This window comes from Cibotium barometz, chromosome 15 (assembly GCF_041138505.1).
Source record: "Cibotium barometz isolate CiBa-2024 chromosome 15, ASM4113850v1, whole genome shotgun sequence".
NCBI lineage: Eukaryota > Viridiplantae > Streptophyta > Polypodiopsida > Cyatheales > Cibotiaceae > Cibotium > Cibotium barometz.
The window spans coordinates 60338025-60626382 of record NC_141060.1 but is presented as its reverse complement, the minus strand read 5'-3'; the positions used below and the strand labels follow the sequence as shown (position 1 = coordinate 60626382).

Sequence of the window (288358 nt, the reverse complement as noted above, 5' to 3'; positions counted from 1 at the left end):
CACTTTACCATTCTAGTTCTTTAGCTTTTAACTTTGTGTCTACCGGATTCATTTTGACAACATAAATGAGCTACTTCTTTCTAAGTCCTTTCAGTAACCTAGAAGCTTTCACTAATTGCTGGGGATCCAAAAATTTTAGTTCCTTGAAATTTGTTCCCATGATTGAAGGTCACGGAAGGAAATGGTTCCATTGTGACAGCAGTGAATGTTAGCTTGATTTTTGTGGAGCCAATCCATTCCAAGAATTTCATCAAAAACTCCCAAAGGTAAGACTCCAAACTGGCAATCAGTTACATTCCCATCTAGATTGAACTGAATACAATCTGTCTCATGGTGAGTGAAAATAATCTTCCCACTAGCCAATTCAACTTGCATAGGTTTCCCTGATTTCTGTTCTAAGACTAGCTTACGCAAGCATCCTGGGGAAATAAATGAATGAGTACTGCCTGAATCAATCAAAAGCTTAAATGGCTTACCCTTGTACTTAGCTAGAGCATGGATGATCGAGAATTGACGATTTGGCCCTTGGTTTTCAATCATGGCATAAATCTGACCTCTTTCCTCTTCCACTACTTCTGCTATCGTAACTGCTCTGGCTGTTGCTGCTGCAAATTGGGTCAAAACTTTTTCTCTTTGGTTACCCCATGTCTGGGAGGGAGTTCTCGGATTACTCTGAATAGAGGCAGATGGTTGAGCTAGAGTCCTCCTAGAATTGCCCTGATGATTTTGGTGAGAGGGGGGGCTGGTCTCTGCACTCTGGGTCCTTGACTTCCTTGTCCTCTTGACATTGCAGGAGTCGGGCAGTCTTTAAGCTGGTGACCGAAACCTTGACACCAAAAACACCCGTTCTCACTTCTAAGCTCATCCCTCTGAATCCTTGAAAAAGTTGGGCTCCTGAGAAAGTGTTCTGAGAGGGAAGGGTCTTCCTTCACTTTTGAATCTCCCAACATCTTGATTCTGATTTAGGGCCTTCCTGCCTCTTTGGGGGTGGAAATTTTGAAGCACTTCCCAGGGTTTGGAACCTTTTAAAGTTTGAGGGTGCAGGCTTTGGCGGGACCTTAACAACAAATGCTTTGGCAAAGTCCTTTGCCATTCTGATAGCTTCTGCCATTGAGACTGGTTTGGCATTTTTCACTAAAGTTTCCAATGGCTTGTTCATCCCTCGAATGAATCTGGCCATCAGCTGCTCTTCATCCAAAAGTGGAGAATATTTGAGGAGAAGGGCAAATGCCTGATGGTATTCTTCAATCGACCAGCTATCCTCCTTCAGTTGTTCCAAGAACTCATTCATTTTGGTTTCCAGGAAGCCCGGAGGACAGAACCTCTTCCTGAGGTAAGCTTTAAGATCTGACCAAGCTGGATATTTTGGTGGAGACGGTTTGTCTCGCAATGGTTCCTCCATGCGACCCTGGCCGTTTCCATAATTTTCAATCTGGCAAGAGTCATCTTGCTCCTCTCATTATAACCGGTTACATCAAAATACTCTTCCATTGCCTCGATCCATTTTTCCACTACTTCTCCTAACTGTTCTCCTTCACCCTTGAAGGGACCAGGTTGGGAATCGATGCAGGGCTTTACGAACGTCCGGATCTAACTCTTCATCATCGGTAAGAGGATCCGGCTGCCTACCACGGCCCGTGCGCCTCATGATTCTGACAAAACGATATTTTTGTTAACTTTATCATCAGATTTATGACTTTAATTTTTTTGAGATTTATTTTTTTTAATAATAAATATTCCATCATAATTCTTCTTGAAAACAAGATTCACTCTGATAATTTTATTAACCAATATTCACAATCACAAAAATAATTTGGAATCTTTTGCAAAACATCATTTATTATCGAAAGTTTTTTATATATACATAGAGTGTCTCGGCTCCAAAAGTCACTGCCTCAATCGCGTATGCATAAAAAGGCGATACTACAATGGAGATATGCTATGATATACACGATTCATCACACTGATAATGGTGCTGTAATTCTTCTCCTAGGAATAAAGTGGCTAAGAAGTCTAAAAATACAGCAAGAATTTCTAAAATTCTGGGGTGAATGATTATAGAGTTATACATAATGAACAACTCCTAGCCTTATCAAGATCATGGCTAGCGAGATATTCTGTCTGAGTCTCTGTCGTTGATTGGTATTGACATTAATACTTCCCCCTCTAGAGAACCACATATGCTGACGTCACTCTATTGGATCATTGAAGTATAGATCCTCAAAGCGACGAGCGAGTCTCACTCTGCTTTCTCGGGTTATAGCGGAGTTGATGAGATTTTCAAAGGCAAAGGCGATCATATCCTGACTCTGGGAGAGTCCAGGAATGCTAGACAAATTTGGGGTATCCATCTAAAAATCCACTTCAATTTATGAGTTTTCAATTTATGAAGTTCACTTCAAACATAATCTTAACAAGTGAAAACATTACTTCCCATAATTACTTTAAAATTTTAAGCAATTTTTGCTACTACTATTTCGTAAGTTTACAACAACGCTCTGATACTAGCTATGAGACCATTCTGCCCCCTCTCGGTGCACCGGATTCCCGGTTTTGCTAACAGCAAATGGCGAAAAGTAGCTTCCTCTTGCACGGGGCAGGGTTTCCCACTTGAGGCCTTGCCCTCGAATGTCCAGACACATGAGACTAATCTGGTGGTCATTCCGAAATCGAAACCGAGAAAATTTCCCTTGCCCGAAAAACGGGGACGATTCACCTTTTTTTATTTTCTTAACGAATTTTCTAACGGGTTCAAGAGATTAAACTATCCTTCACCTAAATAAACCAGATAGAAGGAAAACTATCACTGACTTAATTTGAAGAAATCAACGCTTTTTCCTAACCGAAATCAAGCACAGCCATTGATATAATCATCTAAGGAAATCGACACTTTTTTCCTAACCAAAAACAGGCACTACCATTGATCTACTCATTTGAGAAATTCTTCAGGCTTTATTTAACTACAGCGTATTCCTATTATTTCAATTTAATTATTAAAACTCCACTGATTCTAGCCTAACCCCATCCGACCCATGGGTTAGCCACCATCCAACCACTGGAATCGATAGAACCAGACAATTACTCACCCACCCATAATTGAATGCCTTTCTTAACTTTTGCTTTTGAATACAGATACGCACACACTCCTCTTTAAAACATTAACTTATAAAATAATCCATTCACAAATAGTTATTGGTTACAGATATTATAACTCAAAATTTTCATCCAATCCCTTGTTTCTCAAAAAATAGTATCACTCTGGACTCTCCGCCCATCGCTGAGACCAACTGGTCATCATCAGCAACAACAACGAGATCCAGTATCACATTACAATAATCATTTCGTCTATCATACATATCTTCCACGACATACGCATGGGTGTCCTAGGCACGGCGAGCCCGTGCATCGCCTGGTCAAAACCCTCCAGGATCCTCCTTAGGTGTCCTGGCACTTCACTCAGGGACCGCTTCGTCGGTCCTCGCCCATCGTACCAGAAGCACACCATTTTTCAACCATACCAAGGCTGTTCAAGACCTGGGTAGGCTTTGCCGCGCGTGAGTCGTCCTTTGAACACCCCCCGCCAGCTGTTGCAACCGAACTTCCCTTAGAAAAACATATACCAAATGCTCCCTCCAGCATTCTGGTGGCGTAAGACAGTCCTTTAAGAAAATAGGGTTTCTATCCAAGTTTTCAGTTTGATTTTCTTTTGAATACAATGAGTATTTCTTGAATCAGTATCCCCAAAGCTTCTTGAATGGAATTCTGAATTTCATACTAGAATTCCTCGAATTCTATAACCTTGATCCACATATCAATTCGAAGGGTCTCAAACTTAGTTTCAGATTTGGTGGGAGTTTTGAGAGTACTTTTCTAAACTGTTCACACCTTCTTTCCTCGAAACTGGCGAAAGAGTTTGGTCTTGGTCATAGTCTGATTCAGGGTTCGAGTCTGATAAGATTTTTCCTGAACTATCTTTCTCAAAAAGGTTTGATAATTCAATTACTATTTTACCGAATTTCTTTTACTGAATATACACTTAACTGATTTCCAAATTAGCTAAGAATTCCTATTAGGAATAAATTAATCATTTATCTAAATAATTTGATCTCGATAGATTTCTTGAATTCTCTTTTTACATACCGTGTAACTATATAACGATAGAAATTCCTCTATTAGAGTATTTAATTATTCATTTATCAATTACTCATAGAATTTAAACATAGAATTTAAGAGAATTCTAATTTTGATATAAAAATTCTTTATGCATCTATTTATGCATAAAAATCAACTTCAATGGGAATAAAGGGTTCTACTCTTGTTTGAAGCAAGAGTGGCCACCAAATCACTTTGGAGAGGATTAGGCCAAAAACAATTGAATTATTAAGAAATTCAATGTAGATGGCTCAGGACAGGAGTAGAGTTACAGTGCATAAACACCATCAAGCTTTTACAAAGGGGGAAGCTTCTATTTATAGGAAAAAGTGAGCCTCTAACCAAGCAAACTGATTCTAAAATTTTTCAGATCAGTTTGGTCAATTTTTGACCATTTTTGAGTCAGTTCAGCTTACTTTTTGGAACTAGACTTGAAAGAGGAGAGAGGAGAGATGAAAATATCTCATTTAATTGATTAAAAATTGGGGGTAATTATGAGAAAAAAGGTGCCTCCTTAATGAGGGGAGATCCCCACTCTAGGGTGTCAAAATTTTAGTTTTTTAACTAGTTGGTCTCAGCGGGAGAGTCCAGAGTGATACTATTTTTTGAGAAACAAGGGATTGGATGGAAATTTTGAGTTATGATACCTGTAACCAATAACTGTTTGTTGTGAATGGATTATTTTATATATTAAAGTTTGAAAGTGCGTATCTATATTCGAAAGCAAAAGCTAAGAAAGGCATTCAATCATGGGTGGGTGAGTAATTGTCTGGTTCTACCGATTCCAATGGTTGGGTGGTGGCTAACCCATGGGCCGAATGGGATTAGGCTGGAATCAGTGGAGTTTTAATAATTAAATTGAAATAATAGGAATACGCTTAGAGTTAAATAAAGCCCTGAAGAATTTCTCAAATGAGTAGATCAACGACAGTGCCTGTTTTTGGTTAGGAAAAAAGCGTTGATTTTCTCAGATGATTAGATCAACGGCTGTGCCTGATTTTGGTTAGGAAAAAGCGTTGATTTCTTCAAATTAAGTCAGTGAGATGATAGTTTTCCTTCTATCTGGTTTATTGAGGTGAAGGATAGTTTAATCTCTTGAACCGGTTAGAAAATTCGTCAAGAAAATCAAAAAAGGTAAATCGTCCCCGTTTTTCGAGCAAGGAAAATTTTCTCGATTTCGGTTTCAGAATGACCACCAAATTAATCTCGTGTGTCTAGACATTCGAGGGTAAGGCCTCGAGTGGGAAACCCTGTCCCCCGCCTAAGAGGAAGCTACTTCCGCTGCTAGCAACCGGGTATTCGGTGCACGAAGAGGGGGCAGAGGGTTCTCACAGCTGGTATCAGAGCGTTGTTGTAAACTTACGAAAGCAGAAATTACACAAAATTTTAAAGTACATATGGGAAATAATGTTTTCACTTGTTAAGATTATGTTTGAAATGAACTTCGGTGCGCGGAGAGGGGGCAGAGGGGTCTCATAGCTGGTATCAGAGCGCTATTAAAAACTTACGAAACAGTAGTAGAAATTACCCAAAATTTTAAAGTAAATATGGAAAATAATGTTTTCACTTGTTAAGATTATGTTTAAAATGAACTTCAAAAATTGAAAACTCATAAATTGAACTGGATTTTTATATGGTTGGATACCCTAAATTTGTCTAACATTCTTGGACTCTCCCAGAGTCAGGATATGATCGCCTTTGCCTTTGAAAATCTCATCAACTCTGCTACAACCCGAGAAAGCAGAGTGAGACTCGCTCATCACTTTGAGGATCTATACTTCAATGATCCAATAGAGTGATGTCAGCATATGTGGTTCTCTAGAGGGGGAAGTATTAATGTCAATACCAATCAACGACAGAGACTCAGACAGAATATCTCGCTAGCCATGATCTTGATAAGGCTAGGAGTTGTTCATTATGTATAACTCTATAATCATTCACCCCAGAATTTTAGAAATTCTTGCTGTATTTTTAGACTTCTTAGCCACTTTATTCCTAGGAGAAGAATTACAGCACCATTATCAGTGTGATGAATCGTGTATATCATAGCATGTCTCCATCGTAGTATCGCCTTTTTATGCATACGCGATTGAGGCAATGACTTTTGGAGCCGAGACACTCTATGTATATATAAAAAACTTTCGATAATAAATGATGTTTTGTAAAAGATTCCAAATTATTTTTGTGATTGTGAATATTGGTTAATAAAATTATCAGAGTGAATCTTGTTTTCAAGAAGAATTATGATGGAATATTTATTGTTAAAAAAAATAAATCTCAAAAAAATTAAAGTTATAAATCTGATGACAAAGTTAAGTTAACAAAAATATCGTTTTGTCAGAATCATGAGGCGCACGGGCCATGGTAGGCAGCCGGATCCTCTTATCGATATGATGAAGATTTAGATCCAGAAGTTCGTAAAGCTCTGCACCGATCCCAACCTTGTCCCTTCAAGGGTGAAGGAGAAGTAGTGGAAAAATGGATCGAGGCAATGGAAGAGTATTTTGATGTAATCGGTTATAAAATGAGAGGAGCAGGATGGCTCTCGCGAGATTGAAAATTGTGGAAATGGCCAGGGTCTCAAGGAGGAACCATTGCGAGACAAACCGTCTTGATCGAAATACCCAAACCTGGTCAGATCTTAAAGCTTGCCTCAGGAAGAGGTTCTGTCCTCCGGGCTTCCTGGAAACCAAAATGAATGAGTTCTTGGAACTGAAGCAGGATAGCCGGTCGATTGAAGAATATCATCAGGCATTTTGCCTTCTCCTCAAATATTCTCCACTTTTGGATGAAGAGCAGCTGATGGCCAGATTCATTCGAGGGATGAACGAGCCATTAGACACTTTAGTGAAAAATGCCAAACCAGTCTCAATGGTAGAAGCTATCAGAATGGCAAAGGACTTTGCCAAAGCATTTGTGGTTAAGGTCCCGCCAAAGCCTCCACCCTCAAACTTTAAAAGGTTCCAAACCCTGGGAAGTGCTTCAAACTTTCCACCCCAAAGAGGCAGCAAGGCCCTAATCAGAATCAAGATGCTGGGAGATTTAGAAGTGAAGGAAGACCCTTCCCTCATAACACTTTCTCAGGAGCCCCAACTTTTTCAAGGATTCAGAGGGATGAGCTTAGAAATTAGAATAGGTGTTTTGGGTGTCAAGGTTTTGGTCACCAGCTTAAAGATTGCCCGACTCCTGCAATGTCAATAAGACAGGGAAGTCAAGGACCCAGAGTGTAGAGACCGACCCCTCTCGCCAAAATCAGGGCTATCCCAAGAAGACTCTAGCTTAACCATCTGCCTCTGTTTAGAGTCATCTAAGAACTCCCTCCCAGAACTGGGGTAACCAAAGAGAAAGAGTTCCGCCCCAATCTGCAGAGCAGTTACCATAGCAGAAGTAGTGAAAGAGGAAAGAGGTCAGATTTATGCCGCGATTGAAAACCAAGGGCCAAATCGTCAATTCTCTGTCATCCATGCTCTAGCTGAGTATAATGGTAAGCCATTAAAGCTTTTGATTGATTCAAGCAGTACTCATTCATTTATTTCCCCAGGATGCTTGCGTAAGCTAGTCTTAAAACCAAAATCAGGGAAACCTATACAAGTTGAATTGGCTAGTGGGAAGATTCTTTTCACTCACCCCATGAGACAGATCGTATTCAGTTCAATCTAGATGGGAATGTAACTGACTGCCTGTTCGGAGTCTTACCTTTGGGAGTACGGAGAATCCTTGGAATGGATTGGCTCCACAAAAATCAAGCTGACATTCACTGTCACAATGGAACCATTTCCTTCCGTGACCTTCAATCACGGGAACAAAGTTCAAGAAACTAGAATTTTTGGATCCCCAGATCTGCAATTAGTAAAAGCTTCTAGGTTACTAAAAGGACTTAGAAAGAAGCAGCTCATTTATGTTGTCAAAATGAATCCGGTAGACACAAAGTTAAAAGCTAAAGAACTAGAATGGTTAAGTGAGTATAATGATTTATTCCCAGCCGAGCTAATTGAGATGCCTCCGATTTAGGAAGTAGATCATGAGATAGAATTGACCCTCGGAGCTCAGCCCAGCGCACATACAAAATGCCAGTCCCTGAAGCCATTGAACTCAAGGAATAGCTTAGGCAGCTGTTAGAACAAGGGTTTGTAAGACCCAGTGTTTCACCTTGGGGAGTGCCAGTTCTCTTTTAGAAAAAGAAGGATAGAATGTTAAGACTCTGTGTGGATTACAGAGGTCTCAATCAACTGGCAGTTAAGAATAAGTATCCTATCCCCAAGAATTGATGAGCTTTTGGACAGGCTAAATGGAGCCTAGATCTTCACAAAGATAGATCTCAGATCAGGGTATTACTAGATCAGGATTAATGATCAAGATATCCCGAAGACAGCCCATTAATACTCGCTATGGGCACTATGAATTTACAGTCATGCCGTTTGGATTGACAAATGCCCCAGCTACTTTCAATTGCCTAATGCAGGACATTCTCAGAGAATACTTGGATGATTTTGTTCTTGTTTTCTTTGATGATATTTTGATTTACTCAAAGAATGCAGTTGACCATGAAGCTCACGTACGTAAAGTTCTTGAGATTCTAAAGAAGCACCAACTCTTTGCAAAAAAGAGCAAATGCACTTTCTCTGTCGAACCATGTTGAATACTTGGGCTTTTTGGTATCCAAAGACGGAATGTCTCCAGATTTTGCAAAAGTCCAAGCAGTCATAGATTGGCCTGAACCAAAGACGGTGAAAGAAGTCAGGGGATTCTTGGGATTAACTAGTTGGTATAGAATTTTTATACCTAAGTATGCTATCATAGCTTCCCCCTTCACTAATATTCTCAAGAAGAATACCCCGTTCCAATGGTCTGCTAGGTGTCAGAGCGCTTTTGATACGCTGAAGAATACCTTGGTAACCAATCCCGTTCTAAAGTTGCCAAATTTCTCTCTACCCTTTGAGGTAGTAAAACTGATGCCAATGGTCTGCTAGCTGTCAGAGCGCTTTTGATAAGCTTCCCCCTTCACTAATATTCTCAAGAAGAATACCTCGTTCCAATGGTCTGCTAGGTGTGTGCCTCTTAAAATGTCCAGCATATTCCCCTGTAATCAATTCCCTCTTCAGAAATGTAAGAGATCTTGTCTCTGGCTATTTTGACATAGAGAGAGAAAATATTCTAGAGAGAGAATATTCAGATTTTGAATATTTTTAGATAGAAAAATTTCTCATATTATTAAAATGAATTCCCCTGAAATAGAAATTCAAAAAAAACTTTCCAATGTGCAATTGGAATTTATTAGGTATAAAGGACCTTAGCCTAAGGGTCTAGATTTTCAGAAATTTTTGGATTATGGTCCAATTAAGGTTCCTATAGGCCAATAGCATCAATCCATGTGTAGGGAGGAGATAAATCCAATTTGTAAAAGAAGATACCCAAAAATGAGTAAATGCTTACATAAGATGAAGAGTTGACTATGTACAAGGTTTATTAGTAAGAAACTATGAGTAATATAAAAAATATGAGATATTTTGGGTATCCAAAAATGAGTAAATGCTCACATAAGATGAAGAGTTGAAAATGTACAAGGTTTATTAGTAAAAAAAATATGAGCAATATTAAAAATATGAGATATTTTAGGTATAATGATTCCATTTTGACACATATGTAAGGAAGGGGAGTCCATTAAAGGAGGTGCATATTTCACATGCTTGAATGAGTTTTAAACTCATAAAAATTGTGATATTTTTATCTCTCCTCTCTCTTGAATCAAACCAAATCAAAATGGAACCAAACTGAATAAAAAAGGAACCAAACTAGATCCAAATCTAGTCCAAACTGAATCTGGAAAATTCTAAAATTCAATTAGCTTTGGTTAGAGCTTCCTTCTCCTATAAATAGAACATGAATCCTTTGAGAAAAATAGAAGAATTTTACTATACTAGAGTTATGCTGAAATAATGCTATTTCTACTATTCTCTAAAATTATCTCCAAATTGAAGAAATTAGAGCTTCCCTCTTTCTTCAATCCCCATTGGTGGCTCCATCAACATACTTAACCAATTGATTGGTTGGGAGCCTCTACCGTGAACAAAGAATCAAGCAATTTGTAAGGTAAATGGTGAATTTTGATCTTTTCTATAATTTCTCAATGCTTCTCTCTTCTCAACCCCTCTCAAGCTTGAGAAGCTTAATTGGAATGGTCTTTGAATGCTATTGAAGTTAATTGATAAATGGTAGTGAAGAGTTACATAATTTGATGAATGCTATTGAAGTTAACTGATTTATGATAGTAAAGAATTACATAAATTTTTATTTATGCTTAATTCTAATGGTTTTTATGTAATTTCTCTCTCTCACTCAAGAAATGGTCATACTCATGACCCATTCTCAATCCAAATGAAGCTTTTCATAAAGCTTTTCCTTAATCGAAGATTAATCTATGCTTGAGACCAAATTAATGGCTTTTTTCTATGCTTTTAGTTTATGTATTTCATGAATATTGATGATTCAATCCATTAGTGGGTTAATGATCCAATTAGGGATCATTCTAATCATTCCCTTAATGATAAGCTTTATACTTCAAAATAAATTGAGATTTATCAGTCATAGTAACGGAGCTATGGCAAAATTTTTATAAAAATCACACATAAAATAATTTCATTCAAAGCATGAAAAGAAAACTTCCTACTATATTCAAGGAATTATCATGTAGATTATTTGAAAGAATTTTATTGTAATCATGGAGAAATTAATTTTTATGTTATGCATAATTAATGATTATTTTATTATAAAAGTGTTTCTTTTATCATGTTTGGAATTCATGCATAGAGGTATACATAAAAGATTATTATTTTAATATAAAAATGTTTATTTTATCATATTTGAATTTCATGCATAGAGGTATGTATAAAAGTTGATTATTTTATTATAAAAGTGTGACTTTTATCATATTTGAATTTCATGCATAGAGGTATGCATAAAAGTTGATTATTTTATTATAAAAGTGTGACTTTTATCATATTTGAATTTCATGCATAGAGGTATGCATAAAAGTTGATTATTTTATTATAAAAGTGTGACTTTTATCATATTTGAATTCATGCATAAAGGTATGCATAAAAGTTGATTATTTTATTATAAAAGTGTGACTTTTATTATATTTGAATTTCATGCATAGAGGTATGCATAAAAGTTGATTATTTTATTATAAAAGTGTGACTTTTATCGTATTTGAAGTCATGCATAAAGATATGCATAAAAGTTGATTATTTTATTATAAAAGTGTGACTTTTATCATATTTGAATTTCATGCATAAAGGTATGCATAAAAGTTGATTATTTTATTATAAAAGTGTGACTTTTATCATAATTGAATTCCATGCATAAAGGTATGCATAAAAGTTGATTATTTTATTATAAAAGTGTGACTTTTATCATAATTGAATTCCATGCATAAAGGTATGCATAAAAGTTAATTATTTTATTATAAAAGTGTGACTTTTATCATAATTGAATTTCATGCATAGAGGTATGTATAAAAGTTGATTATTTTATTGTAAAAGTGTTACTTTTATCATATTGGATTTCATGCATAGAGGTATGCATAAAAGATATTCTTTTTATACACTAAAAGTGTGATTTTCATCATAAATGGATTTTATGCATAACTTAGATGCATAAGAGAAATTCTTTTATTCTAAAAGTGTAATTCCTACCAAATTGAATTTATGCATAGGAAGATGCATAAAAGATTGATTTTTAATTCGAAAGTGTTATTTTCATTTAAAATGAATTTATGCATAGGAAGATGCATAAAAGATTGATTTTTACTTTGAAAGTATTAATCTCTTTAAATAGAATTTATGCATAAATAAATGTGTAAAGAAATCTTATATCAAATATAAGAATTCTCTTGTATTTCATAAATAGATATGAGATGTGATAGGATGTGATAAGAGGTGTATAAGATGTGATAGGATGTGATAAGAGGTGATAAGATGCTTATGAAATAAGTTAGGAGGTGATAAGATGAATTAAGATGTGATAAGATGTGTATGGGATGAGGTAAGAAGTGTATGTGATAGGATAAGATGTATATGGGTTGTGATAGGGCGAGAATGGATGTGATGTAAAAGATTAGATGTGAAGGCATATGGGGTTATATGAATGGGAATGTGGAAATAGATGTATGTATGTGGATGTGTGGATGTGGAGATGGGAGTGTAGATGTATGAATGTGAAAATAGATGTATGCATGAAGATGTATATGCATAGATGTGAATGTGGATGTAGATGTGGATGTATAGATGTGAATGGGAATGTGGATGTGAATGTATGTGAATGTGGATGTAGATGTGGATGTATAGATGTGAATGTGGAATGTGGATGTGGATGTATATATGTATGTGGATGTAGATGTAAATGTATAGATGTAAATGAGAATGCGGATGTGGATGTATGTGAATGTGGATGTAGATGTGGATGTATAGATGTGAATGTGAATGTGGATGTGGATGTATGTATGTATGTGGATGTAAATGTGGATGTATAGATGTGAATGGAGATGTGGATGTATAAATGAGGATGTGAAAATGGAGGTAAGCATGTAGATGTGGATGTATGGATGTGAATGTGGATGTGGATGTGGATGTATGGATGTGGATATGGATGTGTATGCATGAATGTGGATATAGATGTGAATGTATGCATGTAGATGTGGATGTATGGATGTGGATATAGATGTGTATGCATGTAGATGTGGATGTATGGATGTGAATGTGAATGTGTATGTGAATTAATGTGTCGTCGATATGAGGAAATGGATGAGAATGAGTACACATTGAATGGAATGTGGAATAAGTAATGTGGACTAAGGAGGGATAATGTGGAAAGACGAGAGTTCGATTTAGAAACTGTATTTTGTGACTGTTTGTAAATGATTGTTTTATGTCAAGAATGCTGGGGAAGCATTTTGACCGTCTTGTGGATTAAGGTCATGAAGACCTAACTGTTAAAGTTGCAACTCCTGACGGAGAGTCAATGGAGGACGTCTCGCGTAGCAAGGTCGATCGAGGTCTTGACCAGCCTCGGTTGGATTTAAATGGTGAGCTTCCGGTACGGTGGATGAGGGACCAAGGAAGCGGCCTATGAGTGAAGCGCTAGGTCACCTGCGAAGGATCCTAGAGGGTGCTGACCATACGGTGCTCAGGCTCTGGGTTGCTGAAGATACCCACACGTGCATCGTGGAAGATATTGGAACGAGGAATAAAAGTTGTTTTCTGAAATCGGGCATGGATCTGGTTGATTGACCTTGCTGGTCCTCAACGGATGAGTCCATGGCTCTTTTATATGGATCTGTGGGTTGATCTTGCTGATCTTCCACGGAGATTCCATTCTATTATATGAATATATTGCCGGTTACTATGAGAGCTAGGAACTATGGAACAGGCCCCTGAGTGAACAGGTGATGAGCATTCTGGTTGCCAATGATGCCATAAGTATACCTATGAATGAATGACTAGAAATAAGGATTCAACCCAGAGACTTTGAGGATTGTCATCAGTGACATAATGGTTTCATTAAAGGATTGTTTTAAAGTTAGCTGATGCTAAGAAAAAGGCAATTTCATATTGGGTGTGTAAGTGGTGTGACTAGTTTTATGTTTACATGAACTTCCGGCTAGGGGGCCTTGGAACTCTTTTCCTTGGTACCCCGAACAAAACCTAACCAAATTCTTAATTGGATCCCATCACTACAGTGGTTGGGCGGTTGGCTAACCCATGGGACTGGATGGGGTTAGGCTGGACTGATGGATCCGTAAATCGAGACTCAATATCTGTTATTACGATAGATAAAGTAAATCCCGGATAGTAATTGTTCTATGGATAGGAATCAACGGCTGTGCCTCTTGATGGGGAAAAAAGCGTTGATCCCAATGATCCAAGTGCAAGTTTCTTCCTTGATCCGACCGAGTATCTTTATAGGTGCAGTCGGATCAGCGTGATCAGTAATGATCTTGACTACGTTAGAGTAAAAAGTTATCCTGGTGCAATCACCCGTGCTTTCGGGGTAAGGGAAGTTTTTCCGGGTTTGGTTTTGGAAAAACCGACGGATTAGTCTCTTGTGTGGATATCCGTGGACGAGGCCACGAGTGTGGGTCCCTACCCCACGCATAAGGTGCTACTTCCGCTGCTAGTACCCCGAATCCATTGCGCGGTGGGGACAGGGATCTCACAGTTGGTATTAGAGCCAATTGACTAATAAAGATCAACTGAGAAGCCAAATATGTGAAAAATTTATCAAGAAGCACAAAAAGGTTGTAATTGTGTGATATAATTCATACAATTTGATATTCAAACTGAAAATTCGTAAATTAATAATTGGGTCTTCAAATGGAAGTACCGCAATTGTATGGAACCTTGACTTGCTTGAGGCCTAGACATGATGGTATTTACCTTATAGTTCCAAGTATCATGACTACCATATATACCGAGGGTATAACTGCAGCTCTTTACCGGCAGTATATACGAGTAAATCCAAGACTTGAAATTATAAGCATTAATGCTATCCAGATGATGATTTCGAATGTGGTTGATAAGATTTTTTAATTCTGTTTGAGAACTGATGAGTTGATTTGGATTCTGATTGAAAAATGATGATCCCTGAAAATGGATTGAAATGTAATAAACTGAGCGAAACCACAATGTAGATGATTGGGACGAGTCCCTGTGATGATATTCATAACTAGAATGATGATAATGAATTCAGCAAATCACTATGAGATTAGTGGATTGTGCTGTCAAATTGCTACTGTTAACACTTGACACGGTAGATCAAGTTAAGGGATGATAAATTGAGAACTTACTTAATTGAAATTCCCGTGGAGAGATGTTCATAAGGAAATTTTTTGGTCTAATGGACCATTATCGTATGAATGATTTGATCTAAATGAATTGTTATTTAATGATGAGTTCTATATAAGGAATATTTATCCCAGTATTCTGTTGGGTTGACAAGAATATAAGGAACCCCAGAATAAATTGGATCTTAAGAAAAAGAGTTGTCCTCTACTTTGCGAGATGAGGACATCTCGCACCTTTTTAAGTGGGGTAGAATGTAAGATTGCTCTCCCAACCTTCGAGGTATACAGGAGTAAGAATCTCCCTTTCTGATCTTAAAATTATTCTCTCTCTAAAATAAAAGAAAGATTCTGTTTAAAAAGGGAAGACACTTTCCCCAGAATAGGAGCCCACCTCTTTTAAGGATTCAGAACAATCAGTTCAGAAGTGAGAACCGGTGTTTTGGATGCCAAGGTTTTGGTCATCAGTTAAAAGACAGCCCGACTACTAACATGACAAGGGCACAGGGAAGTTGAGAACCCAAATTCAGAGACCAATTCCTTCATACCAATCTAATCATGGTCCGTCTCGGACAAGATTGCTTAACTCCATTAACTAGGTCCGACCCATTGATTAGGGTCGAGATAACCAGTCAAATGCTTGACGACATAGAGCAACAGATGCAGGTAATTCTTAAAGATATAAAAGCTGCCCAAGATCAACAGAAACAGTATACAGATAAGAAGAGGATAGTCAAAGAATTCAAAGAAGCAGATATGGTCTTCATTTGAGTACGGACCAAAAGAAGTTCTTTATCTCTTGGAGAGTATAAGTAGTTATCCCCCAGATATTGTGGACCAAAGAAAGTAGGTGACTTAGCCTACGAACTTCTTTTATCTCCTCATCTCAAAGTTCTTAATGCCTTCTATAAAAAAATGTGCCAAAACCAAATCATGGAAAGACGGTAAAACTTCAGTGGCAAGATACGGTTGGCTTCTAAGTTATGCTAGCTCCTTCCTTTATATAAGTCGTAACTTTTGCTTGCCGCTCGCAGTAATCTTACTTCCATCGATCTCCTTTCTTTCTTAATCTCCTTCATGGCTTGGCAGCAGGAATTGGTTTTATCCATGATGATTTCTCACCTTCAAGACGCAAACGAGTCTATGAAGAAGGATTTTATAGAACTGTATGAGCGCTCACTTTTCCCTCACTTAGGAACTTCTGTAGCTCAGACCAAATGGCGGACCTATCAAGACATAACTAGGGTAACACCGTGGGGTCAACAGCACTTTCGTAACAATGTCCGCCTGCAGCACCGTGGGGTTATTGAAGCTTTGGGTTTGGGTCCTCGATACTATTGTGTGATGAGATCAAGGCATGTTGGGTTTTCTGAGCGGGTCTTCTTACTGGTGTGTTTTCTTCCTCGTTGGAAGATATGCCTTTACCCTATTTTTGGCTTGCCTCTCAGAGGTCCTTTTGTTAGATCACCTCATACCACTGAGGTAGGTGCTGCAATAACTGGCCGAATTATTCCCATAGATGAATTACCTTATACGTGTGCAGCTTGTGAGTGCTGCTTTTGTGACCATATGATGGACGGGCTTATGGAAGTGTAAAAAGTTCTTCTATCTTACTGTATATGTTCCAAGAATGAATAAAGTTGAAATCTTGTTCTTGTCTTGAGTCTTGCTCTCTTTGAGACTTTTCTTGGTGGTTAATCTTAATTAAAAATTTTCTCTCAGTCTCATATTCGTGCATCTTGCGAAATTACCCCCAGTTTGCGAGATGAGGGCATCTCGCATTTTTCAAGTGGGAGAGAATGTAAGATTCCTCCCCAGCCTCTCAAAATGTCCAGCATATTCCCCTGTAATCAATTCCCTCTTCAGAAATGTAAGAGATCTTGTCTCTGGCTATTTTGACATAGAGAGAAAAAATATTCTAGAGAGAGAATATTCAAATTTTGAATATTTTTAGATAGAAAAATTTCTCATATTATTAAAATGAATTCCCCTGAAACAGAAATTCAAAAAGAACTTTCCAATGTGCAATTGGAATTTATTGGAAATGGGTATAAAGGACCTTAGCCTAAGGGTCTAGATTTTTAGAAATTTTTGGATTATGGTCCAATTAAGGTTCCTACGGGCCAATAGCATCAATCCATTTGTAGGGAGGAGATAAATCCAATTTGTAAAAGAAGATACCCAAAAATGAGTAAATGCTCACATAAGATGAAGAGTTGACTATGTACAAGGTTTATTAGTAAGAAACTATGAGTAATATAAAAAATATGAGATATTTTGGGTATCCAAAAATGAGTAAATGCTCACATAAGATGAAGAGTTGAAAATGTACAAGGTTTATTAGTAAAAAACTATGAGCAATATTAAAAATATGAGATATTTTGGGTATAATGATTCCATTTTGACACATGTAAGGAAGGGGAGTCCATTAAAGGAGGTGCATATTTCACATGCTTGAATGAGTTTTAAACTCATAAAAATTGTGATATTTTTATCTCTCCTCTCTCTTGAATCAAACCAAATCAAAATGGAACCAAACCGAATAAAAAAGGAACCAAACTAGATCCAAATCTAGTCCAAATTCAACCAAACTGAATCTGGAAAATTCTAGAATTCAGTTAGCTTTGGTTAGAGCTTCCCTCTCCTATAAATAGAACATGAATCCTTCGAAAAAAATAGAAGAGTTTTACTATACTAGAGTTATGCTGAAATAATGCTAATTTCTACTATTCTCTAAAATTCTCTCCAAATTGAAGAAATTGGAGCTTCCCTCTTTCTTCAATCCCCATTGGTGGCTCCATTAACATACTTAACCAATTGATTGGTTGGGGGCCTCTACCGTGAACAAAGAATCAAGCAATTTATAAGGTAAATGGTGAATTTTGATCTTTTCTATAATTTCTCAATGCTTCTTTCTTCTCAACCCCTCTCAAGCTTGAGAAGCTTAATTGAAATGGTCTTTGAATGCTATTGAAGTTAATTGATGAATGGTAGTAAAGAGTTACATAATTTGATGAATGCTATTGAAGTTAATTGATTAATGATAGTAAAGAATTGCATAAATTTCCATTTATGCTTAATTCTAATGGTTTTTATGTAATTTCTCTCTCTCACTCAAGAAATGGTCATACTCATGACCCATTCTCAATCCAAATGAAGCTTTTCATAAAGCTTTTCCTTAATCCAAGATTAATCTACTTGAGGCCAAATTAATGGCTTTTTTCTATGCTTTTAGTTTATGTATTTCATGAATATTGATGATTCAATCCATTATTGGGTTAATGATCCAATTAGGGATCATTCTAATCATTCCCTTAATGATAAGCTTTATACTTCAAAATAAATTGAGAGGGTCATAGTAGTGGAGCTATGCCAAAATTTTTATAAAAATTACACATAAATTATTTTAATTAATACCATGAAAAGAGAACTTCCTACTATATTCTAGGAATTATCATCTAGATTATTTGAAAGAATTTTATTGTAATCATGGAGAAATTGATTTTTAGGTTATGCATAATTGATGATTATTTTATTATAAAAGTGTTTCTTTTATCATATTTAGATTTCATGCATAGAGGTATGCATAAAAGATTATTATTTTAATATAAAAGTGTTTCTTTTATCATATTTAAATTTCATGCATAGAGGTATGCATAAAAGTTTATTGGAATTTATGCATAAATAAATGTGTAAAGAAATCTTATATCAAATATAAGAATTCTCTTATATTCTATAAATGGATATGAGATGTGATAGGATGTGATAAGAGGTGTATAAGATGTGATAAGAGGTGATAAGATGCTTATGAAATAAGTTAGGAGGTGATAAGATAAATTAAGATGTGATAAGATGTGTATGGGATGAGGTAAGAAGTGTATGTGATAGGATAAGATGTATATGCGTTGTGATAGGGCGAGAATGGATGTGATGTAAAAGATCAGATGTGAAGGCATATAGGGTTATATGAATGGGAATGTGGAAATGGATGTATGTATGTGGATGTGTGGATATGGAGATGGGAGTGTGGATGTATGAATGTGAAAATGGATGTATGCATGAAGATGTATATGCATAGATGTGAATGTGGATGTAGATGTGGATGTATAGATGTGAATGGGAATGTGGATGTGGATGTATGTGAATGTGGATGTAGATGTGGATGTATAGATGTGAATGTGGAATGTGGATGTGGATGTATATATGTATGTGGATGTAGATGTAAATGTATAGATGTAAATGGGAATGCGGATGTGGATGTATGTGAATGTGGATGTAGATGTGGATGTATAGATGTGAATGTGAATGTGGATGTGGATGTATGTATGTATGTGGATGTAAATGTGGATGTATAGATGTGAATGGAGATGTGGATGTATAAATGAGGATGTGAAAATGGAGGTAAGCATGTAGATGTGGATGTATGGATGTGAATGTGGATGTGGATGTGGATGTATGGATGTGGATATGGATGTGTATGCATGAATGTGGATATAGATGTGAATGTATGCATGTAGATGTAGATGTATGGATGTGGATATAGATGTGTATGCATGTAGATGTGGATGTATGGATGTGAATGTGAATGTGTATGTGAATTAATGTGTCGTCGATATGAGGAAATGGATGAGAATGAGTACACATTGAATGGAATGTGGAATAAGTAATGTGGACTAAGGAGGGATAATGTGGAAAGACGAGAGTTCGATTTAGAAACTGTATTTTGTGACTGTTTGTAAATGACTGTTTTATGTCAAGAATGCTGGGGAAGCATTTTGACCGTCTTGTGGATTAAGGTCATGAAGACCTAACTGTTAAAGTTGCAACTCCTGACGGAGAGTCAATGGAGGACGTCTCGCGTAGCAAGGTCGATCGAGGTCTTGACCAGCCTCGGTTGGATTTAAATGGTGAGCTTCCGGTACCGTGGATGAGGGACCAAGGAAGCGGCCTATGAGTGAAGCGCTAGGTCACCTGCGAAGGATCCTAGAGGGTGCTGACCATACGGTGCTCAGGCTCTGGGTTGCTGAAGATACCCACACGTGCATCGTGGAAGATATTGGAACGAGAAATAAAAGTTGTTTTCTGAAATCGGGCATGGATCTGGTTGATTGACCTTGCTGGTCCTCAACGGATGAGTCCATGGCTCTTTTATATGGATCTGTGGGTTGATCTTGCTGATCTTCCACGGAGATTCCATTCTATTATATGAATATATTGCCGGTTACTATGAGAGCTAGGAACTATGGAACAGGCCCCTGAGTGAACAGGTGATGAGCGTTTTGGTTACCAATGATGCCATAAGTATACCAATGAATGAATGACTAGAAATAAGGATTCAACCAGAGACTTTGAGGATTGTCATCAGTGACATAATGGTTTCATTAAAGGATTGTTTTAAAGTTAGCTGATGCTAAGAAAAAGGCAATTTCATATTGGGTGTGTAAGTGGTGTGACTAGTTTTATGTTTGCATGAACTTCCGGCTAGGGGGCCTTGGAACTCTTTTCCTTGATACCCGGGACAAAACCTAACCAAATTCTTAATTGGATCCCGTCACTACAGTGGTTGGGCAGTTGGCTAACCCATGGGATTGGATGGGGTTAGGCTAGACTGATGGATTCGTAAATCGAGACTCAATTTCTGTTATTACGATAGATAAAGTAAATCGCGGATAGTAATTGTTCTATGGATAGGAATCAACGGCTGTGCCTCTTGATGGGGAAAAAAGCGTTGATCCCAATGATCCAAGTGCAAGTTTCTTCCTTGATCCGACCAAGTATCTTTATAGGTGCAGTCGGATCAGCGTGATCAGTAATGATCTTGACTACGTTAGAGTAAAAAGTTATCCTGGTGGAATCGCCCGTGCTTTCCGGGTAAGGGAAGTTTTTCCAGGTTTGGTTTTGGAAAAAACGACAGATTAGTCTCTTGTCTGGATATCCGTGGACGAGGCCACGAGTGTGGGTCCCTGCCCCGCGCATGAAGTGCTACTTCCGCTGCTAGTACCCCGAATCCATTGCACGGTGGGGACAGGGATCTCACAGTTGGTATCAGAGCCAATTGGCTAATAAAGATCAACTGAGAAGCCAAATATATCAAAAACTTATCAAGAAGCACAAAAAGGTTATAATTGTGTGATATAATTCATACAATTTGATATTCAAACTGAAAATTCGTAAATTAATAATTGGGTCTTTAAATGGAAGTACCGCAATTGTATGGAACCCTGACTTGCTTGAGGCCTAAACATGATGGTATTTATAGTTCCAAGTATCATGACTATCGTATATACCGAGGGTATAACTGTAGCTCTTTACCGGCAGTATATACGAGTAAATCCAAGACTTGAAATTATAAGCATTAATGCTATCCAGATGATGATTTAAATGGATTGAAATGTAATAAACTGAGCGAAACCACAATGTGGATGATTGGGACGAGTCCCTGTGATGATATTCATAACTAGAATGATGATAATGAATTCAGTAAATCACTATGAGATTAGTGGATTGTGCTGTCAAATTGCTACTGTTAACACTTGACATGGTAGATCAAGTTAAAGGATGATAAATTGAGAACTTACTTAACTAAAATTCTCGTGGAGAGATGTTCAGAAGGAAATTTTTTGGTCTAATGGACCATTATCGTATGAATGATTTGATCTAAATGAATTGTTATTTGATGATGAGTTCTATATAAGGAATATTTATCCCAGTATTCTGTTGGGTTGACAAGAATATAAGGAACCCCAGAATAAATTGGATCTTAAGAAAAAGAGTTGTCCTCTACTTTGCGAGATGAGGACATCTCGCACCTTTTTAAGTGAGGTAGAATGTAAGATTCCTCCACCAACCTTCGAGGTATACAGGAGTAAGAATCTCCCTCTCTGATCTTAAAATTATTCCCTCTCTAAAATAAAAGAAAGATTCTGTTTAAAAAGGGAAGACACTTTCCCCAGAATACCTTATCAGGAGCCCACCTGTTTTAAGGATTCAAAACAATGAGTTCAGAAGTGAGAACCGGTGTTTTGGATGCCAAGGTTTTGGTCATCAGTTAAAAGACTACCCGACTCCTGCCATGACAAGGGCACAGGGAAGTCAAGAACCCAAATTCAGAGACCAATTCCTTCATACCAATCTAATCATGGTCCGTCTCGAACAAGATTGCTTAACTCCATTAACTAGGTCCGACCCATTAGATTGCTTAACTCCATTAACTAGGTCCGACCCATTAGATTGCTTAACTCCATTAACTAGGTCCGACCCATTGATTAGGGTCGAGATAACTAGTCAAATGCTTGACGACATAGAGCAACAGATGCAGGTAATTCTTAAAGATATAAACGCTGCCCATGATCGACAGAAACAGTATACAGATAAGAAGAGGACAGTCAGAGAATTCAAAGAAGCAGATATGGTCTTCATTTGAGTACGGACCAAAAGAAGTTCTTTATCTCTTGGAGAGTATAAGTAGTTATCCCCCAGATATTGTGGACCAAAGAAAGTAGGTGACTTAGCCTACGAACTTCTTTTATCTCCTCATCTCAAAGTTCTTAATGCCTTCTATAAAAAAATGTGCTAAATCCAAATCATGGAAAGACGGTAAAACTTCAGTGGCAAGATACCATTGGCTTCTAAGTTACGCTAGCTCCTTCCTTTATATAAGTCGTAACTTTTACTTGCCGCTCGCAGTAATCTTACTTCCATCGATCTCCTTTCTTTCTTAATCTCTTTCATGGCTTGGCAGCAGGAATTGGTTTTATCCATGATGATTTCTCACCTTCAAGATGCAAACGAGTCTGTGAAGAAGGATTTTATAGAACTATATGAGCGCTCACTTTTCCCTCACTTGGGAACTTCTGTAGCTCAGACCAAATGGCGGACCTATCAAGACATAACTAGGGTAACACCGTGGGGTCAGCAGCACTTTCGTAACAATGTTCGCCTGGCTATGGTTATTGAAACTTTGGGTTTGGGTCCCCGATACTATTGCGTGATGAGATCAAGGCATGTTGGGTTTTCTGAGCGGGTCTTCTTACTAGCGTGTTTTCTTTCTCATCGGAAGATATGCCTTTACCCTGTTTTTGGCTTACCTCTCAGAGGTCCTTTTGTTAGATCACCTCATACCACTGAGGTAGGGAAGATATGCCTTTACCCTGTTTTTGGCTTGCCTCTCAAAGGTCCTTTTGTTAGATCACCTCATACCACTGAGGTAAAGGCATATCTTCCGATGAGGAAGATATGCCTTTACCTTGTTTTTGGCTTGCCTCTCAGAGGTCCTTTTGTTAGATCACCTTATACCACTGAGGTAGGTGCTGCAATAACCGGCCAAATTATTCCCATTGATGAATTACCTTATACGTGTGCAGCTTGGGAGTGCTGCTTTTGTGACCATATGATGGACGGGCTTATGGAAGTGTAAAAAGTTCTTCTATCTTACTGTATATGTTCCAAGAATGAATAAAGTTGAAATCTTGTTCTTGTCTTGAGTCTTGCTCTCTTTGAGACTTTTCTTGGTGGTTAATCTTACTTAAAAATTTTCTCTTAGTCTCATATTCGTGCATCTTGCGAAATTACCCCCATTTTGCGAGATGAGGGCATCTCGCGTTTTTCAAGTGGGAGAGAATGTAAGATTCCTCCCCAGCCTCTCAAAATGTCCAGCATATTCCCCTGTAATCAATTCCCTCTTCAGAAATGTAAGAGATCTTGTCTCTGGCTATTTTGACATAGAGAGAGAAAATATTCTAGAGAGAGAATATTCAGATTTTGAATATTTTTAGATAGAAAAATTTCTCATATTATTAAAATGAATTCCCCTGAAACAGAAATTCAAAAAGAACTTTCCAATGTGCAATTGGAATTTATTGGAAATGGGTATAAAGGACCTTAGCCTAAGGGTCTAGATTTCCAGAAATTTTTGGATTATGGTCCAATTAAGGTTCCTACGGGCCAATAGCATCAATCCATGTGTAGAGAGGAGATAAATCCAATTTGTAAAAGAAGATACCTAAAAATGAGTAAATGCTCACATAAGATGAAGAGTTGACTATGTACAAGGTTTATTAGTAAGAAACTATGAGTAATATAAAAAATATGAGATATTTTGGGTATCCAAAAATGAGTAAATGCTCACATAAGATGAAGAGTTGAAAATGTACAAGGTTTATTAGTAAAAAACTATGAGCAATATTAAAAATATGAGATATTTTGGGTATAATGATTCCATTTTGACACATATGTAAGGAAGGGGAGTCCATTAAAGGAGGTGCATATTTCACATGCTTGAATGAGTTTTAAACTCATAAAAATTGTGATATTTTTATCTCTCCTCTCTCTTGAATCAAACTAAATCAAAATGGAACCAAACCGAATAAAAAAGGAACCAAACTAGATCCAAATCTAGTCCAAATTCAACCAAACTGAATCTGGAAAATTCTAGAATTCAGTTAGCTTTGGTTAGAGCTTCCCTCTCCTATAAAAAGAACATGAATCCTTTGAAAAAAATAGAAGAATTTTACTATACTAGAGTTATGCTGAAATAATGCTAATTTCTACTATTCTCTAAAATTCTCTCCAAATTGAAGAAATTGGAGCTTCCCTCTTTCTTCAATCCCCATTGGTGGCTCCATCAACATACTTAACCAATTGATTGGTTGGGGGCCTCTACCGTGAACAAAGAATCAAGCAATTTGTAAGGTAAATGGTGAATTTTGATCTTTTCTATAATTTCTCAATGCTTCTCTTTTCTCAACCCCTCTCAAGCGTGAGAAGCTTAATTGGAATGGTCTTTGAATGCTATTGAAGTTAATTGATGAATGGTAGTGAAGAGATACATAATTTGATGAATGCTATTGAAGTTAATTGATTAATGATAGTAAAGAATTACATAAATTTCCATTTATGCTTAATTCTAATGGTTTTTATGTAATTTCTCTCTCTCACTCAAGAAATGGTCATACTCATGACCCATTCTCAATCCAAATGAAGCTTTTCATAAAGCTTTTCCTTAATCCAAGATTAATCTATGCTTGAGGCCAAATTAATGGCTTTTTTCTATGCTTTTAGTTTATGTATTTCATGAATATTGATGATTCAATCCATTAGTGGGTTAATGATCCAATTAGGGATCATTCTAATCATTTCCTTAATGATAAGCTTTATACTTCAAAATAAATTGAGATTTATCAGTCATAGTAGCGGAGCTATGGCAAAAAAATTTTAAAAATTACACATAAAATAATTTCATTCAAAGCATGAAAAGAGAATTATCATCTAGATTATTTGAAAGAATTTTATTGTAATCATGGAGAAATTGATTTTTATGTTATGCATAATTGATGATTATTTTACTATAAAAGTGTTTCTTTTATCATATTTGGATTTCATGCATAGAGGTATGCATAAAAGATTATTATTTTAATATAAAAGTGTTTCTTTTATCATATTTGAATTTCATGCATAGAGGTATGCATAAAAGTTGATTATTTTATTATAAAAGTGTGACTTTTATCATATTTGAATTTCATGCATAGAGGTTTGCATAAAAGTTGATTATTTTATTATAAAAGTGTGACTTTTATCATATTTGAATTTCATGCATAGAGGTATGCATAAAAGTTGATTATTTTATTATAAAAGTGTGTCTTTTATCATATTTGAATTCATGCATAAAGGTATGCATAAAAATTGATTAAAAGTGTGACTTTTATTATATTTGAATTTCATGCATAAAGGTATGCATAAAAGTTGATTATTTTATTATAAAAGTGTGACTTTTATTATATTTGAATTTCATGCAAAGAGGTATGCATAAAAGTTGATTATTTTATTATAAAAGTGTGACTTTTATCATATTTGAATTCATGCATAAAGATATGTATAAAAGTTGATTATTTTATTATAAAAGTGTGACTTTTATCATATTTGAATTTTATATATAAAGGTATGCATAAAAGTTGATTATTTTATTATAAAAGTGTGACTTTTATCATAATTGAATTTCATGCATAAAGGTATGCATAAAAGTTGATTATTTTATTATAAAAGTGTGATTTTTATTAAAATTAAATTCCATCCATAAAGGTATGCAAAAAAGTTGACTATTTTATTATAAAAGTGTGACTTTTATCGTAATTGAATTTCATGCATAGAGGTATGCATAAAAGTTGATTATTTTATTGTAAAAGTGTTACTTTTATCATATTGGATTTCATGCATAGAGGTATGCATAAAAGATATTCTTTTTATACACCAAAAGTGTGATTTTCATCATAAATGGATTTTATGCATAACTTAGATGCATAAAAGAAATTCTTTTATTCTAAAAGTGTAATTCTTACCAAATTGAATTTATGCATAGGAAGATGCATAAAAGATTGATTTTTACTTTGAAAGTATTAATCTCCTTAAATAGAATTTATGCATAAATAAATGTGTAAAGAAATCTTATATCAAATATAAGAATTCTCTTAAATTCTATAAATAGATATGAGATGTGATAGGATGTGATAAGAGGTGTATAAGATGTGATAAGAGGTGATAAGATGCTTATGAAATAAGTTAGGAGGTGATAAGATGAATTAAGATGTGATAAGATGTGTATGGGATGAGGTAAGAAGTGTATGTGATAGGATAAGATGTATATGGGTTGTGATAGGGTGAGAATGGATGTGATGTAAAAGATTAGATGTGAAGGCATATGGGGTTATATAAATGGGAATGTGAAAATGGATGTATGTATGTGGATGTGTGGAGATGGGAGTGTGGATGCATGAATGTGAAAATGGATATATGCATGAAGATGTATATGCATAGATGTGAATGTGGATGTAGATGTGGATGTATAGATGTGAATGGGAATGTGGATGTAGATGTGGATGTATAGATGTGAATGTGGAATGTGGATGTGGATGTATGTATGTATGTGGATGTAGATGTGGATGTATAGATGTGAATGGGGATGTGGATGTATAAATGAGGATGTGAAAATGGAGGTAAGCATGTAGATGTGGATGTATGGATGTGAATGTGGATGTGGATGTGGATGTATGGATGTGGATATGGATGTGTATGTATGAATGTGGATATGGGATGTGGATGTATAAATGAGGATGTAAAAATGGATGTATGCATGTAGATGTGGATGTATGGATGTGAATGTGAATGTGTATGTGAATTAATGTGTCGTCGATATGAGGAAATGGATGAGAATGAGTACACATTGAATGGAATGTGGAATAAGTAATGTGGACTAAGGAGGGATAATGTGGAAAGACGAGAGTTCGATTTAGAAACTGTATTTTGTGACTGTTTGTGGAATAAGTAATGTGGAATAAGTAATGTGGACTAAGGAGGGATAATGTGGAAATGGATGAGAATGAGTACACATTGAATGGAATGTGGAATAAGTAATGTGGACTAAGGAGGGATAATGTGGAAAGACGAGAGTTCGATTTAGAAACTGTATTTTGTGACTCTTTTTAAATGACTGTTTTATGTCAAGAATGTTGGGAAAGCATTTTGACCGTCTTGTGGATTAAGATCATGAAGACCTAACTGTTAAAGTTGCATCTGCTGACGGAGAGTCAATGGAGGACGTCTCGCGTAGCAAGGTCGACCGAGGTCTTGACCAGCCTCGGTTGGATTCAAATAGTGAGCTTCCGGTATGGTGGATGAGGGACCAAGGAAGCGGCCTATGAGTGAAGCGCTAGGTCACCTGCGAAGGATCCTAAAGGGTGCTGACCATACGGTGCTCGGGCTTTGGGTCGCCGAAGATACCCACACATGCGTCGTGGAAGATATTGGAACAAGAAATAAGCATTTTTTTCTGAAACCGGGCATGGATCTGGTTGATTGACCTTGCTGGTCCTCAATGGATGAGTCCATGGCTCTTTTATATGGATCTGTGGGTTGATCTTGTTGATCTTCACGGAGATTCCATTCTATTATATGAATATATTGCCGGTTACTATGAGAGCTAGGAACTATGGAACAGGCCCCTGAGTGAATAGGTGATGAGCGTTCTGGTTGCCAATGATGCCATAAGTATACCGATGAATGAATGACTAGATATAAGGATTCAACCAGAGACTTTGAGGATTGTCATCAGTGACATAAGTATACCGATGAATGAATGACTAGAAATAAGGATTCAACCAGAGACTTTGAGGATTGTCATCAGTGACATAATGGTTTTATTAAAGGATTGTTTTAAAGTTAGCTGATGCTAAGAAAAAGGCAATTTCATATTAGGTGTGTAAGTGGTGTGACTAGTTTTATGTTTGCATCAACTTTCGGCTAGGGGCCTTGGAACTCTTTTCCTTGGTACCCGGGATAAAACCTAACCAAATTCTTAATTGGATCCCGTCACTACAGTGGTTGGGCAGTTGGCTAACCCATGGGACTCGATGGGGTTAGGCTGGACTGATGGATCCGTAAATCGAGACTCAATTTCTGTTATTACGATAGATAAAGTAAATCCCGGATAGTAATTGTTCTATGGATAGGAATCAACGGTTGTGCCTCTTGATGGGGAAAAAAGCGTTGATCCCAATGATCCAAGTGCAAGTTTCTTCCTCGATCCGACCGAGTATCTTTATAGGTGCAGTCGGATCAGCGTGATCAGTAATGATCTTGACTACGTTAGAGTAAAAAGTTGTCCTGGTGGAATCGCCCGTGCTTCTGGGTAAGGGAAGTTTTTCCGAGTTTGGTTTTGGAAAAACCGACGGATTAGTCTCTTGTCTGGATATCCGTGGGGACGAGGCCACAAGTGTGGGTCCCTGCCCCGTGCATGAAGTGCTACTTCCGTTGCTAGTACCTCGAATCCATTGCGCGGTGGGGACAGGGATCTCACAGTTGGTATCAGAGCCAATTAGCTACAACTGAGAAGCCAAATATGCCAAACATTTATCAAGAAGCACAAAAAGGTTGTAATTGTGTGATATAATTCATACAATTTGATATTCAAACTGAAAACTCGTAAATTAATAATTGGGTCTTGAAATGGAAGTACCGTAATTGTATGGAACCCTGACTTGCTTGAGGCCTAGACATGATGGCACTTATAGTTCCAAGTATCATGACTACCGTATATACCGAGGGTATAACTGCAGCTCTTTATCGGCAGTATATACGAGTAAATCCAAGACTTGAAATTATAAGCATTAATGCTATCCAGATGATGATTTCGAATGTGGTTGATATGATTTTTTAATTCTGTTTGAGAACTGATGAGTTGATTTGGATTCTGATTGAAAAATGATGATCCCTGAAAAAGGATTGAAATGTAATAAACTGAGCAAAACCACAATGTGGATGATTGGGACAAGTCCCTATGATGATATTCATAACTAGAATGATGATAATGAATTCAGCAAATCACTATGAGATTAGTGGATTGTGCTGTCAAATTGCTACTGTTAACACTTGACACGGTAGATCAAGTTAAGGGATGATAAATTGAGAACTTACTTAATTGAAATTCCCGTGGAGAGATGTTCATAAGAAAATTTTTTGGTCTAATGGACCATGATCGTATGAATGATTTGATCTAAATGAATTGTTATTTAATGATGAGTTCTATATAAGGAATATTTATCCCAGTATTCTGTTGGGTTGACTTGAATATAAGGAACCCCAGAATAAATTGGATCTTAAGAAAAAGAGTTGTCCTCTACTTTGCGAGATGAGGACATCTCGCACCTTTTTAAGTGGGGTAGAATGTAAGATTCCTCCCCCAACCTTCGAGGTATACAGGAGTAAGAATCTCCCTTTCTGATCTTAAAATTATTCCCTCTCTAAAATAAAAGAAAGATTCTGTTTAAAAAGGGAAGACACTTTCCCCAGAATACCTTATCAGGAGCCCATCTGTTTTCAGGATTCAGAACAATGAGTTCAGAAGTGAGAACCCGTGTTTTGGATGCCAAGGTTTCGGTCATCAGTTAAAAGACTACCCGACTCCTACCATGACAAGGGCACAGGGAAGTTGAGAACCCAAATTCAGAGACCAATTCCTTCATACCAATCTAATCATGGTCCGTCTCAGACAAGATTGCTTAACTCCATTAACTAGGTCCGACCCATTGATTAGGATCGAGATAACCAGTCAAATGCTTGACGACATAGAGCAACAGATGCAGGTAATTCTTAAAGATATAAAAGCTGCCCAGGATCGACAGAAACAGTATACAGATAAGAAGAGGACAGTCAGAGAATTCAAAGAAGCAGATATGGTCTTCATTTGAGTACGGACCAAAAGAAGTTCTTTATCTCTTGGAGAGTATAAGTAGTTATCCCCCAGATATTGTGGACCAAAGAAAGTAGGTGACTTAGCCTACGAACTTCTTTTATCTCCTCATCTCAAAGTTCTTAATGCCTTCTATAAAAAAATGTGCCAAAACCAAATCATGGAAAGACGGTAAAACTTCAGTGGCAAGATACCGTTGGCTTCTAAGTTACGCTAGCTCCTTCCTTTATATAAGTCGTAACTTTTACTTGCCGCTCGCAGTAATCTTACTTCCATCGATCTCCTTTCTTTCTTAATCTCCTTCATGGCTTGGCAGCAGGAATTGGTTTTATCCATGATGATTTCTCACCTTCAAGACGCAAACGAGTCTGTGAAGAAGGATTTTATAGAACTGTATGAGCGCTCACTTTTCCCTCACTTGGGAACTTCTGTAGCTCAGACCAAATGGCGGACCTATCAAGACATCACTAGGGTAACACCGTGGGGTCAGCAGCACTTTCGTAACAATGTCCGCCTGGCTATGGTTATTGAAGCTTTGGGTTTGGGTCCTTGATACTATTGCGTGATGAGATCAAGGCATGTTGGGTTTTCTGAGCGGGTCTTCTTACTGGCGTGTTTTCTTCCTCATCAGAACATATGCCTTTACCCTATTTTTGGATTGCCTCTCAAAGGTCCTTTTGTTAGATCACCTCATACCACTGAGGAAGGTGCTACAATAACCGGCCGAATTATTCCCATAGATGAATTACCTTATACGTGTGCAGCTTGTGAGTGTTGCTTTTGTGACCATATGATGGACGGGCTTATGGAAGTGTAAAAAGTTCTTCTATCTTACTGTATATGTTCCAAGAATGAATAAGTTGAAATCTTGTTCTTGTCTTGAGTCTTGCTCTCTTTGAGACTTTTCTTGGTGGTTAATCTTAATTAAAAATTTTCTCTCAATCTCATATTCGTGCATCTTGCAAAATTACCACCAGTTTACGAGATGAGGGCATCTTGGATGTGGATATGGATGTGTATGTATGAATGTGGATCTGGGATGTGGATGTATAAATGAGGATGTAAAAATGGATGTATGCATGTAGATGTGGATGTATGGATGTAAATGTGAATGTGTATGTGAATTAATGTGTCGTCGATATGAGGAAATGGATGAGAATGAGACACATTGAATGGAATGTGGAATAAGTAATGTGGACTAAGGAGGGATAATGTGGAAAGACGAGAGTTCGATTTAGAAACTATATTTTGTGACTGTTTATAAATGACTATTTTATGTCAAGAATGCTGGGGAAGCATTTTGACCGTCTTGTGGATTAAGGTCATGAAGACCTAACTGTTAAAGTTGCAACTGCTGACGGAGAGTCAATGGAGGACGTCTCGCGTAGCAAGGTCGACCGAGGTCTTGACTAGCCTCGGTTCGATTTAAATGGTGAGCTTCCGGTACGGTGGATGAGGGACCAAGGAAGTGGCCTATGAGTGAAGCGCTAGGTCACCTGCGAAGGATCCTAGAGGGTGCTGACCATACGGTGCTCGGGCTCTGGGTCGCTGAAGATACCCACACGTACGTCGTGGAAGATATTGGAACAAGGAATAAGAGTTGTTTTCTAAAACCGGGCATGGATCTGGTTGATTGACCTTGCTGGTCCTCAATGGATGAGTCCATGGCTCTTTTATATGGATCTGTGGGTTGATCTTGCTGATCTTCCACGGAGATTCCATTCTATTATATGAATATATTGCCGGTTACTATGAGAGCGAGGAACTATGGAACAGGCCCTTGAGTGAATAGGTGATGAGCGTTCTGGTTGCCAATGATGCCATAAGTATACCGATGAATGAATGACTAGAAATAAGGATTCAACCAGAGACTTTGAGGATTGTCATCAGTGACATAATGGTTTCATTAAAGGATTGTTTTAAAGTTAGCTGATGCTAAGAAAAAGGCAATTTCATATTGGGTGTGTAAGTGGTGTGACTAGTTTTATGTTTGCATGAACTTCCGGCTAGGGAGCCTTGGAACTCTTTTCCTTGGTACCCGGGACAAAACCTAACCAAATTCTTAATTGGATCCGATCACTACAGTGGTTGGGCGGTTGGCTAACCCATGGGACTGGATGGGGTTAGGCTAGACTGATGGATCCGTAAATTGAGACTCAATTCCTGTTATTATGATAAATAAAGTAATCCCGGATAGTAATTGTTCTATGGATAGGGCTGTGCCTCTTGATGGGGAAAAAAGCGTTGATCCCAATGATCAAAGTGCAAGTTTCTTCCTTGATCCGACCGAGTATCTTTATAGGTGCAGTCGGATCAGCGTGATCAGTAATGATCTTGACTACGTTAGAGTAAAAAGTTATCCTGGTGGAATCGCCCGTGCTTTCCGGGTAAGGGAAGTTTTTCCGGGTTTGGTTTTGGAAAAACCGACGGATTAGTCTCTTGTCTGGATATCCGTGTGGACAAGGCCACGAGTGTGGGTCCCTGCCCCGCGCATGAAGTGCTACTTCCACTGCTAGTACCCCGAATCCATTGCGTGGTGGGGACAGGGATCTCACAGTTGGTATCAGAGCCAATTGGCTAATAAAGATCAACTGAGAAGCCAAATATGTCAAAAATTTATCAAGAAGCACAAAAAGGTTGTAATTGTGTGATATAATTCATACAATTTGATATTCAAACTGAAAATTTGTAAATTAATAATTGGGTCTTGAAATGGAAGTACCGCAATTGTATGGAACCCTGACTTGCTTGAGGCCTAGACATGATGGTATTTATAGTTCCAAGTATCATGACTATCGTATATACCGAGGGTATAACTGCAGCTCTTTACCGGCAGTATATACGAGTAAATCCAAGACTTAAAATTATAAGCATTAATGCTATCCAGATGATGATTTTGAATGTGGTTGATAAGATTTTTTAATTCTGTTTGAGAACTGATGAGTTGATTTGGATTCTGATTGAAAAATGATGATCCCTGAAAATGGATTGAAATGTAATAAACTGAGCGAAACCACAATGTGGATGATTGGGACGAGTTCCTGTGATGATATTCATAACTAGAATGATGATAATGAATTCAGCAAATCACTATGAGATTAGTGGATTGTGCTGTCAAATTGCTACTATTAACACTTGACACGGTAGATCAAGTTAAGGGATGATAAATTGAGAACCTACTTAACTGAAATTCTCGTGGAGAAATGTTCAGAAGGAATTTTTTTGGTCTAATGGACCATTATCATATGAATGATTTGATCTAAATGAATTGTTATTTAATGATAAGTTCTATATAAGGAATATTTATCCCAATATTCTGTTGGGTTGACCAGAATATAAGGAACCCCAGAATAAATTGGATCTTAAAAAAAAGAGTTGTCCTCTACTTTGCGAGATGAGGACATCTCGCACCTTTTTAAGTGGGGTATAATGTAAGATTCCTCCCCCAACCTTCGAGATATACAGGAGTAAGAATCTCCCTTTCTGATCTTAAAATTATTTCCTCTCCAAAATAAAAGAAAGATTTTGTTTAAAAAGGGAAGACACTTTCCCCATAATACCTTATCAGGAGCCCACCTGTTTTAAGGATTCAGAACAATGAGTTCAGAAGTGAGAACCGGTGTTTTGGATGCCAAGGTTTTGGTCATCAGTTAAAAGACTGCCCGACTCCTGCCATGACAAGGGCACAGGGAAGTCAAGAACCCAAATTCAGAGACCAATTCCTTCATACCAATCTAATCATGGTCCATCTCGGAAAAGAATACAGCTAACATCCGTAAAGTTCTTGAGATTCTAAAGAAACACCAACTCTTTGCAAAAAAGAGCAAATGCACTTCCTCTGTCGACCATGTTGAATACTTGGGCCTTCTGGTATCCAAAGATGGAATTTCTCTAGATTTCGCAAAAGTCCAAGCAGTCATACATTGGTCTGAATTAAAGATAGTGAAAGAAGTCAGGGAATTCTTGGGATTAACTGGTTGGCATAGAATTTTTATACCTAAGTATGCTCTCATAGCTTCCCCCTAAGTATGCTCTCATAGCTTCCCCCTTCACTAAGTATGCTCTCATAGCTTCCCCCTAAGTATGCTCTCATAGCTTCACTTCCCCCTAAGTATGCTCTCATAGCTTCGCTTCCCCCTAAGTATGCTCTCATAGCTTCCCCCTTCACTAATCTTCTCAAGAAGAATACCCCGTTCCAATGGTCTGAGCGCTTTTGATAAGCTGAAGACCGCCTTGGTATAACCAATCCCATTGTGAAGTTGCCAAATTTCTCTCTACCTTTTGAGGTAGTAACTGATGCCAGTGGTTTTGCCTTGGGAGGTGCGCTCATGCAGGAAGGTCATGCAGTGGCCTATGAATCCCGAAAACTCAGAACGCATGAGAGAAATCATGCTATCCATGACCTGGAGCTAGTTTCAGTAGTCTATGCCCTGAAGTTGTGGAGACATTACCTACTGGGTCAAAGATTCACTTTGATGTGACAGATCGTCAGAGCTTAAAGTGGATCTTCACTCATAAGGATCTCAAAAGAAGGTGGAATTCGATTTTGAAATCAAGTACCACCCAGGCAAAGAAAATGTGGTAGCAGATGCCCTCAGCAGAAAAGCCTCCTTGCTTGGAATCACAGTGGTGTCAAATCCATTGATTAATGAAGCAAGAGAGAAGATCATGCAGGATAGATTCTTTGGCCCTATTGCTACCCTACTTATGCAGGAAAGCAAAACTCCTCAGGAGCTAAACCAAGTTCAAGGGTACTTCCTGGATGAAGGAATTATGTATTATAATAGCAGGCTATGCATTCCCAATGATAAGGGAACTAAGGGTCAAACTTTGAATGAAGCCCATGATAGCCTTATAGTAGGACATCCAGGTTTCATCAAGACCTACATGTGTGTAAAGAAAAGTTTCTTTTGGCTTGGACTAAAAAAGGATGTGCTTAATCATGTACGTCAATGTCTGATATGTCAGACAAAGTCAAAGCCGAAAGAGTAAAAATGCCTGGGAAGTTACATCCATTAGACATCCCCCACATGAAGTGGAAATGTATCAGTATGGATTTTATTACTAGACTACCTTCAGTGCAATCAGGTTACAACTCCATCTTCATGGTAATTGACAGACTAACCAAAGTTGCCCATCTGATTCTAGTAAAACAAACCTACACAACACTGCAGTGGTGGATGCGGCCAGAGTGTTCCTCAAGGAAATCTTCAGATTGCATGGCCTACCCAGGAGAATAGTAAGTGATGGAGATCCCAAATTCACATCAAGATTCTAAACTGCCTTCTTCGAAGCAGTAGGAACTTTCTTAGATCTCAGCACAGCTTACCACCCCAAGACCGATGGTCAAACAGAAAGGGTGAACCAAGTAATCGAAGATATACTTCGGTTATGCTGTGGGCAGGAAACCCAAGAAGAGGCTTAGCTATCTGCACCTAGTCGAATTTGCCTACAATGCTTCTTATTACACCGAAGTATTGGGATGAGCCCTTTCAAAGCTCTGTATGGACAAGACTGCCTAACACCATTAACTTGGTTCGACCCATTGATTAGGGTTGAGATGTCCAGAGAGATGCTTGACAATATGGAGCAGCAGATGCAGTCAATTCTACAAGGATATAAAAGCTGCCCAGGATAGATAAAAGGAGTATGCAGATAAGAAGAGGTCAGACAGAAAATTGGAAGAAGCAGATATGGTCTTTATTCAAGTACGCCCCAAAAGAATTTCTCTATCTCTTGGGAAGTACAAGAAGTTATCCCCCCAAGATGCTGTGGGCCATATCTGATTACAAAGAAAGTAGGTGACTTAGCCTATGAACTTCTTCTGCCTCCTCTTCTCAAAGTACATAATGTATTTCATGTGAGCCTACTTAAGTACCGAGCCCGAGTCATGTGCTTAATGATGAACTCTTAACTTCTTCAACCCAAGGGCAGATGGAACTCCAACCTGAAGAAATCCTTGATGTTTGAGAGAAGGTCCTCAGGAACACAATTCTGAGAGAATTATTAGTCAAATAGGAGTTCTATCCTTTTGAAGACGCCACCTGGAAGAAAGAAGTCGAACTGATGCGGGATTACCCCCAGTTTGCGAGATGAGGACATCTCACGTTTTTCAAGTGGGAGAGGATGTAAGATTCCTCCCCAACCCTTCAAGATATCTAGTTTCTTCCCCTATAATCAATCCCCTTTTTAGAATAATAAAAGATCTTGTTTCTACCTGTTTTAGCCTAGAGAGAGAAAATATTCTAGAGAGAGATAATTCAATTTTTCGATATATTTGGATGGAAAAATATCCCTTCTTATTAAAATAACTTCCCCCAAAACAAAAGTTTAAAAAGAAATTCCTAAGGTGCATTAGAAATAAATTATAATGTGCACAAAAGTCCTTAGCCTAAGGGTCCAAATTTTCTAAAATTTTGGGATTAACATTCTTATGGACCAAAAACATTAATCCAAATGTAGGGAGGAGATAAATTAAAGAATAAAAGAAAACCCCCCAAAAATGAGTAAATGCTCACATAAGATGAAGAGTGGACTAAGGACCAAAGAAAACCATTAAAAAGCTAAATTTTGACACCTCACAGTGGGGATCTCCCCTCATGAAGGAGGCAACTTTTTTCTCATCATTACCCCTAATTTTTTATCAATTAAATGAGATATTTTCATCTCTCCTCTCTCCTATTTCAAGTCTAGTTCCAAAAAGTAAGCTGAACTAACTCAAAAATGGTCAAAAATTGACCAAACTAATCTGGATAATTCTAGAATCAGTTTGCTTGGTTAGAGGCTCACTTTCTCCTATAAATAAAAGCCTCCCCCTTTGTAAAAGCTTAATGGTGTTTATGCATTGTTACTCTACTCTTGTCCTAAGCCATCTACATTGAATTTCTTAATAATTCAATTGTTTTTGGCCTAATCCTCTCCAAAAAGTGATTTGGTGGCCACTCTTGCTTCAAACAAGAGTAGAACCCTCAATCCCTCACGCCAAAGGAGAGCTTACAAGCTTCATGTAAGCTAATTTTCTTACTTATTTACAAATTTTAAATCTATGGTTTTCTTGATTTTTATGTTTTGCTATTAGTTGAATTAAATTCAAATGCTATGCCTTGATGAAAAGGCCACCCGCTTCTCTTCTTTACATTCCAGCCTTTCTTAATCCTAGAAAGATTAACTAAGGGATTAATTAAACTCTTCTTATTGTTTACTCTCTTGAATTTAGAAAATTGTGTGGATTGGATATCTATAAATGTAATTTGGGTTAATTTAAGTCAAATAAAGAATGATAAAAATGAGAAATGGTTAGCCATAGAAAGGAGGTTATGGCAAAATTTTCTAGAATTTTGTGGAAAAGAAAGTTTATTTTTAGGTTATTCCAAAAGAGTAATTCCCACCATTTTTGCATCTAAAAGAAATATTCTAATTACTCCATGTATATATTCACCTATGTGTTGAGATATCGAGCTCTAGTGAGGCGGTGGACACTGATGACCCGCCTGGGGGATAGGCCCCACACTTACACCACTGGCATGGTTGGTGAGATCTTGGGTGATATGCGGCCAGTGGGATGACAGGCTGTGTGACAGCCACTCTAGAGACTGGCATAGTTATAGCGCCAGCTCATTTTAGTCGGGTTCACACTATAGAGAACCCGTGTATGTATTTGGTTGAGTACCTTTCATATTGTGTGTACTCTTATTCTTGTATATGGTGTGTTGAGTGTTGAGTAGAGAAGAAGAAGATTTTCAGCCTCTCACCTCGTGTGTTCTCTATTAGGGTTATGTGAGTGTGTGTGTGTGCTTGCAAGAGCTCAAGCTCTCTTCCCCCCTGCATCTTTTCATGGTATCAGAGCCTGGTTCGTGCTAAGGGCTGAGCTGCAAGCAAGAGAACCACAGGAAGCGGTACGAGGGTAAGAGCTTCAACTACTCTTCCCTATTGTGTTGGTGACTACACCCTTGTCGGGAGCTCTACGGGAGGCACCGGCAAACGGTCTCTGATTGAGGAGCTTTCTTCGCGGGAGTAAAGCTTTCTTCTCTGATTGACTGAAATTTTCGGACAGAAAACGCGTTTCGGGCGCGCCTGGACCTCCGTTTTTCAGAAAGCAGGCGATTTCGAGCACTGCGGGTAAGTCATTGATTCTCTGCAGAACTCTGTTTTAAGAACTGCAGGAAGACAGATTGACTGTGCAGACACTGTGGGTGCTGCAAAGAGGTCTACAATTGCCATTGGGTGTATGAATGCACATTGAGGTCACTGGTTGTGACATTTGAGTGGACTACAGTACCGCTGTGCAGAAAATACAGCAGTTGTGCAGGAAAAACCAGAGTGCAGTTTCTTGTAAAATTGTGTGTTTGGCAAGATGTCTAATGATGGCATAACACAGATTGTGGCTGAGAAGCTGGATAAGAATAACTTCCATGCTTGGAGGTTCAGGTTGACGAATTTCCTGATGGGAAAAGGCTACTGGGACTACATAGAAGGTGAGCATGAAGAGGCACCGGAGATACCGGATATAAATCCGACTGCTGCAGATGTGAAAGAGTTTAAAGACTGGAACCAAGGAGCCAGGAAGGTTATGTATTGGCTTTCCATTAGTATACAGGACACCATGATTGGGCACATTCAGGATGCCAAGTCTCCCAAGGAGGCGTGGGACACCTTGGTAAAGCTTTATGAAACAAATACCAAGGCACGCAAGATACAGTTGAAGAATGAACTTCATACTGTGGAGAAAAAGAGCATGTCTGTGAATGACTATGTGCTGAAGATAAAGGGTATTGTGGAATCCCTTGCATCTATTGGTGTGTCAGTAGATGATGATGACAAGGTGGAAGTCTGTCTACGTGGTCTCGGGCCACAATACAAGGCGTTTAAGACGTCTATTCAGACTCGGGAAAACATTCCCAACTTTACAGATTTGGTGTCTATGCTGATTATCGAAGAGAAGAACTTGGGTGAAGACCAACAGTCTTCACAAAGCAAAAACAGTTCAGAGCAACAGGCCTTCTACACAAGTTCAGGAAGAGGACGAGGTAGAGGAGGCCGTGGACGCGGTCAAGGAGGTGGCCGAACAGGTAATCAGAATTATGGCCAGCAGCAGCAGCAGCAGCAGCAACAACAACAGTCCCAGAATCAACAACAACAACAACAACACGCAGGTGGAAGAGGCAAATTCAGAGGCAGGGGGAGTCAAAGAGGCCGTGGAAATTGGCAAAGGCAATATAATGATACACGTGAATGCTATTATTGTGGTAAGCCTGGACATGTGCAATCAGAATGTTATAAGAAGCAGGCTGACATGCAAAATGGAAAAGTGCAGCAAAACAACTATGCATCCTCGAGCAGAAATAATGAGGACAATGAAAGGTTGTTTGTTATGTAGCATGTTGTGAATGCCATGTCTAAAAATGTTGATGCAGCACAAAAAGATAATGTATGGTATGTGGATTCAAGTGCTTCAAACCACATGACGAGTCATGGGGAGTGGTTCAAGGAGATGAAAAACCCGGAAAGACCAGGTTTTGTGGAAACAGGGGATGACACTGCTCATCCAATTGCCCACGTTGGAGATGTGCCATTGTCTATGCAGGATGGCAAAGTGAAGTACCTTGCAGATGTACTTCATGTACCGAACATAACAAAGAATCTGGTTTCAGTTGGCCAGATGATTGAGCAGGGTTTGCAGGTTCGGTTTAACCCTGATGGGTGTTATGTTGAAGATTTCAAAGACAAGTGCAGGTTGGTTGCAAAAGGCAACAGAGTGGGCAGAATGTTTACGTTGAATGTAGACATGCCTGAAATGAGTGCTGCGATGTTTGCAAATGGTTCAGGAGTTGTTGCAGACACAGACATATGGCATAAAAGAATTGGACATGTAAATGTGCAGAGATTGAAGTCTATGCAAACAAAAGGAATCGTGACAGGGCTGCCAAAATTTAAAGTGGAAGGTATGCAGAAAATATGTGAAGCATGCCAATTTGGGAAGCAAACAAAGCATGTGTTTCCACGTAACAGATATGTGAGCAGAAATGCACTAGATGTTGTGCATTCAGATGTATGGGGTCCTACGAAGACCGTGTCTATGGGAGGCTGCAGGTACTATGTCACTTTCATTGATGACCACACAAGAAAAGTGTGGGTATATTTCATGAAGGAGAAGAGTGAGGTGTTCACTCACTTTCAGAATTTCAGAGTTTTGGTTGAAAAGCAAACAGGGAAATATGTAAAGTGCCTAAGGTCAGATGGAGGGGGAGAGTACTTCTCCAATGAGTTCTCTGAATTCTTGAAGAAGAATGGTATTCGGAGACAGTTCACATGCAGATATACTCCGCAGCAAAATGGAGTTGCTGAGCGAAAAAACAGGCACATTGCTGAGATTGCGCGAGCATTGATGGAAGAGAAGAATATGCCGCATTGCTATTGGGCTGAGGCTGTTTCTACAGCAGTATACATCATGAACAGGACTCCAACTGCAGCCATACATGATGTAACTCCAGAGGAGAGGTTTACTGGCAGAAAACCAGATTTGTCTCATCTGAAAGTCTTTGGATGCATTGCATATGTGCATGTGCCAGATGAGCTGAGAACTAAGCTGGATCCGAAAGCTGAAAAATGTGTGTTTATTGGATATTCCCTTGAGCAAAAGGGATACAGGTGTTATAACCCTGCTACACGTGAGTTGAGGGTAAGCAGGGATGTTGTTTTTGATGAGATGAGCAGCTGGTATGCAGCTGAAAAAGAAGCTGTTGGGGCTGATGTGAGTGGAAGTGTGGTTGCACAGAATGCAGGTCAGCAATCACAGTCTTTGAGTGGACCAGGAGAGTCCTCATCTAGTGGGTCTGTTGATAGACCATGGAGTGGCAGGCTGCGTCATAATACCAGTTCTGCAAATGTGATTACTACATCACGTAAAGGAAAAGAGAAAGTGGTTGAGCCCCTTGGTATGCCTGACATTTCTGCAGGGCATTCTCATGTTGATGGAGAGTCTAGTGGCTCAAATATGAGCCTTGATGAGGAGCTTGGGATCCCAGCTATGAGAACACCTGGTGTAAAGAAGGCTATGGAAGCCATGAATGAAAAGCTACGAAGATCAGGGAGAGTGAAGAACCCTGTGCAGAGATTTACATATGACGGTTATGTGGCACATCACTATGCATATATGGCAAAGGTTGTGCAGGTTGTAGAGCCCACATGCATTGATGAGGCTGTTGGAAATGTGTGTTGGGAGAAAGCTATGGATGAGGAGATGGATGCACTATATGGAAATGAAACTTGGGATTTAGTGCAATTGCCTGAAGGCAAGAAAGCCATTGGATGCAAGTGGGTGTACAAAGTTAAACATAACAGTGATGGAAGCATAAACAGGTACAAGGCTAGATTGGTAGCCAAAGGATATGCGCAGACATATGGCATTGATTATGAGGAAACTTTCAGCCCAGTTGCCAAGATGGCAACGGTGAGAGTTGTGATAGCAGTGGCTGCGTCAAAGCAATGGTCTTTACATCAGATGGATGTAGAGAATGCATTCTTGCATGGGGATTTGCAAGAAGAGGTGTATATGTTGCAGCCACCTGGTTATGAGGATGAGGGTCACCCCGAGCATGTTTGCAGGTTGAAGAAAGCCTTGTATGGCTTAAAGCAAGCACCAAGAGCATGGTCTGACAAGATTTCTGAATATCTTGTCACTATTGGCTTTCATGTAGCCAATGCAGATTTCTCATTGTATGTGAGACATGGTGATAGAGGAGTTGTGCTTGTTGTCATCTATGTAGATGACTTGATCATTACGGGGGACCATGATGTAGAGATCTTTGATGTAAAGATCTTGCTAAGACAGAAGTTTGAGATGAAGGATCTGGGGGAGCTCAGATATTTCTTGGGCATTGAGGTGATTAGGTCACCACATGGTATTGGATTACTGCAGCGACAGTATGGCTTGGACATGTTGTCCAAGTATGGTATGACAGGCTGTAAGCCTATTTCTGTGCCATTGGATCAGAATGGCAAGTTGAGTGCAGATTCAGGAGAGATCTTGGAGGATCCTACTATGTACAGGAGCATAGTAGGAAGTTTGATCTACATGACGATCACCAGACCAGATTTGAGCTATGCTGTTGGGTTGGTGAGTCAGTTTATGCAGGTTCCACGGAAACCGCATTTGGATGCAGTGAGACGCATACTGAGGTATGTGAAGTCTACTTTACATTGTGGACTATTCTATGAGACTGGGACAGAGATATGTGTACATGGGTACACAGATGCTGATTGGGCTGGTAGTATCTCAGACAGAAGATCTACCAGTGGATTCATGTTTTCTTTGGGGAGTGCTGCTGTGACTTGGAGCAGCAAGAAGCAGCCTACGGTTGCTCTATCAAGTACGGAGGCCGAGTACAGAGGAGCTGCTATGGCAGCATGTGAGGTAGCTTGGTTGAGAAAGCTACTTGCAGATTTGGGTCTATCAGTGGATAGACAAGTTGTCATTTTCTGTGACAACATTAGTAGTATACAGTTGGCCAGGAACCCAGTCTTTCATGCTCGTACGAAGCACATAGAGGTCCACTACCACTTCATCAGAGAGAAGGTCTTGGCAGGAGACCTTGACCTTGTTTATGTCAGCACAGAGGATCAGGTAGCTGACATCTTCACCAAAGCATTGGGTACAGAGAAGCTCCGCAGATTCAGGGCTTCGCTTGGTGTACATGAGATGGAGTTGAGCTCGAGGGGGAGTGTTGAGATATCGAGCTCTAGTGAGGCGGTGGACACTGATGACCCGCCTGGGGGATAGGCCCCACACTTACACCACTGGCATGGTTGGTGAGATCTTGGGTGATATGCGGCCAGTGGGATGACAGGCTGTGTGACAGCCACTCTAGAGACTGGCATAGTTATAGCGCCAGCTCATTTTAGTCGGGTTCACACTATAGAGAACCCGTGTATGTATTTGGTTGAGTACCTTTCATATTGTGTGTACTCTTATTCTTGTATATGGTGTGTTGAGTGTTGAGTAGAGAAGAAGAAGATTTTCAGCCTCTCACCTCGTGTGTTCTCTATTAGGGTTATGTGAGTGTGTGTGTGTGCTTGCAAGAGCTCAAGCTCTCTTCCCCCCTGCATCTTTTCACTATGAATATGCATGGATATCACTGATATTAATTATTAAATTTGATTTTTATGCATAGAAAGATGCATAAAGGAATTTTTTAATTATAAAAGTGTTATTCTCATTAAATTTAATTTCTATGCATAAAAAGATGCATAATGGAATTTTTTTTAATTATAAAAGTGCTATTCTCATTAAATTTTAGTTTTATGCATAGAAAGATGCATAAAGGAATTTTTATATGAGAAAAGTGTTATTTTCAATAAATTTAATTTCTATGCATAGAAAGATGCATAATGAAATTTTTTTTATTATAAAAGTGTTATTCTCATTAAATTTGATTTTTATGCATAGAAAGATGCATAAAGAAATTTTTCTATTACAAAAGTATTATTCTAATTAAAATTGATTTTTATGCATAGACAGATGCATAAAGGAAATTTTTTAAATTACAAAAGTGTTATTCTTATTAAAATTGATTTTTATGCATAGAAATATGCATAAAGGATTTTTTTAATTTTAAAAGTGTTATTCCTATTAAATTGATTTTATGCATAAATAGATCCGAGTTCAAGGGTACTGCCTGGATGAAGGAATTATGTATTCTAAAAGCAGGCTATGCATTCCCAATGATGAGGGAACTAAGGGTCAAATTCTGAATGAAGCCCATGATAGCCTTATAGCAGGACATCCAGGTTTCATCAAGACCTACATGTCTGTAAAGAAAAGCTTCTTTTGGCCTGGACTAAAAAAGGATGTGCTTAATCATGTACGTCAATGCCTGATATGTCACAAAGTCAAAGCCGAAAGACTAAAAATGCCTGGGAAGTTACATCCATTAAACATTCCCCACATGAAGTGGGGGATGTATCAGTATGGATTTTATTACTAGACTATCTTTAGTGCAATCAGGTTACAACTCCATCTTCGTGGTAGTTGACAGACTAACCAAAGTTGCCCATCTAATTCCAGTAAAACAAACCTACACAATCCTGCTGTAAGATTCCTCCCCAGCCTCTCAAAATGTCCAGCATCTTCTCCTATAATCAATCCCTCTTCAGAAATATAAAAGACTTGTTTCTAACTGTTTTAACCTAGAGAGAGAAAATATTCTAGAGAGAGAACATTCAGATTTTTAATATTTTTGGATAGAAAATTATCTCATCTTATTAAAATAAGTTCCCCTGAAACAGAAATTCAAAAAGAACTTTCCAATGTGCAATTGGAATTAATTAGAAATGGGTATAAAGGACCTTAGCCTAAGGGTCTAGATTTTCAGAATTTTTGGATTATGGTCCAACTAAGGTTCCTATGGGCCAATAGCATCAATCCATGTGTAGGGAGGAGATAAATCCAATTTGTAAAAGAAGATACCCAAAAATGAGTAAATGCTCACATAAGATGAAGAGTTGAAAATGTACAAGGTTTATTAGTAAAAAACTATGAGCAATATTAAAAATATGACATATGTAAGGAAGGGGAGTTCTTTAAAGGAGGTGCATATTTCACATAAGATGAAGAGTTGAAAATATACAATGTTTATTAGTAAAAAACTATGAGCAATATTAAAAATATGACATATGTAAGGAAGGGGAGTTCTTTAAAGGAGGTGCATATTTCACATGCTTGAATGAGTTTTAAACTCATAAAAATTGAGATATTTCATCTCTCCTCTCTCCTCATTCAAGTCTAGTTCCAAAAAGTTAGCTTAACTGACCTAAAAATGGTCAAAAATTGACCAAACTGAATTGGAAAATTCTAGAATCAGTTTGTTTGGTTAGGAGCTCAATTTTTCCTATAAATAGAAGCCTCCCCCTTGTTGAAAAATATATAGTGTTTATGCATCGTTACTCTACTCCACCTAAGCCAAGAACTGTGAATTCATTTAATAATTCACTAGTTTTTGGAGCTTCCCTCTTTCTTCAATCCCAATTAGTGGCTCCATCAACATACTTAACCAATTGATTGGTTGGGGGCCTCTACCGTGAACAAAGAATCAAGCAATTTGTAAGGTAATTAGTAAATATTGATCTTTTCTATAATTTCTCAATGTTTCTCTCTTCTCAACCCCTCTCAAGCTTGAGAAGCTTAATTGGTATGGTTTTTTAAATGCTATTGAAGTTAATTGGTGAATAGTAGTGAAGAGTTACATAATTTAATAAATGCTATTGAAGTTAATTTCCATTTATGTTTAAATTCTAATGGTTTTTATGTAATTTCTCTCTCTCACTCAAGAAATGGTCATACTCATGACCCATTCTCAATCCAAATCAAGCTTTTCATAAAGCTTTTCCTTAACCCAAGATTAAGCTATGCTTGAGGCCAAATTAATGGCTTTTTTCTATGCTTTTAGTTTATGTATATTGGTGATTCAATCCATTTTGGATTAATGATCCAATTAGAGATCATTTTAATTAATTCCTTAATGATAAGCTTTATCCCTTAGAAAAATTGAGATTTATCAGTCATAGCAGCGAAGCTATGGCAAAATTTTTATAAAAATTATGCATAAAAGAATTTCATTCAAAGCATAAAAAGAGGACTTCCTACCATATTCTAGGAATTATCATCCTAGATTAATTGAAAGAAATTCATTATAATCATGGAGAAATTGAATTTTTATATTATGCATAAAGGATAAGTTTTTATATCAAAAGTGTTATTTTTATCATTTTTATTTTCATGCATAGAAGTATGCATAAAGGATAAATTTTTATATCAAAAGTGTTATTTTTATCATTTTTATTTTCATGCATAGAAGTATGCATAATGGATATATTTTTATATCAAAAGTGTTATTTTTATCAATTTTTATTTTCATGCATAGAAGTATGCATAAAGGATAAGTTTTTATATCAAAAGTGTTATTTTTATCATTTTTATTTTCATGCATAGAAGTATGCATAAAGGATAAATTTTTATATCAAAAGTGTTATTTTTATCATTTTTATTTTCATGCATAGAAGTATGCATAATGGATAAATTTTTATATCAAAAGTGTTATTTTTATCAATTTTTATTTTCATGCATAGAAGTATGCATAAAGGATAAATTTTTATATCAAAAGTGTTATTTTTATCATTTTTATTTTCATGCATAGAAGTATGCATAAAGGATAAATTTTTATATCAAAAGTGTTATTTTTATCATTTTTATTTTCATGCATAGAAGTATGCATAATGGATAAATTTTTATATCAAAAGTGTTATTTTTATCAATTTTTATTTTCATGCATAGAAGTATGCATAAAGGATAAATTTTTATATCAAAAGTGTTATTTTTATCATTTTTTATTTTCATGCATAGAAGTATGCATAAAGGATAAATTTTTATATCAAAAGTTACTGTTATCATATTTGAATTTCATGCATAGAGGTATGCATAAAAGTTGACTATTTTATTGTAAGAGTGTTACTTTTATCATATTGGATTTCATGCATAGAGGTATGCATAAAAGATATTCTTTTTATACTAAAAGTGTGATTTTCATCATAAATGGATTTTATGCATAACTTAGATACATAAGAGAAATTCTTTTATTCTAAAAGTATAATTCCTACCAAATTGAATTTATGCATAAGAAGATGCATAAAAGATTGATTTTAATTTCGAAAGTGTTAGTCTCCTTAAATGGAATTTATACATAAATAAATGTGTAGAGAAATCTTATATCAAATATAAGAATTCTCTTAAAAAAAAGATATGAAATGTGATAAGATGTGATAAGAGGTGTATGAGATGTGATAAGATTTGATAAGATGCGTATGGAAAGTGATAGGATGTGATAAGAGGTGTATGAGACGTGAAAAGATGTGATAAGATGTGTATGAGATGTGATAGAATGTGTTAAGATGAGTTAGGATGTGTTAAGATGTATATGGGATGTGTTAGGACGAGAATGGATGTAATATGGTTGTATGATTGAGATGTGGATGTATACATGTAGATGTATATGTATGAATGTGAATGTGGATGTGGATGTGGATGTATGGATGTAGATACGGATGTGTATGTATGTATGTGGATGTGTATGTATGAATGAGGATGTGAAAATGGATGTATGTATGTATGTAGATGTGGATTTATGGATGTATGTATGTAGATGTGGATATATGTATGTAGATGTGGATGTATGGATGTGAATGTGAATGAAGAGGTGGATGTGGATGTATGGATGTAGATATGGATGTGGATGTATGTATGTGAATGTGGATGTATGAATGAGGATGTGAAAATGGATGTATGCATGTGAATGTGGATGTATGAATATGAATGTGGATGTGTGGATGTGGAAATGGAGGTATGGATGTATGAATGAGGATGTGGATGTATGCATGTAGATGCGTATGTATGAATGTAAAATTGGATGTATGATGTGGACGTACGAACATGGATATGTATGTAGATGAATATGAAGGTGTATGTGAGATAATGTGTAGTCTATATGAGTGAATGGATGAGAACGAGTACACATTGAATGGAATGTGGAATAAGTAATGTGGTCCGAGAGTGGATAATATGGAAAGACAAGAGTTCGTTATAGAAACTGTATTTTGTGACTGTTTGTAAATGACTGTTTTATGTCAAGAATGCTGGAGAAGCATTTTGACCGTCTTGAGGATTAAGGTCATGAAGACCGAACTGATAAAGTTGCAACTGCTGACGGAGAGTCAATGGAGGACGTCTCGCGTAGCAAGGTCGATCGAGGTCTTGACCAGCCTCGGTTCGATTTAAATGGTGAGCTTCCGGTACGGTGGATGAGGGACCAAGGAAGCGGCCTATGAGTGAAGCGCTAGGTCACCTGCGAAGGATCCTAGAGGGTGCTGACCATACGGTGCTCGGGCTCTGGGTAGCCGAAGATACCCACACGTGCGTCGTGGAAGATATTGGAACAAGGAGTAAGAGTTGTTTTCTGAAACCGGGCATGGATCTGGTTGATTGACCTTGCTGGTCCTCAACGGATGAGTCCATGGCTCTTTTATATGGATCTGTGGGTTGATCTAGCTGATCTTCCACGGAGATTCCATTCTATTATATGAATATATTGCTGGTTACTATGAGCTAGGAACTATGGAAAAGGCCCCTGAGAGAACAGGTGGTGAGCGTTCTGGTTGCCAATGATGCCATAAGTACACCGATGAAAGAATGACTGGAAATAAGGATTCAACCAGAAACTTTGAGGATTGTTATCAGTGACATAATGGTTTTATTAAAGGATTGTTTCAAAGCTAGTTGATGCTAAGAAAAAGGCAATTTCATATTGGGTGTGTAAGTGGTGTGACTAGTTTTATGTTTGTATGAACTTCCGGCTAGGGGGCCTTGGAACTCTTTTCCTTGGTACTCGGGACAAAACCTAACCAAATTCTTAATTGGATCCCATCACTACAGTGGTTGGGCGGTTGGCTAACCCATGGGACTAGATGGGGTTAGGCTGGACTGATGGATCCGTAAATCGAGATTTAATTTCTATTATTACGATAGATGAAGTAAATCCCAGATAGAAATTGTTCTATGGATAGGAATCAACGGCTGTGCCTGTTGATGGGGAAAAAAGCGTTGATCCCAATGATCCAAGTGCAAGTTTCTTCCTTGATTTGACCAAGTATCGTTAAAGGTGCAGTCAGATCAGTTTGATCAGTAATGATCTTGACTACGTTAGAGTAAAGAGTTATCCTGGTGGAATCGCCGTGCTTTCCGGGTAAAGGAAGTTTTTTCGGTTTCGGTTTTGGACAAACCGACGGATTAGTCTCTTGTCCGGATATCCGTGGGCAAGGCCCCGAGTGTGAGACCCCTACCCGCGCACGATGTGCTACTTCCACTGCTAGTACCCGAATCCGTTGCGCGGTGGAGTCTGGGATCTTACAGTTGGTATCAGCCAAATTGAAAGCTAATAAGGATAATTAAATTCTTATGTGAAATTGGTAATAAGAATTCAGAAACAGCATTTTCATAATGTATTTTCATTCCGTAAGCTTCTTTAATGAAGAAATTTTAATCAAAGAAATTGTTTTTATAGATGGAAGTTCCCCATTTATCTGGTATTCCCGACCTCACCCAGTCTCAAGATATGATTGCATTTGCCTTCGAGCATCTCATCTCTTCCGCTTCAACATGAACAATCTGAGCAAGACTCGCACGCCATTTCGAGGAATTGTATTTTCCTAACCTAGTGGAGAGACAACAGCATAAGTGGTTTGCAGGGCTATATATCCACGCCTCTTACAACCGGCGTGCAATGCTGAGGCAGAACCTCTCATTGGCCATGATTTTGATAAAGCTGAAAATGACGCGTGGTGTCATTCTATATCTTTCAACGCCTCAAAATTTCAGACTTGCTTGCCGAGTTTATAGACTCTTCAGTCGATTTATCCCTAAGGAGAAAATAATAGCTCCCTTCGCAATTAGAGAAATTATGTAACAAGGCATGTCTATGGCCCAGTACCGTCGTCTTATGCGTCTCTCAAGGAGATTTTGAATTTTGAAGCCGAGCCACTCTATGTACTTATTGCAACTTGTGTATAAATATACAAATGTTTTTTTTTAATTTAAGTGATTGTTTACGGACGATCAGATAAAGAAAAATCTGTTTATCAGACTTATGTCATAGATCTCCAATAAGATCAATTGAGGAGCCAATTATGTCAAAAGTTATCAAGATGCACAAAAAGGTTATAATTGTGTGATATAATTCATACTATTTGATATTCAAACTATAAAATTCGTAATTTAGTAATTGGGTTTTCAGATGGAAGTACCGCAATTGTATGGAACCCTGACTTGCTTGAGGCCTAGACATGATGGTATCTATCTTATAGTTCCAAGTATCATGACTACCCGTATATACCGAGAGTATAACTGCAGCTCTTTACTGACAGTATATACGAGTAAATCTAAGACTTGAAATTATAAGCATTAATGCTATCCAGATGATGATTTCGAATGTGGTTGATATGATTTTTAATTCTGTTTGAGAATTGATGAATTGATTTAGATTCTGATTGAAAAATGATGATTTTTGAAATTTAGTTGGAATATTATAACCTGAGCGAAACCACAATGAGGATGAATGGGATGAGTCTCTGTGATGATACTCATAACTAGAATGATGATAATGATTTCAGCAAATCACTACGAGATTAGTGGATTGTGCTATCAACTTGCTACTGTTATCACTTGTCACGGTAGATCAAGTTAAGGGATGACAAATTGATAACTTACTTAACTGAAATTCCCGTGGTGGAGGAATGTTCAGAAGGAAATTTTTCGGTCTAATGGACCATTATCGTAGGAATGATATGATCTAAATGAATTATTATTTAATGGTGAGTTCTATAAAAGGAATATTTATCCCAGTATTCTGTTGGGTTGACCAAAATCTAAGGAACCCAGAATAAATTGGATCCTAAGAAAAAGAGTTGTCCTCTACTTTGCGAGATGAGGACATCTCGCACCTTTTTAAGTGGGGTAGAAGTTTGTAAGATTCCTCCCCCCAACCTTCGAGGTATACAGGAGTAAGAATCTCCCTTTCTGATCTTAAAATTATTCCCTCTCTAAATAAAAGAAAGATTCTGTTTAAAAAGGGAAGACACTTTACCCAGAATACCTTCTCAGAAGCCCACCTGTTTTAAAGATTCAGAATGATGAGTTCAGAAGTGAGAACCGGTGTTTTGGATGCCAAGGTTTTGACCATCAGTTAAAAGATTGCCCGACTCCTACCATGAGAAGGGCACAGGGAAGTCTAGAACCCAAATTCAGAGACCAATTCCTTCATACCAATCTAATCAGGGTCCGTCTCGAACAAGATTGCTTAACTCCATTAACTAGGTCCGACTCATTGATTAGGGTCGAGATGACCAGTCAAATGCTTGGCGACTTAGAGCAACAGATGTAGGCAATTCATAAAGATATAAATGCTGCCCAGGATCGACAGAGACAATATACAGATGAGAAGAGGACAGTCATAGAATTCAAAGAAGCAGTTATAGTCTTCAATTGAATACGGACCAAAAGAATTTCTTTATCTCTAGGAGAGTATAAGTAGTTATCCCCCAGATATTGTGGACCAAAGAAAGTAGGTGACTTAGCCTACGAACTTCTTTTATCTCTTCATCTCAAAGTTCTTAATGCCTTCTATAGAAAAATGTGCCAAACCCAAATCATGGAAAGACGGTAAAACTTCAGTGGCAAGATACCGTTGGCTTCTAGGTTACGCTAGCTCCTTCCTTTATATAAGTCGTAACTTTTACTTATCGCTCACAGTAATCTTACTTCCATCGATCTCCTTCTTCTTAATCTCCTTCATGGCTTGGCAACAGGAATTAGTTTTATCCATGATGATTTCTCACCTTCAAGACGCAAGAGAGTCTGTGAAGAAAGATTTTATAGAACAGTATGAGCGCTCACTTTTCCCTCACTTGGGAACTTTTGTAGCGTAGACAAAATGGCGGACCTATCAAGACATAACTAGGGTAACACCCTGGGGTCAGCAGCACTTTCGTAACAATGTCCGCTTGGCCATGGTTATTGAAGCTTTGGGTTTGGGTCCCCGATACTACTGCGTCATGAGATCAAGACATCTTGGGTTTTCTGAGCGGGTCTTCTTACTGGCGTGTTTTCTTCCTCATCAGAAGATATGCCTTTACCCCGTTTTTGGCTTGCCTTTCAGAGGTCCTTTTGTTAGAACACCTCATACCACTGAGATAGGTGCGGCAATAACCAACAGAATTATTCCCATAGATGAGTTACCTTATACATGCGCAGCTTGTGAGTGCTGCTTTTGTGATCATATGATGGACGAGCTTATGGAAGTGTAAAGAGTTCTTCTATCTTTACTGTATAAGTTCCGAGAATGAATAAAGTTTAAATCTTGTTCTTATCTTGAATCTTGCTCTCTTGAGACTTTTTTTTAATTGGTGGTTAATCTTAATTTAAAAAAATTTCTCTCAGTCTCATACTTGTGCATCTTGCAAAATTACCCCCATTTTGCAAGATGAGGGCATCTCGCATTTTTCAAGTGGGAGAGAATGTAAGATTCCTCCCCAGCCTCTCAAATGTCCAGCATCTTCTCCTATAATCAATCCCTCTTCAGAAATATAAAAGACTTGTTTCTAACTGTTTTAATCTAGAGAGAGAAAATATTCTAGAGAGAGAACATTCAAATTTTTAATATTTTTGGATAGAAAATTATCTCATCTTATTAAAATAAGTTCCCCTGAAACAGAAATTCAAAAAGAACTTTCCAATGTGCAATTGGAATTAATTAGAAATGGGTATAAAGGACCTTAGCCTAAGGGTCTAGATTTTCAGAATTTTTGGATTATGGTCCAATTAAGGTTCCTATGGGCCAATAGCATCAATCCATGTGTAGGGAGGAGATAAATCCAATTTGTAAAAGAAGATACCCAAAAATGAGTAAATGCTCACATAAGATGAAGAGTTGAAAATGTACAAGGTTTATTAGTAAAAAACTATGAGCAATATTAAAAATATGACATATGTAAGGAAGGGGAGTTCTTTAAAGGAGGTGCATATTTCACATAAGATGAAGAGTTGAAAATGTACAATGTTTATTAGTAAAAAACTATGAGCAATATTAAAAATATGACATATGTAAGGAAGGGGAGTTCTTTAAAGGAGGTGCATATTTCACATGCTTGAATGAGTTTTAAACTCATAAAAATTGAGATATTTCATCTCTCCTCTCTCCTCATTCAAGTCTAGTTCCAAAAAGTTAGCTTAACTGACCTAAAAATGGTCAAAAATTGACCAAACTGAATTGGAAAATTCTAGAATCAGTTTGTTTGGTTAGGAGCTCAATTTTTCCTATAAATAGAAGCCTCCCCCTTGTTGAAAAATATATAGTGTTTATGCATCGTTACTCTACTCCACCTAAGCCAAGAACTGTGAATTCATTTAATAATTCACTAGTTTTTGGAGCTTCCCTCTTTCTTCAATCCCCATTAGTGGCTCCATCAACATACTTAACCAATTGATTGGTTGGGGGCCTCTACCGTGAACAAAGAATCAAGCAATTTGTAAGGTAATTAGTAAATATTGATCTTTTCTATAATTTCTCAATGTTTCTCTCTTCTCAACCCCTCTCAAGCTTGAGAAGCTTAATTGGTATGGTTTTTTAAATGCTATTGAAGTTAATTGGTGAATAGTAGTGAAGAGTTACATAATTTAATAAATGCTATTGAAGTTAATTTCCATTTATGTTTAAATTCTAATGGTTTTTATGTAATTTCTCTCTCTCACTCAAGAAATGGTCATACTCATGACCCATTCTCAATCCAAATCAAGCTTTTCATAAAGCTTTTCCTTAACCCAAGATTAAGCTATGCTTGAGGCCAAATTAATGGCTTTTTTCTATGCTTTTAGTTTATGTATATTGGTGATTCAATCCATTTTGGATTAATGATCCAATTAGAGATCATTTTAATTAATTCCTTAATGATAAGCTTTATCCCTTAGAAAAATTGAGATTTATCAGTCATAGCAGCGAAGCTATGGTAAAAATTTTATAAAAATTATGCATAAAAGAATTTCATTCAAAGCATAAAAAGAGGACTTCCTACCATATTCTAGGAATTATCATCCTAGATTAATTGAAAGAAATTCATTATAATCATGGAGAAATTGAATTTTTATATTATGCATAAAGGATAAGTTTTTATATCAAAAGTGTTATTTTTATCATTTTTATTTTCATGCATAGAAGTATGCATAAAGGATAAATTTTTATATCAAAAGTGTTATTTTTATCATTTTTATTTTCATGCATAGAAGTATGCATAATGGATAAATTTTTATATCAAAAGTGTTATTTTTATCAATTTTTATTTTCATGCATAGAAGTATGCATAAAGGATAAGTTTTTATATCAAAAGTGTTATTTTTATCATTTTTATTTTCATGCATAGAAGTATGCATAAAGGATAAATTTTTATATCAAAAGTGTTATTTTTATCATTTTTATTTTCATGCATAGAAGTATGCATAATGGATAAATTTTTATATCAAAAGTGTTATTTTTATCAATTTTTATTTTCATGCATAGAAGTATGCATAAAGGATAAATTTTTATATCAAAAGTGTTATTTTTATCATTTTTATTTTCATGCATAGAAGTATGCATAAAGGATAAATTTTTATATCAAAAGTGTTATTTTTATCATTTTTATTTTCATGCATAGAAGTATGCATAATGGATAAATTTTTATATCAAAAGTGTTATTTTTATCAATTTTTATTTTCATGCATAGAAATATGCATAAAGGATAAATTTTTATATCAAAAGTGTTATTTTTATCATTTTTTATTTTCATGCATAGAAGTATGCATAAAGGATAAATTTTTATATCAAAAGTGTTACTTTTATCATATTTGAATTTCATGCATAGAGGTATGCATAAAAGTTGACTATTTTATTGTAAGAGTGTTACTTTTATCATATTGGATTTCATGCATAGAGGTATGCATAAAAGATATTCTTTTTATACTAAAAGTGTGATTTTCATCATAAATGGATTTTATGCATAACTTAGATGCATAAGAGAAATTCTTTTATTCTAAAAGTATAATTCCTACCAAATTGAATTTATGCATAAGAAGATGCATAAAATATTGATTTTAATTTCGAAAGTGTTAGTCTCCTTAAATGGAATTTATGCATAAATAAATGTGTAGAGAAATCTTATATCAAATATAAGAATTCTCTTAAAAAAAAGATATGAAATGTGATAAGATGTGATAAGAGGTGTATGAGATGTGATAAGATTTGATAAGATGCGTATGGAAAGTGATAGGATGTGATAAGAGGTGTATGAGACGTAAAAAGATGTGATAAGATGTGTATGAGATGTGATAGAATGTGTTAAGATGAGTTAGGATGTGTTAAGATGTATATGGGATGTGTTAGGACGAGAATGGATGTAATATGGTTGTATGATTGAGATGTGGATGTATACATGTAGATGTATATGTATGAATGTGAATGTGGATGTGGATGTGGATGTATGGATGTAGATACGGATGTGTATGTATGTATGTGGATGTGTATGTATGAATGAGGATGTGAAAATGGATGTATGTATGTATGTAGATGTGGATGTATGGATGTATGTATGTAGATGTGGATATATGTATGTAGATGTGGATGTATGGATGTGAATGTGAATGAAGAGGTGGATGTGGATGTATGGATGTAGATACGGATGTGGATGTATGTATGTGAATGTGGATGTATGAATGAGGATGTGAAAATGGATGTATGCATGTGAATGTGGATGTATGAATATGAATGTGGATGTGTGGATGTGGAAATGGAGGTATGGATGTATGAATGAGGATGTGGATGTATGCATGTAGATGCGTATGTATGAATGTGAAATTGGATGTATGATGTGGACGTACGAACATGGATATGTATGTAGAATAATGAATATGAAGGTGTATGTGAGATAATGTGTAGTCTATATGAGTGAATGGATGAGAACGAGTACACATTGAATGGAATGTGGAATAAGTAATGTGGTCCGAGAGTGGATAATATGGAAAGACAAGAGTTCGTTATAGAAACTGTATTTTGTGACTGTTTGTAAATGACTGTTTTATGTCAAGAATGCTGGAGAAGCATTTTGATCGTCTTGAGGATTAAGGTCATGAAGACCGAACTGATAAAGTTGCAACTGCTGACGGAGAGTCAATGGAGGACGTCTCGCGTAGCAAGGTCGATCGAGGTCTTGACCAGCCTCGGTTCGATTTAAATGGTGAGCTTCCGGTACGGTGGATGCGAGACCAAGGAAGCGGCCTATGAGTGAAGCGCTAGGTCACCTGCGAAGGATCCTAGAGGGTGCTGACCATACGGTGCTCGGGCTCTGGGTCGCCGAAGATACCCACACGTGCGTCGTGGAAGATATTGGAACAAGGAGTAAGAGTTGTTTTCTGAAACCGGGCATGGATCTGGTTGATTGACCTTGCTGGTCCTCAACGGATGAGTCCATGGCTCTTTTATATGGATCTGTGGGTTGATCTAGCTGATCTTCCACGGAGATTCCATTCTATTATATGAATATATTGCTGGTTACTATGAGCTAGGAACTATGGAAAAGGCCCCTGAGAGAACAGGTGGTGAGCGTTCTGGTTGCCAATGATGCCATAAGTACACCGATGAAAGAATGACTGGAAATAAGGATTCAACCAGAAACTTTGAGGATTGTCATCAGTGACATAATGGTTTTATTAAAGGATTGTTTCAAAGCTAGTTGATGCTAAGAAAAAGGCAATTTCATATTGGGTGTGTAAGTGGTGTGACTAGTTTTATGTTTGTATGAACTTCCGGCTAGGGGACCTTGGAACTCTTTTCCTTGGTACCCAGGACAAAACCTAACCAAATTCTTAATTGGATCCCATCACTACAGTGGTTGGGCGGTTGGCTAACCCATGGGACTGGATGGGGTTAGGCTAGACTGATGGATCCGTAAATCGAGATTTAATTTCTATTATTACGATAGATGAAGTAAATCCCAGATAGAAATTGTTCTATGGATAGGAATCAACGGCTGTGCCTCTTGATGGGAAAAAAAGCGTTGATCCCAATGATCCAAGTGCAAGTTTCTTCCTTGATTTGACCAAGTATCGTTAAAGGTGCAGTCAGATCAGTTTGATCAGTAATAATCTTGACTACGTTAGAGTAAAGAGTTATCCTGGTGGAATCGCCGTGCTTTCCGGGTAAAGGAAGTTTTTTTGGTTTCGGTTTTGGACAAACCGACGGATTAGTCTCTTGTCCGGATATCCGTGGGCGAGGCCCCGAGTGTGAGACCCCTACCCGCGCACGATGTGCTACTTCCGCTGCTAGTACCCGAATCCGTTGCGCGGTGGAGTCTGGGATCTTACACCTGCAGTGGTGGATGTGGCCAGAGTGTTCCTTAAGGAAAATTTCAGATTGCATGGCCTACCTAGGAGAATAGTAAGTGATCGAGATCCCAAATTCACGTCAAGATTCTGGACTGCCTTCTTTGAAGCAAAAGGAACTTTCTTGGATCTCAGCACAGCTTACCACCCCGAGACCGATGGTCAAACAGAAAGGATGAACCAAGTAATTGAAGATATACTTCGGTCATGTTGTGGTGGCATGGAACCCAAGAAGAGGCTAAGCTATCTGCACCTAGTCGAATTTGCCTACAATGCTTCTTATCACCAAAGTATTAAGCTCTGTATATGGATAGAACTGCCTAACACCATTAACTTGGTCTGTCGACCCATTGATTAGGGTCAAGATGTCCAGACAGATGCTTGACGATATGAAGCAGTAGATGCAGTCAATCCGCAAATATAAAAGCTGCCTAGGATAGACAAAAGTAGTATATAGATAAGAAGAGGTCAGACAGAAAATTCAAAGAAGCAGATATGGTCTTCATTCAAGTACGCCCCAAAAGAACTTCTCTATCTCTTGGGAAGTACAAGAAGTTTTCTCCCCAGATGTTGTGGGCCATATCTGATTACAAAGAAAGTAGGTGACAGCCTACGAACTTCTTCTGCTGCCTCCTCTTCTCAAAGTACATAATGTATTTCATGCCAGCCTACTTAAGAAGTATGTACCGAGCCTGAGTCATGTGCTTAATGATGAACTCTTAACTTCTTCAACCCAAGGGCAGATGGAACTCCAACCTGAAGAAATCCTTGAAGTTTGAGAGAAGGTCCTCAGGAACACAATTTTGAGAGAATTATTAGTCAAATAGAAGTTCTATCCTTTTGAAGACACCACATGGAAGAAAGAAGCCGAACTGATGCGAGATTACCCCTAGTTTGCGAGATGAGGACATCTCGCATTTTTCGAGTGGGATAGGATGTAAGATTCTTCCCCAGCCCCTCAAGATATCCAGTTTCTTCCCCTGTAATCAATCCCCTTTTCAGAATAATAAAAGATCTTGTTTCTACCTGTTTTGGCCTAGAAAGAGAAAATATTATAGAGAGAGATAATTCAATTTTTAGATATCTTTGGATGGAAAAATATCCCTTCTTATTAAAATAAATTCCCCCGAAACAAAAGTTTAAAAAGAAATTGCTAAGATGCATTAGAAATAAATTATAATGTGCACAAAAGACCTTAGCCTAAGGGTCCAGATTTTTAAAAAATTTTGGATTAAGGTTCTTATGGACCAATAAGATTAATCCAAATGTAGGAAGGAGATAAATTTAAGAAAAAAAGAAAAAATTTGTAAAAATGTGTAAATGCTCACATAAGATGAAGAGTGGACTAAGCACCAAAGAAAACCATTAAAAAGCTAAATTTTGACACCTCACAGTGGGGATCTCCCCTCATGAAGGAGGCATCTTTTTTCTCATCATTACCCTCATTTTTTAATCAATTAAATGAGATATTTTTATATCTCATCTCTCCTATTTCAAGTCTAGTTCCAAAAAGTAAGTTGAACTGACTCAAAAATGGTCAAAAATTGACCAAACTGATCTGGAAAATTCTAGAATCAGTTTGCTTGGTTAGAGGCTCACTGTTTTTTCCTATAAATAGAAGCCTCCCCCTTTGTAAAAGCTTAATGGTGTTTATGCACTGTTACTCTACTCCTGTCCTGAGCCATCTACATTGAATTTCTTAATAATTCAATTGTTTTTGGCCTAATCCTCTCCAAAGTGATTTGGTGGCCAGTCTTGCTTCAAACAAGAGTAGAACCCTCAATCCCTCAAGCCAAAGGAGAGCTTACAAGCTTCATGTAAGCTAATTTTCTTACTTACAAATTTTAAATCTATGGTTCTCTTGATTTTTATGTTTTGCTGTTAGTTAAATTAAATTCAAATGCTATGCCTTGATGAAAAGGCCACCCCCTTCTCTTCTTTACATTCCAGCCTTTCTTAATCCTAGATAGATTAACTAAGGGATTAATTAAACTCTTCTTATTGTTTACTCTCTTGAATTTAGAAAATTGTGTAGATTAGAGCTCTTTAAATCTAATTTGGTTTAATTTAGGTTAAATAAAGAATGATAAAAATGAGAAATGGTCAGCCACCATACAAAGGAGATTATGGCAAAAATTTTTAGAATTTTATGGAAAAGAAAGTTTATTTTTAGGTTATTCCAAAAGAGTACTCCATGTACATATTCACCTATGAATATACACGGATATCATTGATATTAATTATTAAATTTAAATTTTATGCATAGAAAGATGCATAAAGGAATTTTTTTAATTATAAGTGTTATTCTCATTAAATTTAATTTCTATGCATAGAAAGATGCATAATGGAATTTTTTTTATTATAATAGTGCTATTCTCATTAAATTTTATTTTTATGCATAGAAAGATGCATAAAGAAATTTTTTTTATTATAAAAGTGTTATTTTTAATAAATTTAATTTCTATGCATAGAAAGATGCATAATGGAATTTTTTCTATTTATAAAAGTGTTATTCTCATTAAATTTGATTTATATGCATAGAAAGATGCATAAAGTAATTTTTTTATTATAAAAGTGTTATTTTCATTATATTTAATTTCTATGCATATTTCTATTTATAAAAGTGATTCTCATTAAATTTGATTTTTATGCATAGAAAGATGCATAAAGGGATTTTTTTAATTACAAAAGTGTTTTTATTATTAAAATTGATTTTTATGCATAGAAAGATGCATAAAGGAATTTTTTTAATTACAAAAGTGTTATTCTTATTAAAATTGATTTTTATGCATAGAAATATGCATAAAGGATTTTTTGTTTAAAATTTTCAAAAGTGTTATTCCTATTAAATTGATTTTATGTATAAATCGATGCATAAAAGGATTTTCTTTTATATAAAATGTTATTCCCATTGAAGTTGATTTTTATGCATAAATAGATGCATAAAGAAGTTTTATATCAAAATTAGAATTCTCTTAAATTCTTTGTTTTATATTCTATGAGTAAATGATAAATGAATAATTAAATACTCTAAGAGAGAAATTTCTATCATTTTATATTCACATGGTTTGTAAAAAGAGAATTCAGGAAATCTATTGAGATTGAATTATTCAGATAAATGATTAATTTATTCCTCATAGGAATTCTTAGCTAATTTAGAAATCAGTTAAGTGTATATTCAAAGAAAGAAATTCCATAAAATAGTAACTAAATTATCAAACCTTTTCGAGAAAGATAGTTCAGGAAAAATCTTATAAGACTCGAACCCTGAATCAGACTCTGAAACTAAGTTTGAGGCCCTTCAAATTGATCTGTGGATCAAGGTTATAGAATTCGAGGAATTCTGGTATGAAATTCAGAATTCCGTTCAAGAAGCTTTGGGGATACTGTTTCAAGAAATGCTCATTGTATTCAAAAGAAAATCAAATTGAAAACTTGCATAGAAACCCTGTTTTCTTAAAGGACTGTCTTACGCCAGAATGCTAGAGGACGCATTTGGTATATATTTTTCTAAGGGACGTTCGGTTGCAACAACAGCTGGCTGGGAGTGTTCAAAAAGGATGGCTCACGCGGCAAAGCCTACCTAGGTCTTGACCAGCCTCGGTATGATGGGCGAGGACCGACGAAGCGGTCCCTGAGTGAAGTGCTAGGACACCTAAGGAGAATCTTGGAGGGTTTTGACCAAGCGATGCATGGGCTCGCGGTGCCTAGGACACCCATGCGTATATCATGGAAGATATGTATGATGGACGGAATGAGTATTGTAATCTGATACTGGATCTCGTTGTTGCTGACCAGTTGGTCTCTACGGAGAGTCCAGAGTGATACTATTTTTTGAGAAACAAGGGATTGGATGGAAATTTTGAGTTATGATATCTGTAACCAATAACTGTTTGTCAATGGATTATTTTATATGTTAAAGTTTTAAAGAGGAGTGTGTGCGTATCTGTATTCGAAAGCAAAAGTTAAGAAAGGCATTCAATTATGGGTGGGTGAGTAATTGTCTGGTTCTACTGATTCCACTGGTTGGGTGGTTGGGTGGTGGCTAACCCATGGGCTGGATGGGGTTAGGCTAGAATCAGTGGAGTTTTAATAATTAAATTGAAATAATAGGAATACGCTTAGAATTCGAGTAGTTAAATAAATCCCTGAAGAATTTCTCAAATGAGTAGATCAACGGCGTGCCTGATTTCGGTTAGGAAAAAAGCGTTGATTTCCTCAGATGATTAGATCAAATGGTTGTGCCTGATTTCGGTTAGGAAAAAGCATTGATTTCCTCAAATTAAGTCAGTGATAGTTTTCCTTTTATCTCGTTTATTCAGGTGAAGGATAGTTTAATCTCTTGAACCCGTTAGAAAATTTGTTATTAAGAAAATCAAAAAAGGTGAATCGTCCCCGTTTTCCAGGCAAGGAAAATTTTCCCGGTTTCGATTTCGGTTTCGGAATGACCACCAGATTAGTCCCATGTGTCTGGACATTTGAGGGCGAGGTCTCGACGAGTGGGAAACCTTGCCCCCCGCAAGAGGAAGCTACTTCCAATGCTAACAGCCGGGAATTCAGTGCACGGATGGGCAGAGGGGTCTCACAGCTGGTATTAGAGCGCTGTTGTAAACTTACAAAATAGCAGTAGAAATTGCCTAAGATTTTAAAGTAAATATGGGAAATAATGTTTTCACTTGTTAAGATTATGTTTGAAAGGAACTTCATAAATTGAAAACTCATAAATTGAACTGGATTTTTAGATGGATACCCCAAATTTTTCTAGCATTTCTGGACTCTCCCAGAGTCAGGATATGATCGCCTTTGCCTTTGAAAACCTCATCAACTCTGCTACAACCCGAGAAAGCAGAGTGAGACTCGCTTGTCACTTTGAGGATCTATACTTCCCTGATCCAATAGAGTGATGTCAGCATATGTGGTTCTCTAGAGGGCAAAATATTAACGTCAATACCAATCAACGACAGAGACTCAGACAGAATATCTCGCTAGCCATGATCTTGATAAGGCTAGGAGTTGTTCATTATGTACAACTCTATAATTATTCACCCCAGAATTTTAGAAATTCTTGCCATATTTTTAGACATCTTAGTCACTTTATTCCTAGGAGAAGAATTACAGCACCATTATCAATGATGAATCGTGTATATCATAGCATGTCTCCATCGTAGTATCGCCTTTTTATGCATACGTGATTAAGGTAGTGACTTTTGGAGCCGAGACACTCTATGTATATATAAAAAACTTTCGAATAAATGATGTTTTGCAAAAGATTCCAAAATATTTTTGTGATTGTGAATATTGGTTAATAAAATTATCAGAGTGAATCTTGTTTTCAATAATTATGATAGAATATTTATTGTTTTAAAAAATAAATCTCAAAAAAATTAAATAGTCGTAAATATGATGAGACAAAGTTAAGTTAACAAAAATATCGTTTTGTCAGAATCATGAGGCGCACGGGCCGTTCGTAGGCAGCCGGATCCTCTTACCGAGATGAAGAGTTAGATTTAGACATTCGTAAAGCCCTGCATCGATCCCAACCTGGTCCTTTTTCAAGGGTGAAGGAGAACAGTTAGGAGAAGTAGTGGAAAAATGGATCGAGGCAATGGAAGAGTATTTTGATGTAACCGGTTATAATGAGAGGAGCAAGATGGCTCTCGCTAGATTGAAAATTATGAAAACGGCCAGGGTCGCATGGAGGAACCATTGCGAGAGACAAACCATCTCGACCGAAATACCTAGACCTGGTCATCTTAAAGCTTACCTCTAGAAGAGGTTATGTCCTCCGAGCTTCCTGAAAACTAAAATGAATGAGTTCTTGGAATTGAAGTAGGATAGCCGATCGATTGAAGAATACCATCAGGCATTTGCCCTTCTCCTCAAATATTCTCTACTTTTGGATGAAGAGCAGTTGATGGCCAGATTCATTCGAGGGATGAATGAGCCATTGGACACGAGAGTGAAAATTGCCAAACCAGTCTTAATGGCAGAAGCTATCAAAATGGCAAAGGACTTCACCAAAGCATTTGTTGTTAAGGTCCCGCCAAATCCTATGCCCTCAGACTTTAAAAGGTTCCAAACCCCGGGAAGTGCTTCAAACTTTCCACCCCCAAAGAGGCAGCAAGGCCCTAATCAGAATCAAGATGCTGGGAGATTCAGAAGTGAAGGAAGACCCTTCCCTCATCAGAACACTTTCTCAAGAGCCCCACCTCTTTCAAGGATTCATAGGGATGAGCTTAAAGGTGAGAACAGGTGTTTTGGGTGTCAGGGTTTTGGTCACCAACTTAAAGACTGCCCGACTCCTGCAATGAGAGTGCAGAGACCAGTCCCTCTCGCCAAAATCAGGGCAATCCCAGGAGGACTCTAGCTCAACCATCTGCCTCTTTTCAGAGTAATCTCAGAACTCCCTCTCCCAGAACTCGGGTAACCAAAGAGAAAGAGTTCCGCCCCAATCTGCAGCAGCCACCAGAGAGCAGTTACAATAGCAGAAGTAGTGGAAAAGGAAAGAGGTCAGATTTATGCCCCATTTGAAAATCAAGGGCCAAATCATCAATTCTCTATCATCCATGCTCTAGCTGAGTATAAGGGTAAGCCATTTAAGATTTTGATTGATTCAAGCAGTACTCATTCATTTATTTCCCCAGGATGCTTGCGTAAGCTAGTCTTAGAACAAAAATCAGGGAAACCTATGCAAGTTGAATTGGTGAGTGGGAAGATTCTTTTCACTCACCACCATGAGAGACAGATTGTATTTAGTTCAATCTAGATGGGAATGTAACTGACTGCTAGTTCAGAGTCTTACCTTTGGGAGTTTATGACGGAATCCTTGGAATGGATTGGCTCCACAAAAATCAAGCTGACATTCACTGTCACAATGGAAACATTTCCTTCTGTGACCTTCAATCACAGGAACAAAGTTCAAGGAACTGGAATTTTTGGATCCCCAGATCTGCAATTATTAAAAGCTTCTAGGTTATTGAAAGGACTTAGAAAGAAGCAGCTCATTTATGTTGTCAAAATGAATCCAATAGACACAAAATTAAAAGCTAAAGAACTAGAATGGTTAAGTGAGTATGATGATTTATTCCCAACAGAGCTAACTGAGATGCCTCCGATTCAGGAAGTAGATCATGAGATAGAATTGACCCCCGGAGCTCAGCCTGTAGTGCTGCGCACGTACAAAATGCCAGTCCCCCCTGAAGCCATTGAACTCAAGGAATAACTTAGGTAGCTGTTAGAACACGGGTTTGTAAGACCCAGTGTTTCACCTTGGAGAGCGCTAGTTCTCTTTCAGAAAAAGAAGGATGGAACGTTAAGACTCTGTGTGGATTACAGAGGTCTCAATTAGCTGACATTTAAGAATAAGTATCCTATCCCCAAAATTGATGAGCTTTTTGGACAGTTAAGAATAAGTATCCTATCCCCAGAATTGATGAGCTTTTGGATAGGCTAAATGGAGCCCAGATCTTCACAAAGATAGATCTCAAATTAGGGTATTACCAGATCAGGATTAATGATCAAGTTATCCCGAAGATAGCCATCAATACTCGCTATGGGCACTATGAATTTACAGTCATGCTATTTGGATTAACAAATGCCCCAGTTACTTTCAATCACCTAATGCTGCAGAACATTCTCAGAGAATACTTGGATGATTTTGTTCTTGTTTTCTTTGATGATATTCTAATTTACTCAAAGAATGCAGCTGACCACATGAAGCTCACGTCCGTAAAGTTCTTGAGATTCTAAAGAAGCACCAACTCTTGCAAAAAAGAGCAAATGCACTTTCTCTATTGACCATGTTGAATACTTGGGCTTTCTGGTATCCAAAGACGTAATTTCTCTAGATTTCGCAAAAGTCCAAGCAGTCATAGATTGGCCTGAACCAAAGACACTGAAAGAAGTCAGGGGATTCTTGGGATTAACTAGTTGGTATAGAATTTTTATACTTAAGTATGCTCTCATAGCTTCCCCCTTCACTAATCTTCTCAAGAAGAATACCCTGTTCTAATGGTCTGCCGGGTGTCAGAGCGCTTTTGATAAGCTGAAGACCATTAGAACACCCTGTTCTAATGGTCTGTCGGGTGTCAGAGCGCTTTTGATAAGCTGAAGACCACCTTGGAAACCAATCCCGTTCTGAAGTTGCCAAATTTCTCTCTACCCTTTAAGGTAGTAACTGATGCCAGTGGTTTTGCCTTGGGATGTGTGCTCATGCAGGAAGGTCATGTAGTGGCCTATGAATCCCGAAAACTCAAAACGCATTAGAGAAATTATGCTGTCCACGACTTAGAGCTACTTTCAGTAGTCTATGCCCTGAAGTTGTGGAGACATTACCTACTGGGTCAAAGATTCACTTTGATGAGAGATCATTAGAGCTTAAAGTGGATCTTCACTTAGAAGGATCTCAACATGCACCAAAGAAGGTGGATGCAGAACCTGCAAGAATTTGATTTTGAAATCAAGTACCGCCCAGGCAAAGTAAATGTGGTAGCATATGCCCTCAGCAAAAAAGCCTCCTTGCTTGCAATCATAGTGGTGTCAAATACATTGATTAATGAAGAAAGAGAGAAGATCATGTAGGATAGACACTTTGGCCCTATTGCTACCCTACTTACGCAGGAAAGCAAAACTCCAAGCAGGCTATGCATTCCCAATGATGAGGGAACTAAGGGTCAAATTCTGAATGAAGCCCATGATAGCCTTATAGCAGGACATCCAGGTTTCATCAAGACCTACATGTCTGTAAAGAAAAGCTTCTTTTGGCCTGGACTAAAAAAGGATGTGCTTAATCATGTACATCAATGCCTGATATGTTAGAAAGTCAAAGCCGAAGGAGTAAAAATGCATGGGAAGTTACATCCATTAGACATCCCCCACATGAAGTGGGAATGTGTCAGTATGGATTTTATTACTGGACTACCTTCAGTGCAATCAGGTTACAACCCCATCTTCGTGGTAGTTGACAGACTAACCAAAGTTGCCCATCTGATTCCAGTAAAAGAAACCTACACTATAGTGGATGTGGCCAGAGTGTTCCTCAAGGAAATCTTCAGATTGCATGGCCTACCCACCAGGAGAATAGTAAGTGATCGAGATCCCAAATTCACGTCAAGATTCTAGATTGCCTTGTTTGAAGCAATAGGAATTTTCTTGGATCTCAGCACAGCTTACCACCCCGAGACCAATGGTCAAACAAAAAGGGTGAACCAAGTAATCGAAGATATACTTCGGTCATGTTGTGGCAGGGAACTCAAGAAGAGGCTAAGCTATCTGCACCTAGTTGAATTCGTCTACAATGCTTCTTATCACCGAAGTATCGGGATGAGCCCTTTCAAAGCTTTGTATACGGAGAGGACTGCCTAACACCATTAACTTGGTCCATCGACCCATTGTTTAGGGTCAAGATGTCCAGACAAATGCTTGACGATATGGAGATGTCCAGACAGATGCTTGATGATATGGAGTAGCAGATGCAGTCAATCCGCAAGGATATAAAAACTACCCACGATAGACAGAATTAGTATGCAGATAAGAAGAGGTCAGACAGAAAATTCGAAGAAGCACATATGGTCTTCATTCAAGCACACCCCAAAAAGAAGTTCTCTATCTCTTGGGAAGTATAAGAAGTTCTCTATCTCTTGGGAAGTACAAGAAGTTATCCCCCTAGATGCTATGGGCCATATCTGATTACAAAGAAAGTAGGTGACTTAGCCTATGAACTTCTTCTGCCTCCTTTTCTCAAAGTACATAATGTATTTCATGTCAGCCTACTTAAGAAGTATGTACCGAGCCCGAGTCATGTGCTTAATGAGATGAACTCTTAGAAGGTAAATTTGCTCTTCTTGGCATAGAGTTTGTGTTTGCGCAACAATTGTAAAACTCTACGCACATGCTCCTCATGCTCTTCCATTGATTTGGAGTAGATTAAGATGTCATAAAAAAAACAAGCACAAATTCATCCAAGTAAGGACAAAATATATCTTGCATTAGGCCGTTGAAGGTTGCAGGAGCATTGGTTAACCCGAATGACATTATAGTAAACTCATAGTGGCCATAATGGGTATTGAAGGCTATCTTGGGTATATCTACTTCCTTGACTTTGATCTGATAGTAACCACACCTCAAATCTATTTTTGAGAAGACTTTGGCCCCATGAAGCCTGTGAAGAAGTTCGTTGATGCAAGGGATAGGATACTTATTCTTGACAGTGACTTGATTTAGTCCTCGATAATCTATGTAGAGGCGGAGAGTTCCGTCCTTCTTTTCTTGGAAAAGAACAGGTGCCCCCCAACCCAAGGAGGAGAGCTACTGGGGCGTACGAATCCTTGCTCAATGAGTTGGGACCTCAATTTCATGATCGACTTCTCGAGGAGGCGGTAGCCCTGTAAGCTTGTCAGGGAAGATGTCAGAGAATTCTTGGAGCCAAGAAGGTTCTGTCTCCTTACTAGGTTCAATGGCTTTGTTGAGCTTGACTAAGAAAACTTGCTGACACTTATGTGATCCTTTGAGAAGATGTTTTGCCTTGACTAACCTAGATTTAGGTTTTCCTGTTATCCCCTGAACGGATATTACTTGGCCATGCTCATTTTTAAAAGTGATACTCCTCGGTTACAATGAATGCTAGCTTTGTTTGCAATTAACCAATCCATCCCAAGGATTCCATCATAAATTTCTCATGGGGCAAGACTCTAAAGTGGCCATGAGTCTGCTCATTACCCAGCTCAAAATCAAGGTTTCCTATAGAGTGGCGAGATACTACTTCTTTCCCACTGGCTAACTCTACAATCATTCTTCTAGCTTTTTTGACCCAAGTTTAATTTTTACAAACACCTAGGAGAAAGAAATGAATGGGTACTGCCACAATCAATCAAAAGCTGAAATGGCTTACTGCGTGATGAGTGGCTAGGGTTTGGATTACACCAAATTGTTTATTCGAACCTTGGTGTTCTACTGCCGCATGGACGGTGGCACGCTCTACTTCAGCCATTTCCAAGATCGGTTCTTCACTTATAATATAGGCGGTCCTAGACTTCTCCTTCGCGGCCTCTGCCACATGCACACTGCCTCTTGCACCTTGGTGGATAGGGGTTCCACGGCCTTGATTTCCTCTGCCACCTTGGGGAAATGATGTTGCCATCTTGGGACAGTTGGCCCTAAAGTGTCCCGGCTCATTGCACTCAAAACACAAAGGGCCTTCTCTGGAAGAAGTAGCATACGAGCGGGGGACAAAAGAGTTTCCTTGTCGCCCTCTGTTGTAGTAGGAAAAATTCTGTTGGGGTTTCTTGTAGGGTTGATCTTTAGGATTTGCCTCACGGTAAGATGTCTTTTGATGCTTAGGTTTGTCAGTCCTCATTTCTTTCACAAGGGCTTTGCTCGTATGAGTGCAAAGCCCCTTTGTAGGGTTGATCTTTAGGATTTGCCTCAGGGTAAGATCTCTTTTGATGCTTAGGTTTGTCAGTCCTCATTTCTTTCACAAGGGGCTTTGCTCGAATGAGAGCATCCTATAATGTGCTTGGCCTCATTGCTTCAAGGTGGGAATCTAAGGGTTCATTTAACCCTTGGCAACAGAAACGAGCACTTGCTAGGAAGTAGTCATAGCTAAGGCATTGTAAGATTCCTCCCCAGCCTCTCAAGATGTCCAGCATCTTCCCCTGTAATCAAATCCCTCTTCAGAAATATAAAAGATCTTGTTTCTACCAGTTTTGGCCTAGAGAGAGAAAATATTCTAGAGAGAGAATATTCAGTTTTTAAATATTTTTGGGTAGAAAAATATCTCATCTTGTTAAATTAAGTTTCCCTGAAACAGAAGTTCAAAAAGATTTTCAGAAGGTGCATTAGAAATTCAAGAGGCATTATCCTGAGAGTGGAGATTTTTTCGAAATTTTAAATTAAGGTTCCTATGGACCAATAAGATTCATCCAAATGTAGAAAGGAGATAAATAGAAGAATAAAAGGAAAATCCCCCAAAAATGAGTAAATACTCACATAAGATGAAGAGTTGACTAAGGACAAGGTTAATAGTTGAAAAAGAGAGATATTTAGGTGAAATGATGCATTTTTGACACCTCAGTATGGGGGAATTCCCCTCATGAAGGAGGCGCCTATTTCACATGCTTGAATGAGTTTTAAACTCCCAAATAATGAGATGTTTTTATCTCTCCTCTCTCTTGTTTCAACTAGATCCAAAAAGTGAGCAAAACTGACCTAAAAATGGTCAAAAATTGACCAAACTGATCTGGAAAATTCTAGAATCAGTTGGCTTGGTTAGAAGCTCACTTTTTCCTATAAATAGAAGCCTTTCCCTTTGTTAAAACTCAATAGTGTTTTGCACTGCTACCCTGCCTCTCCCAAGTGCCAAAAACAGTGAATTTTACTCATAATTCATTAGTTTTTGACCTTCCCTCTTCCAAAAGATTGGTGGCCACTCTTGTTTCAAACAAGAGTTGAACCCTCAAACCATCAAGCCAAAGGAAAGCTCTCAAATTATCTATGTAAGTTGGAGATTCTTCTCTTTTTTATTCTTTTTATGGTTTTTATGGTTTTTTATGATTTTTGTCTTCTCTAAATTAAAAATGATGTTATGCCTCATTGCAAAAAGGCATTCCCCTCTCTTCTCTAGTAAATCCAACCATTACTTATCCTAGATAAATGATTAATGAATAAAATCAAGCTTTTCATAATGTTTCTCTTAAATAAGTAGAAAAATGTTTACTTTAGAATGATTTAAATACTCTTGGTGCACTTCTAATTAATTTTAGAGACTTAAAAATTGAAAAATGATCAGCCATACAAAGGAAGTTATGGTGAAATTTTTCAAAAATTTGAAAATAAGTATTATCTTTTATTATTCTAAAAGAGTAATCCTTATAAGATTTCTATATTCTAAAAGTGTCGTTTTCCTGCATAGAAGATGTATTTTGATTATTTGTATAAAAGAAATTTATTTTTATTTTAAAAGTGTTACTTTTATCATATTAATTTTTATGCATAAAATAATACATAAAAGATTATTATTTTTTATTTTAAAAGAGTTACTTTTATCATATTGATTTTCATGCATAAAAGTATGCATAAAAGAATAATTTTATTATAAAAGTGTTACTTTTATCATTATTGAATTCTATGCATAAAAGTATGCATAAAAGAATATTTTCATCATAAATGATTTTTATGCATAGAAGATATTTTTTTATTAAAAGTGTGATTTTCATCAAAGATTTTTATGCATAAACATATGCATAGAAGATATTTTTTTATATTAAAAGTGTGATTTTCATCATAAATGATTCTTATGCATAAACATATGCATAGAAGATATATTTTTTATAAAAGTGTGATTTTTATCATAAACGATTTTTATGCATAAACATATGCATAGAAGATATTTTTTTATATTAAAAGTGTGATTTTCATCATAAATGATTCTTATGCATAAACATATGCATAGAAGATATTTTTTTAATATTAAAAGTGTGATTTTCATCATAAAAGATTTTTATGCATAAACATATGCATAGAAGATATTTTTTATATTAAAAGTGTGATTTTCATCATAAATGATTCTTATGCATAAATATATGCATAGAAGATATTTTTTTTTATTAAAAGTGTGATTTTCATCATAAAAGATTTTTATGCATAAACATATGCATAGAAGATATTTTTTTATATTAAAAGTGTGATTTTCATCATAAATGATTCTTATGCATAAACATATGCATAGAAGATATTTTCTTATATTAAAAGTGTGATTTTCATCATAAATGATTCTTATATGCATAAACATATGCATAAAAGATGTTTTTTTATATTAAAAGTGTGATTTTCATCATAAACGATTCTTATGCATAAACATAGAAGATATTTTTTTAATATTAAAAGTGTGATTTTCATCATAAAATATTTTTATGCATAAACATATGCATAGAAGATATTTTTTTATATTAAAAGTGTGATTTTCATCATAACTGATTCTTATGCATAAACATATGCATAGAAGATATATTTTTTATATGAAAAGTGCGATTTTCATCATAAATGATTCTTACGCATAAACATATGCATAAAAGATATTTTTTTATTATTAAAAGTGTGATTTTCATCATTAAAATTTTTTATGCATAAACATATGTATAGAAGATATTTTTTTATATTAAAAGTGTGATTTTCATCATAAATTATTCTTATGCATAAACATATGCATAGAAGATATTTTTTATATATTAAAAGTGTGATTTTTATTATAAATGATTCTTATGCATAAAAGATAATTTTTTATATTAAAAGTGTGATTTTCATCATAAATGATTTTTATGCATAAATGGTTGCATAAAAGAAATTTTTTTATATTAAAAGAGTGATTTTCATTATAAATAATTTCTATGATGATAAAAGTGTGACTTTCATCAGAATTAGATTTTATGCATAAATAGATGCATATAGAATGATTATATTTAAATAAGGATTCTCTTAATCCTCTGTTTAATTTTTACAAAAATTAGAAAAATGAATAAGTAGATAATCTGTGAGTAGAAATCCTACCGTTTCATATTCACTAAGATGGTAATGAGAAAATTCATTTAAATGAGAAAATTCATTTAAACTATCGAAGTCGGAGATTGAGATAAATGATTATTTTATTCCTCAAGAAATTCATGTTTTTAGAAATCTATAAACAAATATTCGTCGAAATTTAGAAAAAGAGAAAGTGAAATAGTACCTTTCGAGAAAGATAGTTTAGAAAGAATCTTTCCAGACCCAAACTCTGATTCAGACTATTGACCAAGACCTAATTCCTTCGTCAGTTTCAATCAATGACGATGTGTCCAGTTCAAGAAAAATGCACTCAAAACACCCACCAAATCTGAAACTAAGTTAAGACTTTTGATTTTGATCTGAGGATCAAGTTAACAGAATTCAAGGAATTTTGTTTGGAATTCAGACCTGGATCTAGAAGTATTGAGATACGGATTTAAGATTATTCATGGTTTTCAAACAAAATCAAAATTGAAAACTTGCATAGAAACCCTATTTTCTTAAAGGACTGTCTTACGCTAGAATGCTAGAGGGAGCATTTGGCATATATGTTTATCTAAGGGAAGTTCGGTTGCAACAGCTGACGGGGAGTGTTCGAGGGACAGCTCACGTGGCAAAGCCTACCGAGGTCTTGACCAGCCTCGGTATGGTTAAAATGGTGCGCTTCCGATACGATGGGCGACGGCCGACGAAGCGGTCCCTGAGTGAAGTGCCAGGACACCTAAGGAGGATCCTGGAGGGTTCTGACCAGGCGATGCACGGGCTCGCGATGCTGAGGACACCCATGTATATGTCGAGGAAGATATTGTATGACAGACCAATATTGTAATCACTGGATCTCGTTGTTGACTCGCTGGTCTCAACGGAGAGTCCAGAGTGATACTGTTTTGTGAGAAACAAAGACTCAATGGAAATTTTGAAGTATGACATGTGTAACCAGTAAATTGTTTGTCAATGGATTGTTTTTTTTAAATTAAAGTTTTATAAAGAGGAGTGTGTGCGTATCTGTTTTCTAAAGCTAAAGTTAAGAAAGGCATTTCAATTATGGGTGGGTGAGTACTTGTTTGGATCTACCGATTCCAATATGGCAGGGTGGTGGCTAACCCATGGGCCGGATGGGGTTAGGCTGGAATCAGTGGAGTTTTAATAATCAAACTGAAAAATCTTAGGATTACGCTAGGATTTGAGTAGATAGTTAATTCCCTAATAAATTTCTCAATTGAGTGGATCAACGGCTGTGCCTAATCTTGATTAGAAAAAAAGCGTTGAATTGCTCAGATGATCAAATTATATCAGTGATAGTTTCCTTCTATCTGGTTTATTCAGGTGGAGGATAGTTTAGATTTTGATCTCGTTAGAAAACTCGTTAAGAAAATTTCAAAAAGGTGGAATCGTCCCCACATTCCGGGCATGGGAAATTTTCCCGATTTCGGTTTTCGGAGTGACCACCAGCCTAGTCTCGTGCCCGGGCATTCGTGGGCGAGGCCCCGAGTGAGAAACCCTACCCCGCGCATGAGGGGGCTGCTTGCGCCGTCAGCTACTGGGAGTCCGATGCGTAGAGGGGGCAGAGGGATCTCATAGGCATACTTCCGAAGAGCGATAAATTTGGAATAGTAGTCCTCAAGAGTTAAGCTGCACTGCCTAAGACTAAAAAACTCATTCATCTTTATGGATTCATGGGAAGGGAAAAGATATCTTTCCTTCACGGCCTGCTTGATGTCTTCTCACGTTTGAGAATGCTCGGTGACTCCTTTGTCAACGGAACCACTGTTTCCACCAGAGTTTAGCATCTCCGATGAGGCGAAACCGTGCAAGCATAGACTGATTTGCTACTCCAGTACCAGCGGCGGCAGAGAAATAATCGTCCATCGCTTCAATCCAGACTTCAGCATCCTTCTCAATCTTTGAACCTTCTCCTTTAAAGGAGGGAGGTTGCATTTGCTTGAGCAGGAGCTTCCTCTCTTAGATATCAGTGTAAAGCGCATTGGGAAGTGGAGGGTGAAAGTCCTGGCCATCATTGTAAAAACAATTTTAAGATTACAAGATTCATATTTGCACAACGCTTATTTTGGAGAGTAAAACATTGAAATCATTTTATTTTCAAATATTTACAAGGATGAGTTTTATTACAAAGATCTGAGACTAATATAATTAGTCTTATTTGCCATCAAGGGAAATTCCTAGGCTTGACTATGACATAAGGGTAGAGTGGTCCACATAGGTGAAATATGGGGGTTCCGCTGTAGTTTCTAAGACTTTCAAAACTGATGGTGGTAAGGGTGGTAGACTCTAGATTGGGGGAGGCTTCTATTTATAGGAAAAAGTGAGCTTCTAACCAAGCAAACTGATTCTAGAATTTTCCAAATCAGTTTGGTCAATTTTTGACCATTTTTGGGTTAGTTTAGCTTAGTTTTTGGAACTAGACTTGAATTAGGAGAGAGGAGAGATGAAATATCTCAATATTTGAGAATTTAAAACTCCACCACACATGTGAAATAGGCGCCTCCTTCATGAGGGGGAATCCCCACTCTGAGGTGTCAAAACTTTATTTTTTTAGTATTTCCTTTGGTCCTTAGTCCACTCTTCATCTTATGCGAGTATTTACTCATTTTTGGGGGGATTTTATTTATTTCCTCAATTTATCTCCTCCATACATTTGGATGAATCTGATTGGCCCCTCAAAACCTTAATTTAAAATTTTTAAAAAATCTGGACCCTTAGGATAAGGCCTTTTGAACAGATTATAATTTATTTCTAATGCACCTTCTGAAAATCTTTTTGAACTTCTGTTTCAAGAGAATTTATTTTAATAAGAAGAGATATTTTTCCATCCAAAAATATCTAAAATTTGAATAATCTCTCTCTAAAATATTTTCTCTCTCTAAGTCAAAATGGATAAAAACAAGATCTTTTATTATTTTGAAGAGGGAATTGATTACAAAGAAAGATACTGGATATCTTGAGGGGCTGGGGAGGAATCTTACATTCTCTCCCACTTGAAAAACGCAAGATGTCATGATCTCGCAAACTGGGGGTAATCTCGCAACATTTCGGCTTCTTTCTCCTAAGTGGCATCTTGAAAAAGATAGAACTTCCATTTAACCAATAATTCTCTCAGAATTCTATTCCTGAGACCCTTTTTTCGAACATCAAGAATTTCTTCAGGTTGGAGTTCCATCTTCCCTTGGGTTGAAGAAGTTAAGATTTCATCAAGCACATGATTCGGGCTTGGTATATACTTTTTAAGAAGACTGAGATGAAATACATTATGTACTTTAAGATGAGGAGGCAGAAGAATCTCGTAGGCTAAGTCACCTACTTTCTTTATAATCAAATATGGTCCATAATATCTGGGGGATAACTTCTTGTACTTCCCAAGAGATAGAGAACTTCTTTTGGGGCATACTCGAATGAAGACCATATTTGTTTCTTTGAATTTTTTGTCTGTCCTCTTCTTATCTGCATACATATACTACTTTCGTCTATCCTCGGGGCAGCTTTTATATCTTTGCGAATTGACTACATCTGCTGCTCCATGTCGTCAACAAAAGGATCTGTCTAGACATCTCAACCCTAATCAATGGGTGGGACCAAGTTAATGGAGTTAAGCAATCTTGTCCATATAGAGCTTTGAAAGGACTCATCCCGATACTTTGATGAGAAGAAGCATTGTAGGCGAACTCGACTAGCTGCAGATAGCTTAGCCACTTCTTGGGTTACCTGCCACCACAGCATGACCGAAGTATATCTTTGATTACTTGGTTCACCCTTTCTGTTTGACCATTGGTCTCAGGGTGGTAAGCTGTGCTGAGATCCAAGAAAGTTCCTACTGCTTCAAAAAATGCAGTCCAAAATCTTGACGTGACTCTCATGCGTTCTGAGTTTTCGGGATTCATAGGCCACTGCATGACCTTCTTGCATGAGTGCACCTCCCAGGGCAAAACCACTGGAATCAGTTACTACCTCAAAGGGTAGAGAGAAATCTGGCAGCTTCAAAACGGGATTGGTTACCAAGGTGGTCTTTAGCTTATCAAAAGCACTCTCACACCTGGAAGACCATTGAAACGGAATATTCTTCTTGAGAAGATTAGTTAGGGGGGAAGCTATGAAAGCATAATTTGGTATAAAAAATTCTATAACAACCAGTCAATCCCAAGGATCCTCTGACTTCTTTCACTGTCTTTAGTTCAGGCTAATCTATGACTGCTTGGACTTTTGCAAAATTTGGAGAAATTCCATCTTTGGATACCAGAAAGCCCAAGTATTCAACATGGTCGATAGAGAAAGTGCATTTGCTCTTTTTTGCAAAGAGTTGGTGCTTCCTTAGAATCTCAAGAACTTTTCTGACATGAGCTTCATGATCAGTTGCATTCTTTGAGTAAATCAAAATATCATCAAAGAAAACAAGAACAAAATCATCCAAGTATTCTGAGAATGTCTTGCATTAGGTGATTGAATGTAGATGGGGCATTTGTCAATCCAAACGTCATGATAGTGAATTCATAATGCCCATACCGAGTATTGATGGCTGACTTCGGGATATCTTGTTCATTAATCCTGATTTGATAATACCCTGATTTGAGATCTATCTTTGTGAAGATCTGGGCTCCACTTAGTCTGTCCAGAAGCTCATCAATTTTGGGGATAGAGCAGCTGATTGAGACCTCTATAGTCCACATAGAGTCTTAGCGTTCCATCTTTCTTTTTCTGAAAGAGAACTGGCGCACTGCAAGGTGAAATACTGGGTCTTACAAACCCTTGTTCTAATAGCTGTCTAAGCTGTTCCTTGAGTTCAATGTTTAGGAACTGGCATTTTGTACGTGCACAGGGCTACTGGTTGAGCTCTGGGGAACAATTCTATCACATGATCTACTTCCCGAAGAATTGGAGGCATCTCTGTTAATTCTGCTGGGAATAAATCATCACAATCTTTGTGTCTACTAGATTCATTTTGATAACATAAATGAGCTGCTTCTTTCTAAGTCCTTTTAGTAACATAGAAGCCTTTGCTACCTGCAGACTTGGGGATCATGAAATTCTGGTTCCTTAAACTTTATTTTCGTGAAGGTCACGGAAGGAAATGGTTCCATTATGACAGTGAATGTGAGCTTGATTTTTGTGGAGCCAATCCATTCCAAGGATCCCGTCAAAAACTCCCAAAGGTATAACAGTCAGTTAGATTCCCATCTAGATTGAACTGAATATGATTTGTCTCAAGGTGAGTGAAAAGAATCTTCCCACTGGCCAATTCAACTTGCAAAGGTTTCCCCAATTTTTGTTCTAAGACTAGCTTACGCAAGCATCCTGGGGAAATGAAAGAATGAGTATTGCCTGAATCAATCAAAAGCTTAAAAGGCTTACCTTGATACTCAGCTGGAGTATGGATGATGGAGAATTGGCAATTTGGCCCTTGTTTTTCAATTACTGCATAAATCTGTCCTCTTTCCTCTTCCACTACTTCTGCTATTGTGACTGCTCTGGCTGTTGCAGTCTGAGGCGGAACTCTTTCTCTTTGGTAGCCCTAGTTCTGGGAAGGAGTTCTGAGGCTACTCCGGACAGAGGCAGATAGCTGAGGTGGAGTTCTCTTGGGATTACCTTGATTTTGATGAGATGGACCCTGATTTGACTGATAGGAAGGGGCTGGTCTCTACACTCTCGGTCCTTGACTTCCCTGTCCCCTTGACATAGTAGGAGTCGGGCAGTCTTTCAATTGGTGACCAAAACCCTGACATCCAAAACACCAGTTCTCACTTCTAAGCTCATCCCTCTGAATCCTTGAAAGAGGTGGGGCTCCTGAGAAAGTGTTCTATGGAAAGGGTCTTCCTTCACTTCTGAGTCTTCCAGTATCTTGATTCTGAATTGGGCCTTGCTATCTCTTTGGAGGAGGAAAGTTTGAAGTATTTCCCGGGGTTTGGAATCTTTTAAAGTTAGAGGGTGCAGGCTTTGGCGAGACCTTAACAACAAAGGCTTTGGCAAAGTCCTTTGCCATTCTTATAGCTTCGGCCAATTGAGAGAGGTTTGGCATTCTTCACTAAGGTGTCCAATGGCTTGTTCATTTTTCGAATGAATCTAGCCACCATCAACTGCTCTTCATCCAATTGCAGGGAATATTTGAGGAGAAGGGCAAAAGCTTGATGGTACTCTTCAATTGTCTAGCTATCCTGCTTTAGTTCCAAGAACTCATTCATTTTAGTTCCAAGAACTCATTCGTTTTAGTTCTAAGGAAGCCCGAAGAGGACAAAACCTCTTTCTGAGGTAAGCTTTAAGATTGGTCCAAGTCTGGGTATTCCGATCGAGACGGTTAGTCTGGCAGTGATTCCTCCAAGCAACCCTGGCTGTTTCCACAATCTTTAACTTGGCAAGAGCCATCTTGCTTCTCTCATTGTAGCGAGTTACATCAAAGTATTCTTCCATAGCCTCAATCCACTTCTCCACTACTTCACCTAACTGCTCCCCTTCAACCTTGAAGGGACTAGGTTGGGATCTGTGCAGGGCTTTTTGAACATCCGGATCTAACTCTTCGTCATCGATTAGAGGATCCGGTTGCCTTGCACGGGCCGCGTGCCTTATGATTCTAGCAGAGTTGATTAGGTGCTCGAATGTAAAGGCTATCATATCCTGACTCTAGGAGAGTTCAGGAATGCCAGATAGATTCGGGGTACCCATCTATAAATTTCCAATTCAATTTATGAGTTTTTAATTTTTGAAGTTCATTCAACATAATATTAACAAGTGATATTTACTTTAAAATTTTAAGCAATTTCTGTTGCTGTTAGGTAAATTTACAATAGTGCTCTGATACCAACTGTAGGATCCCACTGCCCCCTCTGCACACCGGATTTCCAGTAGTTGGGAGCGGAAGCAACTCCCTCATGTGCGGAGCAGGGTTTCCCACTCGGGGCCTTGCCCTCGAATGTCTGGGCACGAGACTAAGCTGGTGGTCATTCCGAAAACCCAAACTGGGAAAATTTCCCATGCCCTGAAAACGGGAACGATTCCACCATTTTTATTTTCTTAACAAATTTTTCTAACGAAGTCAAGCTACTGAACTAACCTTTATCTGAATAAACCAGATAGAAGGGAAACTATTACAGACTTAACTTGAAGGGATCGACGCTTTTTTCGTAATTGAATCAGGCAGCACTGTCGTTGATCTATTCATTAGAGAAGTCTTCAGGCTTTTATTTAACTAATTGAGTTCTAAACGTATTCCTATTAATCAATTTTATTATTAAAACTCTACTGATTCCAGCCTAACCCCATCCGGCCCATGGGTCAGCCACCACCGCCGCCCAACCACTGGAATTGGTAGAACCAGACAAGTACTCACACCCACCCATAATTGAATGCCTTTCTTAACTTTTGCTTTAGAATACAGATATGCACACACTCCTCTTTAAACTTTAACTTTTAAAACAATCCATTGACAAACAATTATTGGTTATAGATGTCATAACTCAAAATTTCCATTCAATCCTTGTTTCTCACAAAACAGTATCACTCTGGACTCTCCGTTGAGACCAGCAGGTTAGCAAACCAGATCTAGTAATAGATTACAATAATTTTCTCGTCATCATACATATATATATCTTCCACGACATACGCATGGGTGTTCTAAGCCCGCGAGCCCGTGCATCGCCTGATTAGAACCCTCTAGGATCCTCCTTAGGTGTCCTGGAACTTCACTTCAGGGACCGCTTCGTCGGCCCTCACTCATCGTATACCGGAAGCACACCATTTTTCATCATACCCAGGCTGGTCAAGAGACCTGGGCAGATTTTTGCCGTGTGAGTCGTCCTTTGAACACTCCCCGCCCAGCTGTTGCAACCGAACTTCCCTTAGAAAAACACATATACCAAATGCTCCCTCTAGCATTCTGGCGTATGTCAGTCCTTTAAGAAAAAAGGGTTTCTATGCAAGTTTTCAGTTTTAATTTTCTTTTGAATACAATGGGTATATCTTAAATCCATATCCCAATACTTCTAGATCAGAGGTCTAAAATTCCAATAGAATTTTTTGAATTCTGTAACCTTGATCCTCAAATCAGAATCAAGGGTCTTAGCTTGATTTTAGATTTCGATGGGTGATTTGAGTGAAATTTTCCTGAATTGGTCAGATCGTCTTTTCTTGAAACTGACAAAGGAGATTAAGTCTTGGTCATAGTTTGATTCAGGGTTTGAGTCTGGAAAGGTTCTCCCTGAACTAACTTTCTCGAAGGGTAATATTTCAATTACTACTTTAGTGAATTTCAACCATTGAGTATTTTGCTTAATTGAATTTAAAACTAATCATGAATTCCTATGAGGAATAAATTAATCATTTATCTCAAAAGGAACTGGAATTTTTGGATCCCCAGATCTGCAATTAGTAAAAGTTTCTAGGTTACTGAAAGGACTTAGAAAGAAGCAGGTCATTTATGTTGTCAAAATGAATCCGGTAGACACAAAGTTAAAAGCTAAAGAACTAGAATGGTTAAGTGAGTATGATGATTTATTCCCAGCCGAGCTAATTGAGATGCCTCCAATTTGGGAAGTAGATCATGAGATAGAATTGACCTCCGGAGCTCAGCCAGTAGCCCAGCACCACACGTACAAAATGCCAGTCCATCAATCAACGTCAATGCCTCATATGTCAGAAAGTCAAAGCCAAAAGAGTAAAAATGCCTGGGAAGTTACATCCATTAGACATCCCCCACATGAAGTTGGAATGTATCAGTATGGATTTTATTGCTAGACTACCTTCAGTGCAATCAGGTTACAACTCCATCTTCGTGGTAGTTGACACACTAACCAAAGTTGCCCATCTGATTCCACTAAAAGAAACCTACACTGCAGTGGATGTGGCTAGAGTGTTCCTCAAGGAAATCTTCAGATTGCATGGCCTACCCAAGAGAATAGTAAGTGATCGAGATCCCAAATTCACGTCAAGATTCCAGACTGCCTACCCAGATTGCATGGCCTACCCAAGAGAATAGTAAGTGATCGAGATCCCAAATTCACGTCAAGATTTCGAAGCAGTAGGAACTTTCTTGGATCTGAGCACAGCTTACTACCTCAAGAGACCGATGGTCAAACAGAAAGGGTGAACCAAGTAATCCAAGATATACATCGGTCATGCTGTGGTAGGGAACCCAAGAAGTGGCTAAGCTATCTGCACCTAGTCAAATTTGCCTACAATTCTTCTTATCACCGAAGTATCGGGATGAGCCCTTTCAAAGCTCTGTATGGACAAGACTGCCTAACACCATTAACTTGGTCTAACCCATTGATTAGGGTTGAGATGTCCAGACAGATGCTTGACGATATGGAGTAGCAGATGCAGTCAATCCCTAAGGATATAAAAGCTGCCCACTAGGATGACAATAGTAGTATGCAGATAAGAAGAGGTCAGACAAAAAATTTGAAGAAGCAGATATGGTCTTCATTCAAGTACGCCCTAAAAGAAGTTCTCTATCTCTTGGGAAGTACAAGAAGTTATCCTCCAGGTACTGTGGGCCATATCTGATTACAAAGAAAGTAGGTGACTTAGCCTATGAACTTCTTCTGCCTCCTCATCTCAAAGTACATAATGTATTTCATGTTAGCTTACTTAAGAAGTATGTACTGAGCCTGAGACATGTGCTTAATGATGAACTCTTAACTTCTTCAACCCAAGGGCAGATGGAACTCCAACCTGAAGAAATCCTTGATGTTCCAAAGAAGGTTCTCAGGAATACCATTCTGAGAGAATTATTAGTCAAATGGAAGTTCTATCCTTTTGATGAAGATGCCACCTGGGAGAAAGAAGCTGAACTGATGCGGGATTACCCTCAGTTTGCGAGATGAGGACATCGCACATTTTTCAAGTGGGAGAGGATGTAAGATTCCTCCCTAGCCCCTCAAGATATCCAGTTTCTTCCCCTGTAATCAATCCCCTTTTCGGAATAATAAAAGATCTTGTTTCTACCTGTTTTGGCCTACAGAGAGAAAATGTTCTAGAGAGAGGTAATTTAATTTTTAGATATCTTTGGATGGAAAAAGATCCCTTCTTATTAAAATAAATTCCCCCGAAACAAAATAAATTCCTAAGGTGCATTAGAAATAAATTATAATGTGCATAAAAGACCTTAGCCTAAGGGTCCAGATTTTTTGAAAATTTTGGATTAAGGTTCTTATGGACCAATAAGATTAATCCAAATGTAGGGAGGAGATAAATTAAAGAATAAAAGAAAAATCCCCCAAAAATGAGTAAATGCTCACATAAGATGAAGAGTGGACTAAGGACCAAAGAAAACCATTAAAAAACTAAATTTTGACACCTCTCAGAGTGGGGATCTCCCCTCATGAAGGAGGCACCTTTTTTCTCATCATTACCCCAATTTTTAATCAATTAAATGAGATATTTTCATCTCTCCTCTCTCCTCTTTCAAGTCTAGTTCCAAAAAGTAAGCTGAACTGACTCAAAAATGGTAAAAAATTGACCAAATTGATCTGGAAAATTCTAGAATCAGTTTGCTTGGTTAGAGGCTCACTTTTTTCTATACATAGAAGCCTCCCCCTTTGTAAAAGCTTAATGGTGTTTCTGCACTGTTATTATACTCCTGTCTTGAGCCATCTACATTGAATTTCTTAATAATTTAATTGTTTTTGGCCTAATCCTCCATGATAGTGTGAGGGGTGGGAGTACCATAGAGGTGCATCATGCAAATCAGCACACAGACGATAGAACCTTGATCAGAAACCATTGCCACAAGTAGTGGTCAACCACTAACCGCTTAGTGTGTGCTTGAGGGCCGGGGGGGGCTCTCTATTGTGATTAAAGTGTGGTCCTCTGAGCTGGGGGAGTGGTGAGGAAGAGTAATGGAGGCTTGAAAGGAAACACGGCTATGGCATTGAAGCAAAGAGAGAGAGAGAGAGAGAGAGAGAAGAGAGAGAAGATAAACAAGGGCACAAATGTAGAGAGATTTCCAAAGTGATTTGGTGGCCACTCTTGCTTCAAACAAGAGTAGAACCCTCAATCCCTCAAGCCAAAGGAGAGCTTACAACCTTCATGTAAGCTAATTTTCTTACTTATTTACAAATTTTAAATCTATGATTTTCTTGATTTTTATGTTTTGCTATTAATTGAATTAAATTCAAATGCTATGCCTTGATGAAAAGGCCACCCCCTTCTCTTCTTTACATTCCAGCCTTTCTTAATCCTAGAAAGATTAACTAAGAGATTAATTAAACTCTTCTTATTTTTTACTCTCTTGAATTTGAAAAATTGTGTAGATTAGAGTTCTATAAATCTAATTTGGGTTAATTTAAGTCAAATAAAGAATGATAAAAATGAGAAATGGCCAGCCATACAAAGGAGGTTATGGCAAAATTTTCTAGAATTTTGTGGAAAAGAAAGTTTGTTTTTATGTTATTCCAAAAGAGTAATTCCCACCATTTTTGCACCTAAAAGAAATATTCTAAGCACTCCATGTACATATTCACCTATGAATATGCATGGATATCACTGATATTAATAATTAAATTTAAATTTTATGCATAGAAAGATGCATAAGGAATTTTTTATTAAAAAAGTGTTAGTCTCATTAAATTTAATTTCTATGCATAGAAAGATGCATAATGGAAATTTTATAATTATAAAAGTGCTATTCTCATTAAATTTGATTTTTATGCATAGAAATATGCATAAAGAAATTTTTTTATTAAAAGTGTTATTTTCATTAAATTTAATTTCTATGCATAGAAAGATGCATAATGGAATTTTTTATTAATATAAAGTGTTATTCTCATTAAATTTGATTTTTATTTATGAAAAGATGCATAAAGGATTTTTTTAAATTACAAAAGTGTTATTCTTATTAAAATTGATTTTTATGCATGGAAAGATGCATAAAGGAATTTTTTTAAATTACAAAAGTGTTATTCTTATTAAAATTGATTTTTATGCATAGAAATATGCATAAAGGTTTTTTTAATTTTAAAAGTGTTATGCCTATTAAATTGATTTTATGCATAAAAGGATTTTCTTCTATATAAAAGTGTTATTTCCATTGAAGTTGATTTTTATGCATAAATAGATGCACAAAGAATTTTCATATCAAAATTAGAATTCTCTAAAATTCTATGTTTAAATTCTATGAGCAATTGATAAATGAATAATTAAATACTCTAAGAGAGAAATTTCTATCGTTTTATATTCACACGGTTTGTAAAAAGAGAATTCAAGAAATCTATTGAGATCAAATTATTCAGATAAATGATTAATTTATTCCTCATAGGAATTCTTAGCTAATTTAGAAATTGGTTAAGTGTATATTCAAAGAAAGAAATTTGGTAAAATAGTAACTGAATTATCAAACCTTTTCGAGAAATATAGTTCAGGAAAAATCTTATCAAACTCGAACCCTGAATCAGACTATGACCACGACCAAACTCTTTTGCCAGTTTCGAGGAAAGAAGGTGTGACCAGTTTTGAAATGGATCTAGAGCAAAATATGGAATCAAACACATCAAAGCAAGAATCTAGCATCCATTAATCATGAGATTAGTGATCAAATGGCTTATCACATGAATATACAAAAGAGAGAGAAAATCTATAAGTGCATATAGCAAGAGAAGATGCACAAATAGCCTAAGTGTGTTTAACCTCTCACCAAGAGGATGACCATGGAAGGCCATATCTCCATAGATGGAGCCCAAAGGTACAAGATGACCAAAATTAGTAAAAGTGTCAAAAGGCTCCTACCAATGTACCCCAAGCCCTATTTATAGTCACTTCCTCCTATTGCCCATGGGCCCCTATGTACATGTGGAAATCAAGCTCTATGGTTCATGACAAACCATCCCTTCCCAAAGATTTTGTCCTCAAAATCATACAAGATATTTACAATTGAATCGCAATCTCAATGTAAACCCATGGGAAGTAGAGAGTTCTTTAAAAATGCGCCTCGAATACATTTGGAATAGGGAAACCAAATGTAGTGAAGCCGGCAAACTCCTTCTCCAAAAATAGCATATAGAACTGTTATGGCAGCCATGTTGTCGATGAAGCTTTCCTTGAAATTCTTCATGAAACCTCCATAAAAATGAGATGCAAATGATGCATAGCCGCACCCAAAAGAGTCCCACATATTTGTCATCGAACCAAATGATCTTCCAAGTGTGTTGGAGTAGATTGGTAACCCCAACAATAGATCCCACCAAAGCTGTCCAGAAATTACAGCACATATAAAACCTCATGATATGCCCATTCTTCACATAATAATCATGCCACTTGATCAAGGAATACTTCCATCAAGTAAACCATGTTGTTGAGGATACTCCATTGATTGCCAAGTAGCCTCATCTATGGGCAAGCGCTTCCATTTCACAAGGAATTCATCAATGTTCCGGTTCCTCAAAACCCTTGTCCTCTTGTCCACAATCCTCTCCGGCTCATAGATAATCTCTCCCTCTTCATCCATCGGTGGTAACTCTTCAATCTCTTGAGGAAGAGATCCCACAAACCTCTTAAGATTGGATACATGAAACATATTATGAATCCTTGTAGAAGGAGGTAGGTCAAGTTTATAAGCCAAGTCACCCACTTTCTCGACTACCAAATATGGTCCATAGTATCTATGTGCCAACTTGGAATATGTAGGATGAGGTTGGAACCAAATACACCTTATCCTTGTGCCATAGTAGACCATTCCGAAGCTTATAATGAGAAAATTCTTCACCATCTCCTTGCTGTAATTTTCTGTAAATATAGGCAGCACTCTATTTTGGCATATTGTCCCTCAAAATGCATGCATGATCCCTTCCACCGGGGTCGAAAGGAAACTCATCCTCTTCTTTGACAAAAGAATGATCCTCCAAGTCTTCTTCATGTGTCTCCTCGCTGCAATCTTCAAACTCTTCCACATCATGAGATGACTTGGAATCATAATCCGCATCCATAATGATCATAGTAGCCACCACTTTCTTTGATTTGCAAATGTGCCCGGGTGACCACTTCTCTTTGCATTTAAAACATAGGCCTTTGCTCCTCAATTCCTCAATATTAGGATCATCCATCCGTTGAGTCTTCTTGAATGGTTGAGGAGACTCCTTGACAAACCCATTGCTCTTCTTAGCATCATTATGAACTTCACTTGTGGACTGTCCACTTCCAAAAGATGTATGGAAATTGGAAGTGTAAGTAGATGTAGAAGAAGATAGACTTTTCCCCACATTTGAAGAAATGTGAAATGGCTTATGAAAAGGTACATTGGGCTGAACCCTCTTATACTTTGGCTCATATAACTCCGCCAACCTCATAGCCTCTTTGATAGTGCTTGGTCTTTGTGTCGAGACATCCGCTTTGATGTATGAATCTAGACCATGCACAAACTTCTTCAATCGCATGCCTTCATTGAGTCCATCCCCACGAAGATAGAGAGCTTCATGAACCTCTTGATGTACTCCCTAACCGACATGCCCTTTTGTGTGAGTTCATACCATTCTTCATGGTATCGGTCAAGAACCAAAGGCGACACAAATGTCATATTCATTTCATGCTTGAGTTCTTCCCAAGTATGTGGCATAACTCCTTCCTTGAGCATGTCTACCATTGATGTGCATAGTCTTCCAAATGCAAGGATGCAAAATGCACTTTGTCCCTTTCACTCTTCGGATAGAGCTGAAAGTATGTATCCAACTTATTCATCCATTCTTCCAACTCATGTGGGGCTGAACCATCACCCTTGAACTTAGAGAGTGAAAGCTTGTCCTTTACATCCTTTGACATGGTTGACGATGCATTCTCATGATGGTGCGAGGGCTTGTGCTTTTGCATTTGCACAAAAGATCCAAGGAATTGTGCAAAGTCCTTGTACTCCCTCTTGAGAAAATTTGGCATTTCCATCCACTTATCATGAGCTTCTCTTTGTCTCTCAATGAATGACATATGTTCCCAATCAAGCTCAACCACATCATCCATATCATACACCTCCTCTTCAAGCATGGAGAACTGATTTGCTTTGGGTTTCAAAGGTACTCTCCTTGGATCCCCAAAATTTGACTCCTCATGCCTGAATGTAGGTGCATGTTGCTTTCCATCCAATTGAGAAGAACCCGCTTGGAATGTAGTAGGCTTCATCTCCCGCATAGAAGGCCTCCTAGCATTCGCCATGAATCCCCCCAAAAGTGAAATTCTTGGTGGAATGCTCATGCGTTACCTTGGGAGAAACCTCTTGTACCATGGGTAGCTTGCCTTCCCTATGGCCTTCAAAAGCTGTCCCAAATTGCTTGCCTTCATGTAAAGCACCATGACCACTATCATAGGAAGGTTGGCTCATTGGCCGAGCGACCCTCTCTTCCAAAACTTCCATCCTTGTAGCCATAGTGTCAAGCCTACCATTGACTTCCACCCTTGTAGCCATCGTGTCCATCTTAGCATTCATTTCCATTAGCATTTGCATGATCGAATCGATGGGGATAGCATGCGAAGATTGTGGGGTGTGCTTATGGGCACTTCCGACATTCAACTCCTCATTCGCTTCTCTTGAAGTATGCCCAAAAGTATCCCCTTCTCTTGAAGTGTGCCCAAGAGTATCCTCCAGAGCATCCAAAATTCCTTGTTCCATCATTGCCTCTTCATCTTCTACCCCTTCGGAAGCCAAAGTGTTGCGCCTCGGTCGCCCTTTTGGCTTCGGCCCTATGGAAACCTTCGGTCTCAGAAATTTGGCTCTAAATTGAGGTAGGGATGTCCGATTGAAGTGATCTAAAGCTTGTTGGAGAGCTAATGAAGTGTACTAGACCACTATGCAAAGACTTGTAAGAGATGAGGTGTGCTACTATTCTCTGTTTTAGGGTTTACAGGGTTATAGACTGAAACGGTATTTTGGGTATAACTTGAGCTAGGAATATCCAAATGCAAAACTTTTTAGCTCAAATCTAAGCCCTCGATGAGTACTACAAGCCTATGTAATTAGATCTAGAAGACCTTCAAACCCCTGTGACTAAATTAGGGTTTACTATTTCTATAAAAACCCTAAATTCTACCCTAAAGAGATATCGAAATGCAAAGGTTAAGGGCTCGTTGGGTAGCTCTAAGGAAGCACTAAGAGCTCATATGGTCCCTTTTAAGTCAGTCCAAAAGTGTTGGGATTGAATTAGGTTTTTTGTGAATCTACAGATTCTTGCCAAAGTGACCCTTTTTGTGCCCAATTGATCCTTGTTTGCTTCCAAACCAATGTCAACACCTTCCACAACTCATTGGCATCCCAAGGTCTGCAAATTATGCTCCACAAGCTTCAATTGTCCATGTATGACCGGAAATTTGAGAAAATTTTGACATAGTCTCCTTTGTTTTAGGAGCTAAATCTCAATCTTTCTCAAGTAGCAATGCAAAAATCCATAATCCTCTTATCAATTCCCATCCATTACATAGCATGTGCCTCAACTTGCATCACCAAAAGGCATACAAATTTCTTGCATTTCCCATGAGATGTCTATATCAAGGCGCCATTGCCATGTACATAAACCAAGAGGATCATCGGTGTAGCGCGTTGAAGCTTGCCAATCTCCCGGCCAAGCTCTTCTCACCCCCGTACCTAGTTCGAACCAAGGCACGGGTTGAGGCCAAGTCTTCACCTCCACACCTAATCCTCCACCGTACCGCTTTACCAAGGCACTCACGACACGGTGGATTCAAGCCATGCTCTTCCCCTGGGCCTCTTCTCCAATGCCCGAGGTACCTCACAACATACTAGTTTCTAGAAATTGAAGTGAGTGGAAACAATTGTGAGGTGCATATAGCTTGAATCTGAAAATGAGGTGGATCACTTACAAGGATGTGGCATGACTCATGCCCATTACAATATACTCATAAACCATTATGCATGAACTCATGCTTATCCACATAGCTCCAAATGTCCACCATTCATCCAAAGATCCAACATCAATCAACAAGTGAGGTAATACCATATACCAATGATATCAACATCCAATTGGTATCACTTCCATAAGCATTGCTTTTCAATAATTGGCATCAAATGGCATTCAAGGGCATCAACTTGCATTTGAATGTAGCATTACCAATTGATTCCAATCACACATCTAGCTCTTCCAATGCTCAATAGCATCATATCAATGCATAAAAGCATCATGTCCATAGCAAAAACCTTCTTATTATTACCCAACATCCACCCCATGCATGTGGCTCAATCAATGCATCCAAGCATATGCATTCCTTCATCCATTTATGCATGGATTCATCAAAGAATCTTGCATTTGTCTCACAAATGGCCACATGACATCCAAATGGGTGTGATTAAAGAAAGATGTCAGCAATAAGAGCATGTAATCACTTTCCAATGGATCATGAGTTATGTAGGAATGTTAAAATGTTGTAAATTAGGGTTTCCATTCATGAATAACCCCAATTTGTCCATAGCATGAAGATTAATCACCAATGCTTGAGAAAATAGCCATAGCAACTCACCAATGGTATTCCGAAAGCTTCAATGGTTGGATTGTTGCTTGATAGAGCTTCCAATGGAACCAAATCTTGAAGATTTTTGCAATTTTTGTGGGCTGCTCATACCTCCTCTTCTCCCTCTCCAATAGCCATGAAAAACTCTCCAAAATCCACCAAAAAGAGGCCAAACACCTTAGCTAACAACCACATGGAAGTAATGAAGTGTAATGGACTCTCCCTTTTGTGATTTTTGGCCGTGAGGAAGGGCTGAAAAACGACGCTCAATGCCTTCCCATGAGTAGAAAAAAACGAAAATCATCTCCAAATCTAGCCCTCATTAGCCATAGAATACTCTTTCAGCCATGTAGAGTGAGTGGAGATGGACAATGGTGAGCTATGTGAGAGAGATTAGGGTTTGGAGCAAAGGGAAGGAAGAGGGAAAAAATTTCAGAAATTTGCATGTAAATTGGTACTCTATGTGTTCCTCTCCTCAAGCTCAACAAAAGCCCTAGCAAATGGAAGCAAAACGGGGCAAAGAGGAGAAGTAATGGCTATGGAAAGCTTGGAAAAGAAGCACAAAAGATAAACATGATTAACAGAGAGATTAAAAGATGATTAATTCAAATTTTTCCTAATTTTTGTACCTCGGTCCAAAAATTTGATCCAGAGTGTCCAAATTAGGTCCAAATGAGCTAAATCTCCATGAAATCACATGAAATGATGCCTCCCCTCCACTAATCTCCAAATATTAAGCAAAAATTAAGCAAGATTAAGCCAAAACTCCAAGAAATCAAGAGAAAATTCAGAAAATTATCAAGAAAATGACTAATCTCATGCCCAAAACCTTGAAAATGGATCAAAATCAAGGCTCTGATACCAAATGAAATGGATCTAGAGAAAAATATGGAATCAAACACATCAAAGCAAGAATCTAGCATCCATTAATCATGAGATTAGTGATCAAATGGCTTATCACATGAATATACAAAAGAGAGAGAAAATCTATAAGTGCATGTAGCAAGAGAAGATGCACAAATAGCCTAAGTGTGTTTAACCTCTCACCAAGAGGATGACCATGGAAGGCCATATCTCCATAGATGGAGCCCAAAGGTACAAGATGACCAAAATTAGTAAAAGTGTCAAAAGGCTCCTACCAATGTATCCCAAGCCCTATTTATAGTCACTTCCTCCTATTGCCCATGGCCCCCTATGTACATGTGGAAATCAAGCTCTATGGTTCATGACAAGTTTAGAAAAGTACTCTCAAAACTCCTGCCAAATCTGAAACTAAGTTTGAGCCCCTTCGACTTGATCTGTGGATCAAGGTTATAAAATTCGAGGAATTCTGGTATGAAATTCAGAATTCTGTTCAAGAAACTTTGGGGATACTGATTCAAGAAATACTCATTGTATTCAAAAGAAAATGAAACTGAAAACTTGCATAGAAACCCTGTTTTCTTAAAGGACTGGAGGGAGCATTTGGTATATGTTTTTCTAAGGGAAGTTCAGTTGCAACAGCTGGCGAGGAGTGCTCAAAGGATGGCTCATACGGCAAAGCCTACCCAAGTCTTGACCAACCTCGGTATGGTTGAAAAATGGTGTGCTTCCGGTACAATGGGCGAAGACCAACGAAGCGGTCGCGTAGTGAAGTGCCAGGACACCTAAGGAGGATCGTGGGGAGGAATCTGACCAGGCGATGCACGGGCTCGTGGTGCTTGCGTATGTCATGGAAGATATGTATGATGTACGAAATGATTATTGTAATCAGATACTGGATCTCATTGTTGCTGACCAGTTGGTCTCAGCAGTAGCGGAGAGTCCAGAGTGATACTGTTTTTTGACAAATAAGGGACTGGATGAAAATTTTGAGTTATGATATCTGTAACCAATAACTGTTTGTCAATGGATTATTTTATATGTTAAAGTCTTAAAGAGGAGTATGTGCATATTTGTATTCAAAAGCAAAAGTTAAGAAAGGCTTTCAATTATGGGTGGGTAAGTAATTGTCTGGTTCTATCGATTCCAGTGGTTAGGGGGGGCTAAACCCATGGGCCGGATGGGGTTAAGCTAGAATCAGTGGAGTTTTAATAATTAAATTAAAACAATAGGAATACGCTTTGAATTCGAGTAGTTAAATAAAACCCTGAAGAATTTCTCAAATGAGTAGATCATTGGTAGTGCCTGATTTTGGTTGGAGAAAAGCGTTGTTTCCTCATATGATTAGATCAACGGCTGTGCCTGATTTCGGTTAGATAAAAGCATTGATTTCTTCAAATTAAGTCAGTGATAGTTTTCCTTCTATCTGGTTTATTCAGGTGAAGAATAGTTTAATCTCTTGAACCCGTTAGAAAATTCGTTAAGAAAATCAAAAAAGGTGAATCGTCCCCGTTTTTCAGGCAAGGGAAATTTTCTTGGTTTCGGTTTCGAAATGACCACCAGATTAGTCTCGTGTCCGGACATTCGAGGCCTTGAGTGGGAAACCCTGTCCCATGCAAGAGGAAGCTACTTTCCCTACTGCAACTAGGAATTCGGTGCGCGGAGGGGGCAGAGGGGTCTCACAGCTAGTATTAGAGTGCTGTTATAAACTTACGAAACAGCAGCGGAAATTGCCTAAAATTTTAAAGTAAATCTGGGAAATAATGTTTTCACTTGTTAAGATTGTTTGAAATGAACTTCATACATCGAAACTTCATAAATTGAAAACTCATAAATTGAACTAGATTTTTAGATGGATACCCCAAATTTGTCTAGCATTCCTGGACTCTCCCAGAGTCAGGATATGATCACCTTTGCCTTTGAAAATCTCATCAACTCCGCTACAACCCGAGAAAGCAGAGTGAGACTCGCTTGTTCACTGTGAGGATCTATACTTCCCTGATCCATTAGAGTGACGTTAGCATATGTGGTTCTCTAGAGGGCAAAGTATTAACGTCAATACCAATCAACGACAGAGACTCAGACAGCATATCTCGCTAGCCATGATCTTGATAAGGCTAGGAGTTGTTCATTATGTACAACTCTATCATCATATGTGGTTTTCTAGAGGGCAAAGTATTAACGTCAATACCAATCAACGACAGAGACTCAGACAACATATGTGGTTCTCTATAGGGCAAAGTATTAACGTCAATACCAATCAACGATAGAGACTCAGATAGCATATCTCGCGGGCCATGATCTTGATAAGGCTAGGAGTTGTTCATTATGTACAACTCTATCATCATTCACCCCAGAATTTTAAAAATTCTTGCCATATTTTTAGACTTTATTCCTAGGAGAAGAATTACAGCACCATTATCAATGATGAATCGTGTATATCATAGCATGTCTCCATCGTAGTATCGCCTTGTTATGCATACGCTTCTTAGCCACTTTATTCCTAGGAGAAGAATTACAGCACCATTATCAGTGATGAATCGTGTATATCATAGCATGTCTCCATCGTAGTATCGCCTTGTTATGCATACGCGATTAAGGCAGTGACTTTTGGAGCCGAGACACTCTATGTATATATCAAAAACTTTCGATAATAAATGATGTTTTGCAAATTGTTTTCGTGATTGTGAATATTGGTTAATAAAATTGTCAGAGTGAATCTTATTTTCAAGAATTATGATGGAATATTTATTGTTTAAAAAAATAAATCTCAAAAAAAATAAATAGTCATAAATTTGATTGGCAAAGTTAAGTTAACAAAAATATCGTTTTGTTAGAATCATGAGGTGCAGGGGCCATGGTACGCAGCCGGATCCTCTTACCGATGATGAAGAGCTAGATCTAGACGTTCGTAAAGCCATGCACCAATCCCAATAACCCGGTCCCTTCAAGGGTGAAGGAGAACAGTTAGGAGAAGTAGTGGAAAAATGGATCGAGGCAATGGAAGAGTATTTTGATGTAACCGGTAATAATGAGAGGAGCAAGATGGCTCTTGCCAAATTGAAAATTGTGGAAACGGCCAAGGTCGCATGGAGGAACCATTGTGAGACAAACCATCTCAACTAAAATACCTAGACCTGGTCAGATCTTAAAGCTTACCTCAGGAAGAGGCTCTGTCCTCCGGGCTTCTTGGAAACCAAAATGAATGAGTTCTTGGAACTGAAGCAGGATAGCCGGTCGATTGAAGAATACCATCACGCATTTGCCCTTCTCCTCAAATATTCTCCACTTTTGGATGAAGAGTAGCTGATGGCCAGATTCATTCGAGGGATGAATGAGCCATTGGACACTTTGATGAAAAATGCCAAACCAGTCTCAAATGGAAGATGCTATCAGAATGGCAAAGGACTTTGCCAAAGCATTTGTTGTTAAGGTCCCGCTAAAGCCTGCACCCTCAAACTTTAAAAGGTTCCAAACCCCGGGAAGTGCTTCAAACTTTCCACCCCCAAAGAGGCAACAAGGCCCTAATTAGAATCAAGATGCTGGGAGATTCAGAAGTGAAGGAAGACCCTTCCCTCAGAACACTTTCTCAGGAGCCCCACCTTTTTCAAGGATTCAGAGGGATGAGCTTAGAAGTGAGAACAAGTGTTTTGGGTGTCAGGGTTTCGGTCACCAGCTCCACCGTCTGGCCAAAATCAAGGCAATCCCAGGAGGACTCGAGCTCAATCATCTGCCTCTGTTCAGAGTAATCTCAGAACTCCCTCCCAAAACTGGGGTAACCAAAGAGAAAGAGTTCCGCCCCAATCTGCAACAGTCAGAGCAGTTACAATAGCAGAAGTAGTGGAAGAGGGAAGAGGTAAGATTTATGCCAATTGAAAACCAAGGGTCAAATCGTCAATTCTCTGTCATCCATGCTCTAGCATAGTATAAGGGTAAGCCATTTAAGCTTTTGATTGATTTAGCAGTTTTCATTCATTTATTTCCCCAGGATGCTTGCGTAAGCTAGTCTTAGAACAGAAATCAAGGAAACCTATGCAAGTTGAATTGGCCAATGGGAAGATTCGTTTCACTCACCACATGAGACAGATCGTATTCAGTTCAATCTAGATGGGAATGTAACTGACTACCAGTTCACAATCTTACCTTTGGGAGTTTTCGACAGAATCCTTGGAATGGATTGGCTCCACAAAAATCAAGCTGACATTCACTGTCACAATGGAACCATTTCCTTCCATGACCTTCACGGGAACAAAGTTCAAGGAACTAGAATTTTTAGATCCCCAGATCTGCAATTAGTAAAAGCTTCTAGATTACTTAAAGGACTTAGAAAGAAGCAGCTCATTTATGTTGTCAAAATGAATCCGGTAGACACAAAGTTAAAAGCTAAAGAACTAGAATGGTTAAGTGAGTATGATGATTTATTCCCAGCCGAGCTAACTGAGATGCCTCCGATTCGGGAATTAGATCATGAGATAGAATTGACCCCTGGAGCTCAACCACCAGTAGCCCAGCGCATGTACAAAATGCTAGTTCCTAAAGCCATTGAACTCAAGGAACAGCTTAGGCAGTTGTTAGAACAAGGGTTTGTAAGACCCAGTGTTTCACTAGAACAAAATCATCCAAGTATTCTCTAAGGATGTCCTGCATTAGGCAATTAAATGTAGCTGGGCATTAGTTAATCCGAACAGCATGACAGTAAATGCAGTATTGATGGCTGTTTTTGGTATATCTTGATCATTGATCCTGATCTGGTAATACCTGGATTTGAGATCTATCTTTGTGAAGATCTGGGCTCCATTTAGCCTATCTCCAAAAGCTCATCAATTCTTGGGATAGGATACTTATTCTTAACTGTCAGCTGATTTAGATCTCTGTAGTCCACACAGAGTCTAAGCGTTCCATCTTTCTTTTTCTGAAAGAGAACTGGTGCACCCCAAGGTGAAACACTGGGTCTTATAAACCCTTGTTCTAACAGCTGTCTAAGCTGTTCCTAACTAGCATTTTGTACATGCGGAGGGCTACTGGTGGCTGAGCTCCGGGGGTCAATTCAATCACATGATCTACTTCTCGGATTGGAGGCATTTCAGTTAGCTCTGCTGGGAATAGATGATCAAATTCATTTAACCATTCTGGTTCTTTAGCCTTAAGCTTTGAGTCTACTGGGTTCATTTTGATAACATAAATTTGTTGCTTCTTTCTAAGTCCTTTCAGCAACCTAGATGCTTTTACTAATTAAAGGTCTGGGGATCCGGAAACTCCAGTTCCTTGAACTTTGTTCCCGTGAAGGTCATGGAAGGAAATGGTTCCATTGTGACAGTGTATGTCAGCTTGATTTTTGTGGAGCCAATCCATTCCAAGGATCCCGTCAAAAACTCCCAGAGGTAAGACTTTGAACTGACAGTCGGTTACATTATCATCTAGATTGAACTGGATAAGATCTGTCTCATGTTGAGTGAAAAGAGTCTTCCCATTGGCCAATTCAACTTGCATAGGTTTCCCTAATTTCTGTTCTAAGACTAGCTTACGCAAGCATCCGGGGGAAATGAATGAATGAGAACTTCCTGAATCAATCAAAAGCTTAAAAGGCTTACCCTGATATTCTGCTGGAGTATGGATGACTGAGAACTGATGGTTAGGTCCTTGGTTTTCAATTGCAGCATAGATCTACCCTCTTTCCTCTTCTACTACATCAGAAATTGTGACTGCTCTGGCTGCCTGCAGTCTGAGGTGGAACTCTTTCTCTTTGGTTGCCCCAGTTCTGGGAAAGAGTTCTCAGGTTACTCTGGATAGAGGCAGATGGCTGAGCTGGAGTTCTTCTGGGGTTTCCCTGGCTTGGGCAAGACGGACCTTGATTAGACTGGTATGAAGGGGTTGGTCTCTGAATTCGGGTTCCTTGACTTCCCTGTCCCCTTGACATGGTAGGAGTCAGGTAGTCTTTCAGTTGGTGACCAAAACCTTGGCATCCAAAACATCGATTTTCACTTCCTGATTCTGATTCGGGCCTTGCTGCCTCTTAGGGGGTGGAAAGTTTGAAGTACTTCCCTGGGCTTGGAATCTTTTAAAGTTAGAGGGTGCAGGCTTTGGCGGGAACTTTACTACAAAGGCTTTGGCAAAATCCTTTGCCATTCTTACTGCTTCAGCCATGGACACTAGCTTGGCATTTTTGACCACTGTGTCTAAGGGTTCGTTCAGTCCCCAAATGAACCTGGCCATGAGTTGTTCTTCGTCTAGAGGTGGTGAATATTTGAGTAGAAGAGAAAAGGCCTAGTGATATTCCTCGATGGTTTTGCTCTCCTGCTTTAACTCCAAGAATTCGTTCATTTTGGTTTCCAAAAATCTAGGGGGACAAAATCCAGGTTTCCAAAAATCCAGGGGACAAAATCTCTTTCTCAAATAGGTTTTTAGGTCCTTCCAGGACTGAGTATTTTTGTCCAGACGGTTGGTGTCACAGTGCTTCCTCCATGCTACCCTGGTTGTTTCCACTATTTTTAGCTGGGCAAGAGCCATTTTGCTCCGCTCATTGTAACCTGTGACGTCAAAATATTCTTCAATGGCCTCCACCCATTTCTCCACATCCTCGCCCAAGTTCTCCCCTTCTCCTTTGAAGGGTCCTGGGGCTGAGTCCTATGAAGAGCCTTGCAAACATCAGGGTCAAGCTCGTCATCTTCAGAGAGAGGGTCTGGCTGATGGCCATGGTTTCCTCATCTCATGATTCCGCCAAAAAGTTATATATTATTAAATTTTTATTTTGATATCATCCACGAGATCCTAAGACTTAAGAGGTTCGGGAAACAATTTCTTAAACAAGACAATGATCTTATTGGAGATCTATGACATATGTCCGATAACAGATTTTTCTTTATCAGATCGTCCATAAATAATCATTTATACAATAGGAAATTTTTCTCCGAAAAATATGTCTTTATTTATATAAACTTAAGTTGCAATATGTACATAGAGCAGCTCGGCTCCAAAATTCAAAATCTCCTCGGGAGACGCATATAACGACGGTACTGGGCCATAGCCATGCCCTGATACAAACGTCCACTTACTGACAAGGGAGCTATTATCTTCCATTTAGGAATAAAGCAACTAAGGAGTCTATAGACTTGGCATGAAAGTCTGAAATTTCGAGGCATCAAATGATATAGAATGACACCACGCACCATTTTCAGCTTTAACAGGATCATAGCCAACGAGAGGTTCTACCCCACAGCATTGCACGACAGTCGCAAGAGGCGTGGACATATTGACCTGCAAACCACTTATGCTGTAGTCTCTCCATTGGGTTAGGAAAATATAAATCCTCGAAATGGCGTGCAAGTCTTGCTCGGCTTGAAGCGGAAGAGATGAGATGCTCGAAGGCGAACGCAGTCATTGGGTGAGGTCGGGAATACCAGATAAATAGGGAACTTCCATCTATAAAAACAATTTCTTTGATTAAAAATTCTTCATTAAAGAAGCTTACGAAATGAAAATACATTATGAAAATGCTTTTCTGAGTTTTTATTATCAATTTCTGATAATAATTTATTTATCTTTATTAGCTTTCAACAAGCTCTGATACCAACTGTGAGATCCCTCTGCCCCCTCTGCGCACCGGCAGACTCCCGGTATAGCTGACAGCGGAAGCAGCCCCCTCATGCACGGGGCAGGGTTTCTCACTCGGGGCCTTGCCCACGAATGTCTCGGCACGAGACTAGGCTGGTGGTCACTCCAAAAACTGAAACCAAGAAAATTTCCCATGCCCAGAAAGCAGGGACGATTCCACCTTTTTGAATTTTCTTAACGATTTTTTCTAACGAGATCCATTAACAGATTATAATAATCACTTTGTCACCATACATATATATATCTTCCTCGACATACACATGGGTGTCCTAAGCACCGCGAGCTTGTGCATTGCCTGGTCAGAACCCTCTAGGATCCTCCTTAGGCATCCTGGTACTTCACTCAAGGATCGCTTCGTCGGCCCTCGCCCATCGTACCGGAAGCGCACCATTTTTCACCATACCCAGGCTGGTCAAGGCCTGGGCAGGTTTTTGCCGCGTAAGCTGTTCCTCGAACACTCCCCGCCAGCTATTGTAACTGAACTTCCCTAAGATAAACATATATGCCAAATGCTCCCTCCAGCATTCTGACATAAGACAGTCCTTTAGAAAGCAGGGTTTCTATGCAAGTTTTCAGTTTTGATTTTTATTGAAAACCATGAATAATCTTAAATTCGTATCTCAATACTTCTAGATCTAGGTCTGAATTTCAAACAGACTTCCTCGAATTCTGTTAACTTGATCCTCAGATCAAAATCAAAAGTCTTAACTTAGTTTCAGATTCAGTGGGTGTTTTGAGTGCATTTTTCTTGAACTGGGCACATCGTCCTTGATTGAAACTTTTTCTCTAAATTTCATTCAACTTACAGATTTCTAAAACATGAATTTCTTATGAGGAATAAAATAATCATTTATCTCGATCTCCGACTTCGATAGTTTTATTGAATTTTCTTAATACTATCTTAATGAATATGAAACGGTAGCATTTCTTCTCACAGATTATCTACTTATTCATTTTTCTAATTTTTACACAAAAATTAAACAGATAATTAAGGAGAACCCTTATTTAATTATAAATATTCTATATGCTTCTAATTATATGCATAAAATCCAATTCTGATGAAAGTCACACTTTTATCATCATAAAAATCATTTATGTTGAAAATCACTCTTTTAATATTTAAAAAATATCTTTTATGCATATGTTTATGCATAAAAATCATTTATGATAAAAATCACACTTTTAATATAAAAAAATATCTTCTATGCATATGCTTATGCATAAAAATCATTTATGATGAAAATCACACTTTTAATATAAAAAATATCTTTTATGCATAAACATCATTTATGATGAAAATCACACTTTTAATATAAAAAAATATCTTTTATGCATAAAAATAATTTATGATGAAAATCACACTTTTAATATAAAAAATATCTTTTATGCATAAAAAACATTTATGATAAAAATCACACTTTTAATATAAAAAAATATCTTTTATGCATAAAAATCATTTATGATAAAAGTAACACTTTTATAATAAAAAAATACTCTTTTATGCATACTTTTATGCATAGAGATCAATAATGATAAAAGTAACACTTTTATAATAATAAAAAATATTCTTTTATGCATAGAATCAATATTGATAAAAGTAACACTTTTATAATAAAAAAATATTCTTTTATGCATAAAAATCAATATGATGAAAGTAACACTTTTATAATTAAAAATAATAATCTTTTATGCATACTTTTATGCATAGAATCAATAATGATAAAAATAACACTTTTAAAATAAAAATAAATTTCTTTTATGCAAATAATCAAAATGCATCTTTTATGCATGAAAATGACACTTTTAGAATATAGAAACCATAAGGTTTACTCTTTTAGAATAATAAAAGATAATACTTATTTCTAAAGTTTTAAAAAATTTTACCATAACCTCCTTTGTATGGCTAACCATTTTTCAATTTTTAACTCTCTAATTTAATTAGAAGCTCACTAAGAGTATTTAAATCATTTTAAAGTAAGCATTTTCTACTTATTTAAGAGAAACATTATGAAAAACTTGATTTTATCCAATAATCAATCATCTAGGATAGAGAATGGTTGGATTTACTAAAGAAGAGAGGGGAATGCCTTTTTTCAATGAGGCATAACATCATTTGATTTTTGAGAAGACAAAAATCATAAAAAACCATAAAAGAATTAGAAAAGAGAAGAATCTCCAACTTACATAGATAATTTGAGAGCTTTCCTTTGGCTTGATGGTTTGAGGGTTCAACTCTTGTTTGAAACAAGAGTGGCCACCAATCTTTTGGAAGAGGGAAGGTCAAAAACTAATGAATTATGAGTAAAATTCACTGTTTTTGGCACTTGGGAGAGGCAGGGTAACAATGCAAAACACTATTGAGTTTCAACAAAGAGAAAAAGTTAGCCTCTAACCAAGCCAACTGATTCTAGAATTTTCCAGATCAGTTTGGTCAATTTTTGACCATTTTTGGGTCAGTTTTGCTCACTTTTTGGATCTAGTTGAAACAGGAGAGAGGAGAGATAAAAATATCTCATTATTTGGGAGTTTAAAACTCATTCCAGCATGTAAAATAGGCACCTCCTTCATGAGGGTAATTCCCCCATACTGAGGTGTCAAAAAATGCATCATTTCACCTAAATATCTCTCTTTTTTAACTATTAACCTTGTCCTTAGTCAACTCTTCATCTTATGTGAGTATTTACTCATTTTTGGGGGATTTTTCTTTTATTCTTCTATTTATCTCCTCCCTACATTTGGATGAATCTTATTGGTCCATAGGAACCTTAATTTAAAATTTAAAAAAAATCTTGACCCTAAGGATAATGCCTCTTGAACAGATTATACTTAATTTCCAATGCACCTTCTGAAAATCTTTTTGAACTTTTGTTTCAGGGGAACTTATTTTAATAATATGAGGTATTTTTCTATCCAAAAATATTTAAAAATTAAATTACCACTCTCTAGAAGATTTTCTCTCTCTAGGCCAAAACTGGTAGAAACAAGATCTTTTATATTTCTGAAGAGGGATTTGATTACAGGGGAAGATGCTGGACATCTTGAGAGGCTAGGGAGGAATCTTACAGTAGACTTGAAAAATCCATGTTCTTTTCTCCTGGTTAAAAGCTAATATGCATCTTATGGCATAAATTGATGTGTCGATACCCCCTCTTGGCACTCACAAAATTGGAGCTAAGATCATAGATTTTTTAAGATTTTAGAATGCTTCCTCGCATTCTTCATTCCATACAAAATATACTAACATCGCATGTAGAGGTCTTGCGAACTGAACATACATGAATATGAATCTCCTATAATACCCCCTATGTGTCCCATAAATCTTTGGACAATCTTTTGGCTTTCTGGTCTCTTAAGTTCTATAATAACTTGGATCTTTCCTTTGTCTGTGGTTATCCCATTTTTGGACACCACATTCTTTCATGCCTAATCACATGAATTTACAGTGGTTTGGGTTTAGGCACAACCTATAGTATTTGCATCTCTCAAACACTTGCTGATGTGGGATATACTCTCTTCTTAACTTTGAGTTCACACTGAGGTCATCCATGAAAACCTCAAAGAGTTGTTGTAGAGAATCCTTGTAAGCAGGGACATCAATCATTGGAATGTAGCTAGCGCATTTGTGAGTCAAAATGACATTACACGGTATGTAAACATTCCCCACTCTATGAATGTGCTCTTATGATGCTGGTCCTTTGGATCTATGGATACTTTTGAATATATTCTAGAAACCCCATCTAAGAAGCTATAAGATTCTTTTTTTGCTACTCTTTTGAGCATATGTTCAATTATGGCAATGGGTAATGATCTCTCACCGTGGTCTTTTCCTGCTCCTCTTTTGAGCATATGTTTAGATTATGGCAATAGGTAATGGTATCTGAGTAATGCAAACATTTCCCACTCTATTATAAATGTGGTCTTATGTTGTTCCTTTGGATCTATGGATACTTGATTATATCTTGAAAACCTATTTAAGAAGCTATAATCTTCTTTTCCTGCTACTCTTTCGAGCATATGTTTAGTGTATGAGTCTCTCACCGTGGTAGAATTTAGATTTTTCAAGTTCACGCATACGTGGATCTTGCCATTCTTCTTTGGTACTATGGCCACTAGTGACACCTAATTTATGTGATCCATCTCATATATGAAACCTATAGAGATAAATTTGTCAACTTCTTCCTTGATAGTTATGGAATAGGTTTCGTTAAAAGTGTATGGCCCTTGTTTGACCTTGCTATCAGAATTTTAGAGAGACTCCTCTTAGAGCCTTTAATATTCAATGGGCACGTAGCTTATCCCTTTGCACATTATGCAGCTCTTACTTTAACTGCATCTTACTAGGCTTGGTAGTTATGCTATATGACTTAGCTAAGGTATCCCATGCATTATTAGGTATTGTTGCTTATATATGACCAATCATAAAATTAGACACACTAATAGAGAGATGAATACATAACATTATTGGCCCTCTCATGCCATGTTTTGAAGGCTTGTACACCTGTTGTGGAGTGCCAATTCTCTTCAAGAAGCTTTGGCTCCTTCTCTTCACCTGTAATGAATTCCTGATATCCTTTTCCCATCAGAAAATATGTCATCTTGAACTTCCATATGCTTGGAAGTTGTTCTTATTAAGCTTCTCAATCACAATCTAAGATTGTTACATGTAGTTACTTGTAGAAACCTTTCATATGTGCTGGAGATGATATATTCTATTAGTAGCCAAATAAGACTTGCAAAAACTTATACAATTTTACAACAATCCTACAATCTCTAGTAATCTTTCTAACGGACACATACACATTCACATGGGATATTGTAAACCGTTTATACAATCACTTATGTAAACTAGTCACATCAGCATCATATGTGTGTAGATCCCAAAATATCTATAGGTAATTTAGATAAACCACTGTGCATAGTAGTCTCTCTGTGTAAAACATGCACATAAAGCATAACAAAAAACTGTCCACTATTGACACTTCTATAGAGTGTTTATGAAAACCTTGCAGGTCCAAAAAATGAGGTCCGGAATGACTTTGGATATGGCCAAAATAATAATAACAAGGCCACATGGACCTTGAACTAAATCTACTATGATCCTCCCCAAGATATGACAATGGCATCTCTTGCTCTACCTACTAAGGATGTCCTTGACTAGTAGCTACCTATAGAGATTTGTTTGTGAATCAAAGGGAAAGAGATGGAATTACCATTTTTGTGTGCCACTTTCTTTGCTTGAGTCAAGCTCGTTACGCAAACCCATATTAATACCATGGGAAGAATATGGGGGGAGAGGGTGAGCTTGAGCTCGTTATGCAAACCCATACTGATACCATGAGAAGAATATGGGGGGAGAGGGTGAGCTTGAGCCCTTACTTCTTCACACACACACACACACACACACACACACAAACACAAATGGATGTCTTAATTTTCTTCTTTCTTCTTCACTTCTCTACAAAATACATACTATAAAGGAAAGTACTCTACTAGTAAAACATACTGTGAACTAGACTATATGCGATGGTGCTATAGCTATGCCATAACTCTAGTAAACCAAAGTGGCTGTTATCTAGCTTGTAAACTACTAGCGGCATATAAACTATAATCTCACCAACTCTAGTAAACCAAATTGGCTGTCATATAGCCTATAAACTATTGTTGGCAGCATATAAACTATAATTGCTCTAATAACAAGTGTCGAGGTATCATCCATATCCACACTAGTTGAGCTCGATATCTTAACACTCATGTCCATGCCTAATTTCACTCTTCTAATCTTGTGATTTCAACCCCAAGACTTGATCCTTCACTTAAGAGCAAACCAATTTTTACATATTTCCCTTCATGCTTCTTAGCCTCCACACCTCCATCATGATGAGCTCAATGGCCATGATAGCTAAGCAATTCCTAATCGTCTTTTTGGCATGCTCATCCAAGCCACCCGAGGCTTGTTGATGGCTTTTCCTTGCAATGGTGTTTTATATTTGCACGACGCATGTCCTAATAGCTCTAGCTATATGTTCCTTTAAGCTTCTCCACCTTTACACCTCCATCACAAATTGGCTCACTGGCTATGACAACAGCTAAGCAACTTGGTAGGGGAAGTTTAATTCCTAAAATGCTGCAATAGTGTCCACCATTTGTAGGTAGCCCCATAATTTGCTGTAATAGTGTCCACCATTTGCATGTGTCCATTGATGGACATGCCGACTACCCTTTCTTTTATGTCGACATTTTAATAAATAGCTATTTGGCCCATAATGATTCCCTATAATACGTATAACCAAATCTATGTCTAATATGATGCTTCCATCATCCTCCATGGTGCCTCTCTTATGAAGGTCATGTGAACTTTGTACATTTATACGCGAGATTATAAGGTTTACAAAATCTCAATCTAATATGATGTTGCCACCAATCAGCCCTCCATAGCCATTGTAACCATAGGCAACTTCTACGAAGCTCATGTGACCTATAATTATATGTGGGATTTTCCCTTTTTATAAACAGCTATTTGTCCCATGATGATTCCCTATAATACGTATAACCAATCAACCCTCCATAGCCATTGTAACCATAGGCAACTTCTACGAAGCTCATGTGACCTATAATTATATGTGGGATTTTCCCTTTTTATAAACAGCTATTTGGCCCATGATGATTCCCTATAATACGTATAACCAAATCTCCGGCTAATATGATGCTTCCATCATCCTCCATAACCATTGCAATTGGCAAAGGTCATGTGACCTTTGTACAGTTTTACGTGGGATTAGAAGGTTTGCAAAAGCTCAATCCAATATGATGTTGCCACCAAATAATCCTCCATAGCCATTATAATCACAAGCGACTTCTATGAAGCTCATGTGATCTACAATTATACGAGGGATTTGCCCAAGGTTCATACAAACTTGGACACTGATGACCCGCCTGGGGGATAGGCCCCACACTTACACCACTGGCATGGTTGGTGAGATCATGGGTGATATACGGCCAGTGGGATGACAGGCTGTGTGACAACCATTCTAGAGACTGGCATAGTTATAGCGCCAGCTCATGTAGTTGGGTTCACACTATAGAGAACCCTAGTATGTATTTGGTTGAGTACCTTTTCATATTGTGTGTACTCTTATCTTTGTATATGGTGTGTTGAGTGTTGTGTGAAGAAGAAGAAGATTTTCAGCCTCTCACCTTGTGTGTTCTCTTTTAGGGTTTTGTGAGTGTGTGTGTGCTTGCTGCTAAGGGCTGAGCTGCAAGCAAGAGAAGCACAGGAAGCGGTACGAGGGTACGAGCTTCATCTACTCTTCCCTATTTGTGTTGGCGACTACACCCTTGTCGCTCGGGAGCTCTACAGGAGGCACCGGCAAACGATCTCTGATTGAGGAGCTTTCTTCGCGGTAGTAAAGCTATAGGGTAACTACACTATCCTATCAGAAGAATTTTTTTGGACCGAAAATGCGTTTCGAGGGCATTAGGACCTTCGTTTTTCGGAAAGCAGGCGATTTCGAGCACTGCGGGTAAGTCATCGATTCTATGTAGAACTTTGTTTTAAGAACTGTAGGAGAACAGATTGGCTGTGCAGACATTGTGTGTGTTGCAAGGAGGTCAAACAGTTGCCATTGGGTGTATGTATGCACATTGAGGTCACTGGTTTGTGACATTTAAGTGTAGTACAATACCACTGGAGAAAATATAGCAGTTTGTGTGCAAGACAAACCAGAGTGCTGTTTCTGGTAAATTTGTGTGTCTGGCAAGATGTCAAATGATGGCATAAACCAGATTCTTGCTGAGAAGCTTGACACGAGCAACTTCCATGCTTGCAGGTTCAGGTTGACAAATTTCCTGATGGGAAAGGGTTACTCGGACTACATAGAAGGTGAGCATGAATAGGCACCGGAGATACCGGAGATCAATCCAACTGCTACAGATGTGAAAGAGTTCAAGGATTAGAACCAAGGAGCCAGAAAAGTTATGTATTGGCTCTCTATCACTATACAGGACACCATGATTAGGCACATACAGGATACCAAGTCCCCCAAGGAGGCGTGGGACACCTTGGTAAAACTCTATGAAACGAATACCAAGGTACAAAAGATACAGTTGAAGAATGAACTTCATACTATGGAAAAAAAGAGTATGTCTGTGAATGACTATGCATTGAAGATCAAGGGTATTGTGGAATCCCTTGCATCTATTGGCGTTTCAATATGATGATGATAAGGTGGAAGTGTGTCTACGTGGTCTCGGGCCACAATACAAGGCATTCAAGACATCTATTCAGACTCAGGAAAACATTCCCAATTTCACAGATTTGGTGTCTATGTTGATTATAGAAGAGAAGAGCTTGGGTGAAGACCAACAGTCTTCACAAAACAAAAACAGTTCAGAGCAACAGGCCTTCTACACAAGTTCAGGAAGAGGACGAGGTAGAGGAGGCCGTGGACGCGGCCAAGGAGGTGGCTGAACAGGTAATCAAAATTATGGCTAGCAGCAGCAACAACAACAGTCCCTGAATTCACAACAACAACATCAAAGAGGTCGTGGAAATTTACAAAGGTAGTATAATGATACACGTGGATGCTTTTATTGTGTGGTAAGCTTGGACATGTGTAGGCAGATTGTTATAAGGAGGAGGCTGACATGCAAAATGGAAAATTACAGCAAAACAACTATGCATCCTCGAGTAGAAACAATGAGGATAATGAAAGGTTGTTTATTATGCAGCATGTCGTTAATGCCATGTCTGAAAATGTTGAAGCGGCACATAAAGATGATGTATAGTACATTGATTCGGGTGCTTCGAACCACATGACAAGTCATGGGGAGTGGTTCAAGGGGATGAAAAACCTCGAAAGACTAGGTTTTATGGAAACAGGGGATGACACTGCTCATCCAATTGCCCATGTTGGAGATGTGCCATTGTCTATGCAGGATGGCAAAGTGAAGTACCTTACAGATGTACTTCATGTTCCGAACATAACAAAGAATCTGGTTTCAGTTGGCCAGATGATTGAGCAAGGTTTGCAGGTTCAGTTTAACCCTGCTCATCCAATTGGATGACACTGCTCATCTAATTGCCCATGTTGGAGATGTGCCATTGTCTATGCAGGATGGCAAAGTGAAGTACCTTACAGATGTACTTCATGTTCCGAACACAACAAAGAATCTGGTTTCAGTTGGCCAGATGATTGAGCAGGGTTTGCAGGTTCAGTTTAACCCTGATGGTTGTTATGTTGAAGACTTTAAAGACAAGTGCAGGTTGGTTGCAAAAGGCAACAGAGTGGGCAGAATGTTTACATTGATGAATGTAAACATGCCTGAAGTGCTGCGATGTTTGCAAATGGTTCAGGAATTGTTGTAGAGGCATAAAATAATTGGACATGTGAATGTGCAGAGAATGAAGTCTATGCAGACTAAAGGAATTGTGACAGGGCTGCCAAAGTTTAAAGTTGAAGGTATGCAGAAAATATGTGAAGCATGCCAATTTGGAAAGCAAACAAAGCATGTATTTCCATGTGACAGAAATGTGAGCAGAAATGCACTAGATGTTGTGCATTCAGATGTATGGGGTCCTACGAAGACCATGTCTATGAGAGCCGCATGTATTATGTGTCATTTATTGATGACCACACAAGGAAAGTGTGGGTATACTTCATGAAGGAGAAGAGTGAGGTGTTCACCCATTTTCAGAATTCAAGAGTTATGGTTGAAAAGCAAACAGGGAAACATGAAAAGTGCCTAAGGTCAGATGGAGGAGGAGAGTACTTCTCCAATGAGTTCTCTGAATTTTTGCAAAAGAATGGTATTCAGAGATAGTTTACATGCAGGTACACTGCGTAGCAAAATGGAGTTGCTGAGCGGAAAAACAGGCACGTTGCTGAGATTGCACAAGCATTGATGGGAGAGAAGAATATGCTGCATAGCTATTGGGCTGAGGCTGTTTCTACAACAGTTTACATCATGAACAGGACTCCAACTGCAGCCATACATGATGTAACTCCAGAGGAGAGGTTTACTGAGCAGAAAACCTAATTTGTCTCATCTGAAAGTCTTTGGATGCATTGCATATGTGCATGTGCGAGATGAGCTGAGAACTAAGGTGGATCCAAAAGCTGAAAAATGTGTGTTTATTGGGTATTCCCTTTTTGCAGGAAGAGATGTATATGTTGCAGCTACTTGGTTATGAGGATGTGAGTCACCCCGAGCATGTTTGCAGGTTGAAGAAAGCCTTGTATGGCTTAAAACAAGCACCAAGAGCATGGTCTAACAAGATTTCTGAATATCTTGTCACTATTGGCTTTCATGTAGCCAATGCAGATTTCTTGCTGTATGTGAGCACAGTGATAGAGGGGTTGTGCCTGTTGTTATCTATGTAGATGACCTGATCATTACGGGGGACCATGATGTAGAGATCTTTGATGTAAAGATCTTGCTTAGACAGAAGTTTGAGATGAAGGATCTGGGGGAGCTCAGATATTTCTTGGGCATTGAGGTGATTAGGTCACCACATGGTATTGGATTACTACAAAGACAGTATAGCTTGGACATGTTGTCCAAGTATGGTAGGACATCTTATGTTGTGTATGAAAAGATGCAGGGGAGAAGAGAGCTTGAGCTCTTGCAAGCACACACACACTCACAAAACCCTAAAAGAGAACACACAAGGTGAGAGGTTGAAAATCTTCTTCTTCTTCACACAACACTCAACACACCATATACAAAGATAAGAGTACACACAATATGAAAAGGTACTCAACCAAATACATACTAGGGTTCTCTATAGTGTGAACCCAACTACATGAGCTGGCGCTATAACTATGCCAGTCTCTAGAATGGCTGTCACACAGCCTGTCATCCCACTGGCCGCATATCACCCATGATCTCACCAACCATGCCAGTGGTGTAAGTGTAGGGCCTATCCCCCAGGCGGGTCATCAATGTGCACCGCCTCACTAGATGAGCTCGATATCTTAACACTCCCCCTCGAGCTCAACTCCATCTCATGTACACCAAGCAAAGCCCTGAATCTACGGAGCTTCTCTGTACCCAATGCTTTGGTGAAGATGTCAGTGACTTGATCCTGTGTGCTGACATAAACAAGGTCAACGTCTCCTGCCAAAACCTTCTCTCTGACAAAATGGTAGTGGACCTCTATATGCTTCGTGCGAGCATGAAAAACTGGGTTCCTGGCCAACTGTATACTACTACTAATGTTGTCACAGAAAATGATAACTTGTTTATCCACTGATAGACCCAAATATGCAAGTAGCTTTCTCAACCAAGCTACCTCACATGCTGCCATAGCAGCACCTCTGTACTCAGCCTCTGTACTGGATAGAGCAACCGTAGGCTGCTTCTTGCTGCTCCAAGTCACAGCAACACTCCCCAAAGAAAACATGAAGCCACTAGTAGATCTTCTAAACTGAGATACTACTAGCCCAATCAGCATCTGTGTACCCATGTACACATATCTCTGTCATCCCAGTTTCATAAAATAGTCCATAATGCAAAGTAGACCTCACATACCTCAGTATGCGTCTCAATGCATCCAAATGCGGCTTCCGAGGAACCTGCATAAACTGACTCACCAACCCAACAGCATAGCTCAAATCTGGCCTGTCATGTAGATCAAGCTTCCTACTAGCGTTCTGGTTTTGCCAATGATGCCATAGGTACACCGATGAAGGAATGATTAGGTCTGTGAAAGGTGGATCATGGAAATTCCTCTTTTTGCATAAAATAAATTTATCAAAAATTCCTCTTTTACCATTAATTACTTGAATCTCAATTATCATGGAAATTTCTCTTTTTGCATAAAATAAATTTATAAAAAATTCCTCTTTTACTATTTAATTACTTGGATCTCAATTATCATGGGAATTTCTCTTTTTGCATAAAATAAATTTATAAAAAATTTCTCTTTTACCATTTAATTACTTGGATCTCAAATATCATGGGAATTCCTCTTTTTGCATAAAATAAATTTATCAAAAATTCATCTTTTACCATTAATTACTTGGATCTCAATTATCATGGGAATTCCTCTTTTTGCATAAAATAAATTTATCAAAAAATTATCTTTCACCATTTAATTACTTGGATCTCAATTATCATGGGAATTCCTCTTTTTATATAAAAATAAATTTATCAAAAATTTACTCTTTTCTCATAATCAATTAATTATGCATAATTATAAAAAAAATTATTTCTCGTGAATATGATGAAAATCATTCTTTTTGCATAGGATGTCCAATCCTAGAATATGGTAGGAAGTCCTCTTTTAGCATTATGCATAAAAATAAGATATGTATTATTTTCTAAAAATTTTACCATAGCTTCGCTGGCTATTACTGATAATTTTTAATTTTCCTAAAAAAGATTAAGACATTGAAATACAATATATCTCATTTTTTTAGTAATATCTCATAGTTTTTAACTAATAAACCTTGTACTCAGTCAACTCTTCATCTTATGTGAGCATTTACTCATTTTTGGGTATTTTCTTTTATTCTTTTGGATTTATCTCATCCCCACATGGATTAATACAATTGGCCCATTGGAACCTTAATTGGACCATAATCCAAAAACTTCTGAAAATGTAGACCCTTAGGCTAAGGTCTTTTATACACATTTTCACCATAGTCAATGCCTTTCTCTTGTGCATAACCCTTTGCAACAAGTCTAGATTTGTAATGCTCAACACTGCTTATGCTTTTTCAAGTTTCTACATGAATATAGAACACATTCCTTTTACCTTCCTAGTAGGCAACACTGTTTGGATTTAATAGAAGATCGCTCTTAAACACCGAAGTAAGAAATTAAGGCCAAGCTTTGTACATGCTTATAACAATGCACATGCTTGCTTAAATGAAAAACACGACTACTATTATCGCTTAGATGTAGGACACATTCCTTTCCACTTCCTACATGAATGTAGGACACATTCCTTTTGCCTTCCTAGTAGGTAGCACTGTTTGGATTTAATAGAAAATCCCTTAAAAACCAAAATAATAAGTTAAGGATAAGCTTTGCCCATGCTCATAATAAGGCACACGCTTGCTTAAATAAAAAACACACCTACTATAATTGCTTGCAACACTATATATAAACATTATTCACATGTTCAATTATCAAGGCCACATAGTGTGGAGTGGTGGACCTTGCAGTTTTCAATACCTTAACCAGGGTTGAGATCCTACTTGCCCTTCTCTTTTTGTTAGAATGGGTTTCTTAAGAGTGCTCCATGAGTTGACTAACGTGTATCCTTAAGATGAATATCCAAATGCCATCTAATACTAGTAGAGTGCTAGAACTCTTCTGGAAGGTCAGAAACTTTTAAAATGATTTTATTTTATTTTTGCTTTGAACTAATTAGCAAAAATAAAACAGACGTTGGAGACATATTAACGCCAGCTTGCTCTAATTAATTAATTGAAAATCATTCAGCACCCGTATAATATTTGCATTAAGCCTTTGTTTGGATGTGCTTGTCCGAGTACCTCGGGAATTGTCTCTCTTGGGGTCAAGCAGAAGACTAGAAGTAGAGGCAGACCTAGAGTCTGGACTCTCGACGTTCCTCTCTGGTCGTACAAAGCAGTGGGAGCAGGATTTTGGGTCCCAGGTAAAGATCTACGACCCACAAAACCCTATGGAGCGGAGATGGAAGGAGGCGGGCCTTGTTGCCCTTGGTGTCATATTGCACGCCCTATACATGCTCAGCATCTTCGATATCTACTTCAAAACCCCGATTGTCCACGGCATGGAGCCTGTCCCGCCTCGCATTAACGCTCCCGCCAAGCGGCTCGTCCTCTTCATAGGTTGGTTCCATTCTTTTTGCTTTTTTTCGTTGAGTGCCCATGCTTGATGTGTTGGCTGCAAGTTCCCATTTTAGGGTTTGTTATTCACATCATAGAGTTCACCCCAATTCGCCTGCGAGATCTTGTTTAAGGAATTAGGCCAATCGTTGTACTTTAGGGTTCAGCTTAATCGACGGTAACTGGCTTTAAGATTACATTTCCCGATATTAGATTTTATTTTGAGTCTGGCTACACGATGGCATTGTAGGGTTCAGTTCAATTAGCCAATTGGTTGCATGGCATTTTAAGCTTCAGCTCAATTTGCTTCAAGGTTGTCATCAAGGGGCTCCATTAGGATTATTTTCCCCTAAGCTTCAGCCCCTTTTTCACTAACATATCCGGGTGACCAAGCCCATCATTTTGTACAACTAGACAAATTAACAAGAATATGAAGGGTCCCAGCTAGATAGCACAGAATGGAGGGCCTCACTTATGTCCAGTGATCGCCGTTTAAGAACTCTGGGATTGCAATAGTACTGACAACAGGCTATGAGCCTGCCTCTGTCAAGGCAATTTGTTACAAAGGTGCTTCCTTTGGGTCCCCTGTGAATTCTCAGTATGGATGTGGTCTCATGGACTTCTGGTTTGTGAACAAAGGCAGGGGCGCTTGGAGGCAGCTAGCTGTTGGGAGGTTGTGATGAGGACTCCCTATTTTCGGGATCCCATGAGCCATGCTCTGGTGGGATGCCCTTGTGTCTCCTCGTTGCCATCTGGCTATCTAACTTGGCGCTGGGCCAATGGTGCGAGGTGTGTCTGGCAGATTTGCACTGACAGGGAGCTGCTGTACAGACCACAACATTGTCAGGGGTCGCTGTTGGCTTATGTTGAGGCTGACATAGGCCTGTAGGGCAGATGAATAGCAGGTGTTCAGGCTGAGAAAGGCTTGTTTGGCAGTGAAATGACCTGTCGTGCACATGCTCCATGAAGCTAGAGATAATTTGTCAAGCCCGAGTCCTGTTCTTGGGCATCCACAAGAATGTCAAGGGTGATCGGAACCCAATCCTGGATAACCTCCCATTCCCAAAGCTTCTCTAAGAGTCCATAAATCCTCATAAATGTGTAAAATACTGACAAAAGCCAGTAAGTCCTGTGAATTCGAGAAATGGTGACACAGAGCTCCCATACATGTGTCAGAATATGCAGCGGAAATGATAACCAAACTTGGGTAGACAAGAGCAAGTAGACTGCAGAAAATAATCAGCACAAGAAACACAGAGAGATAGGTGTGTAAACTCTTCTCTATACACAAGATCCTGAAAAACTGAATGAGGAAGTGGTGGGGGCTGAGGGGCAATATATACAACTCCATGAGGGCAGTCGGCCAGCTACAGAGAGTGCCCACGACTGGAGAAAACCCCACGATTGATAAAACAGCAGTCGGCCAGCAGCCTGATGCGCACGACTGGTGCAACAGCAGTCGGCCAGCAACCCTGATGCCCATGCCTGAAGAAAGTCCAGTCGGCCAGCATTGGGGTGCTCCTGGCATCACCTGGCAGCCCTCCCACCACTAGGAAAAAATGGGAAAAATAGGGAAAAAATACGGAGAGTGTGGAAAAATGATATACGGGCGGGCACACCCACAACAGAGGCCCTGGTGTATACAGGAGATGACTTCTAACACCCCCTCTCAGCTCCTGGTTGTGAAACCAACCCCAGGGAGCTGGAGTGCCGCCTCAGCGTAGCCTGAGGTAGAGACTTCGTGAAGAGGTCCGCCGCATTGTCCTCCGTCAAACAATAAAGTAGCAAGATGTCACCCGCTAAGATCTTCTCACGTACAAAGTGATACTGTATCTCTATATGCTTGGTCCGGGCATGGAAAACCGGATTCCGAGCAATAGCTATACAACTCTGGTTATCACACTGGATGACTGTGGGCTCCCTCTGTGGAAACCCAATCTCGCCTAGCAGCCTCCGCAGCCATACAACCTCACAAGCAGCACCACAAGCAGCCCGATACTCTGCCTCTGTCGAAGAAAGGGCAATAGTTGGCTGCTGCTTGCTGCTCCAAGAAACTGCTCCTGAGCCGAGGGTAAAAGTGTATCCTGAAGTAGATCTCCTCGTGTCTGGATCTCCTCCCCAATCTGAGTCACTCCAACCTTGGAGCTTGACTCCATTCCCTCCTGTGTAAAAGAGTCCCAGATCCTTCGTACTCTGCAGATACCGCAAGATCTGCAATCCTGCGTCCCAATGAGTCTTCAAGGGCGTCTGCATAAAAGAGCTCAACAGCCCCACGGAGAAGCTCAAGTCCAATCTGGTGTTCAGCAACCAGATCAATGAACCAACCAACTTCCGGTACTGCGAGGCATCAACTGGTTCACAAGGATCTGTAACGGTTAACTTTGTGTTCGGGTCCATCGGCGAAGTAATAGGCTTGCAGTTCTCCATCCCAAAGGCCTCAAGCAACTCATGAACATACCCCTGCTGAGAGACGAAAAACCCCCTCTGGGTCTGCCAGATCTCCAATCCCAAGAAGAAGTGGAGTAAGCCTAAGTCGGTCATCTCAAACTCCTTTGACAAGGCAGCCTTCATCGCTCCGGTGTGCTCCACATGACCGCCGGTGAGAATGAGATCATCCATATAAAGGATGATAAGTGTGACCATGCCGCGTTCCCGAAAGAGATACAGGTTCGGATTTGCAACCGATCTCTGAAATCCAGTCCGAATAAAGAAGGAATCAATCTTCTGATTCCAAACCCTCGGAGCCAATCCTTGAACCGAGCAAAAGCCTGGTCCTTTTGGGAAAGAAAGTAGACCCACGTGAATCTGGTACAATCATCAACAAGCAGTATGACGTAGAGAGATCCTCCCAAGGATGGTATCTGCTGTGGTAGGTGGCCAGAGAGTCGTCTTGTTTGACAACGGCAGCACGGAGGATGTGGTCACGGAACAGGCCGCTAGGCGTGCTCGTTTCGATCTGACTTCGGTGGACCAATAGGTTGAGGGTTTTAGCACAGGCATGACAACGAGTGTCAAGTAAGAACCCCTAGGTGCTAAGTTAGTTATTCAGGGCATCGAATTTGTGCGTGATTTTATGGTTGTCCCTCTTGTAGGAGCAGATATAATTTTGGGTATTCAGTGGTATCACAAGTTTCTTCCAGATGACAAGTGGGACAAGCATACGTTCCAGATTAATCGGAATGTGTCAAACGTCCCAGTGACCATTAAGTGAGAGCCAGGAATTCCGAACTTTCTGCTCATAAGCCACTTGCAGGCTAAGCGAGCAGTCAGGAAAGGCGCACAATGTGCGATGATTTACATCTAGTAGCCCAGACGGTGGCCAGTGCTTCCGAGAAGTACTCGGTTCTCCATCAAGAGTTCCAGAAGATTTTTCTTCGGGACAGCCTCCCTCCCGAGCTCTATCATGTGCACAGTGTGTATCTACCATGTGCTACACGCACACAAGACTAGCTTCGAGGTTTGGGGAAGCTTGGAGCTAGGCAGGCTGATTGACGAGCTGAGTTAGGGAAAGACTAACGGGCGGGCACCCAAGTATGGACGGGTGGGCGCCCAAGTGTGGACGCCCGATGACCGGCCAAGAGCCTATAAAAGGGTGAAGGTTAGTTATTGGGACATGGAGAGTCTCGCGAGTTTGTGAGAGCTCTATGGTCTTGGAGCTTGGATCTAGTGCAGACGTGCACCTGCTTTATTCAGCCGAGGCCGGCAGCAATCTCGAGGCCCGCGAGGGTAGCTTCGTGGCGGTATGGGACGTCGCAAGGAGGAGATTGGTCGGTACGTCAACCTAGTTAGCTCAGCTTGTGGCTCGGTGGGAACAGCCAAAGATGAGGTCGAAGAAAGGTATGTGTTCAAAAAAGCTTCTTGTTTTTCTGTGCATACTGTTGTTTTCAGATTCAGTATGTGTTTTTTTTCATCAAAGAAACCCATGTTGATGGAGATGGTAGTCTAACTAGGGTCAGTTTGCTTTGCAAAGAAGGTTTTGAACTGTATAAATAGTTTCAGCATAGAGAAAATACCAAAAAAAAAGCATGGTTGCTTTTGGGTTGAACGAGAACGGGAACGAGAGAGAGAGCGAGAGATGTATTTGGTTGATTCTGCAAGGTCGCATATGCGTGTTGGTCTTGAGCCGCTGATGCGAGTAGGCCAGGCCGGCAGGCGCCCAGGCCCACGTTGCCATGACGCCCAGGCCCATGCCGCCTAGGCAGGCGGACAGACGCCCAGGCCTACGCCGCCATGTGGCCAGGCTGGCGCGCAGGCGCAGCTTGACGTGAAGGCACCGGCAGAAGCGAAGGTGAAGCCGGCGGCGCTATTTCCGAAGGGACAGAAAAAAAAAAAGCAAAATAGCAAACACATGTACCCAGCCTGATTCGGCGCTTTGTTTTTTTTTGTTTTTTATTAAACTTTTTTTTAAAACAAAAGCTTAAGGGTCCCTAAGGTTCAACGTGTGTCTTTTTTTAATAAAGAAAACAGAATATATATATATATATATATATATATATATATATATATATATATATATATATATATATATAGATATATATATATATAGATATATATATATATATATATATATATATATATAAACACAAAAGCAAAAGCTCAAGAAGCTTTTGGGGCAGACTATATAAATCTCTTGAGTGGGCTTCTTGCCACACATCTCTCAAGTTTCAAGCTCTCAAGCTCTCAAGTTCTCTTGCACTTTTGTTGTGCAAAGATCGAATTTTCTCTCCACTTGTCCTCTTCGCGATGTCGACCCAAGAATCGGAGTTGGAGTCCCTTGTGGAACGCGAAGGCTTGCCGGCTACGGAAGATACCGATGCCGATCTTTTTGTTGACGATTATGTGTCAAAATCAGATTTCCAAGAGTTCAAAGTAGCTCTCGAAGCTTCTTCGCCGGAACGTCAGGCACAAATCGCAGCCCAGATGCAAGCTTTGCAAAACTCCATCGCTCTATTGACCACTACTCTCTCTACTCTTTCGGGTATGGATACCTTGGCCTCTGCTTTAGGCCCCAACATTACTCCGGAACCGTTCGGGGGCGAGCAAAAGCAGCGCACCAAGGAGATCGTGGACACTTGGCTACATAAGTGGCAAGTTCACTTTCAGTTTCATCCATATGATGATGGAAAAAAGATCCAGTTAGCAGCAGGTTTCCTATCCGGCAAAGCTTTGCTTTGGTGGAAGGAACTCAACCCTAAGCCAACAACTTGGGCACATTTCGAAGACGTCTTCAAGAAGGAATTCCTCAAGAAAGAGGATGATTATGATGTTCTTGCCCGATTTTCAGCTTTGACCATGACCTCGCAGCACCTCACTTATGAGGTCTACCTCCAGAAGTTTAGGGACTTGCAGATGAAAGCTACAAAGATGGATCCCACTACTCTTTTGGGGTTCTTCGTAGCTGGTTTACGAGACTCATACCGTTTACAAGTTAAAAATAACAAATGCAAGACATTGGACGAAGCCATTCATTCATCTCGTATCTATGATGATACAATGGTTTCTTCCAAGTCGAAACTCGTTACCGAGCAGGGGAAGAAGCATAAAAGAAAGTTCTCCGCACCTATGGCTAACACGACTGAAGGAAAGTCTTGGGAGAATTCCAGTTTGACACCAGCGAAGAAGAAACGACTCCTTAGGGCTTTAAAGCTCAAGAAGGAAGGACGTTGTTTTATCTGCGAAGAAAAATGACACATGCATAACGAGTGCCCGAAGCAGAAGGGCGCAAAGACCAACGCAGGACCCAAGCCAAAGGCAGCTAACCAGTTGTCTTTGACAGGTATGTCAGTTTTATTGTTCTTTCTCGCCCTCGTACATGTTCTGATTGTCTGTTTAACTCTAAAGTATTTGGCTTGCATGATCTTCTCCGAGTTTATGGAGAAGTGAATGGCCATAAAATTCACATTCTTCTAGACCTTGGCAGCTCACACAATTTTGTTAACTACAAACTTGTGCAGAAATTGAGTCTTGATACGACACCCAGCGATCATACATATGAGGTACGCCTATCTGCTGGAAGGCAAGTATGGGATCGAAAGGTGGAGATGCTTCCAATCCAGATTCAGGACTACAAAGATACTCTGGAATGCTATGTTATGCACCTAGAAAATGTAGACTTGTTATTAGGGATTGAGTGGTTTAAGACTTTTCAAGTCCAGATAGATTGGTCTAGTCATATTTTTTCTTTTCAGCATAGGGACATCCAGTATAGTATGTGAGGTGATTGTATTCATCCCTCTCAGGGACCTCTTGTAAATACAGTTGATTTTGGAAATATAATGGATTCTTCTTTGTATACCGCTTTCCATTGTGTATTGATTCCACTTTCTTCCTTTCTCATCTCTTCCATGGATGTAAATGAATTAAGTGTGTTTGAAAGCAAAGAATTACAGAAGATACTTGATTCGTTTCAAGATGTATTTCCTAAAGAACTGCCATTGGGTTTACCACCTGAACGGGCCGTAGATCATCGTATTGACTTGATCCCTGGTGCCCATCCTGTCAGTATTCCACCTTACAGGATGAGTCAAGCTGAGGAAGATGAGTTGGCTAAACAACTCGAAGATTATTTGAGGATGGGCCAGATCCGTCCAAGTAAATCACCTTGGGATGCACCTGTGTTGCTTAGGAGAAAGAAGAACAATACCTGGTGAATGTGTATAGATTACAAGAGATTGAACAAGCTGACAATTAAGAACCGTTATCCTCTCTTTAGATCAGATGACCTGATTGACCGGTTAGAAGGAGCGAAATATTTTACGAAGATAGATTTACGTACTGGCTATCACCAGATACGTATTCATGAAAGGCATGTCTAAAGAACCGCCTTTCGGACTAGGTATGGCCATTACGAGTTTCTCGTATTACCTTTTGGGTTAACCAATGCTCCCGCCACTTTCCAGCAAACGATGAACGATCTTTTTCGTGAACATTTGGGAAAATTTGTGGTAGTATTCCTGGATGATATTTTGATTTATAGTTATACTCTTGAGGATCATGTTAGACACCTCACGATTGTCTTATCTATTTTAAGACAGAATCGACTATATGCTAAGTTAAGTAAATGTGAGTTCTTTATGACAGACATCATTTACTTGGGACACAAGATCACTAGAGATGGATTGAGCATTGACTATGACCGAGTTCAGAAGGTTCTGGACTGGCCTATACCGCGAACAGTGAAACAACTTCGTTCTTTTCTCGGTTTTGTTGTTTTTCTTCGGAAATCTGTGCGGAAGAACTCTCAGCTCACACTACCGATGACCGACTTATTGAAAGGACGTGGACGTAAGTCAAATCAGCTTATCACTTGGAATAACGATTTGGATATGGCCTTCAGACTTCTGAAAGATAAAGTCAAGGAAGCACCTATCGTAGCATTACCCGATCCTAGTCGGCCTTATGTTCTTGAAACTGATGCCAGTGACTATGCCATCGGGGCTGCCCTATTTCAAGATGGTAGACGACACTCAATCTCGTTGGCCAACCCTTGAGAAGGAGCTTTATGCTGTGATTCATGCTCTCAAGGTTTGGAGACATTATTTATATGGCTCCAAGTTTGTGGTATTGACTGATCATCAATCAATTAAGTATGTGTGTGATGCGGATGATTTGAGAGGAAGGAAAGCTCGTTGGGCTGAATTAATGCAAGATTTTGATTATGAGATCCGTTATCGGAAAGGGTCCATGAATAGTGTTGCAGATGCGCTTAGTCGAATTAGAGAGGTGAATTCTTTGTCGTTCACCGAGATTTCTACTGACTTATTTCAGTCATTGAGAGGGCTTTGCAGGACTGATAGTTATTTTGGTCCATTTTGGCAGAAGATCCAGGACGGGAGCTCATTGCTTGGCCAAGACTCAATGACTGAGCAGTCTAGCATTCAGGCTGCAGGAGGCCAGTGGATGATTCGGAATGGTTTACTATTCCGTAATGACAAAATTTGTGTACCTCACATCCCGGACATTAGGTCCAAGATTCTTAAGGAGTGTCACGACGCCCCTTCTGCTGAACACCCTGGGGTACACAGGACACTATCGTTAGTGAAACACACTTTTTATTGGCCAAAGATGAAAGGGTATGTAGAAGATTATGTTCTCAAGTGTCAAATTTGTCAGGCAAATAAAGCTGAACGCTTTAGACAGGTTGGGTTGTTGCATCCTTTGCAAATCCCAGGTAATAAATGGGAAAGTATTTCCATGGATTTTATTATCGGATTGCCAAGAACACATCAAGGCCACGATTCTATTTGGGTTGTGGTAGATCGCTTGACAAAAATGGCTAGATTTTTACCGACCCGGAAGACTATTACAGCTACGCAATTAGCACGGCAGTTTATCGAGCATGCTTACTCTACTTGAAAAATGTTTATAGGTATCGAAAGGCTCGGATCGTTGTGAATGCACAGTGATAGGGACTCTAAGTTTACGAGTGATTTTTGGAAACTTGTTTTTGAGAAGTTGGAAACAACTTTGAATTTGAGTTCCTCCGATCATCCTCAATCTGATGGCCAGACTGAAAGAGTGAATCAGATTTTGGAGGATATGCTTCGAGCATATGTATCCAAAAGACAGAGTTCATGGGAGGATTATCTTCCTATGTTAGAATTTACATATAACAGTACTAAGCATACGAGTATAGGGTTTAGTCCTTTCATGCTTATGTATGGTTTTCAACCTAGATCACCTGTTACAGTAGGATTCTCAGGACTTCAGCATGATGCAGCATGTAATTTTTTGCAAGATATGCAGGAAATGTTACAAGTTGCGAAAGAATCTATTAGAAGTGCTCAAGACCGAGATAGGTTTTATTCTAATAGACATCGTTCACCCAGAGAGTTCTCTGAAGAAACGATGGTGTATTTGCGCGAGTTCCGAAAGATTTCGAGACTTTACGGACAGGTCGATCTCCGAAATTATCCCCTAGATACTGTGAACCATTTCGTATTACACGAAGGATTGGTTCAGTTGCATATGAATTGGATTTGCCTTCTCATGTGAAAGTTCATCCTGTATTTCATGTCAGTCGACTAAGGAAGTACTGCGTGGAACAGACCAGTTAGTTACTCAAGAAATTATAGATGTTGAGGACATGACATTTGTTCCGCACGAACCTGAAAAGATTCTTGGATTTCGTGAAAGAAGATTGCGTAATACGCTTATCACGGAATACAAGATCAAGTGGAAGGATCGTGTTGAGGAGGACGCTACATGGGAGACATTGACTACTCTTCAGAGAGATTACCTTGGCTTTTTAGTGAGCTCAGGAGTGAGCTCTTAGAGGAAGGGGAGTATGTCATGTGCACAGTGTGTATCTACCGTGTGCTACACGCACACAAGACTAGCTTTGAGGTTTGGGGAAGCTTGGAGCTAGGCAGGCTGATTGACGAGCTGAGTTAGGAAAAGACTAACGGGCGGGCACCCAAGTATGGACGGGCGGGCGCCCAAGTGTGGACGCCCGATGACCGGCCAAGAGCCTATAAAAGGGTGGCCAAGGTTAGTTATTGGGACATGGAGAGTCTCGCGAGTTTGTGAGAGCTCTATGGTCTTGGAGCCTGGATCTAGTGCAGACGTGCACCTGCTTTGCGCAGCCGAGGCCGGCAGCAATCTCGAGGCCCGCGAGGGTAGCTTCGTGGCGGTATGGGACGTCGCGAGGAGGAGATTGGTCGGTATGTCAACCTAGTTAGCTCAGCTCGTGGCTCGGTGGGGACAGCCAAGATTGTGGGCTTGCCCATGGCTGTCATGGTTAGTCAGGCCTGCACCCCCTTGTTGTTTGTTTGTTTGTTTGCAAGTTTCGAGTCTCGTACCAGGAACGATCACGAGGAGATCCGATGTGGATTTGACAAGCTCCCACGTCCAGACCGGAGGACCACAAGATTGACCTCCTCCCAGGCTCAGAACCCCCGAGCAAGTTTTCGTATCGCCTTTCCAAGGCAATGGAATCAGAGTTGGACCGCCAACTCCAAGAATTGTTGCAATTTGGCTTCATCTGCCCCAGCGTGTCGCCATTTGCAGCACCGATCTTATTTGTCAAGAAGAAAGATGGGTCTTCCCGTTTGTGTGTCGATTATCATGCACTCAACAAGCTGACTATCAAGGACAGATTCGCGATGCCTCGAATTGACTATATTCTCGAGAGGCTGAATGGAGCAAAGGTGTTCTCGAAACTTGATTTAAAGAGTGGATACCACCAGGTGCGGATTGTGGAGGGGGACCTTCCCAAGACAGTCTTCCGTACGGAAGGGACCCACTATGAATTTGTGGTCATGCCATTTGGCTTAACGAACGCCCCAGCTACATTTAACCGCATGATGATGCGTGTCTTCCGGGATTTGATTAGAAAGTGTGTGTTCATATTTCTAGACGACATACTGGTATTTTCAGCTACGGTTGAGCAGCATGACATTGATGTAGAGAAAGTTCTTAAGTTGTTGGAAAGCAACGAGCTCTACGTCAATGAGGAGAAGTCGGAATTTTATTTGTTCCAGGTGCATTACTTGGGATACATAATTAGTGCTAAAGGCATTCGACTGGATCCGGCTAAAGTGGTCGAGATTGTTAATTGGGAAGTACCTCAGACAGCCTATGACATCAGATCATTTGTGGGTATATGCCAGGCATACTCCACCCACATCGACAAGTTTTCTGACCTCTTGGCAGATCTCACCAATCTGCTAAAGGGAGTGAAGACAAGAAGGCAAAAGATCAGCAAGGTAAGTGGGAATCATATTTGCCTTTAGTACAAGCTCTTTTGAATGATTCTTTTCTTCAGCTATTGGCAGGACTCCATATGAGGTAGCATTTGGAAGACCTTTCCAGTCATTGTTGACCAGGACCTCGTCTTTAGTACTTGAAGCGAATAGAATGACAGTGTCTTACTAGGAGATTTTAGAATGAGTAAAAGACAGATTGGCTAAAGCGCAGGAGGCCTACACTCGACAGGCCAATAAAGATAGAAGGGATATGAAGTTTTCGGAAGGGGATTGGGTTTATCTTCGGATTATGAAGCAAAGATTGAAACAGGTGTGCAAATGATGCCCAAAGTTGTCTTTCAGGAGCTTCGGACCTTTTCCCATCAGGAAAAAGATTAATGAGGTGTCTATGTAGTTAAAGCTACCTCCGAGTTGGACTATGCACGATGTGTTTCATGTCAGTTGGTTAAAACCATATGCAGGTCCTATCCCTTCAGAAGTCAAAGATGAAGCGGAACCAGATATTGTTGATGAAGCAGAAGTTATGGTTCCAGAACAGATCCTTCTGCATTGTTTCAAGCATGGCTCAGGCCAAAGACTAGACAGTTCCTCACGAAGTTTCAGGACCGAGGGACCCATGAAGCGGTATGGTTGGACAAAGATTTTTTTGAAGACTATCCGGCGTTATTGACGGATTATTTGGAGGCTATGCAGCTTCCGTCAAGTTAAGCAGAAGGGGATGTCACGTGCATCCCGCACTTGGATGCCACGTAGACATATCTGCACAGAAGGTGCAGGACCAGGGATGGTGAAATGGTCCCATGTGAGCCCAGTCCGGGACGAGTCAGCCAGGGATCCATCTCAGTCGTCCGAGGTCAGGTGTGCATTGTCCTGCACATGAGTCCAAGGTCAGGTGTGCACTGTCCTGCACATGAAACAGTGCTAGTCCGCGCTGTAAGTCTCCCTCTGGAATGATGTCAGTGATTCTGTGTATCTGGTATGGTACCGGATGTCAGATCATTGAGTAGTTAGTTAGGGTTTGCTTGTAGAACAAGGGGCCAGCCCATAGGGCTACCCCGGGTCTTTGTGTGGGCATGGAAATAGTGTGGAACCACCCCCATGAGGGCCAGGAAGGCCCTGGCTGAACCCATCGGCCATGGAGAGGCTGTAGGACAGCCCTAGGGGCAGGCTAAAGGCAAACATTTAGGAGATGAAGCCCTTGTATGGCTGTAGTGCAGGTATGGGGCAGCCCATACAGGCTGCCCAGCCCTCAAATTGTTTGCAAAAGCCTTGTCCAGCCCATCCAGAATCAGGCGCATGATGGCCAGCCATATATGGAACAATGCGCAGCATTATATGGAATTTATGTGATTTTTTTTCAGCATTAAATGCTGAATTATTTAGTCGTGGAACATTTAATGCTGGTCGCTTGGACTTCAGCTGGCCGACTGCTCTAGATGGAGTAGTATAAATAGGAGAGCCCATAATCCCATTTGTTCATCTCATTTCTCACCAAGAGCTCAAGCATAAAGGGTCTAGACAAGCCAAGAAGGTGCTAAGCAAATGGGTGAAGGACTGCAGGTCAAGGGCAGGGAATTCCCAGCCAAGAAAAGCCAAGGATTTCTGTATTGTCTTTCAGATTTACATCATTCTAATAAAGCAAATACACCATCCGTGGTGGGGGCCCTACAGAGGGTATTTGGGACCCAATACTCTGTCCTCTCCATCTCTCTCTCTCTCTCTCTCTCTCTCTCTCTCTCTCTATTTTCTGCACATCTTCTTTCAGTTTGTGCGTTAATTCCGTCGCGAAAAGAGTGCTGATTTCTGAGCATTAAAGTTACCGATCTTCTCCGAAGCTTCTGCATGTTACAGTGGATGTCACGTGCATGACACACTCATGTACACTCTCACGGCTAATCCAGAAGGGGCAGCCAAGAAAAAGACCATTAAAGCTAGGATTTGGAGCACAAGGTGCAGAAAGAGGCTAGTTTGGATTTGGAGAGGAACTGGAGAATCTGTCGGTTGCAAGAGAAGGACTGTCGGCTGCAAGCATGTCAAGCGCATCATTTATGATGGATATATGGTCGAGTCGGCTGGCCGACAGCAGTCGGCCAACTCTCCGTGAAGTCCAAGAGGCATATAAATAGCAAGTTTGCTCATTGCTCTATTCATTCAATTCTTTATGAGTTGGATCCTTAGGGTCCTTAGAGTAGGGAAGATTTTGGTGATGTTCACCCTTTTTACAAGGCAGCCTAGGGCTGTGGACTGAGTACCTTTTTGTACCATATGAAATATATTGAATTTCCAGCATATCTCTCTCTCTGTGATATGCAGCGGAAGTCTTTGTATTGGAAGATCCTATCACACAAATGCTCACACCGTCTTCTGTATCCTGAGTTTCGTGAGTTTAGCAATCCATTTTAATACTTCAAACTTTAAAGAGATGAGAGAGAGAGATATGAGAACTGTACACCAGATTGGGTCCCGAATTACCCACTGAAGTGCCCCCTATCCCGATAACGAGATAGTATTTGCTTTATTTCTTTAGAGAGAATGACTGTGGACTGTAGATAAGCCAAACGCAAGATCTCGGAGGATCGGAGAGTGGCTGATCTGTACACTGCTGTAAAAACAACTCGATGACCTGATCTCGAGCCTATGCACTCTTCCCAAGGGCATGAGGAAGGGCTGCACACCTGAGGCTGAGAGAAGAAGAAGGTGGACTGTTCTACACTATGTTAGAATGTTGAAAACACTTATGAATGCTGTGTTACCTTCACCAGATGACTGTTGCATGTATGGATGATGCACAGAAGGCTGGATACTGATGCAAACTGTGGATTCAGGGCTGGAAACTGCTGTGGACAGAAACGCAGGCCTGTAGGGAGCTGCTGAACTGAAACGCAGAGGTTCTGGGACTGCTGGACAGAAACACAGAGGGTACTGCTGCTGCTGGACAGAATCTGCAGGGGTATTGATGCTGCTGGACAGAAACGCAGGAGTACTACTGTACGGCTGGTTGCTGGCGTTGAACTGAGGTGGGGCTGTAGGCTGAATTAGGGACTAAAGTGATGCTAAATGCAGGCGCCTAGGGCTGACTGAAGCAAGGGGTTCTCAAGGGCTGGAGAAGCAAGCTTATGAGCTCCAAGGGCTGGATTAGTCTAGGGCTGAAGGCAAGAATGCTCCTAGGGCTGAGGAGGAGAGCTCTTAGCACAATGAAGATTGAATGAGAAAATAGGCTCCATGCAAGCCTATTTATACTAACTGGAGGTTGGCCATTTAATAAAGTTTTATATTTATAAATGCCCAATAATGCAAATAATGCTAAATAAATACTATTAAATATGAAAAAAATACCAGATAAATCCCAGTAAATTCCCTAAGGCTTCGGGGATGTTCTAAATGATGCACAGACATATGAATGCATATTATGCAGGATGCAGAGTGCTTTCTGATGCAAACCCTAAGGCTTCTACTGACTCTACATGCATGAATGATTCTCTCCAAGTGGGCTAAGGGACTTGATTGGCTGACTGACCCGCTAAGGCTGAGGAATGACCTACGTAGCTCGTGCCTGACTTATCCTGGACTGAGGATGTACAATGGGGTCACGACATACGACAAATATCATCCTATTGGATTCAAAAACTGTACAACTGTTGCACTTCTGATGATGAGCCATCTTGTCACCATGCACTGAGTGCAGAGTGCATGTGACATTCCCTCCTGATTGGCTTGGCGGCAGGTTCATGGCTTCGAAGTAGTCCGCCAATAATTGGGGGTACTCCTGGAAGAACTCCTCGTCGAGCCATACGGCTTCGTGGGTGCCTCAATCTCGGAATTTCGTATAGAACTGACGAATCCGTCGACCGGAACCATGCTTCCATCGATGAAGAAGGATCTGTTCAGGCTCAATCACTTCTGCCTCGTCTACTACATCTGGCTGTTGCTCATCCGAAACATCAAACACTTCTGGACCAACATATGGTTTTAGCCAAGAAACATGGAAAACATCATGCATTGTCCAACTGGCAAGCAACTTTAACTTCATGGAGACATCACTTAACTTCTTAACTATTGGAAAAGGGCCAAAACTACGGAATGAAAGCTTGGGACAATGTTTGCCCACTTGTTTCAATCTTTGTTTCATGATGCACTGAGAGACCCAATCCCCTTCCTTGAAGTGGATATCTCGTCTAAACTTACATGCCGGTCTGTGAACTGAATGATGGCCAGGCTCAAAATTGAAGGCCAAACTGGGTTGAGTACCAAACTCTGCGGAATCGACATACTGATCTTCTAAGTCTTTTCCAGAGATGTTGAGAATGGTAGACTCCTGACTGGTCGGGATGCTGGTCTTTCTACTAAGAACATTTGCTACTGGGTTATGTTGACCAGGGATGTACTTGATCATTCCTCCAACTTGTTGGAAGAGCTGACCCTGTCTAGTGTGCTGAGCACTCCACTGGGCACTTGGCATCGTCGAGAGTCACTTAAGTGCTTGGTGGTCTGTGGTGACTGTGAAAATGTGTCCATAAGGAACATGTTTCAAATGTTTGAGAACTGACTGCTGTTCTAGCTTGCCCTTGAAAGTCTTGGAAAGACAAGAGGGAAACTTGCTAGGAGGTTCTGCTAACTGTGGGATACTGGGTAGGAGATCATCCTTAAAAATGTCTGAATGAGAAAGGAGATCTGCTAACTGAGGGACTGAAGATGATGAGACAGCGGTTATTGATGAGATAGAAGCTGTCTGAGCATAAATTAATGCTCCTTCTGCTCCCTTGCCTGGAGATGAGAAATCATAGGAACGCCAAGAATGCTCCTATCCCCCCGAATCATGACAGGCTCAGGAAAACCTTTAGAGATAATAAAGGTGTCTTGCCCCCAATTGGAAATAGGTTCATACTGACGAAACCACTGGATTCCTAAGATCATGTCACATCCCAAAAGAGGAGAGAGAATGAAATCTCGTTGGAATGAGGCCTTTTGAACTTGAAAAGAAAACTGTTGTGCCTTCTGAGAGATGTGGGTGCGGAGACCAGGTGTAAACCCGTCTACCTCCAAATGATAGGGCACTAAGGTACAGAAAAAACATCTGTTTTCTGACTGATACTGTCTTTGCTCCTCTGGAGGAAGATAGCCTCCAGTGATGCCTGCTTGAGCCTTGTCCTCAGGGGTCTTCTTAGGCTTGGATTCCTTACCCCCTGAACTAGAGCTAGGATTGTTGTCTGTCTTAGTGTCTTTAGAAGACGAATTACCCTTCCCCTGTTGGGGTTTGGTATTGGACTGAGATGACTGCTTGGGCTTGCCTCCGTTCATCTTCATTTCTTCATTCTGAGCGAGAGTCAGAGCCTGGTCATATGTACTTGGTTCAAAGTTACGAACTGTGAACCGAATGTTAGAGTCCAATCCACGAATGAATTGCTCCATCTTAGCCTGCTCAGATAACCCTAACTGATGTGCTAAAGTAATAACCTTACCGGAAAACTGAAGCACTGGGGATCCGTTCTGTCTGAGTCCATAGAACTCGTCTTTCAGACCGGTCATGTACTGGGGCGGGAGAAATCTGGTCTTCAAGTCATGGACAAAGATGTCCCAGTCAAAGGCTGTGACACCTGTGGCCTGGTCTGTATGAATACTAGACCAATGCTGCCACCAAGTGACTGCCTCACCAGTGAGATGGGGAGCCGCTAAGTGGACTTTGTCTTGTGGGTCTGTGATCCTAGCTAATGGAAAATGAGCATTAAACTGATGAACAAATTGATTAGCTGATGAATGATCACACTTACCATCATACTTACTGAAGTTTGGTTGACTGCGAATGATGGTGGTTGATGCTGCTGCGGGTTGCTGGCTGGTGACACCTATGACTGGGGAGATTGAGGAGAGCTGCTGATACCTCAAGTGTATGGCCTCCTTTTCCCGTTGGTGTTCGAGTAACATACGTTCTCGATCAAGCTCACGTTGGTGTTCTCGAGTGGCGAGTTCAGCCTGACGCCGGTCTTCGTCGATCCTGCGTTGGGCTTCCTCATAGTCCCGTCTTTCTTCTTTTTCTCTTTCCTTCGGGCCTCGTCCTCTCTCCTTTGTTGTTCCATCTGAAAGAAGAGGGAGATGTAGTCGGGTGCTGCTGGAGGTGTAGAAGGACGTGCTGCTGCTGCCTCCAAGAGTTGGAGACGCTCCATGAGCAGCTGGTTCTGAGCTCTAAGAAGAGCTATGGTGTCTGTTGTAGGCGGAAGAACGAGGTCTCCTTCGGGGGAGACGTCTTCCGGCTGATGAGTACTCTCTCCTGTAGACATGATGCTGAAGTCGGTGGTCGTGCCGGAACGCAATCTAACCATCCAAGGATGCCCCCACGCTAGGATACTGTGTGTGTGGACAATCTGAATCTGATACCAATGTGATATGCAGCAGAAGTCTCTGTATTGGAAGATCCTGTCACACAAATGCTCACACCGTCTTCTGTATCCTGAGTTTCGTGAGTTTAGCAATCCATTTCAATACTTCAAACTTTAAAGAGATGAGAGAGAGAGATATGAGAACTGTACACCAGATTGGGTCCCGAATTACCCGCTGAAGGGCCCCCTATCCCGATAACGAGATAGTATTTGCTTTATTTCTTTAGAGAGAATGACTGTGGACTGTAGATAAGCCAAACGCAAGATCTCGGAGGATCGGAGAGTGGCTGATCTGTACATTGCTGTAGAAACACCTCGATGACCTGATCTCGAGCCTATGCACTCTTCCCAAGGGCATGAGGAAGGGCTGCACACCTGAGGCTGAGAGAAGAAGAAGGTGGACTGTTCTACACTATGTTAGCATGCTGAAAACACTTATGAATGCTGTGTTACCTTCACCAGATGACTGCTGCATGTATGGATGATGCACAGAAGGCTGGATACTGATGCAAACTGTGGATTCAGGGCTGGAAACTGCTGTGGACAGAAACGCAGGCCTGTAGGGAGCTGCTGAACTGAAACGCAGAGGTTCTGGGACTGCTGGACAGAAACGCAGAGGGTACTGCTGCTGCTGGACAGAATCTGCAGGGGTACTGATGCTGCTGGACAGAAACGCAGGAGTACTACTGTACGGCTGGTTGCTGGCGTTGAACTGAGGTGGGGCTGTAGGCTGAATTAGGGACTGAAGTGATGCTGAATGCAGGCGCCTAGGGCTGACTGAAGCAAGGGGTTCTCAAGGGCTGGAGAAGCAAGCTTATGAGCTCCAAGGGCTGGATTAGTCTAGGGCTGAAGGCAAGAATGCTCCTAGGGCTGAGGAGGAGAGCTCTTAGCACAGTGAAGACTGAATGAGAAAATAGGCTCTATGCAAGCCTATTTATACTAACTGGAGGTTGGTCATTTAATAAAGTTTTATATTTATAAATGCCCAATAATGCAAATAATACTAAATAAATACTATTAAATATGGAAGAAATACCAGATAAATCCCAGTAAATTCCCTAAGGCTTCGGGGATGTTCTAAATGATGCACAGGCATATGAATGCATATTATGCAGGATGCAGAGTGCTTTCTGATGCAAACCCTAAGGCTTCTACAGACTCTACATGCATGAATGATTCTCTCCAAGTGGGTTAAGGGACTTGACTGACTGACTGACCCGCTAAGGCTGAGGAATGACCTACGTAGCTCGTGCCTGACTTATCCTGGACTGAGGATGTACAATGGAGTCACGGCGTACGACAAATATCATCCTATTGGGTTCAAAAACTGTACAATTGTTGCACTTCTGATGATGGGCCATCTTGTCACCATGCACTGAGTGCAGAGTGCATGTGACACTCTCTCTCACTACTCTCCCTTCTGTCTGCATTTTTGCATCAGCATGTTTCCAGTAGTGTTTAGGGCTGAAAGAAGACTCCCAGAGCTTCTGCGTGCTACATTGGTATCAGAGCATCAGGCTCAGCAAAGCTAAACACTGATTCACTCCCATATGATGGTGTACAGGTCCAAGGTACAGGAAAGTACACGGATACAAAGCCCAAGGCAAGGAGCACAGGAACGGGAAGAGCTCCCAGGAGGTTTGTTGGTGGTGTTCCAGAAAGCCAGAGGGGATGGCAGTCCTGTGAGCCAGATAGGTTCTCGGGCAACGGTCCCAAGGGAGGATTATCCTCCAAGGGGTGATGTGAGAGTGCCAGACTCATTTCTCAGGAATGAAGACCAAGACAGTGTTCAGAGTCAAGGCAAGAATGGATTGGGGACTAGATGGAACAGATGCATAGATCTTATTCAGAGACAGAGTGGTTTTGGAGACCGGGCCGGGATTTCAGAGAAAAGGGTTGCCAGGGATGGATGGATGACAGAGGGACTTCGGGAAAAGATTGGGATGATGATAGTCATCCAAGGAACAAGTTGGAATCCCGTCATCAAGTTTAGCAGAGGGGGATGTCATGTGCATGACATGCTCATGTACATTCTCAGGGCTAATCTAGAAGGGGCAGCCAAGAAAAAGACCATTAAAGCTAGGATTTGGAGCACAAGGTGCAGAAAGAGGCTAGTTTGGACTTGGAGAGGAACCGGAGAATCTGTTGGTTGAGAGAAGGACTGTCGGCTGCAAGCATGTCAGGCGCATCATTTATGATGGATATATGGTCCAGTCGGTTGGCCGACAGCAGTTGGCCAACTCTCCATGAAGTCCAAGAGGCATATAAATAGCAAGTTTGCTCATTGTTCTATTCATTCAATTCTTTATGAGTTGGATCCTTAGGGTCCTTAGAGTAGGGAAGATTTTGGTGATGTTCACCCTTTTTACAAGGCAGCCTAGGGCTGTGGACTGAGTACCTTTTTGTACCATATGAAATATATTGAATTTCCAGCGTATCTCTCTCTCTCTACTCTTCCTTCTGTCTGCGTTTTTGCATCAGCATGTTTCCAGTAGTGTTTAGGGCTGAAAGAAGACCCCCAGAGCTTCTGCGTGTTACATTAAAAAAAAAAAAGCTGAGAAAACTCTGCCCTTGACTTGCAGTCCTTCACCCCTTTGCTTAGCAACTTCTTGGCTGTCCTAGCCCTTGTATGCTTGAGCTCTTGGTGAAAAATGAGACGAAACAATGGGATTGTGGGGTCCTCTATTTATCTTACTCCAGCAATAGCAGTCGGCCAGCTGAATTCCAGGCAGCCAGCAATAATCTTGTCCCACGATTGAATATTAGCATTAAATGCTAGAAAAATCCCATTAAATGCTGCGCATTATTCGCTAGATGGCTGGGCATCAGGCACTTGCTTTAAGCTAGGTTTGGACTCGGCCAGTAGAAAAAAACTCCACGCTTGCTGATTAGGCAGTCGGCCAGCCACACGACTGCTGAATGGACAGTCGGCCAGCCACGCTCCTGCCAACATTTGGCATCCGTCCACACCACCGAAAAATGGGAAAAAATAGGGAAAAAAAACGGGGAGTGAGGAAAAATGATAAAACACCTATACAGGGCGGGCACACCCACAACAGAGGCCCTGGTGTGTAAAAATAGATAGGAGATGACTTCTAACACCCCCTCTCAGCTCCTGGCCTTGAAATCAACCCAAGGGAGCTGGAGTGCCGCTTGAGCGTAGCCTGAGGTAGAGACTTCGTGAAGACGTCCGCCGCATTGTCCTCCTTCGAACAATAAAGTAGCAAGATGTCACCAGCCAAGATCTTCTCACGTACAAAGTGATACTGTATCTCTATGTGCTTGGTCCGGGCATGGAAGACTGGGTTCCGAGCAATAGCTGTACAACTCTGGTTGTCGCACTGGATGACTGTGGGCTTCTTCTGTGGAAACCCAATCTTGCCTAGCAGCCTCCGCAGCCACACAACCTCACAAGCAGCACCACAAGCAGCCCGGTACTTTGCCTCTGTCGAAGAGAGGGCAATAGTTGGCTGCCTCTTGCTGCTCCAAGAAACTGCTCGTGAGCCGAGGGTAAAACTGTATCGTGAAGTAGATCTCCTCATGTCTGGATCTCCTCCCCAATCTGAGTCACTCCAACCTTGGAGTCTGACTCCATCTCCTCCTGTGTAAAAGAGTCCTAGATCCTTCGTACTCTGCAGATACCGCAAGATCCGTAATCCTGCATCCCAATGAGACTTCAATGGCGTCTGCATAAAAGAGCTCAACAGCCCCGTGGAGAAGCTCAAGTCCAATCTGGTGTTCAGCAACCAGATCAATGAACTAACCGACTTCCGGTACTGCGAGGCATCAACTGGCTCACAAGGATCAGTAACGGTTAACTTTGTGTTCGGGTCCATCGGCGAAGTAATAGGCTTGCAGTTCTCCATCCCAAAGGCCTCAAGCAACTGATGAACATACCGCTACTGAGAGACGAAAAACCCCCTTTGGGTCTGCCAGATCTCCAATCCCAAAAGAAGTGGAGTAAGCCTAAGTCGGTCATCTCAAACTCCTTTGACAAGGCAGCCTTCGTCACTCCAATGTGCTCCACATGACCGCCAGTGAGAATGAGATCATCCACATAAAGGATGATAATCGTGACCATGCCGCGTTCCTGAAAGAGATACAGGTTTGGATCTGCAACCGATCTCTAAAATCCAGTCCGAACAAAGAAGGAATCAATCTTCTGATTCCAAGTCATGGGAGCCTGCTTAAGACCATACAAGGCCTTACGTAACCTGTAAACCATCCCTTCAGATCTTGGAACAATAAAGCATGGAGGCTGCTCAACATACACCTCCTCTTGCAGGTCACCATTAAGGAACGCAGATTTTACATCCATTTGATACACGGGCCACCTCTGAGAAGAAGCAAGGGCAAGAACGGTCCGAATCGTGGACATCCGTGCCGTCGGTGCAAAGGTATCCTCGTAGTCGATGCCTGGCCGCTGAGCATAACCTTTAGCCACGAGTCTGGCTTTGTGTTTGTCCACCGACCCATCAAACGCATATTTGGTCTTAAAGACCCATTTGACACCAATTACTGACCGCTTCGACGGCCTTGGAACCAACTCCCAAGTGTTGTTCTTTTCGATGGCATCAAGTTCCACCTGCATGGCTTTCCTCCAAGTATCTTGTGAAAGGGCTTCCTTTACGGAAGTTGGCTCTTTGTCCCGCATAATACGAGACATCAAAGCATAGTTCACTTGAAGAAGCTCCGCTGTATTGCTTTTATCTCGGACTCTGTGTGATCTTCGAGGGCCGTCCTCTATGGTCCACTCGGAGGGTATCTCCGTGACACTTGACTCCCAAAGGGTGTCTAACAACCACCTAGGTACTCGAACAAATCGTGGCTGGAATAATGGTCTGGGAATCATCATCAGACTCCTCTGGATCTCCAAGAAGTGGCGGCTCCTCGATAGTGGATACTGGAACATGCTCGTCAAAGACCACATCCCGGCTGACAACAATCTCGTTCCTGTCTGGATCATGCAATCTGTATTCCTTGGAAAGAGAATTATACCCCACAAATACAAGCTTGCGGGACTTGGAGTCAAGCTTCCCCCTCTGCTTCTTCGGAATATGTACATACGTGTCACTCCCAAAAACACGGAAGTGCGAGACATCATGTTTCCTGCCAAAGTATGCCTCAAATGGAGTCATATGGGGTACTGAAGTCGTCGGAGATCGGTTGAGGGTATGGATAGCCGTTGCCACAAAGTGGATGAGGAAGATCACGATGCTCCAGCATGGTCCTCGCCATCTCCACCACAGTCCTGTTCTTGCGTTCTACAATTCCATTCTCCGAAGACGATCCTGAATTGGCTAATTCCCTTTTGATGCTGCACAAAATGTGAGAAATACAGTCGAGGAGAATTCACCTCCTTTATCAGCCCCGAGAGTCTTTACCTGAAATCCAGACTCTTTCTCCACCATCACGTGCCAATCCTTGAACCGTGCAAAAGCGTGGTCCTTCTGGGAAAGAAAGTAGACCCACGTGAATCTGGTACAATCATCAACAAGCAGCATAAAGTAGAGAGATCCTCCCAAAGATGGTGTCTGCTGAGGTCCACACAAGTCAGTGTGAATCAACTCCAATGGTTTCGAAGCCCGCCTGGAAGCCTGCTTCGGAAAGGATTCCCTGTGTTGCTTACCATGTATGCAAGAACTGCAACGCCCTTGCCTACTGCCAAAATTTGGCAAGCCAACCACCATCTGGTCTCGGAAAGCTCGCCTCAATGCATCCACATTTAAGTGGCCAAAACGAAAGTGCCACAAATCTCCGACCTGAGAACCTGTCAACGAGGAGAGTGCAGAGAGCTTGTAGATACCATTCTCCACACTGCCTTCCCAAACAACCTGGTCAGTCTCACGGTCCCGTAGAGCAACTGAATGCTCCTCAAATTCCACTCGAAAGCCAGTCTTGCATACTTCATGCACTGACAGAAGATGAAAACCCAGATCAGGGACATAAAGAACACGGGAAGCATGCTTGCCCCCCTTGCCGTCGGGAATAATATCCATCCGGCCCTCACTATGTATCGGAATAGTGGAGTTGTCGCCAATAAAGATGCGACCTGACTGCCGTTTCAGATCCAAAAAGAAGTCACGGGACGGAGTCATATGCCTGGAAGCACACTGTCAAGAATCCATTCTCGGGTATCCTTCGCGGTGAAGCCAACTGCCTCCTCGCTCGAAGACGATGAAGCGTCAGAGTCCATCATCTCTAAGTGCACAAGTGCAGGAGTCTTTGCAACTGAGGCTGATGAATCAGCACTCTTCCCTGTCCGCTTAGGACACTTCCTTCAATAGTGGCCTTTCTCGTTACAATCATTGCAGGATCTTTCGGCCTTCAGCTTCTCTCGTTCTGAGTCAGGCTTCTTCTCAGAAGACTTCTCGGGTGAAGCCTTCCCTTTGTCCTTGTTGTTATTCCGGCCTTTCGACCGTTGGCCAGTTAAGGCCTCCGAACGGCCGCTGTGAGGAGGGTTCGTGAAACGTTCCTCCTGGTCCAAGACCATTGGCACAAGCTCCTCCCAGGTAATGGTGCTGAGCCTGCCACTCGTAATCAACGAGGAGTAGAAAGCAGAATAGTGAGTAGGCAAGTGGGACAGCAAAGTGATGGCCATGTCTTCAGATGATATCTCCTTCCCAGCTTGGAGGACTTCCTGCTGAAGGGCTTGCAGCTTGTTAATGTGTTCCCGCATTGTCGAGGACTTTGCAGGGTTCATAACCCGCATCTGCACTTCCAAAGAGATCCTTTTCATGGGTGATACCCTGTTATAAAGAGAAGCCAAGTGCTCCCATATGCCTCTGGCCAGCGTCATGTGCTTTACATGATTGATCACTTGTGCTGTGCAGTTGAGGAAAATAAATGACCGGACCCTGGCGTTGACACGATCCCACATGTGTGCCTGTGCCTCTCGGTCCTTCTTCATCGACAGTAACTCCCCTTCCTCTGCTTCCGACCGTGGAACCCCGATGAGGATGAAATCAGCAAGGTCATATGACTCCAGCATAGACTCCATCATGACCTTCCAGATGTCGTAATTGTTCCCGTCCAATTGACGGTCCAATGGGAACGTGGAGAGAGTCGGGATCTTCACGTGCTTCTCAGCCATCTCTAGTAAATCTGCCATCACGGGGATTAAACTGAAAAGGGTGGGTGGGTGGGAAAAAAAAATCTCTAAAACCTGCAAGTGGCTGTCCAGCACCTCAGCCCGCCTTCCTCTTGCACCTTCTCTTCCCGAACAGTCCAAAACAGTCCACCAATCAGCAGTCTAACTATCCCCCTCTTGCTCAGAAAACTCCCAAGATCTATCACAAGCCTAGGGCTCTGATACCATGTTAGAATTTGCAGCGGAAATCATAACCAAACTTGGGTTGACAAGAGCAAGTAGAGTGCAGAAAATAGACAGCACAAGAGACACAGAGAAATAGGCGTGTAAACTCTTATCTATACACAAGATCCCGCAAAATAACTGAATGATTCAATGGTGAGGAGCATGGGGCCTATTTATATGCCCCATGCATGCAGTCGACCAGCGCTAGTGGCTCTCCACGACTGCATGAAGCAGTCGGCCAGCAGTAAATACCTCCACGACTGCATAAAGCAAGTCGGCCAGTAGAAAAAAACTCCACGCTTGCTGATTAGGCAGTCGGCCAGCCACACGACTGCTGAATGGACAGTCGGCCAGCCACCAGAGGCTCCTGCCAACATTTGGCATCCATCCACACCACCGAAAAATGGGAAAAAATAGGGAAAAAATACAGGGAGTGAGGAAAAATGATAAAACACCTATACAGGGCGGGCACACCCACAACAGAGGCCCTGGTGTATAAAAATAGACAGGAGATGACTTCTAACATCAGCCAGGGCCTTCCTGGCCCTCATGGGGGTGGTTTCACACCATCCCCATGCCCACACTAAGACTTGGGGTAGCCCTATGGGCTGGCCTCTTGTTCTAAAAGCGAACTCTAACTAACAACACAGTGATCTGGCAGCTGGTACCATACTAGATACACAGAATCACTGACATCATTCCAGAGGGAGACTTACAGCACGGACTGGCACTGTTTCATGTGTAGGACAGTGCACACCTGACCTTGGACTCATGTGCAGGACAATGCACACCTGACCTCGGACGATTGAGATGGATCCCTGGCTGACTCGTCCCGGACTGGGCTCACATGGGACCAGTTCGGAAGCTGCATAGCCTCCAAATGATCCGTCATTAACGCCGGATAGTCTTCGAAAAACTCTTTGTCGAGCCATACCGCTTCGTGGGTCCCTCGGTCCTGAAACTTCGTGAGGATCTGTCTTAGTCTTCGGCCTGAGCCATGCTTGAAACAGTGCAGAAGGATCTATTCTGGAACCGTAACTTCTGCTTCATCAACAATATCTGGTTCTGCTTCGTACCTGCTTATGGCTTTAACCAACTGACGTGAAACACATCGTGCATAGTCCAACTCGGAGGTAGCTTTAATTGCATAGACACCTCATTAATCTTTTTCCTGATGGGAAAAGGTCCGAAGCTCTTGAAAGACAACTTTGGGCATCGCTTGCCCACCTGTTTCAATCTTTGCTTCATAATCCGAAGATAAACCCAATCCCCTTCCGAAAACTTCATATCCCTTCCGTCTTTATTGGCCTGTTGAGTGTAGGCCTCTTGTGCTTTAGCCAATCTGTCTTTTATTGACTCTAAAATCTCCTAGTAAGACTTCGTCACTCTGTTCGCTTCAGGTGTACTGAAGACGAAGTCTTGGTCAACAATGACTAGAAAGGTCTTCCAAACGCTGCGTCATATGGAGTCCTGTGGTGAAGAAAAAGAATCATTCAAAACCGCTTGAACTAAAGGCAAATATGATTCCCACTTACCTTGGTGATCGTGGACATAACACTTCAGCACATCAAAGGCCAACTGGTTGTATATCTCTGTCTGGCCGTCTGTCTGTGGTTGAAATGCATTGGAAAAATTCAATTTAGTACCAAAGTTATCAAACAATGCTCTCCAAAAATGACTGGTAAACTTGGCATCGCGGTCTAACACTATGGTCCTAGGAATCCCGCCAATTGGGTACCAATGCTGAATGAACAACGGAGCAACATTCTCGGCGGTCACATTGGCCTTGCAAGGAATAAGCATAACAAATTTGCTAAATCTATCAATGATAGTTAAGCACTGCGTATTACGCTTACTCGGACTGGGAGGCAGATTTGTGACAAAGTCCATTGAAATGTCTTGGAAAGGACCCTCAGGAATTAGCAAGGACTGTAACAACCCTATCTTCTTTCCACGACGAGCTTTCACCTTTTGACAAATATCACAACATTGTACTTATGTAAACACATCTCGCCTCATCTTTGGCCAATAATATTGCTGTTCTAATTTCTCCAGAGTCGAATTAATGTCCCTATGACCACCAGTAATAGCGTCATGGGCATCATGGAGAAGAGCTGCCTTGAACGACTTCATGACACACAATCGGCCTTTGTAGAAAAGCCAACCATCGCGTATCAGAAAGTGGCATGGTCTTGTGGCATCCAATGTATGTTCCCACTGTGTACCGAATTTCTCGGAATCCGCGTATGTGTACTTCATGTCATCTAGTTCTGTACCAACAAGATCGAGTCTAGTGGTTTGAATCATAGTCACTTGTCCCTTCCTGCTCAAAGCATCGGCCATTGGATTGGCCTTTCCTGGAAGGTACTCAATCATACCACCGAATTGCTGGAATATCCGACTCCAGTGGTGTTGTCGATCACTCCACTGTGCACTTGGCATTGTCTGAATCCAGCGTAATGCTTGATGGTCAGTGCGAACCTCAAAGTCACGGCCATATAGGAAATGTTTCCAATGTTTCAAGGCTTGTATAACTGCTAGGAGTTCACGATCATAGACTGAGTAGTTTCTCTCTGCGGGCAGTAACTTACGAGACATGTAAGCTACTGGATGACCGTTCCGTTGCAATATATCTCCAATTGCGATGTTACTCGCATCGGTGATCACCTGAAATGGTTCATTCCACGAGGCAAGTGCTAAACAAGGCGCTTTTGATAAAGCCACCTTGAGGTTCTTGAATGCCTCCAACGCTCATGGAGTCATTCGAATCTTTTGCCTTCTTGTCTTCACTCCCTTAAGCAGATCGGTGAGATCTGCCGAGAGGTCAGAAAACTTGTCGATGTGGGTGGAGTATGCCTCGTATATACCCACAAATGATCTGATGTCATAGGCTGTCTGAGGTACTTCCCAATTAACAATCTCGGCCACTTTACCCAGATCCAGTCGAATGCCTTCAGCACCAATTATGTATTCCAAGTAATGCACCTGGAACAGATAAAATTCCGACTTCTTCTCATTGACGTAGAGCTCGTTGCTTTCCAGCAACTTAAGAACTTTCTCCACATCAATGTCATGCTGCTCAACCGTAGCTGAAAATACCAGTATGTTTTCGAGAAATATGAACACACACTTTCCAATCAAATCCCGAAAGACACGCATCATCATGCGGTTAAATATAGCTAGGGAGTTCGTCAAGCCAAATGGCATGACCACGAATTCATAGTGGGCCCGTTCCGTACGGAAGACTGTCTTGGTGATGTCCCCCTCCACAATCCGCACCTGGTGGTATCCACTCTTTAAATCAAGTTTCGAGAACACCTTTGCTCTATTCAGCCTCTCGAGAATATAGTCAATTCGAGGCATCGGGAATCTGCCCTTGATAGTCAGCTTGTTGAGTGCATGATAATCGACACACAAACGGGAAGACCCATCTTTCTTCTTGACAAATAAGATCGGTGCTGCAAATGGTGACACGTTGGGGCGGATGAAGCCAGATTGCAACAATTCTTGGAGTTGGCGGTCCAACTCCAATTCCATTGCCTTGGAAAGGCGATACGAAAACTTGCTCGGGGGTTCCGAGCCTGCGAGGAGGTCAATCTTGTGGTCCTCTGGTCTGGACGGGGGGAGGTGGGGAGGGAGGCTGTCCCGAAGAAAAATCTTGTGGAACTTTTGATGGAGGACCGAGTACTTCTCGGAAGCACTGGCCACCGTCTGGGCTATCTGGATGTAAATCATCACACACTGTGCGCCTTTCCTGACTGCTCGCTTAGCCTGCAAGTGACTTATGAGCGGAAAGTTCAGAATTCTTGGCTCACATCTAATGGGGTCACTGGGGCGTTTGACTCATTCCGATTGATTTGGAACGTATGCTTGTCCCACTTGACATCTGTAAGAAACTTGTGAAACCACTGAATACCCAAAATTCTATCTGCTCCTACAAGAGGGGCAACCATAAAATCACGCACAAATTCGATGCCCTGAATAACTAACTTAGCACCTAGAGGTTCATACTTGACGCTCGTTGTCATGCCTGTGCTAAAATCCTCAACCTGTTTGTCCACCGAAGTCAGATTGAAACGGGCACGCCTAGCGGCGTGTTCCGTGACCACATCCTCCGTGCTACTGCTGTCAAACAAGACGACTCTCTGGCCACCTATGTAGCCAAAGGACTTGAGCAATTCGTTGCGCTCATACTCTTGGTCATGGACGCCCTTTTGCTTATCTTCGAGCTCCCGGCTAATAATTGCTCTAACTGAAGCACTGGGGTTTGAAGAACTAGGGGTAGCCGGTGGGATCTGTGTGGGAGCTGAGCTCACCACGGAAGCTGTGGAGGCGGCGGCAGCGGGCTTTGGAGGCTTCTTCGGACAATCCCGAGAAGCATGTCCTTTTGTATGACAAAAGAAACATCTACCCTCCTTCGTGTACTGAGAAAGCTCCTTAGCACTCAACTTGCCACGTGTCTTGTCTGCCTCCGCTTTCTGGTCTGGAGTAAGCTTAGACGCATTGTTCGAGTTCTTGGAGCCAGAGGTTGCCGGGCTCTGTCCTGGGTAAGACCCCGTCTGGTTCTGGCCTTTGCCCCCCGAGGCGGTAGCTCTGGGAGAAGCCGGCTGGGAAGTCTTGGGCTTGCCACCATTATGTTTCATTTTTGCACTCTGCGCAAGCGAGAGTGCGTCTTCAAAGGTGGCTGGCCTAAACATACGCACCTCCCATTGGATTTGCGTGTCAAGGCTATACAAAAACTGTCCTTTCTTGTCTATATCAGATAAGCCTAATTGCAAACATAAAGTCGAAATTCTATTGGCAAACTGAAGGATTGGTTGCGCATTCTGACGCGCTCCCCCGAACTCGTCTTTGAGTCACTCAAGGTAGTGGGGCGGTAGAAATTGTTGCTTAAGGTCGCGGACAAACTCGTCCCACACATAAGTTGCCATACCTAATCTGGTGTGGGCATGAGCCCACTGAGTTCACCAAGGAATGGCCTCACCTTCCAAGTACCAACTGGCTAAGATCACTATGTCAGTATCTGTTTTTCTAACTGCGGCAAAGTACGCTTCAAACTGATGCAACCATGAATAGAGAGTTGTGGGATCGAGTTTACCATTATACTTACTGAAGTTCATTTTCTCTGGAAAATGATTCGAGGGCACCGCCGGTATCAATCTTGCGTCCAAAGCTTTGAGGTAACGCTCGTGTTCCACGCGTCGCATGGCTTCGTCTTCTCGTTGTGAGATCTCCAATGCATGCATCTGCAACTCAAGCAAAGAGCTCGGCTGCAGTTGTGACTCCACAAAAGAGTCCCTGTGTCCAGGATCTAGAATCTGGGATACGGAAGGAGAGGGAGGAGGAGATGGAAAACGCGACCCTGGAGAACGGGTACGCTCTTCCAGAGCCAAGATCTGCGCCTTCTGCTCATCCAACTTGGTTGTCTGTTCTGCGATTGCTCGCACCATCTGCTGGAACATGTCTGTAACACTCAAGCCTGGTGCCCTAGCTGTGCTGCCTGGTGCACTCTGGTCCCATGGTTCTTGGTCTCTCTCGTCGTCGAAGCTCGCCATAGCATGAAAATGCACTTCCTTTCTGGAACGCAATCTGACCATCCACTATCTGTGTGGGAGACGTCCGGAGGCTGAAAACCAACCGTCCTTCGAGGGACAGGAGTCACTCCGAAAGGGGTAGTCCACCTGCGTCTAAAAACCAACCACACGAGCGAGAAAAAATTTTGGTTTTTTTGCTGAATCTTTGCACTGGAAGTAGGCTCTGATACCATTGTAACATGCGGAAGCTTCGGAGAAGAATCGGTAACTTCAATGCTCAGAAATCAGCACTCTTTTCGTGACGGAATTAACGCACAAACTGAATGAAGATGTGCAGAAAATAGAGAGAGAGAGAGAGAGAGAGAGAGAGAGAGAGAGAGGACACAGTATTGGGTCCCAAATACCCTCTGTGGGGCCCCCACCACGGATGGTGTATTTGCTTTATTAGAATGATGTGAATGTGAAAAGAAAATACAGAAATCCTTGACCTTTCTTGGCTAGGAATTCCCTGCCCTTGACCTGCAGTCCTTCACCCCTTTGCTTAGCACCTTCTTGGCTTGTCTAGCCCCTTTATGCATGAGCTTTTGGTGAGAAATGAGATGACCAAATGGGATTATGGGCTCTCCTATTTATACTACTCCATCTAGAGCAGTCGGCCAGCTGAAGTCCAGGCGCCAGCATAAAATGTCCCACGACTGAGTTTTTCAGCATTTAATGCTAAAAAAAATCACATAAATTGCTGTGCATTTTTCCATAAGTGGTGCATTATGCGCATGCTTCTACATGGCTGGACAATGCTTTTGCAAACATCTTGAGGGCTGGGCAGCCTGTATGGGCTGCCCATACCTGCCCTACAGCCATACAAAGGCTGCATCTCCTGCATGTCTGCCTTTAGCCTGCCCCTAGGGCTGTCCTACAGCCCCTCCATGGCTGGTGGGTTCAGCCAGGGCTTCCTGGCCCTCATGGGGGTGGTTTCACACTATCCCCATGCCCACACAAAGACCCGGGGTAGCCCTATGGGCTGGCCTCTTGTTCTACAAGCAAACCCTAACTAACTACTCAGTGATCTGGCATCCGGTACCATACCAGATACACAGAATCATTGACATCATTCTCGAGGGAGACTTACAGCGCGGACTGGCACTGTTTCATGTGTAGGATAGTGCACACTTGACCTTGGACTCATGTGCAGAACAATGCACACCTGACCTCGGACGACTTAGATGGATCACTGGCTGACTCGTCCCGGACTGGGCTCACATGGGACCAGTTCACCATCCCAGGTCCTGCACCTTCTGTACAGATATGTCTACGTGGCATCCAAGTGCGGGATGCACGTGACTACACGTATGAGTATGCAAGGGAGAGGCAGGCATTAGATAGCAACCGACGGGCATAGTTGGACTACCTAGGTGACACGTGGCATTGCCATGTTGTGGTGGTGATGTGGCATTGATGACGTGGCAGTGAGGTACAACTATGTATATAAATGCACCAATGCTTGTAGTCAATGAGTAGTATTGCTGTTGGCCAACTATGCTCGACTTCCATGTCATCAGTGCCACATAACCATTCCCATGTCATTAGTGCCACGTGGTACCTTTGCTTTCCGATCGTGTGTGTATGCAACTATCTGATGTCTCGTTCTGTGTTGCATACTCGTAGGTGTGTCACATGCTCCCTTACATGTGGCACCTGTGTTGTCCGACCTTGCCCATCTGCTGCTCTGGTTCTGTGTAACTATTTGGCCCTCCTAGCTCTATTTCACATGATGAAACCCATGCCCGGACACCAGACAGGTGGAAGAAGACATGTGGATAGGATCCATGAGGTCTAATTAAGAAAAAGCACTATTCTTGGTCAAAAAGCACTATTTCTTGGTCAAAAACCAAGAAATAAGCAAAAAGTCAAACAGGGTTGACCACGAGCCAAGGGCACCATTGGAAAGAGGAGACTGAGCCGGACCAAAAAACTAAAAGTTGCTTTTTCAAAAAGCACCTCCAAGGCCAAGAGTAATATTTTACTATTAAAAAGACCAAAAGCAAAGTAAAAGGCAAAAGCTCACTTTTTGGCAAAAAGCAAGGCTTTCCCAAGTATAAAAGAAGCATGAGTCTCTCTTTTGAGCATCAAGTTGAAGAAGAACCTCTTCATCGTGTTGCCATCTTCGTTGAAGCGTGGAGATCATCTTCTCCATCATCATCTACTTAATCATGAACCAAATCATGGAATTTTTTATCATCGCTACCCGTCGAATTAGAGCGCCTCCATCAACTGCTGTGCCATTGTCCATACGGACATGTATGGAAAAAAAATAAAAAAGCCTAAAAATTGGAAAAACCCTAAAACTGCTCCAAAAGCCGTGAAAACTGCTTTTTGGAGGTTTTTATCACCCGAAAACCATTAAAACAGGTTTTATATCAGTTTTCTTCCTAGAAAGAACTTTTCCATGGTTTCCTTCATCGATAAGGTTGTAGAAGTTGTGGAGATTATTCATGGGATGAGCAAGTGATACTTGAACTTGAACTTGGACATGGAACTTAAGCTTGAACATGGAACTTGAACTTGGACTTAGATTTTTGACTTGGATTTGATCTAGACTTGGATCTGGATGTGGACTTGGATTCATTGGATTTGGATATTGGATATTGGATCTGGTACTAGCCTGGTGAGAGATACATGTTGGTGTGCTTTGCATCAGAGATCTCGACATCGACATCGACTTGGATATTCTACATCGGCATATTTGTTTGTTTTATATTCATTGATTGTATTGATCTTGGCCAGCGTGCCCGTAGATTGTTCTTGAATAAATTCCTGAAAGGGGGCGGGGCCTATTCCCCGCTCAGTGTGGTATATTGTGAAAGATCCCTATTCCCTTTTCTCTCTCCCCTCTCTCTCTATATCTTTATCCTGAACACGTGGTTGAGTCTGTCACTGCACGCCCCGCGGGGCTTACATTCTGTGCTACAGACTCGTAGGTGTCACATTCGCATTGCAATTGTCCTCAGGTTCATGGTGTCCATATAAAGTGCCCTTCCATAAAAGGAAAAGATCCAAGCAAAGCTTTTGCAAGATACCGAGAGTTTCTAGGCTGACATACATAGTAGCATGTAGTAGTCGTTTAACTGTGTTTTATTTGTGTTTCATGTTGCAATATCTTTAAAATATCCATTTAAAATTTGGGACTCTACATGTTGGCGTTAGTTTGTAGGCTTTGCATTTTATTGCTTCTACTACTTGTCTCTCCTATCTCTATGGAAAAAATGTCCAGATAGTCAAAATTTAACATTCAACATTTCAATTGGATGTAGCTGATGGACTACGAGCAGATAAATTCTATGAGTTGGATTCAAATGGAAGATATAGGGCTCCTTTCTTGAGAAGTGTGATTCGAAGTAAAGGACGTTGGGGGGTTTCTCATGCTCGCCCTCCCACAGAGTCCCGTCCTGGACATGTTGCAATAATTGCTGGTTTTTATGAGGACCCAAGTGCAGTTACAAAGGGTGAGTGATTTTTTCATTTGATGTTTCTACGAAATATTGTTTTCTTGGGTGATCACAAATAGATAGGAGAGTTCTTGCTAGCAGCTCAGACGTGGTATCTGTTGAAAATCTAAGAAAATTTGCAAAGGTGAAGCTTGGTGTTTTTCTTTTTCAAATTAAGGAAATTTAGTAAGCAATTAGAGGCAAATGGCATTTATGTCTGCATCATGAAAGAGGGTTGAGGGCTGATCAAAGAGGTGAAAAATTCTAAAGAAGAGGAAGAATAGAGCACAATTTTTATGCTCATGCAACTCGTTTGCGGGATTTGGGAATGGGGGGAGTTGATCTTCTGAGATTGCAAAGTGCCTCTAACGATAGAAGTTTTTGAGTATGGCCTCCAATGAATGCTCCAACTCAGTTTTCAAAAAGAAACTTGTTGAATAGCACGTCTCCATGATTGACAGCTCCTTGTACAGTCAGTGAGGTCTTTGTAATGGCAAGCTGCTGTGGCTATGTTGGTAATCACTGCAGGCTGGAAAGCAAACCCAGTAGAGTTCGACTCTCTTTTCAACAGAAGTAGACACACTTTTGCATATGGGAGCCCGGATATTGTGCCAATGTTTTGTGGAGAGTTGTCCAACAGCCATTGGAAAGCATATCCTCATGAATACGAAGACTTTGCAACAGGTTTGGGAACATTTTACTCTCAATGGCTTAGTGCATAATCTGAATATCATGTAGGATGGACATAATTGCAGAGTTCATGACACAATTTTATACTGATTTGTGGTGTTTTTGATATGCAGATGCATCTTTTTTAGATGAATGGTCCTTCGAACGGGCTAGTGAGCTCTTGAACCAGTCTAAGACAGAGCCCGAGATCCAAAAGCATTTGCACGGAGATCAACTGGTTATCTTCTTGCACCTCCTTGGTTGTGATACAAACGGCCATGCACATCGGCCATTTTCACCCGTTTATCTAAGCAACATTGGAGTTGTGGATGCTGGCATCAAAGCTACAGTTGACTTGGTGGAAAGCCTGTTTCCAGATCAACGTACTGCATACATATTTACAGCAGATCATGGGATGAGTGAGAAAGGTATGTACTTTAAATATTTGTTCAAGTAAGTGTGCTTGTATATGGATACTTGGAAGGGAAAAGATTGGACTCATTTGCATGGCATGCTCGCTTGTGTTGGCTACATTGTGTGTGCCTTATGATCTTGAAGCCTTTTGGATCTTTGTCTACTCTGCCTACAACGAAGAGGGGGCACGGATATGTGCATGTAGTAGTTGATTGATTAACCTTCTAAGCACATGCGAGATGTTACAGCTTGAACTAGGGTTAAGGGGATGTGCAAACCACGGGTTGGCAAAGGCGGAGATTACAAGCTAACCCAAGATAAGGGTGAGTCCTTAGACCTGCCTAGGAGGCTAAGGGCTAGCAAGGATGAGGTGTGGATTGGCCTTGGGTCAATTAAGGGCATACTAGTGGCTAAAAGTATCAAAAAGCCTAATAATAAGGTTAGGTGTGAATTATAGCTAGTAGTAGACTATAAAACAGGGCTCACTTGTGATTATTATGAGGAATTCTCATGGTAAAGATGTCTAGCAGTGGGGTTAGACCTGAGGGCCAGGTGGGTAGGCGACTTGGTGGTATGGGACGTTTGGGTGTTTTGTCTAGATGGAACTGACTTACAGTAATCTGGACCTTAGGCTTGTGGGCGGTTCCGGACAGGAACCCATGGTTGAGAGGTGAGTTGCTAGCCAGATTCTATTGTGGTCTCATCGATGCCAGATTCGATGCTGGTTACTCTAATCCTAGGAGGGTTGTCAGGTATGCTGTCCGTACATATGGAAAGTGCTTTTCCTATAATGTGCTTCTCTATCAACGTCTTTGGATCATCTTCAGGAGCTTCCAGAGGGGATGAATGTGTGCGTGTATAGATTCACGTGGAAGGGATGAAATCTTGATGTGGGGAGTAGCCTAGCGTTTGTTTTTCTCCCCAAAAATTTGTTTTTGTAAAAAATATGTTTTTTTTTTTTGGGGGGGGTGGCGAAATCTGGTGCTCCCAGACTGGACACCACTTCACAGGGCTGTACAATTTCTGTCCGTACAGTGTATGTACAGCCGCATGAGCATCCATACAAACTAGTGGTCTTAAATATGCAGGTGTTAGATTGGGTGTTTAGATGGGTGTTGGGCCCTTATTTAGGCAGGTTTAGATGTGGGAAGCTATTTTTTGTGGCTAAGAGAAGCATGGAAAAGGGGATGCTATGGGCACCCAGATTTGCAAGGGGCCAATTGCTTTTTTAAAATAAAAAGCAAGGTAAGTAAAGTTAGCGTCCGTGTGCTCCATATTTGGGGATTGAGGTGAATCACAGCATATGCAGTAGAGTGGCCAGTCAAGAAAGCAAAACGGGGATGTTTTTTTATATGCAATATCCTACCTTGTGCATGCTTTTCCCTTGAGCGCTTATCAATTTTAGCCATCGATTTCACTCTAGTAATGTCACGTGCACACTTTGCCAAGTGTGACATGGACATGCTTCTACCCATTGGCCAACTGAGAGGTCAAGTATGTGGCCGGATTCCTGTGTTTGTAAGGGCTTTTGTGCCAAATCACTGTAATATTGTCCAGGCGACCAATGAGCAGCCCAGTGTGGACATAGTTATTGGGTTATTGTGTGAAAACACTTAGTTGGACATTATTATTAGGGTTGGTAGAGTTGGTAGCCAACTCACCAACATTAGACACTATAAATAGGAGTCTAGGTCTTAGCCATATTCATTCATTGATCATCATTGAGTCATTGAGAACTCAAGAGCAGTGGTACCATTAAGTATCTCTATTCAGCATTGTATACATTTCATGTTAGTTATACATGGTAGATTAGGTCCTCTCTTTATTGTGTATTGAGCATGAAGAAGTAGCAGTCTGAACATGGGTCTAAGTCCTTGATTAGGTGCTAATCATAATCAATAAATTCATAAACACGCTTCCGCAAGCACCCATGTTACATTGTTATCAAAGCGTCAGGTTTTTGATGGCAAAAAGATTGCAGTTTTTTTCTCTCATAAGGACGAGGAGATAGCATCGCAAAGAATCCCATCACATCTGCGTTTTCACTCAGGTTTGCGTTTTTTTTCATCAAGGCTGCGTTTTGTAAATTCTGTACTAGATAGCTCTTGTGTGTACAAGGGGCACTCGGCCAAAGGGCAAAAAAGAGGGCCAAATGCACTAAGTAGAGGGCGGACAGAGCAAGCAAGCACGCGAGTCTATTGATGCTTCAAATGCAGCTAGATAGGAGTGGAAGAAGGTGCATCAAGGGGGTTCAATGCTCAAAGGCCAGATCTGGGAGAGCATAAGGGGAGCTAGATCCAGAATAAGATGCAACCTATGCAGGCTGTAGGACAACACACAGTAGGCGATTGGATTCGGCAAAAACGCAGTCTATTCAGGTTGTAGAGGATAACCTAGGGTTAAAGGGATGTGCTTACCCAAGGTTAGGGTTAGGGATTAGTCGGGTGATTGGGCTGATAGGACCCAGTCTAGGGCTAAGGACTAGCAAGGATGAGGTCTAGATTGGCCTAGAGTCAATAAAAAGCGAACTAGAGACCAATTATGGCTAAGGGCTTAATAATAGAAGTAGTGGGTCAATAATAGCCTAGTTATTACTATATAAGTGAGTTTGGGCTCACTTATGAGGAATATGAGGTATCCACACGCGCTAGAGGGAGATCTACCAAGGCATGTAGGACCTCAAGGCCATAGTGGCAACATGTAGGTGGCATGGTGGTATGGGACACTAGGGAGCGCTTTCGGGCCTTGGCTGACACATGGGCTTGGAGGTGGTTCCAGATGGGATCTTATAGCTGAGAGGAGAGTGGCTAATCACAATTTCACGATTTTGGATCATTGGTTTGATGTGGGTTTTCACAACCCTATTAGGGTTTCTAGGTATGTGGTCTTAACATTGGTATCGGAGCTAGAGCTGTTGGCACAAAGCATGAGGAACTTTGAAAGGAGGAGAGAAAAAAATCCATTGTGAAGATCTTCTGGATTTAGGCCAAGAGGCTTGCTTTTTAGTCTTCCAAGGTCCAAGGTGGTATGGGACACTGAGGACGGAGGACCGGAAGAAGCCTTGCATGAAAGGCGAAGATGGCGTGGTTGGATGTGCAAGGAGCAATTATTGTACTGCTGCACATCCATGAGTTAATGGTGGAGAACACCGGAGACTTGGTGCTTTTTAGGTTCTGAGAATGCTTAAGTGTGAAGACTCCTACAAGGATGGATCACAAGCATGTAGCGTGAGCATGATATTCTTTAGCAAGTTGTGCGCATGTTGGGCAGGGTTGTGTATGGGCTAGAAATCATGGACATCCCTCTTGGATGAGACGCATGATGAATACTAGAAGTTGTCTGACTAGTCAAGCTGCACACAGGCTAATGGCTGAAGATGCGCTAAGCTGCACACAGGCTAATGGCTGAAGATGCGCTAGGTCTAACGCATGGTGGCTGAACCATATTGGGGTCTATGAGACCAAAATGATGTGCACATAGTGTCCATAAAATCTTGTCATGGATGAACTAAGAAAAAAACAACAATAAACTAAAACTAAAAACTGAAAGCTATAATCTCAGACTCTAAGATTGTACAAGAGAAAAATGTAGATCCTACCATGAGTACATAACATGCACGTTTCTAAAAGGTGAATTTGGGCATGTTCCTGGATTCATCTAGGTATATATATATATACAATAAGTGATGGGATATGGAAGAGCTGAATAAAAATAGTCAATCAACCCTATATGTCCGTCATGGGTGATACAAGAAGGCTAGAGATGTCGATAGTTTGCTGTGAGGATGAGGTTGCTCGATGGCAGGCTAGGATCTCTTTCTAGGGCTGATGAGCTGGGCGTGGTTGGGGTCCGATGGGACGATGGTGTCTACTCTCCGGAGTGTGCGTGCGTGATCTGATGCGACTCCCATAGGCTTGCTATGAGGGGGCAATGTGGTATAGGCTCCCGTAACAATCGTGATGGGCTCTGGTGCCTCCCTATCCACCCGTCTAGGCTGGAAAAAACTGGTGAATCGGTGATGGTAAGCTGAGAGGAGGGTTGTTGGGGGTGAGGATCTCTGAGTAGTGACACTTTGTGTTGATTGAGCTCCAGTAGGAAGAGTCCAAGGTGATTCTGATCGGGGTACTCCATGATCTGGGATAAGGGTCCAAAGCCTTTGAATAGACGGTGAAATCTTCCTCTGATCTCATAGTAGATTGGGCACTGGCAAATATAGTGCTCTCTGATTGAGCCCCCGTCTGACTGAGTCTACACGTCCTGCTCTCTCTGGGTATTCCCTTAGCTCTACTAGTCTCTATCCTCAGTCTATGGGATGATACCCTAAGCTGGCCAATGGCTAGCCTCAGAGCATGGGACATGAGGCATCGAGATAACTTGGTCTCTGTATGAAACGATCTGGTGTGAATCTTAGGAAATGATCTTTGTAGTACTGCATCTTGGTAGGCAATGGGCCTACCAGTGTGATCCATGTGTTACGTGTGTATAGCCCTAGTAGATTGTATTGGATTACCTGGTTCCTATCCTCATGTGTGAGCCTAATATATGGGGAATCTGGATCATATTGAAATGGAGGGAGCCAGTCCATTTGTAATCCGTGTGCTTGAAACCAGGTGAGTACTGTGCCATACCAAGATGAATGCTCTCCTCCGGCCGCTGTGTTGTGATGACTGTAGTGCAAGTTGGGGGAGTCAAAGTGGATCCATCTCTTCACCCTCTATATGTAAGTGATTGTTTGGAACAGGGCGTCCATCAACATAGGAGCCGCAACAAATTTTGCTTGGATGTTCTGGTGGGGAACCCATGGCTTGCTGCGTATTGTCCATGATAAATCTGCCAATTTGCTAGGGATAAATCTAGTGCCTAGAAGGGAACTACACGCATAAGTGCTAGGGTGACTAGGGTGTCAAAAAGCCAACCCTTTGTCCTCGGCTCTTGAAAATGCACCTAGAAACACTGCCTCTCGAATAAGGCTAGAGCTGCATACCCTCTAGTGAGTCTATCCTTTGCTGCCTATCTCATAGAAAAGCGTGGACTAGTGAAGGTAGCTCCGAGATGGACATATGAGTGCACCCTGCTACCCATGTAAGTGATCTCTGTACGGTAGGCAACTTGGTAGGAGGTGTGGAATACCATAACCTTGGTTTTCCCAAGGTTGATTGAGAGCCCCCTTTGTGTAAAAATGAGTACAATATTATCGGCATATAAAAGGATGGAAACAAGAATATCTCCTAGAAAAGCTCCTCCGTCTCTGGTTATGTCAATGAAGTTTGAGATCTCATCTATGTAAAGTCCAAAGAGGGTCGGAGATAGTTGGCATCCTTGTTTCGCTCTTATGGTGCTAGAGACGTCCTTAGATAGTCCTCCTGGGCATCTCACCCTACCAATAAATGACTCATTTAAGGGAAAGATAGCCTAGATCATGTCAAACGGGACCTCGAGATGCTGTAAGCATTGTAGGAGACGGGCCCGAGGCATTGTATCAAAAGCTTTGCGGAAGTCCACAAAGTAGCAGTATAGTCGGTGACCATCTGCCTTGGCTTGCACGATGATAGCCTGAAGCGTGAATATGTGATCTAGTGTGGAGAAGGTCCTGAATCTTACTTGCCTTGATGCCCTGTATCCCTCCCTCTGCTAGTGTGTTGAGCTCAGACTCAAAGTATGGATCCATAAAGCTTTGCCAAGATGTGGCCGATCATGATGGGTAATGTAGTTATTAGGATCCATGGGGTCTTTCGCCTTATGGAGGCGCAATAATGTGATGACCAAGCGGGGGGGAAGCCCACTGAGAGGGCCCTATTAAACATATGGGCTAGGAGGGTTGCCAGTTTGTCGCTCTGCATAATAGAGTGGCTCAGCCATAAGCCCCTCGTGATCTTATGATTGGCTGTTTTGAAGCTTGCATATAGCCTTCATCACCATGTCTGCTATGAAGAAGGTGGTGTTGTGGGACGTGTGTGAGGTGGATGTGGGAGGGAGGTTGGTGGGGTATGTGGTATAATGCATGTGCATATGAGTGCCAGATGTGTGGGTCTGTGATGGGGGTGGGTAAAAGGCGTTCCCGGATCCTACGCCAAGTCTTGTGAGAATTCCCGCTCAGGAAAAGTTGGTATAAGTCCTCGTGCTGTTTACAATCATGTGCTTGTTTCTTGCGGGCGAATAAGGTATTGGTTAGTCTGTGGAGGTTCACGCTTTTGGATTTGGCCGGAGCTCACACAAAAGACGTGCACATGTGGTATGCCAGTTGTCGTCATATCAAAAATTTTGAGGCATGGTACCAGGGCAGGCTTTGGCATTGGACCGACGGGTGTGTTGAAAAATGTCGATGGTGGATGTGTGGATGATTGTTGTGAGCTGTGAGGTGAGGGTGGTGCGGGGTCTACATCCAAGAGACGATGGTAGAGTTGATCTGCATAAGGCTAGTTTCGGTGATCCCATAAGATAATCGACTATGCTGGTGCCCCCCTTTGTATGGAAAACTAGTAAGCCCTCTTGATGTAGGCCACCATGCCATCCCATTATAGATAGCAAGGTTGTGGCGTGAGCAAAGCTCTATGACGTGTCTTCCATAAAAAGTGATGGCTCCATCATCTTGTGAGATCTGTTGTAGCCATGTGCCATCCTAGTCTATCATGTGCAACTTGATAGGGTTCTCAAAATCATACATCTATATCTGCTCACTCTTTGCCTAGCATTGAAGTCCCCAAGTAAGAGGACCTCGACTAGTCCCAAGAAGTCAATGGAGAGAGCTGTGTATGGAGACTCCCTCCACCCTTGTGGGGCATATCGTGAAGAATCCGGGACGAAATAGCATATTGCCACATAGATGCATCTCGAGGCAGTAATTTGTAATCAACCTAATCCCCTCACCCCTCTTGTTGTTCGGTCTCCCCTCGGTAAGCTGACTCCCATTGGTATCCCGATACATGTGGTAGTTTCCTGTCCTTGCTCTGGTGGGTCTCTATGTAGAAGATGATGTCCCGTGACTTGTCACCTGGGCAAGCAGGCGCCCAGACATCTGGGTGAAGGCCATCAAGCGTGGGCAGTCATTGAATGAAGCGCAGCATGTAAGGGATTTATTCCATGAATATTTGTCCAAGTATCGACAGACAGCAACAATAGCTGGCCGAATAGCACCTTCAGCATATACAAAAGCATAAAGTCATCATTGCATTCCTCATTCAGTGGGCCTAGATCATGTACAGGCTTACGATTACCTTGTTATACCATATAATAAAGAAAACCCTGACACCAACTATCTCTCTCTTTTTCTCTCTCATCTGTCTTAAATCATTTTTAAATCAACATCTTGTTCTTAATTAGGCTTTGGGCTGTGGATCAATATAGCAAGGCTTTTGCGCGCACAACATGTCTTTTGCGTGTTGTCTTCCATCTTTGTCCTTTGTCGGATCTTGTCGGAGATGCTGAATCTCAAAATTCCAACCAATGGTTGGTTAGGTCTGCTTCATGCTTCCTTTTGGATCCCTATGCCTAAAATTGGAGGCGTAAAGTCTTTATCGCCTTTTTGTGCTCTGTTGAAGTCGTTTGCAAAACAATAAGATGCTTTGGAGGTCCTTGGAGAGGTTTAGGGTTAGGGGAAATGAGAGCTGATGTGGGGGTAGGTATGGGTGGGTGAAATGGCTTGTGAGTTGCATTTGCCAAGTCACCATAGCCACAATTCGGGCTATATACTTTGTGGAACTCATTGCAGTAGGGATGGATGATTTACTTCACTATGGGCACGAACCCATGACGTATCCCACTCCGCACTTGGTGGATGGTCTGTTTGTGCTCTCGTAGAGTTATTGAGCCTCCCACCATGGATAAGCAAGATGAGCAAATGGAGAGCACCAGGCAGTGCCTTCCTCTTTGGATTGACCTAACCTCACTCCAATGATTAGGTTGGATGCTTACGAGTTGAGCTCGTAGCAAAATTAACCATCCACCACAAGAGAGAAAGTTTTATGCCGTAGGCTTGGGAATGTTTGCAAGGAAAAAAGAGAGAAAATGGATATGGCATGGGAAGGATTTTGAGGAAGAAATGCTCTGCAGAAAGAGCGAACGTTAGATAGAGACGATAGGTTGAAACTCTTTAAAAAAAAAGAGAAACCCTAAAATTGCTCTGATACCAATTGTAGAGGTTTTTAGGGTTAGGGTTAGGGCACTGATGACATTAGTGGGTATGTCGTAGTATCTAGTCCATACTATGCATAATGGAGTTGATAGTTATGTAGTCTTGTGGGTTGACTACCATGAGTATATAACATGTACATTCCTAAAAGGTGAATTTGGGCATGTTCTTGGATTCATCTAGGTATATATATATATATATAGGTGTACCTAAGGTGGATGGAAGATATCCATGTTGAGAGAGAGAGAGAGAGAGAGAGAGAGAGAGAGAGAGAGAGAGAGGATGCTCAGAGTGTTGGATGACTCAATGATAATTAGATTGATGTGTAAGATACTCACCAAGTACAATGCTTTTGTAGGTTAGGGAGTAGCGGCTAGCCTCATCTTTTGACACATAGCTGGACATACGTTACGTACTGGAGAGAGAGACTTTTTTAAAATAGTGAAACCACTGCTTCATTAATAAAAGTAATGTACATTCATAGCTGTCTCAAAGTGGGACAGCTAGGACTTAGATTAGAAACAGTGGGAAAACATCTCAAGCTGTGAAAAAACAAGCGCTCGAAGATCATAAGAATCTCTGAGAGAATGGTAAAGTGATCTATGGAAGGAGGAGGAAGGGTCGACATAGACAATAGAAAAAAGCAATTGATTTTGGACATTGCAGATAGTCCAGAATGCCAGAATCTCGTCCAATCCAAGAAGACTGCATAAGCTGGCAATGGTGGGGAGAGTCGACCAAAAAGCCAAAACTGCCTCCCAAAAACTAGGGCTCGAGAGTGGGAGCAATACCACACAAGATGGGGCACCGTGAGAGCATCGCCTATATGAGGCTTAAGCAATGTATCTATGTGCCAAAAGAATCCCCACTAGAAAAACACCCATAATACATCTCCATAGAAACAATTGTTGCTTGAAGGGAAATTTGCTCCATTTCCTTCGCAATGCTGCTTTCCACCAAGGCAAGGATTCCAAAGTCCATATGTTTTTGTATGCATGGAGACACACATACTGCCCAACATGCAAGCCCATGGCTTTGATTGTGCCGCAAAATTAGGTAGAAGCATCACCTTCCTCACGAGGACATGATAATGGATATTGAGAATATTAAGACCACCATGCATCTTAGGTTTTTCTTTTTGGTTTTCTTTTCCACATGCATTCTAGGTTTTTAGACATGAAAATGTCAGTCTGTTTGCAAGACCAAGGCAGTGAAGGGAGATAGAATTGCACATACGCCATGATTATAGATCGCACTATTCGCAAATGCACATGCAAAGGCCACGTAGACAGCTTCCAATATTCAATTTTGTGATGTAGCTTTTGCATCCCACTCAGTCTCTTCTTTGAGGGAGATCTCCCATCCAATGGGATATCCAAGTTGTCTGACTATTTGATTAGGTGGCAGAATTTGCCCTGGCTAGAGTAATCTATGCCAATTATAATTTTTTAGTAGTAAAAGCTTTGATTTTGCAAAGTTGAGATTCAGCCCAGCAACCAACCCATAAAGTGACAAAGCTTGCATGATTACCCTCACATTAGGCTCTGTGTTCCGATGAAAAAAGAAAGAATCATCGGCATAGGCTTGAGCCACAAAATTGTTTCCATTTCCCATGGAAATTCCATGTAGGAGGCCTTCCTGTGACAACTCATCCATATACAGAAGCATTGGATGTGTAGCAAGAGCATATAGTAGAGCACTGAGAGGATGTCCTTGTCTGACAGATTTCCCAAACTTCCAGGTGTTTGAAAGTTCACCTCCCAAAATGCATTTTGCTGTACCTTAGAAAACAACATTTTTCATTTATCATTTTGCACCCAAATCCCATTCTATCCATTACCTGTGCTATGAAATCCCACTGAACAATATCAAAGGCTTTAGCTATGTCCACCTACATAATGAGGACATCTTGGTGCATGTATTTGGCATATTCAATGTCTATATAAGCATTGACTATATTGTCCATAACTTGCCTTCTTGGGACAAAACCATACTGATTTGGATGAAGGCCAGCATGCAGTATACCTTTGATTCTATTCACAAGCATCTTAGTGACAAGCTTGTACACCATAGACATCAGAGAGATGGGACACCAATCCGCTAAACCTTCACAAAGCTGTTTTTTGGATAGCAATTTAAGTAAGCCTTCTTTCCAAGAATATGGAGCTGTCTGATAGACCAGTAGTAATTGACGATTAAGAGGATGGGCTGTTTTAGAACATCCCAAAATGCGTGAAAAACTCCATCGTAAGCCCATCCCATCTTGGGGACTTCCATTTACGCAAGTTTATGAGAATTCTTCCTCAGTAAAAGATGCATCCAACATGTCTGCAAAATAGTGATGACAAACATTAGCAAGTTGTGCTTTGTTACATGTCCAAGTTCCTTCAGATAGTTTCACTCTTGCAATAGAGTGCTTTTGTTTGGTTGTTTGCAATTTTTTTAAAAAGGATTTGGAAGAATAGTCTTTGTCAAGAAGCGGCTTTTGTCGAGCTCGAGTTTGCCACTTGATCAACTTGTGAGGATCATTTTGGTCAAGACAATGTTTGGCTTGTGCCATATTCGGATCCTCATCAACTGTCAAAGGTCTCAATTGGCTAATTTTAGTGTATTCTTGCAGGGCTAATTTTGCATGAGCCACCTGCATCCTAGTTTCCCCCATATACCATCTACCATAATCCCGAATAACAGCCCGCACGCGCATCACAAAACCATATCAAGCAACATCCAAATCCTCTCTCATGTGAAGTATAAGAGGATGGACATCGGCATGCACCATCTGCATGAGCATGCAATAGATAATTGTTATTTATGCACCATCTGCATAAAGTGAGCATGCAATAGATAATTGTTATTTAGCATCATCAATCTTCTCTCATGCACAGCATGGTTATGAATTGACATACCAAAATATAACCCAAGCCATACAGGTGCATGATCCGAAAGCCTCAATGTATAATCAATCCACATTTTGCAGGTTTGTGCATCGTATTGGGTAGCATATAGAAGATACCATTTGTCCAAACATGCCCAGTAGTTTGTAAGTGCATTATGGTGAAAATTAAAGCCCAACTTAGGCATGAGATGTGTCCACAATTTGCATGCATCCAAAAGAGTCAGGGTTTGATCCCACATTTGTTTCTCAATGCGCATCATATGGGAACAATGAGACGAATTGTCAGCATAAGCATGTGAATTGTTATTTGCCTCGTTGTAGAGGTTCCTTTTGTCCAATTACGAGACACTACAGTTCTCCGTCTAAGAGGGACAATATTCTTAGGTGTCTGTCATGCATTTGGCTCTTGTTTTTCCTTTTCTTCCCTTTTATAAAAGGAGGGCTTGCCGTATCAATTTTTACTTTTCCCTTATCTAGGGTGACATTTGGGGCTTGCGCCACATTTTTCCCCTTCTGCTGCATGGGCACAACAAGAACAACCTCTCGAGGTGGCATTGCCGCTATTGGCGGCTGCAAAAGCACCAATGGGCGTTTTGATGCCATGTGCCCAAACTTTTGCATGAGAAACAAGAGCCAACAAAATTCCCCCATTTGAGCTTGAAGAAAGCTTCTTGTGTCTGAAGTCCTGGTAGTTCAACATCCAAGGCCACTTGGGAAGGAGTTGGTTTATTTGTATCCAAAGGATGCAAAATCTATTGACACTTCTAGAAGACCTGGGAGGGCAAACCACTTTGCCCAACTATTCTGCCAGAAAAGCTAAAGCAGAGCGCATATAAATAGGAAGCTTTGCAACTTCCACCCACACATGGCATTTGTGTTTGATGAAGCTTTGATAATCCTTCATAGGCGACCACAGGTATACATGCACCATCTGTTGCCCAAAAAAGAGAGGTGACTTTTCCAGAATAGTTTGTTTATGCTGTGGATCAGTAAGTAAAACCTCATTGAAGCCATGAACAGCAAAGTAGTAGCCCTCAACAAAGCACCCTCTAAGAGTGGCTTTAAGCCATTGCCCAACATCAACAGCCCCGCAGGCATCTTTCGAGGAAAAAAAGGATCACAGCTCTCTACGAGAGTTTCATCATAGGGTCTAGTAATATTGGGCTAGGAACCCGCAAACGAAACTTAGGGACAGGCTCATCCTATGCTTTCTTGATCTTAGCAAAACCCTATGATGAAGCTCTCTACGAGAGTTTCATCATAGGGTCTAGTAATATCTGGCTAGGAACCCGCAAACGAAACTTAGGGACAGGCTCATCCTATGCTTTCTTGATCTTAGCAAAACCTTCTTCAAGGGTGTCATAGAAATGTTGCAGGTCGGGATTGGAGCAACGAGATGAGAGCATTCTGGGGAGAGAGAGAGAGAGAGAGAGAGAGAGAGAGAGAGAGAGAGAGAGAGATTTTTTAAAAAAAGTAAAAAAAGCAGTGTTCTATTACCAATGATCAATGCAAATGGGGAGGATGTACTTCAGGGAGAAGTCATCCAAGGAAGAAAGCTAGAAACAGTGGAAAAAGACCTCAAACTGTCGTGTATCATAGCCTCCAGTTGTCGATAGTCATGTAGGGACCGGCAAAGATTGGCATGAAAGAAAGCATATGTCATGTGCATCACAGGTGCCATGGACATTCTCAGGGCTAGATCCATAAGAGGCAAACAGATAAAGACCATGAACCAGTAGAAGATAGGTAGAACCAGAATGTAGGAGCTTCAGGTGTAGCATCTGAGGTGAGCATGGAACAGGACAAGTGGGATCATGGAGGGAAGCAGACGGCTGAAGCACATGAATCTAGACAAGGGCTGTCGGCTGCAAGAAAGAGGATGTTGGTTGCCAGAATAGCTGTCGGCTGATGTCAGCAGAGTGGACAGCAGCAGGCGCATCAAGAACATGGATAAGATCCAGTCGGGCTGCATTAAAGGGACTTTAATGAACTTGTAACTGGCCGACCAGCAGTCGGCCAGTTCACCATTTATTCCAAGGGGCTATAAATAGCCCCCCTTGCTCAATGTCTTGTTCATTCAATCCCACTAGGGGTTTGGAACCTTAGAGGTCCCATAGGGGACAGATTTTAGGGTTAACCACTTTTTTATGAAGGCAGCCCATGGCTGCAGATATGTACCTTTTTGTACCATAGTATATACTGAATTTCCAGCACTTCTCTCTCTCTCTCTCTCTCTCTCTCTCTACTCTCTCTCTACCTGCGTTTTTGCATCAGATGGTGCGTTTTTGCATCAGAAGGTTTCCAAGAGTGTTTAGGGCTGAAAGAAGACTACCCAGAGCTTCCGCGTGTTACATTGGTATCAGAGCATCAGGCTCAGCAAAGCTAAACACTGATTTAGTCCTAGATGATGGTGTACAGGTCCAAGGTACAGGAAAGTACACGGATTCGAAGCCCAAGGCGAGGAGCACAGAAGCGAGAAGAACTCCCAGGAGGTTTGTTGGTGGTGTTCCACAGTGCCAGATGGGGATGGCAGTTCCGTGAGCCAGATAGGTTCTCAGGTAACGGTCCCAAGGGAGGTTGATCCTCCAAGGGTGATGTGAGAATGCCAGACTCAGTCCCAGGAAAGAAGACCAAGACGGTGTTCAGAGTCAAGGCAGGAATGGATTGTGGACTAGAGGAAGACCAGATGCATAGATCTTCATCAGAGACAGAGTGGTTTGGAGAACAGGCCGGGTTTTCAGAGAAAAAGGTTTGCCAGGGATGGATGATGACAGAGGGACTTCGGGACAGGATTGGGATGATGACAGTCATCCAAGAGCAGGTTGGATTTCCGTCATCAAGTTTAGCAGAGGGGGATGTCATGTGCATCACAGATGCCATGGACATTCTCAGGGCTAGATCCAGAAGAGGCAAACAGATAAAGACCATGAATGAACCAGTAGAAGATAGGTAGAACCAGAATGTAGGAGCTTCAGGTGTAGCATCTGAGGTGAGCATGGAACAGGACAAGTGGGACTACCCAGAGCTTCCGCGTGTTACATTGGTATCAGAGCATCAGGCTCAGCAAAGCTAAACATTGATTTAGTCCCAGATGATGGTGTACAGGTCCAAGGTACAGGAAAGTACACGGATTCGAAGCCCAAGGCGAGGAGCACAGAAGCGGGAAGAACTCCCAGGAGGTTTGTTGGTGGTGTTCCACAGTGCCAGATGGGGATGGCAGTTCCGTGAGCCAGATAGGTTCTCAGGTAACGGTCCCAAGGGAGGTTGATCCTCCAAGGGTGATGTGAGAGTGCCAGACTCAGTCCCAGGAAAGAAGACCAAGACGGTGTTCAGAGTCAGGGCAGGAATGGATTGTGGACTAGAGGAAGACCAGATGCATAGATCTTCATCAGAGATAGAGTGGTTTGGAGAACAGGCCGGGTTTTTAGAGAAAAAGGTTTGCCAGGAATGGATGATGACAGAGGGACTTCGGGATAGGATTGGGATGATGACAGTCATCCAAGAGCAGGTTGGATTCCCGTCATCAAGTTTAGCAGAGGGGGATGTCATGTGCATCACAGATGCCATGGACATTCTCAGGGCTAGATCCAGAAGAGGCAAACAGATAAAGACCATGAACCAGTAGAAGATAGGTAGAACCAGAATGTAGGAGCTTCAGGTGTAGCATCTGAGGTGAGCATGGAACAGGACAAGTGGGATCATGGAGGAAAGCAGACGGCTGAAGCACATGAATCCAGACAAGGACTGTCGGCTGCAAGAAAGAGGATGTTGGTTGCCAGAATAGCTGTCGGCTGAAGTCAGCAGAGTGGACAGCAGCAGGCGCATCAAGAACATGGATAAGATCCAGTCGGGCTGCATTAAAGGGACTTTAATGAACTTGTAACTGGTCGGCCAGTTCACCATTTATTCCAAGGGGCTATAAATAGCCCCCCTTGCTCAATGTCTTATTCATTCAATCCCACTAGGGGTTTGGAACCTTAGAGGTCCCATAGGGGACAGATTTTAGGGTTAACCACCTTTTTATGAAGGCAGCCCATGGCTGCAGATATGTACCTTTTTGTACCATTGTATATACTGAATTTCCAGCACTTCTCTCTCTCTCTCTCTCTCTCTCTCTCTCTCTCTCTCTCTCTCTCTACTCTCTCTCTACCTGTGTTTTTGCATCAGAAGGTTTCCAAGAGTGTTTAGGGCTGAAAGAAGACTACCCAGACTCCAGAGCTTCCGCGTGTTACAGCATAAGCATCTAGAGAAGGTTGTCGAAACATAATATGGTTCCTAGCCTTCCTAATAGTCTAGAGTGCCTAGTATCTCATTCATATCATGAAAGTGTCAAATCCAACCATGCAAGATGGCAAAACACCAAAAATCCAGAAGAGTTTTCCTCCTTTGAAGGATGGAAAACGTCCTTGGAGGGTTGCACTTTTGAGTCAAAGTATTTTTTAAAAGTTTAGCTTAATGTTTGGTTCTAGCTCTTAGTGCCTTAGGACTAGAGTTTACAGTTCTTTGTTTTGCTATTTTGTTTTTTTGTTTTGTTTTGTTTTTTTTGGTTGGTTTGATTTTGTTTTTTGTTTGTTTGTTTTTTGTATTTTGTTTTTGTTTTTGTTTTTTTTGTTAATGTCTTAATTAAAAGTCTTCGTTTGATATTATCTTTAGATTTCCTCTCCTTAGTAGCTAGGTTTGTTAGTTTATTTATTTTTGATCTTTCAAATGCTTTGTTTTTGTCTTTGTCCTTCTTCACTATTATTTCTTTCTCAAATCTCTCAATTCGTAAGTTCAGATTTTTCTGACCTTATGAAGGTATATATATTGTGAGTCAGCGCTTGCAAGAAAGTCCTGGACTCTATGCAATGCCAAAGAAGATGCAGAACGGACTCTGCATTTCGCTCTCGACTACAACATCTATCACTGGAGATATGTCGTTTTGCCTTAAAAGTGGAAACTGAAAGAGTGCACAGAGCGGCAGTAGAGTGGCACTAGAATGTGTTGAACAGAGAGTGCAAGAGAGAGAGAGAGAGAGATATGGAGAAAACTATGCTGAATATACTGAAGCAAAACAATCTCAAGCAAGAGACACTACAAGTCTCATAAGTGAGGGAGCAAAATATGTACAAGACTGAATGAACAATGAGAGGCCAGCACCCACTATTCATAGTAGAGGTAAGCTGGCCGACTGGAGCTGCGAATATGGCCGACTGGAGCTACTAGACAGGCCGACTCGAAAATGCTAGAAAAGCTGGGAAAAATCCGAGAAAAATACTAGAAAAAGGGATGGCCAGCCCACAAGCAAGGTCCATGCAAAAGGGACCAAAAGGACACCAGAAATGGGCTGAAACTGGGGATGAATGTGCTAACACCCCCTCTCAGCACCAGATGCTGAACAAACTCTGAGAAGTCGAAGAAGTCGTTCTCTGTCAAAGACACAAGAATGTAACAACAGGTACCAGGAAAGCTCCACAAGCAATCTCCACAGCAACTCAGCTACAAAAGCAACAGAACAAGCTGCTAGGTACACTGCTCCTCTAGAAGAAAACAACCATGTAGGCTGTGTCGTGCTGCTCCAAATATCGGTGCCAAACCCAAATGTAAACACAGTGCCACAGAAATCCCTAGAAGCCTGGAGCTCCAAGAAGATAATATCCTCAAAAGAAATAGAGTCCATTTGCTCCAACTCTGTACCAAGAGTAGCCAAATGCTGTATAATAGCACCCTCCTCGAAGGTCGGCATCGCCAGATGTAAGAACTCAACTGCCCCCTCTGAAAACTGATGTCGGGACTCCACAGGCCCTACCAAATCCAAATCCCAATCCATCAATCCGTGGAAGTACCACTGTGCCCCGGTTACGGACACACCTGACCACAATCCAGAATCCTCACACAGAGTAAGGGAAATAGGAACATTCACAATAGTAATTGAAGTAGTAGCAGCCTCCTCAATAGCATAACACAGCGTAGAAGCAGGCTCCTCCATAGAAGGCAAAGGGACCAGCAACACATCTTGGTCACTGGTTGACGAAGAAAGAATCGGAGACGAAGCAAATCCCCCTCAGAAGTTGTGAGCAAAGATAGCCCACTGTCTTCCTCAAAAACATTACCAGAGATATCATCCTGGCAAGGAGCCTGGCAAGGAGAAGTATGCACAGAAACTGAAGGCAGGGCAATAGGAGAAACAAACTCCTTAGATGCAATGAGCAAAACTGGCCCAATATCCTTCGTTGCAGGAATATCTCCAAAAGAAGTATCCACAAAATCACTGGCTGCATAGCACCCAGAAGCAGAAAGCATCTTCCGATCACTGGCATCACCATACAGGTCACAAAGCAACTGCCACACATAGAAAGTAGAAGCATCATCAGGAGCATAGATGAAGTGTCGAAGAACCGAATCCTGACAATTCAGGAGGAGAAAGCCATAGATCTGTCCGTCAGTCTTCCTCCACCGACACACATCCTCCACAGAGGCATGGGCCGGCAAGCACCGATTCTTGTACGAGAGAAACGCCATCAAACCATACTCCCTGAGAACAGAAGTAACCTGCAACTTCCATGACTGAAAATTACCACCATCCAACTTGTTTGCCTCATCAAGGAAATAACAAGAGAGTGGTACGGGAGCCAAATCTGAAGTTGTCATCATTGATCCAATCAATAGAACCAACCCTTATAAGATAAAAACTGTCCAAATCAAAGAACGCTGATATAGGGTCTTTCCTCCCACCAAAACACAGCCCTAAGAGGCTAGACAACACTCGAGAATATGCTGTAAGAGGGTGCAAGAGGGAAAGGCAACAACAAGGACAGTAGCTTTGGCTCTCCTCAAGAAAAACGCACAAACTCTGAAGAAGAAGTGCTAATAGAAACTCTGAAGAAGAAGTATTCCCACAAGGCATCTCCATAAGAATAGATGCTCTTTGAGAGGTAGCTTACAATCCTAGATTAGTCGAAGCCTTTGTTTCCACCATTTAGTATTCTTATGCATTCCCCATAAAGTATAACCACTGCTTCATTCTTAAAAGTAATGTACATTCATAGTTGTCCCAAAGTGGGACAGCCAAGACTCATATTAGAAACAGTGGGAAAACACCTCAAGCTGCGGAAAAGCAAGCCCTCCAAGATCGTAAGAATCTCTGAGAGACTTGTAAAGTGATCTCTCTCTCACACACACACACACACACACACACACACACACACACACACTAATGACGCATGGCACACTTATCCTATGACTTATAGGGAGTGTTCACATGCTCACAACAAGACACAAGTATAAAGGGTGTTCACACCTAAGAGGGCATTCCCACCTACTAGACTGTGAATATGCAACGGAGATGTATAGCAATCACATTGGAACTCACTGGCAGGATGTCATGTGCATCCTGCACTTGGATGCCACATGGACATATATGTACAAGCAGGTGTAGTCCCTTGTGAGCCCCAGTTCGGGACGAGTCAACTAGGGTTCCACTCTAAGCGTCCAAGGTCAGGTGTACAAGTCCCGTACATGGTCTTGGTTAGGTGTGCAAGTCCCGCACATGAAGTAGTGCCAGTTTGTATTGTGAGTTACCCTTTGGAATGATGACGTGTTCCGGGTGTTCGGCTTGTAGCCAGATACCAGGCATCTGAATAGGATAGCATGTAGTTGCATGTAGGTAGAAGGGGCAGCCCTGTGGGCCACCTCCACAAAGGGTTAAGACCCTTGGCTACAAAGGGGGTAGGTCTTGTAGGCCACCCTAGGCCCATGGCCAAGCCCAACAGCCAATACATGGCTGGGCATGTCGTCGGCTAGGCCTTATGGCCTGGGAAGCCAGTTGGCTAGCCCATGGGCAGCCAATCCAGTAGGCAGCCAGGACACAAGGGCTGCCAAGCAGCCTGGACAGCAATAGCAGGGGGGGCCAGCCAAGGTGTGAAAGGTGCCTATATTATATGCATGAAGAACAGGTCATGGACGTATTTTCTACAGGCCGACAGCGTCCTAGAGCATCTACCAAGCAGCATCTAAGAGACTATCCAGTTGGGTAGATCTAGACGCCCGAGGGTTCTCGGATCCTCACATCGGAGATGGTGCCTACACCGGAGGATTCAGAGCATCGTTGCGAGGCATCGGGCTCGTCCGACCAGGCATCTCATTATGGCAGATATCCAGGCCATCTGGCAGAGACCCATGCTAGAGCTCCTAGGATGATTACGACTCCAGCCATATACTGTTGTACTCACTGTCACTTTTGTACTCCCCCATATTCATGTATTCATGTATCCATGTACTCATGTACCCCATTTTAACTAGTAGCATTAGCTTCCTCCCTACTGATGTATTGTGGGGCTATCTCTTTTCTTTTCCAGACAGTGTATCAGATGTCACATGGTTGTAACTTTGGTCTCATAGGTCACTTTGGCCTTTTGAAGACGTTAATATAACATTTCATTTCATTTCACTTCTCTCTCTCTCTCTCTCTCTCTCTCTCTCTCTCTCTCTCTCTCTCTCTCTCTTAGAACTGATGTACGCAGCCCTAGTTTGGACACTAGGCTTGGCAGCCTCCACATGGAGCCATATAGAGCGCCCACAGTCATACTACTATCCCGGATGGTTCGTAGCAAGCCATCCGTTCCCCATGACATTGTGAGAGTAGAGTTTGTTGCAACACCGATGCTAGTGGAGGCACTCTTTCAGACAGTATGTTTCTTGCACAGACTCAGTGACATACCGGTGGACCGACTCCCGTGCATTGCTTTTGAGGCATCCAGGCAGCTTGCAGAGTCAGGGGACAGTCGCTCATGGTATACACAGGTAGTCCAGTGGCTCCAGAGTTTTGGGTATGATATGGACCGATTACCACCTACCCAGTATGATCTACATGCCCCACACCTCTCCCTCTCACACACTGAGAGAGTCATCAAGCAGGAGTTGATTCAGAGACATATCATGCGCACATGGGTGACACCATCACAGCCTCTTTGTACGAAGATGGCATACTACAGAGATCATTTCTTGATGCTGACTTATGATGGTTTCATTTAGAGACCGCACTACATGGATCTATATCTTCCACATGCTCTGAGAGTAGTGATTGGACAGCTCCGAGTTTCATCACACCCCCTGGAGATTGAGGCTGGACGAGTAGCCTGCATCCCGCGGGAGGAGAGATTATGCAGATTATGCAGAGAGGATGTGGAGAACGAGTCACACTTTGTATGCAGATGCCCATATTATGATGGGATCAAAGCCACCTACCCTACTCTCTTCAGAGGAGCAGACACATCTTTTCAGTCCATCCTGCAGATTTCAGACCAACGAGTACTTGGGTGCTTCATACTAGAGATATACAGACAGAGAGAGCAATTACTCTAGTCAGGAGAGAGGAGAGCCCAGATCCGACAGACTCAGCTGACCGATTTCTTCCAGAGGACAGTGATGGGCCGAGGAGTCACTTTGAGGAGAGTAGAGGAGATTCGAGCATTGCGGCGTCCCCACGAGCGCCCGGATACCGACCTTCCCATAGACATCGACATATGATCAGGGACATTCGGGCACGACACCAGAGGCGACTACAGGAGAGAGGACAGCCGGGACCCATTGATTTGGCAGCCATCTTGCATATCATTACAACTGGCGCTGACATGTATGACATATTACACCCCCCCTTCACCACAGGATGGAGCTGACTAGGAGCATGCCTGCATTGAGCATCGTTGTATCACCTTGGCACATAGTTGTGCATTTACCCCAGTAGTGCTCCATCCTTATATATGTACATACATCCCGACCTCACAGTAGCAGTTTTCTTTCAGTTTTCTTCCAGTTGTTGTATTGTGCATTGAGCACCATCTGATACTCAGAGATACCACATACATTGTACATGGTTTTGTCTCATAGGCCAGTTCTCTTTGGCTTGAGAGAGACGTTAATACAATCTTTCTTTCTTTCTTTCTTTCTCTCTCTCTCACTCTTACTTCTGCTACTTTGTGCAAATCATGAGGAACCAAGGGGCTGAATATTTGTTATCCGAAGTATAATCCTGTTTGTAAGCTTCCGCATGTTACACAAGAGTAGCTCTAGGCAAGCAAACAATTTGGTGGTATGGGATGCCAAAGCGTAGGCGGAGCCGACTCACACCAATCTAGACCTAAGGTGATTTTGGATGGGAACCTATGATTAGGAGGAGAGTCGCTGGCCGGATTCTATGGTCATCGATGCCCGGTTTGATGTGACTTGTCTTAACCGTAGGAGGGTTCTCACATTTGTGGTCTTTATTCTAGAGTAAATTGAAATGAGCATGCTTTTAGCTTTGAAACACTGTACATTCCTTGAGATGATAACAAAAAAATATGAAGTAATGTTTTCCCTGACTTGTTTCTGAAACACTGTACATTCCTTGAGATGATAACAAAAAAATATGAAGTAATGTTTTCCCTGACTTGTTTCTGAAGTCATTGTTTTTTTTTATTTTTAGGAAGTCATGGAGATGGTCACCCGACAAACACGGAGACACCATTGGTTGTTTGGGGAGCGGGTGTTCGGAAGCCGAGCCCGGCAAGTCCAGAAGATTATGGTGACGATGAGGCCAACTTCGTAGATCAGCATGAACATCACCCGCCTACACCTTCTAGCTGGGGTCTTGGAGATTTAGAACGTGTCGATGTCAATCAGGGTGATATCGCACCTCTTATGGTGATGGGCTCTTGATCTGAGTACTCTCCTTACCACATACATAAGAACTTTTTTGCTTTTATCACAACACTTCTAGCTGTCTCATAAGCCTCCCTACTTACAATTTCGGAGTGTGTTCTGACTCGATATCTTTTTTTGTGTGTTCGCTCTTGATTTGGTTGGCAGGCGACTCTTTTGGGTCTTCCCTGCCCAATGAATTCGGTTGGGACTTTGCCCATTGCGTATTTGGATCTTAATGAGGTAATCCGATTAATCGATGCTACTTAAAAGCAACAACATTGGCACACCAGGTTGTGCAGAAAATATATTGGTGCTAGCTGATTCAGATTGCCAATACATGCATACATATGTACATACGTGCGAAAACCTTATGTATGTAGGTACATATGTATACATACATGTATGTATGTATAGAGTACTTCACTTAAATGTGTTATATTTGTGCTCAACCCTAGCCAGAGAAAACCACAATCAATTGACTTAGGATGTGCTCTACTTGATGCCAAATTTCTAGGTGGAGGAATCCGAAGCCGTTTTCGCAAATGCTAAGCAGATACTCAATCAGTTCCTTCAGAAGTCCCGTATCCATCCCCGTCGTAAGATAATAACAATAAAATATGTGTGTGTGTGTGTGTGTGTGTGTGTGTGTGTGGTTTGTGGGGATATAAATTCCCCTTGTTAGTTCCTTAACAGTTGACTTGCTTGGAGACAGGGCTAAAGCAAGCCACATCACTAAACTTCAAACCATATACACCTCTCGCTGGGTATGAAGGAGACCTTAAGAAAATAAGGCAATTGATTGATTGGCATCAGTATGAGGCTGCTCTACAGTCGGCACAAGAGCTAATCAGCCTTTCTCTTGCGGGATTGCATTATTTTCAGACCTATGATTGGTTCTTCCTGATGGGTACAGTTACAATGGGCTATTTAGGCTGGATGGCATACATACTTTTGTATGTTGTTAGAAATTATACTTCGTTTGTGTATAGCCCTTTTAAATCGATATCCAAGTCGCATGCTTCGCCACAAAGGAAAAATATTGTGAGTTGGGACATGACCACTCTCTTCAAATATTCGTTGTTGTTTCTAAGAGGTCAGGATGTTTGTGCCATATATGCAAGTAGTATATTTAGACTTTATTGGTTAAACTTGTGAAGGCAGAGATTTCATCTCTACACCCTCCCTCCCCCAAGTAAATTATAGCTAATCGAGCATATTGCAGAGCACTCCATCCCTTTCCATTTTATTTACCTTGAAATCAAAATGTTACATGCATGAATATATATGCATACACGTGTGCATGTGTGCATATGCATGCATGCAGGCGCGTGCCATGAAGGAAAGTAAGTTCTTAGTGTGTATGTATGTGGCTCGGAATCATGCTGTGCGCACCCCCCCACCCCCCCCCCCCCCCCCGGTATGATGTAGAGAGAGAAAGAAAGAAAGAAAGATAGATAAATGTCTTCAAAAGGCCAAAGTGATCTATGAGACCAAAATAATTACATCAAGTCCATGTGATACAATGTCTGAGTTATATTAAAAAAAAAATAGGAAATGCTAGGAACTAAAAATGAAAAGCTAAAGTTGGTACTAGAACTGAGAGCGTATAGCTCTCTACCCTCATTCTAATATATCCCTCATCGGGAGCTGCTTCATGGTGCTTAGGCTGGAGGGACTGAGCTGGCGAGAGAAGGTCCTCGTATGGTGGGAGATGATGGCCACGATCTGCCTGAAGTATCGGGGGCGTGGGCGAGGGTGTTGCACTCTGCAAAGCTCAATGGCTCTGGCTAATCGCACTCCTTTCGATTGGGCTCGAACTGCTGCCGGGTTCGAGTGATAGGGTGGGGGCTGCTGTAGAGGTTTCTGCATGGGATCTAGATGGAGGGAGGACTACTCTGAAAGTCTCTGCTCGGAAGAAGTCTGTAGGTGCCCTCTGCCTCGGTCCCCTTGCTGCTGCTGGCCTGTGGTGTAGTAGGGACTCTCTGTGTCTGCGGAGCTCCAAGAGGAAGAGTCCTAGGCATCTCTGATCATGGTATTCCATGACCCTAGAAAGTGGACCAAATCCATTACGGAAGAGACAATGGAATCTCCCCCTGATCTCGTCGTATAACGGGCACCTGCATATCTAATGTTCCCATGTCTCAGCCTCTGTGTGACACAGCTCACATATCTGATCTGTTGGTGCAATCTTCATTGGTCCATATCTGACTGTCTCTATCTGCAGCCAATGGGAGAATGTACGGATCTGGCCAATCGCACCCCCCCTCCAAAAGATAGGTGTGTGTGCATGTATCTTGGCCGTGTGATGAAGCCATCCTCTATCAAGTGAAGCATGTGGTCAGGGTAGAAGCTCATCCTTGTCCTCAGTTGTTGTGTGGGTGAGCTCCAAGTCCTCTGAGTATCAAGCCTGATGATATCCTGCCGGATCACTCTGTTCTGCTCTGTGTGGCTGAGGTCATAGGTGGGGGCCTCTATATTATACTGAAATGGCGGCAAAGCATCCGCCTGCATGCCATGAAGTCCAAATCATGTAACCACCTGTGCATACCAACACTGTGTATCCCCATCCCGGGCTAGCTGTCTAGAGGACACAAAAGCTAAGTGAGGGTATCTGTGTAGAGGGGGGTCCCATAATCTGTAGGAATGTCACTGTCTGGAACAGGGCCTCCATTAGCATCGGTGGGGCTTCCATCTCAGCCCGTACAATCTCATGTGGCACAGATGCTTACTCCTGATCATCGGTGAGATCATCATCACAAGAGGTCTCTCCATATGTCCCCATCCATCATATACATCCTCAGTCTCTAGGCACGTGGGCTCCTCCTCACCCTCCATTTCTGTTTCTATGAGCTCCTCCTTACCCTCTATTTCTATGTCTTTGGGTTTTTTTTCTTCTTCCTTATAAGCTTGGCCCCCAAATGGCAGTCCCATAGTAGTGTAGGAGTGGCCAATGTGTCAAATAGCCATAGCTTTGTTCTAGGTTCTTGGAACTGTACATGAGCACACTTTTTCTCTAATGAACCCAAGGCTGCATACCCTCCTGTCAATCTAGCCTCTGCTGCCCTCCTCATAGAGAATGCTGGACCGATAAAAGTGACTCCCAAGTACACATATGAAGTGACATACTCCACTGTCACTCCTCTGTATGTAAACTGTGGGGCAGATCTGCCAATCCACTGTGATGTGGTGTTAAAGATCATAACCTTGGTCTTGCCAAGGTTCACAGTAAGGTCCCGTGCCTCACAGAAGGCCTGCAAAGCATCCAAATGTCTCTGTAGCCCTTCTGGTGAATCCGAGATGGGGACTATATCATCTGCATACAAGAGGATCGGTATCAGAACTGCTGCTAGTGGTGCTCCCTGCCCTCCTTGTCTGTCTAGCCAATCTGCACCTCATCAATGTAGAGTCCAAAGAGGGCAGGGGACAATGGGCAGCCCTGCTTTACTCCAATCGTGCTGTGAATGATCTCCGAGTCTCCCCTTGGGGTGCGTACTCGGCCCATCACTGACTTATATAGGGAGAGAATCGTCCATGACACTGGGACTCCCAAGTCCTGTAGTGTCCTCATCGGCTGGGCTCGTGTGACTGTATCAAATGCCTTGAAGAAATCTACAAAGCAGCAATAGATCCTCTTCCTATGAGCTCTCCCCTCCTCAATGTGAAAATATGATCTAATGTGGAATGCCCTTTCCTGAATCCCGCCTGCCCTGGTGCTCTAAGTCGCTATGCCTCATCTACTCAGCTCATGTTCCAAAATAGATCCATAAAGCTTGGCCAGTGTGTGACCAATCATGATAGTTCTGTAGTTATTTGGATCCATAGCATCGCCTACCTTCAGGATAGGTACGATAGTGTTACATGACCAGCTGTGAGGAAAGCCCTTACAAACAGCCCTGTTAAACACATGGACTAGTATAGGTGCCAAAATGTCCTTGGCCTGGGAAAAGTGCTCACCCACCAGACCATCATGATCCTGTGCCTTCCCATTCTGCAACTTGTCAATGGCATCTCTCAGTGCTCACCATGCTCAAACTGAAAAAGGATGATTGTGAGGGGCAAGCTCCTGGGGGTGGGGTATGGGTGGCTGATTAGGGACCTGATAAAGGGAGGTGGCGCAAGTTTGCCAGTTATATGGTGAAGTAATCGGGTTCTATTGGCAAGGATCTTGGAAAAGCCTCCAAGCCGCTTTACAGTCATGTCCCAAGAATAGTTGGTATAATTTGTGTTCAAGTTTGGCTAGGTAGGCTTGCTTTTTCCTTTGCACAAGGCGATGGAAAGCAATGAGGGCCTGTCGATGTGTGGTGGAGCCCTGGGCTACCTCGTGGTGGAGGCGGGTTCGGGTCTCTTGGCGTTCCTCATCATACCAACTATTCTGTGGGACGTTTCCGCAGGGTGGCTTGGAGGTGCCTTGGTTATGAGGGAAAGCTATGGATGCTGATGTGTAGAGTTTGTCGGCTAGCTGGGTAGTAAAGTCATCCACAGGACCATGTGGATCTAGGTTGAAGAGGCTGCGGTAGAGGTGATCAGAATAGATGGGTGATGTTTCTTTGGTGAAGTGGTACTTCGGGTAGCAGGGATAGGGTATGGTGGATGGCTGAGTGGTGTATCTGCAGGTGAGAGAGAAGGCCAGGTAGGCATGATCATCTGCAACTCCAATAGATCTGGGTGAGACAGTGAACCTTGAAATGAGAGGTATCAGTGAGAGTGAGCCCATGAGATAGTCCACCGTACTAGATCCATATCTCTTAGGGTAAGATGTGAATGCTTCTGAGCCTGGCCAACGAGCCATGCCATTAAATATGGCCAATCCATGAGCTCCCCCCAAGTCGAGTAGGTAGTCTCCATATGTTGTGCGTGGTGCCATATCTGCTGAAGTTCGGCTAACCTCACTTTCCTCAATATCAACCTCCTGGTACATGGGGTCCTCTGTCACAAGAAAGGGCACCTGAACACTGGCAGTCCGGGCATTGAAGTCCTGGAGAACTCAGCTATGTCACTGTTAAGGGCCTGGTATGGTCAGTGTTCCCTGGATGCATATGAGGATTTGGCTGGGGCGAAGTAACAAACTGCAATATATATGCCACAGGCATCCTCTGTCCAGACCCTTATCCACATGTACAGTGCCTTCTCATCCCGTCTAATCACCTGTATCATATTGTGGAGCTTCTGTCTGTAGGCATAGCTACACCTCCAGATCCCCTGGTCCCTCCAGTGATGCGTGGCTGGAGGTGATGGACCGATTCCCACCTATATCCTGCTACTCCAGGTAGTAGCGTACTCCCCTGGCACGGGTGTGTCTCTGTATACAAGGCTTTATCCCGGTCCTTGAAAGTCACCTCAAATAATACTGCATCTAGTCGCAGGCCCCCATTACAATTCCAGATTGCAATATGAAGACTGGTCTCAAGTCATGTGCCATCATTTGGCACGTCTCTCTGTGCGATAATCAGCCTCCCGCTGCCCATTTCTGTCCTTCTGTGCCTCCAAGATGCGTGGCATGCACTCCTTCCTGTGTGCCACTTGCACTGGAGTGAGGCCATCCTCAAGGTAAATCTTCTCCCCTTCGAGGGCTCTCTTTCTTGCAAGGAATGCCTGCCTGGTTTCCATATCTCCAAATTTAACGATGAGGGCCCTTTCCCTTGTTGTGTCTTTACCTACCCTCCAAGACTCCACAAGGGTGGTATCAGGGGCTCCAAGTTTGCCACAAAGGGCCACGGCATCTTCCTTAGCTGATGTACCTTCTTTCCATCCCACTACCTTGACGTGTAGGGCTCTGATTTTCCTCCTTTTCTCTTCTTCCAGGGTATCATTGATGATGGTGGGGGTGGTGGGTACCGGCTGTCTGAGTGACCTGTGTTCATTCTTTCTGGAATTCCTCCTTGACCATATCAGCCCAGCCCTTCTCCATCTCCTTCTTAGTTTCCTCCAATTCCTTCTTGGCTGTCTGTAAATTTTCTTGCACACTGGGTTCCAGACCCTTCCCTGGAGAACTCACCTTCCTCCATCCTTGTGGCTTACCGAATGGCTGTTATCTCAGAATGGAGGTTCTTGACCTCCTCCCTTAGCTGTCTGAGTTCTAGCTGGTGGACAGGCTTCTCATCTCTGATTTTCTTCATTTCTTTTTCATGCATAGCCTCTATTTCTTGTATCTGTTTGTTATACTGTTCTTCTTGTAGGCAAATGATATCCCTCGGGTGCTCCAGTCCCTCCTTGATAATGCCTCCAATCTTTCCTTTTGCCTCTATTGCTAGTGCATCCAGGACACCCTGCAACTTGCCTTGCCGTCCATCCTATTTCTGTCATCTTGTCATCTTGGGCTGAAGGGTTCTCCTTTGAGGGGCGGGAAGCTCAGGTCAAAGTCATGACCTGCAGCAGGAAGATGGCACAGCCCTGAGAGAGAGAGAGAGAGAGAGAGAGAGAGAGAGAGAGAGAAGGCGGAAACCTTAAAACAAAGATGAAACCCTCAAACGCAGGCAAGAACCCTAAAACAGCAGCAAAAAACGCTAAAGATTAGTAGGACGAAACCCTAAAAACAGAGGCGAAACCCTAAAACAGAGGTGAAACCCTAAAAAACAACAAAACCCTAGAAACACAGGTGAAACCCTAGAAACAACAGCAAAAGAGAGAGAGAGAGAGAGAGTTATATTAATTGTCTTCAAAAGACCCATAGGGTCTAAGAAAAATTACATCATAGTTCTCGTTATATCTTTGCCATGGAACAAAAGAAAGAGAAAATGAAACTGAAACTGAAAATATAAGTTACTAATGAAAGACGAGAAACAGCTGCCTAGAAACTGCCATGACAATACATCATCATCAGAGCTAGTATAATCATCCCCGAGGGTGGATAGAGGGTCATCTAGGATATCTAGCATGGGTGATACAAGTAGATCAGATATCCGTGACATACCACTGGGTTGGAAGGGGTTGATCAGTGTCGGTGGAGCGTATTCCGTATTTTCTCTGACGGGTAGATGGTGGGCGTTTGGGTGGAGGTGGGCGTCTAGCCTGCTGTGTAAAGTATCGGCTCGGGCGAGGATGACTCCACGTGGCGGTGTGGGATCTCTATTAGGAAGGGCTCGAGCTGGTAGCTGTGTGGTGGGATCCAGCCTCTCGTCATCCTAAGCCTGTCTCTGGAAGAAACTGGTAATGGGCTGCTACCGAGGTCCAGGGGGTGCTCGTGGGCGAGGATCTCTAAGAAGGGACTCTTTGTGTCTGCGAAGCTTTGGTAGAAAGAGCCCCAAGCATCGCTGGTTAGAGTAATCAATGATCTGAGTCAGTGGACCAAATCCCTCTCTGACCAGTCCCACCTATCTGCGCAATAAAATCCACGATCTCATCTATGTAAATGCCGAATAGAGTAGGGTAGAGTGGACAGCCCTGCTTCACCCCAAGGGTGCTGTAGATCTCCTCTAACATACCTCCTGGAGCCCGGAGCTGTCTAATGACGGACTCATAAAGAACAATGATGCCCCAAATCATGTCTGTTGGTACCTCTAGAGTCTGGAGGCAGGGAAGAAGGTGGTCTCAAGGCATCGTGTTGAAGGCTTTCCGGAAGTCCACGAAGTAGCAGTAAACTCGATGGCACCGAGCCTTAGCCTCCTCAATGAAGGCCCGGAGAGTAAAGATGTTGTCAAGGGTGGAGAAAGTCCTCCAAAATCCTGCCTGACTTGGGGCTCTGTATCCATGTCTCTCTGCTAATGTACTAAGCTCCATCTCCAATATACTAATCCATAAAGCTTGGCCATTGTATGGCCAATCATGACAGGACTGTGATTCCCTGGATCTAGGGGATCTCCGGCTTCGAGTATGGGGGCAATGGTATTAGGGGTCCATGAAGATGGAAAGCCATTGCAGACAGCCCGATTAAACATATGGGCCAGGAGGGGCGCGAGGGTGTCACAAGCATGGCGATAGATGCTCAGCAAGCAACCCCTCATGATCACGTGCCTGTCCATTCCTCAACTTGCGGATGGCCTTGGCTACATTATTAGGGGTAAAAAGGGTGGATGTGGTGGGTTGGGGTTCTGGTGGTGAGGGGAGTGGGGGTTGGTTAGGTATGTGGTATAGGGCATGGGCGTATGAATACCAGATAGAAGGGTCGGTAATAGGTGTGGACAGAGTATACGCCAAGCCCCTTGCAATTCGGTCCCATAAAGAGCTGGTATAAGTCATCCTTGCACTGTTTTTTTTTTATATTCCGCTTCTTGCAACGAGTAAGAGAGTGGAAGATACGCTGCGTTTTTCACAGCGTGATCTGTCTGCTCACTCTCTTGTGCTCGAGGCAAGAATGTGTGGTCCGGCACTCATCGTCATACCAGCTATTTTGGGGCATGGATCGGTAAGGAGGTTTGGCGGTGGTCCGATGCATGCATGGGAAGGAAGCTGTGGCAGATGTGTGGAGGAGAGGGTGGCCAGTGGGACAGATGGATCCATGTGACTGAGCTGGTGGTAGATGTGATGCGAGTAAACTTCATCTAGGTCATGATGGAAGTGGACCTGTGTGTATGATGTGGGTGGTGGGTGGTAGGATGTGTGCATGAAAGACTAAAGGTGAGGTAAGTGTGATCTGCTCTGATGGGGGGAGGGGGTATGTGGAAATCTAGAATGAGTGGTATCAAAGCTGGAGATCCCATCAAGTAGTCCACTGTGCTGGAGCATCCTTTGAACGGAAAACAGGTGAACTCGCCAGATGAGGCCATCGGGCAATCCTGTTATAAATAACAAGATTGTGAGCAGCCCCTAAATCGATGAAGTGTTTGCCAAAAGATGTGCCTGCCCCACAATCCCAAGAAGTCCTCTGCAATCCTGTCTCATGTGGATTCATCTCCTGAAGAATGATGGGATCATCCAAGTCAAAGAGTGGGGTCTGGTGACTGCCGTCCTGGCGTTGAGATCTCCAAGTAGGAGAACTTCACCCAAACTGGAAAACTCTGTGATATCCTCATGGAGTGGTAGGTATGGAGACTCCCCCTGGTGTGCGTAGTGCGATGTCTCCGGGGAAAAGTAACAGACCGTGATGTAGATAATCTTCTCTGCGCTAATGTGCAGTCTCAGCCACATGTATCTCGCTTCCTCATCTCTCCGGACCACCTGGATCATCTGCTGTAAGTGTATCCCGAACAATACGGCCACTCCTCCAGATCCTCGTACCCCTCGTGAAGTGTGGGCCTTGCCTCTGTATGCTGACTCCCACTGGTATCCAGCGACGTGTGGTAAGCCCCTTTCGGGACTCTGATGTGTCTCTTTGTAAAAGATGATCTCTCTGCCTGTAATAACCTCCTGCATTCCCACCCCCGCCCCCCCCGCGGGTCGGACCAAAGTGCACCATTGCAGTTCCAAACTGCTAATGGCAGGCATTGGGTCCCACAGGCCCCGTGTCCCTATTTGGGACACCTCTCGGTAATGATGGCACGGCCGTCTCTGTAGGCAGCCCACTTACCTGCCTTGCAGGCCTCGTGTACCTGGACCATGCTCACCCTCCAATGAGCTACCTGTGTGGGAGTAAGATCATCGTCTAGGTGGATTTTCTCTCCTTTCAAGACTATGCGTCTTTCAAGGAAAGACTGTCTGCTAACTGAATTTGGGAACCTCGAGCAAAGGACGCTCTCGAGTAGTATCCTTCCCTGCCCTCCATTGTCCAAACATCCCTAAAGGAAGAGGGGGGGGGGGGGGGGGGTGGTACCTCCAGTGTCCACTCCTAGCTTGTGGCACAAGGCCATAGCATTGTCTTTTGCTGAGGCCCCTTCCTTCTTGCCAGACACCCGTATGTTGAGTGCCCGCGTTCGTTGTTTCTTCTCTTCCTCCAAAGCATCATGGATGATGGTAGGGGTAGGGGTGGGTTGGTGCTTTTTGGTCACTTGAGTCCACCCTTCTCAATCTCTTGTTTAACCACCTCTGCCCATCCCGTCTCCATCTCCCTTTTTTTTTTTGACTACAAGACCCTCTTGTAACTTGATCTTGAGGCCTTCCACTTCTTCCAAGAGAGGTGTGAGCTCCTCTTCCTCCTGAATGCCATTTTTGCAATCATTAAGTTCTTTCTGGAGGGTATCCAGCCCCCCCCGGAGGTCCTCAGATGCCAACTGGAGTTTGGCATTTGCATCCTTAAGGTGTGCAATCTCCATGGAGAAAGCCTCGGCAATAGACCATTCCTTTTTCCTCCTCCTCCTTGGTCTACTTGAGAGCCACTAGTTCTTCAATGTATGCCTGTAGTTCCAGCTCCATAGCTTTTATTCCATCCCCCTTTACCTCTCTAACAGCTGTGAGCTCTTCTTTACAGTTCTGTATCTCCAACACCAAGGCTTGGATTGTGCAATCCCTGTCTTGCAACTCCTCCTTGAGGCTATGCACCTCCTTTGTATGGTCGTTCTCATAGTTGTTTCTCGTACCGGTACGAATGGGTTCGTACGGTACGAGTTTTTTTTTAAAATAAATTTTTTCCTTGAAAAAAAATATTCCAAATGCTAAAAAAATATAGAAACCCTGCTTTATGAAGATCCCAAATGCTCGCAATGCTTCGCAACTCTCGTGTCCACTCAGTTTTCCATATGGGGTTGTTGAGAGACCTAAAAAATCTGGCAAGGTAGAGTGGTAGTGTACACTTGATTGGTAGGATGAGAGAATCTTGCTACATCACTTGGGGATCCCTGGTATAGGTAGGCTAGACAATTAGATTCTCACGTTATGCACGAGGGAGAAGATTTGGACATGGCCATTTTGATCTAGAGAGGAGTCCCTAAACTTATCACCCTAGATGCACTCCTCGTATTTGTGCAAGGACGGTCCCTTAGTCATAAACGCTACACTGGGTTTGGTATTGCATTACCCATCCAGGTTCTTTTTTGGAGACAATCGGGAGATCCAACCGGGAGAGACACATATCCATGTTCTGGTTCCTCAAGCACTGCAGACTCCTCCCCTCCCAACCTTCCCTCACATTCAAGCTTGAAGCTCCATAGGTTGTAAGTGTAAAAAATAAAAACCGTATTTTATCGTACGGTATCCGAAAATTTCATATCGTACCAAAAATTCCCGTATGGTATCGTATCGTACGGTATCGTATTTTCGTACCGTGACAACTAAGGTCGTTCTACATATCATCCAGCTTCTTATAAAGCCTCTGTACATCTTTTTAATATACCGCATTGCTCTCCAGGTGATTCAACCGAGAGAGAGAGAGAGAGAGAGAGAGAGAGAGAGAGAGAGAGAGAGGTAGAGGTATACATACATACATATCTATAGATATGTATATATATAGATACATATATGTATTTATATCTATGTGTGTTCACACACACACACACACACACACACACGTGTGTGTGTACGTATATTAGATACATATATGTATTTATATCTGTGTGTGTTCACACACACACACACACACACACACACACACACATGTATGTACATACGTACATACATACATCCATCCACACACATGTTCATATATAAATATTAAAAAATAAAACAAATATAAGGAGAAGTAGAGTAATTTATACACATACATGCATGCACACACATGCATACATACAATATGCGCAGATGCATGCCGGTACATGCACAATTTAACTGTGTAAGCACCATAAAATTAATGTGAAGTCTCTAAGGTATGTGTGTGTTCGACATGGTTGATCAGGTGCATACCTCTGGAGCTGCTATAATGGGAGTCTGCTCAATTGTTCTTTTAATTGAGCATGCACCAATGTTATATCATTTGTACCTTGCGCTTGCGTTGCTTTTTTGGACAGAAATCATAAGTGATGCAAACATTCTTAGCAGTATGTGGAGTGCTATACGGACAGCAAAACTCGCCTTCTTCATTAGGGTGTCCTTTGCCATGGGCATATCCTTTGTGGTATTGGAAGTGTTGGTAGGCTTCTGCCTTTCAAGGCACATGCTAAAATTTTGGATCTTTCTTACTATATTGAGGTGTTTGTAGATTAAATGTGTCAAATTTCTGTATGCAGCACCTTAATTTTCAGTCTTCCGTGCACAAGCAAGGATGTTGTTATTGTGTACCATCAAGAAAGCTCGTTTGTTGGGCTCCCTGCTCTGCTGAGAAGTACTCAAAGCTTCCTGTTTCTTCTTGTCTTTGACTAGGTTCTCAGCTTTTTTAAAAGGGAGCTGTACACAGGAGTCTTTCTTGTTGCGGGAGTTGTGGGTGCAGTGGTCGTCTCATGCAACACTCAAGGCTTGTCTATGATACCGGCGTTTGTGTGGGCTTCATGCTGGTTTCTTTCGGGCTTTACCCTCATGCCTGTGCAGATTACAGACAATATTCTCTTTGTGTAAGTGTTTAGAATTCTCTTGATACTTATTTTTGTTGTATGCATTATGAAACGAATGATATTCAAACACTGGGGTGCCACTACGTTGTAAAACAGTAGTTGCCTGCCTTTATGAGAAGAACGTAAGAGGAAACAAGGGACGTTGCAACCATGTTTTAGTAATATGAGGGTTAAGCACTGCTGCTGGCATAGATGAACTACAATCAATGTTTATGACCTTTGCATAGGAAGAATGTATTTATGGACCTTAATTTGGGCAGTATGCTCTTTTCTACATTTAGTCAGGAGGATCCGCAAAACTTGATGCTTGTTTTGGATCAATTTTGTAAATGCTTTGGGCTATTATCAATGTGGAGAAAACAAACACAATGATTGTCAACACACCTAAACCCAAGGAGGGCCAATTATCACTTATCTTGGACAAGGAATTGAGGTAGTGGAGCACATGAAATACCTCGTGTAAGGCTGCTGGTTGGGTGCTTGTGTTAACAGAGATGATTAATCCAATGGAAGACTTAACAGAAACATGAGCACACACCTATAACCTACAACTCTTACTATAATTCTATCACAAAACATACCAAATGCCAAAATTTGTCAAATGATTGAAAGCTGAAGGGAAGACCTAAACTCTTCTCCAAGACCAAATCTTCCGAACAACTCAAGTTGCATGTGTCTGCAAGCAAACATTGGCTGAAGGTGGAAGAGGAAACTTGTTGAAATTTGGGGCTGAAATCTACACCTTCTAGCTGTTCCAATAGTGGAAGTACGTCGGCTTAGGTGAAGGAAAGCCCCATTTGCAAGATTGAGGTGAGAACAAGTGGACTATTGCTGAAAAATAATTATTTTTGGTGAACACAATTCTTTGCAGTTGGTTTTGTTCTTTTTACCTCTCTTAGGCCTTTCTTTAAGGCGTCAATCTTTTGGCCCAATCATGTACTATGGCGAAGTCACTTTTCTAGCACCTTTCTGGCTTGTCTGCATTTCTCATTGCCCAACCTTGCCGATCTACCCCTTCAGTCTGCCATGTCCACATTTGGGTGTACGTCCGCATGGGGCCATCGTAGTTAGGAAACACGTTTCCTACAGGGAAGGAAACTTGGAAAGGTTTCTGAAACATTTCCTTGTAGGAATCGCGTTTTTTTAAAAGCAATTTTCTCGACTTTTTTTTTTTTGGCCCCAAATCTAACGTCGAAATTTGTGCGACTCTTTTGATAATTTTTTTTATGTAGTGTCATGTATGTTTTTTTTTGTGGCATGGAATGATGGATGATTGGATCATGGATCATGGACAGTGGACCATGGTCTATGAATCATGATCATTTGACATTGATGGATGATTATATGATTTTTGTTATTTGTGATTCAAAGACTGTAGACTGTTTCCATGTATTCTGTGCATTTAGTGTTATTTTTACATATACTTTGGGCTGATTTTACGAAAACCGTTTGAAACGCGTTTGATACTCTTAGGAAACCCGTTTCAAACAACCCCCTAACTACTATGACTTGGGCATCTGCTAACTGTAGTCTGCCTGTCTAGCACCTGGGGCAGCCCCTCGTTGATGGGGACTGCCCGGCCAAGGGCTTTATTGATTTGGAGGTGTATCATTTCTTGGAATTCAAATTCTATTATAGCATACATGACACATGCTTGAGATTACAACGTTGTGTTGTCGCGAACATGTTCGTTTATCATCGCGCGATGCCCGTAGTTTCCATACTTGCAATCCGTACTGTTTGTACCATTAGTACCTGCTCGCATTTGAACTTGCAACACGTGCAAATTTTAAAATTTGGTGCTTTTTGCAATTACATCACAAATTGGGACATTTAACCTTCAAGATAACAAAATTTCTCGTCAATTCTGCCTTCAACTGTCAATTTCTCTCTCCACAGGACTTTTTTGTCTTGGCTGCTACAAGGCAGTTTGTAGTGTATTGCATTCATAGTCATAGGAAACGGTCGTTTCAGTCCCTAGAAACACGTTTCTCCATTTCCAGACCCCATCCGTTTCCATGGCCGTTTTTTGTTTCCCAAGTTATAGTGTCATAGGAAACGGCCGTTTCCACCCCTAAAAACTCGTTTTCGTGTTTCCATTCCTCGTACATTTCCGTTCTCGTTTCTTGTTTCTGGTGACTATGGTTTCATTTTCCAAGGAGAAGTTGACAAAAAACGTTTTCCGAGATTATGTGCATTGTTGCCCGTACGTTTGTGTTGGAGAATGCACAGGCAAAAGGATTAACTGAACAAAAGAGAGAGTAGAGGGAACTTGTGGACAAGATCACCTTTTAAAATAGCAATAGGCTTTACAATGGCAATAGCCAGCAAGAGATGTTGAACAATGTGCAAGGGAATGGACTAAATACAAGTGATGATGGGAGACTCTTTATATAGGGAGGCCAGTAGCTGGCTGACTGCATGATGAAGCTGGCAGATTGGTCCAAGACCAATAAACCATGTGAAAAATAGATAAATTCCCATAAAATAGGCTCGACTCCATAACACTGAGATGCACTAATTCTAACACCCCCTCTGCAGCTCATAGTGTGCAAGAGTCTGAAGAAGATAAGTTGATGAAGATGCAACCATGGACCCTCCAACAACCGCGAATACTAAAATCACCTCAAAGAGAGCACCGGCCAACCTGTTTCCTCGAAACAAAATGCCACCACGAACAGCAAGGAACTTTGCTTGGCTACGAATTCCCACACAAGTGTGCAGTGAACTCCAAGAATAGATGATGAGCTTCTAGACACACCGTGCTTATAATCCCCAACAGTGGATGGAAAACACATCATGTCCCAAAAGCCCCAAATAGTGAACTCGGAACAGATCCAGTTCATAATCTCTGCTACACCAAAGATAACCATGTCCTGCCAAATATCTAACGCTTGGAACTCCGAATCACGGTCCCCATGCACTAGTAAAGTGGAGCTGCAATCAGTCCCCTCTTCTGCCCACAAGCCTCCTCTGGTTGGAAGCACATGGGGGGAACTACATGTATACTAGAGAAGTACACCATCTGGGTCCTTCTAAGCCGGAAGTGCCCTGGGAGCCCTAGAAGTGGTACTAGAATCTGTATTACTGTCGTGTGTCGTATCTTTGTCCTTTTTTTGAGATGAAGACTTGCCCTTGGTCTTGACCTTCTTCTTGGACAAACAATCCTTGGACAGATGTCCTCTCTTTTCACAAGAAGAGCAGCGACTCTGACCTTTCTTTTGAACTGAAGTAAGTGACTGATTAGAATTGTTAAGAGACACCTTTATCTTACCCTGAGAAACAAGGACGAACTCTTCCTCCAAGAGTAGGGAGCTAAGATCATCAAAATCCAACTAAGTGGATGTGACATGGCACCTCAAAGATCGATAAATCACATCTTGGTCTTGGGGAAGCTTGGTGAGGATAAGTGCAGCCAGTTAAGCAGAGGACAAAGCAGCACCCATTGCCAGTAAGTGGTCATGGATAACCTTGGCCTTCATGAGGAACGACTCCATAGAATTGCTTGTAGGAAATAACAAACCGTAGAGTTGCCCTTGCAAAAAGCTGCCCTCATCGACGAATCACGAGCAAAGAGATCCTCCAATTTAGACCATACCTAATGAGCACTAGTGAGAGTTTGCATGGCCGGTGAGACCTCCTCTGAGATGGTCCGCACAAGCACCGAATTCACCTTCGAATCGTGATTCTTCCAGTCTTGTAATTCCGCAAGGAATTCATCCTCTTGATTCTGAGTCCATCGCCTAGAGTTCTGAGGACGCTCGGGCTTCTTCTCATTGCCCTGAACAATATCCCACAAATCCTTGTGGATGAACCAGATCCACATTTGCAACTTCCAATGGGCATAGTTGGGTGCTTTCAACTGGTCGTCCTTGTTCGTACAGGGGGGAGCCATATCCACAGCAACAAAGAACACAAATCTCAGCTCTACAAGACTCTCTCAAGTGCTTTCCAACGAAGCAAGGCTCCAAAACCAATCAGCCCCCTCTCAAATCTGAGAGAGAAAGAGGCTGGACAGCAGCAAAACATTCCTAGAACCACCGGGAACCTTCTACCGGAAGGGTAGGGACTTGTGGAGGAAGAAGAAGATGTGGCAACACCACATGCAAGAAACTCACCACAAACAGAAGCTGAAGTAGAAAACGCAGCAAAACACCTCACAACCTGCCTTTGTGGAGCAAAATGCAGTCTTGAGGGCTGGCCGAAAGCAAGCAGATGGTGGCTGGACCGGAAAACAAGCAGATGGTGGCTGGCCGAAAGCAAGCAGATGGTGGCTGGACCAGAAAACACAGCAAGTTACAAAAATGCAGCCACTATAGGAGACTGAGCAGCCAGAGAAGCTATGGAAGCAAAACGCACAGCAAAGTTGAAGACGACGAGCAATTTGCAAAAGGATGGAGCAGCCTGAACCTAAGTGAGTGATACCATGTTGGAGAATGCACAGGCGGAAGCATAAACTGAACAAGAGAGAGAGTAGAGAGAGCTTGTGGACAAGATCACCTTTTATGATAGCAATAGGCATTACAATGGCAATAGCCAGCAAGAGATGTTGAACAATGTGCAAGGGAATGGATTAAATACAAGTGATGATGGGAGACCCTTTATATATGGAGGATAGACCCTTTATATATGGAGGCTAGAAGCCGGTTGATTGGCCCAAGACCAATAAACCATGTGAAAAATAGATAAATGCCCATAAATTAGGCTTAACCCCGTAACACTGAGATGCACTAATTCTAACAATTTGAGTTAGAAATGGCACAAAATGCTTGAGATGTATTTGGTGTAGGAAGACAAGCTCGACTAGAGTAATTACTCCTTGCGGTTCTTTATGATAAAAAACTTGTTTATGGCCAAGGGCCTATGGAGTTTTGTGAGCGGGGATAATACCCGTCCTATAGACATGGCGCTTGGCATGCTTGAAAGAGGTGATGGGCGTGGTGGTCAACAGGCCCAAGTCCAACTTGCAGCACCTCCTATGCCCTCACAGGAGAAAAGAAGATGGGATGCGGGAGATGCACATGCCATGTCCTTAATTGCTTTGCTGGACAAGAGGATAATTATACCTCATATCCGGTCTTGCAAGACGTTAACGCATGCTTGGGATACTTTGGAGGCCATATATGAGGCCAGGAATGAGGCCATGGTTATGTATTTGAAAAGACCGCTTGATAGTATGCAAATAAATGAGGGGGACATCATGTCGGATCACTTCACGAAGATCTAGTATCTTCGTGAGAAGTTGTTATACATTGATGAAGTGATTCCGGATAGCAAAAGCGATTGTCTACGACGCTTAACTCTTTGTCTGCATCATACTTGAGCTTCCACATGTCGCTCAACCTGTCTAAGGGGAAACCCACTCACATTCCAAGACTTGGTGGGGCTTTTGCTTGCAAAAGAAGAGCAGACGAGGAAGAACATGTCTATGGGTATGCGTGGCCATGATCAGGTTTGTGGCACATAAGAAAGCCAAAGGTAAAACTGGTGGCTATAAGCTAAGGGCTGATTCCGAACATCCATCAAAGAGGGAGACGGATGATGCATGCAAGCCCAAGAAAAAGAGCAAGTGCCATTACTGCAAGAAGCCAAGGCATCATATTGATGAATACAAAAAGAGGATAGTCAAAGAGAAGAATAAAGAATCTCATATGGTTGTTGGTGATTCTTCTACTACTTTTGTAGGTAAAGATGATGCATCAACAAATTATGTGCAGGATGATTGGGCTTTTCTTGTATGCAGCAATGATGCTTCTCAAGAGCATGTCTCTAAGTGTGGATGAGAAACAAGTTGTATGGTATTTTGATAACGGGGCCTCTAGACACCACCTCCAAGAGGGATATGTTCACAAAGCTAGGGGCTACCCTAGAAGGTAAGTAGTCTCATGTGCAAATAATCATTCTTATCCTGTAAAAGACATCATTGGTGAGATTGTACTCATAGTAGCTGATGGCACATATTTATGCTTGGCAGATGTACTTTACGTGCCTGGGATTAAGAAGATTTTGTTGTCAATGTCCTCTTTTGCTCAATGAGGGTTTGTTGTCAATATCGAGGATGACAGATGCATAGGGAGAGACTGAGATCACTTTAGTAATACAATATTCTTCTCTATCTCTATTATTGTGCAATTGGAGCTTTAAAGTATTGTGTTGTGAAAGATCATACTTTTTGTGAGTGTTCTCTTGTGTACAGTGCGTTGTATTCTCTTACATGGTATCAGATCTCTGGCTCAGTATAAAACATCTTTGCTAATTATTGTCTAGTAGTCCCTTAGGAGAAATGGAATCTTTCACAAGACCCCACCAACCACTACCATTCGGTGCTGACGGAAAGCATAGCTGTTTCTCGTACCGGTACGAACCCTCTCGTACCGTACAGTTCGTACAATACGGTATCGTACGGTTTCGTACTGTACGAGTTTTTTTTTGGGGTTTTTTTTTTGGTTTTTTTGGTTTTCTTTGTTCCCCCATATAGAAATCTTGCTTAACGAAGATCCCAAATGCCCCACAATACTCTGCAACTTTCGTGTCCACTCAGTATTCCACATGGGGTTGCTGAGAGACCTAAAAAATTTGGCAAGGTAGATTGGTAGTGTACACTTGATTGGTAGGCCTAGCTTGCGGGCGGCACCGCCCTCTGCAGCCGGCGGCGTCCTAGCACCGCCTTCGCCCAGGTCGCCTCCCACCTGCCGTCCCGTTCCGTCGGCGTGTTCCATTCCGGCCTGCAGGTACCTGCCACGCCGTCCGTCCTGCTCCACAACGGTTGTCGACGCCTGTTGCTGTTCCGTCCACGTGGCGTCCGTCCGTCCGCTGCTCCGACCTCCGCACGCAGCGCCGTCCTGCTCCGTTCCGGCTTCGACCTCCCAGCACCCTTCGTGCTGGTCCAAGGCCGCCGGCGGGTCCTGCCCACCTCCAACGCCTCCGTCCCGGCGGGTCCTGCCTGACACCAGCGCCTTGCGTCACTGCTCCGTCTCGGAGGGTCCTACCCATCGCCAGCGCCTAGCGCTTGCATCTGAATGTCCGTCACCTGTGTTCGCCGCCAACGACTCCAGCGACTAGCTCAACAAGTGCCCATCTGCAACGATTCCTCAACGGCTGCCCAGCTGCAACGCGTCCTTCTCCTCGTCGGCTGCCCACAGCCATCCGCCGCCCTGCTGGCTCCCTCCGACGCCTGTTAGCTCTATTCGACTGTATGCTCCAAGCGTGCTGCCCTTGCCCGAAGGTATTTCTCTGTACACATTTTGGGTCAAATACAAATACAAGATTTTGCAGCCATTCCAGTGCAGATCATATGCAGATTTTGCAGACACTTCTGTGCAAGTCAAATTCAAAGAAAATTTGCAGAAATTTGGGGGTTTTCAAAATTGAGGTCAAAATTAGCAAATTGAACCTCTTTCACTTGCAGAAATTTGAGGCTTTTGTGAAAATTGGCCAATTAGATGCACATTGAAGCGATTGGAGTGCATAAAAATTGGGGATTTTTTGATTGGAGCATAAAATTGGGCATTACAGCTGCGATTTGTCGCGTATGTATACACATTGTGTGTAATTGGACAATTTGGTGCAGGTTTACACTTGCTTTGGTTTGCAGGCATACATTTGCACAGGACATTTGGTTGCCTGGCAGTGCACATTGGTGCTTGGTTTGCTTGCAGATATATTTTGTTGACATGGCACAGAATGCTACAGATGTATTTGGTGTGCTCACCCAGGAGGACAAGCTGGATGGATCTAACTACTCCCTCTGGAGTTTCATGATCCGTAATTTGCTGGTAGCCAAAGGGCTTTGGGGCATCGTGTGTGGTGATGACACATGTCCACTTACCATACAGCCAGCCACGCCTCAAAGGGGAGGTGCTCAAAGAGCTCTTGATGTAGATCCTGCTCCCACACAAGAGCAGAAGAGATGGGACTCTAGAGATGCACAGTCCATGTCATTGATAACCCTTGCAGTGAAAAGGACTATTATTTCGCACATTCGTTCATGCAAGACATCGAAGCTTGCATGGGACACATTGGAAGCAATGTATTAGGTACGCAACGAGGCAAGAGTTGCCTACTTGAAGAGGCAATTGGATCTTCTTTCTATGGATGAGGGTGACTCCATGGCAGATCATCTCACCAAAGTGAAAGATTTGCAGAAACAATTGCTCAACATTGATGAGGTTATCCCGGACAGACAGATGGTCACCAACACTCTTCATTCTTTACCGCCTTCCTACTTGGGCTTTCACACCTCTCTCAACCTCTCAATGAGAGGAGGTGGTGATCCCGTCACTTTTAAAGAGCTCGTGTGTTTACTCTTGCAGGAAGAGCAAACAAGAGCAAACTTATCGAGCAACCGTGGTGGAGAAAAGGCATTTACAGCCAAGGATAAGGGTAAAGCAAAGAGCTTTAGGCATGGGCGACAACAGTCTAGCAAGGCTGGTCATGGACAGCCCTCTTCTAGTGGTGAAAAGTCTGACAAAGGGGATGCAAACAAGCCCAAAAAGAAGGGCAAATGTCACTACTGCCATAAGCCTGGACACTACATCAGTGAATGTAGGAAGCGGATTGCAAAAGAGAAAAGGAAAGAAGCAGGCAATGCAGTAGCAGACTCTTCTGATGACAAAGCACAGCAATCAGCTAATGTAATCCAGGAAGAGTACACTTTTTTGGTCACATGCACTAGTGACACACCAAGTGCTTCAGACACTGATATGTCTTGCATTGCATCTGACAGACAGAATGCATCATGGTATTTTGATAGTGGTGCTTCGAGCCACATCACTTCATGCAAAGATGTATTTCAGTACTTGGTTTATGCTTCAAATGGCCGCACTGTATCATGTGCAGATCATACCACATATCCAGTAAAGGGAATTGGTAATGTCATACTTATTGCAGCCAATGGTGCCAATATATGTATGAAAAATGTATTGTATGTTCCAGGGATAAAGAAAAATCTGCTCTCCGTCTCAGCCATAAACGATCAAGGTTTAAAGGTTGAATTTGAAGATGGGAAGTGTTTGGTAAAAGACCCATCAAAGGATTATGACATAGTCACTTCTGGAACACGATACAAAGGCTTGTATAAGCTAGACAGCTATGACAAGCGCACTTATGATGCAAATACAGTGGCTGCCCACACTCCATGATGCAAAGCTATGGCATGCTCGTTTTGGGCATGTAAATTTTCAGAGTTTGATGCTTTTGCAGAAGCATCATATGGTTGATAATATGCCGCCTCTTGAGTCTCCACCAAGACATGTATGTGGGGTGTATTTTGGGAAAGATGCAACGAAAACCATTCCCCAAAGATGGAGCTGTTAGAGCTGAAAGTAAATTATAGCTCATACATAGTGATGTATGTGGTCCAATGCGGACACCATTCCATAGGGGGGCATCTTTACTTCGTCACATTCATTGATGACTACTCCAGGTTTGCTTGGGCTTACCCTTTGAAAGCGAAAGCAGATGTGTTTATATGCTTTCGACACTTTGTAGCAATGGCTGAAAATTTGTGTGGATGTAAAGTCCAAACACTCCGCTCAGATAGAGGTGGAGAATACATGTCAAATGCATTCAATGATTATATGCTTCAAAAGGGCATCAAACACCAATGTACTGTGCCTTATACACCGCAGCAGAATGGTGTAGCTGAAAGGAAAAATAGATCTCTCATGGAGATGGCAAGTTGCATGGTGAAAGCATAAAAGTTGCCTCACAAATTTTGGATGGAAGCTATAATGTGTGCAGCTCATGTGTTGAACAGGTGTCCAACAAAAGCTTTGAAAACCATAACACCATTTGTAGCTTGGTATAGCCGAAAGCCAACAGTGGATTATATGCGTACATTTGGGTGTTTGGCATATGCGCATGTGCCAGAACAACTCCGAACAAAGCTAGATGACAAAGCAATTAAATGCATTTTTGTGGGCTACAGCAATGAGAGCAAAGGATACCGTCTTTATAATCCAACTACACGAAGGATTTTTGTCAGTAGAGATGTGGTATTTGCTGAAAATTCAGAACAGCCCATGTACAGCTTGTATAAAAGCAATGATACAGGCATACAGGACATGTTTGATGGACTTTTACCCATTGCAATGAGGGGGGATTCAGATCAGCCAGCCCCTACACAAGAAAATCCTCATGTAGAACATGTGGAACAGCCAGCCATTCAGCCCCCTTCTATGGAAGAAGTGGAAGATCTTGTCAGGGAAGAGCAAACAGCCATAGACACAGCCAAGTCAGTGCCAAGATGGTTGCTGAAAACTTTGCAAGAAAGCAAACTTGCAGCTCCACTCACAGGTAGAACAAGGGCTAGTTCCAGCCATGCTTTGAATGTACTCGTGGGGAGTCTGCATTCGCAATGGGTGGTCTCTTTGATTCAGAAGAGCCTTCTAGCACATTGTATGTGAAGAAAACCGATGCCGATATTCTCATAGTCATCTTGTATGTAGATGACATGCTCATTATAGGTATAAGCAAAGCACAAATTTCAGATTTCAAAGCTGATTTGAAAGCTGAATTTGATATGTCAGATTTGGGGCCTTTACACTACTATCTCAGCATACAGTTTATGCATACAAATGATGGCATTGTTATGCAGCAAACTAAGTACATAAAAAGTTTGCTAAAAAGGTTTCACATGGATGAATGTAAGCCCATTTCTACTCCAGTAGAACCAGGTGTACGGCTTACTATGCATGATATTGGAGAGCCTTTTGAGGCCGGCATATACAGCCAGGCAGTGGGATGCCTCATTTACTTGTGTAACACGAGGCCAGACATATCTTTTGGAGTGTCTTTGTTGAGCAAATTCATGCACAGCCCAGGCACAAAGCATTGGCAAGCAGTCAAACACATTTTTCGTTATCTTAAGGGTACCCTGGATCTTGGTTTGTTCTATCCCAGGGGGGGCAGCTTGCAGCTTTATGCATACAGTGATTCAGATTGGGCTGGTGATTATGATACTAGGCAATCCACAAGTGGGAATTGTTTTTTTCTTGGCAGTTCATGCATATCTTGGTTGAGTAAAAAGCAACCCATTGTCGCTACATCTACTTGTGAGGCTGAGTACAGGGCAGTCTTTACAGCTACAGTAGATTGTGTATGGTTAAGGAGACTATTGGCTGATCTTCGTGAGTGTCAGCAGACACCCACCACCATTCTCACTAATAGCCAGAGTGCTATGGACGTGGCACGAAATCCAGTATTTCATGCACGTACCAAGCACATAGAAATTCATTATCACTATGTCAGAGAGAGGCTACATGCAGGGGAGATCAGTTTATCTTACTGCCCTACACAGGATAATGTTGCAGATCTATTCACAAAGGCTTTACCTCGAGAAAAGTTTGAAGCTTTCCGCAAAGCTTTGGGCTTACTCTCATGCAGATAGTGATTTGCTACCTTGTACAGGTTCACACTTCCACTACAGGGGGGATTTGTAGGCATATGCTCACTTGTGGTAGTGCTATGTGTGAACAGGGCTTAACCAAGGGCACTTTTTCCCATGTGGTTTTTCCCCTTGGACATCAAGTGTGAAAGGACACTCTAACAGATAATATTTTGTAGTTCTATATTATATGGATGTGGCACACATGCAAGAGTTGACTTGCATTTTGTGGATACCACACTTTTGGCTCTCTCTCTCTCTCTCTCTCTCTCTCTCTCTCTCTATAGCCCCAGAGTACAGCCGCACCAGAGGTACACTGATTGATCGGGCTATAGAGCTGGGGCGGTCCAGGCGCCCCAAGATGAGAGGCCCATCTCGACACCGGCGGAGACTACAACAGAGGATCAGGACCATACTAGCACGGCATGGGAGACGTCCAGTCAGAGTACTCACCATGGAGGACATTGAGGATATCCGCCATCGACTGATGAGAGACATCTTTGGATAGTGATGTGTATGATGCTTACCTTTGTTGCTGGAGTTTTCCTCCCAGATGTTATCCATTAGGAGCTCCTGGTACCGTATTTTTCCTCATAGTTGTTTCAGTTTCAGTTAGTTGTTTAGTTGTTTTTAGCTTTCCTTACACAGACATTGTATCAGATCCACCAATTGTTGTAACCTTTTTGGTCTCATAGGTCATTTTGGCCTTTTGAAGACGTTAATATATCATTTCATTTCATTTCATTTCATTTCTCTCTCTCATTTCTGTATGTGAGCTTCTCTACCCTGCACCTAACCCTAATGTGCATGTTTGTGTGTGTGAGTGTGTGAGTCCAACACCCAACAAGCGGCATGGCAGCTTTGGTGGTAGTGGCTTGTAATCCATTCTGGACCAAGCTCGTGAAATAAAGGGCGTTTATTCTCATTGATGCTTTTTACCAGCTTGAGCGTTGTAATGTGTTTTGACCCCAGCATCTGCACTACATGTGTTGAAACTTGGGATCAATCCATATAGCATTGCTTGGGGTTGGAAGGCCTTCGATTTCCTGAGGGCATTTGCATTGCTTGGGGTTGGAAGGCCTTCGATTTCCATATAGCATTGCTTGGGGTTGGAAGGCCTTCGATTTCCTGAGGGCATTTGACTTGTGATGGAGTCGCAAAGACCTAGATGGCATCAGTGGACTGTTCTGTGGCTATGGTTGTCATAGTCAACTACTGTGCCTAAGTCTACCGTGCAGAGGTTTGTCTTCTGTGTTTGTGATGATCTTGTGGTGCATTGGTTTGCTTTGGTGAGACATTCGGTTGTTTGATTCTATTCTTTTGCACTTTGCAGTGTTGGAAGCGGAGTTGTGGTAATTTTTATTGGATTTTGGAGTCGATGGCTGGATTACTCCCTTCCTGTAGACCAAGCTTGGCGGTCAATCGTATGTGGACCGACATACAAGTTGAAAAGATCATGCAGAATTTTCCTTATCCAGGTAAAAAACTCCTGAATTTCTAGCTGCTCAGGACATCATCACTCCTGTATTTGAAGCTGTATCTTAGTATCTTCATTTCATATGCAGGTATGCATGCATGCATGTATTAGGTTTCTCTATTTTGAAAATGCTGTATGTGGCAGGCACTTCTTGTGGCAATGTCAACAGGGATGGTTTGGATTTCCACCTCACTTCGGGCTCAGAAAAGAGGACTGCCCTTGCCTATCCAACTGATGAATTGGTTTCTTGCAGGCATGCTCTTTTGCCTGCCTTATTAGAAGGATTTGCTCTATCACATTGTACACTGCTTGTTTGATAGGTGGAAGATTATTGGATTCACTATTTTGCGCACTATAATAATACAGAATCACAAAGTAACGGAGATAACAAGGATGGGCACTATGGGTATAAGGGGTCATGTCCTAAAAGGGGAGAGGGGAATGGTGAAAACAGAAAGTCTTATGGAAAGCAATGGGAAAGCACGTTGTCACACGTGACACGTTTTATGTTCAAATACATGTAGATGTGGTCATTAGTACATGCTACAAGACACGATCCCGGGATACATACAGATACACACGTCACATGCTATGCGTATCACGATCGGCCAGCTCAGGGTATCCTCCCACTGCCTCAGAGTAGAGACTGGCAGAGCTGAGGATATCCCACATGAGGAGAGGACATGCACAGTATGCATCACAGGAGCAGTAAAGGATGAGGCCTATGAGATACGGGGGAGATTCCATTGCCTCTTCCGAGAGGGATTCGGACCACTCACATGGGTGATACAGTTTGAGGATCAGAGGTGCTTGCACATGTACTTGATGGAGCTTAGACGACATAGGGATGTAGTGTTGAGGCAGCATGCTGAGAGACAGCCCCGGCTCTGACAGGGCACCTCACAGAGAGCCATCACAGATTTCTTTGTGGTACATACATCCACATCGGAATCTACTGCCCACAATAGTTCCTCTACTACGACATCAGAGCCCACCACCCATACCCATACCCATGCTCCAGCTCTACGCCCCAGAGGAGTTCTTTGTGAGAGAGCTCGATCCATTTTGTGAGCTAGATGTCCCCGACCCAGAGCATCAGGACCCTCCACCACACACAGAAAAATTCGTGAGGTTCTCCGCCGACATGTCACGCTCCCATCACAGAGGCCTGACATTCACTCCACCATCAGATCGGCTCTAGCCGAGGCGGGTATCGACATTAGCTGATCACAACATATCTCACTCTACACAGGATCATCTCTTGATCACATGTACTGTCAGATGTTTTCATTTTACTTTTTCTTTCAGTTTTACATGGCAAGAACTAAAGATAATTAGAGAGCGAAAAGCTGAGTTGTTTGCATTGAGACACAAGGCCTTGTTAAATAGGGCCCGAAGAGGTACAAATGAAGAGGCACATTCTTGACGAAAGGATGTGACTCTTGAATGAATAGTTATGTCTTTTGGCCGTAGGGGTGTGTCCTTTAATCAATAGATGTGTCCCTTTGAAGAGACGTGTCTCTTGATGATGACCCATGTGACAAGGTGTGACCCTTCTGGAGTGTCCTTTCAATGATTAAGAATAATTAAGGGTGATTAAGTCACAATCGTGACATTTTCTCCCACTTAAAATAAGACCCATGGTTATATAAGTGACTGTTGTTGTCGAAAGAACTCTTGAAGTAATTCTGGGTACTTTTGTAGATCTTCATCACTTTGCCAAGTTGAATTTGAATCATCCAAGTCTTTCCATTGTACTAAGAATTCTGTAATAATCTGTTGTCGAGTTTCTTTGTGTCGTACATCAAGAATCTTTTCTTGGATTAAGATTATATGCTCATCTTTAATCTCTGGAACATAATCTGAAATATCTGGAATGGGAGAATCTCCTTGTACAAACTTCTTGATCCATGATATGTGAAAAGTCGGATGAATCTTTCTCCATGAAAGTGGTAACTCCAACTTATAACTCAAAGGAGAATTCTTCAAACCATAGTAACGTGGTCGCAATTTTGGAAAAACTGATTTCATTGTTTTATATCGATGAGGAGCCACGAACAAAAGAACCATGTCACCTTCTTTGAATTCATCATGTCGGCGACGTCGATTAGATGCTTGTTGATATTGTTCTTGAACTCAAATCATTTGATCTCGAACTTGAAGAAGAACATCTTGCATTTCTTGAACTAACTGATCTGCTAATGTCACCTTGTGTTGAAGAACAAAGTTTGATGGTACAACTGGTGTATTACCATAAGCAGCTTGAAAAGGCCTCATTCCTATTGCTAAAGCTTACGCTCTCCCCCCTGCTCGCGCTGCCTGCACGCCCTCCCCCCATTCCCGCCCTCGCGTCTGCTCCCCCCCCCCCGGCGGCCTGTTATCGCGTTTGCCCCCCCTCCCCCGCCTGGTTGTCCTGCGCGCCCCAGCGCTGTAGCGCCCGCCGTCCCCTGGCCCTGCTCCTCTCCTTCGCGCCCTCCCTCCCTTCTTCAGCGCCCCGCCCCCCCCCCCCCCCCCCCCCCCCCCCCCCCCCCCCCCCCCCTTGTCGCCAGCCGTCGCCCTATCTCCCCCCCCACCCCTTTTTCACGCTGCTTCCGCCTCCCTCCGGGTTTTTTTTTTGTCTTCGCCGCCTTACCCCCCCTCCCATTCTTTCTGTTTTTTCCGTCCCCTGGGGTTTTCTTTTTTCTTTTTGCCTTCCGTCTTCCCCCTCCGTCCTTTGTGTGCAGCTCGGCTCTTGCAGGACTCTCCACATTCGCTCCGCCTTCGACGTAGCTTCAGACTCTGATGGAGGCTCCTCCCGCCCCACCTCCGAGGGACTCTCCCACAGCCCCCTCGCCCGCCCCTGAGGATACCCCCATCAGGCTTTCTCTTTCGCCAGAAGAGGAAGCGAGCCTCGCCGCAGAGGTGAAACGCCTCCAGGCACATTCCACCATCTCCCGAATAGTCGGCACTCGCCCCAGCAAAGGGGAGATCTGGGATCTTCTCCAGGCCCGCCTTCTTGCAGATGTGGGCAAGATCCTGGACGTTCAGCTACTGGGCCGTGGACACTACCAGATCTAGTTCGAGACAGCCCAGAGCGTGGCCAAGGTCCTAGCCATGAGTCCCCTTGACATCAGGGGTGCTCGGGCTTTCTTCAGACCTTGGCAGCATGGCTTTGACCCAGCAGCGGCCGAGCAGGGAGAGCGCCTTTTCCATGTTACAGTTTGCTTCCCTGGACTCCGCCGTGAGTACCTTCTGCTCCTTTCTAGGCTAGGAGCATTGGTGGGTTCGGTGCTAGAGACTGGCCCCACAGCAGCTTCAGTGGTGGCCAGAGCAGCTGGGCTACCTTCGGTTAGAGTTTTGGTTCCTGACATCGCCTCCCTTCCGAAGGTCATTCAGCTACCTAGGATAGGGGGGGGATGGATTGATCAGAGAGTGGAGTTCTCGAGGATCCCGAATCAGTGCTTTATTTGCAGGCAGGTCGGCCATCTGGCCAAGGCCTGTCCTCGCAGGAGACCTCGACCTTTACCGCAGCAGCAGGCCCTTGATGGCCCGCCCACAGATGCGGCTCGACAGGCAGCCTCCGGGACACCTGCTCAACCCGAAGAGACCTCGGAGTGGCAGCCTGGACAGGGGCGCCGTCGAGGGAGACAGCCACAGCAGCACGCCCAGAGACCGATGCAGCAGCAGCCACAGTCTCAGCATCACTGGGTTTCCATGAGGAACAGCTTTGCTCCTCTCCAGGAGGAGACCCCTGCGCCGACTGAGGACTAGGAGATGCCAGCACCCCCTCCTTCACCCCCACCCCCCCTCCCGCCTCGCTTCCACCTTCGCCTCCTCCCGTCCCCGCTCCGGTTTCGGCAGCGGCTCCTCCCCCCCCCCCCCCCCCCCCGCGGGAGGCCCTGGCAGTCCCCTGGCGTTCACCTACAGTCCGGAGGGCTCTAAGCACCGACCTTGCTGGAGCACCGCAGAGGAGACTTACCATGCCGATTCGGGCTTCACGGATATCATCTATCCGTAGTCGGCTGAGTCGTCTCGGCACTAGACAGCGCTCGGAGGCTTTTGATTACTCCTTCACATGGCTTTTTGGAGCAGAGGGCCCCCATGAGCCAGCACCCATCAGAGTTCATGTAGTGATACCTCCGGCCCGCGGGGAGGAGGCACTTGATTCAGCGGTGGCCTTCTCGTTCCCTCTCTGTGGCCCATGCGACCGGGAGCGGACTCTGGAGCTCGCTTTTAGCACTTTGAAGACTCAGGCAGTTGAGTTTTCTCACCATGTGAGCGATCTGGAGGTGACAGATGTGATAGGCCGACTATGGGAGTTGGCTCATTTTTTCTTGGATCTCCCGGGAGTGTGGATGCCTTAGGGATTCGTCATTTGGTCGCATAGTGGCAGACTTAGCACGCGACCCTGGATATGTATGCATACACGAGGTTGCTCTGTCTGAGCGGGAGGCAGTCGCCATGGGACACAGCCACTGGCGCCTGATCCGTGATTCTTGCAGCACACCGGGTGGGTAGATTCGTAGCCGCTCGGATGGGGACTATTCTCCATCCAAGCCGCTTGCGAAGGCCCGCCGTACGGCTGAGACAGCCTCCACCTCAGCAGGTCATCCATGAGGTTCATCTCATGGAATGTGCAGGGCCTTGGCGGATCACATTATATACGTTATCGTGGTTGCTTGAGGCAAGAGCTTCAGAGATGCCTGGTTGGGGGCAATATTGATATTTTGATGATGCAGGAGCACCACTTGGGTGAGAGCAGGATCGGGAGATATGGTTCTGTGATGCCTGGTAGATGGGACACTTTTTGGTCTGCAGGGTTTGGCTCTTTGGGTGGGCAGGGAGGAGTATGTATGGTCATTGCAGATGTATGGCGGCAGGCCATTGTGGATCGCGGGATCATTGTGCCTGGTAGAGCACAGTATGTCATTCTGAGGACGCACGATGAGCTCTTGGGCGTGCTCAACGTCTATGCGTCCAACCATGCTAGTGCCAGAGCAGAGTTCTGGACCCAGGTTACGGATGCATTGCCAGAGGCCGCACATTGGTGTGTCGGGGGAGACTTCAACATCCTTGAGGACCCGGCCGATAGGGTGGGAGGCAGTCATGTTACAGTGCACGGCACGGAGCTTGCAGCTTGGGAGTGATTTTGCATGTCACTGAGGATCACTGATGCATGGCAGCATGGGGCCTTCTCCCGCTCTCAGGACAGTCTTAGTTTCTCTCGGTCGGATCGCCGGCAGGGAGGGACTAATCTATCACGGATTGATCGTTTCTATGTGGGCGACGGGTTAGGGGAGCGAGGGGGCTCCGTTGGCATTCTCGTTGGCACCTCTTTTTCAGACCATGCGCCAGTTATTTTGACACTTGAGGAGAGGACACGGGAGACCAGCTTGCAGTTGAGGATCCCAGAGAGGGTACTTACAGATCCTAGTCTCGCTGAGGACATTGAGAGGATCTGGCATGGTAGTCAGAGCTCTGACCAGGATGCAGCAGGCCAGTGTGCCCAGGGACTCATCGAGCTTAGCTCTTTTCTGCACGCTGCAGCCTTGACACGGCTGGGAGAGACTCGCGAGCGGGAGCATCGGCTGAGACGCAGCCTTGCTTCGCTTCAGCACCTTCAGGAGCAGCAGCCTGCATGTGAGTGGGTGGCGTCCCAGTTGAGCCAGGCACACCAGGAGGTTAGAGAGGCAGAGGAGCAGAGACATGAGTGTGCAGAGGAGGGTCACAGATCGTATGCGTACAGTTCTGGGTGAGCCTCTTTCAGAGGTTGAGCTTGCTGAGGCCTTGAGGGTCCTTCCGCGCCATAGTTGCCCAGGGGAGGACGGATTGACGCCTGCCTTTTTTATGCGCTATTGGGACCTTTTGGGGCCAGGCCTCCGCAGGGGCTTTCAGTATGTTTTGGATACTGGGGTGATGCCACAGAGCTTTTTAGAGGGTTTGATCTTTCTTATCCCCAAGGGGGAGAGAGTATCAGATGATATTTGGCATTGGAGACCTATTACGATCCTCAATACTGTCTACAAGGTCTTAGCAAAGGCCTTGAGTTTGAGGATCCAGCCCTTCCTGGGGGAGTTGATTCATGCTACCGAGACAGGATTTGTCAAGGAGCGTAGTATCCTTGACAACATTTTCACCTTCTGGGAGGCAACAGCTCGAGCTAGATTTCTTGGTGAGGACTTGGTCATGATGCTTCTCGATTTTGAGAAGGCATACGATAGAGTCGATTGGGGTTTCTTAGAGGGCACTATGCTTCGCCTGGGCTTTGAGCCAGGTTGGATTAGAGGGCACTATGCTTCGCCTGGGCTTTGAGCGAGGTTGAATTAGAGGGGTGACGGCTCTGTATTTCACAGCTCGTAGCCAAGTGTTGATTGCAGGAGGACGGGGGCCGAGTTTTGAGCTGACCAGATCAGTCCGTCAGGGGTGTCCTCTCGCCCCGTTTCTTTTTCTCTTCTTTGCTGAGGCTATGAGCATGTATTTGACGGCAGAGGAGGTTGGTTTGAGAGGACTCCAGCTCCCAGTCCGGGGGGAGGACCTGCTCGATGCTGAGTTTGCTGATGACACGGGCTTATATTTGCATGGCCAGGAGGCCAATCTTCATCGGGCAGAGCAGTCGCTCCAGGTTTTTTGTGCAGCTTCGGGAGCATTGATCAATTGGCGCAAGACAGTGGCCTTTTGGATCAATAGCGCTCCCACTCCGGCATGGAGCCCAGACCCGGGTTTTAGATGGATTCCTCCTGGCACAGCAGTTTGGGATGCCAGATTGGACTAGATTTCTCACCTGAGCAACAGATTGCCCCGCTTCTTCTGAGCATTCGGAAGAAGCTTTTGTATTGGAGTACAGCTCGGCTATCCTTGGCTGGGAGGGTGGTGGTGGCAAATGAGGTGCTTTTAGCGACCATGTGGTACATTACGTCTTGCTAGATCTTCTCGAGCTCTTGCATCAGCCAGGTACAGAGGTTGATCAGGAACTTTCTTTGGTCTGGGCGGGATGGTCAGCCAGCTCGGGCAAAGGTTGCTTGGGCAGTTATTACGCTTCCGCTGGCGCAGGGAGGCTTGGGCATTATAGATCCAGTCGATCAGAGTAGAGCCTTATTGGGGAAGCTTATTGTTTGGGGGCTGCTTCCAGGCGCTCAGCCTTGGAAAGAGATTCTTTTGCAGCGGCTGCAGGCTCGAGCTCCCCCAACAGGGGGCACTTGGGCACCAGAGATACGATGGATCTTCATAGAGATGAGCAGGACAGGCCTCAGTAGAGGATGGAAGGACATATTTGCCTTGAGCATCCTGAGAGCTTGGGTGCTGCTGAGACCGGGGCTCTCTCAGAGACCTCCTTGTGTTGAGGAGCGGGCCAGACAGCCGCTCATCTGGAGCCCAGCGATTCGCAGAGAGCAGGGTCATATGCTGGGTTCTCGGCCTCGTCTAGCCTGGGGACCATTGGCGGCAGGCCCAGCACGTAGTTTTGGAGACTGGCAGGCCTTCTGCAGTCTCCCAGAGGAGATACAGGTGGAGAGGCTGAGTCACTTCAGAGGGGGGTTGATTATGAGGGATGACATTTAGGAGGCACTCACAGAGGAGTGGTTCACGCCTCTCGAGCTAGTGGCCCCACGGTGGATGGGAGCCTTTACACAGTTGGAGATCCTGATTGCTATCAGAGCTTGCACTGAGGATGGCAGATGCCTCTACTATGAGATTCAGGATGAGGGCAGACTTCAGAGAGTGGAGGTGGAGTCGCCTTTGGTTGCAGAGTGTATCTTTCAGAGGATACGGGTAGTGGCCGCCGCTTCTCGGAAGTGGCATATTGACCCATACCCTGCAGATGTGCTCCCTGATTGGCGCATATAGGCATATGCAGCGCGCCCCTTGGCCCGGCTCCAGTGGGACCCTAGTGAGTACGAGTGGCATGATCCTTATGCATCCCTTGAGGCCACAGAGATCACCTTTTTCCAGTATACTGTTCGGTTGGGGCGACATATTTTGACGGCGAGGAGGATGGTCTCTCCAGCTGCATCAGGGCACTGGCGGCTACAGGGACTCTCACAGGAGTTCCTGGAGAATTTTTGGAGCAAGCTCTGGGCTAGTGGACAGGCACGCAGGATCTCGACTTTCCAGTGGCTGGCCGCCCACAGGGGCTCAGCAGTTGGCACCTGGCTTGTCTACAGCGGTCTTCCGGCGGCCTGCGTCCGATGCGGCCACCCTATGGAGACACAGAGACATTGCCTATGGGACTGCCCTCAGGCGCAACAGATTTGGCTGCGGATGCTACGTATTCTGGCCCCTCTCTCTCCAGAGGGTCTGTATACGTGGGGTGCCGCTGCTTGGTCGACTTCGTCAGGGCCTGCTATGGGCTATGAGACGGAGCAGGACAGCCAGGCCATCAGATTCACTAGGGGCCAGCCTCGCCTTGTTCCTTCACCGGATTTCTCGTCCGCCAGCTGGACACAGGAGAGGGATCTACGATGGGAGCTCCTCAGCAGCCTCACCATCTGGTTCACCTGGAGGGCCCGGTGTTTCAGGGCCTTTGAGGGGAGACTGGAACCACCAGCAGAGACTGTTCAGGGGATTTGGCAGGAGTTGATCCACACCCTGCGAGGACAGTATGACCGCATCCGGGGCGACTCAGATGAGGCGATCTTGCGGCGCTAGGCTTTTCACACCACTTGGTGCAGCGGCCCCTTCTATACCCTACACGCGGGGTCCCCCCGTTGGCACTACAGGCCACCTGTTTGGCTTTCCCCCCCTCCTATTGTATGATATAGCCCCTCGGCTTCTTTGTACTGATACTTGTACTTTCAACACCCAGGGAGAGTCTCCCTGGCTGTCTTGTTTTGTTCTCTGCTCTGTTTTCTTATGAGCAGGAGAGGATCTCGTACCGAAGAAATAATGAAGCAATATCCGGAGCTTGAGCTGTCTTCTTGCATGGTATAAAATGTTCCATCTTGGACAATCTATCGACCACCACCATTATCTGTGTGTTACCTTTCGATGAACGAGGTAAAGATGTGATGAAATCCATACTGATACTTTCCCAACGTTCATTTGGTACTAGAAGTGGTTGTAGAAGACTAGGTGGTGCTTGTCTACTGGCTTTCATTTGTTGACAAGAAAAACATGCTGTAAAACAAACTTTATAACATCTTGTTTCATTTGAGGCCAATAATAAGAAGCTGTCAGTAACCGATATGTCTTGTTGATACCAGGATGAGCTGCATAAGAAACCTCATGATTCCTTTACCAAGAGTCTACGCATACTTGTGTTATGAGGAACACAAATGCGATCTTGATAATATAATAAGCCATGGACAAGAGAATAAGCTGCATCAATTTTCAAATCAGAAAGACTAGAGTGTGGAGTCGTCATCACTCGAAAAGCATTTGCAAAATCTCGATCGTCTGCATAATGATCCACAAAAGGTGTTGGAATGTCGATTTGAATTGTAGACATCGCCATTGCTAAGGCTTGAGGCATTCGGCTAAGAGCATCAGCAACCACATTAGAAGGCTAGGAACATATTCAATAGTCATGTGGAAGTTTGCCAGATACTCCACCCATCTGCCTTGTCGTGCATTCATAACTGGTTGGGTGAAAATATACTTTAAGGAATGATGATCTGTCTTCACAACAGAATCTGCTCCCAAAAAGCTGGAGATTTTGAGGATTATGATCAGTGACTCTATGATTTCATTAAATGATTGTTTTAAAGACAGCTGATTCTATGAAAAAAGCAATTTCATGCTCAATAAGCATGAACAATTGCCAAGACTTCCTTATTATACATTCGATAACGTTTTTGAATTGCTGAATGCTTATGACTGTCAAAGGCGATGGCTCGGCCTTGTTGCATGAGAACTGCGCCAGTTGCAAGATCAAAAGCATCTGTCATAACTTCAAAAGGAAGACTGGGATTTGTGATTGCCACTACCGGAGTTGTTGTCAATGCCACCTTTAGCTTATCAAAGGCATGAGAAGCATCATCCGTCCATCGGAAAGCAGGTGTTGATTTCAAAACCTCTGTTAAAGGTGCTGCAGTTTCTGAGAACTTAAAGACCTTCCTCTGATAAAAATTGGCAAGACCCAAGAATGATCTGACATCATGGATATTTTGTGGTGTTGGCCAATCTTGAATAACTTGTATCTTCTTAGGATCAATAGAAATGCCTTCAGCTGAAATGATGTGCCCGAGGTACTCTAGTGATGCCTTGAAAAATTCACTCTTTTTGGGGTTGACAAAAAGTGCATTATCTCGTAAAACCTGGAAAACTGCATGTAGATGCTTTTTGTGCTCATCGATTGAAGCACTAAATACCAGAATATCATCCATATAAATAATCACGAACTTGTCCAGAAATGGTCGAAAGATGTCATTCATGCGACTCATAAAAGTTGCCGGGGCATTGGTTAACCCGAAAGGCATGATCAAATACTCATAATGTCCATACTTCGTGCGGAAGGCAGTCTTGTGCTCATCACCTTCCTGAATACGAATCTGATGATATCTGGACTTGAGATCAATCTTGGAAAATACTTTGGCATGAAGCAATTGATCAAATAATTCATCAATCCGAGGAAGAGGATATTTGTTTTTGATGGTCAGTTTGTTGAGGGCACGATAATCAATGCAAAGTCGCATTGACTTATCTTTCTTTTTCACGAGCAAAATTGGTGCACCTAAAGGACTCTGACGAGGACGAATATGACCCTTGTCCAAGAGTTCCGTTAACTGGCGTTGAATTTCTTGGGATTCAACAAAAGAGACCCGATACGGAGTCGAGTTGGTGGTGAATTGCCAGGAAGTAAATCAATCGAATGATCCACAAAATGTGGGGCAAAGAAGGGTTGAGCTAAATATGCCACCTTGGAATTCGGGTCAGGCACCATCTCCGTAGCAGAGAAAACCATTGAGTGTTGAAGAGCAATCGGCCTTACGAACCCATCACTATATCCGCTCTCAATTAGGATAGTAATGGGACAGCCAAAAATAGAGCCGATTAGTGTCAATACGTGAGTAGACACGGAGGTTGGAATTGGAGAGGCAGGATGTGTTTGAGCCACTGATGTAATAATGCAAGCTTGCGCATGCTAAGATATAACCATAACACGCTTGCTTTTGGAAGTTTCTGCAGACTGGACTTGAGACTTGTCTTCAGATGTGGAAGATTTGACATTGGAGTTCTGCCTATTACTGGATCTTTTAGGGCATTCGAACCATCGGTGGTCTCCGGAACAAATGGTGCAGAGACCTGTCTTCTGGTGACCGGTAGTAGCAGTAGATTGCTTTGGGGTTCGTGAATGGTCACGTCCAGAGTCACGGCCACGATCTGATCCTTGTGGGTGATAAGATTGTTGACACCATGGTCGGCCAGAAAAGGATCCCTCTCATTGTCGAGGCTTCTGGAAGGACTGCTGCTGCTGCTGAGAACTGGGGCGAGGTTGAGAACCGCCAAAGGACTTAGAACCATCATGAACAAATTTGTTGCGTAGAAGAGCCTCGGCGACCTTGTGACGAAGATCCTCGTTGTGTGGCCGGGATGTCGGCTATGCGTTCAGCATAGTGAATAGCTGTTGCAAGGTCGACTGGGTCATATTTGTGAAGATCGGTGTGCAACGTTGGAGTAAGCCCCTCGACAAAAGCGTGTAGCTTGTCTTCTGGGATAATGTGGAGATCTCCAGTACCAAGCTGGTAAACTACGAGATATAAGAGGCCAATGATCCAGTTTGGGTCAAATAGCGTAAGCGAGATCGTGCTTGAAAATCCGCATTGGCAGGTACAAACTGCTTACGGATGACACGCTCGAATTTGTCCCACGTGTTGATAGTCTTCCCATGAGACAGTCGTCGTTGCCACCATAAAAATGCATTGTCTTTTAACAAAGACGCGGCAAAGGTAATCTTTCGTGCATCGGTGAGGTCCATGTGGAATCGAAGTACAAGCGGAGCTTGTTCAGCCATTGGTGAAGTGTACGCTTATTGCGTTGACCGGAAAAAGATTCATTAGGTTTTATGTCCAGCTTCTTAGTTTCTGGGGGTACAATGTCGGTGTCGAGAACTGGTACGCCGATCAAAGCCGTTGAACTTGCAGGTTGAGAGTGTTGGGACTGCATAGGAGTATATGTGGGTGTGGAAGGTTGAACACTGAATGCCAAAGGAGCCTGTTGAGGGTAAGTATTAATCTCGTGGTAGACGAGAGATGCCTCCGGAATGGCGAGGCCAAGATAAGGGTGCCGCTCCAAGAGGAAACTGTAATGATGCAGGTCTCGGGGCGAGGTATGTATCTTGAAAGTCCACACGTCAAATTCCCGGTCACGGTATGTGGGTGTGGCAACTTGGATTCTGAAATAGGTTGGAGGAGTGGGAGTTAGCACTGGAGCAGGAGAGGTTACAGGCACGGGAGAGGGTGTGTCCTGAACATAGTTGAACTCGTATGGTCCCTTGGCCATAAGCCACCACCGTAGAAAAATTTACTGAAAGACGATGAAGTGTGTCCAACGAATATGGGTTGGTGTTTTCAGTCCGTAACAAGTAATATTGGCCTCGGATAGATGTTGTGCTCGAAAAATAATGAAGTGGCGGGTTTCTGAAGTATAAAAATGCCACATATTAATGTTCACAGGCACAAGGAAAGATCACACATGAGAATTATGTGGAGAATAATGCCATTGTGACTTGCAGAGGCCATGATGATCAGCAGGTAATGAAGGACCATAAACCGGGTTGGAGCGAACAGAATGCTGGTCGAAAACAGCACGCCAGGCTGGTGTGCTTAAAAAAATAATAATAATAATAAAAAAATGCGTTGGTTGCTGGCCATGGGTTCTCCCCCCCCCCCCTTTTTTTGAGTTAGTGCTGGTCGTTGTCGTGGGCGTCTTCCTTCATTTTTTTTTCTCTCGTGCGTTGCGTTGGTCCGCTGCCCTTCGTGTCTCTTTTTTTTAATGCTAGTCGGTTTGCGTGCCGTAAGTGCTGGCCGGCGTTGCTCTTTTTATTTTTGTTGCGCTGGTGGCTGCTGTGGGCTGCTTTACTCAAGCCGGGCTGCCATTGATGTGTTGGCCACCGGCTGTGTAGGTAGTTGGTTAAGGCCATGTGGGTGAGAGGCTTAAGCCTTAACCCATAAGGCTTAAAGTTAAGTCCCTTTTATTATGTGAAACGTCACATAAAAAAAAAAGACAAAAAAATGTGAAGAGTTGTGGCTGATGGGTGGCGTCCCTTGCGTGGACAGGATTCAGCCCGAAGGGAGTGCTATCAAGACCTCCAATAGAGTACTGGGCAGCCTTCAAGCATTTGGATGGAACCCTAATGTGAGTCTCTGCTTCCCACCATTTTTTTTTGGAGAAAATTGGGGGAAAATGCTGCATCAAGCAAAATTGGCAAAATTGGGCAAAATTAAATGGGGCATTCTCTCCTGTTCTTCCATACAACTCTTGCTATCCCTAATTCTAAGGTTAATTTGTTGATTTAGGGTTTTTGATTTTTAGGGTTAGGGTTAGGGTTTTTTGGATGTGGGCATCCTATAGGTTGGAGCTTGTTTGCTCTGATACCACTATGAGGACTTCCTCGTCTATTAAGACATGATTAAAATTGAATACAAGAACTAAAGATAATTAGAGAGCGGAAAGCTCAGTTGTTTGCATTGAGACACAAGGCCTTGTTAAAAAGGGCCCGAAGAGGTACAAATGAAGAGGCACATCCCTGACGAAAGGATGTGACTCTTGAATGAATAGTTATGTCTTTTGGTCGTAGGGGTGTGTCCTTTAATCAATAGATGTGTCCCTTCAAAGAGACGTGTCTCTTGATGATGACCCATGTGACAAGGTGTGACCCTTCTGGAGTGTCCTTTCAATGATTAAGAGTAATTAAGGGTGATTAAGTCACAATCGTGACATATATATAGAAAGCATAAGTGTCCAAGGTTTTTGCTGCTCCACAAATGTCAATAAGAGGGTTGCCTTCCTCGTTAATACATGAAAATGAATATTAAGAATGCTCAAGCCCCCATGTAGTTTTGGCATACATACATAACTATACCACAGTAGACAAACCGCTTTACGGTCCGTTTTAGTGCACCAAAGACATTCCATCGCTTTGGACATGAATCGATCAATATCTGTAGAGGACCAATGAATGAGAGACAAATGGAACTGGACATATGCCATAATGATAGACTGAACAATCCGAAGGTGAACATGAAGTGGCCAAGTAGAAAGTTTCCAATAATCAAGCTTATGATAAAGGTTATGAAGCACCCATTGCCTTTCTTGTGCCAAAGAAATATGCCATCTAATGGGTACTCCAGATGGCACACCACCTGATCTGGAGGAATCAAAAGACCTAGCCACAACAATTTATGCCAGTCATGCTCCTTCAAGGCCAAGAGCTTGGATTTGTCAAAATTTACTTATAAACCTGTTGCTAGACCATACAGGTCAAGGGCATGCATAATCTGTTGAAGATCTGATTCAGAGTTTTGTAAAAAGAAAAAAGAATCATCCGCATATGCTTGACTAACAAAAGGAGAACTCCCAGGAATGTTAATGCCATGTAAATGTTGCACTGAAACCAAGGCATCCATGTGTAATAGCAGGGGATGAGTGGCAATAGCATATAACAAAGCACTCAATGGACAGCCTTGCCTCACAGAGCGGCCTAAGGTCCAAGAGAGGTGATCTCAAGCGCCGTCAGGTCGTTATTGATGAAGCACAAGACTGTTGTGCTAATCCAGACCTGTAGCCCTTTGCTGATACTTTGCACGAGGGTTTTTCTGAGATCAATCAAGCATGTGGAGATGAGCTTGTGCCCGAGTTTCGTGTTTTTGTTCCAAGGCAAGTGTTGTATGCACCTGTTATGAGTTTGGCTCAACGAGCTGTTGTATTATTCTTCCTTGGACACATGCTTGATGCTCGAGATGTTGCACAATGGCTGAAGTCTTTGCTTAAAGGCTGTGTTGTTGCGGGATGCTACAAGATGGCCAGAGCATAGTAGCAGGGGAACCCCGTTCCCCCCCATGGGGATCGGTGGAACGCATGGGGGCACGAGCGAAACATAGATGGGGAACGATTGGCAGGCGGAACGGTCGTGGAACGCATGGGGGAATGTGGAGATTGACCAGTCGGAATGGTGGGCTGCCGTTCCCCAACGTGGGGAACGATGACGTGTATTATTTTTTTAAAAAATAAGCGAAAAGGTACCGTTCTTGCGCGTCGCCTAGTACTACTGCGTTTCCATTTTGCACGCTGCCTGTCACCTGTCCATACTGCTGTTGCCACTGTGTGTACCAGCCGGTCAGCCCAGTTGCTGCAGCTAGTCGCCCTAGGCCCCCAGCCCCTGCCCTTGACAGGTGTACAGTGTACCAGCCTGCAACCTGCCTGTGTTGTTCACATTGGACAGAGTGTGAAGTTTCAAACTTTCAAGTTCAACAGTCCAACAGTGACAACTTACAAGGCAAGTTTTCTCTCTCTTCTCTCTCTCTTTTTCTCTGTTTGAACTTTTGGTCTTTTAAAAATTACATGTCACAGTTTGGACTTTGCACAGTCTGCAGCAAATAGCAAAATTTAAAACTCCTTATTCTCTCTCGACTTTGGAGTCTCTCCCCATTATCTAGTAGACAGAAAAGGACTCATTTCTTTGTCATGGATAACTTTGAAAGTCTATTCAACTTGTCCGAATTTGCAGAAAACATGGCTTCCTCAGGCTCAAAGCGATCGGCTTCGAATGCTACTTGTGGGACGAGGTTGAAAGGCTAGAACGGTATTCATCAAAGGGAGGTACAACATGATGGAAATGCAGGCAATGTAACAAAGAGAAGTCAGGAGGAGAAAACCGTGTGAGAGCACATCTATGCCATGTAAATAATGAAAAAGCACAAGCGAACAGATGCCCAGGGACAACACCTGAAATGCGTAGAGAGCTTTCGGCATAGTACCCAAGTGAAGAGGAGAAAGCATGTGCATGAAAGAAATCGGCAATTGATGCATCCTACTTCAATAGACATGGGGAAGATGTACACTTGGGAGATGGACAACAGTATGGAGGACTTGGGAGCTTTGCATTTTCCTAGGATTCGTTGCCTATGGGTGCAAGCTCCGGCAAGCAGCAAACCTTGGAAGCAACTTGGGATCCCTGCAAGAAAGAGAGGGTAGGTGCAGCTGTTGCAAGGTTCTTTTATCATGATCATGTAGCATTCAATGTTGCCAAGTCTCCATATTTCATTGAAATGGTCCAGGAGATTGCACGGTACGGCCCTACATACAAGTCTCCTTTGTATGAGACACTACGCACCACCTTGTTGCAAAAGGAGAAAGCTGCAATTGAATGTGCTTTAGAATTTGTGCATGAAAGTTGGGCAAAGAATGGTGTGTCAGTTATTGCAGATGGCTGGAGTGATACTCGAAAAAGGTCCATTCATGGCACGGTTACTTATTCTCCAGAAAGAATGCAATTCATTTCCTCACATGATGCTTATGGGATTGGAAAAACTGCAGATCAGCTTGTGGAAGAGTGGGCCCAAGGTATTGAGAAAGTTGATCCACAGCATGTTATTCAGTTCTTAGCTGATGGTGAGGCAACAAATAGAGTAGCTAGTCTAAAGCTTGAAGACAGGTATCCGCATCACATTTAGTCCATGCTTTGCTCATTGTTTGAGCAACTTACTGAAGGATGTTGGCAGCTTGCTATGGGTTGATCCACACATTCAAAAAGGCAAGGAGATAATAAGCTTCATTCAAAACCATATGTTTATTTTGAATGAATTCCGCAAGAGATCGTCCAAAAAGGATCTCTTAAAGTGCTCAGAGACACGCTTTGGTTATAACTTTCTCATGATGAAAAGGTTATCCAAAGTGCACTTGCCTTTGATTGGTTGTATGCAATGAGTGGATGGGATGGGCTATTTCTCGGTCAAGAGCCGGCATGGAGGTTGCAAGAACCATACAAGACTTTGGGATGAAGTCAACACTATCAATGCTGTGATGAAGCCTATCATGCGCTTGATGTGGATTGCAGATGGACGGGAGCCATGCATTGGCCAGGTTTATGAGGGGGCTCACCGAATGATCGAGAAAATAGGGGAAATGGACTTGTCTGATGAGAAATATGCAGAGGTTTGAGAATTATGTGAAGCACGATGGAATGGTTATCATTCTCCTATGCATGCTGTTGTGTATGTCTTGGATCCCGAGTTCCAAGGATGTGGAGAAGAGGCCGATGATGAGGTGATGGATGGTTGGGAGATAGTGCTTTCTAGGCAGGTTCGTGATGCAGATAAACGAAGGTTGGTGAAAGACCAACTTGGATTTTATCGCAGCAAGTTGGGAAGGTTTGGATCGGCTGATGCACAGAGAGACATGTTTAAGATAGGGGTTGCTTTATGGTGGGAGGATTATGGGGCTCGTACACCAGAGCTTCAATCATTGGTAGTAAGGATCTTGTCTCAAGGTGCAAGCTCCTCTCCGATGGAGCAACTATGGAGTGTGTTCGGCCATGTTGCATCCAAGAAGAGGAACAAATTTGGGACAAAACAAGTCAATGACTTGATTTTTTGTAATGCTAATTTGCGCTTGCTTGGTGATATGGCTTCTCCCAAACTAGAGAAGTTTATATTGCTCGATGAGGAGTCCTCGGATGATGAGGAGACACATGGACTTGCAGATCCTGGTTAGGATGGGGTTGAAGATTTGGATGCTGCAGATGTTGGTCTTGATGATATGGCTTTCTTGGATGACATAGATGATAGTCTCCTTCAAGGCATCACTCAGCACTAGCAGTAGCATGCATGATATCTCCTTACTATTTCCATGTCACCTTGAGGCTTGGACTTTGGACTTGGTACAATGTGGAGTGTGGGGGCAAGGGGCCATTTTGTATGGCCCAAGGCTGTTGGTCGACCAACCCATAAACAGTCGACGACAGCCTTGATTGCTCACGACCAGCAAAAAGCTTAGTTGGCCATAATACATGCAGTTGGCTAGCACTGAGGGACAGGTCGGGTAGCACCAGAGGAGTCGGGCAGCACTTGAAGGCAGCTGACAGCTCAAACACACCTCTAGAAAATAGGGAAAAATACATGGAGAGTGAGGAAAAATGGGAAGACACTAGAACGGGCGGGCACACCCACAACAGAGGCCCTGACATAGTGTACAGACAGGAGATGACTGCTAACACCCCCTCTCAGCTCCTGGATGTGGAACCAACCCCAGTGAGCTTGAGTGCCACCGGAGCATAGCCTGAGGTAGAGACTTCGTGAAGAGGTCCGTTGCATTGTCCTCCGTTGAACAATAAAGAAGCAAGATGTCACCAGCCAAGAACTTCTAACGAACAAAGTGATATTGTATCTCTATGTGCTTGGTCCGGGCATGGAAGATCAGGTTCCAAGCAATAGCGATACAGCTCTGGTTATGGCACTGGATGACCGTGGGCTCCTTCTGTGGAAACCCAATCTCGCCAAGCAACCCTCGTAGCCACACAACCTCGCAAGCAACCTGGTACTCTGCCTCTGTAGACGACAAGGCAATAGTTGGTTGCCTCTTGTTGCTCCATGAAACAGCTCTTGAGCCGAGGGTAAAACTGTAGCCTGATGTAGATCTCCTCGTGTCTGGATCTCCTCCCTAATCTGAGTCACTCCAACCTTGGAATCGAACTCGGTCCTTCATTTCACCTCCAGTGGCATAGAAGAGTCCAAGATCCTTCGTACCTTGTAGATACCGCAAGATCCACAATCCTGTGTCCTAGTGAGACTTCAACGGCGTCTGCATAAACGAGCTCAACAGCCCCACAGGAAAGCTCAAGTCCAATTTGGTGTTCAGCAACCAGATCAATGAACCAACCAGCTTCCGGTACAGAGAGGCATCAGTTGGCTCACAAGGATCATTCACGGTAAGCTTCTTGTTCGGGTCCATCGGTGACGTGATAGGCTTGCAGTTCTCCATCCCAAAGGCCTCAAGTAACTCATGGACATACCATTGCTGAGAGACAATGAACCCCCTTTGGGTTTGCGAGATCTCCAATCCCAAGAAGAAGTGGAGAAAGCCTAAATCGGTCATCTCAAACTCTTTTGACAAGGCAGCCTTCGTCACTGCAATGTGCTCTACATGACCGCCAGTGAGAATGAGGTCATCCACATAAAGGATGATCAACGTGACCATGCCGTGTTCTCGAAAGATATACAAGTTAGGAACTCCAACTGATCTTTGAAATACAGTACGTAGAAAGAAGGAATCAATCTTTTGATTCCAAGCCCTGGGAGCCTGCTTAAGACCATATAAGGTTTTCCGCAACGTGTAAACCATCCCCATTGATCCTGGAACCTCAAAGCTTGGAGGCTGCTCAACATACACCTCCTCCTGCAAGTCACCATTAAGGAACATAGATTTCACATCCATCTGAAATACGGGCCACTGCTGAGAAGAAGCAAGGGTAAGAATGGTCTGAATCATGGTATCCTCGCTGTCAGTGCAAAGGTTCCTCATAGTCGATGCCAAACCGCTGAGCATAACCCTTAGCCACAAGTTTGGCTTTGTGTTTGTCCACCGACCCATTTGACGTATACTTGGTCTTAAAGACCCACTTGACACCAATGATAGACCGTTTCGATGGCCTCAGAACCAACTCCTAAGTTTTATTCTTCTCTATGGCATCTAGTTCCACTTGTATGGCTTTCCTCCAAGTATCCTGTGCAAGGGCTTCCTTGACGGAAGTGGGCTCTTTGTCCCGCATGATACGAGACATCAAAGCATAGTTTACGTGTAAGAGCTCCTTTGAATGACTTTTGTCAAGAACTCTATGCGATCTTCGAGGTCCGTCCTCTGTGGTCCATTCGGAGGGAAGCTCTGTAACACCTGACTCCTGAAGGGTGTCTACCAACCACATGGGTACTTGAACAGAACGCGGAGCCTCTAGCTTCTACTGCGGGGGCTCATCTCTTGCCGTGGGCTCAACCTCCTCAACTGACTGAGACTATCTAGTTGGAACAATCGACTGGCAATCATCATCAGAATCATTTGGGTCTCCAAGAAGTGGCGGCTCATTAACAGTGGAATCTGGAACATGGTCATCAAAAACCACATCTCTTCTGACGACGGCCTCGTTCCTCTCTGGATCATACAACCTGTATCCCTTGGAAAGAGAGTTATATCCCACAAAAACAAGCTTTTGGGACTTTGAGTCAAGCTTCTCCCTCTGCTTCTTTGGAATGTGAACATATGCATCACTCCCAAACACACAAAAATGGGAGACTTATGGTTTCCTGTGAAAATAGGCCTCAAAGGGAGTCATGTTTGGTACTGAAGTCGTCAGAGAACGGTTGAGGATATGGACAGTCGTAGCAAATTGGGGTGAAAGCCCCTGTACAGGGGGGGGGGGGGGGGGTGGTAAAGGCACTTCATTGAATTGGCAGATTCCTAAGAAGACAATTAGGCCCAAAGCCATGGCCAGTGGCAATTGGACAGAGACAGCCTTTTCCTCAAAGGATGTTCTGGGAGTTGATGGTTTTGGAGGAGTTCGGATTTGGTCGGCCGCAGTTTGTGCTGATCCATTGTCTCAGACTTCTATGCCTGTCATTTCGTCTGACACTCTTCTGCTCTAGATTGTATGATTAAGGATGTACATGCTGTGGATGTACAGACTGCCTTGTCGCTGCCTGGTGCTGTCATGTAGGTTGAGGCTTGATCTATTAGCATTCTCTCTCTTGTATATATGTATATACCGGTCAAATGTGTTACTTACAATGTCCAAGGTCTTTGGGAGGCTACTTTGGGATTACATAAATACGACTAAGCGGCATATTGTTTGTTTACAAGAACACAACCAGCACTCTTTGGCAGGCAGGGAAGGCTACTTTGCGGGATTTCGTATCTTTTATGCAGCCTCTCATACCTTTTTTGGTGTAGCTATGTTGATACACCATGAATGCTGGCTATTAGATTGTCACATCTTCTCCATCGTGGGTTGCATCCAGCTCGATATGGATTTGTCCCACATAGGCAGATCATGGATAATATTGCTATAGGCATTGAATATTCCAAATACACAGATGAGGATGTTCTCATTATGCAGGTGGATATTGAAAAATGCTTTTGACACAGTTCGTTGGGACTTCATTGCTACAGTCATGGCTCGATTGGGGCTTGGGCCGAAAATGTAGAATGTGGTTTATTGGCTCTATGAGGATGGCACTGCGCGTTACCTATTGGCTGATGCTCTTTCCACACACACACACACGCACACACACAAGGTTGAGCAGAAAGCAAAGACAACATCAATGAACAAGAAGAGGTGACGGCCGGTAAGAGACAGTAGGCAGGCGGCAACCCTTTGCAGTAAGGCGATCGCCCTTAGCAAAGACAATCAAGAGAAAAGGATGTCTAGCAGGTATAGATGGCGGCAGCACTAGCCCTTTGCAATAACGGACGATAGCCCTCAGCAAAGACAGTTGACACCCCGCTGGTTGGCAGGAACATGCGATGTCCAACTTAGCACAATAGGAATAGAAGATGGCTGAAACTCCAATAGAAGTAGACGATGAACCCACACACTTTTTTGTGAAAGCACTGATTCATTAAGGATTGTATCGTACATTCATAGCTGTCCCAAGGTGGGACAACTACTACTTAGATAGCATAAACAATGGAAAAGCACTTCCAGCTGCTGAAAGGAAAGATCTCCGAGGTCAAAAGAGTCTCGGAGTGAAAGGTAACGAGACCTCCTGAAAAAATTGAAGATCTCCTCATGGGAGAAAATCAGCTGATTTCGTGCATCGTAGATTGTCCACAAAACCCAGTATCTAGTCCCGAAAAGGAAGATTGTGTAATCTAGCAAAGGCAAAGAAAGGCAGCCGAACATCCAAAAGAATTTCCCAAGTTGTTGTCGAGAAATCGCACTCTCAAGTGCCCTGACAGTCTGTCGAGGAGAGTACAAGAATAGTGGCATTCCCATAACAAATGAATAACTGTCTCTTGGCGATGAGAACACCTCTTGCAAGAGGCAGGTGCAATATTTCTCTTGGATAAGAAGGTGCCAACCGGGAGTGTATCCACAATGCATCTCCACTAGAAAAGTCATTTGAGAGCCATTTTGCTCTTCCAAAGTGTGGTCAAAGAGGCCTTCCACCAACAAAGAGGTTTGTTTTTTTGTTTTTTCTTGGAAACAAGATCCTTCTATTAGTTAACAAAAAAACAGCCTCGAAGGGCTAAATACAAACTCGCCTCCATGTACGGAGCGAGGACCAAAGATCAAAAGGGGAGGAAGGATGCACTTATCCTCCGGATGGCCGCTCTATGAGGAGAAGGCTATCTCATACAAGGGGTGGGGGAGGGAATAACTCTACAGGTGGTATGTAGTGCGAAGTGGGTTCACCACCGCTATCTGAGAGAAAAGGGCAAGGTCGCCACAGCTTCAGGAAGGCTTCGTGAGGCCTCCACATACGGTCAGAACGACCCTGAAGCTTCCCCCATTGGCCGCGGAGGGTATGAATGATGTTGAGACAGATGCTCGTGATGGACTTCACAGGCGCAGTGTAGGTGCCTTCGATGACTTCGTTGCATCGAGCTCTCCAAATGTGCCATGCAGTAATGCTGCTACAAATCTGCCATCTCTGGCACGAACCAGGAGTCCAGTGACCAGTGGATGGGGCTGGGATTGGCACTATCGAAGTGTGAAGGTGAGAGAGCTGAAGGGCTTGCCCCCCACCTTCCTCCTCATAAGCCATGACAACCTTAGCCTCAGTGGCCCAAGCGAGAGTGCCTCATGTACTAATACGGGAAGAGGCCCTGACCACAGTGAAGATGTAGAGAAACCAACCCCACTAAGCCTTTGGGCAATTCCAAAGACAATGTTGTTGAGACTCATGGGGGTGGCCACATCTCGGACATGCTTCTGGTCTACCGCCAACGACATACCAATCGCCAAACTCCTATGTGCCAGCAACCACAAAAAGAGAGTGATCTTCTGAGTTCGAAAACTGTCCTAGAGCCTCTTCCAAAAATTTGAGAGAAAATGTGATGAGGGGCCTTGAGACTACTAGTGTCCTGTTGTCGCCAGAGTGCCCTCGACCTTGGGCATTTGGATCCTACGGCCAAGCCGAGCGGTGTATGCAAAAAACGGGGTACCAAGAGTCTCCTCTATGTTTGCAGGATCACACCAAAGGAGGCCTTTGAAGAGCAACCTTTATCCTTGAGAGGTTTTTGTTTTGCCCTAATTTGCCATTTTTGAAGTTTCTTGGCGTCATTGCGTTTCAGACAATTTTGGGCCTCTAGAAAATTATCTAGCTCTTGAGCATCCAATCTCCTATACTGACTAGTATTGTTGATTTTGCATTCAACACATTCTGCCTTTCAATGCCCATATACCATTGCTGATATTTTCGAATAACATCTTGGGGTTTGATTGCCAAAATTTGTGCCACACCAGATCTACATCTATTTGCATGTGAAGCTTTATAGGCTGAATCTCAGCCTCCACCAAAACTTTGAATTGTTGATGTGTCATGTAGCTGTTATTAACCATAAGCAATTTCTTGTGAGGCAAAGGTACATCATGTGTAGTGATGCCAAAATACAAAGTCATCCATAAAGGGAAATGATCTGAAGTTTGCATAGAGAAGTCTATGGACATAGTGCAAGTAAAGGCATCAAACTGATCTGCATTTAGCATATACCATCGATCCAATCTGGCCCAATAGTCATTGACTGCATTGTCATGGAAGGTATTTCCTTTTTGGGTAGGTATTAGATGCTTCCACAAGTCACACGCTTTCGTGCTTCGAAGTACATTTTGCCATGTCTGTTTGTCAAAAGCAATCTTGTGTGATCTGTGAGAGCTATTGCCTTCATAGTTTGGAGAATTATTGAAGTCACCACATAAAAAAAGCATTTGTAACCCATGGATATGCTTGCAATTGTTGCCACATTTGAGCTCGGATTGTAGATGCTCGCGAAGCATATACAGTTGCAAACTAAAATATTTCACCATGCACCATACATCGAATCCATCTGCCTTGAGGACCATTATAGGCGAGTTGAGGCTGTAGCTCATGCCTAACCAAAATGGTAGCGCCAAAAAAAGCATGATTACTAGCATAAAAGATACGAAAACCTGCAAAGCAACCTTCCTTCCCAGCAAAGGAATGCTGGTTGTGTTCTTGCAAGTAAACTATGTGCGGCTGAGTTCTATGTATGTAAAGCCCAAATCAGTTTCCATTTATTTATTTGACAGAGGCCTTGTACATTATGTCAAACATCTAAGTGGTATTTACATATTTACATATTTCGTGATGGGAGCAATGGCTCGTAAGTTTCCACTAACATGGCTGCCTGGCTCCTGGCATAGCCATGCTCAACATTAACCATAGCATCTGAATCACTGGCATATCCAAGGTCATGCGCAACATTTGCAAGCAGCAGTGTTCGGGTGATGAACCCACACACACACACTCATGCAACGACAACCACCCCCCCCCCCCCCCCCCTCGGTGCATGCTCACGCCTTGAAAAGATGAGATTCTCAGCCACCTTTGTAACACCATCACTATTATAGAGAGTGAATTTGCAGTCCTAGGAAAGTAGCAGTTGCAGACATGGCCAGGCCCTAGTTAAGCAATCACCTGCCCATATTATCTTCTAGTACTTTGTTGTAGTAAGTTGCTGTATGCATCTCCTACAGAGTTATGTTTACAAATTTGTGATGTGCTAATATAGCAAGAAAATGGATCTTTAGCCTATTTATAAATTGGACTTGCTTGTAATGTGTGTAGATTTAGTGATGGTGCTTCAAACCCTTCAAGAACTGCACTCTTTTTAAATAATTATGTGAAAGTATAATTCTTCCCAAGATCCACAACAAATTGACACAGTTTGTGAAAGTATAATTCTTCCCAAGATCCACAACAAATTGACACAGTTGTGTGCAACAGGAATATCCATTATCTTGCCATCATTGTCACCTCCGGAGATTTTAGGCAGACTAACGTCAGTCTTTTTAGGTTTTGCTCCACCATTTCTGCTTCTTTCAATAGGGTAAGACTGCAACTTTCTGTGGTATATCTACTATCATTTCCATTTTTTTTTTCTACAGAGTATATTGCATGCAATTGTGTTGAATTTCATGTTTCTTTTGGGGGGGGAAATTGAAGGCAATGGATTTTATAGTGGCCAGTTTCTGTTCATTGTGTCCCATTTGGTCTGAGGGGCTATGAGTGAGTGGCATCTATTCCATCAAAGTCAGACTGGCATTGACCCCATCCATGTTGCATGTGGTTTGGTTTTAGCCATTAGAAATTAGCTGCTATCTTTCTTGTAGGCAAGGAATCTTCCCTCCGTGCTAGGCCACCACACTTGACCAGCCAGAATGTAACTTGACCAGTCAGAGTGTGACGGTGGTAAGCTATACTCGTGGGTGAGAATTTTTTTCTTTCTCAGTGCACAATTTCATTTGTGGGCCTTGGGATTGGAACTCATGCCCTTGGGCTACAAGGATCGGCGGCTTACGGCTAGACCAACTCACTGGGGACAGTATCTTAAGTTTTTATGGCTTCCTCTAGATTTTCCACTTAGATAAGGTTATAGTGAGCAAGGATCTACAATCAATCTGGTATTTGACCAATATGATCGTATAATTTAGAGAATGTCCTTGCTGTTGTTTAAACTTGTGATGCTTTCAGAGTACTCAAGCACTGATGGATCACACAAATGTATTTTTGAGAAGTGCTTGGATGGATTGAATAGGTGCAAGACGCACTAATTGTAAACATAATGTACTTAACTCCTTTGCAAAATTCCATTTTTAGGAAGTTGTAACAAGAAGGCACACAGATCGACTTGATTACTACTGCACTTATTCGTCATGGAGTATTCCAGATTGGGCGATACTCTTCTACAAGGGGATTTTAATGCAGGGATGGAGAGCCACCAGATTCATTTACTGGATTTTGGAGACCCTGTGTTGGTACACGAGCTAGACCCACTGGACACGGTGGTACACAAGCTAGACCCACGGGACACAGGCATGCAGAGGACAGCACAGGACCTAGGTTATGGTATAGCTTTTGGCAGGTACTTCCTTGACATGGGATATGATGGGATTGATAGATGGCTCTCCTCCTACTTCTCATATGGTGGAGGCTGTAGTACAGTGGACTATTTGATGGGGTCTGTGTCTTTGGCTACTCCCATTCACGACTTCATCATCCCACCCCTCCACTCGGAGCCGACCATACCTCTGTCTCCTTCACCATATCTGGCACCTTCCCCACCACACTGCCAGCCACATTTGTCTCTCACTACACAGTTCCGCTTCCACCATGGCCTCGATGATGTGTATCATGACAGCATCTACTGCCAACTCTGTGAACTTGATCTCCCAGTGCACACCATGCCGATGATGATGATGAAGATGAATCATGAGATAGGCATACAGCTCGTCTATCTTTTCGTATGAGTTTTCTTTCAGTTTCGTTAGTCTTTTTCCATGACCCAGTGCCACATGGAACTCTAGTATCGCTTTTGGTCTCATAGACCCTTTGGATCTTTTGAAGACGTTTTCTTTCTTTTTTCTCTGTCTCTCATGCATTGTGTCTAACCTTGCCCTTGAGACACGTCCTATGACATTTCCTTGAGTTTTGAAAATTCGGCCTTATACATGTGCGATGTAGACATCTTTGTCATGGGCAATGGTGTGTGAACACTATAGGAGTAGGTGGGGCACTCTAGGAAGTCTTTTCTCTCGTGCTTTTGTACACCCAACATCTGGGGTATACTTGTCCTTTGTACCTTGTACCACTCATTCTACTTGGTAATCATCATCAAGTTGTGCGGCACACTCTCACTTTGTTGGAGCTCTACTGTAAGTGTCTTGCTTCTGCCAACCCTAACGTGCTTGTTCCCCATTTGGTATCAGAGCTTCAGGTTGATGCTAATCTAATTCATTTCTCGCTCGTACATCTCCACTGCCGTAAAGTCAGCACACACGCGAAGCCTGTACATGTCGTACACATGCGTGGCTTCATACTTGCATCTGATTGTATGTGCTCATGCATGTGTGTACCTTGTGCTTGTACTTGCAGTACCTGCTTGTACTTGGTAAATAATTTCTATAGCGCACAGATTAGGGTTTCAACACAGATTGGGCCTTTATCAAATTTTGAACTAAATCGGGCAATTAAAGCTATTATGCAGAAACAGATTTGGGGGTATTTGCAAAATTGACCTCAGACACCTCACCTCTGAAATTGACAACTGATGCGTAAGCTCTATCCCTACACTTGCATTTTTATTACATTGCAAGTTTCAGCCATCAGAGGGCCACCTAGCAGCACATCAGGTTGCATTCAGTGGACATTGGCTTTGCAATGTGTGGGACACAATTTTTTGCAAGTTATTATGGCAGGCAATGATGTATATGGCAGGCTTACTGACTAGGACAAGTTGGATGGGACAAATTACCCATTGTGGGCATACATGATGAGGCACTTGTTGGTTGCCAAAGCCCTATGGGTCATGATTTCTGGTGAAGAGGCTTGTAAATTCTCACCAATTGCAACAACTAGCTGCTCCTACTGCTACAAGTAACACAACTACTTTTGGACTGTGTGTGGTTCAGACACCCACACGTCCTTTTGAGGATCAGTGAGACGGTGGGATGCTAGGGGCACACTGGCCCATGCACTCATTGCCCTTTCAGTGAAGAGGAGTATCATTCTTCATATCTGCTCATGTGTCACTGCTAAGTTAGCGTGGGATGCCCTTGCAACACTTCATCAGGTGCACAACGAGGCACTTTTTACCTACTTGAAGAAGTAGTTGGACATAATAAATACGAATGAGAATGGTTCTATGGATGAGTACCTAATGAAGGTGAAAGACCTTCGAGGGCAGCTTGCAAACACTGATAAGATCATGCCAGATCCTTCTCTTTGTCTCTTCTATCCTCAATGCATTACTTTAATGATAGTTTTTCCGTGACACTCAAGTTGCTTATGAAGGGCAATCCAACGTGTTCTCTTTTGATGAGTTGGTGTGCTTACTCGTGAAAGAGGACTGGGGATGAGGCTTTTGTTGTGTATGGCAAAGACAAAGACAAAGACAAAGTAGCTGGTGCCAGTGGCTATAAGCCAATAGATGGATCAGTTACCTCTTCTGACAAAGATGAAGATAAAGGGCCCAAGAAGAAGGACAAATGCAATTATTGCCGCAAGTCAGGTCAATACATCAATGAATGTAGGAAGAGGCTTGCTAAGGAAAGGAGAAGAAAGACTTCGGATGGCCTTTGGCTAATGCATCGACACCACCAAGTGCTGAAAAGAAAGAAACAACTAACTATGCTCAAGACAATCGGGCATTCGAGGTTTAGTGTAGCCATGACCCTTCTTTACATGATGCATGCTTATCAGTGGCAGATTTCCATGTATGGTACTTTGATAGTGGTGCTAGCAAGCGCATTACGTCACAACACCATTTATTTATCTCATTGGGAGATGCACCCAAGGGGGGTAGTGTTACATGTGCCAACAACTCTACTTATGCTGTCGTAGTTGGGAAGGTTGTGCTCACTGCCGCAAATGGTGAGAGAATCATGCTCTCAAATGCATTATATGTACCAGGGATCAAGTAGAATCTCCTGTCAGTTTTGGCCATTGTTGGGTCCGGCCTAGTTGTCCATTTTGTTGATAACAGATGTAATGTACATGATTGCAGTGATGGAAATATCATAGTTGCATTTGGCACTTTATGTCATGGTTTCACAGGCTTGATGTATATGAAAAAGTTTCACATGATGCACTTGCAGTTGTTGCCACATCTAGGATGACAGATGCTAAGCTATGGCATGCTCGGTTTGGTCTCCTAAACATTGGTAGTCTGCTATGCCCTCAAAGGCATGACATGGTTTCAGCTTTGCTACCACTTGATGCACCCGTCAAGCATGTCTATGAGGGTTACATATTGGGCAAAATGCATCACGTATCATTCTGCAAAGATGATTCATTGAGGGCTGCCTGGAAACTACAGCTTATATTTAGTGATGTATCTATTGGAGGATGCCTCTACCTTGTCATGTTCATTGATGACCTTTTTAGATTCAGCTGGTTCTATGGTATGAAGGCAAAATTAGAGGTGTTTATGTGCTTTAGGCACTTTCAGCACATGGCTGAAAATGTGACATGCTGAAAAATGAAGACCCTTAGGGGGGGAGTACATGTCAAAAGAGTTTAATGCATACTTGCCGGAAAGGGGCATTCATCAGCAATGCACGATGCCGTATACACCACAACAAAATGTTGCATCAGAGAGAAAGGATAGGTCTCTCATGGAGATGGCACGATGTATGGTTAAAGGCCAAAGTTTGTGGATGGAAGCTGTTATGTGTGCAACATGTGAACTTAGCAGGTGTCCAACCAAAGCCTTGGAACACTATCACTCCTTACCAAGCTTGGCATGATAGAAAGCCTTCTGTGGCTGATATGCGTGTCTTTGGTTGCTTGTCTTATGCTCTTGTGCTTGAGCAACACCGTACCAAGCTTGATGACAAGGTAGTGAAATGTATTTTTGTGGGCTTTAGTGCAGAGAGTAACAGGTACCGTCTCTATCATCGGGCTTCTCAACGGATTATGGTTAGTTGAGACATGGTCTTTGTGGAAAATTCATCTCAGCCCTTTCTTGAATGCAAAAAACAGCCATCTGTTGGCTCGTAGGAGCTCTTTGATTCTCTTCTCCGCTTGTACAAAACACTCATACCGGGTGTTCTGCATATGGACACTTAACCTATGGTTGGCAATCGGCCCATATCTACTGGAAACGAGCCCATAGAGGCTAGAAATAAGCAACCAGCTATGCCAAATGTTGCACCCATTGATCAGGCCAGCATTGATGATACAATGGAAGAAGAGAGGCAGCAATTCAGAAAGCTAAATCGGTGCCTTGTTGGCTGTTGCAAACCTTGTGGGACAGCAATGTACTGGCGTCTTTGGCAGGGTGAACACATGCTAGTTGTCGCGATACATTTCGGCATTTTGTGGATCATGCTCTCATTGCTTCTACTTACAATAATGAGGAACCTGTTTCCTTTGAGGAAGCACATGTGGATCATCATTGGATGAACGCCATGTTGCAAGAATATGATTCCATTTTGAAAAAATGGCACTTGGGATTAAGTGGACTTGCCTTTCGGCAAAAAGGCTGTTGGTAGTATCACATGCACGCTGCATTGTAGTGCATGGTGACAAGAAGGCACATCATCAGTGTAATATCGTACAGTATTAGAACCCTTTAGGATTTGATATTTGTCGTACGCCATGACCCCATTGTAATCCTCAGTCCAAGATATGTTAGGCACGAGCTACGTAGGTCATTCCTCAACCTTAGTGTCGTCGATTAAAGTCCCTTAACCCACTTGGAGAGAATCATTCATACATATAGATGTTATAGAAGCCTTAGATTTTGCATCAAGACATGTGCGCATTTTTGCATAGTGTTCATCACATATGCATTTAGGCCATCTAGACCATTGCAAAAGCCTCAGAACTTTACCTTGGTAATTTTTCCATATTTTATAGTATTTATTTAGTATTTACGAGCATTTAATACCATCAATAACCTATTTTATACATAATATTCAGTCGTGTAGCATTAGGGAACCAGTTGGCCAGCCCTACAGCCAACCGACCAGCCCTTAGCACTCCTATAAATAGCATCTTGCATTCATACATCAGGGATCTCAACAATCAGCAGTAGGCGCGTCAGTGATTCAGCCTAGAGACCATAGACCTCAACATTCTTCAGCGTTTTCAGCAAACGATCCATCCTTCAGCCCTAGGAGCATCCAACCCTCCATTGGCAAAACACAGCAGCCTACAGCATTCAGCCCTCAGGAAACGTTACGTTATACAAACAGTTTTCAGCATTCATCCCTTTGTCGTTTTGCTACAGCCAACCGGTGAAGGTAAAACGCACGCATTCATTCATTTACAGCATTCATACACAGCCTAGAAACAGTCCCAAACAGCCCATATCTCAGCCTCAGACTAGCAGCCTTCTTACATTCCATTGGGAAGAGTGCATAGGCTTGAGATCGGTCATCATTGGTGCTTCTACAGCCTTGTACAGATCAGCCCGACCGTTGGTCTTTCAGAGATATTGCGTTTGGCTTATCTACAGTCCAAAGTCATTCTCTTCAAAGTAATAAAAGCAAATACTCCTAGCAATAGGAGGGGGCCCTTCAGTGGGTAATTTGGGACCCAATCTGGCGTACAGTTCTCTCTCTCTCTCTCTCTCTCTCTCTCTAAATCTCTTAAAGTTTAAAGTGATGAAAGTGGATTGCTAAACTCGCGAAACTGAGGATAAAGAAGGCAGTGTGAAACTTGTGTGACAGGATCCTTAATTACGAATACTTCTGTTGTATGTTACATTGGTATCAGATTCACCTTGTCCACACACAGTGCATCCTAGTGTGAAGGCATCCTTGGATGGTTAGACTTCGCTCCGGCATGACCACCGACTTCAGCAACATGTCTACAAGGGAGTGTACACATCAGTAGGAAGACGTCTCCCCGGAAGGAGACCTTACTCTTCCACCTACCACAAATACCATAGCTCTACTCTGAGCTCAGAACCAGCTTCTTATGGAGTGTCTCCAACTCTTGGAGGCAACAATAACAAAACCCCCTCCTCTAGTTACCCCCGACTTCGTCACTCTCTTCTTTCAGAAGGAACAAGAAAGACGAGAGAATGAAGCCAGACGGTGAGAAGAAAAAGCGGACAGATGAGACTATGAGGAAGCCCAACGCAAGATCGACGAAGATCGGCGTCAGGCTGAACTCACCGCTCGGGAGCACCAACGAGAGCTCAATTGAGAGCGCATGTTACTCAAACACCAAAGGGAAAAGGAGGCCTTATATTTGAGGTATGAGCACCTCTCTCCAGTTTCCCCACCCACAGGTGCCACCGGCTAGCATCCCGCGAAACGATGACTACCATCATCCGAACTCAATCGAACTTGTGTGATCATTTAGTAGTTAATCAATTTATTCATCAATTTAATGCTCATTTTCCTTTAGCTAGGATCACAGACCCTCTGGATACAGTCCACGTAGCGGCTCCCCACCTTACGGGTGAGGTAGTCACTTGGTGGCAGCATTGGTCTAGTCTTCATATAGATCCGACCACAAGTGTCACAACTTTTAGCTAGGATACATTTGTCCATGACCTAAAGACTAAATTTCTCCCCAGTATTTGACTAACCTAGCAGGTGAGTTCTATGGACTCAGACAGAACGGGTCACCCGTGCTTTAGTTTTCTAGCAAGGTTATAACTTTAGCACAACAACTAGGGTTATTTAAGCAGGCCAAGATGGATCAATTCATTCGTGGATTAGATCCTAATATCCGGTTCACAATTCGTAACTTTGAACCCATCACATATTACTGGGATTTGACTCTGGCTCAAAATGAAGATGAACGGAGGCAAGCCTAAGCAGTCGTCGCAGTCTAGTGCCAAACTCCAGTAGCAACAATCTGCTGTGCAACTAGGGAAAGGTAACACATCTTTTAAAGATGCTAAGAAGGACGATAGTAATAGCTGTAGTTCAGGAGGTAAGAAGGATAAGGAGTCCAAGCCTAAGAAAATCCATGAGGAAAAGACTAAAGCAAGCATCACTGGAGGTTATCTTCCTCCAGAGGAGAAAAGGAAATACCAATTAGAAAACAGATGTTTTTTCTGTCATACCATTGGGCATGGTAAGAAGGATTGCTAGAAATGCCAAGCGGAGCAAGCCTCCAAAGCCCCTTCTTCCACAGGTGCCACAACATCTCCTGCTCCTCCAAGCTTGCCTACTACCACAAACACAGTTCAGCTTTTGGCTTCTATGTATCTTATGCCGTGTGTGGTATTTGATGCTAAGCAAGAGGGTGAGAGCGATGCTGCACAGAAAAGTCTCATCCGAGCTTATGGCTCTGCCAAGGGCCGACAGTTTGTAGTCCTATTTGACATGGGCAGTTTTGAGGACGCTCTCTCTCCCCTGTGGCTAACAAAATGAGCTGTACATTAGTGCCATATTATTTGGATGTGGACGGGTTCACACTTGGTCTCCGCACCCACATATCTCAAAAGGCACAACAGTTTGCCTTTGTAGTTCAAAAGGTCTCATTCCAACGAGATTTCATCGTCTGGTCTCTTTTTGGAGGTACGACATGATCTTAGGAATCCACTAGTTTTGCCAGTTTGAGTCTATTCTTGATTTGGAGCAGAACACTTTTACTATCTGTAAAGGTTTTCCTGAGCCCATTATGACTCGTGGGGATAGAAGCATTCTTGGTATCCGTTCGGCATTGATTTCTCATCTCGAGGCGCGACGAGCTATCCTCAAGGGAACGGAAGGAGCATTGCTTTATGTTCATACTGAGAGAGTCTCTACCTTATCGGTAGCAGCTATCTCATCTTTATCCCCAGTCCCAACGTTAGCAGACCTCATGTCTAGACATCAGGACATTATGCTTTGGGATTATCTCCCGCCCAGTCTTCCCCTATCCCGTCCTAAGAACCATCATATCGATTTGGTCCTTGGATCAGAACCTCATAGCAGGTTCCCCCATCGTCTTTCCAAGACTTTAGAGGGCGAGCTAGAAAAGCAGTTATCTGAGCTCGTCCGAGATGGATTCGTTTAGTCTTCTTCCTCACCATTTATTGCACCCATCCTGTTTGTCCAAAAGAATTACAAGTCTGCACGCCTTTGTGTAGACTACAAGGCATTAAACAAACTCACCATTAAGAATCAGTTTCCTATGCCAAGGATTGAGTACATTTTGGAGCGTTTAGACGCTGCAATTTTTTTTTACTAAGATCGATCTCAAGAGTGGTTACCATCAGGTCCACATTTTTGAAGCTCACATTCCAAAAACAGCTTCCAGACAGAGCGCGGTCACTACGAGTTCGTAGTCATGCCTTTTGGGCTTACTAATGCACCCGCAACCTTCAATAAAATGATGTCCAAGATTTTCGCAGTCCTTGTTGGTAAGTGTGTTTTCATATTTCTTGATGACATAGTTGTCTTCTCAGCCAGTGCGGAACAGCATGAGAAAGATGTGGAGAAAGTCTTGCAACTTTTGCGAGATAATGGGCTCTATATAAACGCCATAAAGTCTATCTTCAGGGTTACCGAGGTTCAATACTTGGGTTATATCATCAGTTCCGATCGGATTCGTTTGGACCCCTGAAAGGTTCAAGAGATCTTGGATTGGGACATCCCTCGGACCGCTCAAGAGATCCATTCTTTCGTAGATCTTTGCCAAGCCTACAACACTCATGTTCACTAGTTTTTCAACCTTGCAGCACCTCTCACTGACTTGCTCAAGGGAGTGAAGACTCGTAGACAAAAAGTCACAGTCAAAGGCAAGGCGCTTGATGCATTTTGTGCACTCTAGAAAGCAGCCTCAGAAGTGCCTGTTTTGAAGTTAGCATCTTGGGATGAACCTTTTGAGGTCATTACCGATGCCAACAATGTAGCCATAGGTGCAGTTCTCCAACAGGACAATAGACCCGTGGCCTACTACAGTCGAAAGTTGGATGTTGCCGAAAAGAATTATTCGGTTTATGACAAAGAGCTTTTGGGTGTGATCACATCCTCAAACATTGGAAGCCTTTCCTTTATGGGCATGTTTTCACAGTGAAAACAGACCACCAAGCACTTGAGTGGCTTCAAACCATGTCAAGTTTCCAGTGGAGTGATCGGCAAGCCAGATGGAGTCAGATCTTTCAACAATTTGGAGGAATGATTGAGTACATCCTTGGTAAGCATAACCCAGTTGCAGATGCTCTTAGTTGAAAGGCCAGCATCTAGGGAATGCAGGAATCTACCATTCTCGAAATCACCGAGAAAGACTTAGTGTCTTGTGCACAGTGTGTATCTCCGAGGTTTGGGAAAGCTTCGAGCTAGGCAAGCTGATCGGCGAGCTGAGTTAGGGATAGTACAGTAACTGACGTACTTGTCAAAGACAACTGGTTAGCTGTCTTTGGCTTGGATCCTGCGTTGGTCTTTGCACCTTTTTGCTTCGGGCACTCGTTACCCATACGTCCTTTTTCTTCGCAAATGAAACAACGTCCCTCCTTCTTGAGCTTCAAAGCCTTAAGGAGACGTTTTTTCTTCGGTGGGGTCGAAGTTAAATTCTTCGAAGGTTGGTCCGTAGACTTTTCTTCCGTCGTGCTAGCCATCGGTGTGGAGAACTTCCTTTTGTGCTTGTTCCCCTGCTCGGTCACGGGTTTAGACTTAGAAGAGACCATTGTATCATCATAGATACGAGCGGAATGAATGGCCTCGTCCAAAGTTTTGCATTTGTTGTTTCTAACCTGTAAACGGTACGAGTTGAGTAAACCGGCTACGAAAGAAACCCAAAAGAGCTGTGGAATCCATCTTCGTAGCTTTCATCTGCAAGTCCCTAAAAATCTGGAGGTAGACCTCATAAGTGAGGTTCTGCGAGGTCGTGGTCAAAGCAGCAAACCGGGCATTAATATCATAGTCGTTCTCTTTCTTGAGGAATTCTTTCTTGAATACTTCTTCGAACTGTGCCCAAGTCGTTGGTTTAGGGTTGAGTTCTTTCCACCAAAGCAAAGCTTTGTATGAGAGGAAACCTGCTGCTAATTGGATCTTTTTGCCATCGTCATATAGATGAAACTGAAAATGGACTTGCCACTTATGTAGCCAAGTGTCCACTATCTCTTTGGTAAGCTGCTTTTGCTCGTCCCCAAACTGTTTCGGAGTAATATTGGGGACTAAAGTAGATGCCAAAGTATCCATACCCGAAAGAGTAGATAGGGTAGTGGTCAACAAAGAGATGGAATTCTGTAAAGCCTGCATCTGCGTGGCGATTTGTGCTTGACGTTCCGAGAAAGAAGCTTCGAGAGCAACTTTAAACTCTTGGAAATCTAATTTTGAAACAAAATCGTCGAACAGATCGCCATCGGTGGCTTCCGTAGCTGGTAGGCCTTCACGTTCGGGAATGGGCTCCAACTCGGATTCTTCGGTTGACATCTTGAAGAGGGCAAGATGAGAGAAAAGATTTATCTTCCACAAGGAAGAGTGCTAGAGAGCTTGAGAGATGTGTGGCAAGAAGCCCGCTTAAGGAAAATTTATAGGCTTCCCCAAAAGCTTACTTAGCTTTTGCTTTTGTGTGTTTATTTTTTTGGTAATATATATATATATATATATATGTATATATATATATATATATATATATATGTATATTGTGCTTTTTTTTAAAAAACACTTAGTAAGCAAAACTGAAAGAAAAGCTATAAAAAAGAAAACTCAACGCTGCGTTTTGTTTGCGCTAATTCCATCGCCGCCTTCATGCCACCCGTCGGCTTGCCAGCGCCGACTGCTTACTACCGCTTGCCTGGCGTTGCCGCCTGCGTACCTACCTGGCCCGCTGACTGCTTGCATGCGCCTAAAGCCATTGCATGTGCACAAACTTGGCCGCCTGCGCTTGCTTACGCATACTAGTCCAACTGCACATCACCACTTGCCTGCCTACGTGTACAGCCATAAAGGCTACGACAGTCATACCCAACTGTCCGCCTGCTTCGCTCATAAAAGCTGCGCAACTCCTCAGGCTTCACACAGTTATCTTGCAAAGCAAAACAACCCATAGAGAACCATAATCCCCATCATGGGTTCTTACGATGCAAAGAAACATACCGAATCTGAAAAAGCAACAGTATGCACACAAAAAACAGCAATCTTCTCGAACTCATACCTTTTCTTTGACCGCTTTCTCTCTACCTACCGTCTTGCTCGTTCTCAAGGCTTGCTCTGATAGCACTGTCAAAACCCCATAGGATCACCTCGTAGAACGCTCCTCGTACAAGACTCGAAACCTGCAAACAAACCAAACAAACATGAAGGGGATGCAGGCCTGACTCACCTCCCAACCTTGACAGTCGTGGGCAAGCCCACTAGTCTTGGTTATCCCCATCGAGCCACGGGCTGAGCTAACTAGATGGACGTACCGACCAATCTCTACCTCGTGACGTCCCGTACCGCCACAAAGCTACCCTCACGGGCCTCGAGACTGCTACCGGCCTTGGCTGCATAAAGCAGGTGCACGTCTGCACTAGATCCAGGCTCCTGACCATAGAGCTCTCACAAAGGCACGCGAGACTCTATGAACTAATGACTAACCTTGGCCACCCTTTTATAGGCTCTTGGCCGGTCATCGGGCGTCCACACTTGGACACCCGCGCGTCCATACTTGAGTGCCCGCCCGTTAGTCGTTCTTGCCCTAGTTCATGTTTTGATAGTCTCTTTAACTCTAAAATTTTTGGCATGCATGATCTTCTCGGAGTTTATGGAGAAGTGAATGGCCATAGAATCCACATTCTTCTAGAAGACCCTGGCAGCTCACACAACTTTGTTAATTACAAACTTGTGCAGAAATTGGGTCTTGACACAACACCCAGCGATCATACCTATGAGGTACGCCTACCTGCGGGTCGACAAGTATGAACTCGAAAGGTGGAGACGCTACCGATCCGGATTCAGGACTACGAAGATACTCTGGAATGCTATATTATACATCTAGAGCATGTAGACTTGTTATTAGGGATTGAGTGGTTTAACACTTTTCAAGTCCAAATAGATTAGTCTAGTCATACTTTTTCTTTTGAACATAGAAACACGCAGTATAGTATCTTAGGTGATTGTATACATCCCTCTCTGGGACTTCTTGTACATACAATTGATTTTGGAAATATAGTGGATTCTTCCTTGTATACTGCTTTCCATTGTGTCTTGATTCCACTTTCTTCATTTCTCATACCTACTATGGATGTTAATGAACTAAGTGTGTTTGAAAGCAATGAAGTAAAGAAGATACTTGATTTGTTTCAAGATGTATTTCCTAAGGAACTGCCATCAAGCTTACCACTTGAAAGGGCAGTAGATCATCGTATGACTTGGTCCTTGGTGCTCACCCTGTTAGTATTCCACCTTACAGGATGAGCCAAGTTGAGGAAGATGAGTTGGCCAAACAACTCGAAGATTATTTGAGGATAGGTCAGATCCGTCCAAGCAAATCACCTTGGGGCGCATCTATGTTGCTTAGGAGAAAGAAGGACAACACCTGGAGAATGTGTATAGATTATAAGAGATTGAACAAGCTGACAATTAAGAACCGTTATCCTCTCTCTAGATCAGATGATCTGATTGACCGATCCGCCGGAGCAAAGTATTTCACGAAGAGATTTACGTACTAGCTATCACCAGATACGTATTCATGAAAGGCATGTCGAAAGAACCGCCTTTCGGACTAGGTATGGCCATTACGAGTTGCTCGTATTACCTTTTGGGTTAACTAATGCTCCAGTAACTTTCCAACAAATGATGAACGATCTTTTTCGTGAACATTTGGGAAAATTTATGGTTGTGTTCCTGGATGATATTTTGATTTTTAGTTGTACTCTTGAGGATCACGTTAGATACCTCATGATTGTCTTAACTATTTTAAGACAGAATCGACTATATGCTAAATTAAGCAAATGTGAGTTTTTCATGAGGACAGACATCATCTACTTGGGACACAAGATCACTAGAGATGGATTGATGATTAATTATGACCGAGTTTAGAAGGTTCTGGCCTGGCCTATACCGCAGACAGTGAAATAACTTCGTTCTTTTCTCGGTTTTGTTGTTTTTCTTTGGAAATCTGTGCGGGAGTACTCTCAGCTCACACTACCGATGGCCGACTTGCTAAAAGGTCGTGGACGTAAGTCGAATCAGCCTATCACTTGGAATAACGATCTGGATATGGCCTTCAGACTATTAAAAGATAAAGTCAAGGAAGCACTTATCTTAGCATTACGCGATCCTAGCCGGCCTTATGTTCTTGAAACTGATGCCAGTGACTATGTAATCGGGGCTGCTCTATTTGAAGATGGTAGACCTGTTACTTTCGAAATGAAAAAGCTAGACGACACTCAATTTCGTTGGCCAACCCTTGAGAAGAAGCTTTATGTTGTGATTCACGCTCTCAAGGTTTGGAGACATTATTTATATGGCTCCAAGTTTGTGGTATTGAGACTGATCATCAGCCAATCAAGTATGTGTGTGATGTAGATGATTTTAGAGGAAGAAAAGCTTGATGGGTTGAATTAATGCAAGATTTTGATTTTGAGATTCGTTATTGAAAGGGGTCCATGAATAGTGTCGCAGATGCACTTAGTCGAATTAGAGAGGTGAATACTTTGTCGTTCACCGAGATTTCTATTGACTTATTTCAGTCATTGAGAGGGCTTTGCAGGACTGATAGTTATTTTGGTCTATTTTGGTAGAAGATCCAGGACGGGAGCTCATTGATTGACCAAGACTCAATGACTAAGCAGCCTACCATTCAAGCTGCAGGAGGTTAGTGGATGATTCGGAATGGTTTACTTACTATTCGGTAATGAGAAAATTTGTGTACCACAGATCCCGTACATTAGGTCCAAGATTCTTAAGGAGTCTTACGACGTCCCTTCTGTTGGACACCCGGGGGTACACAGGACATTATGGTTAGTGAAACACACTTTCTATTGGCCAAAGATGAAAGGGTATGTAGAAGATTATGTTCTCAAGTGTTAAGTTTGTCAAGCAAAGAAAGTTGAACGCTTTTGACAGGCTGGGTTGTTGCATCCCAGGTAATAAATAGGAAAGTATTTCCATGGATTTTATTACCGGATTGCCAAGAACGCGTCAAGGCCATGATTCTATTTGGGTTGTGGTGGATCGCTTGACAAAAATGGCTAGATTTTTACCGACCCGGAAGACCATTATAGCTACGTAATTAGAAGGGCAGTTTATCTAGCAATTGTTTAGACTGTACGGGCTACCGCAAGACATAGTCAGTGATAGGGACTCAAAGTTTACAAGTGACTTTTGGAGACTTGTTTTTGAGAAGTTGGAAACAACTTTGAATTTGAGTTCCTCAGATCATCCTCAATCTGATGGCCAAATTGAAAGAGTGAATCAGATTTTGGAGGATATACTTTGAGCATATGTATCCAAAAGACAGAGTTCATGGGAGAATTATCTTCCTATGTTAGAATTTGCATATAATAGTACTTAGCATATACGAGTACAGGTTTTAGTCCTTTCATGCTTATGTATGGTTTTTAACCTAGATCACCTGTTACACTGGGATTCTCAGGACTGCAGCATGATGCAGCACGCAATTTTTTGCAAGATATGCAAGAAATGTTACAAGTTGCGAAGGAATCTATTAGAAGTGCTCAAGAGAGAGACAGAGACAGATTTTATTCTAATAGACATCGTTCAAGTAGAGAGTTTTCTGAAGGAACGATGGTGTATTTGCGAGTTCCGAAAGGTTTCGAGACTTTACGGACAGGTCGATCTCCGAAATTATTGTGAACCATTTCGTATTACACGACGAATTGGTTCAGTCGCATATGAATTGGATTTGCCTTCTCATGTGAAAGTTCATCCTGTATTTCATGTCAGTAGACTTAAGGAAGTACTGGGTGGAATAGACCAGTTATTTACTCCTCAAGAAATGATAGATGTCGAGAACATGACATTTGTTCCACACGAACCTGAAAAGATTCTTGGATTTCGTGAAAGAAGATTGCGTAATACGCTTATCACGAAATACAAGATCAAGTGGAAGGATCGTGTTGAGGAGGACACTACATGGAAGACATTGACTACCCTTCAGAGAGATTATCCTGGCTTTTTAGTGAGCTCATGAGTGAGCTCTTAGAGAAAGGAGAGTATGTCATGTGCACAGTGTGTATCTACCGTGTGCTACAGGCACACAAGACTAGCTTCGAGGTTTGGGGAAGCTTGAAGCTAGGCAGGTTGATTGGCGAGCTGAGTTAGGGATAGAGTAACGGGCGGGCACTCAAGTATGGATGCCCGATGACCGGCCCTGAGCCTATAAAAGGGTGGCCAAGGTCAGTCATTAGTTCATACAGTCTCGTGTGTCTTTGTGAGAGCTCTATGGTCATGAGTCCGGATCTAGTGCAGACGTGCACCTGCTTTATGCAGCCAAGGCCGGCAGTAGTCTCGAGGCCCGCGAGGGTAGCTTCGTGGCGGTATGGGACGTCACGAGGTAGAGATCGGTCGGTACGTCCATCTAGTTAGCTCAGCTCGTGGCTCGGTGGGGACAGCCAAGACTAGTGGGCTTGTCCACGGCTGTTAAGGTTGGGAGGTGAGGCAGGCCTGCACCCCCTTCACGTTTGTTTGGTTTGTTTGTAGGTTTCGAGTCTTGTACCAGGAGCGTTCTACGAGGTGATCCTATGGGGTTTGACACTTAGATAGCATGAAAGACCAGTATGTCGACTCCCTTTACTCAATACAATTTGGCCCTCACCTCTGAGCCTAGCCATTATTCAGTGTAGAACGGTTGGTTGTTCTACAAGAACCGTCTTTGTGTTGTTCGGGAAAAGCGAGCAGCTCTTTTCCATGATGCCCATGAGTCCTTAGTTGGAGGACATAGAGGTATCAATAGGACCCTCGAGAAATTGGAACGGTCCTTTTATTGGCGAAAAATGAGGCGTGATGTATATTCACATGTTCAAGCTTGGAAGATTTGTCAAAAAGTTAAGGCTTCACATACAAAGAAGACTGGGTTACTTCACCCTTTGTCTATCCCCGATAGACCCTTTCATTGACATTTCTATGGACTTTGTAGGGCCTCTACTAGCATCCACCGGATCTTGTAACACTCAATGTTTTACCATTGTGGATCGCTTCAGTAAGTTCTGCATGCTTATCCCATGCAAGCATACGGTCACAGCTGAGGACGTAGCCCACCTTTTTCTCAAGCATTGGTTACCCATTTGTGGTTTGCCTAGCGCCATTACATCAGATAGGGATTCCAAGTTCACCTCGCATTTTTGGAGGGCATTATTGGAGAACTTTGGAACCAAGTTACAGTTGTCTAGTGCATTCCATCCACAGACAGACGGCCAGACATAAATCTATAACCAGTTGGCCTTTGATGTTCTCAAGTCATACTGTCATGACCAGCAGTCTCAATGGGAACATTATCTTCCATTGGTCCAAGCCATCTTGAACGATACTCGTTCATCCAGTGTCGGACGGACTACGTATGAGGTAGCCTTTGGTTGTCGTTTCGCTTCTCTTTTGACAAGAATGGTGTCTCCATCTCTTGAGGCTAACAAAATGACGGAAGCATTTTTCGAAATCATTGAGTGAGTTCAAGACTGCTTGACAAAAGCCCCGGAAGCTTATAGCAGACAGGCAAGGATATGTCATGCACGAGCTACGTAGGTCATTCCTCGGCCTTAGTGAGTGAGTGAGTGAGTCAATCAATTAAAGTCCCTTAACCCACTTGGAGAGAATCATTCGTGCATATAGATGTTATAGAAGCCTTAGAGTTTGCATCAGGACATGTGTGCATTTTTGTATAACATTCATCCCATATGCATTTAGGCCATCTAGACCATTGCAGAAGTCTCTCTAAATCTCTTAAAGTTTGAAGTGATAAAAGTTGATTGCTATACTCGCAAAACTCAAGATAAAGAAGGCAGTGTGAGGCTTATGTGACAGGATCCTTAATTACGAATACTTCCGTTGCATGTTACAGGTAGGAAGTGGGTCTATTAGATTACGAGAAAGTATGATAGTAGCATTGATCGCTACAAATCCAGATTTGTATTAAAGGTCCATGCACAACAACATAAGGGCATAGATTATGATGATATCTTTGCTCCCACATCTTGTATGACCACCAACAACAGTTGCATTATTGCTATGTCAACACATCATGAATTGAATGTGCATTTGTTGGACATTAAAATTACCTTCTTGAACGGTGATTTGCCCGAGGAGGTATATGTTGGTTTTGTTGAGAAGGGTCAAGAAAACAAAGTGTGCTTGTTTCATGCTTGCACGAAGCGGCTCCACGTACAACTTGGTTTATGGTTCTACACATGAAAATGTGGCAGATCTATTCACTAGGGCTCTTGCTCGTGAAAAGCTTGAAGCTTTGCACAAAGCTCTAATTTTATTGCCTTATGTGGATTGATCTTCCAGATCCTTGTACATATTCACAGCATCACTTCACGGGGGTTTGTAGCATAGTCACAACGCTGTGGAATGGGAACGGCATATAGGGAACGAGAACGGGAACATGAACGCCACGTCACCACGTCAACACACACACGCACACACACACACACACACACACACACACACACACACATTAAACGCTATGGATCTTTCATTTAAAACATTAGAGACACGATTCATTATACATAGCTATTGATCATGAGACTTGAGTACTCCAGAGAAAAAGAAATAAATCTAGATTTTACAGTCAACTCCTAAAACTTCAAATAATACAGGAAAGATGCAATGCGTAGGAGCTACATAGATACATGCAATGCACATGAGAAAATTCCAAATGTCAAATGATAGAAAACTAAGAGATGAAGTACAATATATCAAATGCCAAGATCAGCAACTAGATCATAATCAATTGTTGTGGAAGAGCTCCCAATCTCATCATTATGGCCCATGTCTATTTGCATTGCATCATCATCTAAATCTGAAGAAGGGTGGGCATTTCTAGACTGTTGAGCTGACTAAGTCGTCGCAGATTTGTAGAGACATAAACCAAATCATTGGTTCTTTGTGTAGCAAGTCGGTTCCGCTTCTATGAGGCAATGTGGCTAAACACACTCCACAATTGCTCAATAGGAGAGGAACTAGCTCCTTGGCTCAAAATAAGAATGGCGAGATGTTGATGCTGCTCAAGAGTCCCTGCTCCATAATCATTCCACCATAAGGCAGCACCCACACTCCATTTGTCTCTCTGCACATTTGCCGAACCAAATCTTCCTTGTTGCTTCTATAAATTGATAATTGATCTTTGATAGACCTCCTTTGGGAAGGATCTAGCACCAATTTTCCCAATACTTTCTTCTTGCCATCTACGACCTCCTCATCAGTCTCTTGGCCCCATCCGTGGAACTTCGGATCTAGCACAAAACCAGCTGCATGCAAGGGTGAATGATAGTTATCCTATTGAGTTTGGGAAAGTGCTCTCAACTCCCTCACAACAACATTAAGATGGACCACATTAGTCCAAAATGCATCATGAATCACATTACTGTAGCATGCTGTACTTGTAACTGAATGAGAGGTGGGCCAATTAATCCATTGACTCACCACAAGCTGTTTCAACACACATTTTCCACCTTTTGAAGCCTCTCTAGCATGTAAAATTGTAGGCAAAGCGGGTTTGAGACACCCATGGCATATCTCCAATGTCCTTTAGCAAATTATTAAGCCCAGGTGTGATACAAGGAGTGAATGTGATATGGCGATACCTCAACTCCAACTTTGCTCTCTTGCTCTATTTGATCCTTCTCCCTCCGCTATGACCTAAATCACATCTTCGGAGCAATGGTGTCAATAGCATTTGCCCACTCCTCCACAAGCACATCGGAGCTCTTCCTTGTTTCAAACGCATCATGTGAGGATAAGAAATGCACACCACCTCATGAGTAAGCCACAATTGTAACTATTAGGCCCTCCTAGCTCTTTTCACATGATGGAACCCTTGCCCGTACACCAAATAGGTGGAAGAAGGCATGGGAACAGGGACCGTAAGGTTTGCTCAAGAAAAGCACTAGTCTTGGTCAACAAGCAAAGAAAAGCAAAAAGTCAAACTGAGTTGACTGTGAACTAGGGGCACCACTGGCAAGAGGAGATTGAGCGGACCAAAAAGCTAAAAGCCGCTTTTTCAAAAAGCAGCTCCAAGGCCAAAAAGAAGGCCCTGAAGTTAGAAAAGCAAAGCTAAAGAACTTTCACAAAAGTTGAGTAATATTTTATTATTTAAAAATAAAAGGGAAAAGCAAAGAGTAAAAGGCAAAAGCAAAAGCATGGATAAGCTTTTGGCAAAAATCAAGACCTCCCTTGGGTATAAAAGAACCATCAGGCTCTCTTGCTCATCATCAAGGGCGTGGCCATCAATATTGAAGTGTGTGGAGCTGAACGTCTTCTTCACCATCGTGGGGCTCATCAACAACTTCATCATTAAAGGGCGAAACTCTTCATCATAAACAAGACTTTGGGAGTTTGTCATTATCATCATCAAGTTAAAGAGAACCTTCATCTTCGTCACCACCCTCTCCTTGTCGCTGTACACCTGTGTCATACTTCCGTACTGTACGAACCTGGTGCCTGCACTATTGTACGGATCTGCCACCTGTTGTTCAGCGATGTTGCTGTACCATCCGTACCGTCTGTACCATCTCGCTGCCGACGATTGCTGTTGCTGCTGCCTACAGTGCGCCAGCCGCCGCTTGCTCGTTGTTCACTGCTTGGCTTTTGGGACTATCTCCAGCCAGCCCAGCCAGGGTGGCTAGCACTCAGCCCAACTAGCCGTTTGCGCCGCCCTGCCAACTAGCCGTTTGCGCCGCCCTGCCACAGCCGCCTATGCGCTGCCTTCGGCGAGCACTGCCAGCCAGCGCCAGCCCCTTCCCCTTTGTGCCATCGGTGGTTGTGCACCACCAGCGCTACTGCTATCGGTCGCTCAGAGCTAGTCATCTTCACTGCCAACAGCAGCCAACACTCCCACTTGGCCACTGCCTTTACCGAATGCTGTTCTTGCCTTCTGTGCGTCACCATCTGAACCTGTGCTGGTGGAATATTTTGTGCACCGCTGTCTGAACCTCTGCCGCTTGGATGTGTGGCTTTTGTGCCACCTGGCCTTACCTTACAGCCATCAATGCCAACTATAACTCTCAGCACCATCTACGCCTACCACAGGTTCGTGCCACCTGGCGGCTGCCATATAGACTTGTCTTGGTGCATTTAGCTCTGTGCAAGCTTTCTTGTGGGTTGTCTCTATTTCAGATTGGACAATAGAACCTACAGTTTGGTCAACAAATACTTCGTAATCTCACACATCTCCTGTGAACCTTGTATACGAGCTTGGAGTTACTTGGATTTGGATCTGGGTGTGGACTTGAACTTGGATTTGGATCTAGACTTGGGTTTAAACTTGGATCTAGACTTGAACTTGGATTTGGATCTAGACCTGGATTTGGACTTGGATTCATTGGACTTGAATTCATTGGATTTGGATTTTGGATCTGGTACTAGACTGGTGAGAGATTCTTGTGGGTCATCCTCGTGGTGTGCTCGGCATCAGAGATCTTGTGCCCTAACATCGATATCGACTTGGGTATCTACATCGACATATTTGTTTGATCTTGTATTCATTGATTGTATTAATCTTGGCTTGATAAGCCCGTGGATTGTTCCTGAATAAATTCCTGAAAGGGGTGGTTGGACCTTTTAGATCATTGGAGGATATATAATGCCTTCCACGATAGTTTATGGAAACCATGTACAAGGTTACCCTCGGAGGAGCCTGTTTTCAAGGATCTACCAAGGGTGGACGAGCGAGAAAAAATTCTTTTTCATTCTTTGAGGAAAAGAGAAAAGACAGTGATCAAAAAGTTCCTCTTGGAATTCGAGAATTATTCGCTATTGGATGCAAAATGGATGCCAGAAAAGTGCTTCAAAGACTATCCAGATATACTGCGAGTTTATGAGGAAGTGGTTGGCTCAGATATATTCGAAGTACAGGTATATAGACGTGTTGCGATCAAGACAGATTCGAGAGGGAGGGATCAGACTTTTAGCTCTCTTCATTGTATATATATATTGGATTGGAATTGATCAATATTCTGCTTATATAATGATTGCTTGGACATGCTGTAGTTTGGGTAGCAACGATGCCCGATTGTCCAAGGAGCAAGGTTAGCAACGATGCCAGACGACCCATTGGACAGCAATGATGCCATATATCTTGGACTTCATAGTCGAGCAGTCATTGTGACCAGATGGTCTAGATGACTGTATTGGATTTCACAGTCAAGTGGTCGTTGGGTCCAGATGGCCAAGATGACTGTATTGGATTTCATAGTCGGGCAGTCAAGGCGACTAGATGGCCCAGATGACTATTAATGAACTCTCGGGCGGTCTTAGTGACCAGATGGTCTTGAGCGATAGTCTGAGCCAGATAGCTCAACATGGTTTTCAATGAAACTAGACAGGACAATCCATAAACAGGAAGATCATTACTTGTGCCATGCATATTGATGTGTGTTTGAATTTCTTTGACTTTGTGTGTTGTTTTTGATGTACGGACAATGCTTGGTTTTATGGCATGTGATAGTCCACTGGGCTCGAGACTACCTGGCCAGTACTTGGAATATCCAATAGACACGAATGATGCAAACTTGTTTGTTGACTAGCTTCTGTCTAGTTCTTGTAGGAGGTAAGTATGCATTTACGTTATCTAACACGTGTTAGGTCATGAAGACGTACCATCAAGAACAAAGACATTGGTCAAAGATAAGGCATAGAGATGTTGCGAGATGAGTAGATGACACCATAGATATGGGGAACGGGCAGATGCACAAGCTCACCCGACGGGTAGTATTGGAAAATACATGGAACATATGGATGTGCTTGAAACATTTACAGTCCACAGTTGAGGACAACTATGATATAAGAGGGAGGGAATGTAACTCTTTGGCTCTCCTAGCTCTACTACACACGATGGAATTGTATTGGTCTTGGCTTGGAAATTCTCGTGGATTGTTCCTGAATAACTTCCTGAAAGGGGGCGGGGCCTGTTCTCCGCTCAGTGTGGTGTACTATGCAAAGATCCCTAAGCCTTTCTCTCTCTCCCCCTTTCTCTATATCTTTATCTCTTGGATACATTATTGAGTCTGTCACGGCACACCCCGTTGGGCTTACACCTATCTCTTTTCACATGATGAAACCCTTGCCCGGACACCAAACAGGTGGAAGTTGGCATGGGGACAGAGACCGTGAGGTTTGCTCAAGAAAATGCACCAGTCTTGATCAAAAAGTAGAGAAAAGCAAAATGTCAAACTGAGTTGACCGTGAGCCAAGGGCACCATTGGAAAGAGGAGACTGAGCCGGACCAAAAAGCTAAAAGCCGCTTTTTCAAAAAGCATCTCCTGGGCCAAAAAACAAGGCCTTGAAGTTAGGAAGCAATTTGACAAAAGTTGAGCAATATTTTATTATTTAAAAGCAAAAGGAAAAAGCAAAAGCATGGATAAGATTTTGGCAAAAAGCAGGACCTCCCCTGGATATAAAAGAACCATGAGGCTCTCTTGCTCATCATCAAGGGCGTGGCCATTATTATTGAAGTGTGTAGAGCTGAATGTCTTCTTCACCATCGTAGGGCTCATCAACAATTTCATCATTAAAGAGTGGAACTCTTCATCATAAACAAGACTTTGGGAGTTTGTCATCATCATCTTCAAGTTGAAGAGAACCTTCATCTTCATCGCCACTCTCCCCCTATTGCTGTACACTTGCGCCGTACTTCTGTACTGTACGAACATGCTGTCTGCACTGCTATACGGATCTGCGACCTGTGCCAGAGCCGCCACCTGCTATTGTACCATCTGTACCATGTGGCTCTTGACGATTGTTGCTGCTGCTGCCTACAGTGCGCCAGCCACCGCCTGCCCCTTGGTTACCGCTTGGCTGCTGCGCCCATCTCCAGCCATCCCAACCAGCGTGGCGAGCACTAGCCAGCCCAGTGAGCGCAGTCGACACTAGCCAGCCACCTGCTCTGCCCTGCCACAGTAGCCTGTGCGTCACCTTCCGCCAGCATTTCCAGCTAGCGCCATCCCCTTTGCGCCATCAGCTGCTGTGCGCCGCTAGCTCTGCTGCTATCAGTTGCCAGCCGCCTTCAGAGCCAGAGTAGCAGCCAGTCATCTCCGCCACCAACAGCAGCCAGCACTACCACTTGGCTGCTGCCTTTACCCACTGTTGCTATTGGCTTCTGTGCGCCGCTATCGAACCTTTCTGCCGAAATCTTTCATGCGCCGCTGTCTGAACCTCTATCGCCTGGATGTGCTACTTTTGTGCCACCTGGCCGTATCTTACAGCCGTCAACGCCGCCTGCACCTCTCAGCACCATCTACGCCTACCACAGCTTCGTACCACCTGGTGGCTGGTATATAGACTTGTCTTGGTGCAATCATCTCTGTACAAGCTTTCTTGTGGGTTGTCTTTATTTTAGATTGGACAACAGAACATGAATACAAATACACAGTGATAAGAGACACCCCATTCTTCTTCCACCCAACATGAATATTTTGTGGTGTTGCATCAATGGCCACTTTCTCCTTTTTCAGCAAAGTGGTCCTCAAAGCGTCTGATGATGGAGGAGTATATGTGGGTGCATGGACCATCTCTTGGAAATATGGTGATCTTGCCTTTTTTTGCCAAATATGCCTTAAATGCATTTGACATATACGCCCCCCTCTCCTCGATCTGAGCGGAGGGTTTGCAGTTTGCAACCTGTCTCATTTTTAGCTTTGACAACATAATGCTCAAAACATATAAAGACCTCAGATTTTGCCATTAAAGGGTAAACCCATGAAAATGTGTATTAGTCATCAATGAATTGTACAAAGTATAGATACTTCCCAAGTGTTGGTGTGCTCATGGGACCAACACACATCACTGTGTATGAGCTGTAATTTTTGCGGATAGCCCTTACGGATCCATCCTTGGGGAAGTCATTTCTGTGCATCTTTCCCAAATGCATCCTTTACATACATGTGGAGGTGGAAGCTCTATATGTGGCATATTCTGCACCACTTGATGCCTTTGTAGCATCATCAAGCTTCTGAAATTTACATGTCCAAACTTGGCATGCCATAATTCTGTCTCTTGCATGGCAGAAGTAGTAGTGGCCAAGCGTGCATCCCCCCCGCTCCTACCATATGAGTCCAAATGATACAAGCCCTGGCACAATGTGCCAAAAGTGACCATAACATAGTCCATTTCTCTATCCCACACTGTGCACTTGCCATCCTTAAAGATCACAACATATCCTCTTTTAGCAAAAGAGGAGGTTGACAACAAATTCTTCTTTATTCTAGGCACATACAATACATCTGAAATCATAGTTGTTACGAGGCGCGCCTCTAACAGTTCAAGGCCTACGACTGCCTGATTGAGGCGTCCACTTTTTTTTTTGTCAATTGCTTGTGGCCATTTACTATCCACCCTTTCCCTTGCATTTCACACATAATCTTACAGGTTTTTGGGCACGTTGATGCACGTGTGTTTCACATTTTGGGTAGTTAGTGTTTGAATTTATCATCTTGAATATGTTCACATGTCGATTACATTGTGTTCTTATTTTATCAATCATATTTTTAGAATATCCTATGACATTGACCTCGAGAGATTTACATTTAATCTAGGTATTTTCTTAGATCCAGTGTTATTGGAGATTGATCTATCATGGAATTTAAGTCATATAGGGACACCAGTGATAGACTCTCTCCCTCATTCTCTCCCTCCCTCCCTTAAGTCTTTCTCAAGACCCAAAGTTCAAAGTTCAAACTTCAAACTTCAAACACACTAGGATGATATATATATGTGTGTGTGTGTGTGTGTGTGTGTGTGTGTGTGTGGGACACGATTCTGCTCGCCTGCGACTCTGCTCGCCTGCGAGCCTGCAATTTCGTCACTCCCTCCTCCTACTCTGTGTGTGTGTGTGTGTGTGTGTGTGTGTGTCGCCGAGACTGTCCTGCCTCATGCCCCCTGTTGCACGATTCAGCCTTTCTCTGCCCTGATTTTTCCTCAACTCTGTAGTGACCTTTCGCAGTCTTTTCTGTCGCCTTCCTGCACCTTTTCTGCCGTACTGTTCTATTCCACTTTCCTTCTTGCCTTGGTAACCTCACAGCCTCCTTCTGTCAATATCGGCCCTTTCCTTTTTACAGCCCTTCTAACCTTTCCCTTTCCGTGGTTCCATCAATGGCTTCAACTTTAGATGTTTGTACATATGCCCGAAAAGAAAGATCTGCAAATGCTAAGGGCCGCCTATCAGAGCCGGCTTTACAAGATGATGCATTTACGTTGGAAGCTCAGTATGTGTTTGATACCCTTAAGGATGACTTTCAGCAGTCACGACAGGAATGGGGCAAACCGATTCCAGAGGTCACCTACAAATTGAAGTTGCCGTCCTTGGTGAACCCCCTCAGAAAGTTGTCTCAAACTGCGGTTATAATATTCTTTCCAAGAAGAATCCGCGTGGCCAGCGATGTCGCGCAGTGGATTAAGTACATCCTTGGAGGATGCTTTGTAGAGGGAGTGTATTTTGCTTCCAGAGACTTTTATGAGGTGTATTTATCAGATGCTTCATGCAAGCAGAGGCTTCTTGAGTTCTCTCCCCTATTTTATGGGAGGCAAATGGTACATGCTATGCCCTGGACCCCAAACAAGGACTATCAAAGTCTTATACGGCATCACTGCCCTGTATGGGTTGAGGTTGCTAACTTCTCGGACTATATGCGTGAAGAGTTGCGTGGCCTGGCTGCTTCCTTGGGATAGGTCATTTGTCCTCCACGCCCCATGGGAAACCGTAACAGGTTCTGCATTCTCTGGGACACTAACATACCTACCCCTCCTTCTATTGCGGTGGAAGTTGAGGGAGTGCAATTGAGCAAAAAGTATTTTGAATTGAAGTGGGGTGTTTTTGCAGGTGCTTGTTTTGCCTGTCACAAGTTTGGGCATCTAGCCTCTGAATGCCCAATGGTTCTGCATCAGCCCCCCCCAAATGCCTTGCCACCCTAGACACAGGAAAAGAATGAGAATTTGTAAGTCAAGACAACAAATACAAATGGAGCAAAGAATGCAAAATCAGTCAATCAGGTGCACGCACTTGCATGAAAAAGAAAAGATAAAGGGAAAGAGAAGATGAAGGAAACTGTGGGGATTGATCAGGACGGTTTTAAACAACCCAAGAAGGTGGTTGTATTGAAGCAACGCCCCCTTCGATCTCGTCAATGGGATGCTTCTTCTCCCTCACCAGGACAAACTTCTACTTCAGCCTCTGCTCTTGTCCTTCAAAATTGGGTGGGCGTACTGAAGAAGGGCATCCCCATATGTGATTCAGAAGAAGGGGAAAATGCTATGTCTTTCATGGGTAATGAAGGCATGCAGCCTATGCAGGCAGAGGCCTAGCCTCTCTGATGTCTGGTTCTTATCCTCAAACTTTACTGTACATACCTTTTCATGCTTCAAACACTTAAGTGCTTTACATACAATGTACAGAGCCTCTGCAATGTTTCAAAGTGGAGGCTTTTATGGATTTATGTACATAAAATGCAGCCAGATATTGTTTGTTTGCAAGAGCATAATCAACACTCCATGGCTGGACATCATGGTTTTTTGCGCGGCTATGATATATATTATGCTGGTACTGCTACCTATTCAGGTGTATGCATATTGGTTAGACATGAGTTGGAGCCTCAGTTGGCCTTCAATGACAGTAGTGGCAGATGGATAGTCATACAATGCAATGTCAATGGTGATTTTTTTGAGTTTGCATCAGTCTATGCCTCCCAGACCTCTGCCATGAGGGCTTCTTTGTGGGATTCTTTATGCAGATATCCATGGAGATCCAATGCATTCATCTGTGGGGATTTTAATAATTCCCCTCTGCCTAGAGATAATACCACTTCACGATCTCATATGCTATCATTGGAAAGGCAGAAATGGGATGACATGCTTCTTTCTGTGCAGGCTGAAGATTTATGGGTACTTCTCCAAGGGTCCGTCCTTGGATATACTTTTCATCATAATGCACTTACTACGTATTGGGCAAGACTTGACAGATGGTATTTGTTTTATCCACAACAATTTGCAGATTTTAGCCCTCGTCTCCTTATAGATTTCTCATTGGGCTTGTCAGATCATGCTCCATTGTGGATGAATTTGCAGCTTGGCATGCCTCTGGATGATTTGCCATTTCTCTCGAGTAGATTATTGCATGTTAATCGGGCTTATTTCCAACATCACAGCTTTCAGCAAATGATCAGATTTGCCATTCATCCTTTGCCAGTTCATGCCCAGGAGGACATGAATTATGCTTGGGACAGCTTCGTCTCTCGTATGCAGAATGTCATTAGGGAGTATGGCAAATGGCATATGACAGAATGGAGGAATGAGGTTAAATGGGCAAAAAGGACAGCACAACAGTTAACTGAATTTTCTCTATCAAGGCCACTCTTTGATTCAGAAAAGGATTATCTTTCACATGCACAATTTAAACTTACTGTTAATGATCAGAGGAAATTGCACAAATGGCAGATTAGGGCAAGAATGAAGCCCCTCATGGATAAGGGTTGCTCTTCAAAATCCTTTTTCCAGGGCTTGCATGCTACTCGAAATAAAAATTCATGTCTAAGGGTTAGGAAACTGGATGGCTCTTGGACTCACTCTTTCTCTGATCTCCAAGACGAATGCCACAATTATTTCCAGAAATTGTTTTCTGCTCCTGATTCCCCATCAAATCAAGTGACTAATGCCAGGACTGAATTTCTTCAATATGTTTCTGGAATAGTTGAAATGGATGTTTCTTCAATATGTTCCACCTCAGCAAATACAAGTCCCCTGGCTGGGATGGCCTTACGGTGGAATTTTATATTTCTTTTTGGGATGATTTGAAAGAGGTCCTTTTGCAAATCATCAATGTGGCCTGGCAAGAAAATTAGTTGTCACACTCTTGGAAGCATGGCATAGTCAAGCTTGTCCCCAAAAAACATCTGTGTGATCATATATCAGATTGGAGGCCTATTACTTTGACGCCTGTACTTTACAAACTTATTGCCAAAATGATTGTACATAGGCTTCACAGGATACTGCATGCAGGACTTCATCCTCATCAGTATGGGTTTGTGCCGCGAAGACAAATCCATGACAATATATCCAATGCCTTGACTGCAATTGAATATGCTAAGTATTCGCATCAAGATGTGCTTATATTGCAGGTGGATATTGCTAAGGCATTTGACAATGTTCAATGGGATTTCATCTCTCAGATCATGACAAAGTTGGGCTTTGGTCCCAAGATGGCAAATGCTGTTTACTGGCTTTATTCTGGCTCTACTGCTCAGTGCATTCTTGGGGGCCATCTGTCTCGGTCATGGATATTGGGTCGATCAGTTAGACAGGGCTGCCCTCTTAGTGCTCTCTTCTATGCCATTGCGACCCATCCTCTTTTGATGTATCTTGATCATCTTACAAACACAGGACACATGACTGGTCTTAAAATCCCAGGGGCTACATCTTTTTTGGCACAAGCATATGCTGATGATTCCTTCTTCATGCCACAGAATTCTCCTCAGGAACTTCGCATGCTTATGGCCACTCTTTCTTTATATGGGTTGGCAGCGGGATTGCATGTCAATTTTGACAAATCTAAATTACTCCCCCTGAAACAATGTGACTGGCATTCTATTCTTTGGCTGGGTCAGGTGGTGAATTCCAGAGATATTGTCAGGCATTTGGGATATCCCATAGGATGGCATATCACCAGAAAGCAGCAGTTAAAATGGATTTTTCAAAGACTTCAACATAAACTGGAATACTGGAAGATTTCTACTTGGCCTCTTCATGTCAGGCTCAGAATAGTACAATCCATTGTGATGTCCTATGTCCAGTTCTATTTGCCCTTGCTGCATTGGTCCTCCAGGGATATTTCAGCTTCTATGTCTCAAGCTATGGAGATGTTATGGAAGACAAAAACTGCTGTGAAAGCATTGAGACTGATGAAGATGGAAATGGTGTGCTGCCCAAGGATGCATGGTAGACTTAACGTCCTCAATATAAGATATCATGTATTTGCAAGGAAGGCTACAATGTTGCATACTTTCTTCCGTCATCAACAGCAGCCATGGACTTGTATGTTAGCATCCATGTGTGTCAACATGAGGACTTATGCTTATGGTCATTGGATTACGGATCATTGGGAGGTTGTTATTGGGAGATTTGTAGGGAGGATACCTGGTTGTCCTTTCTCTACTGCCCTCATACTTGACTGGAAACAAGTTCTCTCTAAGGTCAAATGGGCTCCTGATAATTGCTTGGGGACAAACTCGATGAGGAAAAAAAGTATTCATTGGAGTGCCATCTTTGACACTCCACTTGCTTTACAGGAACCTGTTCGGGCATACAATCTTATGAAATTGGGAATTAGGTACATACATGATGTGGTAGATGATCGGGGATATGTCTTATCCTTTCCTCGGGCCACTGCTTCCTATGCATTGGGAATGCATCATAGGTCAATATGGAAGAAAATTGCTGATTTATTGCATCCCTTTTTACCTATTCCACCTGTGGTTGACACAGACAGGCTTATGGATTGGCAATTGCAGCCATCTACTACATGCATTCATCCTATTCCCCTTCCTGCCTTAACCTCCATCAAAGCCTACAGGCTTCTTCAGCCTCCCCCATGGATTCACCAACATGCTAATTCTCTGTGGCATATAAGGAAGCCCCTCTCATGGTGGCAGAAGAATCTCCGGATGTTGTGGAAGTGTAAAATGCCATTGAAACAAAGACTTTTTCTTTGGAGATGTTTGACAGGCACATTGTCAGTGGGGGTCACACTTGCTAAACGTCACATTGCACCTTCCACATGTCTAAGATGTCAGGCTCCCTCAGAGACTGTTCTTCATCTGCTTTGGCACTGCCCTTGTTCCAGGATCCTCCTCAGGAGAATTTCAGATTTTCTTCGGCTCCATTTCCCGAGTCACAGATTTGGGAAACATTTCTGGCTTTTTGGCAGATTTATGCGGTCCTCGTCCCAATACTCACTATTTCTCTCTTGGGTGAGATATTGGGCTCTTTGGACAATTTGGAGTGAGCATAATTTGGCATACTTGGATCGGCAGAATCACCAGTCATATGAATCCTTCCGAGCCTCATTACGGCAATCCTTATATGATGCCTGCCATGAGGGTGATATGGATGCTTCTTGCTTAGAGCTTTTCTCTTTATGTTTCTGACATTTGGGATGCTCTCCATTTTGGAGACTTCCCATCTTGTAAATTTATGAGCATATAAATATACTGCACTGGATATTACCAAAAAAAAAAGTGTGTGTGTGTGTGTGTGTGTGTGTGTGTGTGTGTGTGTGTGTGTACAGATGCCTCTAACACGCCTCTAACGTCTAAAAAATTCGAGTCTTTCGGGGCGCATACCATACGTGCCTGGTAAATGCTTCTGACACCTCTAGCAACCTTGTCTGTAATGCATAGATTGAACCATTTGTAGCCATGAGCATAATCTCACCAATGTCTTGGACTGGATAGGAAGAATTGCTTGCACACGTGACTTTCTTGCCAATTGGGGTAGCCCTTAGTGAAATGAACAAATCCCTCTTTGAGGTAACGTGATGAGAGGCTCCACTGTCAAAGTACCAAATGACTTGCTTATCATTTACATTGAGAGACAAGTGCTCGTGTGATGCATCATAGCTACCCAATCATCCTCATCGGCCTTAGCTGCAGCTGTACTAGAAGAATCCACTACTAAACCTGATTCCTTCCTCTTCTCTTTAGCTTGTTTGTTCTTGTACTCACTGATGTAATGCCCTGGCTGGTACAACAGTCAAGTACAGTCTGGCAGCATGCAGGATGATGGTGTGGCACTGTATGAACAGGTGGGTTTCAATTCAGAGTTGTACAAACAGAAGCAGGGCAGCAAGGCGACCACACATGTGAAGGCGAAAACTAGTTAGGGTTTGGTCGTACAACTGTATGAGCAGGTCGTACAGCATGGACAGAGAACAGATTAGGGTTTTTGCCGATAGACAGAGGCAGGCTGAGCTGCTATGTACCCTGAATGGACTGATTTGACATGAATTTGTACATAAACCCTAAATCATACTGAAACCCTAAAACGGGCTCTCATACAAATTGTTGGCACACAGGAGGAATAGGGCTAGGGTTAGAACTTAGGACAGCAATGGGAGCTCACACACACACACACACACACACACACAATGAGCAAGTCAACTAGTAGGGGAGTGGGAGAAGTACTTGCACTTGTATTGATAATGACTGAAATTAAGTACAAGTAGAACTTATAATGAAAGCTGTAGTTTAAGTGTCCTTTAACACTAGGTGTCTAGGGGGGAAAACCCATTGGGATAAAAGTGCCACTGGAGTTCTCTCCTGTTCACATGTGACTACATATCTGCATACCTTCAAGCAAGACCTTAGAAATCTCGAAATGAAAAGAACCTTGAAATGTTTCTTGTGACTAAGAGAGTCAGGAAATGATCAACTGTGTTCCTCCTGAAAACCAACTTGCCTCAGTTTTTCTTATGATTCGTATCGGCCCTGGTGCTGAACTTGAATTTCACAATTATTCCATACAACTTGGCCATCACTTAGCTGGCCATGAGTGAGAGAGTCAAGAGTTGCCTCATACCCCACGATTGTCTGAACTGCCGAATGATTCTGAAACAGCAGGCCATGTTGAGTAACAGGGGCTTTGTGGTGCAACATTTGTCTTCAGCCCCTTGGGTACAGAATAGGGACTATGCATGGAAAAAGATATGGAAAAAGAAAAGATCTGCATTCAAATCTTGTAGCTGTTATCAATATGCTCTTTAACCATTGATTAACGATTTTTTATGTTGGTTATTTATTGCAGGTATGAAGCACTCTTTTACAGTGCTCTGGCTCTAGTACTGGTTTCTTGGATCTTAGTGGAGGCCACGATAATGAACTCTCCTGCATTTATGGATCATTACAATGTTTCTTTGAACTCTCTGAATGCTGATCTAACAACACCTGCTCCTTCAAAAGGAAATATGGCCTTAAGACTTGCTGACATGAGGGTTGCACTTTGCTTTGTGAGTTCTGTTCCCCCTTTCTTTCTATCCAACAGTCTGTGTAAATGCAGTTGTGTTTGATTCCTTTTTGTCTCCTTTCCTGCCTTGTTTGTTCCTGTTGTAAAAACAGTACCATAAAGGAGGTCTCACACTGAGTTCGCGAGAGAGAGAGAGAAAGAAAGAAAGAAAGAAAGAAAGCTGTATTAACGTCTACTAGAGGCTGAACTCGACCTATGAGACAAATCAATGTACCACTGTCAATGTCTTCTGGATGTCCAGAAAAAAAAAAGGACAAAATGAACATGAAATAAATTATGAAAGTACTGAGCTAGTGGGCGGGTGTGATGGATGGAGCACTACTGCTAGAGGCTCAATATGCAACCTATATGCGCAGGGTATACAAGAATGCAATGCAGATCTGTCTAGCTCCAACCAGTACCATAATGGGGGTGTAATATGTGATACATAGGCGATGGCGAGGCAAAAATACCTCGGTGCATGATCTCCGGGTGTGAGTGTAAGTGAGCTAGCCGCTCTTGGATATGGTGTTGATGTCGAGCTTGTAACTCTGTGATCTCCCTCTGATGTAGTCTAGGAGTCTGGTAGCCTGGTGCTCTCGGTCTCCGTCGGGCTCGGAGGTCCGCAGCGCGCTGAAGTGTAAACCCCTCCTGTGTCAGGATAGGCACTGGGATAGATCTCTGGAAGAAATGAGTGAGCTGGAGCTGTCGCCCACCTCTCCCTGTGGTATGAGTCCGTAGCAGTGTCTCTCTGTGGCGCTGTGTCTCTAGCAAGAACTGGCCAAATCTACGCTGGTCTGCAGACTCCATGATCTGGCGGAGTGAGGGATGTCCACTGAAGATGGTGGTGTATCTCTCTCTAATGACACTATATGCTCTGCATCTGCATACATAATGTTCCTCACTCTCAACCTCCTCCTAGCATAGTCTGGATATCCTCTCCGCTCGGGGGATTCGTGCTACCCTACCTGCCTCAATCTCAAGCTGGTGTGATGACACTCTAAGCTGGCCAATCACCACTCGGGCACCGTGAGACATGTACACATCCATGTATACAGGTCTTTGTATGAATCCATCAGCTGAGATACGCATAAACTAATCTCTGTAGTATAGCATCTTCGGCGGTAGAGGCTGGCTGGGTGTAATCCAAGTCTCTTGAGTGTATCGCTGCCATAAATCGCGCCGAAGGACTCTGTTCCTCTCACTGTGAAAGAGCTGGATGTGTGGTGCATGTATATCATCCCGGGAAGGTGGCAGGTGATCTATGTCAAGACCATGCTGAGTGAGCCACTGTATCATCTGTGAATACCATGATCTCCTATCTCCACTCTCTGCGAGCTGCCTGGACGCCTCAAAAGCTCTATGTGAGAGTTGATCTGATGGCATATCTCTGATCCTCTGCATGAAGCAGATCGTTTGGAAGAGGGCCTCTACTAGCATAGGAGGTGTAGAAAACTCCGTCCGGACAATGTCATGTGGGACGGAGGGTTTGCTGCGGATCATCCGTGAGAGCATGAGAATCGAAGGCCTCTCTATCTAAGACCATGTGGAGGTGGTGAGCCCAGGTGCCCATACTGCAGCAGCATACATCAAAGCAGGGGTGACTAGTGTGTCAAACAACCACCCCTTCGTGCGGGGCTCCTGGAAGTGTGCCTGGTGACACTGTCTCTCTAGCATGGCCAGAGCTGCATACCCTCGTGTGAGTCTGCCTGTGCCATAGTAAATCTTCTTGGTGGAGTCGTAAATGTAATCCCCAACTACACATATGAAACTACCATCTCTACTTGTCCTCCTGCTAGTGTGAAGATGGCCTGTCGTCGAACCGACCTTGAGGTGTGGAAAATCATGGCCTTGGTTTTCCCAAGGTTCATTGTAAGCCCCCTCTGTGTGCAGAAGTCATCGAGTGCATGGAGATGGTGCTGTAGTCCCATCTGCGACTCAGAGACCAAAATAATATCATCTACATATAGTATAATGTGGGTTGTGGTACCTGAGATGTCTACCCCGTCCCCACCACCGTGACCAATGAAGTCAGCCACCTCATCGATGTATAGCCCAAATAGTGTAGGAGAGAGTGGGCATCCTTGCTTCACACCTATGGTGCTAGCAATAACATCAGATAGCCCCTCGGGGCATCGTATGCGCCCGAAGACCTGCTCATATAAAGCATAGATGCCCCAAACCATCTCTGATGGGATCCCCAATGACTGTAGGCGCTGGAAGAGTCTCTCTCATGGCACTGTGTCAAATGCTTTGCGGAAATCCACAAAGCAGGAGTATAATCTCTTCTCCCGCGCCCTAGCCTAGTCAATCAGACATCTCAGAGTGAATATATGGTCAATAGTGGAGAAAGCTCGTCAGAATCCAACGTGCCCTACTCGCAGTCCCTCCTTCTCTGCATATGAGCTGGATCCTCAATCGGGGTACGAGGGTGAGGCTCTCTCATCCTGCGCCATGCAGTGGCTGCATCTCTGCTCATGAGTAGGTGGTATATATCCCAGTACTATGCCTCCTCATATGCACGCCTCTTACGACATGTGAGGATCCTCATGTGTTGGCTCGCCTGTCTCTGTGTAATGGTCCCCACTGCTCTCTGGGCACGGAGGTGTCTATATAGCTCTCTGCACTCATCATCATACCACCGATTCTGGGGCATGCTCCCAGATCTATCTGTGTGTGCAATGTGTGTATGATGGGGGAAGCTGCGGGTGGCGGCCGTATGTAGTAGAGATGACAGCTGGGTGGTGAGTGTGTCTAGAGGTGACATTGGATCCATCTGGAATAGCCCGTCATATACATGATGCTCATATATGTCTGCCAAGTCATGGGTGAAGTAGAAAGTTGTATTCGATGCATGTGTGGGTTGTGGTTGCTGGTGTGGAGCTCGCCAGTGATAGTAAGAGGTACGTGTGATCCGCACCAATAGGACAGGGGGGGATGGTGAAAGATGTCAGTGCCTGTGTGGTCTCCATGGATCCTTGTAAGGTCGTCATCCAAATAGATGGGATCTCCTTGTAATCCTCGTAGAATCACCCTCTTCCTCATGAAGGTGACCCTCTCCGTCTCTCCTGCAAACTGTAGGATGAGGGCTCGCTTGCGTGTTGAGTCTTTCCCGGCTCTCCATGCTCTGGTGAGGGGGAGCGGGTCCTCTTCCCTGTAGCCGAGCTTCATGCATAGAAGCTGTCCATCTTTCTCGGGAGTGGAGTTGGGTGTCTCGGCTATACCTGTGACTTGAATGTTGAGGCGGCGGGCATGCCTCATCTTCTCCTCCTCAATGGTGGTGTGAATGATTTGGTGTTCTTCCCTTTGAGTCTCCTCCCTCACTTCTTTACGGATGTTCTTCTTCACCACCTCAACCCATCCTGACTGCTTGGCTTCGAGTTTTCCCTCCATGTCCTTTGTGATCTCCTTGGAGATCTCTTCTTTGATGGCCGTGAGAGTGTTGTCATTGATCTCCCCTTCTTCCTTCTCGGTGTTCTTGACGGCTACCAGTTCCACTTTCAATGCACTCACCTCCTCCTTGAGTGCTGTGTTCTCTTGTTCAAGGTCCGTGACCCATGCTTCAAGGGCCATGATTGGACGGTGCAGTTTGTTCTCTACCTCATTGAGGTTGGAATCGGATGTCTTCTTGTTCTCCTTGATTAGTGCCTTCATTCCCGTCTCGAGGGCCTCGAGCTTCTCTTGGAGACTTAGAGCTATTACTCGAGCTTACTCTGTAGCACTTCCCACAGGCAGGGAGGAGAGAGAGAGAGAGAGAGAGCGAGAGAGAGAGAGAGAGAGAGAGAGAGTTATGTTGCTACCTTGGGGGCCTGAGCAAGGGAGGCGGAGGACCTAGCGGAAACGCAGACGGCCAGCATAGCGAGCGAGCCCAGGCGGGAGAGGGAGGCAAGCAGGGGCGAAGGCGGCGGCTACGCACAGAGGCGCGAACAGAAGGCGGATAGTAGGGAAGCGAAGGCGGGAGTTGCGGGCGGCAAGCAGGGGCGAACAGAAGGCGGCGAAGATAGAGAGAGAGAGAGAGAGAGGCGGCGGCGAGCAGGGGCGAACAAAAGGCGGCGAAGAGAGAGAGAGAGAGAGAGAGAGAGAGAGAGAGAGAGAGAGAGAGAGAGAGAGAGAGAGAGAGAATGAAATGTTATATTAACGTCTTCAAAAGGCCATAATGACCTATGAGACCAAAAGGTTACATCATGGTGGATCTGATACAATGTCTGGATAAAAAACCAGAAAATGAAAAATAAAGATGAGAGAGAGAGAGAGAGAGAGAGAGAGAGAGAGAGAAATGAAATGATATATTAACATCCTCAAAAGGCCAAAATGACCTATGAGACCAAAAAGGTTACAACAATTGGTGGATTTGATACAATGTCTGTGTAAGAAAAGCTAAAACAACTAACTGAAATTGAAACAACAACCATGAGGAAAAGTAAGGTACTAGGAGTTCCTAATGGATAGCATCTGGGAAGGAAAACTCCAACAACAAAGGTAAGCATCATATACATCACTATCCAAAGATGTCTCTCATCGGTCGATGGCGGATATCCTCAATGTCCTCCATGGTGAGTACTCTGACTGGACGTCTCCCATGCTGGGTAGTATGGTCCTGGTCCTCTGTTGTAGTCTCCGTCGGTGTCGAGATGGGCCTCTCATCATGGGGCGCACGGACCGCCCCAGCTTTTTAGCCTGATCAATCAGTGTACCTCTGGTGCGGCTATACTCTAGGGCTAGCTACAATGCCTGCTGGCTTGACTGCTCAATCTCTGGTCGAAAGAAGTCTGTAATCTGCCTCTATAGGTGTCTCTCCCTCTCTGATCCCCTCCCTCTCAAGAGACCCTCTCTGTCTCTACGTAGCTCCAGCAAGTATAATCCGAGGCATCTCTGATCTTGGTATCTCATGACTCTGGAAAGTGGTCCGAAACCCTCTTTGAACAGGCAGTGAAAACGGGCTCGTATCTCATAATATACTGGACAGTGACATATGTAATGTAACTCTGTCTGTGGCTCCATCTGGCACAACTAACAAATCCTGGCCTCAGTTGGTACTCCTCTCAATCTGCCAGTCTCAATCTCTAGCTGGTGTGAGGATGTGCGCATCTGACCAATAGCACACCGTACCCCATGAGAAAGATGAGTATCCATGTAGCTGGTCTAATCACAAACCCATCCTCCGTGAGCTGGAGAAGATGATCTCTATAGAAAGCCATCTTCATACCAAGCTCGTGTGTCGGCTGTATCCATGTCCTCCTAGTGTCCAGCTGAGACAAGTCGTGCCTGATAAGTTTGGTAAGCTCTGCCGATGTGAGAGAGAGGGAGGGTGCATCCAGGGAGTATTGAAATGGAGGTAGCCTGTCCATACGAAAGCCATGCAGTTGGAACCAAGCTGTCATCTGTGCATACCAACATGATCCGTCTCCTTGTGATGCCAACTGTCGTGAAGACTCCAGGGCTAAGCGAGCATATCTGTCTCTAGGGAGAGCCCAAGTGCTATGTATAAAGGAGACTGATCGAGTGAGTGCCTCTACTACCAATGGGGGGGCAACCATCTCTGCACGGATAATATCATGTGGTACAGAGGCCTTAGCCCTAATCATCCGGGAAATCATAGAAACCAAGGGCCTCTCCATACATCTCCATCCATCAGTGCTACCAGCTCGGCTATGGTGATCCACTGAGGGTCCCCATATCTCCACTCCATACAGCATGGCTGAAGTGACCAAAGTGTCAAAGAGCCAGAGCTTTGTTCGAGGTTCTTGAAACTGAACCTGCGACGAACACATCCTCTCTAGTCTTCCCAATGCTGCATAAGCTCTGGTCAATCTGGTCTCCCCTGCTCTCCTCAAGGAAAATAGTGGGCCACTAAAAACCACACCAAGGTAAGTATATGCATCTGTATACTCCACTGTCTCCTGACCATATGTAAAGGTGGGTGCTGACGTCCTAACCCACTGTGCTGTGGTGTGAAACACCATCACCTTGGTTTTACGAAGGTTAACAGACAATCCACTGTCCTGTGCAAATGTGTGCAATGCATCCAAATGACGCTGCATCCCCTCTCGAGAATCTGAGATCAACACAATATCATCAGCATACAATAAGAGGGGAATCCATGTCCCTGCTAGCTGTGCTCCTCTGTCACCCTCCCACTCTACATAGTCCGAAACCTCATCCACATACATCCCAAATAAGGTGGGAGAAAGGGGGCAGCCCTGTTTCACCCCAAGAGTGGAGTGAACCATCTCAGATGTACCCTGAGTAGTACGTACCTGCCCCACAACTGTCCTGTATAAAGCTATGATTCCCCAAATCAGCTCTGTGGGCACTCCCATCTCCTGTAGTCTACACATCAGTTTGGCTCTTGGTACTGTGTCAAAAGCTTTGCAGAAATCCACAAAGCAACAATAAATCCTCCTGCCATATGATCTGCCCTCCTCAATAATAGCTCTCATGTCAAGATATGGTCAAGAGTGGAGAAACCTCTCCTGAACCCTGCTTGTCTTGATGCACGTATGCCCTCTCTCTCTGCCCATCTACTCAACTCCTGCTCAAGAATAGATGCATATAATCTAGCCAATGTGTGACCAATCATGATGGTACGATAATTCCCAGGAAGCATGGGATCCCCTGACTTGAAGATAGGCACAATCGTGGACGTATTCCTAGTCTCAGGAAAACCCTCACACATGGCTCGGTTAAACATCATAGCAATAAGCTCTGCAAGCATATCTCTGGCATGAATAAAGTGCTCTGCTACCAAACCATCATGATCATATGCTCTCCTAGTCCTCATCCTGTCAATAGCTTTCCTTACCATCTCAGCAGCAGTAAAGAAAGCACGTGTCTCTGGGCATGGCTCTGATGGGTCTGGCAGGGGCGGCTGTCCTGGTGCTGTGTACAGGGACGCTGCATACTCACCCCAAATCTCTGTGGAGGTAATGGCTGGTGATGGTGAATGCTCATGCAATAGTCTCCATGCCTCGCCTGAGTCCTGACTCATAAATAACTGATACAGATCCCTCTCTAACTGAGCAAGATAAGCCCTCTTCTTCCGTCGCACTAGGCGCCGGAAGGTAATCCATGACTATCTGTGAGTGGTAACACCCATGAGGACCTCTTTCTATAATCTGATCCTCATCTCTATGCACTCCTCATCATACCAGCTGTTCTGGGGCATGTTCCCAGATCGTCTCCGTAAAGGCTGACTATGGGGATATGCCTCTGATGCTGCAGCATGAAGCGTCTCTATCAATATCTGAGTGATCTCATCTAATGGCCGTCCTGGCTCCTCGGCACATAAGCGTTTGTATATCTCATCCGTGCACACGGTGTCAGTCTCCCTCGTAAAGGTATAACGAGTGTGTGTGGAGACCTGTCCCAATGGAGCTGTGCTGAACTGAAATGTGAGAGTGAAGGACAAGATAGCATGATCCACTGCTACTCCAACCGGCCTAGTGCCTACCATAAAATCCTGAAAAGAGGGAATGAGACTGGGCTCAGCCATAACATAGTCCACTGTACTAGCACCATCCCGATGTGGAAAGCTAGTGAAACCGCCCGCTGTTGGGAATCTCTGTAGGCCATTCAGGATGGCCAATCCATGTGCAGTCCCCATGTATATCAAATACCGCCCATACTCAGTGTGTTCCTCATCCTGTGAGAGTCTAGATAGGCCCATATCCCTAACATCAAGCTCCCTCAACATCTCCTCTGAGGTATCATAAAGTACTGTCTGGTTATGGGCGGTCCTGGCATTGAAGTCCCCTCAGGAGAATGATGTCACCATCCTTGGAGAACTCCCAAATGTCAGCATCCAAAATAGAAAAGGGAGACTGCCCGCTAGGTGATGCATACACTGATGTACTAGGAGCAAAATAGCATATAGCAATGTAGAGATATCTGCCTGTCTCTGCCCTCAGTCTAACCCACATGTACCTAGCCTGCTCATCTGTGCGGACTATATGTATCAGTGGCTGCAGCTCCTCTCTAAACAATACTGCCACTTCTCCTGAGCCCCGTCCTCTATGCTTTGAACGAGTCTCCTGTCTACAAGCTGTCTCCCATCGGTATCCACTAACATGTGGCATGGACTGTCCAGGAGCCTGATGCGTCTCACAGTAGAAGATGATGTTCCTCCCAGTGAAACTATCCTCAAAAGCCCCTACATCAAGGCGTAGATATCCATTACAATTCCAAGTAGCAACTTTGCATGTAGTCCCATAGGTCTCGCGCCGTCATGAAGAGCGCCTCTCCATAATCACCATTCTACCTTCTCTATAGAAGGCCACTTTCCCTTTCTCTCGAGCTGCCCTTATCTCGGGTATAACTTCTTTCATGTGGGCAAGTTGCGAGAGTGTGAGGTCATCTCCAAGAAATATTCCCGTCTTCTTGAGTGTAGGACGGTCTCTTCAAGAAGTCCTTCTTCGCTTCCATGGAGGGGAAATGAATGATAAGTGCTCTCTCCTTAGAAGATTCGCCACTACCTTCTCTCTTCTTTCCCACTCTCCATGCCTTTGTGTGCATGGCTTCAATGCCCATCATAGAGAAGAGCTCCTTGGTTTCCCCTGCCGCATCATCACGGTCTTTTAGACTCGACACTTGTACATGTAAGGCCTGGGTCTTCCTCCTTTGCTCCTCTTCAAGGGTCATGTTGATGATGGTTGGAGTGGGGGATGGGTGGCGATTCTTTACCTTTCCCTTTCTTGGCGACCTCGATCCATTTCTCCGCCTCGTCCATCTTCTTTTGTGTCTTTGTGATCACCTCCACCCATGAAGATGTCTTCTCTTTATGTTGCTCCTCCTCCTCTCGAATGATCCTCATTTGTTCCTTGATGGTATTCAGCTCTTCAATAAAGGAGGGCTGAAATTTTCCATCCTTAAGCTTGCCTTGTGAAGTGGCTTCCAACTCCTTTTTGAGGGCTGAGATTTCAGCCGCTTGACTTTTAGCATGCAATTTGGCCTTCACTAGTTCCTCCTTTAAGGCGGAAATCTCAGCCTCTTGCCTTGATGTTCTCTCTTCGAGCTCTTGGATTTTGTCGCGGTTTATGATTGTGGTAATGGAAGAGTCGACCATCTTCTTGTTTTCTTTGACAATTGTGCTGAGCTTGTCCTCCACCTTCACAAGCTCCTCTTTAGCTCCGGCTTGGCCATGCAGTACTTCCCACAGTTGATGGACTGGAGTTATATTAATGTCCTTAAAAGACCCAAAGGGTCTACAAGACCAAAGTGACGTATACATAGTGTCCATAAAATCTTGTCATGGATGAAAAATGAAAAAGAAACAATGGTACAATAAGTGCTGGGATATGGGAGAGCTGAATAAACACAATCAATCAACCTTGTATGCCGGCGGGCAAGGGCCCATCCTGGATGTTCATCATGGGTGATCCAAGAAGGCTAGAGATGTCGATAGTCTTTTGTGAGGACAGGCTGCTCAATGGCAGGCCAGGATCTCTTGAATCTGGGGCTGATAAGCTGGGGGTGGCCGGGGTCCGACTGGACGAGGGTGTCTAGCTCTCTAGGGTGTGCATGACCAATCTGATGCGACTCCATGGGCCTGCTGCGAGGGGGCACTACGGTATAGGCTCCCGTATACACTGTGGTGGGCTCTGGTGCCTCCACCTCTCTAGGCTGGAAAAAACTAGTGATGGTAAGCTGAGAGGAGGAAGAGTCCAAGGCACCTCTGTAGTCTGTGTGCCTGAAACCAAGTGAGTACTGTGCCATACTAGGATGAATGCTCTCCTCTGGCTGCTATCTGCTGCAATGACTGTAGTGCAAGTTGAGAGAGTTGTAACATGTGGAAGCTTACAGGCGAGGATATACTTTGATAATACTCTCAGCCCTTGGTTCTAGTGCAAGTCCAGAGAGTTGAACATGCGGAAGCTTACAGGTGAGGATTATACTTGATAATACTTTCAGCCCTTGGTTCTTGACGATGAATAGCACAATGAAGAGAAGATAAGAATGCATAGAGAGAGAGAGAGAGAGAGAGAGAGAGAGAGAGATGAAATGATATATTAACGTCCTCAAAAGGCCAAAATGACCTATGAGACCAAAAAGGTTACAACAATTGGTGGATCTAATACAATGTCTGTGTAAGAAAAGCTAAAACAACTAAACAACTAACTGAAACTGAAACAACAACTATGAGGAAAAGTAAGGTACTAGGAGCTCCTAATGGATAACATTTGGGAAGGAAAACTCCAGCAACAAAGGTAAGCATCATATACATCACTATCCAAAGATGTCTCTCATCATCGGTCGATGGCGGATATCCTCAATGTCCTCCATGGTGAGTACTCTGACTGGACGTCTCCCATGCCGTGCTAGTATGGTCCTGATCCTCTGTTGTAGTCTCCGCCGATGTCGAGATGGGCCTCTCATCTTGGGGCGCCTGGACCGCCCCAGCTCTATAGCCCAATCAATCAGAGAGAGATATTAAGTGTCTACTAAAGACCCAATGGGCCTATGAGACCAAAGTGATACAATAATGTCCATGGCATATCTCATCATGGAATGGAAAATAAAACAGAAAGAAAACATAAATATAGCTATCTCACTGGGGTGATACAAAACTGTCCATGGAAACTCATCATGGAATACTAAGAACATAAAAACATGGGAGCAACATCAGCTCTGAGTAGATGGTATACCACTCTCCAAAATGTCAAGCATGGGGCTGACGAGTATGGCCGAGAGGTCTCTCTCAGCTATGTCACGTGGAAAGGTAGCTCGATGGCGGTGGAGCATGTCCTAGATCTGGAGCTGATGAGGTGATTGTGGCCAGCGGGGGGGTCAAGGGCCTCGGGCACGTTGGAGTGCAGAGGCTCGGTCCGAGGTAACTCCTCTCGGGCAAGGTAGGTCCAGAGCAGCTCGTGGAGGGTCCACACGATCCACTATGTCGGTGTCCTCCACCTCCTGGGTCTGGAAGAAACTGGTGATGGTTGGCTACCGAGGGAGGGGACGGGGTGGCTGGGGCGGCTGGGGCCTGTGTCTCAAGAAGGTGTCCTTGTGTCTGCGGAGCTCAAGCAGGAAGAGGCCCTGGCAACGTTGGTCTGGGAAGTCAATGATCCTGGAGAGTGGACCGAATCCCTCACGAAATAGACAGTGAAACCTCCTGCGGATCTCATAGTATACTGGGCAGCGGCATATGTAATGCTCCTCCATCTCAACCTCTGTGTGGCATAGTCAGTAGATCCTCTCCTCTCTGGGTGTCCGTATGAGCTTCCCGGCTTTGAAGATGCGCTGAGCTCTACTTGTCTCCACTCTAAGGCGGTGGGAAGAAACCCGTACCTGGCCAATCGCAATCTGCATGGTATGGGACATGTGAACACTCAAGTAGCCCGGCTGCTGGATAAATCCATCCTCAGTGAGTGTGAGGAAGTGGTCTCTGTAAAAGTGCATCTTCGTGGGGATCCCTGGGGTGTGATCCATGTGCAATGTGTGTAGAGGCTAAGAAGAGCTGACCGGATAATCCGGTTGGTATCCTCATGAGACAGCCGGAGAAAAGGGGAGTCGAAACTGTACTGAAGGGGGGGTAGGCGGTCCATGGAGAGCCCATATACTGAGAACCAAGTGGAAACTAGTGCATACCATACTCTAGAGTGCCCCTCAAGTGCTAGCTGTCTGGAGGACTCCAGGGAAAGCCTCGAGTACGTGTGGGGATCCATGTGACTGATGCAATGGAGGTATGTGACTGTCTGGAAGAGTGCCTCCACTACCGTCGGGGTTGCAGCAAATTCTGCCTGGATAATCTGGTGTGGGACTGATGGTTTGTTGCGGATCACACGGAAGAACATCATGACCTGGGGCCTCTCATCTCGCTGCCAATCCTCATCGGATAAATTTGGCACCCAGAAAGCTGCTCCCATGGTTGTCATGGTACGAAAATACGATACCGTAGGATACAATACCGTACGGGAATTTTTGGTACGATATAAAATTTTCGGATACCGTACGATAAAATACGGTTTTTATTTTTTACAATTACAACCTATGGAGCTTCAAGCTTGAATGTGAGGGAAGGTTTGGAGGGGAGGAGTCTACACTGCTTGAGGAACCAAAACATGGATATGTGTCTCTCCGGGTTGGATCTCCCGATTCTCTCTCCAAAAAAGAACCTGGATGGGTAATGCAATACCAAAGGTCTCCCAGTGTAGCGTTTATGACTAAGGGACTGTCTAGGGTGATAAGTTTAGGGACTCCTCTCTAGATCAAAATGGCCATGTCCAAACCTTCTCCCTCGTACATAACTTGAGAATCTAATTGTCTAGCCTACCTACACCAGGGATCCCCAAGTGATGTAGCAAGATTCTCTCATCCTACCAATCAAGTGTACACTACCAGTCTACCTCGCCAGATTTTTTAGGTCTCTCAACAACCCCATATGGAATACTGAGTGGACACGAAAGTTGCGAAGTATTGCGAGCATTTGGGATTTTCGTAAAGCAGGGTTTCTATATTTTTTTTTAGCATTTGGATTTTTTTTTTCAAGGAAAAAAATTTTGGGGAAAAAAAAACTCGTACCGTACGATATCGTACGGTATTGTACCGTGCGAACCGTACGGTACGAACCCATTCGTACTGGTACGAGAAACAACTATGGCTGCTCCATACATCAAGGCTGGTGTGACGAGGGTGTCAAAAAGCTAGCCCTTCGTCTTGGGCTCCTGGAAATGTGCCTGGAAGCATTGCCGCTCAAGTAAGCTCAAGGCTACATATCCCGCATCACTCTGGCATGTGCTGCGGGAAGCATGGTAAAGCGTGGGCCATTGAAAGTGACACCAAGGTAGACATAGGATGAGACAATCTCCACAAGATCCCCTCTATATGTGCTGTCTCTGAAGCCCTGGCCCCTTCGGCTGAGTCTGAGAGGAGGACGATGGCATCTGCATAAAGTAGTATGGGGATCAATATGCCTGCCAGTGTGGGACTAGCCCTGCCTAATCCATCAATGAAGCTCGAGATCTCATCAATGTAGAGGCCGAAAAGAGTGGGTGATAGAGGGCAACCTTGTTTCACCCCAATAGTGCTGGAAATCTCCTGTGATGTACCTCATGGGGATCTTACTCCCCGGTGACGGACTCATAGAGGGCGATGATGCTCCAAACCATGTCAGATGGGGCTCCGATCTCTTGTAGACGCTGTAAGAGGCAGGCTCGGGGTACAGTATCAAAAGCTTTGTGGAAATCCACAAAGCAGCAGTAAATCCTCTGGTGTCGTGCTCTACCCTCCTCGATGATGGCACGTAGGGTGAAGATGTGGTCAAGGGTAGAGTAGCTCCTCCGAAAGCCAGCTTGTCCTGATGCTCTGCATCCCTGGCTCTCTGCAAATGAACTGAGCTCTGCCTTTAGCACTGATCCATAGAGTTTGGCTAATGTGTGGCCAATCATGATCGTCTTGTAGTTATTAGGATCAAGTGGATCTCCGGCTTTGAGGATGGGGGTGATGGTGTTGGTGGACCAAGAGGGTGGAAATCCTTCACAAAGGGCTCTATTGAACATGTAGGCTAGTAGGGACACTAGGGTATCATGGGCATGCGAGATGTACTCCACAGTGAGTCCCTCATGATCTTGGGCTCGCCCATTGCGTAGTCTGCGAATGGCCTTGAGGACCATGCCCTTTGTGAAGAAGGTGGAGGTGGTGGGGCGGGGATCTAGTGGTGGGGATAGGGGTGGCTGATGGGGGATATGATAGAGGGAGCGTGCATAGGAGTGCCATGTGTCCGGGCAGGTGATAGGTGTGGGAGGGCGATGTTCTTGGAGTTTCCTCCATGCCTCTTTGCAGTTTGGCCCTAAGAAAAGTCGGTATAACTCATCCTCTTTTCGAGCGTAGAACTCTAGTTTCTTGCGTTGGGTGAGCCGTTGAGAAATCCGTTGCGCTTGGCACTTCGTGATTTGCCCAATCCGTACCTCATGCTTAAGACGGGACCGTGTTGCCTGACATTCGTCATCATACCAACCGTTCTGGGGCATGGAACCGCAAGGTGGCTTGGCGGTAGACGGCCGTGTGCAGATGAAAGAAGCTGTGGCGGATGTGTGGAGTATGGTGGTGAGTTGTGTTGTGAGGGTGGATAGGGGGATAGTAGGTTCCACATCCTGGAGTTGGCGGTAGATGTGGTTGGAGTAAACAAGGTCAAGCTCGTGATCAAAGAGGACCTGAGTGTAATGTGAGATGGGGTGGGGGGGTGGGGAGGGGGGTGGGGACCGATGGTGTGTAGGTAAGAGTGAAAGAGAGGTAGGCATGGTTAGCTTCAAAAGGGGGTGGCGGAATGGAGAAGTCCGGGATAAGGTGTGCCAAAGCCAGAGATCCCATAAGGTAGTCCACAGTGCTAGTACCTCCTGACTGAGGGAAGGAGGTGAGGGCGCCGGAGGAGGGCCATCGGGACATCCCGTTATAGATAACGAGACCGTGTGCAGCTTCTAGCTCCAAGAAATATCTCCCATACACTGTGACCTCCTCACGGTCCTGTGATAATCGCTGTAGCCCTGTGTCAGTGATGTCCAGCTCCTGTAGTCTAATAGGGTCGTCTAGATCGAGTAGTGGGACTTGCTAACTTCCCGTTTTGGCGTTGAAATCCCCGAGCAGGAGGACTTCCCCCAACTGTGAGAACTCCATGATATCCTCATATAATGGTAAATACGGTGACTGGCCATGCTGTGCGGCGTAAGGGGAGTGGCGTGGTGCAAAATAACACATAGCAATGTGGATGACTCGTGCATCTTGTCCTTCCGGACAATGCTGAGAATTTGTCGGAGATGGGATCTAAAAAGGACAGCTACCCCCCCCCCCCCCCCCCCCCCCCCCCCCCCAAGAGCCACGTACTCTTGATGTGCGGGTCTCGCCTCAAAAAGCTGACTCCCACTCATACCCGGCTATGTATGGTAAACCCCTCTCAGGGCTCTGATGAGTCTCTGTATAAAAAATGACATCCCTACCGATGAGAATCTCGCTCAAGCCTCCTGGATTCGACCACACCATGCCATTGCAGTTCTATACTACCAACCCCAGGTGTTTGGTCTAATAGACCCCGCGTCCCTATTTGGGATGGCGCTCAGTGATAATGACTCTACCATCTCTGTAGATAGCCCACTTGCGTGCTTTGTGGGCCTCATGAACAGTCACCATCGCCTCACACCGGTGTGCCACCTGTGCTGGAGTGAGATCATCTCCCATGTACACCCGTGTGCCCTTGAGGGCAGCCCGCCTGTCTAAGAAGGCCTGTCTGCTGGTGGCATATCAAGGAATCTAATGATGAGGGGTCGCTCTCGTGTCATATCCTTTCCTGCCCTCCATGTATCTGCAAAGGAGGGGGGGGTGATCCCGTCCACTCCTAGCATCTGGCAAAGAGTCATGGCATCCTCCTTTGGGGAAGCCCCCGCCTGTAGCCCCTGTACTCGCACATGGAGGGCCCTATCCTTCCTACGTTTCTCCTCCGCGAGAGAGAGAGAGAGAGAGAGAGAGAGAGAGAGAGAGAGAGAGAGAGAGAGACTTTTGGAGGGCCCCCACCATGTATGGTGCATTTGCGTTATTGAATGAGTAGAATGATAGAGTTCTGGTTTTAAATAGCTTGGACTGAATTGACTTGGATGTCCTCCCTTGACTGAGATAGCATCAAGCTTGAAGGTTAATACTTTCAGCCCTTGGTTCTTGACGATGAATAGCACAATGAAGAGAAGATAAGAGTGTAGAGAGAGAAAGAAAGAAAGAAAGAAAGAACTTCCAAAAGACCGAACTCGGCCTATGAGACAAATCGGTGTACCTGTATGGGGTATCCTCTGTCATCCTAACAAAATGAAAAAGTACTGAACTAAAAAGCTGAATCTGGGTGTGCAATAAGTACAATGAGTGGGGGAGGGGATGGAGCTCTACTACTAGGAGAATGCAAAGCTATATGCATGGAGTATACAATCATGATATGCAACCTAGCTAGCTCCATCCTGTACCATAGTGGGGGTATAAAATGGTATACATCAATGAAGGGGGTGTCCACAGCTACCTGAAGAACATGCCTGGGTTTGCTCTGAAGCGAGCCAGTTGCTCCGCACCCTCTCTGTGAAACTGAGCTCTGATCTCTTTCATCTCTCTCTAGTATAGGTGTGGTGTCCGAAAGCCAGGTGTCCTCTGTCTCCTGCGGGCTCTGAGTGTCTCTCCTCTCTGGAGAGTAATTCCCTGCCGTGTAGGGGCTGAGAGTGGGATGGATCTCTGAAAAAATGTAGTAATCTGTGTCTGTCGTCCCCCCTCTGGAGCTGTCTGAGCTTGTAATGATGTCTCTCTGTGACGTTATATGTCTAGAATGAATCTCCCTAGTATGCGTTGGTGTGCTGCCTCAAAGATCTGGCATAGGGAATGTGCTCTCTAAATAAAATGGGATATCTCTCTCTGATGGCTGTATATGCTCTGCATCTGCATACATAATGCTCCTCACTCTCTACCTCCTCTAAGCACAATCTGCATACCCTCTCCTCTCGGGGGATCCGTGTTGCTCTGCCAGTCTCAATCTCCAATTGATGTGATGAAACTCTAAGCTGACCAATAGCCACTCGGGAGCCGTCTGGTAAAAAGCCCTCCATGTATCTAGGCCTCTCTATAAATCCATCATCAGTGATACTCATGAAGTGATCTCTGTAGTATGGCATCTTCGGTGGAAGAGGCTGTGTAGGCGATATCCATGTCTCTCGTGTATAGAGCTGCCATAGGTCCTGTCTCAATACTCTGTTCCTCTCACTATGAGAGACGGATATGTGGTGCATCCCTGTCATACTGGAATGGTGGTAGATGATCCATGTCTAGGCCATGCTGGAGAATCAATGTGTGACCTGTGCATACCATGATCCTCTGTCTCCTGCCTCAGCCAGCTGTCTAGATGCCTCAAAAGCTCTGTATGACAATCTGTCCCGTGGCATCTCTCTGAATCTGTCTAGCAAGCATATAGTCTGAAATATGGCCTCTACCATCATAGGAGGCGCAGCAAACTCTGCTCGGATAATGTCATGAGGTACTGACGGTTTGCTGCGTATCATGTGTGCCATCACGAGGGCCTGTGGTCTCTCGATCTGTGTCCACCAATGGGTAGCAAGGCCTGGCGCCCATACCGCTGCTCCATACATCAATGCCGGTGTGACTAATGTGTCAAATAGCCACCCCTTCGTCCGGGGCTCCTGAAAATGCGCCTGGTGGCACTGTCTCTCTAGCATAGCCAATGCTGCATATCCCCGTGTCAATCTAGCTCTGGCTGCTGAACCCATGGTGAAGCGCGTGGCTGCTGCCGAGAAGGTAATCCCTAGGTACACGTATGATGTCACCACCTCCCCCTGGCGTCCTACGACTAGAGAACCACATGTTGATGTCACTCTATTGGATTAGGGAAGTATAGATCCTCAAAGTGGCGAGCAAGTCTCACTCTGCTTTCTCGGGTTGTAGCAGAGTTGATGAGATTTTCAAAGGCAAAGGCGATCATATCCTTACTTTGGGAGAGTCCAGGAATGCTAGACAAATTTGGGGTATCCATCTAAAAATCCAGTTCAATTTATGAGTTTTCAATTTATGAAGTTCATTTCAAACATAATCTTAACAAGTGAAAACATTATTTCCCATATTTACTTTAAAATTTTAGGTAATTTTTGCTGCAATTCCGTAAGTTTACAACAGCGCTCTGATACCAGCTGTGAGACCCCTCTGCCCCATCCGCGCACCGGATTCACGGTGTGTGGGTAAACTATGCTTCAAGAAGCCTCCTTGCATTGAACTAGGTGGCCTCTCTCTCGCAAGCTGAAATCTTTTGTGCAATCTCTCCTATGCTCTAGCTGCATCCTCGTGAGATCATCATCCAAGAAAATAGGAGCTCCCTCTAAACCTCGTAGTATGACCCTCTTCCTCATGAAGGTGACCCTCTCCGTCTCTCCTGCAAACTGTAGGATGAGGGCTCGCTTGCGTGTTGAGTCTTTCCCGACTCTCCATGCTTCGGTGAAGGGGAGAGGGTTCTCTTCCTTGTAGCCGAGCTTCATGCATAGAAGCTGTCCATCTTTCTCGGGAGTGGAGTCGGGTGTCTCGGCTATACCCGTGACTCAGATGTTGAGGCGGCGGGCATGCCTCATCTTCTCCTCCTCAACGGTGGTGTGAATGATTTGGTGTTCTTCCCTTTGAGTCTCCTCCCTCACTTCTTTACGGATGTTCTTCCTCACCACCTCAACCCATCCTGACTGCTTGGCTTTTTCGAGTTTTCCCTCCATGTCCTTAGTGATCTCCTTGGAGATCTCTTCTTTGATGGCCGTGAGAGTGTTGTCATTGATCTCCCCTTCTTCCTTCTCAGTATTCTTGATGGCTACCATTTCCACTTTCAGTGCACTCACCTCCTCCTTGAGTGCCGTGTTCTCTTGTTCGAGGTTCGTGACCCGTGCTTCGAGAGCCATGATGTGCCGGTGTAGTTTGTTCTCCACCTCATTGAGGTTGGAGTCAGATGTCTTCTTATTCTCCTTGATTAGTGCCTTCATTGCCGTCTCGAGGGCCTCGAGTTTCTCTTGGAGACTCGGGGCCATTCCTCTAGATCACTCTGCAGTCCTTCCCACAGGCAGGGAGGAGAGAGAGAGAGAGTTATGTTGCTGCCTTGGGGGCCTGAGCAAGGGTGGGTGAAGCGATGGGCGCAGCGAACAGAGGGCGGAGAGAGAAGCGAACAGAGGGTGCAGCGAAGAGAGAGAGAGAGAGAGAGAGAAGTGTTGAATCTCAAATACCCTTTGAAGGGCCCCGCCACACATGGTGTATTTGTTTTATTGAATGAGTAGAATGATAGAGTTGTGGATTTAAATAGCTTGGACTGAACTGACTTGGATGGCCTCCCTTGACTGAGATAGCATTAAGCCTGAAGGTAAATCCCTTGATACTACACCTTGCGTTGGCCCTTTAGTTGGCTTGTCTGTGGCCCTTGGACTCCAGCACTTGCAGATTATGAGATGATTTGGCTGATTGCTTCCCATCGCTTATATATGCTCGCATAGGCTGGTCGGTTTGCCTATGAGGCTGTTGCCCTGTTTCAGCAGCCCACGACTTGCATATTTGAGCATTAAATGTGGCGCTTTTCACACGTGGAATTAATTGTGCTGGCCGACAGGTATTGTAACTGGGCCTCTGCTGGCGGACGTGGCTGCATGGCATCAACTTATGATATCCGAAGTACCTAATGGGGGTGGCCTAAGGCCGAGGTGTCTCTTGGACAACCTTTTCCATGGCTGTCCCTGAGACAGATCCCTACATGGTCCATCTCTTCACCTGACCTTGGTGCTCGTGCATCCGACTCGAAGCCTAATAAATGCCGGGTACACCTCTATCCCAAAGGGTGCCAGACGTGCGGAACATGAATTGACCTCATGTGCATGACATGCACTGACCTCATGTGCGGGACATGCACACCTCACCATGACCCGCTGTAGTGGATCCATGGCTGACTTGTCCCAAACTGAGGCTCAAAAGGGCTAGTTATCACTGTGAGACTTGCACTTGCCATAAGATGTGGCCACATGGCATCCAAGTGCGGGATGCACATGACATCCCCTTCTGCTTAACTTGACGGATGCTGCATAGCCTCTAAATAGCTCGTCAATAATGCCGAATATTCTTCAGAGAAGTTCTTGTTAAGCCAAGCTGTATCATGCGTCCCTTGGTCCCAAAACTTCACGGGGAATTGATGTTCTTTATGGCTGGAGCCATGCTTGAAGCAGTCCAAAAGAATCTGTTCTGGAACCATCACTTTGGCTTTGTCAATGATATCAGGTTTGAGTTCATCTTGGACATCTGTGGGAGGAGGTCTGGCATAGTGCTTCAACCAAGCAACATGAAACACATCATGCATGCTCCAACTGGAAGGTGACTTCAACTTCATGGACACCTCGTTGATCTTCTTCAAAATGGGAAAAGGCGAAACTCCAAAATGATACCTTTGGGCATCGCCTGCCCACTTGTTTCAACCTTTGTTTCATGATCTTGAGATAGATCCAATTCCCTTCCGAGAATTTCACATCCCTTCTGTCCTTGTTGGCTTGTCCCGAGAATAGGCTATGTTTTGGCGAACATGTCCAAAATCTTGTGGTAAGTCCCCACCTTGTGGATAGTTGCATTTTGTGGTAAGTCCCCACCTTATGGTTAGTGTCGGGCCTTGTGTAAGCCCAGCGGGGCGTGCCGTGACAGACTCAACCATGTATCCAAGAGATAAAGATATAGAGAGAGGGGGAGAGAGAAGGGATTAGGAAACTTTGCACAATACAGCACACTGAGTGGGGAACAAGCCCTGCCCCCTTTCAAGAATTTATTCAGGAACAATCCACGGGCACGTTGGCCAGGATCAATACATCAATGAATACGAAAGCAATTAATTATGTCGATGTAGTATATCCAAGTCGGTGTCGGTGTCGATGTCGAGGTACGAGATCTCTGAGGCTGAGCACACCACGGGGATGACCCACAAGAATCTCTGACCGGGGCACCGGGCTAGTACTAGATTCAATATTCAAGTCCAAGTTACATCAACCTGAAAAGCAACTCAGGACCACAAAAGCAGTCCTACTTTTTGCGATAGAACTCTCTGAAATAGCTTGAATGTTGAAAAGCAACCTTGAGCCATAAAAGCAATTTGCTTTTCGCAATAGAACTCTCCGAAGTAACAGAATCCACCCTTGGTCGACAAAAGCAACTTGCTTTCCATGACCAAACTGTCCAAAACATCTCTGAATCCACTTGTCCAATAGCGCAATCCCTATATAAATTATGGGATGGAAAGCACCATAAAAGCACGCGATAAACCTCGTTGCTTTTCTTATATACCTGCTGTCCAGCCCTGTATTCTTTGTTTTCAGCACTTGGGCAGCCCATAGAATCAACAATGATGTCTGGAAACTTGTACAAACATGCGACCAACCTATGTAGGCGTGCACGCTACCATAGGTGGCTGTTTACAGCTCTGTCCAACCTTGTGGGTCGGTGCTTCAATCAAAAACAACATGTAAGAAGGATGCTTTTCAGCATCAGTTCTGTAGGTGGTAGCTCTTCAGGTAGCAAAACAATCAGTTTAGGCGATTCTATCAGCAGGGATATGTCGGAGAATAGAGGGCGGTAGATTTCCAAGTTGTCCTTATTGTTCTGCAAGTAGATGATCTCCACGCTTCAACAAAGATGGCAACGTGATGAAGAGGTTCTTCTTCAACTTGATGCTCAAGAGAGACTCGTGCTTCTTTTATACTTGGGGAAGCCTTGCTTTTTGCCAAAAAGTGATGCTTTTGCTTTGCTTTTGCCTTTTACTTTGCTTTTGGTCTTTTTAATAGTAAAATATTACTTAACTTTAGTCAAAAGTTCTTGTTTTGCTTTTCTAGCTTCATGGTCTTACTTTTTGGCCCTGGAGCTGGTTTTTGGAAAAGTGTCTTTTTACTTTTTCATTCAGCTCATTCTTCTCTTGCCAGTGGTGCTCTTGGCTCATGATCAACCCAGTTTGATGTTTTACTTATTCCTTCTTTTTGGCCAAGATTGGTGCTTTTTCTTGAATAAACCTTATGGTCCCTATCTCCATGCCTTCTTCCGCTTGTCTAGTGTCTGGGCAAGGGTTCCATCATGTGAAATAGAGCTCGGAGGGCCAAATAGTTACACCTTGAAGGCAATGTGATGGTAAATAAAAACTGGAATGGCCCTCCAAACGCTCCTCATATGAAGTCTTGCGAATAGGTGAAGAAAAACAATCATTCTGAACAGCTTGAACTAAAGGCAAAAATTGTTCCCACCTACCCTACTGATCATGGCATAGCACTTAAGCACGTCGAATGCCTATTGATTGTAAATCTCTGTTTGACCATTCGTCTATGGGTGCAATGCACTAGAAAAATTCAATTCAGTACCAAAATTATCTCCAAAAATGATTGGTAAAGTTGGCATCATGTAAGCATAGTGAGATGTGCCATGACAGACTCAACCATGTGTCCAAGAGATAGAGATATAGAGAGAGAGAGAGGAGAGAGAGAAGGGAATAGGGATCTTGCACAGTACACCACATTGAGTGGGGAATAGGCCCCGTCCCCTTTCCCGAATTTATTCAGGAACAATCCACGGGCACAGTGGCCAGGATCAATACAATCAATGAATACAAAACAAACAGATATGTAGATGTAGGATATCCAAGTTGATTTCGATGTCTAAGCACAAGATCTCTGATACTGAGCACGCCACGAGGATGACCCACAAGTATCTCTCACCGGGCTAGTATCAGATCCAATATCCAATATCCAAATCATAACCAAGTTCCATGTTCATGCCCAAGCTTCATATCCAAGTTCCATGCCCATGCTTCAAGTCCAAGCTCCATATCCAAGTTCCATGCCTTCATTTGAATCCGCGTACTTGTGCTTCATTTCGTCTAGTTCTGCACTAGTGAGCTCCATCCGTGTGGATTGGATGTAGGAAACTGTTCCTTTCCTGCATAATGCATCGAGCATTGGATTGGCCTTTCTAGGAAGATACTCAATCATGCCACTGAATTGCTGGAAGATCTGGCTCCAGCGGTGCTACCGATCACTGTCTTGGATCATGGCTAGGAGTTTTCAATCATAGATTGAGTAATTTCTCTCTATGGGAATCAACTTACAAGACCTGTAAGCTACTGGTTGGCCATTCTGCTTTAACACAACTCCAATGGCGATGCTACTTGCATCAGTGATGATTACATCGAATGGATCCTCCCACGAGTTAAGTGCTAAACATAGAGCCTCCGATAAAGCGGCCTTGAGGGTTGTAGAATGAGTAATTTCTATATATAGGAATCATTTTACGAGACTTGTAAGCTACTGGATGGCCATTCTGTTGTAACATAGCTCCAATGGCGATGTTACTCGCATCGATGATTCATGGAATTGAGCGTTCCATGAGGCAAGCGCTAAACATAGAGCCTTCGATAAAGCAACCTTGAGGGCTGTAGAAGTAACAGTCTCTTAGGGGATCTGGTTTTCTCTCTCATCGTCAGGGTCCGACATAGTGGGAGTAGTTAATTTTTTCCTTGATTGCAAATAACCATCCACTATGTGTGTGTGAGACGTTTCCGGTCACTTCTAGAGGCTATAAACCAACCATCCTTTGAGGGACAAGAGTCACTTCGAAATGGGGAATGGGTAGGGTTTGGCATCTATAAACCAACCATACTAGCGAGAAAAAATCATTTCTTTTTTTCTTGGCTAAATTTCTTCACCAAAGGGCAAAGCTATGGTACCAGTGTAACGTGTGGAAAGCTTACAGATGAGGATTATACTTTGATAAATACATTTAGCCCTTGGTTCTTGACGATGAATAGCGCAATGCTGAGAAGATAAGAGTGCATAGAGAGAAAGAAAGAAAGAAAGGAAGTTGTATTAAACATCTTCAAAAGACCCAGTGGGTCTATGAGACCAAAAGTGATACAATAGTGTCCATGTAATCTCATCATGGTACAAAGAAAACAAAGACTAGAGCTATGAGCTAGGAATGTCAAATCTGAGCCATATGATACAAAGTGGGACCATCATCATCATACAACCTATGGAGCTAACCTCTCGGTAGGCGGAGAGGGCCGTCAAGGATATCGAGCATGGGGCTAGCCTATAGAAGGCTCTATAGATCCGCCAAGCGTGGGAAGGTGGCTCTGTCCCTCTCCAAGATCTCCTCAAGCTGGGGTTAGTGTTTTTGTTGTTGGCGAGGTCCAGGAAGTCAGGGTATCGGGCTCGCTGAAGTCCCATGACCCAGTCTAGAGTCACGCCAGAGTGGGGTCTGGCGGGAGGAAACGTACTCAAGAATGTGTGGCTCGATGAGGCTGTGGGTATGTCATCCATGGCTGGTGGGGCATCCTCTCGTGGTGGTCGGAAGAACTGAGAGATGGTCGCTTGGGGCCGGGGTGGATGTCTTCCATGGGGTCTTGACTCCCTAATCAGTGAGTCTCTCTAGCGATGAAGCTCTAGTAGGAAGAGGCCTAGGCACGTCTGAAATGGGTAATCCATGGTCGTGGATAAGGGTCCAAAGCCCTCTCTGAAGAGGCAGTGGAACCTCCTTTGAATCTCATAATATATGGATCGGACTACTTCAAGGTCATGGTGAAGAAGATAGGGGAGTATGGTCCAAACTATACGCCCCCATCATCGGAGTCCTTGCGCACCACATTGCTAGAGAAGGAGAAGAGGCTTGTGGAGCAAGCAACAGAAAACACGAAGCGACAATGGGCAAGGAATGGATTGTCCTTGATAGCTGATGGATGGAGTGATACGCGGAAGAGGTCCATCCATGGCCTTGTTGCATATTCCCACGGTGAGATGTACTTCATCGCCTCACATGATGCCTCTAGGACCGGGAAGAGTGCTAATGTGCTAGCAGCAGAGTGGGCTAGTGGCATAGAGATCATTGGCCCATACCTAGTTGTGGGCTTTGTTGTTGATGGGGAGGCTTCAAACAGGGCAGCTGGAGCGATCATTGAGAGCATGTACCCCAACCTCACCGTGTCATTTTGCATGGCACATTGCTTAAATAATCTCTTGAAGGATATTGGGGACTTGCCATGGATCCGGCCTATCATCCAAGTGGGCAGCCAAATAGTGACACTTGTCACAAACCATCTGTTCTTACGCCATGAATTCTCCAAAAAATCTAGCCGTCAGCTCCTCAAATACTCAGATACGAGGTTTGCCTAAAACTTCTTGATACTCCACCGATTGAAAGAGTTTAGTGGTGCATTGAGATAGTTGTTCATTAGTGACGAGTGCACTTCTTCACCATTGGCTTCCACTGAGACAGGAGCTCTATGCAAGAAAAAAGCAGAGAGCCCTGATTTTTGGGAAAAAGTGAAGTGCATTGATGCTATGGTTCAACCTATTGTCCACTTGATGAGGCTTGTGGATGGTATGAAGCCATGCATCGGTAAGGTGGACAGCATGATAGAGAAGCTGAGGGATTTGGAGCCAGATGAGGACAGGTACGAGGAGATCCGTGCCCTATGTGTGCGTAGGTGGAACTCCTACTCCTCTCCTTTGCATGCAGCAGCCTATGTGGTGGACCCTGAGTTTCAAGGTAAAGGGCAAGAAAGTGACGCAGAGGTGAGCAAGCTATGGAGACTTGTCTTGACTCGACTTGTGCCTGACCCTAATGTTAGGCGGAAGATCCGTGACCAGTTGTCCAGGTATAGGAGCTTTTAGGGCTCTTATGGAGACATGGATGCAGAGGATGATCGCTTCAAAGTTGGGGCTGCTTGGTGGTGGGAAGATTTTGGTTCAGATGGACCTGAGCTTCAGCATCTGGCCATCCGCATTCTCAGCCAGGCAGTGAGTTCCTCTTGCCTAGAGCAACTTTGGAGCTCATACAGTCACATTGCATCGAAGAAGAGGAACCGTCTTGGGGTGGACTAGGCAAATGATCTAGTCTTTGTGAATACAAACTTGCGAATGCTTTGCAAGGGTGCCACTGCAAAGGCTGATGCATTTACCGAGTGGGAATGACATGCGGAAGCGTGCTTGCCTTGATGCTCTGTGCCCATGTCTCTTTGCTAATGCGTTGAGCTCAAGCTCAAGTATTAACCCATAAAGTTTGGCCAGTGTGTAGCCAATCATAATAGTCGTGTTGTTGTTGGGGTCCATGGGATCTCCATCTTTATGGATGGGTGTGATGATATGGGCTGTCTAGGTGGGTGGGAAACCTTCCGAAAGAGCCCGGTTGAACATATGGTCCAAGAGGGGTGCTAGAGTCTCCCCCGCATGGGAGGTGTGCCCTGCCAAGAGGTCGTTCTGGTCTTGTGATCTACCGTTTTTGAGTCTCCGGATGGCTCAGGCTACCATGTCAAGTGTGAAGAAGGTGGATGTGATGGTGGTGGGATGGGGGGCTGATCTGGTACTTTATATAGGGATCGTGCATATGTGTGCCATATGGATGGAGATGTGATGGGTGTGGTTGGGCATTTCTCCCGGATTTGCTTTCAGCCCCAGTACAGTTCACACCTTTGAGAGATTGGTACAAGTCCTTATATTGGCCCTTAACATGTGCTCGTTTCTTACGTCTAGTTGTGTATTGGTTAATCCTTTGAGCATCTCGCTCTTAGATTTGGCCACTTACAACCTTGCATAAGAGACGCTTACGTGTTGTGCGACATTCCTCGTCATACCAATCGTTCTGAGACATGGTGCCAGTGGGGGGTCTGGTAGTAGATCGGTTGGTGCATGGAAATGCGGCTATGGCAGAGGTGTGTAAGATTGTGGTGAGTTGAGAGGTGAGGTCGGCTAGTGGGAGATTGGGGTCTACATATGTTAGATGTCGGTAGAGATGGTCGGAGTAAGTGGAGTCCCCATCATAGTGGAAGTGAATTTGGGTGTAGTGCGGTGGTGGTGGTGGTGAAAATGGTCGGGAAAGCTGAGGCTGAAGGAGAGATATGCATGGTCGGCTCCAAGGGGGCAAGTGGGAACGGTGAAGGTATGTATGGATCCCATCAGGCAATCCACTGTACTCGAGCCTCCGCGACGTGGGAAGCATTTGTGAGCTCACACTGTGGCCCACCCTTTCTCCATCTCCTTCCTTGGGCTACTACACTTTCCTATAGTTTTTTTTTTAAGGCTTTCAACCTCCGAGACAAGGGAGGGATTACTTTCCTCTTTTGCTTTCATCTGTGCTTTGCATACATGTAGCTCCTCCTTGAGGTCTTCAACTTGTGCTTTCCACTTTCCCACTTCGGTCGCATGGGCTTCCTTGAGAGAGAGAGAGAGAGAGAGAGAGAGAGAAAGCTGTATTAACGTCTACTAGAGGCCGAACTTGACCTATGAGACAAATCAATGTACAACTGTCAATGTCTTCTGGATGTCCAGAAAAAAAAGGACAAAACGAACATGAAATAAACTATGAAAGTATTGAGCTAGTGGGGGGGGTGTGATGGATGGAGCACTACTGCGAGAGGCTCAGTATGCAACCTATATGTGCAGAGTATACAAGAATGCAATGCAAATTTGTCTAGCTCCAACCATTGTCCACTTGATGAGGCTTGTGGATGGTATGAAGCCATGCATCGGCAAGGTATATGAGGCTATGGACAGCATGATAGAGAAGCTGAGGGATTTGGAGCCAGATGAGGACAGGTACGAGGAGATCTATGCCCTATGTGTGCGTAGGTGGAACTCCTACTCCTCTCCTTTGCATGCAGCAGCCTATGTGGTGGACCCTGAGTTTCAGGGTAAAGGGCAAGAAAGTGACGCAGAGGTGAGCAAGCTATGGAGGCTTGTCTTGACTCGACTTGTGCCTGACCCTAATGTTAGGCAGAAGATCCGTGACCAGTTGTCCAGGTATAGGAGCTTTCAGGGCTCTTATGGAGACATGGATGCAGAGGATGATCGCTTCAAAGTTGGGGCTGCTTTGTGGTGGGAAGATTTTGGTTCGGATGGACCTGAGCTTCAGCATCTAGCCATCTGCATTCTCAGCCAGGCAGGGGTTTCCTCTTGCCTAGAGCAACTTTGGAGCTCATACAGTCACATTGCATCGAAGAAGAGGAATTGTCTTGGGGTGGAACGGGCAAATGATCTAGTCTTTGCGAGTGCAAACTTGCGAATGCTTTGCAAGAGTGCAACTGCAAGGCTGATGCATTTACCGAGTGGGAGATGTCTCAAGATGATGAGTTGGAGGAGAAACTGGAGGACATCTCTGTGGAGAGTGCACGCATTGCAGGGACCCATGATTGTGAGGCCAGCACTTCACATGCCCCTTGAGGCTTTTTGACATATGTACTACCCTAGTGATAGTCTCTTTTTTGTATACCCTTTACGTGGTTAGGGCCTAGGCCTTTGCCCTTGTCTTTTGCTTTAGCCTTTGGCGATTGGATCTTCGGTGCCTGATCTCCTTTTTTGTAACAGAATCCCCATCCCCGTTCCCCGTTACGTTCCCCGTCCCATGTTACTATGGTCATCACACCAGCTTGAGATTGAGGCAGGCACAGCAGCACGGATCTCCAGAGCAAAGAGGATATGCAGACTATACCAGGAGGAGGTGGAGATTGAGGAACATTATGTATGTAGATGCAGAGCATATAGTGTCATTAGAGAGAGATACATCACCATCTTCAGTGGACATCCCTCACTTCGCCAGATCATGGAGTCCGCAGACCAACTTAGATTTGGCTAGTTCTTGCTAGAGACACAGCGCCACAGAGAGACACTGCTACGGACTCATACCACAGGGAGAGGTGGGCGACAGCTCTAGCTCGCTGATTTCTTCCAGAGATCTATCCCAGTGTGTATCCTGACACAGGAGGGGGTTACACTTCAGCGCGCTGCGGACCTTCGAGCCAGAGGGAGACCGAGAGCACCATGCTACCAGACTCCCAGACTACATTAGAGCGAGATCACAGAGATACGGGCTCGACATCAACACCATATCCAGGAGTGGCTAGCTCACTTACACTCACACCCGGAGATCATGCTTTGAGGTATTTTTACCTCGCCATCGCCTATGTATCACATATTACACCCCCATTATGGTACTAGGCTAAACCATAGCGTCAATGCAGTTCACTTTTTCCCAAAAATCAGGGCTCTCTGCTTTTTCCTGCATATACGAGTCATTACAGCAGTATATCATAGGTGTGAGGTCTACTGCTCAGCCATTGTCTCTAGAGTCATGCTGATGATGCATATCCTCCTGCGATGTGGGCAGTTGCTCCTGCTGCGAATTTTATGGAGAATTTTGTGTAGAATAACATATTTTCATTTCCAACCTTGCTTTGAAAGTATTTGAAAGTATTAAGTCTCAACCCTAAAGAGTTGATCTGAGTTGCTCAAATCTCCTGTTATGTTGCAGATTGTCCTTATAAATGTGGCATTCTTCGGGACCGGAAACGTGGCAAGCCTTGCAAGCTTTGAAATTTCTTCAGTGTATAGGTTCATTACAGTTTTCAGTGTATGTCTTTTCCCTTCAATCCTAATGCAATTTTATGTAGTTGTGTGTGAGCCATTAATGAATTCCCACCATGTATGGTGCATAGTTAAGCTCATTACTGCACTCTTTTGTGGCTGCAGCCGTTTGTCATGGCAGCTCTTTTGCTTTGGAAGTTGCTGATACCCTTCATCCTTGTCACGTAAGGCTTGGCCCCCTTATTTTTGAATACATTTTGAGTTTAGCCACTGTATATGTGTGCTAGAGGATGCCAATAGTAGGACACCCAAGTGTCATCTCACTCCTGCTTTCCATTTTGTGAGCTGAACTGTATTTGCAAACTACAGCTGTGCCTTCAGTGCACTCATGAAGCTTCTCAAGCTTCCAAGGCTAGGTTGCTACTTCATTGTGATGTTCTTCTCCGATGTCATGACAATCCATTTCTTCTTCCTCGTAAGCCTCATCATTATTTTTCAAAGCATTGAGCTTCTCTAAGGCATGTGGGTTTTTTCATTCTGTGTCCCGATTCTAACATGTTTTGCTGCCCTTTTTTAGGTCCGAAACACGGGAAGCTGGTTGGAGATCGGGCAGAGCATCAGTCACTTCGGTATCATGAGTGCGCAGGTTGTGTTTGTGTTGCTTCTCTTTGCCATCACCAATGTGTTCACCAGGGATATTATTGTTACCCCTCGAGAACAGGGCAAATCAACCTAAATTTAGTAGAGTTCCCTTGCAAAGTTCAACGAGGAATTCTTTTATTCTTTGAAGTATGCTTAAGCCACCACCAACCACAGTTGGGCAAAAGCATCTCTATAGCCATAGTTTGTGCAGTTGCCCAGGAATTGTACCTTAACATGCCAATGAACATTTGGCAAAAAGGCTTCCGTTTCTCAAAGATGGTGTAGGGAGATTTCGGCCCTCCAATACAAGAGAGCTCTCAGTTGAGTGTAAAGAAGTTTTCACTACTGCATCTTCTTTTAAAGCCAAACTTGGTTTTAAACGTTAAATAAACGAACAGCATTATTGGCCAGAGCTGTCCTTTGCGTAAGAGAAAAGACTTAAAGAGCATATACGGGGCTTGAGAAGATCGGAATGAAGAGGTTTGCAGAGGGGTTCTTTGTAACATGGGTTCTTTGTAGCATGTTACAATATACAATACATTTGTGGTCTTTCATGAAGTACAATTTACAGGGTTCCAATTAGGACTCTGAAAAAATTTACAAAAACAATTTTGAGATCTCTTCGTGGACATAGGTTGGCTAACCTACATCACAATGCTGGAATAATTCCCCTTGAAGTGGTGCCAAAGAAATTTGTAGTATGGAATGTGTGCTCGTCCTCTTGTTTCCAAAGCAAGAGGGGCCTTTGTTCCATTGGAAAAGAGATTTTGTGGATGCATATCTTCACTTTTTCTTAGATGCATTTGTTTTGAAAGTCCTTCCTCTTGTGGCTTCCTATCCTACTTTCCTCCATCTTGTTCCCTTACATGTGGACATGACTCTTTCTAAAACTGCCCATGTATCCTCACGAACTCCTTCCACTCTTGTTGTATTTCATCTCTTTGCCATTGGAGCTCCTCTTTGCAAACATGGCCTCACCCACTCCCTTTTCGATGATTTCATCTTTGAGAGTTTCCTCCTTTTGCGTGACTATGTTCACTTTTGTGATGATTGCCAACCCCTCGTTCCTCAAGAATAACCCAATCATCATTTGATTTATCATTCTTTCCCTTTTGGATCCTTTTCAATACATGGTATATGTGCATGTATGTATCATGATAATCCACCTATGTTCATGTGTGCTATGTTGACGAGGTTAATAATGTTTGGAGGTTGTCCTTGGCTTGCTTCAATGGGCTAGTTATTGATCTCATTCTTTCCATAACATCCATCAGTCAAGCCTAGACTAATGAACATTTCTCTTTTGCCATATTATCCAAAAATCAAAGAGTCATGGCAATGTGTTTACATCTATTTGCAATGTGTTGCAACAAGTTTTCTAGTTTGGTAGTATTATTTCATGTTCATGTTGCTTCAGTTGTTCGACAATAAACTGATTGCTTTAGCATATAGATCATAATGAATCTTTGGTATAGCCTACATGACCCGAAAAGTGGTACACTACTTATGCATGGGGGTTATGTCACTAGTGACGACCTCTACCCTAGCATTATTTCCTTATAAGTTAAAAGGTCTATTATTTCACACATTCACTCTTGTAAAACATCCATGCTTCTTTGGAACACTCTAGAAATTATGTATCAGGCTAAAAACGATACAAGGGTTGTCTTTCTCATAACGCAATTTGATAATGAAAACATGATTCAAGGATTGCTTTTCTCAAAAGGCAACTTGATAATGAAAATATGATACAAGGATTGCCTTTCTTAGAAGGCAACTCGATAATGAAAATATACAAGAAAATGGGTCTATGAATGAACATTTACCAAAATTGAGAAAACAACTTTTCAATATTAATGAGGTCATTCTTGAAAAGGACATGATAAACATTACTCTTAATTATTTGCCTAAATCTTATCTAGGTTTCAATACTTCTCTCTTTTTTTAAGTTGCAATGCAACCTCTCTCACATATCAAGAGCTCGTTAGCTTACTACTGTTATATAGGAGGACTAGTTTAAAAATAATGTTTTCAAGAGTTTTAGCAGCGATCATGCTCTAACATCCAAGGATAAGGGCAAGAAATGTTAGTAGAAGATCGATTCCAACAAAAATTATGAGGCTAAGGGTGATTTTGAAAAGCCAAAGAAGGTTACTTTGTTGGTATTGCAAAAAGCCCAACTATACAATTGAAAATTTCTTTAAACTTCAAAATAAAGAAAATAAGAAAAAGGAATCCAACAAAGATTTTAGTAGTTTTGCTTTCGATAATCAGAGTTCCAAGAAAAAGGACTCTACTAATGTCGTCCATCAAAAATTTTAACTAATGGCTATTTTCTAGTTATAATCTTAAACATGATGTATGTCTATGCTTGGGTCAGTATTGCTAGCTTTATCTGTTGTTGGCTTGGCTGAAATTTGTTTGTTCCTTTGTGTATATGGCCACATCAATCTCTTGATGTTTGCACATCTCTAGTAAATACATCCGCAAGTATATTTCTGATCATGTCTGTTTAAAATGAAAGTGTGTAAGGTTCCAACGGATAAATGTATTGATCTCGTATCTTGAGAGATCAAAGAAACGTGAGTCAAGGGAGTATTGATCTCGTATCTTGAGAGATGAAAGAAAGGTGAGTCAAGGGAGTACTAAAAGGACAATATAAGCGAGCCATATTGAAATATTTATGATGAGCTAGTGGATTTTAATCTTGGGCTATACGATTACATTAAATTAAAAGTTTTGAACCTTAAGAGTAGTGGCACATACTAAAGTAGACTTTTATCTTAGAACACTTGTTAATTTGCTTTGTGTTAACTTTGGACCACTCATCTACATGGCATCATATCTCATTAAGTTGTCAAGCATCTTGAGAGCTTTTATTGATTCACATACGATTGACTTGACTTGGTTTGGTGCCTACTCTACACATGCTTCATTCCACCTACTCACTTTTGTATATAGACTACCAAGCTTAACGGCAAGGATATGTTGTAGTATAATCTTGTAGAACATTGATGTGGGTACATTTCTAGTTGTGTGTTTGCTACACTCTTTTTAATAACGTTATAGATCCTTGTACTTGCATTTGAATGTATGAGAGTTTTACCTTGCTTTATTTGCAAAAGTTATTGTGAGTAATAGGCAATCTACCTATCCACGTGTTCAAGTCAAGAGCTTACCTTAGCCTTGTTGATCGTGGCACCTTTCCTTGGAGTTGTAAATGCAACTTCTTGATATGGGTGTGTTAGCTCGTCGACTCCATTGTCAGATCGGAATGCTCCTTGTCGATGAGGTAAAGAGAGAGCTCTCTTCGCCTAGATGGAGGCAAAAAGAGGTGGTCCTTCGCAATGGTTCTCTCTCACAAAAGGCAAGGGAAGAAGAGGAATGTAATGCAAGAGGAAAACTTATAAAAACAATCTTATCTAGCATGCATCCATCAAGCATGCAAGATTCAATAGCATACATGTGAGCAAGAAGAGAGAAGAGAAGAGCTTACAAGTATTCTATTGCAAGGGAAGATTGTGTATTTCTTATGGTCAAAAATGACGCCAGCAGTGATTAATTTTGACACTAAGGGCTAAACTAAAAAATGGTCCAGCCTCTATTATTAGTCTTAAACTAGTATGTACACAAAGTCCTTTTCTATTTGACATTATGCACACGGCAGGTCGCTTTATATGTTCTAGTGATGTCTTATAGAAGATAAGTATCCGCTTGAGCGGGTAAGATGGCAAAGCACCTTATGGGGTAAGTCAAGTAGGTGAAACCATGTCAACATATGGAGTGGTTAACATATCCCTCTTCCTAATGGTGAGTGCATCCTGACGTCACCGAAGTTGGTCACCCAAGTTGGTAGTGAAGTTGGCGAGAAATGGGTAGCTTGTTGGACAAAGCCGATCGGGGGATGCGGCTTTGCAGTGACCTAGGCATCTCTACCTCGTTTGATTAACATGATTGTGGGCATGTTTTCCACCTTATGGAGGGAGAGATAAAGTCCGTCGATTGAGTCTTGGGATTTTATCGGCTTCGATTGCATTACCGACTCTTCTCCCCATTCAGGTTCTCTTCTTGGCTCTTTTCTTTGGAGAGAGAGAGAGATTCATGCACACACTCTCTATGTCTCTCTTTTTCTTCCTACTTCTCTTGTTGTTTCTTTCTCTCTGTCTCTCGCTCTCTCTTCTTGTCTCTCTCTCTCTCTCTCTCTCTCTCTCTCTCTCTCTCTCTCTCTAGATATACATATATATAGAGAAACAAATAATATTTTAAAAAGTGGACTCTTTTCTATCATGTTTTTTTTATGACGACATGGCATTGAGCTTACATCGCTACGTGATACTTTCTTTGATTTTTTTTGGGGTGATGAAGTGGCATTGTGAGTCTAGGTGCCACATGAGAGCCTATGTCACTACGTGGTACTTTTTATCAAAAAAAATGTAAAGTTTTTTTTTTGGGTTGTTTAACAAGTTTTTAATGTGTTTGCATCTCTATCGTGCGCTCTCTCTTCTCTCTCTCTCTCTCTCTCTCTCTCTCTCTCTCTCTCTCTCTCTCTCTCTGTGTGTGTGTGTGTGTGTGTGTGTGTGTGTATAGAAATAAATAATATTTTAAAAAAGTAGGCTCTTTTTTGTCATTTTTTGTGTGGATGATGACATCGCATTGAGCTTACATCGCTACGTGATTTTTTTGAATTTTTTTCAATAGATTTTTTTTGGGGTGATGAAGTGGCACCGTGAGTCTAGGTGCCACATGGCACACGACGTGAGAGCCTATGTCACTACATGGTGCTTTTTTTTCATGTGTGTGTCTGCATCTCTCTTTGGCTCTCTCTTCTTGTCTTCTCTCTCTCTCTCTCTCTCTCTCTCTCTCTCTCTCTCTCTCTCTCTCTCTCTCCAAATATATATATATGTCTATATATGAAATAAAAAATATTTTAAAAAAGTAGGCTCTTTTCCATCATGTTTTTTTTGGATAATAACATGGCACTAAGCTTACATCGCTACGTGATAACTTTTTTTTTGTTTTAAAATCTATTTTTTTTGGGGTGATGAAGTTGCACCGTGAGTCTAGGTGCCACATGGCACACATGAGAGCCTATGTCTTATATGTTCTAGTGACGTCTTATAGAAGATAAGTATCCGCTTGAGCGGGTAAAATGGCAAAGCGCCTTCTTATGGTAAGTTAGGTAGGTGAAACCATGCCAACATACGGAGTGGTTAACATATCCCTCTTCCTAATGGTGAGTGCATCCTGACGTCACCGAAGTCGGTCACGCAAGTTGGTAGTGAAGCTGGCAAGAAATGGATAGCTTGTTGGACAAAGCCGATCGTGGGATGCGGCTTTGCACTGACCTAGGCATCTCTACCTCGTTTGATTAACATGATTGTGGGCATGTTTTTCACCTTATGAAGGGAGAGGTAGAGTCCATCGATTGAGTCTCGGGATTTTACGGGCTTCGATTGCATTACGGACTCTTCTTCCCATTCAGGTTCTCTTCTTGGCTCTTTTCTTTGGGGGGGGGAGGTTCATGCACACACTCTCTCTATGTCTCTCTCTTTCTTCCTACTTCTCTTGTTGTTTCTTTCTCTCTCTGTCTCTCGCTCTCTCTTCTTGTCTTCTCTCTCTCTCTCTCTCTCTCTCTCTCTCTCTCTCTCTCTCTAGATATATATATATATATAGAAATAAATAATATTTTAAAAAGCGAACTCTTTTCTCTCATGTTTTTTTATATGATGGCATGGCATTGAGCTTACATCACTACGTGATACTTTGTTTGATTTTTTTTGGGGTGATGTAGTGGCATTGTGAGTCTAGGTGCCACATGAGAGCCTATGTCACTACGTGGTACTTTTTTAAAAAAATGTAAATTTTTTTTTAATTTTTTTATGATGATCTCTATCATGATAGAGAGTCTGAATTCCATCATATTACTTTTGTTCATTTCATGTTTATACTTTTAGAGGCATTTCATATTTTTTTCTAACTCTTGACTTTTTATTTTGCCTCAATTTTATCTTTGCACTTTATCAGTGTATTATTAATCTTGATGATTATTTATATTTTGTTGAAATCATGGTTCCAACTAAGTGTCTCTTTTATATTCATAAACACTTCCTTTTTTTTAAGATTTAAATTGTTATTCATTTTCCCTAAGACAAACCCCTCCCACATGCTTGCAAAATTTCATGCTTGAGAGTCCTTGAAGAATCTCACTCTTTCCCATATGCTATCATACCCAAACAACATTTGATGGTGGTTGAACTTTGTAATTGTGTATGGGGTACCCCTCCCCACAGACTTGTAAAATTTGTCACCATCAAACCTCCTTCAAGCACGAGAGATGGTGCTTCATCTCACGTTTTCTATGTGGGTTTCTCCAAGAGGACCCAAACGGAGAAGATCTGGGTTTTCTCGAACCCATCATGCTGCTGCCCAAATGATATTTGATGGTGGCCGAACTTTACAAGCTTGTCGGGAGGGGTACGCAACACACAATTGCAAAGTTGGCTAGCATCAGACATCATTCTAGTACATGATATGGTGTTTCATCTCAAATTTTCTCTGAGGGTACTCCAAGAGGGCCCGAACACACAAAGTCTAGGTTTTCTCAAACCCGTCATGCCCAAATGACGTTTGATGGGCTGACCTTTGCAAGTGTGTCTAATCCCCTCCCGAAACGCTTACAAAGTTTGGTCTTGCTATCAAATTTTTTGGCTAAGGTTATTGATCAAAGGTTTAGGCTAAGGTTTATATTCATTATTCATCAAAGGTTTAGTATTAAAGAGTACTTACAATATCTGTACTCAAAGGTTACAGAACATGAATTTTTATTAAGTAGAAGAAGGTACATAGCTTATGGAACCAACAAAACTATGTTTACAAAATATGCTCATGGAGCCGACACAAAAATGAACTTAAAGGCATTGCGCTCCTGTACATAGTGCCTTAGACACAAGGCTGAACCTAATCATCGGTGTCCTCAAGATTTGGCATTGGTTTGCGAAGAATATTCATAATGCAAAAACTCAAAAATGGCAAGTGAGGCAAAAACTATTTGATGGGTGAAAAATGTAAAGGCTTACCATATCGACCACATCCATCCAGTTCACGTTGATGCCCTCTCGCTCAAGTTGCTCCTCGAGGAGGACATACGTGCTGTGCTTTAAGGCATACCTTTCCTCTGCATCATTTGCTACATGATCGACCACTCTTTGTTAGAAGCATGAAGCATGAATACTTAACAAAAATAAAATTCCCATTATGCCAACAAAAGTGAGTGAGTGTACTATTAATACTTACAAAGTACGTGTGCAAAGCATCCCAGCCACTACTCCCAAGATGGGAGCTCCCTACACTCTCCATTTGCTTGGCTGCAGCCTCTTGCTGTTGCTTATACCTTCAAGGATTTGCATTGTGCTTTTTTCACTCCTCATCCCAAATGTATTATGTAAAATGCCAAGCCTTTTCTCCCTCTATCTTTTCCTTGCATGTAGCGTCACTGTCGGTGCTTCATTATATTCACCATGTGATCTTTAATCTATCTCCTTCTTTGTGCTATCAATTTTATGTAATGTAGTCATTAAGTTGTGGGCAAAGACTATATGGCATAACTCATGGATTCGAGTCTTCATCTTGTTGCCAACGTCTTTGAGGACCACATTTCTGTCCACTACTTGGTATTGGGAACAAGATGGATTGGGGGGGTAGGGGTTTTGTGTCGAAGTGGTAGGATGAGCATGAGCGTGGTGTCCCCTCACAATAGTTGGAAATGGGTGTGTGCTCGTGCTAAGGGGCAGAAGCATCTGTGGAGCCACCACCACAACAAAAACTTGACGAATGTTCACATCTTCTGTGACAGTAGTTGAGCAAGCTGTGGGTGGCATTTGTGTGACTTTCCGTGGAGTGTTTTTCGATGTGGCCTGTGTGGTGGTGGGTTGTGATGGTTTTGCAGAAGTGCCAACATCTCCCCCAAAGTAGACTTGAGCCATAGCCCTTTTCTCGGGAGTCATTTACGAGACAAAATGATAAAAGTGACATGGGGAAATTTCTTGTGGTGTAGGCACGGTGGAGAAATTGGGGCTTGTTGTCTATTGTGTGATCCATGGTCTACACACATACAATTAAAGGTCGTTATACACATGATTATGCAAGGACAATAGTGTTTAGGGTTAAGGGTTTCCCCAATAACATGTGCATGCTTATGCCATGACTCTAATAATAAGGAGAGGAGCATGGGCAACATCAAAAAAGCAAGAAGATGCTTTAAAAAAACTAAAAAGAATGAGATCAAGGCACTTACTAGAGAAAACGTAAGCTAATTAGAGCCTTGAGGGAGGGTTTGAGAGGGAGAGACCAAGAGAGAG

General features: G+C 42.8%; 1 protein-coding gene and 1 pseudogene across 1 annotated transcript; one reads left to right on the top strand and one right to left on the bottom strand.

The window, feature by feature from the left end:
• The first annotated feature begins 111124 nt into the window (after window positions 1-111124).
• On the top strand, window positions 111125-280775 carry LOC147631511 (sulfatase and phosphatidylinositolglycan class N domain-containing protein). Its single transcript, XM_086809907.1, has 18 exons — window positions 111125-111494; window positions 144732-144923; window positions 145434-145589; window positions 145709-146002; window positions 167457-167674; window positions 167840-167914; window positions 168189-168255; window positions 168387-168715; window positions 179313-179546; window positions 179777-179964; window positions 192684-192828; window positions 192972-193080; window positions 217697-217799; window positions 250312-250513; window positions 279307-279405; window positions 279525-279583; window positions 279729-279834; window positions 279937-280775. Exons 1-18 carry the CDS (start codon window positions 111326-111328, stop codon window positions 280093-280095), a joined length of 2904 nt encoding a protein of 967 aa, XP_086666033.1. The 5' UTR covers window positions 111125-111325; the 3' UTR covers window positions 280096-280775.
• Window positions 250538-252200, bottom strand: LOC147631512 (uncharacterized; annotated as a pseudogene).
• Window positions 280776-288358: the final 7583 nt, after the last annotated feature.

Bases quoted from the DNA above. Each gene is read 5' to 3' on its own strand.
- LOC147631511 (XM_086809907.1), top strand. From the start codon at position 111,326: ATGGAGCGGAGATGGAAGGAGGCGGGCCTTGTTGCCCTTGGTGTCATA. The intron at 167,915-168,188 runs GTAATCCGATTA...CCAAATTTCTAG, and splicing joins CGTATTTGGATCTTAATGAG to GTGGAGGAATCCGAAGCCGT. The intron at 168,256-168,386 runs GTATCCATCCCC...GCTTGGAGACAG, and splicing joins TCAGTTCCTTCAGAAGTCCC to GGCTAAAGCAAGCCACATCA.